This window comes from Calliopsis andreniformis, chromosome 9 (assembly GCF_051401765.1).
Source record: "Calliopsis andreniformis isolate RMS-2024a chromosome 9, iyCalAndr_principal, whole genome shotgun sequence".
NCBI classification, from domain to species: domain Eukaryota; kingdom Metazoa; phylum Arthropoda; class Insecta; order Hymenoptera; family Andrenidae; genus Calliopsis; species Calliopsis andreniformis.
Genome location: NC_135070.1, coordinates 21241539 through 21465000, shown reverse-complemented (window position 1 = coordinate 21465000; position 223462 = coordinate 21241539). Strand labels below are relative to the sequence as shown.

Here is a 223462-nt window from a genome sequence, read left to right as displayed (position 1 = left end):
GTGTGAAGTGGTATGTGAACATGTGTGTCAATGGGTATGTGTACACGTGTCAATTTCCTTTCGCGCACACAACTTGTTATTCTCCACGTAGATATATATACATATATCGTACTTTTCTCTCGCACTTACAAGCAGCAGAGCACTTAATAACATAAACATACATTTAGAATTTTTCTCTTTTATGTAAAACTCGCGTGTGTTTCGTTACATTTCTATGTATCCATTCGCTACTATAAACAATGCTCTATTTGTTCTTTTTTTTTAAATTACACTCTGACCTATCAGACTTACAGAAAAATCACTTCCGTAATTAGAATTTAATACTCCTTAACTGTTTCTATGTAAACGTAATTTAGAATATCCATGGTGCGTGTACTGTGTACGCGTGTGTGTCTCTAATGTGTACGTCCGTATATGCATGTACAGGTATATTATATGAGACACGTTTCGATCTTATCGTTAAGTCTGTTTTGTGTTCCTTTTTCGTTTGAAATCCGCGTGTTTTTGAGACGATGTTGGCAAACCATCGTCACTACCTGAGAAATCCTACCGATGACAACATTCTTTTCTTCTTCTTCTTATTCTTTCTCTTTTATTGCTGAAGCTTATTACTGTGTTTAAATAGCGATGAAAGAAATTGAATTTCAATCGACATATTTACGCTTTTGTGCCTAACAGTGACAAAAAGTACTTGGCAACAAGTTGAAAAGTTCAAAATCCTGGGGTCGTCAATTGAACGGAATGAAACTAACAACGGACAAAAATTGGCATAGGCAGTGTCATTTATTTATCACCGATGAAATTTGTGCTTCAAAATCGGGTAACTGTACGTTAAATCTATTCATTTAACAACAGATTTTGTTGAACGTTATTCCGTACACCTTGGAAAATGCCCAATTCCATCGAGTATTCCGATGCTATCTTTGTACTTGTCTCTAACAACAAACAAGAAGAAAAATGCAAATTGTCGAAGATTCAACTGTAGTGTGATAGAAGCAAGTCAAAATGCAATGGCCAATAAGTCGTTGCGGTACCAACTAATTACATTAAACGTCTATTAAAGATACGACAAACACATAGATAAAAACCGTTTTTCATTTATACGTTACAATATGAATAATATGTAGTATTTAGGTATATTTAATTATATGACCAGTCTTTTATTGAGCGGGACGTTAAGTATGCGTTAACGATCAAAACAGACATGCAACGCCCCCGGAATTATAATATATTTATCATTATTCTTTTTTCTTTAATATTGAATGCTTAACTTTCCCTTGGCAATCTAACGTACGAACATTCATAAACATAAAACGAATTTAACACGTACACTACCTAATTAAAAATAAAAGCAAGTAACTAAATTAGATGATAGTCTTCAAAAAATCCGTTCACATGAAAAAGAAAGGTAAACCGAATTACGACGGTCATTAGAAGAACCCCTTATGAAATGCATAAAGAAATGGTTAAAACGATATTGCGACACATAAAGAAGGGCGAAGATGCATAGGTAAATTTGAATCTAAAACTGTACGAAAGTAAGAGAAGGCTAAAATACGTTCATACGAAAAAGTTTATCTATTGTGTTCGTAAAATCGAATGGTTCACTCTCCCCGTTGTGTAGTGTCTTAGAATAATAACAAAGAATAAATCTACGAGCTGTCTGCGATTTTCAATACCTAAATCTTAACATACAATTATTTCCCTCACTTCTACGAATCAACAATATAAATATTAAATGTTAAAATCAAGATACAGTGTGAAGTGTTTCTTCGAATACTGGGGCTAAGTATCTGCTCGCGTCCAGTATTCAATCAAAAAATAAGGAAGGAAAGATAGAATGAAGAGAAGTATCAATCTAAACGTATAAATACAATTCTCGAAAATTGTAGGAATAATTGGATCTAAACAGGGAGAACTTACAACGAAAATAGAAAAAAAAGGAGAAGGGGGAAACAGACAGTAACAACCCTGAGAGCAAGCCGTATTCACGAATACGGCAGGTAGTAGTAACAACGGCTAGAATCAAAGTATCGTTTCCTATTTGCTAAGAATTACGTTTAATTAGATGCAATTACCTTTGTATTGAAAAATACTAATAACATTGCGTTAAATATATATATATATATATAGATATATATATATTATCTGTTACGATTATTAATCGTCAATTATTTCAAATAGTCCCGCAGTTCTCGCTTTTCTTCTCGTCATTTTATGTATTTTCAAATCCATTGCTACCACTTTCGCTCATTATCATGTTCGATACCACAACGTCCACCGTACCCTAAAATATATGTATATACAGTGCGGCAGGCAGCCATTTAACTTTTTTAGTATTTTTTCTATATACCCCTTTCCATTTTCCACGCAACAATAATTTAACCATTCCTCTGAGACCCGTTAATTATAATACAAATTAATTTACCTCGCTTACTGATTTCAACAAACACATTGCTAATTATCTGTTAATGAGTCTATAAATCAAATGTAGTAATCACTTTCTCCTGACGTTTTGCTTGCTTATACTTAAAAATCATTAAATTTATTACGCTTTAACTTTATTTAAAAATCGATAATAGTAAGGAATACAATTAGTTAGTAGTAATAATTATAATCATAATCGATATACTAGTGGTTCTTGTTTACGTTTCGTTTATTATATTACTTTATAAAATAAGTTCTGAAAAAAAAAAAAAAAAACAGCCGTAGAGATTACTCTCTCTTTCTCTTTCTCTCTTTCTCTCTCTCTCTCTCTCTCTCTCTCTCTCTCTCTCTCTCTCTCTCTCTCTCTCTCTCGCCCTCGCCCTTTCACTCTCTCTATTATATTTGCTGCTTTCGAATGCGATCTATTTTTCTCACACCTTTCTCTCCCTCTCTCTCTCGTCCCTCGAGTAGATATTAAATAACGTAGATATTATTTAGAACAACCGCAAAGTCACTGTTTTTCTCTTCTCTACTTATTTAGCTTCTTATTTATGTACTTATTCGGATGTTGACGGGCTTGTAGCCTGATTTTTAACTAATTTTATCTTGTCCATGCGCGTAAAAGTGTGTACATATTGAACGTGTATCTGTGAGAGTACATGTTTTCTGTTCGTGTATATTACGATTAACAATATTAGTGTAAAAAATTGGTTAACGTTTGATTGAGCTCCCTACATGTCTTTCCTTGTCTTTAGTTAGTTTAGTCGGTAAATGTGTTATTGCGTTGATCCCAGAAGTTTCCACGAGTCGCGCGTTTGTTATATGCTTTCTCTTTGTTTCTAGCAGTTTTTATGTATTCCTGGCCTACATTACTACATGATACCGTTATGTACCAAACGAACTTCGACAAGACAATTCAGAAACGCCAGATAGCATTCAACGGACACACCAAATAAATAAGTACAAGAAAATTGAGTGAAAAAGTTGATCACTAAGGAAACTCGTTCGTGATCCCATTAACTGCGATGCGATGAATAGAAAGAAGATAAGAGACGTATAGAATGGACGTTACGAATATTTATGTTTAATAGGAATTTGAAAAATGTCGATGCGCCCACGGAAAGGCACCGTTAATTTCATTAAGGAAAGAATAAATAATTGACTATGAAAAGATACTAATCATATTGAGATCATAACTTGAGAAAACTTACACAAATTGCTGGATTTATTATTGTAGCCTACTAATTAGCTTGTGATCTTGTAAAAAATTTAAAATTACATTAGCATAATACTTGCGACTTCTTATTGACACAGTTTAAGACACAACGCGACCCGCTCAGTAATAAACGTGAGCATTTGAGAGCATTCTTCCGAAATATTCTTTTCTTCTTTTCTTTAGAACTATGGTGAATCCTACAGAGTAAATACAATTAAGTCATATATTTAATCAGGTAGACTTTTCAGATCGACGCCCCCCGCCGAGCACATCGTACAACTTTATAAATACCCTTCCCTCCAGCCGTTAGATATACGATGATCTCATTTCTAATCATCTAAAATTTAAACACTTATAAGCATCATTGTACAGTATTTTTAATTATCATAGACAGTAATAATAATAATGTCTAAATAGTAGTGCAATCATAGTGGTTGCCGTAGGAGCAGTCGCAACAGTAAATAGTGGTAAATAGCTGTTAAATAGTTTTATAATGATAATAGTAATATAATACTAATAATTATCATAGAAGTGATAGTAATAGTAACAATAATTGTTAGCCTTACGTATGCCTAATAATTAACTATTATAAATCCGAGATAAAAAATAAACTTAGTTTTCACGTATTTGATGCGATACAGCCGTACAGAAACCTGTCTGACGGTTAAAAAGTTCTTATAATACAATTTCATTATTTTTTCCCTTAAAAAGAATTTATAATCAATCTTTAGTTTATTTTCTCATCCTTTTCCTTCCAAACGTGACAAAACTTTCGAGCCATTGGAAATCGAAAAGGACCAGACAAATTAGACAGAGAACAGTCAAAGTAAAAGAGAGTAGAAGAAAAAAGATGTAGACAATACGTCTAAGATAGTATTAACAGTGATATAACGTAAAAGTAAAGAAAGAAAGATGCTTAAGGAAACTGCACCCTGCTGTCAAAGAGTCGTCGGTTATACGTATATCGTATTAAAATGATTTTAGTTTTATTTTACACTATCACTGTAGTTTAGGTATAAGTCAGCCTGTGTCTGTGTGTCTATGTGAACACCTTACTTAATTATTTCATTAATTACTTGTTATTCCTTTTTATTTTCTTCCTCAACGTAACAACTATTTAATAAATATGAGATCGTGGAGGGACGGGTGTCTCAAATGTGAAAGTGAATCGCTTAACTTCCACTAGAGACCGTTGATAATAATAGTTTCCTTTTTATTTATTTATTTATTTATGCTTAGTTTCGAATTACCGAAGTGTTTACTAAAAGTATAAGAGAGAGAGAGAGGTGAACGAGTATCGAAATTTGTGCCATACATTGAGAACAAATTCTCAAAGGAGATCTCATTCACCTCCATATATAAATGCTGGTAAGTAATTAATCATCAGCATTCCTTGTTCTTTACACTCGCTTTTACCTGTTTTATCTCACTTATTCCACTCGATCTAGATTATTCTTATAATACTTCTATGTTCCGCTTCCCATCGTCTATCCCAGTGCCATATACAAAATTCGCTTGCACCATGGGTGTTTTTATGTCATAAACTCTTCATCTACTTTTACTTATATATTTACCTTTCTCTTTTTTTCAGTAAATAGTTTCCTTCTACTTTTACTTTGAAACCCGACAACACCACGGGCCGTTCTCGCGAGCGATCAAAGAATAAAATTCAATTCTTTATCCTTCTTTTTTCCTTTTTCCCCTTTTTTTCTTTGAACAACCCAATACCCTCTTTTCCTTGACGCTTCCGTTTTACAAATTTCGGAACATGCACATCCTTCTTTTTGTTGATTTAATGCCAGAAAAGATATGTTAAGAAAATATATAATTGAATAAATTGTAAATACGACCGCTCGCGAACGACATGCTGGCCCTCTGTCTGAGACATTCTTTGCACGAGCTGTCCTTTAGATTCTCTATTATGAATTCCGAAAGAAGACTGAATGGAAGTTCTAGTTATGATATATTTCGATTCAACGTGTAACACCATGTACTCAGTAGCACATCGAATAAAAGCAGTGTAAAACTTTTCAACAATTTTGCTCGACTACAAGGCAACAACTTCCTCCAAAGAAATTTCTTTCTTTCTTTTTTCTTTTCTCTTTTTTTTTTCTTTTTTTTTGTTTTTGAAAGAAAAAAAAGCATATAAAAGAGAGGTGCAAAGGATGTCCCACATTTGAGCGCAGACCAACAATACATGTTGTGTTTATTTTTCCAAGTATGTAATAAGAAATAACCCACGAGCAAGGCCAAGCCATTCAGCGCATCTCTCCATCACAGGTGAATTAAAATGGTCATGAGGTTTGCCACTCTTTGAAATCAAAGCCTTGCTGGGGTTTAGGAGCGCTGGCGGCATACCCACCTTGGTTGCTTTCTCCTCCCTGATATGAACGCTGAGGATAACTGGTATCAGCGTAACTACCATATGCGGAGTACCCAGAATAATCCGGAGTCTTAGCTGAACTGCTACTGGACCCAGGTGCACCTGAGCCGGTGGTCTGTCGTGAATACATGTCACCTGGAACATCGATTTGCAACATAACATTATCCAACATCCCCCACTTACCTCTTGTCATCTATTCATAAAGCTGCAACTACTTTTTCCAATAAAGATACATTTTCGATACTTTTAACCGAGATGATGGTTAATTTACGCATCAATTCGGTGATTCGGTTGTAAACAGCGTTTAAACGATAGTTGAGAAGCATGCACTTAAACGCGGCATGAATGAAAAAGTGATGACAACTCACGTTTTTAAAGTATCTCAAATATATCTCGAATCATCTCTATGTGTATATTTACGAAAATGATACGAGAATCTGGATTCGCGTGGAAATGTTGGAAGATCAGTACACGTTTGGATTCGGATATTAAAAAAACGTTAAAGGAAGTGAAAGGAGTTCAGAAGAGGATTACACTACCACACGTTATTGTACATCAATCATTTTGTGGAAAAAATTTTCAAATAGAACAATTGTTTGTATGCTTGAAAAACTTAATTCCAAATACCTACTCTATTTCTAATAGCGTCACCATAGCAATTAACTAGAGGAAGAGTGAGAAAACGATTTGCAAAAGGGATACTGGCCAACCATTATTCTTCTAGGAGGTACTGATAAAAGAAACAACCAACGTAAGTAGAAAGAAAATACTTGTATTGGTTCACATAGAACAACAGTCATCAGAAGTTTAAATAAAAAATACAAAATCGGAAATGAAGTAACGAATGATCAAGTGCGACATTCGAACGATTACGTTGTTATTATTATTACTAGATAACAATTATAAGCATAAAAAGTATTCTAAGCATAGCTCTACTCTAACATCGTATCGACTACGCCTAAATATTGTAATTAATGTATATTATTCTACATGTACTTTCGAATACATACGAGTAACTTGTACAATCAGAGATATACATGCTTTCGAATATACAAAGGAATTTGGAATTGTACAGGATTTCACAAAGGGAGAAATTTTATTCAATAAAAAAAATAAATTTCGCCTCTTTTACAATGTAATCAAATACTTGCTTGCATTCTTCCTACCCCTATGCATACAAGCTCGTCTTTTCCGCAAACCCCGAAAGCCAATTACATTAGCATTGGTTAACAGGCAGAAAAATTGATAACACTGTTACATTCGTGAATTAACTAAAACTTAGTGGCACTATATTTTCGCAATAAAATGTCGCTAAACGCCTTTAAACAGTACGCCCTGTGTTAAAGAACAATACATGATCGATCGATTTCATAGAACTAATTAAACTCATGCCTGATTACAATATTTCTTAGTTGTCACAGATGGTAAATCGCAAAAGGGGTAAGTAAAGACATTGGTATTAAAAAGAAACACGATTGCGATAAAACTATCGTTTACCTTACAAAAAACATCCAAATAACTGACAATGAAATTCCGAAGAGTTGAACTTAGAACATAAAAAAGGAAACAGCCAAGAATAGATAACTATGGCTAGACTAAACTATGTGAAAATGGAGTTGTATGATGCGAAAGGGTTGTAAGAGGAAAGAGTTTGTTTGACTGTGCTTGACTCACCCTGCGGGCCAGAGGGGTTCGAGTTGGAGTTGGGCTGCGAGGAATTGGGCTGAGGGGGTTGTGGTGGTGGCTGGGTCCCAGGAGGGGGCCCATTTTGTGGCATGTTCCAGGAGTTCCATGAACCCCCGGGCCCGCCCCCCGCAGCCCCGCCGGTACCCGCCGCAGGCCCGTAGCCCCCTGAAGCGGCCGCCGCAGGCCCACCTGCGATTATCAACCACACAAAACACGTGTCACCGACCACCGTCCTCTTTTGCTGCATCTTTTTTAGAATGCGTTTACACTATTACAACTTTACATTGCAAAACATACTTCGAGCACCCCTCGAAACGGTGTATTTTAGTCGAATAACGCGCACGCGCAATCTCTTAACATCCTAATCTGTCAAAATCTTCTTTAGCATGTTGTCCGATCACTTCCGTCGTAATAATGTAAACATATTCAAATTAAGCAACCATTTCAGTGCCAAACCTGCACCGGTACACAATTGGATTATCAACTTTAAATCGAATATAACAAATACGAACGCTAAACAGAAGAGCCTAATTACTGGAAAAACTTACCCCGAAATTTTCTCTTCTGAAAATAGAAAAATTGTAAATAATACAAAAGAAGCTTTTTTCACATTTCACATTTCACATTTCACATTTCACTTTTCAGCTTCGTTGCAGTTTTGGCACTTAAATGGGTCAATTTACTTTAAAGTATCTCAAATACTTTTAGCGTTCGTCGAATCAAATATTCATGCTTAGTTAGTTAGTTCTCCTAACAGATAACACACGTGACTCTGATAAAAGAACATTCCAATGCATGAATACACTAGTTTATATACTTTCTGTTATTGTTAGTCAAAAGAAATACTATCTTTCAATGGAATTTCACGTGTTTGTCATTAATCAAACGATCTATGTATGTAACTTTCATGAGATAGTTACTTGGAAAATTGGCAATTCAAGCATAAGCACACTATGAGATCTAATTTCTGGAAAGTGTTTATACAGATCTAAGTAGAAAAAGATTTTAATATAGGAAGGTAAACGTTGCGAAAAATTTAGACTTGTATCTCCACGTTTAAATAACAACTGGCAAAATGTAATGATTACATTCTAAGAAACGCGAGTATCGAATAAAAAATGCGATTTACAATATCATTCAAAAATACGCATAAGGGAGTTCAAATATCAACCAAATAGTGAGTTTCAGTTGATATAATCACCGATAATCATCAATTTTTCTATTTTTTTCCTAACATCTCCAACGAGGATGGAGGGAGAAAGGATAGGATCAAAGTTGTTGTTAACTATTGTGATTACGACCTTATCGTGTGTTATCCTTTGAAAATATGTAAATGGAATTGATGTTGATGACTTAACAAAATTCACAGACCATGAGAAATGGCACTGTTGTGCGGAAATAGGTACTAACATGAACGCCATTTACAATTTCACACAGAATTAAATTCATAACTTTATAAACTCTACTGTAGCTAGTAATTGAAATTTATTACACTCTTAATGACATTAAGCATGATTATGCTACAGAAGTTTAAATGCCTCGAGAATACGAAACATCTTGACGCTCAAAAATGAAAATAAATAATAATTAGAAATTAGATTGTTATAATATCATAAACACTCACCATATCCTCCGTAATTTTGAGTAGCTGCTGCAGGCTGAACATTGTAACTACTACCCCACTGATGGTGAGGTGGGGGTGGAATTTGCTGTTGTTGAGGAGGGCCAGGAGGTGCACCCCAACCTTGAGAATTGTATTGAGTAGTATACCCAGCAGCATATCCACCAGTCTGAGGACTGGTACCCCAACTTTGATACTGCTGCATCATATTTCCTGGTGGACCCATTGGTCCTCCCATCATAGGTCCACCCATTTGTCCGTTTGGACCACCCATAGGACCCATATTCCCAGCCATTCCCATTGGAGGTCCTCCAGGTTGTGGAGGGCCCCACTGACCTTGATGGCTATCATTCATTTTACTCGATGAATCTCGTGGTTCCGCACGTTTGATTTCAACCTGAAACCAGAAAAGCAAAAATAATTGTACAACGTATCACTTTTACCAACGAACTATTCAATAGGACTTCGATTCTGATAAAGATAAGTATGATGCCTTAATAAATCTTCTTCTTTCAGAAGTATACAATTGCTTAAGTTTTTAAAACTCGCCAAGTCTTACATCGATTCTAAACATAATCTAATTATTTTATGTTTTAGCGCATAATATACGATATTCTAATTCTTGCTCTTCCTCTTTGAATCGACACTTATATAATAGTTATTAGGAATACAGACATTAAGCATAACACAGCATGAACAAATTGTGTAAAATAAAATAAGTACTATAACCAACGTTAATGTGTAAAGCTATGTAGCATACAATATTAAATTATAATAACAGTTGTACTTATTATTATTTTACATTACAGTAATCTAATAATTATGTTTATATAAATATATATATATAGTAATATATACATATATACCAGAGGGTAGGTATGCTATACCTGTTTTCCATTCAAGTTGACGAAATGCTCCGCTACACATCGGTCCACTGCATCTTCATCCTCGAAGCTGAGAAAGCCAAATCCTGCCGTCCAAACGTGACAGTATATCAAAAATTGCCCCATATTTTCATAACAAATACATCTGCTCATGTAACCCCAACATTTGATTTCTTATTATCATTGTACAAACAACATTACAATTTATTTATATATATTTAAATTTTATTTGAAAAAACTGACATGTTACATCTAATAACTTTTGCATCAATGATTTATAAAATACTTAATCTAAACAGATTGATGGCTGATTTAAAGAAGCTCTCTGAATTTACTTTATTATGATTGTAAATTTTAAGTGAACATTTGCAAAGTTTTTTTATAAATGTATTTTAAAAATTTTTTGTTTAATTAAAAAGATGTAAATAACTTCTTAGATGGAAAACTTAATTACACATGGCAAGAGATCATATTTAAGAAAACTACTCTTGCAATATTTCGAAAGAAAAAAATTAATTTTTTAATGCATGTTACTTGAACATTAATTGTACAAAATGATATACCATTTAAGTAAAAGTAAAATATACATAATAAATGTATATAAATTGAACACACCAACTTCTTGAATGCAGCCACCAAAAATTGATAATTATTCAGAAAAAGAAAGAAAGCCACATATATGCCTATTATTGTAAATACAAATATTTACTAGATGTTTAAATATAAATATACCAATGTTATGATAAGAATTTTCATGTACTAAACAGCTACTGAAATTAATAATATCCTAATTTATGTGATGCTATATGATTATAAGCTGTTGTCTAATACTTAATAACAATGTTTAATACAACACATGTGCCAGTTAAAGGTAATTATAATTAAATGTTTATTATTCAATGAATAAGGTAATAAATGGGTAATATCTAATAAAAAATTTACAACATATCTTACCAGTAGCTTAACTTCAACTTAAGCTATGTACATTTATCTTATGTACTTAATAGCCTATTCTTAATAAAACTTATAGCCAAAATGACAATATGTATAAATATATTTAATATAATTTAATATAACATAAAGCGTCTTAACGTTTTTTTAAGGTAAGACAAGGCGAATTATTAAGAGTAGCAAAGTAGAATAACAATACTACATAAATAACTATTTGTAATGTACAAAAATTTCAATATAGAACAGAAAAATCATTTTGATACTTCATAAGTGTATATTCAGAATAAACAATATTAATTAAGAAGACTATGAATCAGGATGTATTAATTATAATTATTAAAGGAAACAAGAACAGGGTCTTTAAAAAAAAAGGGTAACCAAGCAGAGGAAGTTCAATGACTCTTTAATAAGGGCTGGCTTAAACACAAAAACATGTTCAACCTTCAACTAATTACTTGCTAGCTCAAATGTTTATATTTCATTTTTAAAAAAAATATATATATATACATTATATATATATATAAATATACATATATAGATATGTATCTATATATATATATATATAGATATGTAACTGGACAAGACGTAAATATTGTACTTTAAATAATAGGTGTGCTGCATTCAAGTCAGAATTTTTGATTCTGTACATGCAGAATATTATTATAATGCTCATCTTACCCATTATTCATGTTATATTAATATCTACATTGTCAACTACTTTATTTTCTATATATTTATATAGATTAAAAATATTAGAAACATTTGTTTCAAGAATTCTGACTATAATTCTTTTCATGCAATAAACAAAATATTATAATATTACCATAAATATTTATAAGGCATTATTTCACAGTAGTTTTCATATCAACTAAAAGATACCATTACACGTCAACTAATTTTAATTAAATCAACTAATACCAATTACAAAGTATTTAACTATAGAAACTTAGGAACACCACTTTAAACAATGCCCATTTATAGAAATAAAAATAATTGCTATAACGTACTCACCCCTTGATTTCTTCTTCTCTTGATCATACATTATGACTACTTCCATAACTTTGCCAAAACGAGTAAAAAAGGACCTTAAGTCAGTTTCTGTCACATTGCTTGGTAAACCACCAAGAAAAACTTTTGGGAAGCCTCCACTGCGTTTTGGCTTTTGTTGAGTACGTGGATTACAAGGTTTTGGGTCAATCTATAACAAGAAAAAAGACGTTACTATTCTTCTTTACCCTCGTACATTGATATTTTCTTTTAATCCTACATGCAACACTTACTGTACGCCCATCGAGTTGATGTGGACCATTCTGAAGAACCAAGGGAACATTAGCTGGATCACTGAATGTTACAAATCCAAATCCACGACTACGACCAGATTCACTATTTTTCATAACAACACAGTCTATTACTTCGCCGTAACGACCAAAGTAACGTTGAAGATTTTCTTGTGTTGTCTCCCAGGACAAGCCACCAACAAACAGCTTTCTGTAAGAAAGGAAAATAAACAACTATGGTTATTACAAGTACAACACAAAATATGATTACATAATGGATAACCAAGAAAAACAATTAGGTTACACAAACTGATGTTTTCAAATACTACATATTAAACATATATAATGCATAAAATCAATAAATTCAGCGTATTTAATATCATATTTAATAAATAAAAAAAAATTATATATCTACATTTATCAAATCATGAAATAAGGTGTACAACCTCAATCGCACAGTACGCAGATAAAAATGAAATAGAAAATAATAAACAATGTATCCGTACGAATACCGACCGACATTCGTAGCTGTTAATGAATTGTGCGAGAGGAAAATCACGTAGTGATGTAGTATCGAAACGTTTTTGATCTCTCAGGATATAGAGCATAAAAATAGAGAATCTGCAGGTAAAGGATGCAATGAGCGACAATGCAATAGACTACTTTCACGATAACGTGATACAACAAAATTATCCCTTCCTCGTTGAATGTTTTTTATACAAATCGACAGATTTCCATAAAATAATAAGATTCAATCATTAAAGAAAGTCAGGCATACGAGAGGGCCACCGTACAAAGAACCGGCATCGATGAATTATTTCCCCCCCTTGCAAGAAAAGCTACATATCAAGCCGCTGCTTGCCTCGAGGGGAAAAAAGGTTGGCCTTTGCGGGTATCGAGGAAATGGTATGCGACGAAGTTAAAACCTAATGACGCTTTACAACACGGAGATAAGTAATTTAGGACGAGATTAAGCACGCAACAAGGAGGAAGCAAAGGATACCGAACTAACTGCAATACGCAAATGGAGATCCCACGCAATAAACTCGACAGCCCGTGAACGCGTCCCAATCGAAGTTTCTCGCGTGAAAAACCACCCACGGCTATTCGCCGACAAACAATTTCTACTCACCCCTTTTCGTCGTCGTCCATTTCGGTCTTCACTCTCATAATATTTCACTTAAAACTACGAGAATGTTGTTAGTATTAGGGCGCGATTGAGAATATGGCACGATGCTTAGCGCGGACGAGGGTAATGGCTCCCCACAATGAACGCGACGTCGAGAACAGAATGTAAACGTAACGAAGCAACTCGCGTCACTTCCGTCGACTGACTAGTCAAATCAGCAACTCTCGTCAGTCGCACTTCAGGTGCGGCTACACAAAACCGTCGCGCCCTTACGCAAAGCGAATGCCGATACCTCTGGCTGTATTTTCCACTGATACTACGCATTTTAGGCTAATATGCTTAGTTTTCTATAAATACTATATATTTAGCAAAATTATTGATTCTATTAATCGAAATATAGATTTTTTTCTCAATAAATGGGAATTGCGTATTTCGGCTAAAAATGCATTATTAAAGACTTTTCTATTGACACAATCCTGAAGAAAATATTCTATACTGTCAACAAGTTCAGTTTTTAATAAAACCTACAATAAAATAAAAAAGAATCATTTCTTGCTTGTAATATTTCATAGTAATTAACAAATATTAATAAGTCAATATATTTGTTGAATGCAGTAGTGTACCTGGGTTCAACGATCTGCCGTCACAGCAGATTCACACCATTTTGTTTTTAGATTGGCGGTAAAATTTAAAGTGTTTTTAATTTATCTTTCAAAATGTATTACATTTGAGGATTTGCAATAATGTCTATGAAGGATCGAATAGTTCTTCATTTCTTATGCATATAAAAAATTTCAGAAAAATATATATTTTTACAGTGAAAAATATTCTACATCAGTGGTTTTCCTTTTATTATTTTTATTTCTACTAAAAAGAAATACAATCAGGTTCCTCTTATAGAGAACAAAATTTTTTAAACAGTCATTATATAATGCATAAAAACCATTAGAGTGTGCAATGTAGTAGACCTACTATCGGTAATAAAGCACTCATGCAAAACAATGGAAGCATCGAATTCATATAATTTCATGTATTGCTATTGTCAATTGTACTTCAAATCAATTTGCTTGAATAGAAATTCAAATGCAAACCTCAGGTATGAACTTGTTAAAAAATCTGCTACTTACAAATTTTGCTTAGAAATTTGTAAAAATTTGATGTAATAAAAATAGTAGTAAAAAAAAAAACGAAATAATTTCTATAACTAAATATTTCGTGTGATATTTCTGTACATGTTTTTCCTTTGCATCTAAATCATTTATGCCGCTCAGCCGTAACTTTCTTATCTGATAAAGTTGCGATAATATAAAACCGATAGAGGTGATTGGACAGTGCAAATTTGTCTCGCATATTTTTGAAGGGATATTCACGGTATGGTATTTTTTAAAAAGGTATATAATATATTATACCGCAAGAAGAGGCTGGTTTTGATTACTTGTTCACATGTTCTAACAACTTGCCTTTGCTCTTCCACATATCAAGGATCACTAATTTTCTAGAACACCATGAAGCACAGAAATTGCTCCAGAATCATATCGAAGATGTTCCAAACTAAAGCTGTCATGTGCGTAGAATTGGAGGGATCAGTGCTCTCTCTATTTATTCCTTTTGGTCAGAGAGCTTCCGTCAGTAGCTAAAAATACAAGTATAAGTTGTCTGATCAGGGTCAGATCTTCCTGCTTCGACTGATCGTGACTAATATTGCTAATTCGTTTACGTTCACCGCTCCTTAAGAAAATTAGGCAACCTATGATTTTAATCTTCCTTTATGACTCGATCCAATCATTCCGGTTGAACAAAGATTGAGCATGACGAACGGAAAATAATATGAAATTCACGAAGCGTAAAGGTAGTTCAATTTACTTCTATTTCGACGGAAGTTCCTGCTTTACGAACGCGAAGCTATACTGTGTCAGCTTCTACTCTTCTTAATATTAGCTGATGTTTAGTACCTTCATGTTTGCTATGTTCCGATGTCAATGAGATAACCGTGTATATAGATGTTTATTGTATGTTTAATGTACGCATCTTTTTGCAGAACGTGTATGTAATTAGATATAGATCTCAGTTTACCTTGTGCTTGCTCGAATAAATGCACGTACAGTGTTATCAGAAAGATTAACGAAATTGTGGATGATCAACTGTATCTACGTAGCTGAAAAGTTCTTTAAAAGCATCTTTCTTCAAGGAAACGTATTCACTGTCGCAGCTATATACTATCCCTTAGCTTAGCGTCCCCAGAGATAAGAATATTTTTAGAGGGTCTGATGATCTAAATTTAAACTTCACATACATCGATTTGCTCCAAAATTGAAGTAACCAAATATATATCGATATTCTGCAGCCGATTAAAAGCAAAAATATCTCGACTCGAATTTAATTGAAATAACTGATACGAAGCGCTATATGAAGCGCTTGCAGAAAATCACACCCGTTTGTTAAGATTCCAAACGTGTGAAAAAAATTAGCGAAAACTATGCTCAGGAGATTCTAAAAGTTCTTACGTAATTTCTCATCTCTTTGCCTTGATGTGTGCACGTGCATCTAAAAACCTCGAGTAGCTTGGGCAGCTTCTGGGAACAGGGGGCCAGAAAAGGGTCGGAATCAGAGGTTGCGGAAGGTTGCGGAGGTCAGGAGTATCGTGTGAAGGCTGCGTATCGACTCATTTTCTTCCTATCTCGACCTCGACGAAAAGGTTCGTCTGCGTTCATTGAAAAGCTTACATTAGTACAATCTGGCGCGGGCGGAACGATCAGACTACCTGACTCTGGTTAGCTGACTGCTTGCTTACTCGACTGCCTGACTGCTAGCCGGCTCACTCGCGCCTCGTTCAGTCGCCGTCTCGACATCCTGCTCGCAACACGTTTGCGCCCGATGTTACCACGATTTCAACCTTTCCACGTTTCGACTCATCATCTTGTTGCTTTCGTTTCGGTTTCTGTCATTCGGTGGTGAATATGGTGGGACCGTAACTCGGATTTTTTCACCGCCAATCAGACCCACGTGGACATCCAACGAAATGCTTGGATAGAGTCGGAGAAGTAAGTCTCGTTCCTCGGTATGTGTGCCGGTATTTTCAGCGAAAAAGATACGCGTACTATTCAACTCTTCCACCAGCTGAATCATTGGCAATTAACTGAGTAATTCGGAAAATGTTATGAGCTTTCGCGTAACAGTGATCGTGATAAAGTTTCGTGGGTGGTTTAATCAAAGGTTTTGTAAGTGCGAGAGAATTCGATAATGATGAAAGAGGAGAACGGAGTGCAAAGGATATTTGTTTAGAAACTGAATTGCCGTTAACGAGTATGCTCAGCCGTGAAGGAAGATTGTTCTGTGAATTATTCAGTTTTTGTTATTATCTTGGATAAAAATAGAAAAGTCGATGACTCTTCGAAACTTCTATCGGCTGACTGAGCAGCTGGTTGTATTCTATTCGAGTCACGGCTACAACAAATCAGGTTGCCAACGTGTCTTTGCCTCGATGATTCCAACTTAGACCTCGTCTCGATGTCTGTGGGAACAATTAGTGAAGATTTCGTTCCTCGTAACAGCTTCTAATGGCTGGGTCTGGTTCAGTCAGGTCAATCCTTTGGAAAGACAAACGGTCAGAAGCTAATGGGAATCGACAACCATGAAGAACCTGACCGCAACGCGTTTCTATCCAGCCCATCACAGTTTGCCCTCACTCGTCTCGAGACGTATGCAAATCCATTGCGAGCGCAGATGTAATTCAAATTGATACAAGACATTCTCGATCCTGAAACGACTCCATAATGTCTATGGCATTATTAAGTAGTGAAAAAGTCTCACTGGGGCGATTTTTAAATACACTTCGAGTGTTCATCTCGAATACTCTTGAGATAACCATCAAGAAGTGTCAAAGGTTAGTGTAAGAACGCTTTTCGATTCGGCGCTGCTGAGATTGTGTATTTCACTTGGAGCAACTCATTGCCACGAGTTCATCCTGGCCTTCTTTACCGTAATGAGATAGGCGTTGTATCCTGCCGTAAGAACTAGTGGAGATCGGGAGCCGAGTTTCGGCTTAAACCGGTTCTCTTGTCTTTCCTACGTTCTCGTTCGTGCACGTCACTTGGAAACGTATCCTTTAACGGGACGAAACCGGCATTTCCTAGACTCCAGGATTCAACCTTATAATCGTGATTATCTACAGCCCCTCGCTGCCATTGATGTCGATTTTCGAAAACATGAGTACGATTCATAAAGAGTTACAAAATCGTACTGAGAAGCTTGATCTACTGTAGCAGAATTATCTCTTTACTTAGACAATATCTCTTAGACGAATTGCTATACGAAGTAATCGTCTTTTTGAAATGATAAGATTAAAAAGCGGGTAATTTCATCGAATTTATGTATCGCGTTCTAGTAAACGTTTCTTTAAAATTAAGCTAATTCACGTTAACGGGAATTTCTGCTCTTTCCTCGCATGTTAATCGGAAGAAACTTGTGAGAACGGAAATGAATACAAGAATAGTTAAAAATAATTGACATGTATTGAATATTTAGAGAGGAAATTTATCGAATCTAATATATAATTGAAAAGGTTTGGTAGTTATTTACATTACTGAATCTTCTTTTGTTAGACCTCTGCGAAGAGAAAAGACTCACAACGCGAAATTCAATAACCATCCGTATTATACCATATTCGGGTATGTATATAAATGTGCCTCGAACCGGTTTCGCCAAGGGACAATTTTTTGTCTATCTCGATTTAGGGAATAAATATCAGTTAACCATGTAGAAGTTGATCTTAGAGAAACATTAGTTTCTAGCATTATAGTAGGGAAGGCTAACGTTGTCACACGTATGAGTAAAACTCTTACAAAGCCTTCATTATCCCGTTACCCTAGAGAAGGGAAAAATTTCTTAACGGTATGACCATCATGAATTCCGAGTATTCTTTGAGTGCATAGAGACGTTAAATTTATTTAGCGACTCGTGGGATATGTTTTCCACCTCATAGCCTATGGAAGCGATAATAGGACTGTGAGGTGATTCAGTGAGAATGCCTTGTAACGGCATTAAGTACTCATTTCTAGTCATAGTACAAAGTTTCGTTTAATTCGTATTATTACCACTGGACATTGCTTGAGAACGATAGTAGATTGGTATGTTCGTGCGTATAAATTGTTCGATGCCTTCAATCAGAGCAATGTAATTAAATTTATTGGAATAAATGATACTATTCGATTCGATGAACCTTTTTATCGATCACTGAAATCGATAATAAATTGACTCCGTGAACTATTCGTGTCCGGCAACATTATAGCGATAAATAAACACGAATTATTACATTTATTTATTGGCACTATATTAGTCATGAAATAAATTAACAAATTAGACATTAGATGTGTAGCATTTACCACACTGAATAGTTTAGCATTTCACACTTAATTGTTTAGCACGTGCGCGATCTCAACTCTTCATGAAAGCATTTACTGATCATATCCATTTTTGCCAGCAAATTGACAATCACAGATTGTATTCGTTATCGCATACAGGTTTTTCTATTCGTTTTAGAGTAACATGGACGTTCAGTACGCAATCTTCTCAAGAACTGGCATGAACATGGAATTCAACAAAATGCACTCATCTCAATTAACAAAAGGGTTTGATGTAAGTTCACATAAATGTAATATAAAAAGTAAAACTTTTTAATTATGTCATATTTAAATATCTATGCGATATCGTTAATACATAACCAGGTCAGTTCGATTAGCGTTCATTAGATTTTCGCGACTCGAACGCTAAAACTAAATGGCTGATTGAACAACGGGTGATTTGGTAGTATAGTGAATGCGAAAAAACATTATATGAATCCCAGTAATTCTAATTCTAGAAACTTATATAAAATGTCCAAAGTTGAAACATTCGTAAATAACTTATTTGAATGAATATTGTAATATTTTGGTCTACAGGTCTGAGGAAAATTCGTGTTTACTAAAAATAGAAGGAGCAATGGGATCGTTCGTAGAATTCCCAGAGGTTCTGCTGACAAAAAGTGGCATATGGAATTCATTAAAGAAAACGATAAAGAGCCCTAGAAAGATGATAAACCCAGCCGGAGGTCGAGGGACCACGGAAGAGTACCAATGGAAGAGGTGACGTATCGTTCAGTGATGCGTAAACGACGTGGATTGGCCAGCGCCGTTCTGGGCCTCATAGTAGGCCTTCTCCTAGGTTTCCTTATCCAAAGCTACCGGATACTCTCGTCGAGCCATTATCAACGGTTCAATATTTATACCTCCTCGATGCCGAGGTCACGTATGCTGATCAAACTGTCCGCTCCAAACGTTCCCAAGCTAAATGACGACGAACAGATAAACAGTTCCTCGACGAGTTTGGTCTTCGTGGGTGTTATGACAGCTGGCAAATATCTTGACACGCGAGCCAAGGCTGTCTACGAAACTTGGGGTAAAGAGCTTCCAGGTAAAATTGCCTTCTTTTCGTCTGAGAGCTCCATCGTGCCAGAGAACTGTCCTGATTTGCCGTTGGTACCGTTACCACGAGTAGATGATACGTATCCGCCCCAGAAGAAGTCGTTTATGATGTTACAGTATATGTGGAACAATTACGGTGATCATTTCGAGTGGTTCCTTAGGGCTGATGATGACGTTTACGTGAGAACTGATCGCTTGGAGAAGCTATTACGGTCTGTTGACTCTAGGAGAGCAATGTACATTGGCCAAGCAGGCAGAGGGAACTCCGAGGAATTCGGTTTGCTGTCCTTGGAGTATGACGAGAATTTTTGTATGGGTGGGCCAGGTGTCATTCTATCCAGAGAGACCTTGAAGAGAATCGTGCCGCACATCAAGTATTGTTTGAGACATTTGTACACTACTCATGAAGATGTCGAATTGGGAAGATGTGTGCAGAAGTATGCTGGTATTCCTTGCACCTGGAGTTATGAGGTAATTTCTTTTCTTCCATTAGGTCGTTTTACTGTCCATGAAAACACCTCGAATATTTAAATTAATAATCAACGATAGCTAAACCGTGAATTGCGAGCCGCACGCGAGCTTTAGGTTTTGGAAATCCTAGAAAAACTTGTAGGAAAGAAATCCACCTTCACTTTCTCATCCTACATCCGAGTAGAAAGACGTCTTTAGAAAAGTGTAATTCAGCAATAAGAAAATACGGGTCTTCGGAAAGATACAGCATCTCAAAAATCAGCAATACTCGTATTTAGAAAATAATGCTCCAATAGAGACAGTGGCTCTCGAATATTTCTGATACGTAGAATATGACTCCTATCACGACAGGGTTTGGCCATCAGCGTCATATGCCATTAAATTTCGAGCTGGATTCCATTTACTGAGGTATAACTCTCTTGTCCAACGACTTCGCATGTCTCATTGCTGTTCACATAGCATTAAATCTATTTTTGGTCGTCCTCTCTCTCTCTCTCTCCCCCCTCCCCCTCATAGCGGTGAACGATGTACATGGCGCGTATAAATTGTTGATCAACGCAATCTCGCGGTTCATTCAAACACCAAACTATCCTACAGAACGTAATACACGTGTAGTAATACTTTCTACGTGTATCTGTTTAGTTTAGTATTAACTGAAACTTCTTCCAAATAACGGGAATTCAACCCACACAGATTGCGATTATACCTTACCCAATAGTTCTATCGACTGCGATCAAGATCAGATATTTTCATAGACCACATTCATAGACTGATTTAATAATTGTTAAAACAATTTAGCTGCTGCTTTGTTTCAAACAATATGATATAGACGTGGCTCGAGCCAGCTCAACACAGTATGTGTTACAGATTTAAATACATAAGCTACGCATCTGCATCATGTACAGGGTACGCTATCATTGGTACAACCCGGAAGGTACAATGCATAGATGAGGATGTTAGTCGTTAAGTACAAGCGAATAGTACCCTGCTAACCCAGTGGCCAGATCGAGTCATTCTCCTCCATCTTAACACTTGATGTTAGGTCGAAATACTTAAGTAACAATTTATATCATAAGTGCTCGAAGGTTCGCTTCATAGTACTCCTTGCAATAACTTGATCAAACAGCAACAGTTGTGTTCAATGTTGCGCGACATCATGCAGATTATTATGTCACGCTGTTAGCGACAACATTGACCGAAACACGATCCAATAAACCATTTTTATCCCGGTTGTCTGCTCTGTTCAGAAAAAAAGGTTATTCTGGATTGAGGAAATCCTAATAAAAGGAAGAAAAATTGGAAACGTCACTGAAAGGATCAAACGATCCTTGCATGGTAAATGATATTTAAAAACTACGCCAACTGAAGAACTAGATTCTGCTTTTTATTCGAAAATGTTGATGTGGATTGTTGTTAGAATCGCAGCAAGTATCGCGCTTTGTGTCGATTTCATTGAAATAACTCAGTTGAAAGGTAAAATGCACAGATGAGGATGTTAGTCGTTAGATTCGAGCAAATCGTACCCTGCTAACCTACTGCCGGTCTATTCGTTCTCGTCTTGACGCTCGGCGTAAGGTCGAAACACTTATAGTCATTCGTACGACGTTGCGTTGGAGATAGTGTTGGAGATAGCGTTGGAGATAGACTTTTTGCTCTGTGTTAAGCAATTGATTAATCTGGATGTAACAAACTGGCAATAACGAATTCGTGAATTTTAGCATGACCTCGAGAAGCTTCTTTCCTTTAGAGTTCTGCCTTGAAATCAGCAATATTCCGTTTTAATCCCGCGATATGCAAATGATAGAAAAGGAATATTAAAGCCAATGGTTTTACAACACGACGAAGCTAACCTGAGAGGTGTAACACTAGAATAATTCTCCGTAACTGGAGACCACCACACCCAGTCTTACAGCTTGATTAACACTTGTTCCGCGACCTAATGCTTCAATAATATACAGTCTCTCGTACGTGATACTAATTATTATTGGTCCTGCATTCACAGGAAATTCATACTTTAACCTTAACATTAATATTTCGATTCCGTTATCATAATTGCCATAATTCATTCAGCACTTATTTCCTAAAACATTCGTACTACGCATCGAAGCTCTATTCTATCATAAAATCGGCACCATAAGAATCAATGATTTAAGATTCTCCAAAGTGTACATCCCGACGACGGATGTCTATTTCTGTCCCCTTAATTTTAATTGCAGCTGACGAGGCTGGACGCTTTCACTGTTGCAGATGCAGTCCATTCTATATCATAACAGTAGCGGAGCCCAAGCGTTCACCGGAAACCTGAAGAAAAAAGAAGTTCATCGAGCTATTACTTTGCATCCTGTTAAAAGTCCGCCACATATGTATAGGCTGCATAACTATATGAGGGTTTGTAACTATACGTCGACTAGTATCTGTAATCGTTTCCTTCAGGTTATCGAGAAATATCTTTTTTCGTTATGCAGGGTCTGAAGATACAAGACTTACAGCAAGAGAGGCTACATCTTCACAGGGATATTTACAGTATGGCTAAACAGTTAGGAATAAGTGTCGAGAACTTGAAAAATTTCGAGATAGCGAATGGAGTTACTCTGTTTCCTGTCAGCTACTATTCAAAGAAATACCCTGGTGACACAGAAATATTAGGTAATTCGTGTTTCAAAGAGTGTTTGAAAGAATCATAATCAAATTAATTGAAATAGATTTAACAATTTTATAGTCTAGTTAGTTAATTTTCTCTTGACGAAAAGCTCTTGAACCATGCAAACGTACGTAAGCTATTCGGATAGTTAGTCTGAAGAATACTCGCGTTTCCCTGGATGTGCGTTATTAATAGAGCCACTTAGGATGATTAGCTCGTGTGAATTGATCGCCGGATAGAGCCAGCGAAGCTAAAACGGGGTACGACACGATTCGTTTCAACTCATCAGCCAGGAATGATCAGAATTTTGATCACGAACCTACCTGTTTCTCTCTCCTGTACAATTAGAAAGAGAGTGGATGTATTTATGCGTGTACATTATCACGTGATAAAGCCTAGAGTTATGATACGATGACAAGAAAAGAAGAAGTTTGCAATCTTATGATACGTTACTTACATTAGTAATAGATTTTGAAAGGTGTAACCATTGATAAAAACAAGTTTGAGTTGAAACGTTTGTTAGAACGCTCTTTAAAATACGATGAATTTTGCAGGTGTTCCAGCGGGACTTCGGTCATTCAAGCCAACAACCAGTGACGAAGTAACTCCTTGGGATTTTCTGTCGAGATCGGAGTATAGTTTAGCCGATTCTAATCCCAGGAGAAGAATTCATAGCGACATTAAGGAAGGTCTAGAGGATATAACGAGAGAAGTAATGGCTTCTATAAACGCGTGTTCGCGACAGCGGGGTAGAGTCGTCGAGGAAAGGTCAACCCTATACGGTTACAGAAGAGTGGATTCCTATGGTGCCGATACGATACTAGATCTCCTTCTGGTTTATCGGAAGTACAGAGGCAGAAAAGTTACGTTACCCGTTAGGAGACACGTTTATCTTCATCAACACTTCACCGGTACCTTATGCGTTTCTAATAGAACTTCGACATTTTAGAAATTGATTACGTCAGGCGTATGAACAAATGTCCTACTCTTTTAAAGATGGAATAATTTTTTACATTCTCAGGACTGGAAATACGAGAAACGATAAATGGGGAGGAATTGAACGAGACACGAAGGAACCGGCAAAATGATAAATCTCTACAGAACATATTCAGCGGTAGTTTCTTGAATCTAAATTTCAACTCCGAGGAAAAAGATCCAGTTAGAAGCAAAAGTATTCACTTTATACTTCCTTTATCAGGAAGGTACGAAGTTTTCCAAAGGTTCCTACAAAACTACGAAGAGATATGTTTGATGAACGATGAAAAAACTACTTTGTCGATTATACTTTATCAACATAAAACTGAAAACACTTTTAATCAGACGATAGATCTGATCGAGCAATTAAAGTACAAGTACCGTAGTGCCAGTATCGATATTTTGCCAGTTTCGGGGACTTTTTCCAGAGCCAAAGCCCTCGATTTTGGTGCTTCTACATTGAAGAGCAATGATTTGATGTTTTTTGTCGATGTTGATATCGTGTTCACTAATTCCGCTCTCTATAGAATACGAGCAAACACACTTTTAGGTAAACAGATATACTTTCCCGTGGTGTTTAGTCAATATAATCCGAAGGTGATTCCCGAGGACTTTAAAAGAAAGAACGCGTTTTTCATAGACGAAACGACTGGATTTTGGAGACAATTTGGATTCGGTATCGTTTCCTTGTACAAACAGGATTACGAAGTCGTTGGAGGCTTCGATCTTTCTATTCAAGGATGGGGCAAAGAGGACGTGGACTTCTTCGAGAAAGCGATCAAGTCAAACATCAAGATTTTTAGGGCTGCTGATAAAAATTTAATACACGTTTACCACGACGTAGAGTGCAGCAAAGATCTCTCAGAAACTCAATTGTCCATGTGCTTGGGAACTAAGGCTGACATTTATGCGGGAATGGAAACATTAGCAAAAATGATCTATGAAGATCCGAATATTTTGCGATTTGCCAAAGCCAGAAGAATGAACCTCACGAATGCTGCAGGTTGAAAATCAATTCTCAAGAAATCGAAAATGATTACAGTTTCGACTGTGAAAAGTGAAGAAATCTGCGGTGCCAGAAAATATCGATAATTAAGACATTTTGTAAATATACGTTGTAATTATGACAATTTCTACGCTCAAATGCCGTACAAGTACTGGATGATATTTCAAATCGATACTTATTTACCAAAGTCAACGCCTTATAAAACTAAACGTACGTTCGTAGTGCAAATTTGTAGTGTCGAAAAAACAGAACATGACCATAAAATTTAATTAAACAATTAGGTCGGATATATTTAGTAAAATTGATTAAGTTATTAATCGTATAAGCAACGGTTCTTTAAATAGGAAGATTTTGGCATTATTTGCGTTATAGATGTGATCTATTTGCTTTTTGATTGCTACTAGTGTATAATATCAGCGCCAAATACTTTTCGTTTCCATAATGGAAGTAGGTATATTACTATTTGTACAAATAATTAATGTCCTAGTATAATATTTCTCTCCTGGAGAATCGTGAAATCTGCATAGAAGTTATTGACTTTTTCGTATGAAAAGTAAAATGCACAGATGAATAATCGAAAAGAATTTATGATGCCAATATTTTTGAGGACATACCTACCTTAGACTAAATCAGTTATGTAAGTACATGTGATATTATCGTGCCTTGTATAGATTTTTATTTGTCAATTTTATATATTGCCTATTTTATTTACATATTTACCCAGATGCGAGACCAGCTGTAAAATATCTTAGCATAAAAGCGCCACAACTTACCTAACAATTTATGCAATTCTCGTTACTCGCATTCGATTGGGAAGCTACGACATTTTGTCGGATTCCAAATAAAATTTCTCTATTAAATAATCGCGTCACATCAATTTATACGATCGTGGATGATGAATAAATAACTTTTCGGTAGCTTAGTCTGTTAAGATATCATTTCTTCTTCCAATCTACTTAAAATTCAATTCGGTCTCGTCCCTCGGAGCAAACATTTGCGATGCTGCCCACATTGTTCACAGTTAGAAAGTGTACTCGACTTATAAAGTCTTGCTCAAGGACTTTTTAAGAATCGTGTCGAAACTTACCAATTAATTGAAAATTGCAATTAACCGATATCCTGTGAATTTCTTCTTAACACAGTTCGCTTCTGATTGCAAGCTGAATAACCATTTTAGGCAAAATTCCTAACGATCCATCAGTCACTTCTTATTAAAGCGAAGAAAAATTTGCAACAAAATACCTATACTTCTAATGTCTAGGAATCTCATGTAATTTATAAAGTTACATCATTCGATAGAAATACTGTTTCTCTTATCCCGATGTTGTTTGTTTCGACAGAACCGTATCTTGAATTCTCTTATCGACACTTGCTTCAGATAAAAATCAATGTCACCTACAGCTGGTAACTGGAGAAGTGTCGATGAAAAACAGAGAATGAAGGAGAGGAAGATAGGGAACCGGTGAGGTAAAGAGAAATGCGAAATGTCAGACTACTTTACGAGCATACGGCACTCAGGAAATTATAATTTATCGCTCAAGCTCAAGGTCGTTACATATCGTTCGCGACGTACAACACAACCGGTATAGCAAGTCGCGTCACATTATAACGCGAATCTTCGTCCAGACTGCGTTGTACCGACAGTTTGAGCGCGAAACTTCGCGTCATTTAGTTTCCAATTCGATTAGCAGTGAGATCTTTGAAAAAGTAAGGAAAACATGAGACTATGGTTAACTGTCTCAATCCTGGCAGTCTTGCTAATAGACGGCCAAGTCGACGCAAAGATCCTGACAGAGTGCGAAGCCGTACGCGAGCTCCAACAGGCTCAAATTCCAAGAAGTCTCATTAGCAATTGGATTTGCTTAATGCAGAGTGAGAGTGGATTAAACACGCAGCTGGTAACCGGCCCGAAAACAGCCTCCAGTTATAGTTTCGGTATATTTCAAATAAACAGTGCCAAATGGTGCTCACGAGGACATACTGGAGGTATATGCAATAAACGTTGCGAGGACTTCGCAAATGACGACATTAAGGATGACATCGCTTGTGCCAAAATTATTCACGATAGAGAGGGATTCAAAGCGTGGGATGGCTGGACGAAAAAGTGCAAAAATAAGCCATTACCAAACATTGGAAAATGTAAACGCCGATAAGGGGAATTTTCCAGTCGGTGCGATAACAGGGATTGCGACTACCTTGCCTCATTGAAGTTATTGAACTCTTAGATAACGGTACCGTAACTATATTTTTAATATAGTTAATATGATCTCTTCACAACTTTCGTTAATTCTATCTACACTCGATATATGGAAACCAATGCGAAACAATGAAGTCTCATAATGGCTGGAGTCATAGTTCGTTCTGTGAATGTGAATTAGTTCAAAGTTCGCACCAGCGCAAAATACGCAGAATATGTCTGATAATAATACTAAAAATGTACAGATTTATCAAATTTAATGTATTTCTACAGCCATATTGAAATATATGTTTTTTACTCTCAAATAAACTCGCCATTTTATACATTCAGCATATCTAGTCATACTGTAATGGCAAAACTGTATCAATATATGCAAAATTGTCACTAATTTTCACTAGAATTAGTAATGCAATTAATGTTATCGAGGTCAAGATGTATAAGTTTCATTGTTGTGTAACTTTCACATCAAAATGTCAAGTGCACATTACTACCGAGATACGGGTTAACGCGCGTGTCCAGTCAACGTGTTCTCACGCGATAAGAGGAGTCTTCAAACAATACTTTCTTGGACGATCGATTCGGTTGTCTTTCCGCGTTTCTCTTTTTCTCCTTAAATCGACCGTTACCCCGTGTCAGTCGTTTACGGTTTACGCGATACGCCTAGGAAAGACGATGCCCGCCTGTAGAAACAGTTACGTAACCAATCTGTAAGCTATTGATTAGTAAAAGGTCTTATTTATTCATTTTTTTAAAGTGTCACTTAAATTTCATCAACGTGGAGTTTATGAAACCAAACTTCCTCAATAATTTAATACTGACTACTTAAATTCAAATGTAAAAAGGCATAAAACGATGAAATTTTGTTACATTGCCTAGTAAATATCAATTTGTAAAATAAGATTGCAAGGAATAAATTTTGAAAAAAAAGAAAAAGAAAGAAAGAAAAAAATCAATTTAGTAGGGAATTAAGCGAACAACAGAGAGTTAGGAGAGAAATCCGAGCATTTCTCATCGAACACCCGTTAGAATTTTAATCAGAGTGATGCGTCGATCTAAACCTGCCTTTTCAGGCAAGCATCGTCAGTTACTGACAGAGGCGTGCTTGGCTAGGCTGATGCGCATACAGGGATGCACGTAGATGCACGTAAGCGTATTTTACCATAGACATAGAAGTGAGTGTGCATGCACCTTTCACTAGCGGAAGTGAAGAACTGAGACAAACGCGTGAGAGCGACCCGGGTCATCATTGCTTCTTTCATAGACAGTAGCCTGGCCGTCCGAGGACAATCCATACTATATTCGATCACAGACAATTTACCTGCATACATATGCAAGTAATTATCAGCTTCTTCATTGTTTCATATCTTCTCTTCAAAACCGATCAAGTGTCCTCAACGTTGTTGCTATTTTCAACTATGATAAATGATTGAATTTCCAGGGAAACTATGCATATTTCGAATAACTGATTACTATGTGACATAGTCACGAGAAATTCTATCTGTCACACTGAAACTCGTCGATACTTGTAGACGGAAATGACAATAATCGTTGACGATTCTATTTATTGGTCGGTAAACTGGTAAAAGTAATGAAAAGTCGTGTGTAGAATCCATGCTAGGTAATCGTTAGAAGCTGCTGGATTAACCCCTTGACCTACGATTTTCTTTCGTAATTTTGTCACCTTCACTGCCGATCTGAAACGGGTATCTATCCTAAACTGCCAACCACAGAGCACCCATTGAGCGAACATAGACTCCTCACGCGATAATGCGTGATCGGTTACGTGTAAAAAATCCTCATCACGCGATATCGCGAAATCGGCAGCGAAGATACTGTAAAAAGTGCACGAGTCTGACTCGTTGTTATAGGTCAAGGGGTTTAATTGCTGAGCGATAAATCATGTAATGTGTTTGTACGAAATAGAAGAAACTTGTTGCATAATAGTACACATTTGGTAAATATTGATGAGCTCTTTGTTTCTTTACAATACATAAAACTAACAATGAATGAGTTGTGCTCGTTCACAAAATGAAGCAATTACAAGCAATGCAATGTCAAAGAGTTCGAATATCGTAGAGAAGACGTGGATAAGGAAATTAAAGATTTCAAGTATCCGAATATAGGTAAGCATTCTTGTCCTTCCACTGTTCGAGGTACTCTACTTGTTTCGATAATTTTCTATCGATTAACTGGTAAATCTAAAGTTTCCGTGCAGTAGACAATCTTCGATATTTCACACGAGATGTAAGGTCGAGCGAGGGTTCTCAGAGTGCACGTGTCGGTTCTCCACAGAAAGACGGAAGTGCATGGATCGATCTTGGAATAAACGAACCTAACGGTGAACTGACGCGCAAGATGAACATGCTAGTGAAACTCGAGCGTAGTCTAAGTAAGTAACCTCTGTAAAGGTCGACCCTCGATGCTTCTTCGAAGAAAGTAATCCCAGAAGAACCAACCGACTAATTGCTTAACGAACTTCGCGACCAACATTGCTAACTTTTACTGTCTCTTTCTTTTCTTTCTTGAAAATTATATTTGTTCCATTGCACGTGTACAATACCGCTCACCTTTCGAAAAAAACTTCACATTTGTGAAATTTTCACTGTTCTCGTTTCTAACATGCCGCTTCCTTGTGTCGTTGAGCTCACTAATTAATTATCTAGGAGTTTAATAATAATTGCAGTTGCACAATAGGTTTACGTAAAAATATGAACAATCTCGCTGTAAATTACGCGAAGAGCGGTAAAAGTAAAGCGACAAGGAAAGATGAAGAAAGCATTTTAATGGACGTTACGCGGCGCCAAATAAGCATTTTGAGCCGGAAAGGAAAGCGGCGAGATTAAAACGGTGCCAAGCTGATTAGAAAGAAGCGAAAGGAGTCAAATAATGAACTCTCGCAAAACATCTGCTATCGTATGTATTATGACATCTTGCATTGACGAAACACTGTCAAAATATGACACTATTTAGTCACGCCATGCGATTAACCTTTAAATGTTAATACGTAGTTTTGCAATAGAAGCATAATAAAATTCACGAATAAATTGTCATTGTTATTCCATGTATACAAATTTCAAATTCAATTGGAGGACGTGTAAATTTTGTTAACAGAAATAAAAAATAAGAAACACCTATGTACATCGATATTATTCAAACATTCAGTTGAAGGAGTGGGTGAAACTAAGTAAGCTTGACTGATGTCAAAGATTGCTTTAAAATGCAAATAGTTATCAATCGTTATTGAGCAAATATTCAACTGCTAAGTAAATAGAAACCTATCATTCTGGTTTCTTTCTAACGTGACTAAAATTTTCTTAATATTCAATCAATAGGCGATGGTACTGTCGAAAACTTGTCTTCGCAGAAGTACGAATATTTATACTTATATTTTCTAAATTAAAAAGAAAAGAGCTTCTACTTGCATAATAGAGATATTCTTAAGTAAGATCGCTTGGCAATAGAATGAGGAAGATTCAATGTGAAGAAAGTGAAGTAGTGGTTGTAGAGCGATGTTTACAATCAATTTTATTGCTAATTGAGTGGAAAAAACGAGGAAATCGTCTTAATCGTCGTTTCTATGCGCCAACTATCTAAAGGGGTGCTTAAAAATAAAGATGTTTGGATTCTATTTCGACGGGTCTCGCCCGGTATAAACCAACCGGAAGCGTTTCTCTAGTTTTCACGTGCCATAGTGATAATTACATACATGGGAAGATATTTCAACTACCTCCTAAGACATTTAGCTACAATATTGTTAATTTTTATTAATAAATACACGACAGTTTCAGTAAATTGGTAGGTCTCAGCAGAAACTAATAAAACAGCTTTATGCTAATAACGATGAAGAACAACGCTGTCTGTCATTTTCGCATTAAAAAATTGTAACGATATAAACGTACACCACAGAAAATAGTATAGTTTTAACGCTTAATGTGTGGTGTACATTGGCCTTCCATGGTACTCCCCTGCAACAGGGACAGGGAACATTTCGTCCTTATTACTTAGATAAATATCTCACGATGTAATAGTCTAGATACGTCAACAAGATCTCATTAACGTTGTTGCGAGTCTATACCCGCGCTCTGCTCTCACAACGATACATAAATACATACTACCTGCTTGCACCAATTTCCCAATGATGAGATCATTTTCTACCCTTATGCATTAAAATAGTTCTGAATATCATAGACTTAACGAATTTCCCACTTATTTCCTATATGTCAATATAGGAAATATATTGGCGTGCAACAAGCATTCTACCGCAAGAAATTTAATAATAGTCTCCGTACTTATTTATGATTCTTCTCAACAGATCATCATACAAACTTGAAGTACGTAAATACATAATAATTTACATCGAATGTCTGGTTTTATGAGTACTGTAACATGTAAATGCTGTCGAGAAGAGCAGCATCCTTTCTTGTGCAACAGTCCAACTAAACGCAGACTTGCTCCGTTTCCCGTGAGCAATTTTGCGTAATCGTACTACCTGCTTCAGTTAGTTGCATGTCGCTAACAAGTACAAGTAACTATTCAGCGAAATAGGCCTATTTTATTTAAATCTGTTTCCATGTAAGTTGAACACAAATCTTAGAATCAAATACATAAACGTAGGATATAAAACACAGAAGTATGCGTGTGCTCCTCCTTGGTACATAAACGTCACGGAAAAATTTGTTTAAATCTTTGACATTGGTCAAAAATATATTCATGAATTCGATATGCCACAATATAAATTATTGAAGCAACGGCGAGAAACATCTACGGTAGTCCTCAACTTACAAAGGCGGTATTATTCAACGGCGGCGACAAATATTTACATCGTCCAAACATTCTCATTAGCATAGTAATGTGTCGTGTCTCACTGACGTTCTCTATATTGTTTACATAATTTATGGTCGTTTACCATGCAGAGGAACGAACTGGTTAATAGCACAAACGCCTTACTAACGATTCCGTAAGAAGCAGAGGTCGAACTCTATCGAATTGATTTACAATTCGACTGAGGATGATTCTTCCACCTACGACACATAAAACAGGATCGATTCTTTCGATCCATCATACAAAAATATTTTTCCTTTCACCTTTCACTTTAAATTCACAGCCTTTCACCTCACAGAGGATTACACACGATTTCGTTACATGTTGAACTTTTTTTATGGAATTCACAACTCATCCTATGCGACGTTGTGAATCTGCGGCGCGTCGCGTCGCAACAACGAGGAAACGTTGGCCTAGAAATGTATGCCGCACGAATATTCAGCCACTTGCACGTGGTGGGAGATACTGAAAATGTTTTCAGGTACAGTTGTACGAATTTATAAATTCTATAAATTCCTCTCATTTATGGAGATGACTCGTAGAGGTCTTACAAAAACGACGCGAAGTAAACGACACCGAAGAGGAAGAAGTCTGTCCGAGAGAAGCTCTAACGGTCGAGCGAAAGTCAAGCCCCAGGCTCATGGACCCCCTTCTTTCCTGCGACCCTGCAACATTAATATCCGAGAAACTCGGATGCAAGTACACAGCGAGACATGACTCGAGGGCTCGAGAATATTACGAGTCATCGGAATCGACGATCCTGAGTGAATCGCTCGTAGCGATCAAGGAAATTGAAATTTTTGCACGTGCGCACACAGTTATCACTAATCACTGGTTAATTCTTGAGTTGATTATTTGTTACAAGATCGCCTACACTTCGTAAATGCTTCGTCTTTTTTTCATTAATAAAGTAGGCCGATCCTTTAGAGAGATGCTTTATTAATTCATTGATTTATGAAATTTCTATTCGCTTCAAGTAAATGTTAAGGCTGCTCTACGTGAATGAATGACTGCGTAAAATTCTGACAAAGTAATTATAAATATGACATGCGGGGATCAGTATCCATCGCGCCATGAAGTGGTATTTTACGATGAAGAGTAATGTACTCATTTTGATCGGCCTGTGCAGCTTTTTGCTTTCTCCTGTACGTGTAAATTTACGTAGATAAATGATTAGTCCCCAACATAAGCCATATATTACAGAGATCAGTCGTGGACGTAAGCGTTTCTGGCAATTTCATGCCCATTGCGTGAACATCGCTACTTTAGCTCATTTCTTCCGATGCACAAACAAACGTAAACATTTCGTAATGAGCTTTACAGAATGACATTTAACATTTTAGTAAAATGTGCCTATCTAGGCATGAATTTAAAAAAAAAAAAAAAGAAAAACACTTTCTCTCTACGTAGTCACATCGAAACATACAACCTTATAGTCCTAAATAAAAATAACCAAGAGCTGTACCTATCTTTTCAATTACCGAACGATAAATAAAATTACTCTAGTTGTGAGTATAATTTGCGTAACACCGAAATCGTTACGCACTATGATAGTCATTAAATTAACCACAAAGGGTTGCATGTCAGCACAAAACAATATATTTCTTAGTTTCAATATCGATAATTAGAACATAACATTTATAACTGACATTAATTACACATTACTTTTCACTATTTCAACGAGTAAACAAAACACTGATATTTATATCAACTGCAACACAGGAACAAGTTTCCTTACGACTGGCAAGTCGCGCGATCAAAGAACTCGTGGATCCACCCGGAAATGGGGCAAATCGGTTGAAGAGAAGGAAGGAAGAAGGCGAAGGGTGATAGGAACATTGGCTGGAGAAGTCGGTCGAGAGTTCACGAGCCAGATAATTAAGTTCCACATGGAAGAAAGCGATTTCCCTCTCGTTTTCTGGTACCATCACTATGCAGGCGAGAACTGGACAGCGAACGACATCGTCTGATATTCCTCTTTGTGTATGTAGGCACAGTCGAGTGCAAGCTGTGACGACGATCCCGTGTATGTACTTTTCTTCCTGCTTCTTTCGTTCTGCAGGGATTAACATTCTCCCGAGTAGCCCCGAAATGAAGCGTACCTGAAATTGCGTTTCTGTAACACTTCTTTATCGTTTAAACTAAGTTACATAACGAAATTATGTAATATCTGCCGATGAAGCGCGCGAAGCTTCAGCGCTTATAATTCCTGTCCATGAACGACGCAGCGAATCTGAAACGTTTCGCCTCATTCGATAAATGTTTGTAACAATAATGGAAGGAATACAACTGCAACGATCGATAAACTTCAAACAGTTTTTTTTCTGCGTTTCAACTGCAGAGCCATGAATAGGCTGAAAGCAATGGTGTAGATCTACCTGCGATAAATTGCAACAAAGTAGGTTAAACCTTTGAAAACGAGGGGAAAAAACTTTTTTGGTAGTCTACTTATAACGTTAGGTAGACATCACGTATTATTAGCAGTGCATGGACAGAATTCTGATGATAGAAATTTGAATAAGATTTAGAGCAGTAAACGAATCACAAAAGTTGAAGCATTTAAATGAAACGATGCCACTTGTACAATTGTTCTCTTACGAGGATATTGTTAGAAATAACGCATTCATTATGGTCAAATTTCGGTGCATATTTTTTAATGTGAACTCCAAAAACGAGGAGTAGAAAGCCAACGGCGAAAAGATCTTTCGGAGTCAAAAACGATTAGAAAAATCGTAGGATGACACGTGTACGAAGGCATGACATAAAAAGGAGTCTAGGTCTAGGACGTAGGTTGGGAATTGTCGGTCGAGTATCGAGAGACGTTCGTTTCGCAACTATGGATCGACCAAATTCGGGTATTTACCGAAGCCCGGGGCAGAGGGTCGAAGATCGTCGAGGAGGACGAATAGGTGTAATGTTTAGCGGAGAAAGAGAGAAGCGAGCACAATTGAAAGGAGCAAGGAGAGGCGAGGAGGAAGGGTAGAGGAGAGAATCGTCTCGCAGCTGAATTACTCTCACTCGAGAGGCCCCCGTCTCTTCTTCGTGGGGGCTACAAGTATTCCCCTGCTTCTCGTGGTAGTATAAAGGACCCTGGTCTACCTTCCACGAAGTCACAGAACCGAGCGGCATCGCAGAAGCCGACATGAACCCTCTGATCGCGGTAAGCACGTTCAATTCTTTAAGACATTATCCTAATTCAATATCACGCAGAAAGAAAAGGAGAGCGTGGCTGTACGACTGGTGAAAAAGTGTAGAAATTTTCAAAGTGAGATTCGCAGAATTTTCTTTGGTGTCGCTTTAGTTAAGCAAGTGCTTCTATACAATTTCCTATCCGGCAGATTCGCTATTTGGACTATGTAACGATTTTACGTTTCCGCAATTCGAATTGCTTCATTTTCTACGAATAATTTGAGTTTCCCTGTTAACGACAACCCGAGCCACTACTTTCCCTTTAGACCGTGGCTTCTTTTTAATTTCAACTACGCTTGGATGATCGTAGCTACTTCGATATTTCCTTCTCGTATCGATATATTGAACCCACGAGTGTCTTAAACTTTCTATCAGGAATTAGCTCTCGTTTCTGAATGAATATTACCCGCTGATAATACTCTCGACCCTGACTGGGAGAGAAAGACAATGGTATAAAAAAAATCAAAATTTGTTCGTTGCAGTGCATGATAGTCGGCATGGCAGGGTTCGCCCTAGCCGAACCACCTTCCTCTGGCTACAGCTACAGCAGGCCAAGTGGCGGTGGCGGTTTATCGTTAGGTGGTGGCGGTGGTGGTGGATACACTTCCGTGTCTACCGGTTATCAAACTAACGAGGGTGCATCCGTCGATGGAGCTTTGCTGGAACAAATTCGGCAGATCCTATTGAAGGAAGAATTGCAAGCTCAACAGTCCGGTGGATTTGGTGGTGGTGGATACGCGCCTAGCAGCAGCTACGGTGTTCCATCTTCTCAATACGGTGTGCCAAGCTCGAGTTACGGTGTACCAAGCTACCAAACCCGAGTAGTAGGCATCGATCTCGAAGGAATCAGGCAGGCCATTCAGGTGGCGCAGTTCAATCAAATCAGTCAAGGTCCTGGTGGTTATCCGAGCGGACCAAGTGGAAGCTATGGAGCACCCAGCAGAGCACCCAGCAGTAGCTACGGTGCACCGTACTAAACAGTCGTAAAACTTCAAACAGATTGGATGATGGGAGTGTGAGAGAAAGAGCGAGTGGAGACACCGAGTCGACCACTGCGACTATCTTTCGAGCAGAATACCGAATCTATCCATGGTTAAGGTCAATTTGAAGGTTTAAACCAGGGTCACCGTAACATCTGAAGAACTACGTTTCAAGCATACCGCGAGTTCTTCTCAAGTGAAATATTTCTCTGGCACATCGCTCGTAAGGTCGTCGTACAAAGGACAGATCGTTAAGAGTCTCTAGATGAAATTCTTAGAGGTGGATTAATCGATAGGAAAAATTGGAAGGTAGGCAAGGTAGAAGAAGCCCCTCTTCGTGCAATGGTTGTCGTTTCGACGAGTCGTGTTTCTGGCTAGAAGATACAGAACAAATTGGAGTGTGCGTACAAGGTAATATCGGGCAAGGATTCCCAGGTTCCTGTTTCGTTGAAATTAATCGTCGTCGCTTCAACGAGTCACGATCCTCTACGGAATCGCGGGCGTACGCATGAACAGTACTGGGCTCCGAGATCCTGTCCCGTTGGAGATAAATAGGTCGTCGCTTCAACGGACCAGGGTTTTGGGGTATACTTGAACGACCAAACGACCAACCCCAACACTTAACGACCTGAATAGCGGCGAGGTGTCTCGTACTATCTTACCAAAATCATTCGTCATCGCGGTCGTGTCCGCGAGGGATCGAACCAGTGATAAATAAACTGAAACAAAACGCGCACAGAAGAATCTCAAAGAGATTCCAAGTATTCAATAAGACTCAAAAAGAAAAGGTCATGGTGCCGGAGCCGAGGTCGAAGCCGTGATCGACGCGGAGACGCGTCTTGTATATACAATTACACACGCTTTCCACAGCGTCCGCTACATAATTCGATCACTCGAGGAGGAGTTGATTTCAGCTGTCGAATATGGTTTAAATCATCCAGAATCGACATCGTCAAAGATAAAAGCAGATAAACAATATCTCGAAAAATGGAGCGGTCGCTGACGCGATAAACACGTACACGTAATCATAGATACACTCTATTTTTTTATATGTTCAAACGCTATTTTTTAACCACGCATTTTTATACTTGTATAAAGGCTTTTTTGTAGAAAAAAATAAAAAAAAACGTCGCCACCGTTAAAGCAGTCGCCTCGTTCAATTTTATCAATGAGCTTGCCATTCCTTTCTTGCCCTTAACTCCTTTTTTGACGAAAAACGATGAAACGATCTTCCTTCTTCCTGAATCGAAATGTCATATGTTACGATGTCGATGATTCACTCGAGGTTTCAGTAGATAGCATGACCCAAAGCAACGTTAACATTTGTCCTCTTGCGCATTTTCGCTTCCTTCTACGAAGACACCCAATTCGTTTTCAACAAACTGCCGCCTTTCTCCTTTCACTCCATCTACCGATCAGAGGCAACCGCGCAGACTGTTAGCACTTCCCCGGAGACCACGAATACTCTCCATTAGCTGTCATGTAGATTCTCAGGAGCAACGTTTAGCCGATGCTTGTAAAAGAAGAACGAAGAAGCCTGGCCACCGGTTAAACATTCGAAAGTGGTTTCGCTTTGCTATCTTGTTCCCTCGAACATCTTCGATTCAAATGGTCGATAAAAAACTTTATCGAGTGATTTCCAATATAAAGGGTTCGTATCGCAATCAATAGAGATAAGCAGTGTATATTTTTAAATTAATTCAGCTAACAAGAACTTTTAAAGCAAATAATGGAAACGTTTAAACTCTGAATATAGAGTCGCAATTCGAAGCGTTAAATCTTCATATGCATTTTTACGTTTTCTTCTTCGTGTACTTTAGGCACATGTTACGCATTTATTAAGAATTACTCTACTCATGCAAATTTCGGTCATTACAGCTCTCGCTTGCGAAGATACTAGTGTTATCATTACTTTACAGAAACGTATCATAATACTTATTCAAAGTAATCGCCCCGTTCTCTGTGTTTAATCGTCTGAGAACGGCAAGATTAAAATGATGACTTACTGTTAGCACATACAGTGGGATTTTCTAAGCTGCCGGCACATGGCCCAGCTGTTTTCAATTTCAATTCAATGAAACGGAATTGTCCGCCATTTTTTCTATGTGATCGCTATTGAAATAGCTAAAGAAGAAAGACGTTAGACAAAGATAGAGAATACCTATCAGACTTGTGAGAATCCACGACTCATAACAATAAGTATTCGTAGATAATTGGCCCAATGAGTAGGGTACACGTCGCGTAGGAGAAGTACCATTCACGAGCAAGAGAAGCGACAACATCGCAAGTTAGAGGCCCCGGCCAATAATACTCTATTTTAGAAAATCGAACTGTAGATTAAACCATTACAGCGACTCCTATTTTATGTTCTATAATTTCAGTTATGCAATTCAGGATGCAGCATATTATGAACTATTAACGAATGCCAGAACACTTCGATGATACAAACCAAACATGAAAAGTCATTGGCTTTATTTGTGCAGAGGACTAGAAGACTTGTTTGCAGTCGATCGAACTAATCGAATATTTTACATCGGGAAAGTTTTATTCCTTTGAAGATTGAGGAAATCGAACTACCAACGATTCACCCATTCCAAAAGGCTTACGTATGTCGGCGTCCAGCAGGGAAAGTGCTGCGCGTCCTCGCCAGCAGGGATGGTGAGATTGAAAAAGGGGAAAGGAGAGAGAAGAAGAGGAACTGTGAGACTCTCCGTGGAATTTTGTAAGAGCCGTGCATAATCCATAAACGTGCTTGCCAGCCAGAAGCCGTGCGAAAGAAAAAACGTGCACGCAATAGAGTCCATGCTCTACTTTGGAAGAATAAGATGCGTCATCGTGTTGAGCTCGCTACTTTTTTACTATATTTCGAAGACATTTAAAACAGTTTTATTCTTCGAAAAAGAAAATTTCAATATTTTTCTTTTAATCGAGCAGGCGCATTGCTAAGCATACTGTTCCCATTCGAAAAATTTTAACCAACCATTTCCGCGAGAAACACGCAATCGGAAGAGCTATCAACATCGGAGAAGTTGCGGCGTGTGAAAGGAGAGAAAAAGCAGAGTATGGCAACGCACAATGTGATACACTCAACCAATTATGGGAAGAAGATTTGTCGAGCAGCTGGCTGCTCGTAAAATGTGCTCCTTCACAATGGCCCTGCCACTGCGTTCTTATACTTTCGCATTGCTTAATGTTACATCCGCTTCGTTAACGTAAAGGGATATGTTTTTGACGAACTACTTACCGCTCGGTGCACACTTTTTTTCATAATTATGGAACCAATTACATTGGTGTCCTCAACGAGCTGTAATCGCTAGAAAGTTAAGATTATGTGTCACGTCGTTTTTTCATGAATTATGAACAGGAAAATGTAGCGAGGACATTGCTACAGAGGACATTGCTCAAACTACGTACAACAAAATTCTTTTAATATTTTTCATTTCTTTTCCTCAAATTATACCTACACAGGTATCCCATTTGTACATTACAATAGATAGATCGAGACTTTATGTTCTCTGAAATTCACTTCTAAGTTATCTTATGGAGACCCCTTAATTGCATTGAGTTAAAATCGCGAAACACTTGCAAGAAAAACAAGGAACGGAGGATGGGCGGGCTTTTGCGAGGATCACTTATATAACACGATACGCTTTACACGAAAGAGTGCAGAGAATGCAGAGAGGCTTGGAACAGAGAGAAGAGAAGAAAAAACTGTGTAATTTCAGTGGAGCCTTGTACGTGCCCAGAAATTGTATAAATCGGACGAGTGGATTGCACAACATGAGAGTCCGAGTACTGCTTTTACAACAGTTATGATGCAGGAGATCAGCTTGAGATGATCGGCCAGTTATAATATTGCCTCACGTTTCCGTTCGACTCGATTATTTTCTGGTTGCAAACGTGTTAAAAATTAATTGCCATTGTACATTCAATAGGACATGGGAACTGAATTAATTGGTAAAAGAGATTTACATGAATCAATGACAAATATTTGATCATAAGAAAATGTAATACATTATGATGTATAACACATTGAAGATAATTATTTTTCACTGAGAAATGAAAATTTATGGAATTCCATTAAATAAACGTTCCTGGAGTTCATTTCGCACGGGAGAGTGGTTTCCGTCACGTCATTTAAAGCAAATGATTAATTATGAAAGTGATATTATCATGTTGTGAGGATGTACAATATGACTCAGAAAAAAATACGGAAGCAAAAATAAATAACTGGAAAAGCTCGGAATAGATTTTATTTCAAATAGGATAAGGTAGGCTTATGACCTTATTTTATAATAAAATCATGTAATTTAACGACCTTATCTTAAAGAAAAGAAGAAGGAAAACACAAACATTGTTAAATACATTGGCAACAAACATAAATGCAAATATCTAATTGTGAAAGACGATGAAGAAATAAAAATAAGTACGTACTACATCTAACGTCATTCATGGTTCGAGATAATCGTTGTCTTTAAAATAAATTTACAGTATTTTTGCATCAATTAACATATGATATGGAAGTCATTAGACTCCCCATATGACAAATAATACGACAGCTACTGTTCTACTTTTGTAAAGTTTAACAAGATTGTCGACATCGAGATTTAAAAATTTACTTGATTAATTCATACGATAGGAAGAAAAATTTATCAACGCGATTAGATAATTCTTCTTGAATAAAAATTTAACATACTCCTAGAATGATGGCGATTGAGAATGTCAGTTTTACACAAGAAACATATAGGTATATACGAAAACGAATTAGTTTATTTTGGATATTACCTTTAGAGGTGTCCTTTGAAAACTTGAATTGTTAAATCGTAACAGCCACGATAAAGAAAAGATGCAGACAAGAGGAAAAAATAACGAAAAATCTAATCTACCGTGAAATGAAATAACTTTATGAGTAAACTGATAAGGTGGTGAATATATAGAGTCGAGTTCCTTCGCGATCTCGTCATACACTAATACAGGTGAAAAGTGATAGGTTCTAACGGAAACAAAAGCGAAGCCAAATATGAATATTTTACTGTATTTTGCTGTGCTTGCAACGTTTCTGGCTGTGTCGTGCAGTGCTATCAATTGTAATAACAACAGATGTACAAGCCAAGGCCAACAACAAACTTTGTGTTTATACCCAGTTAGTATTAAGACTTACGCTTTTTTCTAATCTTTATCTACAATATTTTTGTGGAATTTTGGGTTTGATTTAAACAGGATAAAAGTATGAATTACTCTATTTTGCTGATAAAATAATTGAAATTCTGCAACACGACCCGAATAGTATATTTGGAAATTTCATATTCAAGAAAAACTACTATACTAACTTTTTGTATCATAAACAACTGTGACAGAAAATTGTCAAGATATGATTTTTACGTTATTTTAGAATCCGAATCCAGCAGCGGTTTGCGGTCAAGTTTTCTCTGTAGGTTTGACTAATGAGGAAAAGAATACTATTGTCAATTTACACAACCAACTCAGGCAACGCGTAGCCAGTGGAAAAGAAACAAGGGGAAATCCAGGTCCCCAGCCTCCAGCGGCGAATATGCAAACTTTGGTACGATTAATCACGTTGAATAATGAATAATCAAGATTCAATCCATCGAAATTGCCTTTTCCGTTATTACTTATATCTGATATGTAACTATTACAATACAATCAGTATTAGAAGATACATCCATTAAAGATGTAAATGAAATTTATCCGTCTGTTCTTTTCAGACATGGGACGATGAGCTAGCCAAAGTGGCTCAACGATGGGCCAATCAATGTACTTTTGGTCACGATAAGTGTAGAGACGTCGGTAAGATTTAAACAATACCTAACATATACTGTTTAGGTCTCATCATGTTGTGTTAATTTACAAGTTCCTAACAAGTCATCTTACAGAAAGATATAAAGTTGGTCAAAATGTTGGTATAAGGATGACTAGTGGAACCCAGGATACCAAAGTATCAGACATAATCATGATGTGGTATAATGAAGTAGAAGATTTTAACAGAAACATAGTGAACAAATATAGGTAAATCCTTCATGTAACTAACAATAAGTCACAGTATTGAATAGAATAATTTGGCTGGTAAAAATTGGATATTTACAAGTTTAATGTTTCTAAATAGGTTTCAATCTAATGTCGGTCACTACACTCAGATAGTTTGGGCAAATACAAACAAAATTGGCTGTGGTAAGATTGTATACGCAAGTAATTGGAATAATTACTACTTGGTGTGTGACTATGGTCCAGCTGGTAATGTGCTAGGTCTACCAATATATGAAATCAAACAATGATAAAAAAAGTAATGGTTAATTCAATGATTGTATAACTACTAATATCATGAAATAAAATACTTGATTCTAATTTCAAAGTGATCTAATTGTTTTTTCGTCGAGATATACTACCATCGACGTGTATAAAATATTCTTATTACTAAACCAATTTTTTTCCAACTACTAAAATTAGTTTCAAAAACGTCAAGAATTCAATAGGATTTGCACATTTTCTATTGGAAATCTTTTAAACATTACATATCACCACGAAATGTTTATTTAGAAAATCTAATAAAGCGGGAATAAAGGTGCTGACCGTTGAATGGGATATAATTACTAGATACTAACTGTTTTAAAACACGGTCAGTGGTTCAATTTACTTATCAGTTATTTTGAAACATTTGTATCCTGAGAGGGCAGTAAAACACAAAAGTTAAAAGACGAAAATGACGCATCGACGTTTGTAATTTCTTTACGAATCTCGAAAACTCTTGAAAATGTAATCAATTAAATTTTTTATATAGAAAAGCATTAAACCGTTAAAAAAAGTGGGTATCTAAACGAGTTTTGCGTACAGCTGTTCAGGTTCAGCTGAACTGACAACACTAATTATTCTACATTAATTATAATTATTAACAAAATTAAAAGAATATTATTATGTAAACTTACTGCTAATTCTGAGATATCGATAATAAAAAAATATGTTCCGGCAAAGAATGTGCTCTGTCTCTAATCTGAAGGTAAAAATGATGGAATTTAATTGTTTCACTTATGTACATCACTGAGCATTTTGGCATCTCACAGCACTTTGTTCTTTCTTTTGCATTATAAAACACCTTTATTAGCCAAGCACCAGTTTCACGAGAATAATTAATATATTCAAGAATATTAGTGGAACTGTAACAAAAAAAAAACATACTATTTATTGTAGCATGAAGTATATAATTAAATATTATTGCAGCTTATTTCGCAGTTACCTCGTGCTACTGTTCTTATAGACCTAACCAGGTTCAAAATTTGAGATTTCATTGTAGGAGGTTCGCCAAAGCCTTGAACATTTTGCCACGTTGCCCATCCAACTGTAACAATTTAAAGAACGAATGTAATTTTGTTTCATAAAATCTTAAAACTGTACAGTAAGACGTAACATAACCAAAACCTTCTATCACTATTAATCTGGTAACTAACGAATAGTAAGAAAAAGGGAATTGAAAAGAAGCACACCTTTGGCAAGAAATCTCTCCTCGTTCAAAACACAAACGGCATTCAAACATAATAATGTTGCCTCAAAAAGAGTCCACAATGTGAACGCCATGTTGTGGGTAACATCGATATGACTGTCATTCATCCACGTTGCAGTTCTAGCGCTCAATGCGCGGTGCGGTGCGCGGTAAACTATCGAAACAATCTTCGACTTTTTAACTTGTATCGATTGAGACAAACGCGCCACCTTGCGTGACGCACTGTGAACTAAAAATTCAAATTTTCGCTTCAAGCGGTATTTTCAAATTGAGACTTGATTTTCTAATGAAACACATGTAAAGTAGATATACGTCACAAATTTTTCCATATCGGTTCTTAGAGAACGTATTATCTAAATTGTTCTGTATTTAAAGTAGGAATATGTATGAAAACTGAAAAACAAATCTAGCGATAAGAGTAATATGCTTGCAAAATCTATTAAAATTGGCAATCTTCAAGTAATCCTTGAAATGTTTTCGAACTTTTACATATTTTTACAAATAGATTATTAGTATGTATCTTAATATCATAGATCATTAGCAACGTTCTTCTATTTATAGCGAACGACCAGTAATGTTCACAAATTTAGCTGTAACGTTTTTGGAACGAGAACGCTCTACTATGTGGGGCGATACTTCTAGATGTTTCGATGTTCTCCTCTCAATTGAGTTATGTTAACTCTTCATGTGCAACGATTTAGTAACAGATCGTAGAGTTCATTTCGCTTTACTCCCGATCGTTCATGACCTCTATCATCATTTTATCATGCAACGGAGGAGCACACGTTTATCACGTGCAAGAGAATTCGTCGTCCCTTCCTTTATCTGTCAAACGCATCCAAGTATTACGATATATTTTCACGTATATAGGTGAGGAAACAAGGAATCTTTCGTTTACAGTGAACAGCATCAGATAGAAAGCATTTTCTGAGGAATATATTTTTGGAGCGACTATGCTTTATGTCTGAAGGAATTTCACTGTCACATTGAAAAATATTTATAGCTCAAAAAAATGATTGTTTAAATATTAGGGTGTCATAATGATGTTGAGATGTTGACATGAGTGATTTCCTGGAAAAATGTGCGTGCGTCACGTGCTTGGAAGGTCACGTCTCTTCATACGGAGAAAACTGCAACTGTTGTTATCATTGAGAAATAAAAATATAATGTTTCTACAGAAAGCTAGACGGTGATAACAGACTTTATGCACGAACAAAACACATTTTCTTTATTAATGATATTCACGGATAAATCATGACAAAACTAGCCTTTCCCAACTGACAATTTTACATTTATGACTCATCATTCTTTGCAAAATAATTTCCCAAGCAGAATAATTACCTGTATTGACTCTACAATTTCCTTAAATGTAAATGTTCTGGAGAAACTACTAGATACGCAAGCTATTGGCCGTTTTGTTTTACGACGAAACAACGTTATGCAACTTGTATAATTGCAGTACAATTTTGTTATCGTAAAAGTTACATTATTCAATTGGCAGGTTGAACTGAGAGCTGCAATTGCAAATATGCAATGGTCTCCAAGGAATTTGACGATTCTATTGAGTCTACGTCAATGCATAACCAGTATCCATAATATGCTTACATAAAATTGTGATGCAATTTGACAGGTCAAGATGTTAATGATCTCCTATTTGCTATCTGATTAAAAAAATATCGATTGTATCCGCGTCTGGGTATTGATTCATTAAATGGCTTTGGGAAAATAGAAGAAACGGTATGGACTTTGATCAGTGAGCAAAACAAGGGAAAGGAAGGGTGGATTTATAGAAGATAGCGATCAGGGCAAATATCATTTCAACAGTCGCACAATTACACGAAAATAGATAATGTTATGATCTTTCCTACTTCTAGTAAACAATCGTCATCTATTTACCATGTTTTCGAATTGAATAAATAGTAGTGAATCTTGAGGTTGCTTTTGCGCGCAATAAAATGTATCTACATATATAAGGTCGAATTATCGGGTGAGATTCAAAAGTAAACACAACGGTATAAATCAAAATTGCAACCATAATTTATCAACCTTAATACAATAGATAACGTCAAGGAAATGTTCTGGTAGAAGTCGATCTTGTCTGTCACTGAACCTAATTGAACTATTAAGTATGATATTCTCCTTAGTCAGCCATCGAACGAATTAGTACAATGTGTACTTACTTACATATCTCGTTTGGCCAAGTGGTTTTGATACAATATTAGGAGCAAACAGTATAAAGCAGATGTTGAAAATAAACGTGCAAATGCTACACTACTGATTTAAATTTAACTACGTCGATTGGAAACCAAAGCCATTGGATAGCCAAAATATCCTACGACCTTAGAGTACCAGTATTTTGGATTGGCTCAATGTTATTCGTTTATATTTTGCTGAAGCTTAATAGAAAATATTCGTATGAAATAATTTCTGGCTAAGGCTTTGCCGAACCGATAAATATGAATGTTTTGTCGAGAAATGCGAGTCCGTTCGACGTGTTCTTAATGTGACTGTGTAGTCGAGTAGAGGGGTCAGGGAATCGTTGATTGGCTGACTCCAACAGAGGGCGCCTACTAGCTCCGGGTCGATGTTGCTAAAAGCTGCTGCAGATGAAACAACACCAGTCACTGGAATCTCCTCGAGTTGTGTAGCTGAATCGCTCACGGAAGTTCACGCTCCCTATTTTGAGTATCCGAAGAACATCGTCTATTTATCCGCGTAGACAGATCCAGCCATATCTAAAAGCATCGAAAGCCATTATCGGTGCGAAGAAAGACGTGAAGCCAGACTTGAAGCCAGACTTGAAGCCAGACTTGAAGCCAGGCAGAAAAATTGAATTGTATCTAACCTTGGTAGGTCCAAGGTGGAGAAGTTAATCCAGCAAACCGGTTCATCAAGAATTAATTCTCTGCTGGAAAATTGAACAAAGTGAGCAAGTGAAACGACAACGTTGAACGAGCACGCTGCTCCGGTTGAGCAAGAGAAAGAAAGGGCGAGGCATAACGTTCGTGTATAAATATCCAAGGCACGGTGGAAGAGGAGACGAAAAAGGAACACCGGCGTGTAAGAAGACGGTGGGGCAGCACCGTGACTATGTAAACTATCAGTAAATAGTGATAGCGCGTGCGCACGGCTGTGCAACTTGTAGCAGCAACGCTAAGAGAAGCAACCGAGACGATAACAGTATCAATAGCAATTAAAACGCGAGACAAAGCGAGGGAGGTAGCTGAGGGGGTGTCGAGGAAAGAAGAGAAGATCGGAGAACTGGGCTTTTCTTCGAACAAAGACAAAGAAGCTCGCAAACTGGCTCCGGAAGTGAGGATCAAGCAAATTGGAATGAGGGAGGACCTGTTGTCCATCATACGGCACACAAGCAGCGATCACTTTTCGGAAGAACTTTAGCCTAAGAGTCAAGGGCAGAAGGAGCAGGAGGAGTAGCGATAGGACACGATTATAGCGGGTATTTCGTACGGATAGAGGGCTCTTGCTCGCTGGATCTTGAAACACTACCGTTGCCAGGCTCCTTTTCATCCTTCCTGTCATTGATTCTGTTCTCGTTTACCTGCTGATCGACGGAATTTTCCTGGAAAAAGGGCTAGAGAAGCCTCCCTTGATCAGCTTGGGTTGTTATGCCTTGGGTGGCCACCTGTTTTGACCAGTTGGCGGCTCCGATTCTGGATTATTACCTTGCTGAGAGGAAACTCGCTCTGCAAGCCGGCATCCTCCAAGGAGGAAGCAACAAACCGCCAATAACACTGGCAGCTAACTCAGCCAACACGTCCAACGTACCGAAGGATACCTCGTTTAGCGCTGAAACTATGGCTCCAAGTGCCGAGGAACAGCGCCAAGGTAAATTTAGGGGAAAATCGTTCAAATTTTTCTCTCGTTAAACAGATTTCTTTACTTACACGATCAGGCCACCTTTCACATACACGACAAGTTACATTCTTATTGATTATCAGTTATCGCATTTTGCGAAATATACAGGGTTGCTATCTTGCTTACAAATTATCTGTGGATATGAAGACATCGTAATAATACGTTACGTAACAGATATGTCGTCACTAACAAATAACAATTGTATTAAAGAAACATGAAAGTCACCGGTGTTATGTTATGACTTACTTTTCTTTATTCGTTTCCGAAACGATGGCTCAGTACTCGTGATTCGATAGACGTGAACGATAAAACCTGCTGCGTTATATCGTTATTTCAACGAAAGCGGGCCACGGTTTCACAAACTTATGCCTTGTGGGAAATCGGAGCATTGCTATAAATACGCTGGGTTGTAAATAGATCGTTGTTATAGACAACAGGCCAGTTCAAATTGCAGAGATTAATACAAATTTCACGTATTTTCGTTGAATGTTCAACTCTCGTCAATTCTAATAACAAACGACCGCTTAGTTTTCTTTCAAATGGGTAGCAGTTTATACGTTTGAACTATATGAAAAGAAAATGAACACATGTATAGTCATTTTACACTTGGTGGGGCTTTATCGAAGAGATTAGTTTATCGTCAGGGAAAGAAAGATAGAGAGAGTTAACGAGAAAGTTAATGAGCTTGAATGATCGGGGTCTCGTAGCATATCCAATATACAAATAAATAGTATCGTGTGTTCTTTAATTACGGCAATAGTTATTGTCATCGTGTCAGACCAATCGTTCTGCGATTTTCAAAGGGGCGTTCCACTTTCGCGCGGTCGTTCTCTCAATTTCTGTTTGAGTATCGATACTGATAATTTTGCATCAATGAAAAACGCGGTGGTTGCAAGCTGCTGGAAGAGACACTAGATTACGAAGGCCAACCGTTGCGGAGAATGAAAGACGAGAATCGCGTGTCACGAAGACGATTCCTAAATACGAATTCGTAAGGTTGTACGGTAAGCTTGAAACAGCTAATTGTCTGCGTACATTTGCGGAATATTCAGAACTGAACAGTTACGTCGTTAACTGGCGGGAAAAAGCGACGAAACGACAGAAACATATGTAAATGAACGATAAGGGGGACACGCTGTCCATGTTATCGTCGATAAGAAATCTATAAATTCGAAATGTTTAGTGCCAACACGTGTACGATATTAGACAACTGGTAATTTGAGTTGCGTCAAACAGAAATCCACGAGTATTATAAATCGTATTATCGTATGATTCGTATAATCTAGCTAACTCAGATGTGAAATCGATCACGATAGCAATTTCTTTGGAATTCAACGCGCTCTGAAAATACATGAGCACTAGTCTTTACCACACGGTAAAATGTGAAAGGAACAAGCCTAACGATGAAATAAAAGAAATTAATGAATCTCTTTCAGAATAACTGATAGACGTATTATTAGAATTGCAACTTGAAATATATAACTGTAACATGCATATTGTGTGTTGCTATATCTACTAATGGACCTAAAAACACTTTCGTACATAATTGCAAGTTTATACTTCTACCGACGAATCGATACCTTTATATGTTCACATGTATCTACAGTTGGTGCATGTGTATTGCTTTCAGCACGCGCCAATTATTTATATTGTCCTTGTCGCTACGCACGTATACATCTACCATGTTAAAATAAAACAAGAGTTTGTCAACTGTAACGTTGTCCCGTGTAACGTGTTGTTGATCTGGCGATACAGATGCTTCTTATCTATGACTTATTATGGCTGCTCCAATTCTTTATCGTTCGCCTTTATCTCAACTAAATACAGGATTACAGGGTATCGCGTTATTATCGAGCCTGTGTCATTCCATATTTTTAAAGTTCAATTTATTTTAATAGATAAACCATACTCGTGTCTCCTGGATCAGTTTATTTTTAGATTACTACGAAAGTTTTTATACAGATTTGTAATATTCAACCTATGGGCAATAGGCAGTTGCAATATTTCTCTGATGCAACCAAATGAGAGTTTCTAGTCGAGACCGATTATCGATTTTGCGAGGGTGACCCTGTTTTCATCCTTTACGCGAAGGGTAAGAAATGCGTCACGACAAATGAAATTACAAATTCACAATTCGACAACCACTTACTAATATTTTTAAAACTTCTAGCATCTCTATGTGATAGGAATTCAATATTTACACGTCTAATATTGAACCTCACTCGATAGTATTGTTCCATACAGTGAATTTGTAATAAATATTCATGCATACCTTTTCACGAACAACGTGACGGTTGAACCATACACTAGCAACCATTGTCCTCCCATGCCTGAATAATGAATCGAGCAACGGCACGTCTTGGGTTAACGTACGAACTATTAAACTACATTTAACGTTGTGTCGACAGCGTGTCTCGTTGCATTTCTGGTCGATTGATTTAGGATAATAGGTTAATTGAATGTTGAATCAATGATTGTCATTACTATGGGCGAAATAAGGGCCTAGTCTTTCGATCAAATTTTCCGTTGCAACTCTTCCGTTTTTCAAGCACCTGACTTTTAGAGCATTCTCGCGTTCTTAGAATTGGAAATTTATACTTCGAACGTGAAGTCGACCATGGCTCTTTGATCCCTGAGATCAAGGGGTCTAATTCATAATTAATTTCGTTGATGAAATTATTTCAGCGCACGACAGAACAGAGATATGCGAATAAAAAAGAAGGTAGATATCGTGAATGACGAAATAGCATGTAAAAAGTATTTCTGTCTCATGACTTCTAATCATAATTGAGTTTAAGAATATTTCTCAAGCAATGTAATTAGCTTTTCACTCGATTTATTTGTTCGAATTACTTGAAATTCACGATGTAACGAAATTTTGACACTGATAAAGAGAAGGCTGCGTTCCAGATTTAACTCGAGGAAATTAGACTAGTGAAAGATGGTTACATACATTTCTGAGGACAATACCGTGAAAGAAGCGATCACCGAGAAAGCACAGCCAAAAGCTCTTGCACGGAACAGAGAATTCTAAATATAAAGTTCACCGATGCTACTTACTTGTAATGTGGGCTACGCGAAGGTCTCAGTGTTCGTTAGAAATTCGTACGAACAATTCGCACGCTAGCGAGCTGAACTCGCTGGTGATAGATTTGAAACGCGTTCAGCAATATCGATTCAACATTGGTACAAACTAAGATCGAACAACGTGAGACGTTGTGAAAACCATGTGTGTGATTGGTAAGAAGAGTTCTCGTTCATTCTTGTCGATTGATCGATTGTTCAAGAGATTTCAAGAGACACTTATCTGGACAATAGGTATAAACGATCTAAAGCTATCTAAAATCTATGATTTTACATCGTAATTGAGACATTCGCATTAAGTGAAGGTTAAACATAAAAAGCACGTCATCGTAAAATACGAGACAAATGTTGTTTACACGAAAGGATTAGTAATTTCTTTTTCTTCTTTAAAGTATTTTGCGACGTAATCAACATCTTCATTTCCATGTGAAGCGACGTTATGCGAATTCACGTAGTTAGTTTATGATCAATCGAACGATGTTGATATACAGTTGAAACACAGCGCGTTGCCAAAACTATCATCGTCACTTTGCTTCATCTACCAAAGTGGAACGTTCTATGTATATGTATGTCTAACGACAAAGAGCCTGATCGTGGAAAGAAGAATGTAGAAAAGTCCTTACGCCATATCTGAACTAGCGAATGAATATTTTCTTGGTAGTGATCTAGTAATGCAAAGCAATGTAAAGCAACGTTATTCTATAAAGACTCTTTTGTTTCGAACGTGTCGAAGGTGGCCTATGTGCAACCGTGAGTCACTGATTGCATAAGTAATTGCACTCTGATTGATCTTTGTTTTTCCTTTCGCAGAACCCGGTAAGGAGAAAATCGCGGTAAGGACACCGGGCATAGCGAAATCGCCGCGTAAATTCGCGGGGGTTGTCATCGCCATGTGTGGCTTACCAGGTCGTGGAAAAAGTCAAGTCGCCCAGTGCCTTTCGCGCAGGCTTAATTGGAATAGCGATTCCGCTAAAGGTGAGTAATGTTTTTTCATTTATTATTGCTCAGTGACATCTTAACGATGCTTAAGTGACATCTACATTAATATAATATAATATTTGTTTCGAATTGAATTGAATTAACGATCTTCTTACGATTCAGGTATGCGTTCGAACAACGTCCACTATTTCAAATTTTTTCTTTTGCGTTTTTGCACTGAATGCGGCAGTAAGACACACATTCTCCCAAGAAATATGGCAAACATATTACGTAGCCGTAGCTTGTCATTTATGACTTACGTCTTACCTTGAACGGTTTAATTCTGTCTCAAGGTATCGTTATAGAAACACGTTACGAGAGATTATTATTCCCCAATGCTGATATTTTCCCTAACATATTTCTCTCATATCGAGACTTTCTACTTACATCAGCGTTAATTGTCTATTATAAAAAGAGTTCGATAATAGTGTTTACAACGGCATTACATGTGCGACGGAAAATTGCGAAATGGAATCCTGTAAACTTGCACTTTGAATATCAATTAGGGCCAAAGAGCAACTGAACTGAAACCCAAACAATACTGCGATAAGTAAACGATTTCTGGTATGTTTGCAGTGATGAGGGTGAGCGAGTATCGAAGGAAAAGACTGGAACCGTACAGCGAAGCGATGTCGCAGGAGCTGTTTCGCCCGGATCACACAGCGAACGCAACACTGAGGGCCATGGCCCAAAGAGACGCGATGCACGATTGCGCCGCGTGGCTCGCAGCTGGGAATTCCGTAGCTGTAAGCATCACGAGCAAACTAGGGGCATGCCGAGTTATGGGCGAACGCGCGATGTTAGACCGCACGTCGGTCTGGAGATCAAATCAGTCGTCTTTCATTCCACTTCGGAAGATGTATTAAAGATACAGATCTGAACGAGTACTAGTATTTGTTGAGTAGTCGCGTCGAATAGAGCGACACGAGGGAATAGATGAAGGACAGTGTAGCGGCAGGTCTCGGGGCTTGCCTTTCTCTTCAGTTCAATCGGATCCCGTCTTACAAGTTTTGCTTACTTTTTTCCCCCTCCTTTTATTTTAATTTACATATATCATACGTAACGTTTTACATTAGAAGCCGCAGAAACGTACGAGAGTGTTGTAGATGCGATTAAAGTCGGTCCGTTATCTCGAGATAAATCGCTGGGTCGATCGATGGCGGGCAATAAATATTCTAGGAACGATCTCGATAGCGGTGACTTGATCCCACAAGACAAATGTAAGGGAACGAGGATATGTAAATCGAGAATTAACGAAATAAAGCGAATGAATTTTCAATGAAATGATGTTCTAACGCCGTCGCGAAAAAAGGAGTGCGCCGCGCGAGCAGTCGCGAATCCGCGCAATTAGTTTTAAGAATTTTCCTGTTTGAAGATACTGGACGCCACGCTGGTGACCCGAGCACAGCGCGCCGAGGTCTTCGACTATTTTTCCGGGCAGCTCGGTTACCGCGTCCTTTTCATCGAGTGCGTCTGCGACGATCCGGTTGTACTGGAGCAAAATTTCAAGGAGATATTACGGTACAGCACTGATTACCTCGGTATGGACCCAGCACGTGCCGAGGAGGATTTAAGGCTCAAAATAGCTCACTATGTTCGCTCGTACGAGCCCATGGACGAGAAGACTTATCCCAGAGTTCGTATCAACACCGCCACCATGGACATCGAGACCTTTAAAGTGTCCGGTCATATAGAGTCCAGCGTTCTTGGCTACCTTGGAAGCGTCACCGTTAAGCCTCATACTCTTTACTTCTCTCGGGTTGGTAATCGATCTAAACATTTCAATCTTAAAATCGTCCAGTAGTTTTCCAACCTTTATCTTTCACCTTATCTAGAATTGATAGAATCCACCCGATTATTTGCTTTCCAGGCTAGTGAATTTGCTTGTTGTTTCTAGCACGGAGAAAGCGAGTACAACATCCTCGGTAAGGTTGGTGGCGATGCGGTGTTAAGTGCACGCGGTGAGAGATATGCACAAGCGTTGGCAACTAAATTCAACGCGATGAGAATTCCCGATCTTCGAGTATTGACAAGTCGTCTGCGAAGAACCATCGCAACTGCACGTGGAGTAGAGGCGCCGCAGGAACACGTTGCAGCGCTCAACGAACTCCACGCTGGAATTTGCGAGGGTCTTTCCTACGAAGAGATGCAAGAGCACTATCCACAGGTAATTCAACATTTTTCTTTCAATATCCCATACAAATATCGCAACTCTTATCTCACTTTTCAAATGAACTTTCCAAAATGACTCGAAATTTCTCTGTGACGTTAGGAATTCGCATGGCGGGATCAGGATAAGTTGCGCTACCGCTATCCTTGGGGCGAGAGCTACATCGACGCGATGCAGCGCGTGGAGCCAGTGATTGCTGAATTGCAGAGATCGAACAACATTCTGGTGGTGTCACATCAAGCTGTACTCCGCTGCATCATCGGCTTCTTTATGGACAAAAAGCCAGAAGAGCTGCCCTACATGGAGGTTCCCTTACACACTATTATTCGCGTCAGTAGCCAGGGCTACAACTATAAATTAGACTTTTATAAGCTTCCCATCGAATGTGTGAACACGACCCGCGTCAAGCCGAAAAATTGTAGCGCGGATAGAACAGCGGACGATGCTCTGCTGACTGTTCCTGCGCATTTCGATATACCGGACCCCTGGAGAAATCCTGGTAATGGACCTACTCTTGTGCAGCAGCACTGAGAAATCGCTCGACGATCTACGATCACGTCTAAAATTCGATCTTTATTAGGATGCAGCTTTCGAAGATTTCAACATTAACATGTTTTGTTAAGATTCGATCAAATCAGGACATAAAGATGATGTCTACAAAATTGATATTGCAGCGAGGAATTTGTTCATGTTATTTTTTAGTATATAGCTTGCTAAGATATTTTTTAAAATAAGAGCGGATCAATAATGGTAAACATGGTAGAGAATAATTTTTCAGTCAATTACAATTGTATTAATTTTGTAGTAGATATTGTAGCGATAGTAGAAGACTATAAGTGTGACGAGATGATGATTGTCGAGTGGAAGGAATACAAAACAGGTTTCATGTTTCGCGTAAAATGTTGATATACAAGTTAAAATCAATGGTTGTTTAAATTTAATTAGTAATCAATAGGGTATCGCTGACTTTTCTATTCTATCGAGGTTCTAATAGCCAGGTTTTCTTCATTAATTGGTTTTTTTATCAGCAGAAATGCTTAATCCTGTTGCTAGAGCCCTCTATGTGTTACGATTTAAATACTTAGTTCTAATGATAGATGATAGACAAATAAATCGACGTTATTATATACACGTATCCGTAGAAACACGTGGTAGGATAATCATTAATGGTACTTTTAAATATGACAAACAGATAACTTTATATATTAGGAATGTAATGCACGTTTATCCTGACATCATTTTAATTATAGCATATGAATTTGAACAACGAAAAGGATTAAGAATTAAGATACGTTAGATTAACATTTTACGATAAAAAAGAACTCGTTATTAGCCAACATTGACGATATCAGTGTTAATATGGAAATGATTAATTGATTTTAGATTAAAGAATTACTTAAAATGTCTGATCGATAAATGTGCATTTTTGCGTGCAGTATCGACGGTATTTCTGAAACTGGAAATTTGAGAAACATCGAAATAAGTTTGAATTAAAAGTACTTTCTATACGAGAAACATATTCTTGCGTCGATATTTAGATGCGTTCCGTGTAGATTAGCTATCTTATAAGCTGCATAAATGTGCATAATATCTCATTAAACTATACATGGAAATCCTCATAGATCTATGCTTCAATTTTTCGAGGATTCGCGAGTACAAGATGTGATATAAAAAAAATACATGCAAAAAGACGGAATTTATTTGTTAAGGACAAATAGCGGGCAGTTTTTTTTAGAAAATGTATATCTGCTCGGATATTGATTTTATCTGATAACCGCGAATGAATAACAAAAACTGTCTAATCGAAGGTCGATTCATTGAGGAATTCTTCAATGCTTTTTTACCATTCGAAAGACAAAACGGAATATTTGAAAAATGTTTGACATTTAGGTCATATATAATAGTAGACGTCTTTAGAAGTTTGTGTTTTTTAATTGTATATTATGAATAAACGTTTTTTACAAAATATGACAAAAATTTCTTTGAACAATGTCTCCTCAAGTTCTTCATAATGCGACACATAATCATATACATTTATATATCATAGAAAAATAATTTTCAATGAGCTTATGCTGTCACAGTTTCCATAATTAATGTTCAGTGACTCATATGCATGACTAGAAAGATTGTTAGAATCGGTACTGTTATGACCTGACTAGATAAAATATTGTTAATCAGTACTTCAAGTTTCTATGGGAACTTGTAAAATAACTTACTTAATTACTAACACTGCAATCATTTTTGGGGATTTTTTGTACATGCGCAAGTACTTCTTTGGCTTCAATGAAATCGACTGAGATTCAAGTAAATACAGAAATTCTTTAAATTATATCCCAGATCTCATCAATTTGGCAGTGTAATCCTTTTGTTTTTTAGCTAAGTGGAGATCCAAGCTTTTCAGCATTCTGTCGCGAATTTCTTTGTCATAAGAAAAGTTATCATCATTTTTACGGGAGTTTTTCAGCAAACCAGTTCTGCGATGTGCGACTTGAGGCTCCTTTCTGGAATACGTACCCAGTCGAAAACCAGATTGAGGAGTTTTCAACGGTACGTCTCTTTTTGTTTCGCGAACTACATTCTTCATGAACTCGATCGCAGATCTACGGCAAGTATCATAGCCCAAAAGCTGAATTTTTTTACCATGAATTGCGTCTAACTGAGAATTCTTCGACCTTGAAATTCTATTGATGATAGTCCCAACTGAATCAGGTGTGCCAGGCAAATTTTCAAACACTTTTCGAAGAACCTCCTTTGACAAGTCTTCTTCGCTACTGGATTCACCTGAGAACAATTTCGTAGACAGTAATCCTTGGAACTTTTCACTTAATTCATTACAAAAAAGAGCGGTATGTTCTAAACAAAATAAAAGTTAACTTCTTAACAACTAGGAAACTTATGTCATAATTTTCTGTATATAATGCTGAGGGCAGTTGCTTAAAATTATCAAAGGAACGTGAGAATCCAGCGGTAAATTTACGAAATAAATTAGTATTACCAAGATCGCTGGTGGGATATGTTGTGTACGTTCCTTCTTTGATCTCTCGCTGGAGCTCTAGCACTCTGGCCAACGCCAATTGCAAATATTCTCTGGCATTTGGCTCCTGTACAAACACCGCGTGCAATTGCACCGTGTTAAATGTTCTTTAGACTTTCAAACGTTAATAATATATCATTTATTATGAAATTTGTTCGAATAAAATCAGTTTACCTCGATCGACTTCATCTTCTTGTTATCATTGTTTTCATTCGCCAAACAGGGTGCCTATCGGTAGGAATTGGTTAAAAGATGTACATACCTAGTAAAATCGCATAAAGTGAAATAATACATTGAAATACAGAATACTTTACCGATGAACACCTTTTCATTTTGGATAGAGTTTGGCCAGAACTTTTGCCTGCAAAAGGTATCAAATTTAACGAAACAAAATTAATTGACCGTTGAAGGTTCACAAACTGTTTCGAGTAACGACATTTTCTCCAGCGTAAAGCTCAAAAGTAGACTAGATAGTCGAAAAAAACTTCAGTTTCCTATACGTACTCGACACCCTTCACAAAGTGAACTGTACACTTAAACTCTCTCACAGTTTCTTTTTCCGTCTTTCTAAACCAAAAGCCCTCGGTTCACGAAGTAATAGCTTTTTTGACCGTATATAGGTACGAAGACTGTTAGAAAACGACCGTTGACTGGCATTGACCGGCATCGACTAGCCGAATCGTGACGACCCTTGTTGCAAGAGACTGGTGCGAGGGTGACGGTTTACCATGGCTTCCCCCTTTCAGTCCCCTCGAGAACCCCTCAAACTGTACCCCTCCGAAGCAGATGCAATTCTGTGCTGGAAACCCCATGTTTGTTCGGGCGCGTGCCGCGTGCCGCGTGCCCCGTGTCCGATAAAAACGATTACCACGCGTCTCTTACTAGAAACTCCCATGAATTATGTTGTTGAATAATAGCTAGATAGCAGCACAGAGTACAGAAACTGTATCTATTATTGTCTACGTGAAAGATTGTCAAGATAAGCTCAATGAATCTTACTAGAGGCAATTGTCATCGTGATTCTGTTAAACTATTCTATCAACATAATTAGAAGATATATTTTTTCATATTCCTATTTTTTCAATGCTCGTTTTATCAAACTTTTTTATCATTCATTTCAAAGTTTAGTAGAAAATTCTGAAAATTATTCGCCAGGCTCTGTAAATTTATGTAATAAATTATTAGTTATGATATGGTTTGTTGAACTGAGGATAATAAATGTTTCGTTTGATGCAACAAATTTTATTCGATCCACAAATTCCACGGGGAGCAGAAGTTACTTACATCAAAGTTAATACATATTCTAATCTCGTATCGATTCATTCAAAGCGGTTGTATAGTGCGTGGCCTAATTACAGCTATAATAGAGGTATCGAGAGGACATCCAGACGTTATCTGAACGCTAATGTCTATAACGTAGGGAAACACGACAGCCAATGGACGTGCGATACTGATTCCTGCTACCGGAGGTATACGTCAAATAGGAATTTCCGATTGCAGGCGAAGGAGACAAGGTCGTCAGGCAGAACACAATTAATACACAGCCCATTCTATTCGTCTCTCTAATTAAATTGCACGAAGCGATTCAATAACGTTGGAATCTTCTTCCCTGTACAATTTACTGCGATACATCAATGCAGGAATCTGTTTCTTTCTACAAGCTATGGGGAAAATCGAGCGTATAGCAACTGGCTACGAGAATCTTAGAGGCAAAATGCAGTCGATTAGTTCAACTAGACGCGCAGATTTAAGGTTGCGAATAGCTTCCAATCGAACATTATCTATGGTATCTACATAAGTATTCAAAAGGGAATCCTATTGTTAGTAGACCAAATAAAGAATCAAAAAGCTTGACGTGTAAATTGCCAAAAGAGCATTTCAGGTAGTTAAACTTTGTCCCATTGACACGAATAACTGAATTGACTACACGAACATAATTTAAAGATTCATTGTGAATTTATCATTTTCTTTTAATAACAGTGGTCCTCGTTCCTTTGTACTGTCTGCAATTGATCACACTTCCAAATTACTTACAAACTAAATTTCAACTCTGTCTGGTGGTCTCTTCACTTGCAAGCTCGTAACTAGCAGTTAAATTGAATTCCTTAGTATGCTTTCGTGAAGTAGAGCCAAAGTTGGTTTCGCAAAGACTACCTTGAGCGACAATGCGTCTTCTTTGCGACAAGCTTTGTCTACGATGGTCGTTTCGTTGCCCACTATCTATGGTTTCCGTTCGACAAACGTTTAAGGTCCTTCTTGACAAGCGACAACATAGATATTCGTTGAATCTGCAATAGAAAGCTTCATTCTGCTTTCCTATTAACAATTCAACAAGCTTTTTTAAGTAAAGTACGGAACAAAAAGTCGATTGAAAAAGTCACAGCTGTTACTGTTCAAAATTTCCTCGTTATTTCGATATTCTTGAAATATGTAATTTAGTCTGAATATTTGATCACAGAAAATAGAAGTTCCGATAATCTGTGGTTACGTAATTACTTGCCTTTTACGAAATGTTCCGCTGACGAAGTATAAAGCTATCGGATTGACACAACTGTTAACGAAACTAAGGCAGAAACCAATGATCCTGAAGGCATGCCAGAAGTCGTCGTAGTCGTCTTGTGATGAAGGACAAAAGTGGAACCACAGCATGAATGTGTGATACGGCAAGAAGCAAACGATGAAGATAATCACGAAGGCGATTACCATCTTTCCGACCTGTTGATCACAGTCAATCACTTACCTGATTATACTACTGATAGTTTATTATTGCGATATCATTCAGTCCAGCGAAAACTTCTAGCATTTGATCCTGATTGTTGAATACTTGACAATAGGTATATGTATACATACTTGCATGTCTCCAATTTTATTAAAATTTAATAAGATGAATTTCTGATAAGGATAAGTTTTAAAAAATCATTAAAATTCGCGTGCAATTTGTCTTTGCAAGGATTAGCCATAGATTGCAAGTTAAATTGAATCTTGCCTCGGTATAAATCCATCGTTGTCTCAAAACTATTTACTGTCTGCGTATTTATAGGCTAATTAATTCTATTATTTATTCGAATTGCCGAATCGAAATCGTAATAATTATTGGTAGAAAGTTCTTGCTATGTAACTTCGCGAAAGTGTGAAACTTCTAGCGTTAGCTATGAACGAATTTGAGCATGGTTGACTAACTTTAGTGAAGAGGAATCAATGTGGAAGAAGCAACTTAGTAGGAACCAACAGGGAAACACTGTATCGCCACTTTCGTCATATCAGTATTGTTACAGTTCAATGGCAATTTCTACTGAACTCTTCTTCTTGATTAATCTAAATGTGTAGAACACACCTTTTTACGTGCCCTAATTTGTTCTATGTGATGGCCACCGCTAGATAATTCCCCAGGCATATTTCGCGTAGACAGTTCAAGATGTCGTGCCATTCCCAAATAGAATACAGCTATCACACAAAGCGGTATCGCGTAGTAAGCCAGAAACTTGAACATCACCATCCCTCTCTGATAGGTCTCCCCTATCAAGAACAAAAGGAGATAAAGTTAGGATGAAACAGTTTCAGGCAATTTCTAGATATTTGAATGCAGAATCACTTTGTATGGTTCTATCGTAATGGAAATAGGAATGATTGCTTCTGCAAAGAATAAAGTATTTTCCATATTTTCACAAATTGTAGTGGAGCAATTGAATTAACAGTACTCACCAAATTCTTTGGGGAAAGGACTGCAAATCAGAATGCTGTGGTTACCCCGCAGTGGTACAGTCGGCACATAAGAGAAGAGAGCAGCTGGCATTGCCAGAACAATCGCCAGCACCCAAATAAGGGAGGCTGCCAGTATTGTTAATGGTTTTGCGCTCAGGCCGGCTACGTGGCGACGAATAGGATTCACAATTGCACAGTATCTGTCCGTGCAATAAACAAAGTAGATTTTGAAGTCCTTTCAATTCAGTTTTAATCAAATTTGAAGAGATCAATTCAATCTTTCATTTGGATTACTAATTAGACGGATGAACAACCAACAGATTGGTCCATTAATGGAGCACAACATGGTCCATGTTATGTCATGGTTACCCTAGCCCTAAAACAACAATTTCCTCAGGTCGTAACTGGGTTTGAGAACTTACCTCTCGGCTGATAACGCGGTCAGAGTGAAAACTGAGACACCGATCGAAATATCCTTGGCGCACTCCGATAATTTGCAAACTATTAGACCCCACGGCCATGATTCGATCGTGTAGAGAATCGATGTGAACGGTACACATGTTACGATCACCTACAGCAAAGAAAAGCTTCTAAAAACATTCCTCACTTTCATATTTATCAGATGTTACATCATGTTCTGAATATTCTGAAGCATGGGTAAAGAAATGTGTATGAAGAAATAATATATCAGATATCAATTTCAATGGATTTAATGATTTCCAAAAACAGATCAAAACAGATCAAAACAGATCAAAACAGATCAAAACAGATCGAAAGCTGAAGATAAAACTTGCGATAGCATAATAGAATCGACAATATGCATGAATTCAAGTTTCTTTATTTCTTACCAAGAGATCTCCCAAAGCCAAAGATAGGACGTAAGTATTTGGAATATTTCTCATGTTGGCATGACGCAACAGAGTAAGTACGAGAATTCCATTTCCAGTTACACCCACCACTAAAATTAATAAAAATACCACTGGTACGATATACGTTTCCGGTCGCTGGTCGTATGGAACGTAGATATCCTCGTCATTGTTTCCGATCACGCTGGGAAACGTCGATGCGTTCACTATCATCATTGCTATCTGAAAACGTTTACTACCTCTTTTTATAAATATTTTTATAAATTGCGGTATTTAAAGTCTGTCTTGATAAAGTTGGTTCTAACTTTGAATGAAACTGGGAACACCATTCGAACGATTTAACTGCTATGCATGCAAAAGTTCTGTACTTAAAAGTCTCAGTCTTCTCCTCTTATTTGCGAGGAATAAAAATATTAAAAATATTTAATAGATAGATATTTGTTCTATTTCCATCCACGAAGTTGAAATGTATAACAATTAAGAAATTCTATTACTAATACATTTTTTAACGATACCATTGATAGATGCGCGCAATTTTCATGAGTATTGAGAGACAATGAGATCAGAAACAATTAGTGCTTACTTTAAGTCAGATAATTCAAATGAATTTATGAAGATTCGTCGAGACCATTTATACACTGGTTGAAATTTTTAATATTACACCTACAAGCTTATTTCGATTCTTTTGAATAAGGTTAATACAAATATTTATCACCACGGCATGAGGTGCATGATGCAATTACTCCACTTCCGTTCCAAATCTGTCTGTCTTGTTGCAACGCGAAAATATTCGAAAGGGGGGTAACAGGTGTCACAGTACAACTACAACGTGATGGTAGGAATTAAACGTAACTTAACAGTAATTATTCGACGTGGAGATAGATTTCACTTATAGCAGGAGAATGTGACATTGCAAAAATACATCTGTCATTTGCATATTTTGCGAAAATGCGGCTAGTGAACGCACTGTAACCAATCTCGATGAATATGCCAGAAATGCACTAATTTAATGCATCACGTTATTGATATTTGTGATAAAAGCTTTTCAGCTTTTAAATCTTTCATTCTCTCTTAAGGGGGAGAAACAGGATAACCGAATTTTTATCTCTGACACATTGAATGAAAATGAAACAAGACTAAGCATGGCCAAGCAAAAAATGTGTAGAAGGGAAACACGAAAATTTGTAGCTGCTCTTAAGGAGGTGAAACTTGAAATTTCTGCACCAATTGTACTTTGTGTCGAAACTTATTTATCTTTATCTTTAACCTTTATTGCAGCATTCTGCTTTGTATCTTGCTCCAGGCAATGCGGATCGTTGTTCGATACGTACATAGCTGGTTCCTGAGTTAATGAGAATCTTTGTCGTGTCTTCGACAGCGGAAATGTAATTTTTCCAATTGATGACAAAATTCAAAGTTTTGGCTGAACGAAGAAGGACCTATTAACGTTCTTAAATATTTTTACATGACTGAAAGTAAGTCATTGATTTAACTCCTCCTAGAAATTGCAGAACTCATGAATGTGGTCAACTACACTTGCTGGAAGGAAACACGAGAAAACAAAAAGTCTAGATCATCGATGCAACAACTTGTCTGCATAAAATAACGAATGGTATGTTTCGATAAACAGAGGGAATATCTATGTGTTTCACTATTGAAGAAAAAATCAATGTTTAAAATTTTGAAAAGTCGAACGCGCTAAATCGTCCTAATATATCATTCGATAGGTACGTCGTTAAAATTACATTATTCACGTTATTAGTAAACATAAAAAGGCTTTGAACTATCGACACGACAGATAACTGGATTTAGAAGCATGAGAGATGATAATTAAAAAGGGTCATGTCACGTTGATTCGTAACACATTTAAGATGCAATGAAAAATTGAGTTATCTCGTAACGTGCAACAACTTCTTTATACATTTTTTATTAGAAAAACGATAGCTACTAGAAGGTTTATTAAACGAAATCGAAACGAGTCGAAAGGAAATGATTTGAATTTAATTAAAGCAGATCGTTCTTGAAGGATTGAAGTTAAATTACAATCAACGTAGCATTCAGACCTCTCAAGTTACCTTTAATCGACACTTCCATAGATTTAAATATTAAATTGAGTGACTTTGAGAAAGTAAATAGAAGACTTTTTGCTTTCCTGTTTATTTAGCCCTATTTTCGAAAGATCTTTTGTTAATCTACAAAACATAATAATTTTGCAATATTTTTTCTTTTTCTAGTGCAGTAATCAAACGCCTTCTTTAAAGAATTAATTGCCTGAATGAAACGATTCATTAAGAACTTGTCAATACATACTGTATTTTTTGATTCAACAACAAGTTTGATTGTCGATGCGCTTAGCAAAAGTTCGCATTGTTAATTTGCGACAGCAGAAAGAGTATAGTGGATTTAGAGTATAGTGTTGCCAGTGTATGCTAGCAACACAAGAAATATTTATAGATGACCTATCTGTGTGCAATTTTTGTGATCTAATTCGAAATTCTATTTCTTTTCTTCTATAAGATGATTTGCTACTCGAAAAACTGTAATATTATCATTTTTATGCATTATTATGTTATTCAGCGTTCAGGTTTGGTAGATAGATAATAGTCTCATTCATAAATGATTTACCTGTTGGGCTCCTTTGTTTTCCGTGGAAACTTAAGCCTCAACTTCGTTCTTTTTTCACTGGACCTAGTGTACTCTGAATTTTTAGTTCCAACGAATATTGATACTGCATTCTATTTGGGCACTCCCGTGAGTTTGCACGACATTTCGCTTTTCCTGTGTGTAATCATGTTGCTTTGAATTTTATGAAATCGGGGAATACTTGATAACTTACTGGAAAAAAATTGTGTAATGTCTATATTCACTAGACAACTATTATAATTTCCTGTTGGTAGGAAAAACTTTAATAAATGTTTGTCGAAATCGGGAGTTTGTGGAAGAACAAAACAATTGAACATGAGTAGCCGTTGTTATAACTTCTGTCTACTGCAGGATGAATTCAAGTACCTTTTGGTTTATCAGTAGGCTATTTTATAAAAAGGAAACACGGTGTCTGTTGTTATAGATGCGAGATACACCGATGAATGCATATCACGACGTATCAATTCGTCGAAATCGAGAGCGCGCCGTAAACTGAAGCAAAGCTTGGTTCCGCGAGAGATCCGCGAGGGATCCACGATCCCTTGACGCAGTCGCAAGACGCGATACAACGTTTCGTGTTTCCCCTTTCCCTTCTCGCGAGAATCTACCTCCCCGAATATGCTTTTCACGACTAGGAAATGTCCTTTAACAATGTAACAACTGTAGAAGACGCTCCATAAAATTTGTCGCTTTACGTTACCGCTACATTAAGTCGATACAGTGACCCACGCGTAACAAACAACGATTTATTTTAAACTGGACAGTGTGTGGTACTTTAAACAATCGTTGCAGTTGAAGGATCAGTTGTACGAGAAATATATAGAAGCGTAGAAACGTCCAGTAACACGAAACCACGGATTGTCGTCGCGTTTGCAAATCCACTTGGAATTCAATTAGAATTCTCACGGTAAATGATACAGACCGTTGTGCGGGATACAAGTACAGAATTTCAACCTTCTCAGTCTTCGTGTCGAGTTAACGGTGGACACACTCGAAAAAAAGAGCGCGTTGTTTTTTTATCGGTCCTTATAAGTTGCTTCTTTTGCCTTTGTTGCTGAGGTACAATTTCAATAATTTACTACATTCTTCATCTGCTTTAATCAATAGTAACATTTCTGAATTCTAATTTATATACAAATAAGCTACCGATTCATTTTATCGTGATTTATCGTCATAGGTGTTGAATCAAATTTTTCTAATTAAATGAAGGTACTTTCAGCAAAGTGGTTTCTGACAGTTTACAAGAACAATCAGCATCTGCCCAATTACACGATCGATGACGATAAAAAAACGGCCTTTTAAATATTAGGATTAGACTACGTGCAAGAAGCAAAGTGTCTTTTAAGAAAAAGATTTACAGGTAAGAGGATATAATTGAAAAGTGATTAATTTACTGAAACGCAACTTATCCAATTGCCCTCCGTTATTAGTCCTAGATTCGTTTCCCCCTTTTTTTTGTAATTTATGTTCGATTCAAAAATTTTTTCTTTGTTTGGCAATCGTAATCGTTTAAACTATCGACACATTCGTGATCCTACCTATTTTAACTCGTTTGGAGGAATTTTCTGGAAATTCCGATCGGTAAAAACACTACATTATTTGTCCCTCTCATATAGTTTACGAGACTGTTATTTTGATAACTCTTAGTTACAGCTATTTGAACACTGCCCGTGTGATTAATTTGCACAACACTGAGTCAACAGAACTTCCGTCGTAGTTTCAAATCCATAACTTGACGACAACATTGCCTAGCTTTATCACTTTCAACGCGAGAACAGCTCCGCTACATCAAATTCAACGAAACCGACTCAAAGGGAGTTTAATAACTCAAAGTGTCTAATCGTCGGAATTAGGAAAGACAGTTTCATTATCTAAATTATAGCATTTCAGAGTTCAGAGGAATATATTTAACGTAACATATCATCAATGTGAAAATAGTAATTTGTCAATACAAGATAATACTAACCAGTGGTCAGGGTGCCCAAGGGTGCCCAAGGGTGCCAAAGGGTGCCCAAGGGGGTCCCTGTAAGACACCCAGGAGGGTTCGCTCCCGCCCAAGGACCAGCGGCAAGTGAGACACCCGTGCTCCTGCAACGGTATTTATACTGTCTCGAGGAAGATTGGGAACCAATCGGAAAAGTTCTTCGGTTGGTAAGAATTTCGAGACTAATCTAACGAACAATATTTTGGGTAAAATTGATATTTTCCGTAAGGTAATCATCTTAGCAATAATTTCTGGTACGCATATGTTTAATAACAGTCACACACAGTATTGCATTTATGCAAATTATTGTTATTTGTAATTGTTAATTAGGAAATATGGAAATTATTAACAGTTCGTACATTATTCTTCGTTTAATTGATCTTGCAATTCAGTAATTGGTTTGTTCTTCTGGTCACTCGCTCCGGAGTTTCCAGGGGGCACGAATCGTCCTGACGATTCTCTGAACCCTTAAAAACCACAGTAAAACCACATCTAAAAGAGCCATATTATAGCTCGCAAGTCACGGTTTGGTCGTAGTTGTAATAGGTACATCCTATATCTACCTTATAGGTTGTATTAAAATAAAGTCAATAACCTGGACCGCTTTGCACTGAATGCACTTGATCTACACAATTACTGATTATACATTTTATTTTTCAAGTATATGCTCCATAATCGTGACCCTTAAAATCCCGCTATAACAACACTATCGCGGTGCATAAGTTCTCCTGATTAAGCGGATAGATCTATAATCGGATTATATTTGCATTGCGATAAAATGGTTTGCTTGCCATCGCGTGAATAATCAGTTACTCAAACGAATGAAAGGGACCATAGTCTTTCGTTACATTGCGAAAGCATATTGTTATTGAAACTGTGACACTAGAAGGTGAGCATGAAGAAAAAAGATAAGTCATCAAAGTAGTTTTCTTAGTTTGGTTTCCGGAATTTAGTAGATGTCGAGTGACAATTTTTCGACTAGGTATCTATGACATGTACTCCACCATGATATGGTATACGTAAAGAGAAAACACATGATTTCTTGTCTACTGGCTGTATGTAGACACATTTCAGCAAACTGTTTGAAAATCAAGTTACAAAAATACTGAGAAACAATCGGTAAATCCAAATCTGGTCTAGAAAGAGGTTACAGATTCTCCTCTTTGAAAGAGAAAAGCCACTGGGCTGGAATTATAAAATCAGCGCAAAGTGTTTGTAGCAAATATTTGGTCGGGAACGAAGTGGCGAGAGGAAGCGGTAGACCTTGAGGCCACGCGAAACAGATTTTCAGATCTACGCTTTAGAAGATTTCTATATGTTCGAATACGCTCAGGGGGCTCGCAACTGGGCAGAAGCTTTTTGCTTACGTAATCACTGACATTGCATATTTCGCAACCAATAACAATTTCTCACGAATTCAATTTCATATTTTTTCAGGTACGAATCCAGTTCGAATACTTTGTTCATGCATTGCATCGCATTGTACGTGACCAATTATTTCAGCATGTTATTGATGCTTTAGAGTTTAGAGCATATGGCAATTCAAATGGAAATTCGATATTTTTTCTTCAATGGCTATTGCAACTAAGATATGTTCATCACTGCTTTGGGCGATTAATAAAGTTTAATTAAGGTCAATTATTCCAGAACGTATGAATTTGAATGTCCAAACAGCGTCAACTCTCTATCCTAAACGGTTTAATTGTCATGATGCAGGAAATAGATACTTACGTTCTAGGAAGTTGATATGCATGTGCAAGCAGTACTGATGCATATTCTCAATACGTGGTGGTCCTTTAATCCTCTTGAGCGTAACTATCAGTTAACTACAATCATAATAATATTTCAAGAATTGAAAATAAATTTTAAAAAGTTTCAATTAATTAATAGAACGCTAACAAATTTTTACGATTTGTATCTGAATTACAATTTACTTTTCTAGGAAATAATTTCTTCTATTCACAAAAAGAATCGCCTCTTTGAAATGGATTATTATCTACGTCTATGCAGAAATTCATCAACGCTTATGCTAGCGAAAATTGCTACAACAGATACATCATCGACATTAGGGTATTATTCGTTTCCGTGCAATTAATTCACAAATTGTTCTCAAAGCGATACAATAATTGCGATGTTGGAAATGCGCTTCATCAAGATCGTTGGAGCATTGAGGCGATCGAAAATTAAAGAATTACCGATGCACAGGGGTTGCTAGTGGTTCGTTATATTCCAGTTGGATCGGGGGTAAGTGGGGGCGGCTTCGTCGGACGCTCATTCTCGCATGGGTAGAGCAACCTTCGGCAGTAGTAACGCGGTGACGAGACGACGCGGTCGTCTGCTTCTACTTGCGGTAATCTTTATTCTGTTGTCGCCTCGCTTTTTCGTCCAGCCATTTTCAAAACGACTTCAACTAATTGTGAGTAAACGTATCATTGCTTCTACACACTTTGTTCTCCATATTTATTTTTTTCCCGCTCTCTAAGACATTTCTTCGTTTTTCCTCCACAGAGTAGATTGACTCGTGTAGTTCACCTTAACTGAATGTTGAAATTACTCTTGAAAATTTGACGAAAAATAATAAGTGTGCGTTTAAATAATAAATAATTTTAATAAACCTTGACAAAATATAAATTATCTTATGTTAACTTATGAAAAAAAATTCTAAAAAATGTTTTAAAAGAAACGGGCAGCGTTGATCGAAACTCATTTCCTTTCAATTGTTAGAGAAACGCTAAATGTAATCAAAGTGTTTTATATTCTAGAGATGTTTTGTCGTTCATATAACAGCGCGAGACGAGATTGTATATGTTAATTGAAGCTTTTAGACACCTGTAAGCATACCTACCGAATCAATTTTATGAAATACTTCCAGAATTTACATTATTTAGGAAACAGTTTCAAAAGGTTCCGAACTATTCTTGTATAAAACTCATTCTTGTTTTTCATTGATCCTGTGATTAGTTTTTCACGCGAAAAATTCAGGCGTGTTCTTATTTTTAGCAATGCTTGCTTCCCCGAATGCGAACATGATCACTTCGAATCATATTTATGAAACGAGAGTCTGGCTACCCGTTTTACCGTGCAATGAACTTTCTTATATACATATAGTCAAAGTCGTAAATATGATGTTCATCTAGTAACAATTTATGCTACAGGTATTGTAAACCCTCAGAAACCGGATTGTTTGAGACTGTTACAGCGTTAAGTCGCAGCTGGGTCACAAATTATTCTCCCTGGCAATAGTATATTTGTAAACAATTATATCTTTCGTTGCTTGTGGAATGGACGGAAGTTTTAGAATTAGCAAAATTGATTTTTCATTCGAGAGTGTTACAAATGATGCATAACTGGTGACTTACAGCTACAGTTTCCGCGACGACATTCTCGCAACTAACTCAGTAACTGAGTTCAACTAGAATTTCGAGAGACAGCGATTTATAGTAGTTTCAAACCGAACTTGTGTATTCGTCATGCTATTGTGAAGCACAAATACTCCTTCTGCTGTCAACTTCCGTTTCTCGCTAATTTTGTGTCGTTGTTTTGAACTGAATGGGTCGTTAGGCAATTTATCCTACTTCAGCGAATGAAGCTCATAGCGATTTTGGTTCAGGACTAGGTATCTACTACGGTTTCTATTTATTGCCAACGAGAATTAGAAAATGAGGAACCGATACGTCTGTCGTAGTCTGGCTTTTACGCCTCATTTTTCATTCTGCCATTTAGTTCCTAATGATCGGTGACATAACTTTACCCTTTGCACAGGAAATGACTAAAAGGACACGAGTATTGGTTGACAAAGATTAACGATGATGATAACGAGGATCGTATCAGCTGTGAATTCAAAGGGCGACACCAATTAGTAGTCTATTTTTCCTTTTGAATCAGTAGTTGAAAGAGCGTAAAGAAAAACATCATGTGAGGTCAATGTTAAAATTGCCACAGTTTAATCGCAATAGCTGGGAAACGCTGGTCTGAAAGTGAGAAGAGAATGGATTATCGTTCATCCTGATAACCAACTTTTACATCTGTCAATCAGCCCCACTCCAAATCGAATCGATCCTTCCTTTTGTTCCAGATTTTGATCTTTCGACTACGTCATTTTCGTTTAGGATACTCGATTCTGCTCCTCAGTTCAGAGAATTAGTGAAGTACTTTACCGAGATAAAACAGTCCTGATGATTTTATCAAATAAAAAGCTAAATCGTTCGGTATTTAAATTTCAAAAGGTGTTCGCGACAACGCGAGCTGTTAATTTTATTTTCTCTTTTTACTTTATTTCTTAATCTCAGAGTAAAGCATCCCACCACTATTTCGATTTCATGAAGCTTCAAACTAATGCAAACGTCATCTCACAATTAACCATATCAATTTCATAAATATCAAAGATCGGAGGAATTAATTAGCGTGTTCTACTATCGTTATGGTTGCGATTAATTATCCTGGATATCGTTACCACCTCTGTCTATGTTAAAATGCTGTCGGAATATTAGTTTCCGTAAATACCAAAATTCTCCACCAAATGTTAACATGAATGTTCAGTGGAATAGTACCACAAGTGAAAATGCTACTAGGTGTACACTTGTAACGATGCAGAAAACCGTCTATTAGCAATCATAGGGGGTAGTTTAACGGCGTCAACGGTCAAGAACAGGCATTTTCTCAACTTTATGAGTCTCCCACTTAACGTTTACGCTCGCACCCTCGTGGATATAGCTACAAGGCTGCCAGAGGTCTGAGTTCGATGTTTTTATGGGCATGATTCGTGATATGGCTACATATCCAGGACCACGCGAGCATTGAAAACCACCGCACACTGGCACATCATTCTGGAAACATCTCCGATTGTTTTTTCCGCCAAAAGGTCCTCTCTTGATGAACACCTATCTTCTGAACAAATATACTTTTTCATTTTCCAAGTTTTAATGAAATATACAGTATACAATAATTCAATCAAAAACTTACACCGCTATACTTCATACTCGGATCTTATGTTGCGTGGCCATTCTTATACTATATTATCCTTATAATATTGCAGCAGCTTTTCATCTTCCTTTATTCTTACCAGCAGTCGCATCCAGAAACCTTAACGATGTCATGTCTCAGCGATAAATCACATTTGGAACATACTCAGCTAGCGTTTTCTTCAAAGAGAAGCAGAAATAGAATTTGACTTCTGTTTAGAAAGTTGATCGAGACCGAGTTACAAACTCAAGTCAGTAACTAGAAAAGGAATGACTTTAATAAAAGAAGTCGATCTCTGTCCTATTTCATGTTAATAAAAGAGCAAAAATATTCCGCCAGAAACAACGTCTAATTAATTCTTGTTTACTGATCGATTCTCGTTTTTCTGTATTTCACGATATATCTGATGTCGTAAAAACGAGGCTATGAATTCGCTGTCTTCACGTTATCGCGTTTCTCGCGTTAACTTTGTTAATCTTTCTAAACGAACAGATCTCCTATTTTTCACAGTTTGTCGATATCGGATCGCTTCAATAGCTATTTCGATACTGACTATAACCGTCCACGTTACCAGCATTTTACGAGGCATTTCGTTGTAACACTGCGTAGACGTTAATAGAAAGATTGATCGGTGAAAAAAATCTATAAAGAGTAAATGACGTCCTAATTTGTGACTGAATTTTTCGTAAAATTTCCCTTATTTCATTGAAGCGTACACTATTCACAGTGAACAGTCAAGAATGCCTTATCATTCATGTTATGACGTGAATAAGACTTAGCAAGCATTGAAACAGACGTAAGTTCTTAAAACATGCATTATACGCACCTAAGCAGTTTGTCGCGTAAGTGGTAAAAGCCGATATTAGTCAGACCAGAGGAGAAACTGTTGACAAAGCCTTCGAGCAAAGAACCCACTGTGTATGTACGTTATGGGAGCACCGTATAAACATTTGAAGAGCTAATTACACTTCATTTTTCATATATTGCTATTCTTAACTAACTGTTACGAGTTAACTGTTACGAATATTATTCTGCTCCCTCAGGCACAGTTCATATAGTCTATGCAATATATCAACTTTGCCAATGCGCGTTTCATATTTCATTCAAGAACTTGTACTACAATAATTATTATTTCAGTTGACGGAAACCGTAACAAGCTCTGGAGAAAACCTGTACAAGATTAACTTTCCCTTTCGTACAATTTCATTTGAATTTTAATGCAAAAATTTTCGTTTGCAGACGTTTCATCTGTTGAGCTGCTCAAAAATTTAAATGTGTCTTATATTTTCAGTAATCGAAACACGGCCTTCGCTCGAAAGGCAGTTGAAACAAGAATTATTTCGAAATTAACCGAATGTAACCGACACTAACTCCGAGTAAAACTGCTTGGGAATGCCGTCAGAGGGCCATGTGTCTAACGTTTGATTATTTTCTTGGTGTTCCAATTAGCAATCCCTATGCGATGCCACGATTCTTTTTGAAAGAGAAAATACCGGAAGTCGTTAAAACGTTTATGTCGTTTGCCTTCGTTACAAACTTGGTTTTCGGGGATGAAACCATCTTACAATTACAGTGCTACGCGTGATAGGAATTAAAATTAGATATTACTAGACATTTCAAATTTCAAATAATCTAAATGTTGTGACTAATTGCCAGAAATATGACAGCACTGTGATATGATACGGTTCGTCGATAGATTTTCACAGAAAATTAATTTGTATCTACAGAGTTAGAAATTTTAGCGGAAGATAATGAAGTCTTAATGACTTTAATAAGCAAAAACGAGTGAAACGTTTAGAGAAGTAACATTCTGCAGTCTTAATTATGCAAAAATACTCGACAACGCGTCATTATATCTCTCAAAGTAACCGTAAACGAGTCGCGTATATTTTTAAGCAGAAAGACCTCCATTATTTGTGACGAGATAAAAATATTGTGACAGGGAAAGCTTAACGGCTTAGAAGGGAACATATAAACTCGCCACATTCCCTCTGAGCCTCTGAGTTCTACAGAATAGCAAACTTCTCACGGTTGAGGGAAGGCACGATTGAAAAAGAAACGCGATGCAAATCCTCGAGCCTACGAACCAGGTCATGTAATTACGCCGCGTTTCGCTGTATTCTTTCCACAAAACGCAGCACCCGGTGTTGCAAATTTATTAATGACGATTCGCACAATGCACACCGCCAGCTGCGGAACTCTCATTAAGCCAGTCTTTCTTGCAGTGAGTGCAACCAAAGAATCTTATCGATTCGTCGATATCGATTCCGCAATCGATTCAATTACAAACACATTCCAACTACAAAATACGAACGTCTTTATCGGTACTCGATTCTCGAGGGTAATACCATTTTCCCGTGCATCGTGCAAAGGTGCAAACGTTTTTCGTTTCACGATGTTAACAAATTAATCCCTCACTTGATCCTATTTCAACCTATTTGCTGCAAGCCTTTGCTAACGCGAAATTTTCTTTTAATGCGCAGAGTCCTTCGATTATGGGTTATCAGTGACTTCTTCGAGTGACCTAATAAACAATTACAATCAAGAAAATGTGAAACACGAGGATCTGTTACTGGAAGGAAAAGTGGTCGCGAGGTGTCGCGGCAGAGAGAAGAAAAACATGTTTAAGGCCCACACGACCATTGCCCCATTGTCGATTTCATGGGTGACAGGACCCTCAGGGTCCATCCTGGCCTCAGGAATCGCTTCGACCGCGAGCATTGACAGCCTCTACGGTATGATCGATCAAACGATGTTGAATGACACGGAGGACGAAGAAGAGGAGTATACACCATATGAGGATCGACCAGAAACATACATAGTGCCGGTTGTGTTTCTGCTGATTCTACTGATCGGTCTGACCGGAAACGGTGTTCTTGCGCTTACCATTTTGCGGCACAGCAACATGAGGAACATCCCAAATATATACGTCTTTTCGCTGGCACTCGGCGACCTCCTGGCACGTGTTCATTGTTACCACCGCTATTTGCTGATACCGTGTCTCAGTCGGTACTCTATTGGCTATCTCGTGAATTAGGAGTAAATTTTCTTTCCTATTCATTTCTCTTTTATCTCATTGTGGTCCGATCAAAACTTGTTCGAGTCTGGGGCCACTTATAAACAATTACCTGTTTAATTATATGAATTCTACTACTCTTATTTCAAAAGTATTTCAAACAATTTGGAGGAATTGTTAGCCTTTTTTAAGTGAAAATGGAGAAACTCTGCCAGACGTAATCATAGGAGCTTAAAACAGTTACTGATTTATAAACACTTCAATTCTAAGAGAACTAGGCTTTGCCTTTATGTCTACAACAGTATTTTATGTAAAATTTTTTAATATTTACATCATACAGATCTTCCGTAGCCTGAAAACTCCATAATTTCATTTCTACAGCAAATGTACTGAAGAAAGTATCTCTTTAAAATGACACTTTGCTGACGTTGCATGTAATGTTACGCTACAGGTGATTGTGACTTGTGTGCCGTTCACCTTCACTGTTTATATTTTGGACTCGTGGCCTTTTGGACTCGTACTGTGCAAAGTTTCCGAGTGCGTCAAGGATATCTCAGTCGGTGTCTCAGTTTTCACTTTAACAGCCCTTTCGGCAGACAGATTCTTTGCTATCGTGGATCCAATGAGAAAGATTCACACTACGGGTATTAGCTTTGATCTTCCAAATCAATGCAAAATCTTTCTTTTTTTTTCTTAATATCTACCAAAGATGTTTTATTGTTGAAGGCACAGGAAGAAGAGCCACACGATTTACGGTAATCGTCGCTACGTTGATTTGGCTTTTAGCCATCGTGTGCGCAATCCCCGCTTCCTTCTCTTATATCAGAGATTTCAGAGTGAACAGGAATGTGAGCTTTCGCGTGAGTTTCAACATCATAGTCTCCATTCATCTGTCTGTTCTATTTCTTTCGTTACCTAGATATTAATTGCTTTCATCTCGATTTCTTTATTGAAGGCTTGCTACCCTTTTCCGGAAGAATTCGGGCCAAATTATCCTAAGACTATCTTGGTCTGTCGCTTTTTTATATATTACGCTATACCACTGACCATCATTGCTTTTTTCTACATTTTGATGGCTAGACATCTGATGAACAGCACCAGGAACATACCTGGAGAGATGCAAAGTCAGGTGAGTCAAAGGAAAACAAATCGAAGTTTTTAGTTTTTACCGATTTAGAGGAAATTTGCAATCCTTTTTTGAAAAGCTACGAGATGTCACCTTAACTTTTTTGATTAGAAAAAAATGAGTCGCTTGTTCATTGAAGGTTCAGAAGGTACATGCATCCTACTATAATTTGAAGTACTATAATTTAGGGAAATTTTGCAATAAAATGAGGAACCGAGTTATTTTTATTTCGAAGTATTTGCCTTCGTGTAATTCTTGGATTGTGATTGATTTCAGATAAAACAAGTAAAGGCACGGAAAAAGGTGGCCAAGATGGTAATGGCGTTCGTGATAGTGTTTGCAGTGTGTTTCTTCCCTCAACACGTATTTATGCTGTGGTTTTACATTCATCCCACCGCCGAAAAGGATTACAATGCATTTTGGCATTGTTTTCGGATCCTTAGTTTTTGTCTGGCATTCACCAACAGTTGCATCAATCCCATCGCTTTATACTGTGTTAGCGGGACGTTCAGAAAATATTTTGACAGGTGATTCGATGAAAAAATTCAATTTTTTATATTGAACGCTGCAATCGTTCATCGACTCGACGTTCACGCTGGAAACGAGATCAGTGCCATATCAAAATGAAAAATCAAGTATCAGGAAAACTTGGCAGCAATTTGACACCTGCCAGATAATCGCAATCCAACCACTGTTCGGCCTACTATCATAAAGCCAACCAAGACAGATCAAAATTTGTTATATCGGTTTGCAACGCAGCGCTGTCATTATTAAATTTTTGCGCTCTGGTAAAAGACTGGTCTCGTTTAATGCAGATTTAATTAAGAATACCGCAGCATATACGAAACAACCGCACTGCCTAAGTAACAATCAATATTAATCTAAGCAAGAAGTGTTTCTCATTACTTTCAAGTTAGCGATCAAAAGTTAAGCTAACGTAATTAGATACATTAAGAAATTCTAGTCATTAATCTACGCTGAACCTGACGCAGATATCTCCTTTGCTGTGTACCGAAGAGAATCCGCAGGCGACATCGTCGCTCATCCGATTTCAGTTCTCGAGGGCGAGGTCAAAGTACCTCGTTAATGAGTTCCAGAAGATACTTAGGCGACTCTCGTCGGGGAAAACGAAGCATCATACATCTATCTTTTCTTGGCAACGACAGTAGGGTCAGTCTTCCGATCAAAGAACAGGAGACGACCATTAGTCTAACCGCATGTCCGAACGGCGTAGAAGAAAATCTCAAAAGTCATCGGAACTTAACGATAGAACATCACATTAGCCAAAACTGCTCCTCAGAGATTAAGGACTGAACGATTCACTGATTTTCCAAGTGTCAGTAAATGCGATACATATTTTCCTCTTGTGTGAAATCATTTTTTGAAAATTACAATTGGTGACCAAGTTGAAGTTAGTTTCACGGCTGGACCGAGCGTAAAAATAACTGTCTTGTTAATGATTTAAATGAGCGACTTAATGCATCTTGCGTCATAAATGCTTAACCATTTCGTTTCCCAGTGGATGGACGTACACGACTATTTGAAATGAAAGCAATTTGCAAATTGCATCCATGTGGTTCGTGAGCACAAGGAACTGCTACAGAAATGTACGTTTAAAGCTCAGTAATTTGTGAATAAAGTTTAGTCATTGAACTTTTTCACGTTTTTTACCTATTTCCCTTCTTTGGCTTGCACATTTCCAAGAATAGACAAATATATATGACCGAAGGAACTGAATATTGATGCGTCAGCAAGCTGCTTCCACTCTTCTTCCAATATTTTACTTTCGTTTATTTCGTTTTATGAAAAATTCAATCTCTGTGCGTTCGTTCCAGTGAGCATGGACCACTCAATAACATAACACATTTAATAGGAACCGTATTCCTTGAAAGGCGATATAAACCCAACTTCAGAGCTTGGTAGACTTCCGAGCGAAACGCACGCACGCTCCCTGGACAGCAGAGAATCGTTCCGCCGAGGGATTCGCCAACTTAGTACGTTCATGACAGAAATTCAGCTTGAAAGTCCCTTTGACTTTTGACCTTCTACACCGCAACTACTCTCCGGTTTCTACGACTGTCTTGGGAGCGAAAGAGCGATGTCCAGTAGGCATGTATTCAAACGACTATGACGACGGCGCACTTATGAATTCCTATATTAGATGGAGCAGGAGGTAGATGTCACTTTCGCTTTATTTTCTTCCCTCCTTTTCCTTTGTTTTTCACTCCCTCCCTGCTTCTCCTTCCCACGCGACCTTTTACGATAAAAGCGAAGAGGAGACGTTTCATCTTGCAAATTTTTTTACGCAGACTGGCCAGACTTCATCAGCGTACTTTACGAATCTATCGAGAGAACGAGCAGATGCATCGCAACGAAGAAGGTCGGTGATTAGGCTTAATTAATTTTAGTCTTATATCGATAAGTTAATTAGGTTAAATTCTCTTTCGAGTCTGAAGTTCGTTATTATGTTATCGTTGTCTACGATAATAGTTATACACGCTTCAGTTTTATAAGAACACTGTAGATCGATGAGGATTGTCTTTCATCGACAAAGGCAATACTTTAAAAGAAACATTCTGCATGTTGAGATTATAATGGACAGCGTTAGTTTATTTCTCTTAATCACAGAGTGCGTTGTAACTGTTTAATCTTCGAGCAGACAAACGATCTCGACAGAGAGCGAGGAGGTGAAAGCCGACGAGGAGTTCTGTTCGAAATGTAGAGGGGAAACCGCAGAGGGCGAGGAGAACGGAGCAACTACGTTTCCTCACATTCAGGACCTCTGTCCTGCCGACAGAAAAAGGATAGCCCAGCTGGTTAAGCAGTTGATTAAGTAAATTTTTCCTTTATGCGCTTTATATCACGACATCATACCGTGAAGTCCAATACTTGATTTTTTATTAAGATAGTGGACGACTTTTTCCGTGACTGTATTCGATTAGGAAATGCTCCAACTGACCAAATATTAACCTAAAGGCTGCGATCCAAGTGCTATGACCTCAACTGCGTTTGACAAAATGTTTCTCTGTTTCGTGACATTAGTTTACAGACCTACCTTTGGCACAGGTGTACGAAGGAAATGCGCGACGCAAAGTCCGAGCTGATAGTGTCTGAGTCTGAAAAAGAAGCTATGAAGAGTCAGTACCAGAAATCGCTGGATCGTCGAGAGGTTGAGAAGAAACAACTAGAATTTCAAGTAAGAAAAAAGTACACTTGTTTAAACCGAAATTCTGTCTAATACGTGCTTCACATTCCCGACAGCTGAATGAAGCACGAACGGAGACGAATGATCTGAAGACTCGAATTTCAGGGATTTTGGAATTGTTAACGCGACAGATTGCTGTGCAGGAAAAACAATTCCTCGAGTTAACGCAGACGATTAAAGAACTAGTGCAAGAAAAATCACGGTTGCAGACTGTTTTAGCAGAAAAACAAGCGCAAGCTGATGTTCTTCAGAGTAAATTTCAAAGAACAAAGGAGCTACTTGAAGCGGAGAAACTGAAACGCTGTAGGGATGTCGAGAGGAATGTAAATCGAGCTTGCCAAACTGAAGAATCAGAAATAATTAGGTAAATGAATATTGTTAGAAATGCTTAAACACTTCAGTATTTACAGTTATTTTGAAGAGGATGTCTCACTCGTGGATAATTTTCTGCAAAAGGGTTCTATACTTATTACGATTATACGTATTGTGGATGTCTTGGTTTGTAGTGCTGACAAGAGAACAGTTCATGAAGAATTCGACAAAGAGCCTATCTCGTGTCGTCCACAGAATGCACGAGTTAAAAGTAAAGATGATCTAGAAGAATTTTCTACTGATGGAACGTTATTGAGAGAACTATTCTTCAGGAAACCGAGCATCGAAGAAAGTGGAACACTGGATATTATTCCAGTACTGTCCGATGTAGACCTGCAAACGAAACGTTCTAGTTCTGTTCTATTTACTTAGCATAACAGAAAAATAATTTATTTGCGTAAAATGAATTCAGTAGTTTTACAAACTCGTTTCGACTATCCTGTTTCTTCAAGTTTTTCTTCGAAATATATTTCCGTTTTGTTCATTAACCGACGAAAAACTGTAAAGACGAACATAAATTAGATACCAGTTAAGGGTAAAGATAACTTCCACTGTTTCATGGTAACAAGGGTGTGGACTGTTGCAGAAAATCAATAGCGTGAGATTAACAAATGACGATACCCCGCCGTTTCATACATGTTGCGAATAAATTTTTGTAGTTTGGTGTCGATAAGACTTGTCACTGTAAAATTTTAAAAAAATCGATCGATTTATTAAGAGTCGCGGGTTAATTATACTTCAATTGTTCTTTCATACAAGTAACTTTCTTGCGATGTAGTTAATTTTAGTGTGCTGTATACGATTTCAGAATTCATAAGTAATTTTAAAATCCCGACTACTTAAATACAACAGCTAATTTGAAAGATTAGTAGAAATTAAAATGTCGCTCTGCAAATTCGATAAGCTGTCTAGCTTTTGGGTAGACCTTCAATTAAATTAAATTGCATGTACACGTATATTATATTTATGGACATTTTATTTCCTACGTGCCATATCACGCGAGTGGCGTAAGAGGACCAAAAAATTTCCGAAGCGGAAGAAAAGTTTGTTACCCGGAAATGCAGGAACGCGCCAGTAAACTCTGAAAAAAGGAACGATAATTCGTGGGAAACACACCATAAAATGTCAAGTTGACATCATCCGAGCGATTCAGCCGACCATTTTGAAACTGTTGCATTTTATTTACATCAGTGATTGCAAAGAAATATACATACGAAGCATCGTTGTAAACGTACTTTTTTGTTTTAGAACGTACATCCACCACTGTCTCGACTGAAAAATGCCATTGTATCTCAAAGCACAATACTCTGTACCTACGTTTCGTTTGGTTTTCCTTGCTTCTACTCCTTCCTCTTCTTTTCGTTTAATTACTTATTGCATCATTGAAAAGGGCGCAACCTTAAATTATGCAAGTCGCTGGTCAACTGTACCGTCTGTACTACTGCCATTTATTCTATTTTTTTTACTCATTTTCTTATTCTTCTTCCTTTGCCGAAGGTTATTCAAACTCTGATAAAACGACGTGACGCATGTGATAGAGCGTCTTTACCTGACTATCCGATAGTGTAATATGTTACTCGGTACATAGTAAGGCGTCATTGAACGATCGTCGATACAATCATCTGATAATTTACAAACGTCTGAATGAACGCGACTACTTGACGAGAACGCGACCACTTAGCGACTTTTCGTTTCACCGACTAAAACACATTAGCGGTTCAGAAATCCTTAGATAACTAAGAAACTGAATCCTTTGACCGGTTCTCAGAACAGGCAACTAAAGTAGATTACGACAAAAAAAAAAAATTTGGTCTCTTCATTCGGAACTTTTCACAAAAATGTTCTTCCGAAAGCTGAAAAGGATTTTAGGTCTTCCTTCTTTCTTTTTGAGAAAGTCGTACAAAGTAATCGTACATGGCACAGAAATATTTGATGTTCGAAAAGAGATATATATATCTATAGAGGAAAACGAAAGAAACGAAATGTCGCCAAGACTCGCGTGAAATTGATGGGTCATCAGCGAGAACTACATTTCACGAGGAGAAATCGACGCTATCGTCGTTAACGACTAAGTCTATCATTAATGGTTATCGTCAAATGAAAAACGCAGCGATTTCGTGAATAGTAGCGGTAAAAATGAATGCTCGTACCCTCTTTACATGGTACTTGCGTATACGTACATCATAGATCAGAAATGTTTCACGCGGTGGAAACGATCTCAAAATAAGGAACTACTTATCAGATAATAGTTCCACTCGACAAATATGAGAATGTTACTCTTGTTGGATTCTTCCACTCGAAACAGTCAACGTTTCTTTTCACGTCGAATCGTAACTAAAGGTACGAGGTACGTATTATCATAGATGTATGTGAGAATGCAGCTATTTAAAGAGAGATTTCATAAGATAGCTCTATTTGAGGGATAGTCGCCTTGAAGCGATGTTGAGATGTCTTTTGAGTGGAATCCATTGAAAAATTTCATCCTCGAAGAACTCGAAGTACGCCAGAACTCTCGGAGAAATTTTAACGAAAGAATGTCCACTATGTATTCGGCGACTTTTGTATCGCGTGATTGCGACCAGCATCAGGGATTCATCGTAAACCTCGTCGTACTAGCGGAAACTTTCAAGGATATACGTCTACGGAGACTCTAAGGCTTGTCTAAGTACATGATACTGTAGTATTTGAACGCTATCCAAGAGAAAGGGAAGAGTTTAACTGTATGTACACAAGACTCACGCGTCCACGTCACAATCAGTCTCTCTCTCTCTCTCTAGCTCTCACAAACACACACACAAATTCTGTGATGATTTGAAATGCTCGCGTTTAAATCCATTGTCAGCGAATTATCCTGGAACCACCACAAAGCATCCTTTTGAAGGCCTGCCTGAACTCTGGCGAGAACACTGTGTAGATGACGGGGTTCAAGGTGCTGTTGAAGTAGCCCAGCCACAAGAAGACGCTTGCTATGAGTTCCGGTGGCTCGCAAACTTCGCAAGTGGCACGTAGCAACGCGACCAGGAAGAAAGGCAGCCAGCAGGCGACAAACGCCCCGGTTATTATCGCCAGCGTTTTCGCGGCCTTTCTCTCGCGCTTCGACTCGATCGTCTCGCGTGTTCTTTTACTGGAGGAGCTGGTCGAGCTCGAAGGGTTCGTCACGGTGGTTGTGGTGGTGGTTGTGGTCGTTGTGGACACTGTCGATGGCGTAACAGTTGTCGACTGCGTCGCATTCGCACCGTTATACGAGGACGACTTTTCTGGTGAGATCGATGAGTGATCCGGCGTCGATCTCGTTATGGTAAACGCTGTCGACTCTTCCCTTGGCCTAAAATATGCAGACAATTAGAGACAATGGCGACAAATGAACGTTGTTATTATACGCATAAAATCACAGCTCTGCAGAGTAAAGTAATTGCTTCGAACGTATAAGAGCTCTTGTAAATGTTAGGAGGAAAGCAAAATGTCGGAGAGGGAAACTTTGTAGGTCAGGCAGGTGTTTAAATGGAAATGTTGCAGAACAATTGAGAGAGGCAGTGATGTCAAGTAATAGAGTGGTGCATCCATGAGAGGGAGGCACGTTTAACAATTCAGCAACGTAATTAGTCCGTAACGTGCACAAGTCATCCTCGTAGAAATTATGAATGAAGGAGGATGATTTAAGGCGCGCCGCTAACGAGTCTCGCAATGTGTATCTATTCAGAGCGGTGAAGTGGCGCAACCTTCTTGTGACGAGCCTGAGGATGCCTCTTCTTTCACGAGGTGGTTGCACGATAGTCCCTGGTCTCTTTCTTATTCGTTTTCGTGCCGCTTGAAATATCCTCCAGTACAGAAACAGAATAACGAGCAGAGGAACGTAGAAAGTGGCGCATGTGGCAAAGATCTGTAAGGCATATTTTAAGGAATCCCTTTTTAAGAAGTGTATTTTTAAACATTTCGTATATCATAGATGTTTTTAATGAAAAAACTAATTTCGAAAAGTAATTCGATGGTGCCCTCACCTGGTACGCTGGGTCCTGCGATACTAAACACGTTCCAGCGGCTATACGGTCCAAATAATCAGGATCTTTCCAACCGAGCTGAGGCGCCAACGAGATTCCTAAGGAGACCACCCAGACGGTGACGATCAGTATACCGATCCTCCTTGGATTCCTTGCCTGGAAGTAAAGAAATTCTTTCAGCAGTTCTCACACTCGAGAATCGTTGGGTCTCACTCTCCATGGGTCTCCTTTTCCGTTTGAAATATGTTTATATTTCAACGTTCCAGATAGAATTCAGTTCTGAGTGAGTATGCCCGTAGATCGAAGTTACTTAATTTTTCAAATTTCACGAATGTTCGAGTATTTCTGCCGGAATGCTTCGAAACAAGGTGAATCCTTTTGTAATATTCAATTTCATCGAACACAGGGGGAATAGCAGGATCGTTTCTTGAATAATCGATTAGGACGAGTCGCGATTTATACGATCAGCAATGTTCTCTGTGCCGTTGGCAGAACTATTCCAATTTATGCGGCCGTCGTTCATTCGAGACGGACAGCTCTCCGAAGTACAAGGATATCATCGTAATCCTGAGTCCTGAATCCCAGAGCAGGAACTATCTCGAACATGCGGGTACCGGTAGTGAGATATCGTAGGATTTAATTTCGATTAACTATCGAGTCGCATTGACACGATACGGTAAATTGCTGAATATAAACGGTACAGGAAATTTCGTTAAGATCTTTCGTTAATTCTACGTAAAATTAAGCAACGAGAGGAAAGTGGAATTTAAGGAGCTCTAATTCCTTTGAATGGCTGTACAATTCTCCGGGATAGAAGGAGTAAAGGAATAGGTTGCTAAACTCCCGTCTGTGCAATTTAACGGAATCCTCTCGAAGAAAACGCAAGAAACAGTCGCAGGATTGTGCACGCAACAGCTTCACTAATTACGTTTTCCGCTTTAATAATTCCGAGCGTAGAAAAGAGACAGGACACGGTAGGAGTAGGATTATCGAATTGCATTTAAGGATCGATATAGGTAGAAGCATTTCAACAGCGTCTCCTAATCTCCTTCCCGGTACTATCCTCCCTTAGGGCTTCCAGCATGCGATCGTAACGGAAGTTCGTCACTCGTTACATTCTCCTACGGGCTATCCCTTGCTACCGACACCGTCACTGTTAATTAACCTGTATATAATTGAGATCGGTGACTGCCCAATATCTGTCGACCGCGATAGCCACCAGATGTAATATCGAGGCAGTGCAGCAGAGAACGTCGCTGCTGGTCCACATGTCGCAGAGCTCAGGTCCAAGTGACCATCCGGAGTTTATCTGTAATAAACGGAATTATCTGTTAGAGGGTGCGCGTGGTATGGCTCTGCTGTCATTGGATCGATGTGCTCGTGGATCCTGAGGGTGTTTTTAACGATCTCACCACTCTCGAGGATCCTCGTGCACCGACTCGTCCGTCTCGTCTAGTTGATCGTTCAATTATCCGAGATCGTTTATTTTCTCAAAATGGGCTATTCAAGTAGTAACTCGACATTGCGCTTTTGATGTCAACTGAAATAATGTTCGTACGTATGTGCTGTTCGCCTTTTGCAGAGTCGTTGGCGTATCGTTAAAACAAAAACGAATTCATTAGAAGCATAAAGACTCATTTGTGTTTCCTATAGGAGGAAATATAGTAATGAAAACATACGAACGAAAGGACTCACAGAGGAATTGTAATATCAGATTCTACAAAGGATAGTATAGCAATAACAGACGGAATGATGAAAATTCTTTTGATGCTGGACTTGCTGGAAATTACTATAACACTGCACTCCTAGGCAGTAGATGTATTTTTAACCAAAATTCGGACAACACGATGCGGTTCCGACAAATAATGAAAATATCATACCAAATAATAAGCTCTTTTATGTTCGTGGAAACTTTTCTAATTTCCTGTTGAGTCTATTGCTTTTTCCTTTATAGGGATGATAACCTTAATGCATGTGAAATGAAGTTCATTCGTACAATGCATTTATAACTATCCTATCATTACAACGTTTACCGGTAGAAAAGATCATATTAAAGAAATTAGTTCATTTAGCAGAAGTTCTATTTGCTCGAGAACGTTCCAGAGGAAAGAACACAATTTCTTTAACGTATTCCATAAATATGCCGTCACATTTTCCATTAAACGATAGTTCATGGAAATGATAGAGATTTGAATAAGAAATCGATCGATCGATACTAACAAAATGTTTTCTGATACTTAACAGTGTAACGTAAACCTTAAGTAGAATATATACTTAGAAGTCCTGTGATAACGTAAATGCCCTGTAGAGATAGAAAAATGCATACCCTTGATAATGTATTTTGTCGCAAGTCGATATCTTAATTGGTTTCTGAGATATAAGCCTTCAAAGTGCATTATACAAGATTTGGAGAACCTGGCAATACATACTGGCCCATTCACCTCACTTTTTCCAGGAAGTGCATACACTACTAATGGTAAATAGTAAAAAAAAATTGTTCAGTCAGCCTCCGTCACTGACCACCGTACGTGTCTCGAGCTTAGGATAGGTCAGGGCAGAGTGCGAGTGAGTAAGTCGAGTGTGTGAGCGAGGTAGAGATACTCCAATATTAAAAATTATGTTCCTAGTTGAAAGATGATATCTCGATAACGATACGGTTTCTGTGATCTACCCTCATAATAAGTTAATAAGTTACTAGCTGACAATGGGTCACTTCTTTAACCTTTCCTATAAATTTGATGATAACGTGTGGTTGGAATTCCTTCAGCTTGCCTGAAGATACGGATGTAGGTACGCGAAAGTTCAGAGTTATGAGTTCTGTCGACGTTGGGAACAAAGACCAGGGAAGTTAATGAAGGGTAAGTCTGAGAGAATCGAGGAGCTAAAATACGCCCAACTTAATGAAGGAGACTTTTCACGTCAACAAGGAAAAAGGCGATTTTTTTGTCTTATCGAAATACAAAAATCTCCAAACAGGCTATCTAATTTTTTCCTATAGCAAGGAACACACATACACCGTTAACTAACAAGGGTGAAGAGTGGGTTATCGATTCTTCTCAAAGGCTTTAGATTCGCCACGATAAGGTTTCATTTTTTCCTGTCAAACTAATGCATGAAATTTTGTTTATGCAACAAGGTAAAGTAAGATATTACTTTCGAGAAACATTTTTGGTTCTACTTCCTCTGGGAAGAAATTCAAAAGAAGCTCCAGTAAAAATGAATAAACGCGGCTGAAACATGGCTGGCGTTTACTCGAATCCAGTGGGTATTGTGGCAGTATTAATCAAGCAGTTCTATTATTTTTACACTTGAATATTTTAACGTAGTTAATTAAAAATGTTCGACTAATAAGTGTAAAATGTTGAGCAGTCGACGAAGCCAAAATGTTCGAAAACAGCGGCGAATTTATCTTCGACAGAATTTATGGAGGACGATACCAGGAGCGAGCAGTTTCAAGGGTGGTTTAAAACGTTCGTGATAAATAATTTATTCGTAATAAATAATAGAAGTGGCGAGTGCGTCCAGTTGAAAGCCAACATCGGATAGCCTGATAGCCAGAGAGCAAGGCTTCTATTCAAAGCTATTCGCGGACAAATTTTAAATCACGAGCGGTACCAAGTGGTACACGAGCAGCAACGATTGATTTAAAAGGCTGTCCCATTTTTCGAGTCCCTGAAGAGCGCTCGGCGATGCTTACCGAGCGTGTCCCTAAATAAAGCTTCTTTACTTCTGTCAAAGTCGCAGAAGGCAGTTTCTTCGGTTCGGTAAAGTCTGCACTTTTCCCTCTGGTCCCACTTACGTAACAAAACCGGGCTACGATAGTCTAATTTTCATTCGATCTCTCCCGTTCGACCCTTAAATTATTCCCCAACACATTCACCACCTTCCACCCACGTTTATTCAAGGTCAATATAGTTAACTCAACTTCCAAGATCATTTTTTCGACCTATAGGTTCGACAGAATCTAGGACGCTCGGGATTTCGAGGAGGACATTGAAAAGGAGTTCACTCCCACGTTTATATTCTTCTGCGAATACAGTAGAACCCTCCTATAGACCACACTTTCTTTATATATTTCCTGGCAATGATCTTTGAAGGCGTTTCGTGGTGAGGAAATACGCGCGAAGAGGAACTTGTCGTAAGGTAGATTGACCGTTGCAAATTTAAGACAAAAGGCGAAAGGGGAAAGGAGCGGTTCCCTTTCCCCCGAGGAACATGATTCCAACTCTCAAGCCGGTCGTGAGTCTCTCTTCCTTGAGATCCATTACACGATGAAGCAAGGTGATCGGGGATCCGTGAACGTAATCGCAACGGCGTGGCCGTGCATCAATGTGTTGAACAGAAGCGATCTGAATACTCGGTATCAAGAGAGTAGGCATCGAGCGGCAGACGGCTTGGAAAGCGTTTGTTCGCTTACAATAGAATCTCTGCTCGGCTCGGCTAGCACAGCAGGTCGGCCCTCGTAAATCATCTGCTCGTGTCAGTGTGCAACATACAAGTAAGGAGATTAGAATCGATACCGGTATCAGAATTCCAGCAGACCGACTACGCCGCGAAACTTCATGGTTTTCGCAAGCTCGATGTTTGTGCGACTGACAAGGAGATACTATGGCGCGCTGCGCCACACCGCGCCGCGCCGGCTCTTCGGGAATTTCCATGAAATTGGGAGGAATAAATCTACAGGCTGCATAATCGACTTTTCTACAATATTTTCTCTCAATACTTGTACTTACAGAGCCAGGGCTTTTGTAAATAGATTTTTTCGACATTTTCTTTCAATCGTTTCAGGTCTCTTTATTTGAACCCCTCAAGCCGTTGTTTTGTCTCAATTGAAAGCTGTTAGCTGCTAGCTAAATTCAAGTTCGAGCAACAAGTGTTGAAACCATAATGAGGTTTGGCTCGAGACGAAGCACCGAAAATAGTTGTAAAAAGAATGTCGTCTGAAGAAACAGCCACCTGTCTAATTTGCCTGGCACGATCTCGCGTTCAATAGGAAATATTAAATACCGTAACGATAGACAAAGAAATCTAATTCGTAATCTATTGAGTCGAGTTCTAGAATGTACGGTGTTAGCTATCTGTAAATAGTAGGATAGCTCCTTACTCATCAGCTTAAGCGTCAAACTTGCTCGTTATCGATGGATATTGAATTTTCGTTAATTAGAGTTTCGGAAATTTCATTATAAGTTCGCCTTAATTCGAGTAATAGTTCGAAGAGTTCGAGCTCACCGAAATCGAGGCTACCGAGATAATTAATATCGAATAAAAAAATCATTGAAATATACCTAAAGTAACACTACCGAAAGAAGGTCTTAAGCATTACGTCACGTAGCTTAAGTGAACTCAATTTCCACTTTCATTCGGGTCTTGGTTATCTCGGATAAACGAAATCAGGCCAGGCTCGTTGAATCGAGAGCCGCTGGTTAAATGAGACGACCAGTGGGCCGGTATAGAACCGTAAAGTTGCCGAGAGAACAAGCCAGGGTAGGAAATTAATGACACTTCGCAAAGGATACAGTTCATGTGAGAGCATTTTTCTTTGCGTTGGCTCTAAGCACATCCGAAGAGCCAAGCCTTTCTTCAGCTCCTTGAAAAATTCATTTGAGCAGTCTAAGGAAACAAGTTTCTCTCTGGGACGGTTCGCTTTACATGTTTAATAACCATTCCTAGCAGACATTTAGGCCACCAACTTTGAATCAAGGATCTCACCCTTACTTACGGCAAAGGAAAATTATGTATCGAACAATCAGCAAGTAAAGAAAATTCTACTTCTAAAGAGAAGGATCAAGGACTTTCTTGCATATTAATTAGCGCGTTCGTGCAGCCTTGTGGAAAAGCTCGTAAGAAAAAAGAACGACACCGAGCGAGGAGCCTTCTGATAAGACGTGAAACGTGTACAGAGGGGGAAAATGCCGATAAGAGAGGAAGAGGAAAGGAGGGATATAACAAGGGACTGACGCATGCCTGTTTAAAAGTCCATTCATGGTATTGGAATCCAGCTTCGAAAGCCAATTGACTTTTGTCTTTGCTGCTCCCTCTTTATGTCCTCGTCCTAGGTTTTCCTTTTCCTTTAGACGAGAAAGTGGAATCAAGTCGGGGAAATATTCGTTTAAATACTCTTCACGGTTTCTCGATGAATGCAATTTTTTTCTATTCAATGTATTCATTCAAAGAACTATTCACTACCTACTGCTCGATAAAGCCAATCAAAATTGCGGCACTTTAAGAACAGGCTATGGCCGAAAGTTGAATTTTTTGCGGAAAAGAAAACGTATCAGGGGCGGCGATTGTTAACTGCTAAAAACAGTACAGTAATCCGGAAAAAGAACAATTTATTTATACGATGTTTTCTCATTTACTCAATTGTTTCTCCAAGTCCATCGATCGCAAGACGATTTCATAGCATTTCTGTTTACAGATAGATTCTACTGCATTTCATTTCTCGAGCTACTGCAGACGTCAGAGATGATTGTAATTTCTTTGACGGTTTGTCTGTTGTTTATACCGTGATATTATTTTGAATGCTGCATAGCCGCCCGGAGAGCCAAAGGAAAGTGGTTTACAAGAAATTGATCCACTGTATGAAATGGAAAAGGAGTATATTTGGGGGCCGGAATCAGCAAAAGTAGAACGAATGAACAATAACGAATGGTGAACAGAAGCGTATCCTGAGGTACGGATATAGTGCAGAAAGAAAGTGCAGCTTTTTACAACGCCTTTCGAACCATCCTCTTGGGTGAAGAAAAGCAGAAGTAGCTGAGAATGCGTTCTCATTTAAGACGCCTTTAGCAAAACTACCAACGTTATACTTAAGTATAACAAAATTGTTATCTACTCGAATGAGGGGATATAGGTAATCTCGCGAAACATATAATTTTTTACTTTTACGTAATAAAAAATTATGAGTTTAAACTCCTGCATTTCCTAGATACAGACACAAGTTCTTCATTAGAATGCATTCAGACTGGAATATTTTCATGCAACCATTCGTCGAGCAGACGATTTTCTTCCGACACCATAAAGGTTCAGGATATCATTTCTCGCATCGTTGTTAAAGCACAAAGTATCAGACGCTCGATAAACAGAATGTCGACGGTAAACTCTGCTCCGGGTTTATTACATATAAAGCCTAGTTTGCCCTTTCAGATTTTTCCGTCGACCCTCGTCCACGCATGCATTCAGCCGACTGTGCCTGGAAAGCACATTTTGCTCGTAGAAATTTCGATCAATAATCTGATACTTCTGAGCAGGCTGGTTGCCTACGGAAAAATCACGTTCGACATATACCTTAGGATTCGAAACGTCTGGGAGCCATATCACACCAGTGAGCTATGTTCTTTGGCGCAAACGAACAACGTCGAGCGCAACGATCTGCTTCGCTAATAAAAGTATACTCTCTCTCCTGTTGATATTTTTTTCGAAAGATCAGCAAACATCCTCATTGAATTCCAAGCGCGTTCAGATTGAATTTTCGCGGTAAGAATAATTTTCTAGAGACGCGACCACGATTTGGTGCATCCATCAATTTGGATGATCGAGGGAATGCATCTGGATTTGAGACCAGTCCAAGACCAATGTCTGTGTCGAAGATTTTTATTCAGGGTTCGGAGATGTGATTCATCGAGGCAAATATTTCTAGGACCGTACGTCGAACGTGAGCAATTTTCCGCGAGATGCATGCACGGGAAACGAAGGTGTGCGCGGCGACGTAGAAGGGTGCCAATCGGAGGAACCCTTCGATAACCTTGTTCGGTGGAGCAAAAGATGCATCGCAAATAGAAATGTCAAAGCGGTAGATAAAGCATCGCAGACTGAGATATAAGTGAGAAAGGCCAGTGGCCGTATCTTCCCCTGGTCGTCGAATGACGATCGAACGAATGACGACGAAAAATGAATCGAGATTCAGAAAACATCCGTAAGACCTAGACGATATTTCAGATACCTTTTGCTTACTGCAAGCGAGCAAATAAGTCACGGAGCCGCCTCGACTTGCAGCACAGGGGGGTCAGCGTTAATAATACAGAATCAGAGATTCCTTTCGAGCAGGCTTGTTTCAGGATGTTCGCGCTTCATAAACTGAACGACAAACGGAATAAACGCGTCCAGAATTATCGTCGTATTTACGAGGATTTTAAAAGGACCTTTCCACTCATCCTGCCACGCCAATGCGAAGTCTCTGGAGGATGCAGTTAAACCTGCAAGATTCTCTCGCCGTAAAATCGTCAAACGAGTACTCTTAGCGGTCACTGGCTCTGAGATCGTAACATTGGAGAATCGATAGCGTGTCAGACGAGTCTCTCTGTCGCAGATCTTCGCGCAAATGTCAAGAGAAAATCTCGACGAAGGGTGCTGTAAGAGAACAACGAATGAACTTCCCAGTAAGGGTTGTCCAACTTCTAAACTCATAAATCTAGACTGCCAGAATCGAATGGAATACTTGGGCACGTTTATGGGATTTATCAAGTCCCTAGCGGTCGTTTTCTCGTTTCTCGCATACGTTTTGAAGCTTCCGAAATACAGAAAGCAGGAAGAAAAGGAAAGTAGAAATAGTCATGGAAAAGTAAATAATCTGAATGATTTTTTGAAATACATTTTTGAAGAGACAGCTCAGAAAATGGTTGATTGTGGAGGGTGGAGAGTATATGAACTAAATGAAAGCAGATATCATTGGCGATGTGCAACAGGGAATACATAAGTGGAGAGTAAATATAAACGTGGTACGATGCCGAGGGTGTGCATCGGTGAGAAGTGTTCAGCGTCCAAGCGGCGCGGCGTTGGTATCGAGTCGTGGCGCCCCGTGGTCTATTGTAAAAAGGGGATAGGCGAAAGAAGATATCGTCCTCTATAGGAATCCCCTGATTGTGTGCCGAAGGACGCGTCATGCTACGGAGTATTTGTCGAGGGGTTTTCAAAGAACGGAAAACTTATCCCTAGGAAACGATGGAATGCCTTTGAAAGGTGGGGCTGAAGTTGAAAGTTCTCGACACCTTGCTGGTCTCGCGAGTTGCTCGACGAACCGTGGATGAGATTTACCCCGCTTCGGAATTCGTTTTGCTCGAGAATCCGCGACGAGACCTCTTCATTCGTGATTACGCAAGCTCAGCGGTATTAATGCGCGACGAACCGAGCTTTTACCTTCGCGCGGTTCCCTTTCCGGATAGTTAAAGCGCGTTCTTTGCAGTTTCACGCGCGTTTGCCCAACGAACTCCACTTTCCAGAGTCCGAAACGAGTGGGACGAGTGGGACAGGTTGGATACGGTTGATAAAGCCAACTGTACTGTCCGTCTACGTGTTCTGGCTTTCACAGATTCGCTTCCCTTTCGAAGCAGCGACGCAAGGAATAGAATCCAGGTGACGAGATTCGTCGTAAACGCGTCACTGCGCAAGGAAAGGGAATGACGCACGCCCTTTTCGCTGGCGAATCGTTACGAGGAAAGCAAACGTTTCGCGCGAGATGGTGTGCAAAGAGCTTTCAAAGGCTCCCCAGGATTATCCGTGAAACCCGTTGGAAGCCGTTGCAGTTGAAATTGAAAGGTCCTGTCGCCTGGAAGGGCTTGCGCGATCGGCTCAATATCAACGATCTGCGTTTTTCCACCAGCCTGTAAAACTTTACACTCGGAAGAGGAATCGAGCCGAGCGTCACTGTGTCGTATCGTCTCCAACCTTTATGCAAACTCTGATAGTTCGGTAAGGGGAGCAGCGTTTCGAATCGTGCAACTTCGGAATATGGAAGTGTCCATCCGCTCGAGTGAATCGGTTTAACGAACGGCATCGAACTCTACCTACGTAGCCGCGCTGTTATTTGGTGTCGGCAAACAAATGCACGCAATTCGAACGGAACGGTAAATTGAAAACTGAGCACACGTGAGCGAAACCTCGTTTCAGTCTAACGATTACGATTTCGCTATTATGAATAGATGAGCTTTCCTCGCTCTTCATCTCGGAAAAATCACTCAGAAATCGATCATAAGAACCAACGTTCCTGTTCTTTCAATTATTCAACAGTCAATTATTCAAGATTGTGAACAATTTCGTTGTTAAATATGCTGCGAAATAGTGCGAAGGTTCCTCGTGAAAAATTCAATATTCACTTTCTGCAGGATAATTAATAAACGTTCATATGGTGAAGAGTGGAATATATGCAAGGAGAACGTGATTTTTCAATTGCAAATAGATCTTTCTTGCATCAACTAATCAGATTACGGACAATATTTGATCAGATAGTAAAATAATTCATACGCATAAGTCGAGGTCGTGTCGGAGATTCTACAAAGTTCCTACCAGTCGGGGAATAAAGGTTGTTGCGAATTTTCACCTAGCAAAACGCCGTTTTCCGCGTCAGTCACGTATCGATAATTTACGCGAGTCTCGTCTGCCCTATAATGACGGCACGGTATGATCGTTACGATTCGGTCAATATCAAGCAACAGTTGCAATTTTCGAGCGCCTCGAACAATGATAATTCCTCGAACGTGCCGTGGAAAATTGAGGCAATGAAGACGAACATACCGCGAAATTCCGCGAGTATTGAGTTTCAGAAAACATGTCGCACGGTCTTTGCCCGTACAAGCATTTTTCAACGAGGTGGCACAATGTGTGCACTGGCACGCCCACCTGGCTGAACTAAATCCTACAGCAAACCAATAGAAGAAGTTCGTGCAGAAAGGTGAAGACGCTACGAGTAAATGTTTGGAAGTATCACTGAACATGTGGTCTTTGACTTTGCACTTCGTTTACTATTGCGAGAGAATTTATCAGATATTCAATACAAATTCATAATCGCATTACTAGAGTTATTAGCATATTACTTTCATTGCGTCATATTTCTTCGAGATAGAGAAAAGTCGTTTGAAGTATTCAGTCGAGTAACCATGGTCGTCGAAGACTCTCAGATAAAGTTAATCCAAGTTTCCATCTTCTTTCCCTGCCTTCTCTGACTGAAGGAGGAAAAGAAGTCCAGCAATGCCGATCGGTGTATTAATATCTCCGAGATAGAGGAGTTCGAGAAATCATCCGGTGCACGGATCGTAGCAAAATGAGACAGGAAATAGTATACGAAAGCAGGGGAAAATTGTAGACGAATGGAGTTGCGATAAATAAGCTCGCTCGATGAAATACAGGAACGACCGGGTTTCTTAGTTAATATCGTCGTCTCCTATTTTCTTCATCCTCAGCAAAGTTGTCCTGAATGCTATATCTCCAAGACACGCTAAAAACAAGTTTTAATATTACGGGCAGCTATACCTCAAATAAGTGCATTTACCTTTAGGCAAATCTCGTCCTCTTCGTTTATATTATATTTACTTGTACCCTTGGTTTTTTGTTTACCTTATGTCTCCTCAAGACGCAACTCATCTCTTGAGAAAAGTTAACGCCCCGAGTCAAACGATAGACGTATTTCGTGGCTATGCATTGAAAATAAGATCGTTCTGCCATAATTTTTCAAACGGAAAGAAGAAATTAATGATTTCGTTGGAAATACAATAACATAATCAATTTCCCAGAGATGATGCATTCGTTACAATGCAACGTAAATGGCACAGGTATATACGTGCGTTGATTTATCGTATGATTAAGTTTCGAGTAACACAAGCACGTTGTAAATGTTGCATAATGGTTCGTTCGAGATTGCATATTCGCGTTTGGTGTTGGGTTGCGGTCTTCATTTCATACATTAGTTGCATCCGATTTTGCATCGTTTTACTTTTCACAGAACTGTGAAAGAAGCTATTTGTGCGTTCTAGATTTTAAAGCCGAACACGGTTTGCTATGTGAATCTCTATAAATAAATTTGATATGGAGAATAGAATAAACGAACGATGTTCGTAACGTAGTTGGACGCGTTAGCGACAAAAATTTCAAAAAAGCATAAAAGACGAAGGACTAAGGGAAAACTGAGGCAATACATGGTTGGAGCAACGGCAAGAATTCAGAAATGAAAAAGAATGGAGTGGGGACGCGTATGAAGGCTGTAGTGTATGAAAAGGGAAAGAAGAAAATTTTCCCTCGAATGGCGAAGGAACGAGATAGAAGCGATGGGACGAAAACTGCAGAAAAGTGATATAAATTCTTGTCTATGGAAAGAAAAAGCCATATAGACAAAGAATTTGTATGAAGGAACGAATAATGAAAGTTTATTTTCAAGAACCGGTGCAATCTAAAATTGAACCTATCCTATAAAATCAATCATCAGCATTGACAGGAACGTCAATTGAAATATCGGGCGAACGATTAACCATAAAAATCTGTCGGTTCCAGTTCACTGACTCTGACACACTGTCTCTAAACGCCATTAAATTCTTACCCCACCAGGCTTTCATTGGATCCTTCCCAAAATCAGCCGACATTTTTCTTCCTTTCAGAAGATGAACGGATCTTGCTTGAATGAAATCAAAGGAACTGGCAAGTGATCCCAAATAAAGAAAGCCCGCTCGTTTATCGTAATACGGTAGAACACGAAAGGAAAGACGAAATGGAAAACGTTTAATGAATCGTCGGATACGTCATGATGATATAGCGTCTTCGATCCCCCATGGATTATGTTATCATCTTAAAGTCACAGTCAAACTTAAAGTCACCGGCATAGATACTTTCCTTTACTGCAAAATTGAATAAATTTGTACGGCACCTGGTTTGGTCTAAACTAATTGGAGTGACAATAAAGCGGTTTAGAGGTATGCAACGCAACACGCTAGGAATTCACGAAGGGTGAATTCCTCGTGTAACCAGTGCGAGTCGCATTGTTGCACAGAAAAACGGGAAGGCAACCGGTAGCTGGCAGGCATTCGTGGAGTCAACAGGAGCTTTCCAATTACATTACCACACACCAGAATTCGAACGACGCGCGACGATCTGACAGAATGCGAGTGAAGAAGAATAGAGAGGGGGGCAGAAAGTAAAAGAAAGAGAGGGGTACTTTTCCACGCCATGTGTTTTAAACGCAAGTACGTGAGCAGAGAACGGGGAATTGAAATCGCCTTGCAGAGCATTGGCGTTTTCCACGAAACTGTGGAAGAGACGGATATTGTTCGTTGCAAATGCGTACAAATAATGAATGACGGTTCAAAGGTGTGAAGTCGCCAGCGACGTAGGAGTGCAAAAGTAGCTCAGCGAGGGAATAGTTGAAGACACTAAACGTAAAAGTTTTGGAAGACTTAGCGAGTAAACTTGTCTGTAGCCTGTTCTAATTAGGAAATTTAAGGGCTTAGCGGTGTATGCGGAAGAAGAAGAAATTGTCTAAAGCTGTTTCCACCTCTTGGATACTAGTTCCACGTCCTTGCACAATTTACCTTTGACTAACTTGCTGCGTTCGCAACGAGTCGCGTTGTCAACGCTGTTTAAAAACATTTAGAGTTTGCACCTGTTTTATGCTTTGCGAGTTCCTGTGCACAAGTCACGGACGCAATGGCACATATAAAGCGCTCTTAAGGAGAATAAGTCAGAAATCCTCTGTTGAGTTTGCTATGCTTTCGACCTATACTGTAACCTGCAACAATTTCAGTTGCTCATGAGTTAAGAAATCGAGCCAATCTCGTGTAGAAGGCTTCAGGCTTCGAGATTCAATATTCAACCACTTGGAATTTCCACGCAAAAGTTTGCGACTTCTGTTGTCGGTCCTTTCATGAATGTAGCCTTTTAAGAAATTATTCACCGAGAATCGCAATGTATCCCAGAAGGGCGAAACGCGTCAAACGAGCGTGAATTTGAACAACCATCAATTGCGCTCGGGGTAGGTACCTTTACTTTGACATGACAGTAGTGACAGTCAAGAAGTTGTATGTAAATTATCCCGAGACATTTGGCGGCGCCTACAATTCCAAGACAATAACGTAAGGAGCTTCTTTGCCTAATGAGAAGCTGCTTGTTGCGCTGTCTAAGTAAACGGCTGAGCATCAGTTCCAAGTATTACGGAATGAGAAATTGCTCGAAGATTGAGATCGAGTGGCTTCGCTTCAGAGGATTACACGCCTTGGAATTCCTCCAATATGTCTTCTCCATGAAGGATATATAGAGAGATGCAAGCGACAGGCTGTTTCGTTCGTCGAACTTTACATCTGCCACATCTTCGTCGAAGTAAGCTTCGAACGTTGCAAATGAAACGATTTTTTCGGTAGCAAATGCTCCTTATATAGCAATATTAAATTCCTGTCTGACTTTCGTTTGAAGAAGTTGAAAGTTGGAGCAACCCGAGACGGGGGGCAGGCAAGCTGCAGGCTGGATAAAAATATGCCTACCAAGCGTTACCATAATCAAAAGCTTGAATATTCGACGAAACTGCCCAAGGTAGTTATTTACCTCGTGGATTCTTCGCAAATTCCTGCATGCGCGCTCCACTCTGTTCTTATTATTTCGCATCTGTTTTTAGTGAGCGTAATGAAACCACAATGTAAAGTTTTCAGCCCTGACCGCGCTCCCACAAACTCCCACAGGCTCCCACAGACACCCACGCGGTCAGGGTGCCGAGGCACATTCACCTATATACCAGAAGGGGCTGAATCTTCCGGTGCCCTCGAATACAAATGCCCCCGGGCATGATGAGCCCTGGAAAAGGAAACAAAACAGCCTCCCCCTTCTGTGTGCCATGAATTCATTCGAATCAGAGCACGGCATTATACTAGTTTTGTGAAAATATATCGACCACGCTGCAGCTACCCAGTTACAGTTTTTTTTCACAAATTTTTCTAGTCTGACTGCTATATGTTTCCAACGCCGAGCCCGTAATGAGCAGTGACATAGCATTTAGGACAGAGCAATATTATTCTACAAATACTTACGTAATAAGTTCACTTCGCGAAACATCGGTTAAAGCAAACTCGTAATTCTATTACACTGATGAACACGAAGCATCCTTCTCCTTTGAATAATTTAAACGTTTGTATTGTGAAGTTTTTCTTTTGCATCGACGATCAAGAAACTTCGTTATTTATAATTTATACTGCAGAAAAGTAACGGTAGGAGGATACCGAAGGTAGCTTGTGAAGATTACTTTAATGAATTTGATCAAGCTCTTCGGTCTGCGTGTCGACGTACAACCTGCACTTCGTAAGGACTTAGAGCAACTTTGCTCCGCAACAACCGACGATGGTATCACGCGACTCTTCTAACAATGAAAAACAGAGGAAAAGAGGACACCCAGCGAAATATTCGGGGTCGGTGTCAGGCGATCGTGTAAGTTGCCCGGTAATCATCTTACCAACTTCGAAACGGTAATTAATTCCCAAAGAACGATGTCGTAACGAGCTTCTTACGTAACGAGAGTTCGTTTAATTATAAGTACATCATCACTCGAGACCTCAAGCCTTTCGGCTCTTCGAACATTTCATGAACCCACTGGAATATATTAAAGCAAAGCAATCAACTATGACCTCTCGAAGTAAATCGAATCGAATCTTATTGAGTGAGAACAAAGTGTCGTTAGGTTTTACAATCGTTGATGGCAGCTTTTTGCATAACGAACTTCTCCGAAGAGTCCTCGAACTCTCTCTTCTGTTTTCTTGTCCTATGTCTTTATCTATCGCTTGCCTTTCGCGTTTATAACTCAGAAACACGAAAAGCGAATACGAATGTTTAACTTTACAAGCCGTATAAAATGTAATCCTCTTGAAATCGGTTCATGATTAAACGTGTTCCGGACAAGTGAGCCCTCGATTCGAAACCGATCGTCGAAAGCCGGCTTTAAGCGAGTACGTTTCGTTGGAGCTTAGTGACGAGGAATACCATACTTGACCGCTACTGCGTTAATGGACGTAACGATTAAACGTGTGTACAAAATACTCTTATCCTTGTAGGTTCGCTGGAATTCTTTGTGTATTTCAAACGAACCTGTTTAATTATGCGTCGTGTCATGGGATTTGCGGAACGCAAACTTTTCGAAAAGTTATCCGATTGCGATTTTACGATTCAAACGATTAACAGACCATGCCACTCATTAACGTTGTCCAAATCTAATGAACATTCCTATTCAAGCAATTAAATAACTTCTATTAATTTTATTTGAAACATTTCCCTTACTTATATGAACAGTATTTCAGCGACATCAAACATTTAGGTCGAAATCCCTCCTTTACTAAGTGGTCAAATTTGAAGTAGTTTCAGAGCTAGAAAGGGTGGTACTTAATAAACTTGTCAAACGACGTACCTCATAAACAGCTCCAAGAGGCATGACAAGGCAGGCGACCATAAGATCGGCTACAGCCAAGCTGACGATTAAATAATTCGCCACTGATTGCAGATTTCGCTCCAGTAAGATCGCTGCTATTACGAACAGGTTCCCTGGAACAAAGTTTAGTCCACTAATTAACCATAATTCGTTTGATCGATGTTTCATAGCCTATTTCGTCAGGAAAAAGCAGTGCCATTAAGTTTTCTATCCTTTCATACGATCTTAGATTTCCACAAAACTTTGCCAGCTTTACATGAACCAGCTTTAATCAGAAATCTAGTTAGTTACGCGCGATCCTCCTGGGTCGCGTAAATAATTCATAAGCTGATTAGGAAGGATCCTGAAGAGAACGAAGCTGGACGATTCCGTTCTACTTTCGCGACATTTCGTGTATTACTCGTTCAAATTAATAACTTCCACCGAAAGACGCACCATTCTTCCTTGTGTTAGGAACAAAATACTTCTCGTAAATTCTGAACCTGCATCGAACTATTTTTTGAACAGGAAACTTCATTCTTTACCAAGTTCGCGAACATTCCCTTCTTTCCTTCATTTCCGAGCGCTATGATCACGTTCGACGATGTTGACTGCAATTCGTAGCAGAGGTGTTCTATAGATTGGTTTGCTAGCAAATGAGAGACGCTTGATCGGGTAATAGTTCGCTTTACGCTGAAACCGTCCCTAATTAGTGCTTCGAAGCCAATGCGGCTTTGAAGGCTTCGCAAACGTTTTGACAAGCGTGTAATGAGCTTATTTGCACACAAGGCAAGCTTTTCTAAAGATTAGACGAATAGGAATACCAATTCGTTCCCTTTGTTGTCCATATAATTTGCCAGATTCATCCGTTTCTCTGACATTTATAGCGATTAAGAGATATTTGGAAAAATTGATCAACGGTCGGTGTCGATAATTGTCATTGACCACACATGCGAGAGTAATTAACGAGTTAACACACAGAATGATATTTCTATCGACGATTTTCATTCATTTCAATTTCAACTGGAAAATTACAATTGAAATTGTAATCAAATCTGCGGAAACTATGACAAACCTATACCAAGCGGTAGAACTGTGTCGGTTATATTAAAAAATATATCTCTATTTTTAATTTACTTTTCAACTGCAAATTAAATTGCTTTCGACTGAGCTTAAATCAATATTGGATTAACAATCCGGCATTAAATGCGTTACAATTATACTAAGTGGTTTTTCAATCTACATAAATGAAACTGAAGGCAACTTGTTGTATCATATTATAAATTTTACATAACTCCGATTTCGATTTTTCAAAATTGCGACATAGCTAGCGACAAAATCGCTCCCTTTTTTTCATTTCTCCGTTTACTGAATCATTTAACTACAATAATGGTGCTTGGAAGCATCGAGCGTATTTTACTGTTCTGTATACTCGCGATCAACACTAAGAACACTAAGAAACGACGCATTCCTTATAGAATAATGAAAAAGCTAAATCGTGACTCGATGGTTCGATCACACACCTGCTAGTACTTTTCAAATATTTCTCCAATAATAATTTGTTGAAGCGAATCACAGCCCATGTTTGTCGGGTCGTTTCAACAGTATGCTGTTATCAGTGTAACGAAACAAATTGACTCAGAGGATAGTTATCACGGAACAAGAAGAATTACGTCCCATGAGAGTATTGCTCGCGTTTATACGAAAATAACGATCTGTCGTTTGTGCATTTTGTCCACAGGCAGGTATCCGTGAAATTACTCTAATTTCGACACGGTTACGGATACCAGAGCAATATTCAACGGACCGTTAGGTAACCAGTGAACTGCGCTAATAACAAAATTTACAGCCAGACAACTCTGAGAAAGGGGGCAAATTTCTGCGCATATGAATATGTATAGAGAGGAACTCCAACAGGATCGCTCTTAGTTACAGTGGCCAGTAATCACTCCACTTTTCTCGCAAACTCTAATTATATTTGACGTTTGAGCACGTTTCACCATGGACACGCTGGTGGATAAACTGCAAATTAGCTTCGGGGCCCAAACTTCTTGCAACTTCATTTGCAGTTCGGTTTGATTGGAATGCACTATAACTGCACTATGGTGGTTACATCAATTGGGAATCATGAGACGGAGCAACCAAGTTTTCGAGCATAACTGGCAGCCTCCAACGCCCAACGAACGATGAAATTCAAACGAGCGATCCGTTTCAAGTCATTTTTCCCAGGTGAAGCTTTTAAACCAGATTGTAGAGATAGAATGCTAAAAATAAACTACAGTATTCTTCTCTGTCCCAATGGTGAAATTTCACCGACGGTATTTCTCAGAAAATGCGTGACCTCTGCGTGGTCAAAAATTTATGTACATACAGCCGAGCTCGCCGGGACATGAATAGACGATACATTTGTTGAAACGTGTTTCCTGAATGTAAAAGAATTGTTTGTACATGTGCGTCCGAGCGTTTGCCGAATTTGCACACTGGAAACGTACTGTCATATTTATTTCCAACAGAACTGCACGCTCACCGACGCGTTTCAACTTTCTTTTGAACGTGATAGTCAAATCAAAATAGCTGAATTCCCGTCGCTCTTTTGGACCGATCCTACAATCTCGCCCTCTTAAATAAACGTTCTAGAAAAAAGTCCTTCGTGAATACTTCCGCAAATACGTCGAATTCTTCTGGTGTGAGACTCACGGCTTTCATGTAACTTTTCCATCCTAAAGAATTTCCAGTCCTTGATGGTTCGCCGGTCCTAATTAAACTACTTCGTTGTTCCTTCGAACCGCAATTTATGTCTCTGTCCAGAAACTTGTTGTTCCTTTTCGTCCATTTCCGTCTCCCAACTCCAAGTTACACAATATTTTCCACAATTTTCTTTGATTGCACTGGAAGGTTATTGCCGTCGTTTGTCGCTCTTAATTGTCAGAAAACGCGAGCCACTTCTGAACAGAAGGCTTTACGAAAGCCCTCGCAACGGAGAGCACAATTTATTTCCGGTTTTAACGTAATCCAAGTAAATCAAGTAACAGCGCATGGATCACAAGCGTTTCTCATTTTAAATTGGAGCTAATTAGAAATGAAATTAGAACGTTCACGATCCGCTTATACTCGCGTCAATATTATCGTTTAATCACATCTTTGAATTCTATAAACAGTAGTAGAAGCAGTACCGTGTTTCTCCTCTACTTAGGATCAAGAGACGCCACCGCTGTTAACGTTGACATTACCGTCGGGTTAAATGAAGATTATGGAAGCTGTGGCTGGTCGAATCTACTTAGGACCTTCATCGACGCGAATTATCACGGTAGTGCCTCAGAGCTGAATCGTCCTATGTCGAATGGTAATACCGGCGAAGGATGGTGTGGCAGTATAGCACAGCATCAAGGTTTACGATCCTTTTCTATACAGCTTAAATAGGCCATTCAGCGTTCAGGACGACGAAACTACCTTCTTTTTACTCGACCGACGCAGACGCGGTCGATATAGAACTCGGCGCCTATTCCCGCTATCCTGAGCAGAAAGGACGTTCCGCATTGAAGGAAGGACACGGGCATTAAAGGAAGACCGTGATATCGTCCGTATCGTACCTGGTATGTCAAGATCGAGTCCCTAAAGTCTTACGTTTGGAACATCAGCTACTCCAACGGTAAACAAATTAAATCGATCGAATTTTTCAAACATATCTTCACACGAAATATCTACATTCTGCACGTTCAAAGAAACGAGAGATACGGATATTCTCTGAATAAAACCTGTCCGTTCGATTTAATTACAGTGCATGCTCGATCGTATAATAATCCGCTAATGACGAGACGTACGCGGCGGTGAAACGAATTAATTAACCGCTATTATGGGAGCTATTGATGCTAGCGCATGTGGTTGTACGCGAACAAATATCACGGGGAACAATCACTATTGCTTGTGACTATTATTGCGCAAAATAACAGCGCCCTCCAGTCGGCTGATCGTAACCTTTTATTTTCATATCTCGCGGTACAAGAACCTTCGCGACGCTGTTGGAAACTATAAAGTAGCCGCGAATCCTACCAATGTCGGTCCGGTAATTGGGTTTTCAAAGTATTGACCGCAACGTCCAAGTTTGAAGGTCTGCCCAGCTGAGTTGGTTTACCGTGCAAATTGAGAAAAACTCGTTAAAATTGAAGGCCAGCCGAATTTGCACAGAAAAAGGTTTCATAAGCAGTTTAGGAAGAGAAGGGAAACGATAACGGAATGGAAAACAGACGAAACTGAAGTGGATGCCAAAGAAATTTACCCACATTTACGAATTCAATTCACATGGCCTGAATTCGACAAATTTCGAGACAGTATTCCTTTTTAATTTGTCGACTCTTTTAACGCTTTGCTACGTTTCTGAATAAATTGCCTTCTTATCTGTCTACTTTTGTAGTATAGAAACATAATAGATACTCATGAAATAGAATGAATTTTTGTCCGTGACGCGTTTACCTTGTTGCCTTTTGAAAATTATAAATACGTCCCCGAGGCCGCCGAAACGGATTTTCTTCTGGGATTTTCTAGATAAGCACCCCGACTTCTTCCTAACCCCAGGGGAATAACAGAGTAAGAGTGTCCTGAGAACTAGGAACAACAAACCCTAGGGCATGAGGTTGGAGTGAAAGGTGAGTCTCTTGATACTCTGATACGACCAGTCCCTGACTCTTTCTCCTTTTCCTTCTTCTTTCTTCGTAAGCCATATCTAGAGAGTTACTGACTATAAATCGACTTTGTATTTTTTTCGGTTGCGTTAAAAAATAAAATAGCATAAGATTGTAATTAAGGTATTAACGGGGATGCCAGTGATGTTGACAAGTTCCTGGTAAGCGGCACCTTGAAAATCCTTCGTATTCTAGTCCGTGTAAGCGCATGTGTGCAAGTGTCACGTGCCTACCCTCGTCATTCCCGATAATATATTACTCACCACGGAAACGTGTCAGGTTTAAATTAATCTCCCATTGTATTCGTGTATAGGTACGGCAGTGGCTGGTCGACGAAACTACTCAGTGACAACGACAATGACACCATTACATCAACCCGAGCTGTGCATGCTGCTACGCCATATAATAACCCCATAGGAGAAGCATTAATTGATTGAATAGCAGCATCGGAAACACTTTTGCTTTGTCACTGAATCGCCTTCGAGGTTAAAGTTCCGACTGTTGCAACGATACTTTTCAAAGATTCTAATCGAATATTTAGTCCATCCCAAATTCTACTACATCTTCTGAGCGAAGCGATATTTTTCGCCAATCAAAAACTACTTTTGACGTTCAGATAGAACAGACACAAGTGGAGAGGAGAGCAAATTGCCAATAAGTTCTGTCGTATATCTGACCCTAGACGCCTTATAATGTTTCACGACACGCCTTTGTAGACCCTTACTCCGCTACTGGTATCTTTTTTCATAAGAGTTCCGTTCTTGTTCTCTACAAGAACAGCAGGGATCGAAACAAATAAAAGTTTTCCGAACTGTTCTAACAACCTATCGAATTACTCCTCGGATTTCGCAGAGGAAGGGCAAAGGAGAGGGGAAAGGTGGGGAATGAGAAACTCACCCACAACAGTGACGAGGATTAGAAGACCGAGCACCAGTGCCCTAAGGATGATCGAGGCATCGGTGAACACCAGACCATCCGTGGACGAATTTCCAGCCTGATTCACGTGCTCCTCCATGACGACCGGAATATATGTTCTCTGTCCTGGCAGGGTCTTCAATGTCCGTCCGTTATCATCTCCTTAAATAATGTACCATGGTCCGCCGTCAGCAGCAGATCTTCAAATACAAATCCTCTATCCTCAGCGACCTTGACTGGCCAACTCCCCCAGATGGAGTTAACGTCTATTCGTCGAAACTTCAACACGCACATCATTGAAGGACATTCTTGCTTGCCTTCCAAAACTTCTGCCGACTTCCATTCCAAGGAGACAGCAGAACACTCGCCCTTGAACAGAGAGTGTCCTTTCGAACTCCAGCCCTGAGCATCGACTTTGCCTGCAACAGCGACAAGGAAATGGGACTTGGTTTCTGCTTCGATTATAAATTACAGTGGCTTCTTATCATAGAGTAAATAACGATATAACAAAAAGGTCGTTCAAATTTGATCGTGCCGAATTGAAACGTGCACGAAGAGTACCGCTTTGATCGTGGCTCGACAACCAACGAAACTGGAATAATCGATCGACAATTATTGAAACTGAAACTTTGCCTGTGCAATCGAGTTCGATTATACACACATATAAAACAGAAGAGAAAACCAAATAGCGTGCCCGCAATGGGCAAACGGTATAAAAATGCTTGTCGAGGTCATACATGCTATATTTAATTTTTCGATAGTCACGTTTCATTAATTCGAATTCGTAGCTGTTTCGGCGCCGTTCAATGTCCAAATTCAATTGTTTCGAGAATAAAATTAACCTTTCGTAAGTTATTGTTTATTCAAGTGATTAGTCGATTTATTGGCATTACCATGGCAATGACACTTTAAGCCTTTCATCGAATTTAACCACCCATTTCATCGTACCATGCATGCAGAAAAGTGCAAATCGGTTTCTTCATGCGCGGAGACGAAGCGACATCGATGACGCTATAAACAGGAAGAAAAGAAACGTTGTTCGTGTAAAGAAATTTGCTTTTCTTCAAGACCATTAAAAGTTAAGAGGAGACAGGAAGAAACTCGTAAAGATGAGCTAGATAGAACGGATACTTTGCCGCGTTATTAAATAAACTTTACGACCATTTATTTTGCGATGTAGTATAAGCATTTCCAGACAAGTTACAAGATATTTCCGTTTATGTACGATCATTAGGACGTACAGATTAAGTCGTTCTTTCACTGGACGTCGACTTATCATCACTTGCAACTACTGTTCGAAATGTAATTGCATATAAAGTTCAGTTGGGAGAAATTCATCGCACAAGGAAACTTGTTCGTCCGATTCGCAAAGAATACATAAGCGCTTCCCCAAGTTTTCGCTCCAACGTTGTCCATTATCGCTCCGTTCCGTAATGAAGAAGAACGTTTCAACGATTCTGACAGTCTCTGGATCATTTATATGGTATTTCTCTAAGCGAAGATCCCTCTTTGTCTCCTGAAAAGAAAGGTTTCTTCGTTCCAAAATAAATTATTCTTCTTCCAAGAATGCGTCGACAATACTGTCGCAAATACGTCTCGCAAGCATTATTTTTCATCGTACGCGCCTCTGGTGAGGTCGGAAAGTTTTCCTAGAATGGTGCAGACCAAAGATCTCGTGTTTGTTTCCCAAATCGAGTACTGCATCGGAAAGTTGCTACAGAAGGCCAGCTTTAATTGCGCCATTGTCTCGACGATGTCGTTAATCAAATCAAGCGACAACTCGAACTGAGAATCCGAGTATTAATTAGTTTATTTCACGAGCCATCGACAGAGTGTCGCGCTTTAATAGGCCAAATCATCTAATAGAAATGAACTTGGTCGCGTGAACGACGATACCTTCGCAATTAGATTAAACGTGGGCAATTGTTAAACCCGATGTTTCGATGTGGTTCTAAAATGCCGAAAAGAATATTCTTGAATTCGACGAACGAAGCAGGTTGGAACAGCAATTAGAACTAAACGATAATCGATCGAGAGACGATTATGACGATTCGAAATTAGCTACCGCCTATTCTGCTCGAATTAGGATCATTACGGATTCGTGCTGTTCCTAATCGGCTTCTCGAGTGTCCTTGGTGGGCCTCCGTCGTTCAAGGGCCGCCGATAATCCGCAGATCTCGTAAGCTGTTGAAAGCGGAAAGTCCAACCGAAGAGGAAGTTAGTTACATGACGGCTAATGGAAGCTAGCGAAGGCACAGCTAAACAGTATGGACAGTGACACACTAACAAAGTTGGCTAGGCCAAGAAACGTAATTAAGGCGGCAGAAGTTAAGTTAATTTGGAAATACCAAGTTAGTCCTGCCTCTGTTCCTGGCACAGAAGCACTAAAACGCGCCGAACCCCTAAGTCAATTCGATAGTACTGGATTTGCAAACGCAGATTGTTCCATGATACACGTATATAGTATAGAGTATAGTATATCGTACATAATAAACGATAACAGATCGAATAAGCACAAACGTCAAAGAGAACTTTCAGAATAAAGATAAGACTGAGTAAGAAAGTTTTATAAGAGAAAGATGTTAGTGTCTGTTAACGAATCGTAGCGTAACATTATGTAATCTCATTAGAGCATTGGAATATCTATGCAGGATCTTTCTACTCCACTCTCTTCGCTCGCTTTCTCTTCTTGGTGAATTAATTCGCATTAACTGCAGCGAGTTTGGCTTGTACATTATACTGAACAGGCTTCTTCTTCTGTCGACGAGCTTCTAATTAAGCAAAACGTCGGACGCAAGGCGGCAGGATAACGCAGATTAATGTAAGAACACTCGGTGCATATCGAGCCAATGAAAGTAATCGCGTTAATAGCCGCGAGGGTCGGGACGCTAGTTATTCGAGGAACCGGTCATAAACGATGATAACGGCGAAACTTTATTTGCCAAGCTTTTTAACGCGGAATAACAGATACTCTGTTGCCTGAAGTTTTAATTAAACAGCTGCGGAAGGAGGCACCTAGAAAATCAGGGCTGTACGTTACGTCTCAATCTAGCCCGCGCGTTATCGTGGACTTTTCCAGCGATTTAATTCGCGCAAGCGCGCGTGCAGCTCGCGCGATAATTTCAAGTAATTGTTAAGTTGTCGCATTGAGTCGAGTGACTCGTACGGGCATACGTAAGTCGGAATTACCGAGAAACTAACGGACCGTGTGACCGAATGTTTTCCGCTGGCACGTTCAAACCAGAAGGCTCCTTAGTGCCTCTCGAAATCGGGGAAAAGCGGCTCGCGTGAAACCTTCAAATCGCGAAGTAACGTGATGCTTTCTTCCTACGAAATAAACTTCCCTCTGCAAACAGTTGCACTTTTACACTTTAGAATATCTCTTTTACGTCATATATCTCTGACAAGACTTTCGAGTCATTCTGCATATCATTGTTATTCAAATTCGCTTCAGAATTTTAAATTATACTTGATCACGTTGAAATTCACCGACCGATATGACTGCTCTTCGCTATCGCAGTAGAATAATCCAGTTCGCTTCCATTTCGGAACAGAGTCATCGCGGGTGCATTGATCGTAAACAGTGATATCAATAAAACGAGGGCCCCAACGTAACCCAGAATATATCAGGCAGCCATCTCTGCCGAGCGACCCGTCGAGAGATCTCTTATTGGATACTGTCTCTCGTGGATTTGAATTACGAAACGTCGCTAAATCTCGGCCTAACGCCTACGCTGCCATTGTCTCCAGACTTTAGATCTGACCGCAACATGTATTTCGTCGCCTTCCCCGAGGGGGTGATCTCGAAGCGATGTACAGGATCGCAGGAAATCGGAAGTACACTGCACACCGATTGTTCTTCCAACTGCGTCCTATGAATAAAATATCAATCGATCGGCTGTGCGCTTCGTTTTTAGCGAATGAAACGCATGATGGAGGGAGCACGTTTCATTTCGTTCGTGAAATGGCTGTTTGCGCGTACAACTCTCAGCAAGTGAAACGAAGTACAAGTATTTTTCATTCCGACGAGGAAACGAATGCAATAAACGGCTCACGCGTGGCCGATTTTTACATCGAATAATCATTTTCGAACAGGAACGCTGAGGGAAAGTCTGAGAAGGAAAACGGAGCAGCTTCATTTCTGTTTTGCTAACGCAGCGTTCGGTCACGTTCAAGACGATTTGAATATTCATGACCCGAACGCGAAAGAAGGAAATTAAAGGGAGGAAGATTCCTGCGCGAGGTTTAAAGCTCTGTTATTGTATACCGATGCACGGGAAAAGCTTTTTCTTGGAACGAACGAATGCGATGTCATCTGGGAAATGGATTTTCGGTGCTCCCTTCCTGACGAATCCCTTTGGTGCTTCTTCAGAAAGAAAAGTCTCGCGGTTTCGATGCTTCTGTGCTCGCCGTACAGAGGGAAAGTCCGAAAGGTGTGTGCACGCAAAATTACATTTCCTTTGCAGGCATTTAGAAATCGCCTTCATCCAAATAAGACTTGCTGTTCTTCTGACAAAGAAGGGAGTATAAAATTCTGTTGACATAAGTCGAAATAGTTTAGCGCAATACGTATATTCAACTAATTTGACTGCGTTTACACGCAGGACCGCAAAGTTTACCGTTAAATCATACGACAGTCGGTGGCAGGGTAGCGCGGAGACAAGGCTGGCGGTTGTTAAGCGCATTCACCGGGAACTTAGTTAAGCGAGTAACTTTGGTATCAGTAGAATCACAGACGCATACACGGATACAGGGCTTGCCTCGCTTCGCCGCGCCGCGCCGCTAGGTCTTCGCCCAACAAGCCGCTTGGATATTTGGATTAGGATATTGGGATATTTTAGTTATTCCATACGGCTCTGATATCAGAACCCTGTCAAAGATTTACCAGTTTGAGAATATTAATATTCACTTTGAACGCGCGGCGCGCGCCACGCAGCTTAAAATTTAATAACGTTAAGACTTGGCTCTTCCTGCCCCTATCTGGCAACGACTCTGCCTCAACATTTTGCCTCGTTCATTTATCGATAGATCGGGACTGATTAAACTTTGTTCTGGCATCCTTTTTCACCTTTCATGGATGAAATATTCTTAAAAACGATGTTCTCTGCATGTTCTCTGTTCTTCACTCTCGACTACGAGCGACCTAATTTATAAGTTGGTCGGAACTCTTCGTCTTTCAAGAACCGAGTAACTATGGGAAAGTTGCCGAACATCGAGGAAAGATCGTAGCGATTAACCCTTAACAAAGGAAAAATCGACCAATGTCACGGAGCTTGAGTAATCCTTCAAGTTGATCCATGAGAATAATAGTTCACCCACATTCGGATAGAATGGAAAACGGGAGAAGAACGCGATTTATCGTTTCGCAACCTTTTATTGCATGCTCTTTAGTGCTTCTGCCACTGTTCTATTCCTTCCCGTCGTAACTCAGTTCCGATCGGGTGAAATTGCCCTGGTGCTCGCAATTATTCACGGTTCCTCGTAAATGTCCCGTTATTTTGCACATCTTTCTACAAAACTTCTGCGCGATAGACTTAAATGTAATTGCATCGAGAGATCTTATTTTTTCCAGTAGTAGAATTGTAAGCGGAAACGGGTTGGGTGAAATGGAATCGTTGCATTAGAGATTCACGAGGGTCGATTGATCGATTACCGAATCCATGAAAAATCGTCGCCCGATGTATCGTCTCTGTATCGGAGGATTAAGGCAAGATAAATCACCGATAGGTGATTTGTTTCGCTATCTAGTTCCTGGATTCGGATTTTTTCACCGATCCGATCGGTTAGATACAAGGAAACGCAGGAAAAATGCGCTACCCTGCGACCGTTAAAATAAATCATTGTTGTAGAGGGAAAGTGTGCGTAATAAACGTCAGCACGTAGAAGGGAAGCGATCTCCAGTAAATTTTTCGAAATTTTTCGAAATTTTTCGAAATTTTTCGAAATTTTTCCGTGACTGGCCGAGTTCCAAACCCAAGATGACTTATCGTGGCAATCGATGTCATTGCGCAATTACTTTTTTCAGGGAGGAGCATGAAATGGTTTACCTGGAGGCGAAGTTCGATGTGCTACTATCCGTGATCCCCGATGGGACTGGAAATCACTTCGAGAAAGATAAGAAAGAAGAGAAGGAGATATGGAGGAAACCCGGGAAATTATATCCGTGGATAATGCATCCGATATGCAGGAGGAAATTGCACCTCGGGCATCACCGTTATGATAGAATATCCGTACCATAAATTCCTTTTTACTATGTTCGGCTATCAGCCATGTCCCCCTCTCTGCGCGTGCTCTTCTCTTGATTACGTTAATATAATGTATGGCTTTTGTACTTGCGCCACAAATCTCAGGATCGTACACCAAAAGGCTTCTGTATTTACTTATCTCGATTCCCAGACCACTAATAAGGAAAGTAGGTAATCCACCCCTTTTCGTTTGTACGATCGTTCCGTAGATAAATCATTTATTCAAATGAAGTCAAGAAGAGGGAGGTAAAAGGAAGGGAACAGGTAGATGAAAGGGAGGTCATTTTGTATTTTTCCTTGCTCCAATGATAGAATATTCAGCTTTTATCGTGTACCAACAGCGTTCGAATTTTAACGAGATCAAGCCTGGCCCGATCGAACTTTAAGCAGCATTAATATTAGAAATCCTTGTGTCCCACTTAATTACTGCTTTTATTATCAATACAATTAACTACGAATAGAATATTCATAAGTTTTAGACTGTGCCCCTGTTGGAAGACCTTTTCGCAGTTGAGAAAGAGAGTTAACTGTACGCAAGACTGCACTCTGTTTACTTAACGATCGAGATTATGCGCATAAATTAAACGACATACGCTACCACTACTCTTCGCCATCACGTCGATGCAATAAGAGCGTTAACGCTCGTAATAGAGCACCCTAAGTACATCGTGCTGTACCGTGCAAGTGCAACGAAAATTGCCTTCATAGAGCCCCACCAGCCGGTGTACACATCCCACGGAATCTCAAAATGAGATCCAAACCTTCGGAAACGGCTCGTTGATACGTATTCCAACGTGACATAACTCTAACCATGATTCTACCCTAACGAGCTCAAAGGCTGAAACCCCGCTGTGCTTACATTGCAGCTACATGCTCTGTTTCACAGCTGATTTACAACCCTCGTGTTTTAACGTAGTCCTAGCGAGGCAACAAGTGACACGCATGAAGGATTCATCCAAGCCCATCAAGTTTTCGAGTTACCTTCATTGAAAAGGGGGCACGTAAATGTTGTTTTTCGAGAACGTTTAAACATCAGAGGTAAAGCGAAGAAAGAAAACTTGACATGACGCGATGAATATATCACTCAGGCGATGATGCTTTCTCCCTTTCACGGTAATTTTATCTCGAAACAGCGTTTCCATGCTCCCTAACTCGAATCGAAACGGTAGACGAAAGAGGATAAAGGGAGAGGCTGAATAGCTGGAGGTAATCAAATGATGCTGGATTAGACACAGGTTCTCAGGAATATCGTTTCCTTTGTCAAACGAACGATATTAGCCTTTCTTGCTGTCTCGGAAGTTAACTTCGTAAAACCGGCGTGACTCGGTGTCGCTTACACCGTGAATGGATGGATGCATTTGTGCTTGCCACCGTTCGAGATGGCAGACGATACAGAGTTGGTATACATACGTACATATGAGTGGAGCAGTAAAAGGATGACCTGCGTTTGCATGATTAAACAGTCTGAGAGGGTAAGACAAACGATCGCACTGATATGCGAGGTACAGATTCTTAATCGTGCGACGACGCTCGTAGGATTAAATGGGCGAGAACGTGTACGCGTTGAATGCAACTTGTTTTCCCATTATGAACGCGCTATATTCTACAGCCCGATGACAGCTACTCTCGCGATAAACTCGTCCGAGGAAAGTTAGCGAGAAGTTACAAGCAGGTTTTTGCATAAGCGACGGTAACTTGAAGAAGAAAACGCGCCGAGGCGGTGATTTATCAGCCGCGTTGCTTCTGATAATTTACCATCTCGGCCCAAGTCGTAGACGCCACGCTATCAAAAAGTCTAATTCCGCGTCCACGTGTACAGGGAGATCTACGCAGGATAAACTTTCAACATAATAATTAAGGCTGACCGTGATTTATAAGGGCCACGAATTTCTTCCTAAACCGGTCCCATGCTCGTAACTTTCTTCGCGAGGACTTCCACCGACGGAGAACGTTGTTCCAGAATTTTGCGCGGTGAAATACAGCACGACAGCAACTTTTTCTCCCTAGATTTTGCGGCGCGGCGCGGCGCGGCGCGGCGCCATGTCTATCGTCACCGCTGTGTTTTCTCTTGTTTAGGGTGTCTCGTCCGGCCCGTAACTGTGGAATTTTTAATACATTCTTAAGACCTTTAATCGCGAGAGCGACCTCGCTTTCTAGTAGCCGAAACAACTACGACCAAGGGGGAGAATGGCCCGGATCTTGTGTAATGAAACCGACCCCTTCTACCCCTGCAGTTCCGCCTCGACGAAAAATTGTTTGCTTTTTCCGCAAAGTTTGTGGCTTAGCTCGTGATGGCTTGGCGGAAAAAGCCCGTCTTTGCATTAGCCGTAACCATGATGCGCCAGACCGGCGCATACACTCATACGCCACCGACACTGGCTGCTACCTTACATTATGTAATTAAAAAGCACGAACAGGTCGATCTACGATGCACGGGAAACAAACTTTCGTCGTAGTTTTCGAAGTCGGCGTTAGACGGTGCCTCGTCTAGCAATTTTCCCTTCTTGTCCTCGGGAAATTTAATACGCGGACCGCGATAACCTCGTTCGAACCGACAAAAAAGGATTATTTCTTCAGCAAAGTCGACGACGCTTTTTTCATCTATCTCCGAACGAGCTGAGGACGAAGTACGGCCAGTCAATTTAGCCAAAGGAAAGAAAGTTCTAGAAGGAAAGTTTCGGGTTTCTGGAAGATTTCTTTGGGTTTTCCACTGTGTTCGGCGTGCTGGTGATTTAGGATTCAGGAGAAAAGGGGTACACCTTCGGCCGTAGTTATTCGAACCGACTGAAGGAAATTGAATCACGATTAGGTAAGGGGTCGGCTCTATCGGTAGACGGCAACTTGTGAACGCAAAACGCACGACAGGTCCTGATCTAATAAGGAATTTCGTCTCTTATCTTCGTACTTCTTACAGACCAAATATCTCACGTGACGGAGCCATTCCCCAGTGATTCTGTCCAAATATCTGGCGACAGTGAAACACGTACCGTCTATGGACTTTTTGCCCAGCTACGTGACCAAATTATAAACTATCTTCCAGAAGAACCTTACACGAAGAAAAAGACCGAATGTTTTATTCGCGTGTCGACGTTACCGACGTCTTCGGAACAAGCCTGTTCCATAAATAATTCGCACCGTGCGTGGCGACTATCACTCACTACCTCTGATATCTTTCTTCGAAGAACGCAAAAAGGGAACATTTTCAACGATCTCTCGTTCTTTCTCGTTCGGAGAAACTTTACGAGCCGATAACTCGAGCCTGAACGTGTGTCAATTAGTCGTTCGTTGGTGAAAACGGCTTGGCAAATCCCCTCTCGAATTTTCTAGTGGACGTTGCCGCGAATGCACGCCGTGTAAAATCACGTCAGTTGTAAAGAAGCGTCGCTCGTAAACCGCAACCTGCAACGTCGTCGATAATGCCCGACTGCCGACGTTCGTGACAATTTTGTCGAAGCGTGAACAACGCCGCGATGTATTTCGTCCAAGCGAAAATCCAATTTTCTATTTTCGATCGTGGTAAACGTCAAACTATTGCCGCTTACACGCTCTCGCGAAAACACACCCTCGCCGAAACAACAACCGGCTACTCGGTTGCTATTGCTGTCCACGTGTTCTCCAGCAACGACACTGTTCCCAGTAATTCGATTTTGGGCTTCAGTTCGGCACTTTGATCCAAGTGTGGAAGTTATGACTTTACCTTTCACCTCACCGTACGGAATAATTCTACTTTCCGTTCTTAGTACCTACCGTTGTTTAACACCTTTAACCGAGTAACGTTTCACGCCCGATAACATTCTTATTTTATTCAATTTACCCGTTTATCGTTCATGACTCTAGCAAAATATTGTCTACGGTTCGAGTTTACTCTATCCTGTTGATCTTCCGTGTCAGTGGCCTGAAATATCCCGTTCGAACGCAATAAATTTCGTTTTGCAGAGGTCGGACGATTCAGCACGTTCAACAACCAGCCAAAGCACACGGGCTGCCTTTGATTTATTTTTCTCGGGTCGACGAGATGCGGAACCGCCTCTTGATCGATTATCTCAAGAATAAAATCCGTTTCTTTCGCATTGATCAGGCAATTTAGAAAAAGTGTATGCCCTCGGAGACGTTTGGGAGCACTTAATATTTAACAAGTCGGGAACGTTCTGTGCACTATGCATCGCTACAGGAGCAGAAAAAATGTGGGTTTAATTAGAGATACTAGTAAACGGAAACCATCGACAATTGGAAACGGATTTACACTGGCAGGAGTGACAGGATAAAGGGGTAACGGGGAAACAGGGAGTAAACGGAGGTAATCAGAGGAAATAGGATTCGCGCATTGTACTGTGACTGTGCTATTATGGATTAATCCCTGAGTGTATCATTGTCAGCGTTTCGAACCGAAGATAGATCAAGATTTTACGTATTATCGCCCTGCTTCACTTCGATTTTCTAACCGAGCCCGATCCCAAAATGCTCTCGAGATAATGACCAAATTGTTGCATGTCCCGTTTGTTTGCTCGTCGAAACGAGTGGCGGTTGTATTCTTTCGACTTCACGCTAAAGGGAATCGTCTACCCTTGGGAATTATTATTCAACTCTACGAAGTGGAACGTGGTCGGCATTCCAAGTGAAACAACAGTTTTTCTCTGGTTCTTCTCTTTTTGTCGCGGTTCAGCTCGAACCGTCGGATTTCCGGACACACGAGAGCGAAAAAGGTGGATTCGTCTTAAAATTATTAAGTAGATGAATATAGCTTTATTAGCAGCTCTGTACGATAATTTTGTCTGTCGAAAGATGTAAACGAATTTCCTGCAAGCTGGACAAAACTAGAAATAAAAGCTCGTTACTAACTAAAAACCAGTACGACCTCGTATTTATACCACCGCACGGTTGTGTACGTTGTTTCAACGTTTCTAGCTGTAGCAATAACTGCGGACACATCGTCCGCTTCCCAAGGGTTCCATTCCTTAGGAACAGCAACACCAGTCTACCGCGCGAAAGAACACAAGAGAAATTAAGTTGTCGTTTCAACAGAAAACGCAGTTCTACCACAAAAATGAAATATTCATGGACATCGATGGAAGGAAAATGCTTTACATACGAAACACTCCTAGCTGCTCTACAATATTTTTCTTTCTGAAAGTTGCAACAGTCATGTGTAAAAATATTTTAGCGCTTCCCTTAACTCATGGAAATTCATCCTGAATCTCTCCCAGCCTTCAATAGCCTTCTAGATACTATTCTAGTCTTGATTAAGTTTTTCTTATTTTCTTTCTCTTTCAATTTCATTGAAATGATCAAAGATATGAGCTGGTAAATATAAAGCGTGAAGAAATACGCACTACGGTATGCTAAGTGGATTAAATTGAAAAAAAGCGAAGTTCGTAATGTATCGCAAACTGGAAGATCGTTTGTCCAGCTGTCACAGTACTGTGGCAAGCAATCTGCTTCATAATTTAATTCCCTGTCGATAGAAAGGAGGAAATCGGCTCTACAGCCAACAACCACGGATAAGAGAAGAGAAATATGTAAAAAACGCGTTCTGACTTCTCGACCCAGTGGAAACGAGTACATCTTGGTAGGGTGGCGATTCATAGTGTAACGCGACCTGTCGATGGAACGAGCTATAGCGAACAAGTTTCTATCGACGAAGCCATCTGTCGATAGAAAATACCTGACGGCGAAACAATCTATCCCGCGGAAGTGCTTGCTGTCGGAGAAGCTTACCAGCGAAAAATACTTGCCGTCTTCGTTGACAGCTGCGACAACGATGGAGTCGACTCGTCAGCAAGCTGATCGTCATGCGAAATGATACGCTCGAAAAATGCTCTTTCATTTCTACCCTCCGTCCTACGCGTGGTCAGATTAAAAAGTCGTAAAAGAACTTCCATGTAAAAGTACTTACAGTTATAGGAGAAAAAAAGATGGAAGGGTTGAAAGATAACTGCTCGAGAGGAGGAGAAATCTTGAATCTAAAACTGCCTCCCTTTCGAACTTTCCTCCCTAAGTAGAGAAAAAGGGTATCCGCTCCTACTTCCTACCCTGTCTTTTTTACGGCTTCCTTCGTTGTAGAACCTTCATTAAATTTACGTCCTCCGAAAAACAACCTGCTCCAATTAATTCAACCGGCGTCCTCTCATAATTCTTCGCTTCGACACGTTCTATGAATAGATGCTACGTGTTTATAATCCGTGAACTTCAGAGAAGACTTGTCTCATCTTGTCTTCTTAGTTGAAGTCATCGTATTTAATCAGTGATATAATACATCGTCATAAATGAAAACGATTACGAAATTTCTAGTCTTAGAACTAATCTCCTTGTTACAGATTGATTCAAGGTAATCTTCTCTTTTTAGCAATTATTTTTCTTGACGTAGATACCTACAAACAAAAGCGGTAACCACGCTTGCATTATCTATAGCATAAACTGCTAACCGAATATAGATAAATTCTATTATGTTATCTGCGGCCACGACTCTATCGGGTTCATCAAAGAGCTTCGTAGCAAAAGGATGGTCTGGATAGCCAATAAGCGGCGGGAAATAGCACGTCCGAAGCGTATTACGGCTGCAATACGGTAACGCATGCCCGTTGACGTTTCACGTGATATAATTTCCTGTAAGGACACCCCTGCGCGTCGATAAGCGGTGTCGTCGAGGGGGTCAACGCCGCCATTGATCGACGAAATTATGTCTCGATACCATTTCCGAGTTAATCGATCCTTTTAGATCGAATCTACCACGTAGATGGCTATCTAAATGCACCATGAGTCTTCCAACGCGGAGTGGAGGATGTATATCATGAATCGATCAACGGATTTGCGATTATAATCGAAACCGTGTCGAGCATGGCGGCTAATAAGATTCATCGTTCTGACATAGTATGCTGAATGAGTACGATATTGTCACGAGAAGCTGCGAATTTGGCAGCTTCATCGTGTTATTAAAATTGAGCAACCGTGACCTACCTACTCGACGCTTCGAAAATCTAAAAGTGGGATAAAATCGAAAAATCTTTGTTTGCCTGTGCAACTCGTTACGATCAAAAAAATGTTAAAGATATCTTACACACACACACACACACAGTGTCGTTCAAGTCTATACACAAACCTGAAATTAAAAAACACATACCTGAGTGAATTAGATAAAACACCGACGAGATTAAAATGTTGTTCAAGAACTTCCAGAGATCTTACTTTTATCTTACACCGCGCCGTCTGGTTTGAGTCGCGAATGTAAGAGCTGGCTTTTAGGATGATGAAAGATGAACGTGCAGCGTTCGATGAATGCTCATTGGATGCGTTTCGAACATTCTAGAAAGTAAAAAAGCACACGTGTGAGAAATAGAATTCGGCGGCCATGCGGAAAGTATTGAACTTAAGAAAAGAGCAGACCTGTGTTCGGGTTGAGCGAAGGAAGTCCTAGCTCGACGCTGCTGATGCAAAGGGATACAATATTTTCTTCCATTCGACAATTCGTTCCCTCAAATTCGATTCTATCCCTTCACTATTACACTCTAGCGAATTCTAACTCTTTCGATGGGAAATGCAGCCCCGATATTTTCAATTTGTAAGCGATCAGGATTTTAGCTTTTACGAAGAATTCTACCCTACTATTTGTACCTTGATCCGAAACGTCGACGGACGTTCTTTTCCTGGTCGCAATCGGTGGGATCGATTGAGGCGAACAATAGCCAGTGACTGCAACACAAAAGGCCATTGTGGTACCTGAACGTCTTGACCTTAGTTTTGTCATTAGATGGCCAGTAATCGACGAAATGCGGTTGCTGCATTCCGACACGGTCGATCGGGCAGCTACTAGAGTATAGATGACTCCCTGCGGCCCATTCCTAAGACTAGGTCACTGGAAACACTTGTTGGATGTAGAGGTACGTTTCATACCTTACTGATTCGACCAATGCAAATAACTGATCTTACGAAATTCTATTCTATTGAACACATCAAGATTTTGAACAGGTACACGTCGAACAACTTGTGCACATTCGGAAAGTTCACAAATGTACATACATATGTGCGTTTACAAAATGGGACACACCTATTCGGATTTTGAAAATATATTCGAAATGACATACACATATTCTCGTTCGAAGGAATTCGAATTGTGCGTGTATCATCATTGTACGGTTGATGGCACGGAGATTTCGCACCGTTAATGGACTGAATTTATATCTTCCGATACCTATAATCTCGCGATATTGCAGCTGCGAGATTACTAAAACGAATTCCCCATATTTTTAACGCGAACTTGCTGAAAAATGAACAGGTGCACGATTAACTTTCCGTATTTATTTACGTTCCATTTGCAATAATTGGAAGCAATAAAATATGTTTCCGGAATGAAACGAACTTTAAGCAATAAATTTCAATACAATGTAATGTTTTTTCACAAGTGGAAAATGTAATTCCTAAATACGAAACTGCAGAGCCGTTCGAATTTCCAAATCTAATTATCGTGGGTAACCTCGTTCACGACATAATGAACACAATTTTCCAGCCGCGTTTTACCTGTAAGATATCAACCTGGGAACACGGTTTCCAATATTCAGTAGTTAAATTTACCTCGGAGATGGTTTGCTCATTCACTTCCTCCTGTATATTCCCGCCCTTGTCCTTGATAACTATAAACCACTAATGTAATTTCACATCTTCCAGTTAAACTCATAGATTTTCCTTCCTCTTCCGATCTTCGTTCATTTGAATCCCAAAATTCGTTTATCTCATTTCATTAGGATTTCTCGGGGAAAGAAGAAAATTCACAGAAAAGCGTAGATAATGGAACCATTTGATCAACAAGCAAAATAAATCTGTTCCTCTAATTTCCATGTTAAATGAGCTTCCGCATAATGCCTTTTTTAAAATGGATAAGGGAGCGTAGATTCGTTCCAGAGATATACATATGCATGTAACAAAAGAATAAACGTTATATTGATATTAAAATGAGCTGGTACACCATATGCGGAAGCATGAGAAAGACAACAATAGAGGCGAACGTAAACGCAGTAACTCGCGCGCGTTAGCTGCATTTGGCTTGCTGAAACTCGACGCTCGGAGCACTAGCTACTTCCTGTTTATTTTATGTTGCTTAACTTTCCGTAGTGTACCAAAGCGTTCGACGTTTTAAATAAATCAGCATACGGAACTTCTTAACTGTCGTAAATGCATTAGGCGGAGATCCCCGATCGGGCGGAACTTTCGCGAGCGAAGTTTAGGCCAGGCAACATCTGCGATTCCGATCCATTGCACGAGCCGTGCAGCCGATCCACCAACAAATTCCCGAAGGCTGCAGCAACTCCGACGGTTACGTGTTTTTCGCGCTAGTTTCTTCAGCTTTAAACAACTCAGCCTGAATTTTTTTCCTATTCCAGTCGATTTCGCCGCAGGAAAATGAAGCAACTTTTATCCGCGAATTAAAGAACGCTCGCGAGGAAACCCCTACCTCTAACAAATCATCGAACCCCCGGATGCTTATCGTCTAAAGTGGAACGACAGGCAACGCTTTAACGGTTCCTTTCAAAACTGGACATTTTCCGAACAGATGACGCGAGTTACGTCGTTACCGAAACATGCATCGGAAAACTTCTAGCCGGAGTTTCTATATCGATACCTTCTGGTTTGCAAGCGGATGGTAGAACGGCACCACGTGCGTTCGTATTAGAAATCCGATACCGATTGAATTCTATTTTCAAGTGAAGTAGAGTTCGTTCCTTCTCGAACTCGACCATCACTCCAAGTAGAATCTGTATGCCGCGCTAGAAATCGTTTCGCCATTCAACCGACGCTGAGTCAACTTCTGCTTCTCAGCCAGTGTCGAGCTTGCTATTTCACAGTCACGTCCGATTGACTTTCATCATTGTTTAAATGTAAATCACAGAGACACGTGCGCGCTTGAACAAACTGGAGACAGTATTTCCATAAACGGTGATTCTAGAAACACGCTTGGACTTCGGTCACCCTTCTCTTCGCATGAATAATATTGCTAATTGAGGGTTTAAACTGAAACTCCCTAAATCCTGTCAGCGTATAGGTTCGCGGTGCAACAGCCATGGAGCCTGTTGTCCAGAATATCGTCTAATCGAGGCAAGTCGATATTGGAAAGGAACCTCCAACGTGACTAATAAAGGGTAGCTCATGTTACGCGATGTAAATCGACCCATTAACTACTCAAACCGTTCGTCCTGACGTTTAACCATTTTTTACCTCCCTAAACGGAGCACACGAGTTGGCAGAAAGAGAAGTCGTGGCTGACGGACAGCCGCAATAAAAATAAATCAGTCCGTGGAGGGGCAGAAGAGCACAAAGGGTTAAAGTGTTGTGGCTTTCTCTCCCGAGTATCACAGGAAGAGGGAAAATTTCGCGAGACGAAGGAGAAGCTCGATGAGTCTGTCAGTCTACTTCTCCTTCTACTTTATAGAACCGTTTAAATTCAACCAACATCTATGAATTTATCATTTGTGATTTGGAGGAATTACCATATTCATAGTCAACCTTCCTTATGGAATCATTACGGATAGAAGTATGATTTCGAGGAGAAGCAAGGTTTCTGAAGCCTTATGGAGAAGTGATATCGAGAGTTGGCCTATTATCTAGCTACGATATTGGAAGTTTCACACGTCGGCCATCTCAGGGAGACGCCACATGGCACGTCCTTGTGCTTAACCTTCCGCCCCCTCGCTCGAGTTTTCCAATGCGGACTCGCATCGATAGGGAAAACTTGAATTAATTTCACGTCGGTCCATTTCGTTCGTCAGAATAATCTGGCTTAATTAAAAGGTTTATGGCAATTACCAATACGTGTGATACGCGGAACGCGTATTAATGGTTTCCGGATACGAACACAAGCTCCACTATTAATATCCCTCTGTGCTCACGATTTCAATCAATTTTTTCATCTTAATTAGTGACCATTATTGCGCACATCATTGAATCGTGGTCATTATAAACACATTAACTACAAACAAAGAGCTGATGTAACGTTAAATGATTCGTGAACAATGGGATTCGTGTAAACGCGAGTACCGTTTGGTAAAAACGAAATGAGGATGCAATAATAGGACTTCAGCAGCACGTTGCAATAACGATTCAATTGAATAATAAAGCAGAGTCATGTTAATATTAATTTGAACAAGCGAGAATACGTAATCACTGGCTTGACAAGCTTATATTTAAAGCAACATATTTAGGACCTAGGAAGCAAGATTCACTTACGAGGCTAAATTACGTTCATCTATTACCTGTTGCTACTGAACACCCTACATTAAAAATCTTACCACGTCAATCTGTGCTAAACTACGTTTCACTATGATTGACGATAAGCTGTCTTTTCGATCCATGTCTAGCTTGGGCTATTCTAGGTAGCACATAACTTGAGAGTATGATCGATCAATCTTTGGATCGATATTATGAATGCAGGTGCTACCAAGACTGCAATTATACCGATGGGAACTCGTAAACGTATTTTCATCTCTTCGATCTCACCTATGCTACGCGAATTGTAAAAGTTTCGAACTGTTTGGCATTTACTAAGCCATACTGTTGGGTCCCTTGTCGCTTTTATTCGGGAGTCGAGCAGAACTTAAATTTAAATTTAACCATTCCGGTGTGTTCTTGATCCGTAGCTGAATTTCACTTAAATTTCAAATAGGAATTGTCCGGCAAAAGCTCTGCGAGGCAAAAATAGCCAGCCTTCAGTGACAACGTATCTAGACCCGACCGAATATCGGCTTTCATCCGCACACATTTTCGATACAATACGATCTACGGCTACGGCCCGATACATTTACAATTCTTATTTCGGATTACGGTCGATCGACAGCCACTGCCAATTCGACCGCAGATAGACCGCAGATATTGAATGTCTTTCGAAACTCTTCAGAAGCTGCGTGAAATTTTATGGACACTTCTAACACATAATTTTTCTCCGGCCTGACTGCTGGAATTGCCTCGATCTCTCGGATTTATCTACCCGCAGAGCGAATCCCCGTATGGGAAAACAGAAACAGGTCCATCCATTTTGTCGAATTATTTCCAACAGATTTCTCTGGATTCCCAAATTTCCGTCACCCTAGACAATTTATTGCGCAAGTAAACTCCAGTCGTTCTAATCTCGAAATGCTTAATTGATGGGACTCTGATTTCAGCATAGGGAAGAGATACCTCTGTTATCCAGAGGTACCAGCTAGTGATATCTGCGCAAATGTATCTTCGGGACATTTCTATTTCGAGAAAAATGTCGTAACCAGGTGTTGCAGTCTATGAAAGCTTGACTCTACAGTCCTAAATTCAATTTGATATTTCAATTCGCGACGCGTGAGTCACATGACAGCGAAATAAGTAGACGATAAGTTTGAATATACAGAAATTACGCTATTATATAGCGTGTCGGGGGTAAATGCATCGACGGCCATGGCTGTGGAAATTTATCCCGGTAAAGTTTTTCCATAAGGTCGTGCGAGGACGCGTGAGAAGAGCGAAGAAGCTGAGTAGTTAGCAACGCCCAAAGTTTTAAGTGGCCGCCCCAAAATCGAATCACGTTAGAAGGCGAGTAGCCAGTAAATATTTTCGGTCAACACGATTAATCTGGCAAAGTACCCTCACACGTTTCAACGTAAGTTTCTAAAGCGGTTGACTCAGAGTGACCGCGTTAAAATAAATCGCTCTACTTGCCAGCTTCCCCTTTCTCTTTCTCTTCTGAAAAGAATCAAACACGACTTCCGAGCGTCACAGTCTCGACGAAATAATACTCAATCGAGGTCGTATCAAGCACTCTTGATGTTTCGCGACAGCTTCGAGTCAAAGCGCGACTTTTTATAACTCGATCAACCTACACTCAAGATTTTCCGCTCAGTTTGATGGCTTCATGCAATCGTAATTAAAATTCAAAGTGCTCTTCACTAATTTGCCTGACGATTATCGGTGCCTGCATAATTTTACTTATTACCAATCAAAATGTATGATTTCACCGAATTTAATAGACATTTAATTACGAAAGACAGACGCTTTAAAAACTGTAGTCGTTGAATCTTTTCGTAGTTATGTTCGTAGCTTTCTAAGCACCACAAAAATCACGTAATTGCAACTAAATGTTAGTCAAGAAGTCGGAAAATACGCCCCAGTTAACCGTTTAATGAGAGCGCTCAGTAATTTGTAAAGAGCTGATTTGGCAGACTGTCGCTATATAGCTTGAAATTATCGTCATTGAATTTGAAACTTTTGCTTAGTCTGACAACGTTAAATTCTAAATTGATGATGATGAATTTCTCTTATGACTTTATCGTCTTTTATGGGGACACTCGTGGTATACTTCCATTCTTTATCTTCAAGTTAAACTTCAGGTTTCTTCAGTATCCTAGAAAAACTAAATTTCGGACTTGAAATTATTTATCAGGAAAATGGTGGAGCTCGGCTGAAAAGCCTATTTTTAAAATTCTAAAAGTAGATGATATATTTCAGAGGACAAAGTTGGCCGAGACACGCCGGTACATGCACATATTTTTTCCTTTAATTAAGGGAGCTTCTGCGCTGGAAAATATTCCAGCTGAATTATTGCGCAATCCCGTGGAAATATTTCCAAGGTAATAGTGTAAAAACAAACGTTCCATTTGTAGCACTTTTAGCGCGCGCCACAGCACGCTAAAGCTTCAAAGGAATAAGTAGTATGAGACCCGCATTTGTCAGACATCGTTCTTCTCGCCTGTGCCATTCTCCTTAATACAATGATATTGCCTGTCGGTGACACACGTATTACCGCGTCCGCTGACTTCCTTCTCTCGCTGTGCCACCCTGTAACGCCATATTTTATTTCACTGAATAGATAGAACCTACCGAGAATAATCAGTTTTTGGAACGTATTTGACAAATAGAAAATTCCACGCGTTTCGCAGCAAATTGGATGGCAGCGGATTGGAAAGCAAAACTTAGGATACACGTTTCCATTTGTAATTTCCATTTTCTCTTTCTGTTTCAAAGAAACACCGTAACGATTTTCTTTCAATTAATAGCGAAGCCAAGAAGTTTTTCAGTGGTGCGGAACTGTTCACAGTTTTTAGTTGCGAAATCCAAAGACACGCAAAATGAATCAGTCTTTGGTCCTATCTATTTTCTCAACTTAACCCGTTTATTACGCGAGAAACTTAAATTAGATTCGCACGGTTTAACTTTTCACTTTTGACTGGCGAAACTGCAAAGCGGAGTTTCAAACTCCAGAGTAAGCAAGCGCAGCTGATGGAAATTATGCGGTCCCTCCGACTGATTTATCGTAACCAATTTTCATTGACCGTCCGCGAGAAAAAATTTCCCCCTAACGGTCATCATTCGCATGGACAAATTTCACGATATATTTCCCATCAGCAGCCGTGTTCTATCAAACAATTCCCACGCTTACGCCTATGAAAATACAGCCTGCGTTTTCATAGTGTCTTCTAGGGAGCTGAAAATCACGTTAGTCACGATTACAATTTTCCTGCAAAATTGCTCTTCCTAGAGACGTTCCTCGGCTTTGATAACAACGTGCACACAGGGTGCATGCACGCAGTATCCCTAAAGAACGCGGAAAACAGGAAAGAAATATGGCCGTGTGCATCGCGTGCACACCACCCATTGCACTTCATGAATTTTACACTGCAGCGTTCCGCGTTATAACTTCATGCCGGATTTTAATACGAAAGACAAGTCTCGCAAGGGCGTCGCGCGACCAGAAATGCTATCTGATGTTTCCTAACGATATTTCTTTCAGAAAAGTAACATCCAGATCGCGCTGAAGAATTTATGAGTAAGCAGAAGAGAACCCTTCTGTGTAAGGAAAGTCACTTAGTTGATCGTTTACTTTGTGCGAAATTGCTGGCTAGCGTTTATAAAGGATCGCGAGCTGGGTAAAATACTCGAGCAATTTCCAGTGTAAAAGCGTTAATGCGGACGTAAAGCTTTCCCCCAGTGGTACACGCGTAAGGGTGCCGTAAAACCGCTGATTTATATTTTCGATAGGGGACACGGGCGTAATGAGCCAGTCGACTGGAGATAAAGCTTAATTTAATATTTATTTAAACAGCCGTAAAGCTCTGATAATAATAACGATAGGGCCGTCGAAGGGGCCAAGGAACTAGCAACATTTATCGTGCTCGTAAATTCGCCTGTTATTAAATCGAATAACTCTACCGCTGTGATTACTGACTTCTGCTGAATATCAATGAACAGACTCTCTGCGCCTCGGCATGCCGACTGTTTCAATCGCTTTGTTTTCCATCCGACACGGAAACGCCGCGCCGCGCCGCGCCGGCTGCTACTGCTTTTCTTGACGGCGCGGCGGAGGAAGAAATTGCTTTGACATCGACCCAACTGTGTCGTTATCAATTCGACGGAACAAGAAACGTGTACCTGTACTCGCGATGTATCACAGATACCGACCATCTCGCTCGTTTTTATTTTTTTGTTAATTTAACATGCTACAAATCGTGTTACCTGCATACTTCGCTTACTTCAACAAGAAACAATTCGATGGGAATTTCAATTCCGTAGAATTTCAACTCGACGAATTTCACTGGCTGGAAATTTCAATTCACCTCCAGTCTCCGCCACTGAATTTAATTCGACGGCAGTTTCGGCTACCAACCGAGGTCTCACTCCCGAGTTTAGTCTCGGCTTCATAGAAACACAGGAACAAGACCTTTGATACTGGAGTGGAAACAACTGAATGCGAAAAATGACTCAATCGTACACTTTACCCCTTTCAAACAAACAATTACGCTTTCGAGGTCTTTTGTGCCGCGAGTAAAATAGAAATACTCAAGCCTTTCTTTTCTCCGTTATGCATCTGAGAAAATAATCCGCTAATCAGAGGATATGAATAATTATGCACCCTTTACTTACTATTTCAATGGTATTATGGCTAAAATTGCAATAGTATTAAATTTAACGAAAATATTCGCACAGCATGTGGAAAACAGAATTGTATATTTCAGGCATGCAATTTAAATCCATTACAACAAAGGACCGCTTAGCAATCCACGAAACAGATGGACAGCATTACCATACTGAGTAAACCATGCAGAGTGCAAACACAAGCACAGAAAAATTCCATGGAAACATTCGTTTTTCTATCTTTCCTACGATCATTAATCACTTTCGTATCTTTATTGCCTTCTTCCATAATTTTGATGCGATAGTTCACCATTCGTGATTTTCTTCTCTTCTCCAGTGACACTAGATCTTTATCTTCTTACTCGAGCATCAATTTGGATTCCTATCGTGAAAAATAAACCTGTCTCAGATTGTGGAGCAAACAGCAAATCTCGGAAGGAAGTTATGAAATGGAAATTTCATGCAAACGTTTCTTGCCAGATGTTTGATGACGATTACATATTTAAACGATCAGAGCACTTCGAACCTATATAACGAGGAGAGCTTCTTAAGGATAACACTCACTTTTTTAACTCTCACTCACAAAATTTGTGCCACAAACACTCAATAATAGCGTTTCACTGATCGTTATAAACGATGCTTTTAGCTTGTCCGAAGGAGAGCAAAAATCATTGCATCGCGACGGTGACGCCTCTTTCGTTATTCATCGTGAAGAAACTTCAGAAATTCGCAGGACATCTGGAATTACAGCTACGACTCTCGATCCTCTACGATCCTCTTCAATAGACGGTGCTTCGGTTTATTTCTACTCGATATCGGAATCTTTTCAGTGGCATCTACGGGCAAAAATGCTCTCATTGGTTATACCCACTAGTTATTAAGCATATTTGATCTTGTGAACATCATGTTCGCGGATAATAAGCCATTAATTGATGTAAAATCGAGAAAAATTTCAACGTCGTTCATTGTCATGTATGCACACGGATGGTGTCAGTTCGTTCTCAAACCAGTCCGTGAACAGAATAATTACCTCTGATTTGTAAAAGATAACTCAATGAGATTATACTCTGCTACTTCCACGGAAAATTCGCAATATCTCTTTCGCTGTGAATTTGCGAGTGAGGCATTACAATTGCGTTGCAATCGGTAATGAGCGATTAAGAATGTGCATGTACGTAAAGGAAGAACGATGAAGTTTGACAGCGTGGAAAATCGTTGTGAGCAACTGGTATACATATTTACTGCGCTAATGGCGGTCGTCGTTAACAGCAGACGTGACGGCATAAAGCAGAATTTAATTAATTTATCGTCGCTGCGAATCAGGATCCGAATCGGCCGGCACTACTTCCGAATAACTCGACCCAAATGTGCAATTGACCCAGAAGCCAAAGTCAGCTCGTGACATCTGTAATAGATAAGAGGGTAGCTGGTATTGACTTAACGAATGTCGTGATCGTCGAGCGAGTGCTGGACAGGTCCCGTTCACAATAACCGTCCTACGGATCTCACGCTGGTGTCGGGAATTTAATCTTCAATGGACTGCCTGAACGCGGTGCCGCGCCGCGCTGCGCCGCTTCGTCGCTCGCTCACGTGTCCCGCATTGGCCAGGATTATTGTTCTGATTTCACTCCTCCCGAAAGCTTGGATTAGCTTCTTCAAACTCTGAAAGTCGTCCACTCGAACCGATTATATCGAAGGTACATATTTCGGTCCTGACACCTCCAATCAGCTAGCGAGAGAAACGCTTGAATTTCCCAGAATAGCTTTACTTACCAAATCGTGGCTACCTTCTTTCTGCAGCTTTTGCTCCGCATTTGTGCCAACGAGTACTTCGTTAGCTTCTTGTTTATTCGTGGCGGGCGTTTCGTAAGCATTCTGTGTTTGCGGAGAACGGAATTCCGCTTGCGGATGACGAGTAACCGCTTCAAGTCTCGAGTTGCCACAAATTATTGAGCTGTACTACTTGGACGTCCAGCCTCAGAATTATAACGAGCTACGATTCTTTGGATACAAAAGCCAGGAAGTACAGCTGAACTTGAAGCAGAAATTGCGATTAAATTAAAATTTTCACTGGACGAGACATCATTGTGTCGTATGTAGGTCCCTACTCTGGGAAGTGTCACGCACAGCAAAGGCAGATATTATTGCGGCACGTTTCCGGGAAATGTAGAACAACGGAACCTTGATCCATGCCAGTATTTCAGTGTCACAATTTCGTATAAAACAGGTTTCTGCTCATTTTTCGCAATCAAGGTATACATTTTCCATTCGTATCTATGACGTTGGCGTGTCTGCATCTGCTTTACTGAGGTCGAAATATTCAACGGGTGTTTTCATCGAAGTCATTTTCAGCGTTCCGTTGCATACGAGCAGCATAACTGACACGGATATGACGTTACACGTTGCGCATGAATTTCAAAAAGCCGCGCGCGACCGACGTTGTAGCCTATCTCGTTATCAAAATGATTTTCTGGGATGGGCTACGGACAATAAATAAAGCAAACAATAGGGCGAAACGAAGAAACTCGGACTCGTTCCATTTCAACGCCAATCTTACCCATTACATAGTTATATAACTTGAGATTCAAATTGCTCTTTCACCCAAACGAAGATCCTTGAATAAAATGATGAAAATGCAGTTGTTTCGCCTACAGTTCCTAAAGCTATAAAATGCAAAACTTCCCAATTGACGGGATAAAAGTTTTCACTACATTTCAGACGGTTTTTCGGAATGTTACATTTACAGTTAATCCTGTTATAGAAACGCACACTTGTTCTAGCTTTGACGAGTTCCCAAATGTTCGTTAAACTGACAAAATCCGATTCAAAAATCATATCCTGCTGGTGATTTTATATTCGGCGTAATTCGCTGCGATGCGATACCATCCGTGAAACTTAAATTGTGTGAAAAAAATACCGTCACGTATGTGGCTTTTTTAAATCCATTTTTATGTTGCTTCAACGTCCTGTTACACGTCGACAGGAGTGGAGTATGAGCAAACACGTTGGAAAATAGGTTTCACAATTTATTAATCCGATTAAATTGTAACTTGAAGCTGTATAGACGTTTACGATGCATAGTTTACTGAAGTAAATCGACTCCGTATGATAAACCTTATGAGGTAGAAGAAATCGACCATAATTGAATTATTACAACGGAAAGTATTTATCGCATAACTTTTATCGAGAATTTCCACGAAATTATTTGCCGGCAGTACCGTGGCTCGGTCGAAATCGATAGTGCAATGAAGTGTATGCGCTCGGAAGCCGCGGTGTGATGTTTTTAAGGCCAGCGCACACGATTTGCATGGTGCATGAGCACACACGCGCCGTTTATATTGGCCAGAGATTTTTCTGATAATAAAATCCTCTCGCGGCTAGAAAGATTCGAGAGGAATAGACTGGAAAGTGGTCCAGTGAGAATAATCAGAGGGATTGAAAGCGTTCGATATGTATCTAGGTAGAAGATCGGATGCGGAGGAAGTAGCAGATTTCATTTTGCTAAACAAGACGATACTAAGGAGCTAAATTTTCTTTCAAGAAATATCATCTCGGAAGCAAGGATGTGTTCAGGTTCGAGTTCTCTCTAGAGAACTCATCTTGCATTGTATTAACAGATACGGAGAGGAAAGAGATTACCGAAAATGTAAATATCGAAGGAAACCGAAAACTAATATAACTAGAGAGCAGAGATAGTAGAGACATTGGCGAGGTTTGCGTCATTCTTTCTTCAATTTGAAATAAAAAAAACTTGCAAGCGTTTACTAATTAGTTAATTTCATTTTGAAATACGTGCCACGATTCGCATAAGAAAACATCTAAAGCGTCGCGGCGAGGACAAGAAGGTTGAAAAACGATGCTTAGTTGGCAAGCTACGTTGGTCGTCTCTCCTTTTATTGGAGCCTCGTTTCACGCGAGAACTCGAGAGATCGCAGTCCAAGAACTCGTGACTTGCCAACTTTCCACTTAGAAGTCATCCTCCGAACGACACGACCCAGAATCAACCTCCTTGCATCGGGCAAAGAATGAAACGAAGGGAAGGCCACGGAAATTACCATGTAAATCTTTCCTGTGATTTGTGCGCAGCCACGAACCACTCACTAGATTCGTTTGACGAAAACCAGGGTGTTGAGCGTGAGTTCGTCAAAGAACGTGTTTAATCAAAATTTATTGCTGACCAATTCTCGCCGAGATATGTCAGTCACGTAATTTATATGACTGGCGTATATCCTGCGCACAAAATTTGTTAATGACAGAGCGGTTAGTCAAACGTTGACAACTCTAGAGGATCACGGATGCTTTTTCAATTTTTACTGAGAGATATTTTCGAAGGATTAACGTTTTGCATAGTAATCCTTAGAGCGAGAAACTACTAATTCAGCCGGAGCAATTTTCTACTTCCGTCATTCAAGAGCAATTTTTCCGCACGAAACGTTCCTTTCTTGTTTCATAGATTCGCGTTGGTCGCATTTACGAGAGCGTTTCCGCTGGAACACTGTTCAGCAGGCTGAGAGTTATAGTTAATTAACAAAGAGAGCCAGCGCGTTGAAATTTTTCGGAACAACCAGCCAGCCGAAATAAGCCAAGGTAATTCGAAATTATACCACAAAATGGAACCAGTTAATGCACGGACTCGCGCGTAGAATTTATGCCACGCAACTTCGATATTTATGTCGCTCTTCTATCCAGAAATGCATCGCATAGTCGTGTTTAACAGTCACGCCGCGTAACTTTCTATTCGCATTCTCTTTGCCTCTCGCTTCCGTTCTTTTTTCCCGCGATACTTCGCGTATGGTTTATTTAGACTCCATCAAGGACATATGACGTTTCGTTGTGGAAAATAGCTTTCAGTTTTTTTGCTACACGCACTTTTGTTATTCTGAAAAGTTAGTAGACGCCGCAACGAGAGTCAAAAGTATAGAAATATCAATAAGTCTTTTCAAATTCATCATAATGCAACGCCAAAGGGAGCGAAGGAATCGTTCAACTTCCTAACCGTGAAGCAACGCCACGTCTGTCTGGCAATTTCATCGAATCTCGAACGTTCTTTGGATAAAGTTTATTAGGAGGAGTAACTTATAATATAATGCGTGAAGAAATCGATAACCGCGCTTGCATAATTGAGCAACTTTCGCAAAGTCAACACGGTAGCCCCTATGTAAACTCCGTGATTGATTGATGGCTCGTGGATTATGGTCCGAGTCTCGGATTCACGCCACTGCGAAAGCTTCGAAGTATTTTCAGTAAACGCTTCTCGTTAATATTAGAGCAATCTTCCCAAACGATTTTCCCTAATACAGGCGAATAATTTAGTTGGCCAGCACTGGCAGAAACTTCGTACAAAATTGTAGTACTACAATTGAAGATCTGTCGTTGAAGGGAATCGAGTAACCGAGTGTTTCGGAAGAAGAATGTTTCTCGTTTGATGCCATCGCGAGCATTTGGTGGGCCAGAGAGTTCCGAGCGATCGAACGTATCAGAACGATAGACCACTTTTCTCGGAGGGCACTTCAGCGAGCTCCTTCGTTTCCAAGTCGTCTGTCCCGTTTTCCTTCTTTCTCCTCCTTCGATAGATTTTTTCTCCGGGTAATCGATATTCCTGTTGCGTGGCTGAAGCCTCGGAAAGCGAACCAGAAACTTATACGGTTCCACCGAAACCACTTCAGAATTCCAGCATTTTTCGACAAAGACTGAGCTGCGCGAATTCATGACGCCACTTTCCAACGTTAAATTATTACCTCCATCTACAGTTCAGGGCGGAACAGAGACGAAGGGTTTAGGTTGCCAAGGAATTTTCGGCGCCTCAAACTTCCACGAATTCACCATTAGCTTTAATTGAAGCCATCGAGAGGGACTTGAGAGACTAGAAATTCGTTTTCGTCTGTCACGGTAGCGTTCAACCTTTTCCCCATTCTGCGTTCACTGTCTACAACCCCGTGAAAATGCCAGACGAATTTCTCTTCCCTTTCGCGCGTTGTTCAACGAGCAATTAGCATCCTATGATTGCGTATCTTCGGATCATCGCAATTAAGAGATAGGAATCGGTCGTTTGATCCTCAAACATGGAGGACTGCAGAATTTTTGTTGCGGTGACGAGCCAGACGTCGCAATAATCCAAATTCGCTAGCTTACCGATGTACATGGCAAAATAGAGAGCCTATCGAACGAGCCGTATCAAATTCCATAGTAGGCTACCTGTTGCTCACGAGAAATTTCCAGTAAAGTATGCGGCCACAACCCTAATTAACCTATTTTCCATCGCTAAAACGAGAGAACGAAAAGCATACGCGAGTCCAGGCATAAAAGCGAAAGAATACACGACGCGACCACCGCGTCGAGTCCGCGAATTGCATCGCTTCCCGTAACAAAAGCTGCGGTAATCTGTCGTCGGTGCGCGATAACGTAATACGAGGCATCATAACGTTATCAGAGAAACGCGACGAAGAAAAATAACACAATTCTTCTTCAACAGCTGGACCATTGCCCCCCTTATGACCTCGAATTCTTGAATAGAGCTAAAAATTGCGCTGCTTGCATACCTCTCGTAGATTTTCGTTCCTTTAGTTCCATTCCTGTATGCATCGAGGATCGTCGGAATTTTATGAAACAAGCTCGGGAAATTACCACCCGACTTTTGTGAAAATTTTTAGCAAGCGAACGTTTTCCCTCGCGGTATTCGCGCCAAAGAAAGATAGAGCTCGAAAACACTCAACCAAACGTTCTTTGAAACGTTTGTGGTTATTAAACGGTTCGAATAAATTAACTCGTCGAATGGTGGAGATTTTTACGAGTGCACAAGCTTGCCAGCAATTTTCTCTTTCTCCCCTGTATGATCGGAAATAATAAAACTGCTGGAAGCTCATTTGATTTGTAAATACGTTGTCCTCCTTGTAGGATAATCTCTGAGTCCTCTTGTCGATGTGCTATCACAAGCGCGACCATAAAATATGAGTTTTATATATGTAGAATGCGAAAGAGATGAGATTATAAAAACGTAAAAAATTTCGTACATATGCTTGAATGTAAAATCACTGTATATCATACTACATTTGCATGTTCTCTAGAGAAAAATATTACATTAATTTTTACACTTTTCTGTTGCTTTCGGTACACTGGTTCTCGAGTATATGCAGGTTCCTTTACAGTACCGTAAGTTTTCATTCACTTAGTTCGCTGAGAGTAGCTGAAATACGATAGAGTACTCGCACGACCTGCAACGGACGTTTGAAAAGAAAAACCGCCACCTGTTGTGTCCTAATTATGCCAGAACCTTTGAAAATCGCGTCGTTAAATAACTTATGCGGCGTGATAGATAACGTCGTTAGTTGCGGCTCTTCTAGAATCAGCTGAACTTGTTGCGTGTGGAAACCTGTGCCCAAACAGGTATTCTAAAAACTACTGCGCTCTTGCATTGAGCATCACGTTAAAACGTTAACTCGTGCACTCTCGTTTCGTCGGACGCATGAACGAGAAAGCCGAAAAGTTTGCGAGGCAACACAGAACGCTACACGTTATCCTGTACTTTGACCAAACATCAGTTGTTTGGCAGCACGTTATGTACTACTATACTTCCTTTTCTTCGAAATTTTGTGCAATTTCGCGAATACATAGATATATACAAGCGCGTTTCGTTCAATATCCCAACTAAATTGCCATACCAATTATCATGAAATACGGAAGGAAAATTCTTCTTGGAGCACAGATTCCAAGCGAATGAAAAATCGCGCGGATTTTTCGCGGGCATTTTCTTTCCCGTAGACGAGCGAAAATTTTCTTCGAGCAGTCGCGCTTCGACTCTGGAACGCGAAAGGGCAGGACGAGTTTAATAAAACATCGTACGGTCTCCTCTTCTCGCAATTCGAGTCCCCCTTTGTCGCTGTAAAATGAAAAATTTCGCGGAGCCCGCAGTTAAATCTGCTAGCGTTTGCCAGAGTTCAGGGATAATACGTTTCCAGCGGGATCTTATCTGAAATTAGATGTTACGTTAATTGCGGTTCCATTTGTTTCTAACCCATAGGATCCCCGGGACACGGAGCGACTTTAGTTCACGGGCTATCGCGTCTCCTTGTAATCCGATTTTAATCCAAATGAATGCTAATTCGACTCTCGGCCAGCAGCGGGTCGGAGCTTGGAGTTACCGTAACCTGCACGATGTTCCACGTAAATTAAATTAGGGGGACGCGTTAGGGCTACTCGTTTCGCTCTTCTCGGCTAAACACGCCGATTTAACTGTAAACGGGAGGCGATGTTCTCTTCGTAGGGAGAAAAAACGGAGAGCACGTTTGCATGAAATCTTCGCCAGGGGGTGAAATTTGCTCGTTCTCCTGGAACTCGATCTCGCAAGAGCACGGATTTATGCGACCTTCCCGATCTAAGGACTTCAAATATTTTCGTGGCATACGTAATAGAGACAGTTCCATAAACCTGCCGCTTTTCCCTCCGATTCCCTGTAGATTTCACGGGCTCCCTATTTCCCGGACGGTTTCCCCTCGACCCAGACCTAAGAGTCGAAAACATCGGCTATCAATATCGGTTGAATGTTTCCTTGGCGCGAGATCAATATCCCAGTCAGAACCACTGTACTAACTTCCCTCCTTGGTGACAAAAACTTCGCAATCCTGGACACGGAACACCCTGAACGGATTTCAGCTTTTACCAGAGAATCATTTTATCCCATGTCAAAAGCTGAATCGAATTCAGTTCTCCTGGATTCAGAAAAAGGGTAAACATTCAACCTTCAACACTATTACTACCAACACAGTAATTAGTCATTTCATTTCATTACAGGTATGTTAAGTTTGACAAATTCAAACTTTCTATTTCATATTTAATACATTTAGTTTGATGAATTTTACATATTGCTCCAGATTCATTAAATGAGTGTTACATTTCAAAATCTCTCCTGGTTAATAATAGAAACAAAATTTCAAAAATCCTGTAAAAGAATTTTAAAAATTACTTATAAATTCATTCGAGGGTTACATACTTAAAAGCATATTCAATGCAAATTGTAGTTAATTAAATGAACGTTTATTGTTAAAAGTAGAATCCTTGTCTGTAAACGAATGACTGAATTTTGATGACCAAGATCCTTCTTCGCCAATACTGCTCGACGCAGTTTCAAAAGCAGTTCCCATGGAAATAACGTGAATACGAGCGAGAAAAAATACAGGAGTATATAGCAGGAATTCCTTGATGACAAAATGGGCAACGCCCTTTATCTGTGAATGAATAGATTCGAATCCCAAAACAAGGATTCTTTGAATGTATCCTGCTCTCTATGTATGCAATTCAAGAAAACTTGCTTCGGGGAAAATAGATCCAGATAGGGTTGTGAAAGAAGCGAAAGAAAATAAAGACAAATTTATTCTTTAAACCAGTGCACGCGTGTTTAAGTCTAAAAAAAAACACCAGATCTAAACAATGGAAAATGAGACACCATCGCATAGAAATTGTACTTTACGAAGAATCTCTGAAGACTAACTCTTGGAATTTCAAGGCAGTAGCGACAAAGTCACAGCTTCTCGCGTAGAAGGAACTCGCGTAGGAAGAAATTATGAAGGTAATGAAGACAAAAGGAGCGATGAGTAGTCGGTTAGGTCTGAAGCTGGCGGCAGGAGGAAAGAAGAGACAAAAAGCGGCACCGTGAGTCTGTCACATCTATTATCCTCGGACGTATGACCGAAGAGCAGAAACTGGTAATCCAGGAAGTACGTTCACCGTTTATCACTGACTTTCACGACACACCTTCCCATCAGAGACCTGTATCTTTGCTTTCGATATGAGCTAGATAAGTGGCAGAAAGGAGGCGAGCGAAAAGAGTGACAGGAAGAAAGGAAAAAGGAAAAAATATTGCACACCGTCAAATATGTTTCGTAGGCGGAAGACACAAATGTTTCCTGATGCCAGTCTGACAGATGATGTATAATCTCCAGACCAATATCCACGAATTTCTCGTACACGTCGACACTTGGCGTAATCTTCGTCTCGGCGTGCTATCCAACCTTACAAATAATGCGTTCGTTACGAGGAACAATAAGTCAACGGTTCTATTATCAGCTAATCTTGCTTGAATCTACAATGTTTTATATATATGTTGAGTTTTCATTTAATAAACGATGATGACTAAATATAATTGATTGTCGATATTGTCTTTTACTTGGTTTTAAATATGATTCGAATAAAATAATATAATTTTGCGCACATTCGACAAATTTCGCGTCTATGAAAGCTCAAAAAATACAGAAACAGAATTGCAGGATTTCGTTCGCTACGTGTTCTGTCTGTTGACTGTAGACACGTTCACGTACAGTGTTCAGAAAATCAACAATTTCGGTCACATCGGTAATTCGGCCGAAATTATCGTAGTGAGTTAATTCGTTCAATTATTAATTAGATCACACTGTTTTTAGCTGGCTGTGGAGCAAGAGAACAAGCAAAACGACGAACGAAACGTTGTCGCGAATATAGTCGAATGTCGGCGAACGTGCCAGGCATAAACAAATGAAATGATGTCGATTTAAATAGGAACAGCGTGATTATCCCAAAAGGTATCAGAACCAAATTCCACAACTTCTATCGATACATTCTGCATGACAATGAACCGTCTTTTCCCCCGTATGCCATGCGACGTTCCCACGATTCCTAATCAAATTGCACTTTTCATTAGTTTCATTATTTAGCAATTTCTACACGCGAATGAGCTTCCATCCTTTACATTTTCCAACAACGATCGGCTATAGTTGTTGAAGTGCTGAAATTTCATCAAGATTCGCAAAAATGTGCGAATCCAAGCAAATATTCGGTGGGCCGAATTGCATCAAGGGGAAAATTTAGTCATGCGATCAGCAATTTTACGTTAGCCAAGGATATAAAGACGGCTAGTATCTGGCAAATGTCGAAGGAGTATCAATAAAACGTGTAGATAGCGAAAACCTAGTTTAACCAACTATTAATGCTTCGACGAAGTCTGAAGGAACCTGTCGAGCATGCTTTAAACGTTGGAACTGATAAAACGACGGTTCACCAGTTGTGCCACAGATGTCGAAGGGTTGGCAAGGCCTCGATATTGTTTCATCTACCGTGTCAATAAATTAATTTCCCTTTGCGCCGTTGAAACAAATTCTACCCGCCGCGCCGACTCTATCCGTTACGCGCCTACAGTTTATCAAACATTACAACGATATTCTTTCTTCTGCCCATTAATATTTGATCGAGCACGAGATACGGCTCGCGAAGAAGAAGAAAAATGATGTCGATCGACGAATATTCCCGTGAAACTTCGGAAACAAAGACACAAGAGCAGAAGAAGTAAAGTTCTTGCCGTTTAAAATGCAATTACGTTCGCGCAAAGTTTTTGCTAGACACGAATGTAGATATTCCGCAAATAGGACTGAAAGGTCTTAAGGAATTGCAATTCGACGTGAAATAACGTATTATCTGGGATTGTCAAACTCGTTTGCATCGTCGATAAATGTAACATCCCACAAGAAATGAAATTAGCTCACTTTACGAACTGAGTACAACTTTCCGGAAGGAGATGGGACGCCCCCCTTTCCGGGAAGCCATCTTCTTCGACACATTTCATTGAATTCCTGCCAATCTTAATGAGGAAATGCCTCGAGTTATCGTTGATCAAGGCTTCTTTCAGATGATCGTGCGATGAAACTTCAATTAAACGTTCAAGTATATGCATACCGAAGCAAACGATTTGCAGTAATTTTCAGAAAACCCTAATTTCAAACAAGATTCGAATTTAAATAGGAAATAGTTTCAAATAGAAAACTCGCATAAGAAATGTTTAAACTACTACGTAATCATATACAAAACATAGAAATCCAAATAGTAGTAGTCGATTGGTCCAAAAGGAATTTGAGCTGTGTGAATTGTGGCCGTAATTATTGACATCGATAAGCCAGGATATCATTGTCGTTTCCCAACTCCCACAGAATATACCGCATACACGGCAAGCCTGTGATATCGCATCATTGTGGTATCTAATCGTCTCTATCAAGACGAATCACCATCGGAGAAAGGGCAATTATTGTTCCACACATATTCAGCTTACTCACGATGAATCAATATTCTCGAAAAACGGTCGAAAATCCCTTTCAACGCAAACATGGCGAAGGTCAATGAAGCAGGAGTTTTTACGGATAAATAGCTTAGCCTCAATCGGATCTGCCTAAGCAGGGAAAGCGGTTTTCCGCTAAATTGTCTCTCGCGCAGCATTCTCTTACTCGATCCAGCCACCTCATCAGCAGTCTCTTTTCGAATACAAGAAACTTGCAACGTGACCTCTACGGCTTTCAAACCCCCAACAATTTCTGGTGCATTCTGTTAGGAGAATTAGACGGTGCAATTAGTTGAGAAGCAACATGAGATAATTTCAGCAAGTGGTGCAAGCAGAAACTACTAAAAAGTAAGCATCAAACTTCGAAGTTGGAAGCAATCAAATTTTCATGAGAGATTCACGATTCCTGGCAAGTAAATCCTCTCGTCAACTACACCTGACGTTTCAGAGTTGCAAGTGTAATGCGACGAGTATTATAACAATCCCATAGCGACAATAAATGGACAATATCGTCGGATTATGTCGTCGGCACGACGCGACGCGTCAGTAGTGTATCATTTGCACGCGTATGGAAAGCGCAACGTTGCAACTTCTTGCTGACAGCGGACACTTGAACCTACTGCGGGCTTTAATCGAATGCCAAGTCAATCTTTGAAACGGTGCTGCACGCGACAGGCTTCTTTGACTAGTGAACGATTCGCGTTAAGACGTATACCTTACGATATACAATTGTTCTCAGGTTCCGGTTCATTCGGCTCTTTATGAAACGCGTGCGACCAATGAGTTATGGCGCGAACCAACTTAATAAATGTCACCAGTGTAAATGCAGACGCATGCTATCAGATTGTAGCACGTTCTCAGTTTACCGTTGACAGTCACGTATGACATCTTGAAGCACGAGGTTCCCTGTTTCCATTTCGACTCGATCGAACAAACCCCATTAAGGGGATGAAGCGAAGCCATGGCTACACAGCCAGAAACTATTCTGCTGCGTAGATATTTTTCCTCGAGAAGCTGTTTCTGTTGCAGTTCCCAGAGTTCAAAGCGTGCTTTCATTTACGGATTGCTATATCGTACCTAAGGAAATCCTATGAGATTAATTTCATGTTTATTTCAATATTTATAATAAGATATACTTTTATTGCCATTTGCAAAGTATATCTTTTCAATAACGTTGCATCTTATGTCTCATATAGTTTTATAATATTCTATACAATTTATGGAGTACTTCTTCGAATTCGAATCTCGGTAGCCCTCCGCGAACAAGGGAAACAGGATTTCATTAAAAAACGACAATTTGACAAAAAAATTCGCTGACTCAAGGAGGCGAAAATTTTCTCATCCTGATGGAAGATTTCTTTCCTCTATGAAAATTATTCACCCTTCTTTCACCGAAATCCCCTCCCATGTTACCTTATCCATGAGTTATCATAGCGTAGGAAATAAAAAAATTGTTCATTTAATTAAATTTTCCGAATCGCTCCCACTCGAGGTAAATAGAATTAAAATATTCGCCCGTTGCGCTTGAAGCTGGAACGTGAAGCTTGGAATATTTGTCTGTCATGCCAGATTAAATATGAAAATCTGTTACATGTGTGATTTAACCGATGCAGGTATTACTTCTGAACTGAAGCCAAAGTGACCTAATTAGGTATCTACCGTCTTAGATAAGCGTGACTACCACCTTGAGGTAAACTATGAACACAAATCTGTCGTTAAACTTCAAGTTCATTAATAGCAGCAGAAGCTGCTAACCACCGATGCTTCCCTTTACAATGCCCTTCGAAGAATCAAGTACAACGTTTACACGGTGTACTAAAGGAATGAACAATCCATTCGAGACAAAATCGAATTTCTAAATATCTTGCTTGATACAGGGTAAAATAATATAATTTTAATCCACCAGATATAATCCTTACGAGTATAATTCATAGCCGATGAAGCCAGTAACTGAACTTAATACTGAACAATCTGTGCTTTCTCAACTAGAAAATCGATAATGCTTGCTCCAGGATTTAATAACTTTTATACCTACATAGTACTAAAATAGGAGAAATGATCTGCAATAAAAAGAGTGAACATTCGTTTTTTGCGGTAGCGAGTGTAATTGTTTCCCCCCGGACAGGAGACACTTCACAGAGGCGTGCGGAATTATCTCGGTAGTTGTTAATTAGTTGAAAAGCAGGATTAAGACACAAAGAGTGTAGGTGGGGTGACCTCTGATAAAAGGTAGGATTCGTATAATTGTTTAATGGACGAGATAACTATGGGATAATTGTCCTTTCCAACTAGAAGGCGCCGTTTCTCTCGAGAGGTTTTATCATTTCCCCAGCCTGAATTCGTCTGGAGATGTATTTTGTAATAATTTCCCCGGTGAGTGTTGTCAAATTAAAGGCAGAATTTCGTTTCGAAAAATGTCAAAGTTGAAATATCCAGAGAAACGGCTGAAGGTTAATTTAGTCGGCTACTCCAGGCTGCCGTTAACAACCTATTATTCACTTCGTGACTCGACAGTTTCTGCATTTCAATACTTCTTGTTTCAACGAAACACAAATCGTTCAATTAACTCACCTTTTCTTTTGTTCCTCGCAATTCAACCTAAATACGATTCCCCATAAAAAAGCAGGATCCAATAAATATATTAGGTACTGTTCTCGTATCCTTATTACGTTATTCAGTTTTATTCTCACACAAATTTCCTCTGCGAGCTTCGTTCTCTCGAAATTTTTATCCGTTTCAGTGCCCAGGGGAAAATCTTTCCCCTTTCATTCGCCTTCTCTGCCGCAATCTTAATATTTGAATAAGTAAATCATTTATCAAGTACGCACGTGTTGCCGAAGACATCCATTATCAAAACGGTCCATAGTCCATACGAGGAACGCGAAGTGAAATGTAACCATACGCGAATTCTTACCTACAATCTAACCAATCCCTACATTGCGCTTCCCCAGAAGACCTCGAGACTTCATTTTTTAATATGTAAAACAGTCTGGCAGTAGTTAAGGTACACCGACGCAAAGCTTCCTTTGGGTCTCAATAAAGTAACCTTAGCGAAACGAGAAGTTTGCAGTCTCTATACTTGAATAGAAGTTAACTTCGTAACGAATACGGGTACAAAGAGCGATTCGATCGTTGAAAAGAAGAAGAATTTGAACGGAATGAAGTTATTGCAGTCGAATTTCCGGAGTCAGGTAGATGCGCGTTGCACCGGGAATCGGGCAGAATAGATTTATCGTCTTGTTGTAAGTTTCGTTGTGCCGTTATACAACTTTTCTAATTACGACGGCCTCCGGGACGCGACGGCATGCAATTATTAGGCGACGGAGCGCGTCGATGAAAAGCCATCGTGTTCTCGATCGTGCAACGCGTATATTTACCGGTCGACGTAGCGCCATTAAGGTCGTCAATCTTATGGGAAAGTCCTGGAAAATCGAGCGATTTTCTTATCCCGTAGTTCAGCTTTTAATTACACAAGCCTCCCTCCTTCTTTCCAATTCAATCAAAAGAATAATCATAACAGTTACCAAGTGAAATTGGTCGAGGCAAGATTCCACAAGAGAGAAATGCAATTTCGTCGAGCGGGTAAATAGATTTCACATCATGTTAGAAGGCACGTGACACGCTGTTGCTCTAAATATTGTACAACTTCGTAAAAGAAAATCAAAGTTCCGGCGATACGAGGCGAAAGAGAAACCGAATATTTAGAATTTCTTCGAGTAAATGGCAACTCCACATGGTACCGTTTTTAGCGTTTTAGAATCTTTCCTGGGGACGATACAGTTTCTCGTTTTATCAGTATCTCTTCTTCGGATTCATCTAATGGAAGGAACACCTCTCGTTTCTCATATAAACAACACGAAAAAGGTCCAGTCATTATTCACCAGAAGGAAGTTTGCAAGAGAACTCGAGAACTTCGGGTTACGTTCAACGACAGAACGTTAACTCTCCCCTTGAAACTCGGTAAGGTCGATTTCTTGTCTGAGAAACGAGAAGACGAATCGCGAAAACAATTATGGACCAATAAATTGCTTTTGAACGTAGAACACTTGGAGACCGTCGCGTCGCGTCACCATTTAAGTTCCTTCGGTTGATTTTTTGGTAAAGAGAGTAAAACGAGCAGAAAGAAGGAAGCAGTAGTTAAAGTTTCCCGCGAAATGGACTCCAACGAGGATACAGAAGCTGGACTATAAGTCGTAGTTTAAGCGACTTTTTCTTCACCCTCTCCGTGGGAGTTCTTTAACTATGTTCTCGCCATGTGGCCATAAAAAGCCTTCCTAAATTTTCTAAGTAGACTTCAAACAGATGCACTATCGAAGTTCATGTTTTAAAGGATAAACTTCCATTATTCATCGAGCAAGAGATCAATGAAGTCCATATTGGTCGATGAGAAAATCTAGCAAAATGAAGCAATAGGACGACGTCGATTGAGAATCGGAAGAATCAAGATTCAATACTCAGTTCCCAGCTGCAACCACAAGTCATAGTTCATTTAATAATCGTTGCCTATAAAACAAAAAATAACTGAGCCACGGGCAATGAATAAAAAAAGAGAAAATGAACAAGTTGGATTTTGCATTCGAGGATCGTTGCCCGGGTGGAGCATATTTTATTCGAGGTTAGTTCAGAATTCCAAAGCGTTTGTTTCCCTCGCTATTTTTAGGATCTCATCGACGAGCATAAATCTGGCACGATCGATAACTAATTTGAGCAGGATATGAATGATAATATAACGTGGCGTCGTTTTCAAAGTTTAGACAGCTAAGTTGATTAATTCTTACAGAATAGCAAATCTTAATCATAGAAATCTCTGAATGAAAAATGTTACTACTCTGCAATCTGGTGTTGAAATAACTTAGGTAACGCTAAAAGAGCAAAACCTTAAGCGGATGGTTTGCAATTTTTAGCAGTTTACAAGTTAAACGCTGGATTTTCTTTTTCCGAACAATGCATTATACGTTGCTGTTAGTAAAAGATGTTAAGCAGGTGACCAGACTAAAAAAGATTGATTTTACGAGCCGTGGAAAAAGCTCGACGTTGAAGCTTAACAGTTCCCTCGTTCTAAATTCTGGAAGACGGGCCGCTTAATCTCCTTTAGTGCAGGAAACACTATTCAAGGAAAAAGTCAAGCAACCGTAAGAAAAATTGACTACTTAAAAACGATTTTTTGAAACATCATCTTTTCTCGATTTTTGTACTAGCTACATAAAAGCTATTTTTCAAGCTACCGAAGTCAATATATTCTGAATCAGAGCTCCATGAAGCTCTTTTCTCGTAGAAACAAATAAGGGAAATCTTTGCTGTACGGGCTCCTAAAAGTCGCATATCTCTTCGAGGTATCGTATAGAAGTATCGAGCAGACTCATTCTTCACGATATGAAATGAGGGTACGAAAATGAGCAGGAAAGTCAGGGTAGATCGCAATTTCCCGGGAGAGAATCCTACTCTTGGCGAGAAAGACAAGTGGTAACATCACCCTGTGCCTTTTTTCGTTGATATCCTCACGCCGTTGTAACCGTGGACGATAACGTCAGAGGAAGTGATCCTACGTCGTTGGTATCCTCTCCCGAATCGTATAAATGAAGAAGAGACCGCGGAAATGAACAGAAAGATTAGCGCGAGAGTGAGACAAGTAGGCCACGGACCCTATAAGGGTCGACACCCTTTTTCGGTTGTCCTAAATCCAATCAAAAGCCCCTCCCTTCACGCCGAAGACCACTTCACACTCTGAAACACCCTCTCGACCTAGTTCCACCATTCAACGAGGAAACAACGATTTAATTTACAAGTTCGCGCGTTAAAGGAGCCTGGTTAACCCTTTACGTTTGATGAAAAATTACCTATTCTTCAAATAGAAGTGGAGATTAAAGCACAGTTAAAAAGTAATATTTAGCTGATTCTTCTTATCAGTTTGTTAATTGTGATACTTACTTAAGTACAAAACGACGAAGATCTCCTCCTTCTTGATGAAAAGTTAGTAAGTTCTATTCGTTACTCAGAGAGATGAAAGCCGAGACTACAGGTACAGCAAACGCTTGTCGCCATGCTCCATCCTTTCGCGTCAAAGAATAAAAATGAACATTGACAACCATGACCTTTCCTTGCATCGAACTACCTGTTTTAAATCACTGCATTCGAAGAAGTTCATGCATGCATTGACATTTAAGGGTTAAAGGGTTTTGAAATCATAATTGCGAAGACAATAGCAACGGGTTCAGCTCGGACATGGAAAACGCATCAAAGAAACCGTTTGACATTTTCTATCACACCATTAGCGATCACGTTATGCGCCATTAAAGACCGGTCACGGATATAGTTTCCTCTGCGAATTAGGATAGGAGAGATAACTGAGGTTGGCTCATAATCTTCCCATAAAGATAATAAAGTGTAACGTATAATTCGTATACGATTTTACAGAATAACGCGTCCGATATTTATTGGATATGTTGACCGTAATCAGGATGGCGACGCCGACGCCGACGCCGACGCCGACATCTCTTTCATCGCTGAAATTGAAAGGAACAAGTGGAGGGTGTAGCTGTTGCGGTCGTAATTTTCGAAAACGTACAATTATATCGTCGAAACGCGAGCGGATTTTGGGTCAAGTTTCGATAACAGTTACGAACTCTGATTCATGAATGGGAGTACGCACAGATTGGAGAACAGAAATTTGCTTTCTATGTATAACAGCCACGGTGAGCTCGTGAATCATGAAATCGTGTAAACGTTCATAACACATTGAAAATTTGGCCCGATTTTCTTTACAAATTTAATAGCTCGATCGTTTGTAAAAATAGCTGGTGAAATGTGTGCAACAGAAATCTGCTGAATTTATCGAACAAAGTTCATGAAATGTTATTTGAGGGGTATTGAGAGGATATAAGTGGTTTTATGTTATCGCATTGATTTATGCGGTATCCGTTTATTCATCATGCTTTATTCCCCTCTTCTCTCCCCTGTAGAATTTGTCGCATGACCCATGATTTAGACGTTTACCTTCTTGTCGATAGAATTTTGCGTCGAAACACTGGCCATGGAAATGCGTGTTTGATTAATAAGGGGGCAGATCCCCATTCATCAGAGAACGCCAGATTCTATAGCGCGAAGTAATGCCTGTGTACACGAGCCTCAATCAGCACGCAAGTTACACTTGCTGTATTTACAGTGTGTTGTCCGGTGTTAGTTAGCTGTTTAACACGATCAAGCGCAACACCTAAGAGGTGTTCAATAACGAACGCGACATGCTACACGCGACGTAACGAATACCCATACCAATTTACTACCGATGCTTCAGCGATCCAACAATAAATATGGAAAGCATATAGCCTTTTAATTAGTCGTTGCTCGAGTCACTCTTTTAACGAAGACAAATTTTCCCATCCACGAACCACCCAGTCTCATTTTCTGCCGCCTTGCAGTTTTTACTTTAAAAATTCTTTTTCTGTAAGACAAGGTACTCCACTTCATAATGCTGCAATGGAACTTCTGTGTATAGACTGTTCGACGAAATCTAAGAAAAATAAAAAATAACAAAATTGCTTTTAAGGCTTCGTTAAAGTGCGTGTGATATGTATCTGACTGATGGACTTATTCTACTGCCGGCACGCACTGGCCAGGTCAGCCGCAGCGGTCTCAGTAGAATAAGTCAAGTCAGACACAGTGTTAGCCGTATATTACTCGCTTTTAACAATTAAGAACTCAGAATTCGTCAAAGACTCACAGTTCCAGTTCGTACTCTTGTGAAAACAATATTATAATAATAACACTGGTTCGTCTAGCATCGCAAAGATTCGATTCGCGATATCGAAGTAAAGCAAACGTAAAACGAGGATTTTTCTTATGATTATTGCACGCCTGCCAGCGACACGTTTTTCGTTCTCCCAGAAAACCTACTTTCCGATCATTACGCGTTTTCAGGATCGTCCGCTTCCCTTTGACATCACTGTCAGCCACGTTGCAAAATATTTACCCGATCGAGCATCGGATATCGACGAAATTAAAAGTGTCACTCGATCGGCATTGCCGCGAAAGCGTTCATTTAAATAACCATGACCGTGAACAGTTATCTCATTGACATCTTTGGCGGGGATTAAGAAATGTAGGTCAACAGAAAAAGCGAACGCGTCACCGAGAAAAAACCTTCGCGAAGATGTGCAATCATAAATCTCGTATCGCATAAAGTCGGAAAAAGATTATTCGACGCTGGTAGCGTTCCCCGCAAGCATTTATCAGTTGATCGATCTGCTTGATCTATTGCATTCTTTGCGCGCTATCGGATCAAACTCCATACGTGTACAGCGTTAAAGACACGACAACCTATTTTATGATATGGACGCAGGTATTCTGCTATTTTTCTTCGGCGAAAGATTGATTTCGTGCAGAGATTCTGTGCATTAGAAAAACGTCGAATTTTGATCAAGAAACATGAAAGGAGTTGGCGTTTTTTTCTACTCTTGGTACACATAAAGGTCAGACGTCGAAGGTGTTTGGATCCAGAAAATTGCTCGACGAGCTTTTTCGTCGGCATTTTGGTGACTATAGAGCACAAACGAGAGTGACGAAGGAAAGAAAGCAACGAGAACTCTCCTCTGTCATCTGGTTGCTAACGAGGCCCAGTAACGCGTTCAATCGAAAGAGTCGCGCCATTAATTCGTCCATCTATCAAGAAAAGCGCCTAATTGGACGATTCGTCGCTTGGAACTCGAATCTTTATGGCAACAAAGTTTTTTCTGAACAATTGCATCTGCGCGATGCTGAACTACTTCACGACAAAAACTCGCGACAAACTTTCTCGATACTTTATTAATGAACCCTATCGATTCGGCAAATCGCACGCAGAGACGAGTCGTTCGTGACCGCGCTGGGGATTAATTATTAGTTCGGCCTAAATACCAACGCTACTTCCAGAGAGGATGCAGTTGCAGAGAAAGCCTTTTTCGTCGAAAGGGGATCGAGAACCTCAGAATTGCGAAATTCCGCGTTCCCGCAATGGCGAAATGCTCCTCTATGTAGGAATTTCTAGAGAAATCGTCGCTGTTCACGTTCTAAAGCGAATCAACGAAAATCTACACGATGTTACAGTGAAAGGGTCGCTTCGTTACACTGCACAGATTCAATGAGTAATTAAATTCTAACGTAACTGCTTCACGAAACACAAATTCGACGATCGCTTGCAACGAATATCCGTTTAAAGAAGTAGAAGGTCTAGGGTAAATGCGGCGTAGTTTTCGACTCGCGGCAGAATTTCCATTCGAGCACGATCCGTCCACGCCAAAACGCCAACTCATTTACATTATTTTTCGTTTAAAATGCAAACCGCGTTTTGCGACGCCATTAACGAGCTAAGAGAGCGCAGCAGATTTCCTGATACAATTTCATGATGTTCGTCTTGGTATTGGTGAAAAAAGGAGTTGGAAGGCCGGTGAAATCTGCTCAGCAGTTAATATATATGAGCAAGGGACACGCTGATCGCATTTATGTTATACTCGGGCTAAAAAACGGACCAAAGTAATTTTGTTCTCCCGATCGGATTGCACTGCGTTGATGGTCACTGTTAATTAAGAACGACAGCTCCCGATGGACAGAGCTGGAGATTCAGCGAGCCGAATAAATGGTTTGTTGTAAGGACGAATGTCACTGGCATATCGCATGAAAAAATTATCGATTAGTCACATTTCTGAAATTTCATAATTAAATATTTCTTTCTTTTCCGGACACGAATGTTTCGAACAATGAAGAAATGATGACGGATACGTTGAAATGTCGCTGGAAAAGAAATTTTCATAAAATAAATATCATTTCGGAGGATGACATGTGTTTATTATCCCGTGTCAGAAATCTCCCATTGCTCTTCTCTCTCTCCCTGCAGCTCTTTACCATCAATCGATGCATACAAATTTAACGTTCATCTCCAGATTTATTCGGGACACTCGCGAAATGAAGCAGACTCGTAAAAGTAATTTATTCGAAAAAATTTCTCTCGGGTTTTCGAATTACGAGCTTCGCGTTTGCCTGCTCGTGTCGTCCTGATGAAGGGCGAACCTGTTCGCAAAATCTACGAAGCATGCATTTCACGAACTACGGAGATTCAATCCCGAAAATGATCTCCCTAAAATGCCACGATACGACGCCGCATTTTCAACGCGATCGCTAGATTCGATACACTTTCGTTTCTTCTCCGATAACGAAACCGTCGTATTTTGGCGGAACTTTACATCTCCATTACCGCGATACGCGGTTATGTCCTTATTCACGTCACGATTGGAAATTACGCAACATTTGCGATGTACAGTGCATCAAAGTTTGCACGATGCTGCACCATCAATTATTGTTATTAATCCCATTAACTGCTCGTAACAATGGACAAAGGGTTATCGCGCTTATCGCAACCGGTATTAATTACACCTATCTTCGTTACGTATCTGTAAGCAATCCTGAAATTATATCGTTACCAGCTGTTACAAACCGCTAACTGGCCGACTATTTCAACTATGCTCGGCCAACTTCGCTGCAATGATTGTCGTAAATTGCAAAGAATTTAACGCCTCCTCACTAATGTACTTCTATAGAGCGGATCAATGTTTTTTCAATCTTCTCGTTAAAAGCACGGAGAAATGTCTGGGTGATATGGGATGATGAATCATCCATCACGATGAAAATGAGTGCACCAACGACGGGATTCAATTGAATTCGTTAAAAATTGCACGCTGCATTTTTAATTGGCCTCCAACGATTCGATCCGGATTCCGCTGGAATTGCGTGTATTGCAAATTACGCCTCGGTAACTGTTGCACTATAAATTGCATTCGCTACGTTTCGGGAAAAAACGATAGAATCCCCATTCCCCCCTTACACTCATCTACGAGTTTCACGTTTAATTTAATCTAACAAATCCTGAATTCGTCGAAATGAATTCAATTTGCAAAAATTGTTTCGCTTCACTATGCACCTTTATTCATTTTCCTGTATAACGCCTACCATTTATTTCGTGCTCCAGATCGATCGTTAAAAGTGAAAGTTCGAAGGATCCCAAATACGAATCGAATATTGCTTCGAGCGATGCGCATTTATCGGGTTAACAGTAGACCTCTTCAGACATCCAAGAGCCTGTGTACTTCCATTTCGATGCAAAGACGCCAGCCGCGATTCTCGTTGTTCCGTTCGATGGACAGAACCGATTCGCAGTGGTTCAATATGGAAATTTGTAGAGAACATGGATCGATTACCAGACGTCAGTTTCGTCGTGGACGATCTTCAAACTCTTTTGCGCGAATAAACGAAACGAAATTGAGGTAACACGCAACAGAACGATCGTTTTCCCTCGTAATTAACCTCGATTCAGCGAAAGAATGGAGGATATCCGCGGGATCCGATAACCGAATCCGTCGTTCCGCGACAATTTCCCTCTTGCAATTGTTCGTTAATTATTCCGACGAGCGACTTTTGACGGCGTAATGATGATAACCGGCTGGCCCGATAATTTCGTCGCGCGGTTCGATTAAACAATAAGCCCAGGCGCGGCGCAAGGATTATCCGCACGAGACCTCGATTTCGCATAATCGATACTCCTAATAATTCAAATTTTATTCCTCCTGCCTATCGGCGACCTATTCGATGCGGTTACATCGCGGAAAATAATCCTAGTACTCTAGTGTCTCGGTCGCGGTACCCGTGCCATGAATCATCGGCAAATTAATTTATCTTTCGCAGCAATTCAGTGGAAATTAGCAGTTGACGTTACTACCTGCTGAATTGTATCCGTCTCATCGATGAAAATAGGCATCGAATTAAACGCGACCAATCAGCGTTAATTACAAAACTACCGCGACGAGATTCGAAGGTGTCACTCAGCCATCATTTATTAAATTACTCTTTACATGTTCAACCTTTGTGAGTCACACCAAACACAAAAGGTGATCGAGTGCTAACGCGAACAAGCGTTGGTAACTCTCTGTGAGATAATATTAAACGATGGGACGAGGATGCTAATTACCTCCCTCTGTAGTGGGTGTTAGTAAATTGTACAACCTTTGCGAGCTAACGATACCATTGAAAGAGAACAAAGAAATCTCGATGAATGCGACGTTACGGTATATTCTAAACGGTAGCCTTCTACGATTGACTCGATACGTTCTCTTTTACGTTCGCAAGAAAGTTGCCTCGCCGGTATTTTTAACTACGAGTATCCATAAAACCTCGACAGCTTTAGAGACAGTTTAAAGCGTTTCGAAACACCTCGATAACGGTAGCATAAACTCTCACGCGCACCTGACTACCACCTAGCCCTGACTCCTTCTTCAAAGCTTTCGACTCTCTTTCAAAGAAGCTACTTCATCGGCATCCTGTCGCTATTGATGATATTCCTCAAGGACCAGTAAATGTACCTAGGAAAAGAATCGGCCGATCGGATTACTGGACCGGAATTTCAACGTGGACCTTTCGTTTGCTTGACAGACCTAATCAATTGAGCTATCTAGGCCACTGACAGATTTCTTCTTCGTAAATCCAATATTACAAAATGGATGTCGCCTACAGTTCGACCGTTGGATGTTCGAGAAATTGAAAACACTGCTTGTTATCGTGCAGACTCCAAACTTTTACTTCAATTTTGCCTGCAAAAAGTAAGTTGAAAGATTCTCCCGTGAAGACGAATAATTTTCTCATGGGTGACCGATCATTGCAGGTTGGTTTAATATAGTCGTTTCCTAGAGATTTCTGGACCCGTAAACAATAGAACAAAAGAATAATTCAAATATTTAAGTATTTACGTTTCTTTGTGCCTACAGTAGGATAAAAAGATAAAACGCATATACGAAGTGCGGATTCGCGATAATGTGCAGATATAATATACGTAGAAAGATTACTGGAGCTCAGCCAGTGTCTCGTGACACATTGGCTCGACCAACTGGCACCTTACAAATCAACATAAATTAGCGAGAGTGCGCGCAAGTGCGAAAACGCTATCCCGAATTACGGGGACCGCAATAATTAGTTGCGAATGTCGCGCTGGATCCGCCTTTTCCCTTCGCGGTGGCAGAATTAGAGCGGAAAATCGTCTAAAAGGACGACCAATCCACTTTTCCACTCTGGCAAGAACATTTTAGAGAGTTGTAATGGGGAAATTGCTGCTCCTTGCCGTGGGAAATTTCGTTTTGCGACTCGTCTAAAAGAAGGATCGCGATTAGCTACTAATATTAAGAACGAGACGATAGAACGCTCTCCAGGAAAAAAGGACCGATGCGAATTCAAGACAGAAATTCTCTAAAATTTTCTGGTCCAATTTTATACGCGTAGCAATAATAAAATGAAATAGAATAGAACTGGAGGCAAGATTGTATGCGACATTGATTTTTGACGGAAACGTAGATGTGGAAGAGCTGCGTGTGCTTCACTAATCTGCGTCACACTTGCATGGAATTTAATACGACAGAAATTCCATTTTTTTTTGCTCAACTGTTCAGAATATTTTGTTATACGATTTGATTCAACAAGGTTTCGTCAATTTATGTTGAAAATTATGGCCACGAGAGTGTCTTTTATTTTAATAGTCAACCCGATTTCGTTTGAAACTTTTTATCAAAGAGATCTCCGAGCGTAATTTGCATAATTGATGAGAACGATGTCAAGAGTGGCCTAAAAGGCGAACGATTACTGCTTCGATTTAAAGACGTGCTCGAGAAAGGAGATGCTTCAAACTTCCCAGGGTTTTACTCCTTGGAAATATTTTCTTTAAAGAGGATTAGATAGAATTTGCTTGCTTTTTGGGATAACTCGTATGGAAAAGCCTCGAACACAGTAACCGAATTAGTTACACCTATGTCGAGTATTTCGACTAGCATGAACGTCAACAAAACTCTATTTCTATGATAATATTCGCCATCTATCTCTACACGTCCTTCCCTTTTCCTATAAAATTCTTTCAATGCATTTCATATATTCTTTCATAAATTGACACATGGGACGTCTCTCCGAAAGCCAGCTCACGCCGAATGTAAAATAGTCTACTTCGATTCGAATCCGATACATCATTCCGCAACTACAAAATTTCGTACTCTGTACGATGGATCATCTATCATCCAACTGTAAACAAGTTTCGCGCGGTTCATAGCAACTAATTCAATCTTTCTCATTATTGCGCTTTGAAAATGCTCCGTCCGCAAGAAGCACGCCTTTAAACCATCACTGAAAGCTTACGGCGAGACAGACCAAGCCACTTTAAAAATCAACTATTTAGCTGCAGGTTCGAGCATCCATTATTCTGGGCGTAACGTCGCATCTAGTTTAATCGAACGTGAAAAACGTGCTCCAACTTCCGACAATGGAAAACGACACGGTCGACACAGTTTACATTTGAAGGAGAGGAGCGAAGGAGCTGGCTCTAGGTGCACGGAGACGGAAAAAAGGCCCGAAAGTCTACAGGCGACAAATTTCTAAAGACAGCCGACACGTTCCCTGCTGTCGAATCCCAAGGGATATCGATCTGTCCCGTTACTTCAAATCGATTTCCCGCGAAGCTGTGTGCAGTGTCAAATTGCATGGCGTCGGGCGCACACGTCGATGCATTTAACTCCGAGATGATCGATGAACGTTCCGCCACGTTCATACGAGCAGAAAATGATGCCCTTGAAATTTGTCGCGCACACCTCTGCTTTTACACATACGCTTGGTCCTCTTCGTTTCCATCGAAAGGATAAACGGTGATTAGGTACATGCACGATTTGACGGTGATTTAAATCCATAAAAGGGAAGAAAAATAGTACAGTTGTGAGGAAAAGTTTCAATTCACTAGCTGACTTCTATTCTTCTTCTTAACAGAGTACAATGCAACAACTAATAATTCATTTGAAACAATACATATTTTTATTATGTGTTAGGTGTAACAGCTTGGATAAAATAAAGAGTGTACCACAGTAGAGAATGTTGAGACGAAAAATGGTCAAGTTTGCAAAGGGAGGCTCTCAGTCTCCGGAGAGATCTTCCTCTGAAACCTCTGAACTACATCGAAAAATCGTACAACGTATTTTAGTAGAAAAGCCACGTATCCGAGAAGTTTTATTTTACGACATCGCACATTTATCCCGACGAATTGCACCGCATCAAAGTGCTTCTACATAACCGTGATGATCGATGAACGCTTTCGACCGCGTTCGTGTAATTCGGGAGACTAGGGGGGGGGGGGCTGTTTGATACTGGATGCACTTCCCACGATCGATACGTCGATAATTACTGCGACCAATACGAAAACGACGAACGTGCCGTGAAACCGTGCGCGCTAATGGAAAAACAGACGAATGTAAAGCGAGCCAAAATTCGACGAAAGACAGCACAACGAGAAGCATTAGACAGCATTTAGCGATAGTCTGCTTCGAATTAACAGTTCGAAAGGTGCAACCAGTTGAGGGGCAATCCACGAAAAAACGATAAAATCGTCGGTGAAGAATACTGTACTTCGCCATACTATCGAATAATTTTGTATGCTTTCACTTATCCTTTGAACTTCATTATTTCTTGATTACGAAACGTGTCAAGTTTTTTTAAGACTGGCTTTTGTATTGAATTCAACCTCGCTTTGTCGATTAAACGCATGGTGGAAAATCCAACAATACAGCAGGGCGCTGGTCTCTTTGCCATCAACTTTATTATATTACACGCGAACAGTTGCATTTTGTAACGTTCAATGTTGTTGTCAAGGGAATAGTTAAATGAACAGATGGTATTTACCTAACTGCTCTCTCAGATTTTATTACCAAAATATCATCGTTAATATGGGACAAAATACTGGCTGTGATTGCTGCTAATTATTTGCAAGTATAATTACCGAAACGATAAAACGTATTGGTATAACGAGAAATTTACACTGAAACCATACGCCCGGCACATTCGACGTATAATATGTACAATTTTCAAGCGATGCAATGGATTTCAAATAGGCGTGAAAGGCAGAACAAAAGAATCCTCTTCTATTCTCAAAGATTTCCGAAGTTTTCAGTCGTTAAACAGAAAGCTCGACATTATCAGTCTCTCGAATCAGCAGTTAGTAAGAATGGCTGAGAGAAACAGCGCGAAACTCTTTAAATATTACGAGTTAATTGACTAGTCTTTGAAAGACGAGAGAAAAGAAAGCTTCGGTCAAAGCGAGGCGTCTTCGCCGCGAATTCAACAAGTTAGCCGTTTCTCTTTGGAAGACGGCGTTAAAAGCGGCCTCGGCGTTGGAAGATTCGCGAGAAATCTAGATTAAAGGAACAAGAGCTTTCCCGTCGAGGTAGCTTGCCAATACCCACCTGCACACCCGTTTCCTAAGATGACTGCCCTCCCGAATAAAACTCCCTCCACTTTCTTTCGGTCTGGACCCGAAGATAAAGAATCCTTTGATCAACGAAATGTATCGGCGAAAAAAAGCTGGGCGGATTTAGGTATCGAGATTCTATGGATGGATCCTGATGGAACATTTTTGGAGCGGGTCAACCGAAATAGCATCACGAATCGGTCTGTGTTTTTCTTTGGCTCCCTCGTTAGTAAAAGTCAAGCAAAAAGAGTGCACGCTTCGACCGAAAGCTAGCTCTTCATTCTGGATGAAATATTTGTCTTAAAGCGGACTTTAATCTCGCGATCTGGGAAAGTTTGGAAATGTTTATCCGGCGACCAAGTTCGACGAATCTAGCCACGATTAATTTCATCCCTCTGGAGATTTGCACGAGCTGCAGAAGTTCAAATGTTCGCGAGCTTTCTGAAGCTCAATTGATTTACAGGATCTGTCGGATATAAGGATTTAATTTTGAAAAATTTCGAACCGAGGTGATTCATTCGAAACCAAATCGATATTTTAGCTGCAATTGGCAGACAAATATTTGAAATGGCTCACTCTCGTATGAAATTAATCGACACGAATGAAAAATTAATTACCATTATTCAAAGGTAATCGGACGTGACCAAATAAATCGAATAGTAAAAAATCGTAGGACTACGCAAAAAAGCGTATCTACCTAAAGAAAATTTACACATTTATTCACACTCATACGAGCTACAACGGACACGAAAAAGTCATTTGTTGTTGGCTTAACTAGACGCCGGTGAATTTACAGCCAGCGACAAGAGAGGTTTCGAGCTTAGTCTTTGATGAAGTGAGCAATTAACTCTATCAACCATAAATAAAAAGCTACGTTGTTTTTTTTTTCATATCGTTAACAAGATCTTTTGAATCGTGACAAAACCACGGTACGGTAAAACCTTTTATTTTCAAATAAAAAAGTAGTTAAACAATTTACACGAATTAACTACAACTCAATCACAGTTTAATGGTAGTAAAGTTATCTATGTTTTCACACATGGCTAACATTTTATACGGATTAACAATGTTGAAACACTTTTGAAGTATTTTCACTTATAGAGTTGAAGGTACTGTCGACGATCTCAAATGTCGCAGTTTTAATTGACTTGCTCCACTGATCACCGCTTGCGTTTCACCGCACCTTTTATTACAAATACATCACAATTTTCGATAGCTTGATCGAGATACGAACGACACGCTTGAATCGTGTACAAAGGTATTTCGATTACACGGAACATTGCAAGCTTCGAGACCAGACGAAAAATCAGAATGTTTTCTGTCTGAGAATGTCGCGTACCGATCACTTTGACAGTCGAATGAAAGGTGAACGGGTCGGCCTTTACTGTTGTCCCGAATTCTGCGAATAGTAAATTGCACACGGTCGAATAAACTTTCACCGAAACACGAGTAACGATAACATACAGAACCTAAGCAAAAAAGTCGTGTCTCTGTGTTTGACAACAATGATACGATATCGCAGCTCGTCGTACTCGACCCTTTGCTCTGTGAGAACATCCAGATGTTTGAGTTTCCCGAGAAACACCTGCTTCGACGATTTAAGCTCCAGGTAACTCGCGCAGGTGTTTTTATTAGTCAAAGAAGAATTTATTGGGATCCGCGAAGAGCGAGCATTCAGCCATTTAAAACAATGGGATACTTTACGTTATTCGTGAAATAAGTTTGATTAAGTTAAATAAGAAATAGGAAAATATACTTAAACTACTAAGAACATATAGTAGCATAGAGAGTAGTTTGAAAGTACCTGATGCTCTACCTAACCGTTGAACGTTTCTCCGCACTGGTTGTTCTCTATTCAAAGAGCCAATCGACATCCAATTCATCCCGGCAGAAGTCAGCGAGCAGGAGTACGTGACTGTTTCGAAAGCGTGTTCGTACCTGGGATCTGGACGCGTGCTGGTTTCAGCAGACGACGTGCATCATCACGCGTGGATGTCCTTTGCAGGCGGCGCGACGTTGCTCTAGGATGGCATCGTACGTGACTCGTAGATGAGGATGGGATCCCAGTGGATGCGCGTCGTGGTCAGTTCGACGTGCCTGGGCGGATACGAGCGATTAAATCGTCCGATCATTACCAGGACACGACCGAACGGCTAGCAGAACACCGTTTTCATCGTTTTAGCGGTGGCTCGAGCGGTACCTCGAGCGGTGGCGCGCATTATCGGCCCAGACACCTGCCGGAAATACCATTAGCGGCCATTTATTTCGAACGAATACCCAATTGCGACGGCCGATAATCTAGTGTCGAGCACGTTTTAGCTGACAATAAGTTCAAAGTACCGGCAGACTATGGTGTCTCGTTTTTTCTCGGAGGATTTAGCTCGTGGAAAGGAGCTTCTAGAAGGAGGATCTAGAAACGTTAGGGTTTCTGATTCAGGGTTTCTGAACGACGTTGAAAGAGAATGAGAGAGGCGTGGTAGCGTTGCCTTGTGGATGCCCTATGTACTCTCAGTAGCAGCTTCCTCTCTCCAAGTGCCACAACTCTCAGCTATGACCAGTTTATCACGGAACGAGGGAGCGAGTTTCGAGACTACGAAACCACTGAGATACTCGTGAGCCTTGCATGCTTCATTTGCACAGCAACAAGTATCTTTGCTGGGATCTAGTACAGAGAAGTCAGATACATGTCTGGATCTTCGCTAAGGTTCATCATGATAAATCGAGTTTTCAATTAACTCTCTATACAAATTGAATTCTCCTATTGCTGTCCCATTTCCCGTCCATCATTTAGCAAGGGAAACACTAAGGGAGGCTGAGACGAGAAATATAAATGGCGTTTTAGGGAAAATGCAGACCTGGTACTTCTTCAGTCCTCTCATTGAATTTCAATTAATACACGTCGCCAGCCACCGTTCAACGTTCAGAGAACGGTTTAATTGGTTCACGGCGGTTTCAAATCGTCGGCTAGGATGGACTCTGAGATAAAGAAAAGCTGCCACCGTTTCTTCTATTTTCTTTTCCCAGACCTGCCGTGGATGAAGGAAATCATTTTCTAGGGATAAAGTATTCCCGCCGAACCTAGGGTCGGAATTACAACATTTTTGTGGACCGATAAGTCCGAATTCGATCCGATAAGAGGATAAAGAACAATTTATGACCAAGGTTAATGGAGAAGGAAAGCGAAAGTAGATAGAAAATAAAATTCATTTCTAAGCATTGAACGCGTTGTGCCGAGTAACAGTGCAAATAGTATATGGAAGATAGAGGTGATCCTGTTAACGATCTTACGGTCCGATAGGTGGGGGCAATCATGCTCGATGAATCAATAAATTTAAATAGTTACGAGACAGCAGGTGAGCAAGCGTCCCACGATCGCAACTGAGGATATTTCTCTAATTCTTCCGACAAGGAGGACAGAGTATCCAAGCTGAAATTTAAAAAGGAAACGAGGCGGTGAAACGCAGAAGAATTTTCCCAGGTTGCAGCAAAATAGCATCTCTTGCCTCCGTGTTGCGTCGAGAAAAAAGACAACGGGAGGTGTTCCGCGTTAACGATCTCTCTGTATGCTCAATGAGGTGCAAAACAAACGGTGAGTAAAATATTCAAAGAGATCGCTCACTTTAATAAAAGGAAATAAAATATGGTTTCCGAAACGGCTAGCTAGTGGAACACGTCTCGTTAGGCGTTCCCTCCGCTGATCCACTAGAATGCAAATAGAAAATTTCGTAGCACCACCGTGAAACTGGCAAAAGAATACAGTCGGTTGGTTCGTTAGACGCAGCGACGAACTTCTTTTCGCCGTGATCGAACATTTGCATCGGCCGAAAGAGAAGAGAGAAGAGTCTCGGAGGTGGAAGTGGGTGAAGGAGGCCATCGAGAGAAGTTTCAGCGAGCAGGCCACATCGAAGTTGAGATCGAAACTTTTCCACTCTCCGACGAATAGCTTTAACTACGTCGAGCAGGAAGGCGGTGAGAGCAAAGGTGAGCGGATTTAATCGTCGCACTGGAAACTCACTTGATCGCGCTTTGGACTCGAAACAAGCGGAGAACATGGCTCCCGGAGGCAACAACCCTCGACTTGGTCAAACGGAACGATCCACTCGAGCGTCTGCCACGGCTGGAAAACGCAAATAGCAATTACGCGGCAACGTATTGTCGCTCGTACCTCGGGAACTTGTCGTCAGTGATCAATGAAAAGCCGCGCAGCTACGCAAACAGCAACGCTGTTTCCTTAATGGGAAAACTCTGGACGATGTTGTTGCTGTGCCTGTCGTTTGCTGAGCTTTACGGCTCGTCGAAAGCAGGGGGGAGGAGGGTAGACCGAGGGTGGACCGAGGGTGGACCGAGGTCGGGTTAATGTCGGTCGAAAGAACCGGTAATTGCTTAATTCTCGTGGCTGGAACGATCCAACACAAGCCAAGGAACCGCGGACTCCTGCTACGCCTACTTGCTCGGACGATTTATCTTCTCTGGAAGTACAAGACCGACTGCCAGCGAGGCTTTTTAATAAATAAACCCTTGCGCGCAGAGAAACCTGTCCCTTTCAGACCAGGAACACCTGTGAAAAATTCAATTTGTCAACCAGCTAGGTCTAGGCGTACAGAGAAAGAGAATTTGGACTGACAGGACGTGGTGCACTGGTAGTTCCTAGAATTTAGATTTCCTGGTGACGAGGCTGATCAAAGACACGCCGCAGAGCGATTTTGCGCCGATAGACGAGATTTCTCGCTAAACCGATTACCACAGTCACCGCGATCAAGCGATATCAATTTCGTTTTTCTTACTTTTCTTCCATTCGATAAATGACTTACCGAATGACTTTCTAAAGACGCTCTATAGTCTTACGTAAGAGAATATTCCGATTCTATACTCTTCTCACAATTCATAGCAGATTCAATTTACCGAAAAGTAATCTCCAATTCGAATCCTTTCGAGACAAGAAGAAAATTAAAGGGGGGAACGATATGTTCGATTGTGGATATTTAATGTCAAGATACGTTCCACAAAAATCTTCGTCTATTTTGGTCTCTGAATAAAATCGAAGGAAACAATGAACGCTCCAGTTACAACTATGTAGATTAAAACGATCCATAGGAAGCAGCCTATATTGCTCAAGATGAAACGGAAAGCCTATCGAAGCCTTATCGAAATGAAATTTTTCAAACGTAATACAAGTCTCTGTGCAGCTGTCTCAAAAAGCAAACGGCAAAATGTTTCTTGTTCCAAGAACGTTGAATGCTATTCACCGATATTCCTTGGCTCTGCGAAATCTTTCTACCGAGAAGTAAAAATCTGCGAATGAAGGATTCAATCTGTCCCACGGTTCCAGCCGGTGAATTGACTTTTCTGTGGATGGAATACGCGAGTTACAGCACGAAATTTTGACGCGTGAAATTGAAACCCTGACAGTCTCACCTCGAACCGACGATCAGCCCGTGTCGCTCACGGCGAGAACTCATTTTATTTCTTGAGACACGTCAACGGTTGTAGGAGTGAATAACCTTCCTAAGGAACGAGGAGCATTGAAATTATCAGGATCAGAGGAAACTTCATCTCCGAAGAGTAATCCGGATCCATGACACAGATCGTTCCTTCGATTCTCGTGAACCACGGAGAAGAGGAGAGAAGGGGAAACGATACGAGTGTCAGAACGATCGTAAAAATACCGACACTCGCCCCAGAACATTCCAATTTGTTTCTATCATCGTGCTTCCCGATCCGTCCTCGATTGATTCAACAGGAAACAAAGGTCTTCGTCTCTTCTTAAACTACAACCTTGAAAACGGAAGCAAGGATACTGGGATCTTGCTCCTCTTGAAAAGACCTAGTTGGATTTTTTAGTTAAAATTCTTCTCTTTGCTAAAAGTAACATCACAAAGTACTCGGGTACTTCTGAAGAATCCGATTTTCGGCAGGTCGATCTTGGTGATACCTCAAGAAGGTCTACGAATAAACAGGATAACCGGAGAGACAAGTAGAAGTAAAAACACGACCACTGTGTTTGTGTTCAGGCTTCCTAAACTGTGAGTAACGAAAAAGTCGATCCGATGGGATGAAAAATCCCTTCGATCTTGTGCACAATTCCTCTCCTCTCGAATCGTCGAACCACTACAATGCGTCTCTGACACGAACGTTCGGAGAAGTCGTTGAATGACGAGGGAACAGAGAAAGAATCACAGCAAGCGGTCTGACACTCAGCTCGCGATTTAAAATCGTTGCAACGATCCCGGCCACTGTACGAGCCCGAGCAACAAGTTATACACCATAGCAGGCGTATGAACCGACAGGCCTGCCGTTCACTCATTTCGATCGCGGAGAAATCCATGGTGGGAAAAGTGCAGCTAGAACCAGTGCTCGTCTATCGATCTACGCGATTATTTAGCTCGGTGTCCTACCGTCAACTATCTTCAGACCTCGTCGATTTCGTGGCCACCTGATCGAACGTAGCAAGAGACGCGTTCTGGGAAATATGAACGGAGAGAATTTGTCACAGATGAAACTATAAAGGCGCGTACCAGGTGAAAGATCCGAGGTAGATCTGCGTGAGATCGCGATCGACCGTGGCCGAGCAAACTGGGTGCGTTCCAGCGGGTGAACGAACGATCGAAGGTGTCGTCGCGCAACCCCGACTACCGATATCCGATCGAGACGGTTTCCGAAGAAAGAAAGTTGGCGCGATGTAGGAACGACCCGGTGGTCCGGAGTACCGTGCCAGTACTGGTACTGTGGAGTTTGTTATCGAGTAGCGGCGAGAGGAAAAGCGGGAGGGCAGGGTGGTGGCAGCTCCGCTTGGCTGACAAGTAGACAGAGATGGTATTACGCAGGCGCCGGTTCTCGGCTCGCCTCGCGACCACCTTCCACCCCCGACAACCCTCGACAACTCGAGTGCTCGGCCGCCCTACACGGCCACCGATGCCACCTACACCCCCGCGCCCACTACCCTCAAGAACCGTACCTATTCTTCCGAGATGTCCTCGTCGACCGCGTGCAGACAATTCGAGATAAGTGATCAGACCAACTGTATATTTACAACACTCTTTGTTCGTGCTGCTGGACATCAGTCCTGAAGGACTGGGCAGAACTGGGCAGGACTGGGCAGGACTGAACGAATATTCACGATCAAAGCAGCGTTGTACATTCTAAGTGCGACCTGATAGCAATACAATAACTTCATAGTACGTCAATTTTCCAAATGATACTCTTATGAATGCAATATTTTTAACGAAATCAGTGATAGTGAATAGTGTGGTCAGAGGCAAAGCTTTTCGAACCTTAGAACGTCCAGCAAGATTAGAGTTTCCAAGTTATTTTTCATGATACGAAATCGATTCGATTTACCTCGCTAGGCACGCCGGATCGTTCGCCATTTTCGCAGACTTTTAGACGGAATTCCTCCACTTAATGAGCGGCGTGCTCTATCTAGTCGCGAAACGAGCGAATCCTTGAGAATCTGCTCGCGAATAATTACGCCACTGACCGACTTACGTATCCCCAGAGTACATATCCGTAATCAGAAAGTTTCCGCCGGCTGGTCGCGTTTTTGACACGAATAAATTCCGCCGATTACGATCGCCACGGTGTTAAAACGTTCTCGTTGCGGAACAGAATTTCCGGCGGAAAGAACGATGCCCTGGATAGAGAATATCATCTCGGTTAACCGAGGTTCCATTATCCAAATTTTCCATTATCGAATCTCGATTATGACGTACCCTGTCAGCAAGCAGCGACGCGATCGACAAAGGAACGTGGTATATAAAATCCATCGCGAAATACTAGGATAAACCTCGTAGAATCGGAAGAGTGGCACTTCCGTAGTCGCGGAACTTATGTACCACTTATACATATTATCAAACATGGCAGCTACCTTTTTGATTAATACTTCTCTCAGTTTTCCGCTCACGAGCATCCTCGAGACCCTTATTCTGTCTTCAATATTTCCCTCGACGATGTATATTAATGGGGTGGCTGTACCGTTCAGTTATCTAACAGAAAGTCTAGCAAATGCGTATAAAACTTCTTAACTATGTCAGCTGTGTTAGAATCATTACGCAAGATAATTGTTCTATACGTTCTAAAAAAAATTTCTATGTAGTAGGAAACCATTGCTTCTGACATTTGTCTTCCTTGTCCTTGAAACAATATTAATTTTAACATTTCCTCAACATCTATGTCGAGTGTATCTACCTTTACGCTCTGAATTTTCTTCTGTTGATTTTTTATTACTCTCTGCTTTAGTTTGTTATCAACCGCGATATCGCTTACAACATCATAAAGAGTTTACGTTTATTATTACTAGAAAATCGAGGGAAGATATTTGACCAATATTTGCGAAATATTGGCTTCAGCATTTCTCGATACGAGCTGCCCGTATATTCGTTGTGTCGTACGAACAAGAATCGTGAGCGTATAGTGAAATTCTCGGGTTCGATGCGAGTTTTGAAATACACCCGAAGTTGAGAAGGGGGCGGAAAGTAGAGACGAGGGAAAAATGAAGGATGTTGAGAGGAAGTAATTTTCAGAGATGTCAGATCCTCCAGCGAATGACGTCATCTTTAAATGAAGATCAAAGTATAGTGGTCCGATCGTCCTTAATATACCTTCTAGAACTTTTGTGTCACATTCTTCACGAAATTATTAATCTAGGAAAAAGATAGGAATCTAAAAATATATTTTTTAAATCTTCTGAGATATAGGATTGGGCAGGTTTTCTTTCAAGTCTTCTACAGAAAAACCAGGGGATACGAAATCGCCTCCTGAGATCCCTACAAATGTATTTAAAAAAGCATCTATCCTTTCAAATATACGAGAGTTACCGCGAATCGATTAATAGCGGCTGTTGGACACGATTATTAAAACCTCTGGTTAGTCCTCTGAAAACTTATCTGCGTAAATCGTGAACAAAGAGGTCTGAAAAACAAGTAGACGGTTCAATGGTTTGGAAGCAGGGGGTGTAAACGGCAAGAGGCACGAATCTCTAAAACTCTAACCCCCTCTCCCCTTCGCGTTGTTCTCCCCTATCGGTATTCTATCAATACCCCGTTGCGTCGCTCGCGCGATCACCCCTCGTCAACGCGAAAGCGGTGAAACCGTCAGGGGAGCCATTTGGAGCAGCGGTTATATTTAATGCACAGACTGATATACTTAACCGCACCAAAGAATTATCGCGCCTAAAATTTCCACATTCGAAAAACCAAAATCCTTCAGATCAATCCTTCACAATTTGATGAAAACGAATAAACCAGAAGCTAAACTAGAACCGAAGAGAATGATCAAAGCGTGAAAATACGAAAAAAGAATCTAGAGCTTTTCGATGCAGGCATTTTGGCAAGAAGTATTCTAAAGTTGAGACCTAAACGAGAGATGCTGTTATCTTTGAATTCGTTTCATTTTATGGGAAAATCTTTTCGTTAGCACGATGTAATTGACACTGTGGTTTTTAATGAAACACAAATATTTTCAGTCGACAAGTCGATGCGCCTGCACAATTCTACAGACTCAAGATCCACTGTGAGAGGGATTCGTCGAAGCCGAAGTGTTCCGCGTCTACTGGGAACAGCTCAGGATGGAAAGCAAACACGTTCAAGCGAGGAGTGCCGCTTAACGTCGAATTATTTTTGTGAAATATTGTCGACCGCGCGGAAATTGAACCGACAGCCGGAACGATTTACGAGCAACCTGCGAGTAAACTTTCAGATCGATGTTTGGAAGAATGTTCGAAATCGAACAATGCGAGCGCTGAGACGAAGGTGATCAAATTGAGATAGTGAAAACTATAAATCCGATTCCATTATTGCAATTCTAAAGGATTGACATTAATAGAAACTATCTCGATTGGAGCTTGATGGGTCGCCTCTAAGTGGACAATGCATGCTAGTAATATTCACGATTGTAAACTCACTTTATCTGATGAAATATTCTCTTAACATGATATACCTAGTAGAGTTCCAAAGCCGAAATTCAAACAGCCACGCCGCTTTGACAGTCTTTTTTATACAGACAATCGAAACTGATACAATAACAGCCATTGGAATAATCAATGAGATCACTAAACCTCATTGTTCTCTTAGCCAAAATTGATGAAGGAACTTTAATAATGTAAAAATTATTTTTCAAGCACGATCTTTACATTACTCTCGATACATCTATATTTATAGAGATTACCGCAACAAGGAGGCGAAAATATCCTATCGAGAAATTATAGAACATCATATAAATAATCATACCCGAAATGTCCATTTTCGTGAGACAAATTGCGCACCTGATCCAACTCCCCTTTTCTCCCTTCCTAAGTTTCCAAGAGCTTTCAACATTTCGAATATGAATTTTCGGATATAAATTGTTGTAACATCGCGTGTCGAAGGCTATAAAGCCCAATACGCAAGCCTTAAAATAGAATTCACCCTTAAAGCAATCAAAAGACACGTTCATGGCGACTATGGCATTTCTTCGGTGTGACGCAACAAGCAGATAGAAGCAAAGACGTTCCTCGCCATGAGTAGAAATCATTTTCACGGGTTTGAATTTATGATATCGCTTTCGAACCACGAAGGCGTAATTTCTGTCGCTTAAGCAGGCAAGAAACGCTTTTCAAGATTTGTTTTCATCTCTCTAAAGAACTTCCATAATCGCGCGAACACATTTCGCACTTGGTGCCATTATAGTTGGCAAAACGGTAGAGATTGTGAAACTTCCGACCGAGCATCATGCATTTGCAAGCAGCGAAAATCTCTTCGATGGAGGGCAAGTTTCTTCCACGACGAAAGTTCCCGATGCTTTTTAAGTTGTGACGCGGTTACTACGTACGTTGCAACTCCAACACGCTGCCCTGAACACAAGAAAATAAGAAAGCAACGTGCGAGGATGTAAACTTCTATCTCTATGTGCATCTCTACCAACTTTTACATGCATGTAAAAGTAAATTATTCATTAACGTGAGATTTGTATAAAATAGCCTCATTTGGTAGTAGTATCCATCCATGAAACACTAAAAGGCCCATAAAAAGGAGTGTTTGAAAAGGACTCAGTAATACTGATTGAAAATTTCATCAGCTGAACCAAAATATGCTATCCTTTGAAATATTTTCCGTTCCGCTTATACACAAACACATTGAAAATAACATTTTCAATATTTCCGCTTTACTACTGAGACACATAGCAAACAGCATCAAATAAAAGCAAGTCTCGAGCTACACTTCACGAAAAAATTAATATCAAATGAAATTCCTCCCTCCTCTATTCGCCCAGTTTCCATCAGCATTCATTAAATTTCAAAATAGAATAACACGAATACCGGAAAAATTACTCTGAACTCACACCCAGGAGATTGAAGTATTCTGATTGAAACGCGAGGCGTGATCATGATCATCGGGATCATCCAAACTAAGCGATACCATGATAAAACTTAAAGAGAAGAATTTAAATTCATCAAAGTAGCTTGATCAACTTTCTTCGTTCTTGGCGTTCCTAGAAACGATTCAATTTAGCGAGGGAAAATAAAGCGTGGTGGGCTTCCCAATGAGTGCTTATCCAAATTAATGCCCTCTTTTATAAGCTACAGATTATCGTTGTTGATCATCGAAAAATACGATTCGAAAGGCGATTTGTGCAAATATTGTGTAAATTGAATTATCAACGATCCTCTATAATTTCAGTGATTAAGTACATTAATGATTCGGATAGTATCAGAAAGCAATTATCTTGAATTGAGTGGGGTATTGAACTTTAATGAAAAAAAAGTAACAGAACGGGTTGGAATTATCCCACGAACGTTAAAACAAGCCAACAACATCGAAGGAAAATATCGTTCGTTCTTCATTCTACATAATACATCTGTGTTGTATTGACGAAATGTATCAACATTTTTCTCAGTAAGGGAAAAGGGGTACTATAAAAGACAAATACCGCCTTGAATGGATGTGACCATTCATGATTGAAAAATTACCGCAATTCTGAAATAGACAAAGTAAACAATATTTGATTAATTCGAGTTGCTCCATTTTCCAAAAGGAATCCTCTTCATGACATATTCCAATAAAAGGCATAAAGAGGATCTCTCTGCCGTGTAAAAGTTCAAGCACATTTCGATTCGAGTAGGCATAATAATCGATCGATGTCTGTCACTAACTCCGCAGACAAAACTTTTTCCCATTCCGAAGGCAGAGAACGGTGTTGCGCCAAAACTTTTTACTTCCGAAAATTGCAAGCTTTTTTACAGCTAGCCGAGCAACTTCACGAATTTTCCCATCAACCGTGAGATGTTTATAACGCAATAATATCGATTCGCTTTTCCAATTAATTTTCATTGTAAACATTCAACCATCAAACTGTTCTATGCATGAGGTAGTATAGTGAGTATTTGCTAAGGCCACTCCCGAAGTCATAAATACATGCTGTTAAATCGATAAAACTTCCAATTTTCTTTTATACATAGCTGCGTTTTCTATTAATTTTAATTCTAATTAACTCTATAAGTTTCTCAACATTTATGCATTTGAAAAATCATTTTTTAAACAGCGAAGGAGTATAAAAATAACCAATTGTAGATTATAAGTCAGTTAATGAGCATATCGCTTTAAGTTCATGAAACTACTGGCAGACATTATCACGGTAATTTTATGAACTCAAGTTAGTACGAGGCTTGAAAATTAATTATATTGATCAACATTGTCGATTCACTAATTCCTACGAACTCTATTAATGAATTAATTCACGATCCCTTACCGCAACGGGTAGTATGAAAATTTTATAGCCGACATTTGTCGGTCAGGAAACGCTCGTTTCTCGGTTTAATGCCAGTATGAAATTTCCAGCGTTTGGATATCGGTGGTTTTATCGAAATATTATTGTCCCCTCGCTCCCCATTTGCATCCGCAAAATCTACGAGTTTGACATATTGACTTGACAAACGTTTCTGTTCCATCGGCTGCTCTCCAAGCATTCAATGTACGCAGCTTACCGATTTAAACATTAATTTTGAAAATGTCAACAAAATATGTATACTTTTTCTAGTACACGGAAAAAGCAGAAGCATAATAAAAACGGGAAATATTTACAATATCACACTTTAAATCTTCATTTTTCATGGTGCTCTTCCATCGCATTTTTTGCTTTAAGATTTATTTAAATTGAATTTCATTCATATCATAGATTTTAACTCTCCTTGCATAAATCGAGATATTTGAATGTCCAATATTAAAAATCCCTTGAAATTTGAATGGCACAAATCTCATCATAGTTCGATCAAAGATTTCACGATACTCAATGATTCTTCGAAGCAACGGTGCAATGTACAATCCGGAACTATAAATCACTAGAAACGAGAGAGCTCAGAAAATACTGATAGTCCAGTTGCCTACGTAAACTGCTACGAGTTATACGGACCGACTGTAAATCACATTTCATACCGATACCGTTTAATACAGAGTAGTCTATTTCTCCTGTCTATGAGAAGGAACGACTGATACGATTGTGTTTTACGTTTTCGACATTTAGCTGATCGATACGTTTAGAATGAAAATTACTCTCCAGATAGAACAGCATCCGATATTTCGACAGAAAGGAAAGGATCTTGTAATCAAAATTTTAGTTCATCACTGTAAACAAGACCACGCTGTAATGTTTAATTTCCGTCTGAAAATTAATTATACCAGCCAACAAGCGAGGATAATGTTTTAAGCGATTTACGGAACGCCAGGGCGTCTACAGCTCACTGTTTTTGATAATTATACCTTGTGTTCTTCTTAATTAGCCTGGAAATGCTTGCAACGTACGACAAATAACGTAGCACCATAAAAGCCAGTACGATCGATGCTCAACACTTCCTGCAATTTCCATGCTTGGAGATGGGAACATAACTACGATATAGTTCATGAAGAATTCTACAGTGGCGTTTAAAATATCTTTCAACGCAAGCTATTCTTTGACAAATTTATTTTCTCATTTAAATGTCTGATAGAAATTCACAATTTATGATTAACATTTTTTTTTATACTTTCTCCTCTTTCACATCTTGTATTTTTCTCAAGCACGCGCAACAACGTTTCCATAAAACTGAAGAGATCCCTTTAAAACTAATGAAAGCTAGAGAAGCTTTACGTTAAGGAAGTCTAAACTTACTCTTATAACACACATGGAATCCTCTTCTTTCAATCTATTTCCTAGATCACGTGTCACTAAATTTAATGAGAAAAGTATGAGCGCGAAAAATAAGAAAGCAGAATTTAGGACGCGAAGGAAAATGATGGTTTTGGTTGGTAGATATTGTCAAATATCGAAGCGAGCTTTAATGTTACGTAATAAGCTGATCGTACAGGAAATTCACCGTTGGTCCTGTCAGATGACTCTGACAGGAAGCATCGTCTTTGACGTCGGATCCAGATATTACGCGGAATCTAAATGTACGGTAGGAGTTTGTCGCGAAGAAAGATATCTGTCGTGCAATGGAGAATCTGTCGGCACGGACGGCGAAAAGGTAGCAAGACGAAAAACAAGATACCCTGTTTCGAACTTTATGTTTCTATATTTCGAAGGATGGATTTTATGACGACTGTCTCTCATAGAATCTCAATCGAAATCCTGATCGGAAATTCTTCATCTAATATTAAAAAAAAATGTATTGTATTTTATAGCTGTTACACTGTATCATTGAAACATCAATATGAAAAAGAATTGAATGTTCAATCCATAAAAATAGTTCGAAAAATAACGCCGAGATTTTGCTTAAAAAGGAAAATGCGATAATAGAATAATTACTTTACAGAAAGCGATCGAGTTTAAATACCACTTATATCGTGATGTTCTTTTATAGCCAGGGTTTTCCTCCTTTGCAAGGTTTGTCTTCCAAGTTGTAAAAGAGTCGTTTGTAGTTGCCAAGGATGCTTTCGCGTTCGAGATCAACCGGTATAACTGCCTCGTCATCGTGTTCGATGGCGATATCGATGTCCGGTTCCGTTTTTAAGTAGAACAAGTACGGTATAGGCTCAGACGCGCGTGCACAGTCTTTGAGCAAGTCATCGACGACTAGTGTTTCCTCGCTTGGTTTCTGGAAAGATTAAAATACAAATAAAATAAAATATATAGTATTTGAAATCTTTGAAACAAATACTACAGAGCATTAAACCTGAAAAACATCAAAAGGTTGCAAATAAAGGGAAATTCCAGTATTGATTGTCAATTAAATGGCTCTTCGTACATTTTTCTCGCGAAGTTACTTTCTTTTCCTGTTTCGCTTTCGAACATTACCGTTCATTAATCTTCAATTTCAATATCAGTCAAATATTAGATCAGTCTTCACAACCGCTGACACATCGATATTGAACGAAGATGTATATAACTGTGAGTTAAATCGCTCTTAATGACGACGATGATGATAAATCGATTATGGCGGCAGACTTTCGGAACGAAGGATCGAAATCATTGAAAAATAAACGAACGACGGAATCGTTTATCGACAGTCAGACTTTTTGCTCGGTAACAGCCACCATTATTAACGAAGACGATCAACGAAACGAGGGGAAAAATTTTAGAAAATATGGAGCTCCAGCCGATATTTATCAAGCCCAGTTAACCGTATCATCAGCAAGGGGAGAACTTTCCTGCGGATTTATTAAATACTCTTCGCCCTCGATAAAATGTTTAATCACACGAATTAGTTTCCAGTCAGCCTTCTGATTAAACGAGTATTTTTTCCATGATCCTTCAGAATATGATCACGACTGTGATTAATGAACTATGATCTGAGAATTTCAGATGGTAAATCAACAATTTGTAAATAAAATACTTTGCCATGGTAAATAAAAAGATCGATTTTTAGATATTACGTATCAGCAGTTGAACTGCTCGTTAATGCTTTCATAGAATATGAACTTAACGCTGCACAACTTGCCGAAAATTAAAAAGTAAATGCTCAAGAAGTTTCCTCTAGTACACCCGTTGCCAAACGAATGCTACAAGTCTCGCAACTAAAAAGGAATGTACGTACGTTATACGTACTCTGGAAATGCAAAAAGCCAACAAGACAAATAAAATAGTGTGTCGTATTTTTTCGTAGCTCAAGTCTCACTCTCTTTATTTCTTAAGAGGTATGCTCTAAGAGGAGCGTTAAGAGAAACGTATCAATTTAGATAAAGAATCAATTGAAACGAGATACCATACTATTCCTAGAGACCTTAAACTATTATAGTTGGCACTATAAATGAATTTGAAACGGAAGTTGTGTAGGAAAAGTAGGAAAACATTTGATAAATGAGTTATAATAAAAGTAACGTTACCACTTTCGCTTGCTGCTTTCCCGTCGCTGTTGAAGTGGCTGTTTTCGCAGACATAGAGTCGGGCACATTTTCAATGACCGTAGGTGCATCTGATTTCGACACATCTGGCGTGACAAACGCATCACTCTCGGCCGATTTCACGGATTTCTCTTCGGCTGGGTCTGTGGGCAGGGTTACGGAACCCTTGCTTTCGGCTCCAGGAGCACCTAAGCCACTCAGTGCGCTGAAATAACGAGAAGACTCCAAACTGAGCCTCTCCGACTCTCGCTTGCCCTTTCCTTGGGTTATGTACGTAGCCATTACAAGTCTGCCTCCAATTTCCTTCACCGCCTACAGCAAACAGAACATTTCCATCCCTTGTTACGGAAGAAGGACAGAATGTCGCAAAACCGTTACCTGATCTGCTGTCTCCGTCCAGTGTTTATAATAAGACCTAAAGATGGTAGCCTCCTGCGTGAATTTCTGCACAAGCTGCCGCATCTCCTCTTCGTTTCTCGGCATAGACAGCTTCTGCAAGAATACGTTCACTCTATAACAGAACGGTGCGTGTAAACCAAAGTTCAGAAGTTAACCTGAGACATAAAGCTTTGTCAAAAGGAACAGTTCCTCGCAATGTCGGAGCTTGCATGAAATAGACACAACCAAACATATAAACTACTTCTCCTGCGTTTAATCTTTCAACAATCGCCCTGTTTCTTCCCTTAATCCTAAATCCCGTTTCCTTCTTCCCGAGACTCGAAGAGGACGAGGCAGTGAGTAGAAAATACCATTTAAACATATCCATAATTTCTTACTTCAAATTCTTCTTCTTTAAGTTTATCGATTAAACCTAAATGCTGCCATGGTCTTCCAATGGGCCAAGTCATCAAGTTTCCGTGTTGCTCTTAATAAAAGATCATTATTAAAGAATAATTTTTATACGATTTCAGATTAGTCCAGATTAGCTCGTTTATTAACTCGATACTAGAATTTCATTTGCATCAACAGATTCGATAAAAGAATTACACTTACCCTGTGTTACCGAGGTTTCAGAGGCTGCCTGCGGATCGTCTTCTTCCCCTTCGAGATCACCCACATCTCCTGCCTCTTCAGATGATTGTTCGATAATTTCCTCTTCTTCGGTCGACTCGGCCTGTTCTTCGGTCTCAACTGCTGCATCTTCGCGACCGTCTAATGTTTCTACGACCTCTCCGTCTTCTATAACGACAAAGCTCTCCTTCAGACGTCTAATCGTCACGTTTCTTAGCGTGTCAATCGCAAAATACTCTACACGAGAAGATATTCGCGCCTTGAATAGATCGCGATAAGGGCTAAATCTTTGAAGGGTCTGAAACTTCAGCGCCGCAGAGAAGAGTTTGATCTTCCCTTGTTATCCGAGAAACAAAGAAAACTTTGTCCACCCTCTTCGCATCAGCTTATCTTTATCCCGGAAAAGGATTTAGAAGAAGCAAAATTACTTATTAAATACGGGGAATTTCCAGATAAGCCCGAGTCTCCTCCTCTTGTCACGGATGTGAAACAGTCTCGGTATCCTTCGTAATACCATCAAATCTGTTTAGGACAACGTAAAATACCGCGCAATATCCAAATCGCGTGAGAACAATACCCATACTTTTAGATTTATTTCGTGATAAGTGTTATAGCGGCCTATACAACACACCTCTATCAAAATTACTGTTCGTTATTGCCAGCTTCTCTCCCGGACTTATGTTATTTTGTCTGGTAAAAACAAACCTTCAAGGCCAAGGGGAAAGGTGAAAACGATCCTACGATTAAATTATTCTTCTCTTACCTCGAACTGAATCGCCAACAGTGGCTAGACTTTTCTTCTCACCTTGCTCACCACTGAGACTTTGCTGCGACTTGTCTTCTCCCTGTGAAAGAAAAGTCAAGGAGAGTTTGCGCATTATTCAAGCCTGAATATATGAGATCGAATTCATTGCAAAGCTCCAAAAAGTACTGCCTTGTTATAGAGCAGTTCGCGTTTCGCGTAAACAAACAGATATTGATTTCGTGAAACCCTTGGTTCACGTAACGGGGTAGTAAACGCAAAACACAGCAGCGAATACCGCGAAGATAAATTTTAAGAGCTGGGAGGATGAAATTTCTTCCTGACTACCTTGGCAGAAGAAAAGACGAAAATAAAGTTAGGGAATTGTTAGTTACGTCGACGACACCTTTTCCCTTTTTTCTCTCCACAGAGCGATTCTTTTTAATCTCGTGACACTCTGAATTTAATTCACAGACCATAAAAATGCCTACTCTATATGCGTGAAATTGATATTGCTAGGTACCTGCGCAGAAGTTAACAAAATTCGCGAAACCACGTGAAAATTTAATCGATGCAAAGAAAAAGACAAGCGATTAATGCGCATTAAAATTGAAATTAAATTTGCTTCGCTTATCTTTCACGTTGGCTGGCGGAAGACATGAAGAACGTGAGGGTGCAGTCGTTGCTCGAAGCACATAAATCGGCTGGCCAACACTTTCGAAACTCATGGTGAATACGTTCTTTCGATTACCCTGCCTGTTTCCTTCGATGGTTATTGAGTTCCAGCAATAGCTGCATCCTTCTAACAATTGAATATCTGTTGCTTTGTTACAAATCGCTTCGATTGTTTGATTGTATTAGGTGCCGGCCAGCGTTGTTTACTCTTTCCCTGCCATCCATTTCAGCCAATCGCATACTTTAGCGAGCAGCAATCAAGATTTCATTCTGTAGCGATGTAAACTTTTACGAATTTTCTATTTTCTCAATTCCTCCCCTATGTTTCATCGATTCGCTAAGTTAACAGGATGGTCGCGGAATTCGCACGATCTATAGACATTTCTTTTTATTAATCCCAAAGCGACTGGCCTCGAGGCCGATTAAGTTCGACCAAATATATTGAAGTCGATCAATTAATCTTCCCCTTGAAGGTCGGCTGAACTCGCGAAATGACGAAGCAACGCGTGTGGGTGACATTTTCTCACCAAGACACTATTTCTCCTACCTTCTCTTGTTCCTTTTCTTTTTTTATTTTTCGTTTGGTAAGTCACTCATGTGGGAGATAGAGAGATTTAAACCGCTCCCTCGTCACTGAACTATGCACCGTCGTGTATAAATCTTCGAGGCTGACTGAAAAATACGTGGCGCGCAAGCTACACCTGAGCTTCACGTCCTGAGACATGCTCCGCGGTGTTCAAGGTTAACCAACCGGATGCTACGGTACAGGGCCATTCCCAACGATCCACGTAAATCATGTTTTATGTGCTTCAACATCTCGAGAACTCGGCCAGCAGAGGAGCTTCGAGGAATTAAGTTTCTGGTGTTAGAAAAACTAAAAGACTTCGATGCCTGCGAGATTAAGTTCCTTGCGTAGCGAAGGAAATTGGAAAACTGGTAAAGTCGAGGACAAAAGGGAAAGGTTCGAACAGTCGCAAAGTAAAATTTTCTTCGCCAAACTAGATTCCATTCGATAGTTCCAATATTAAAGATGTTAGCAAGTTTCGTAGCAGAGAAGATGGCGGACAAATTGAATCGTGCATAGAAAGATAATAATTTTCTTTCGTCAGAAATGGAAAGATCTATCGGATTGGCAAGTTTTCGTCTGAGGAAGTACGAAGTCGTCTCCGCGCGCTTTCTGCCGCTTTCTGCCGCTTTCGGCCGATTTCTGCGGTGAACATAGTCGTCCTTTTCGCATCTCTGATTGTCGTCTCTTGAACATGTGCAGGAACAACGACAACTGAACTTGTAATTTGCGTTAAAATCTCAGGTTTCTCGTCAAAGCAACACTCTCAGAATTCCATTCAATCGCGTATGCTTTTACGAGCATAAGATATTTACGGTGACTCATAACGCGTATCGCGCGTGCACTGTTAGAACGCTTTTGTTAACGATGCGCATTGTAATGACTGCAGCATGAAAGCGCTTCGTTCTCGCTCAAAAGGCTGCCGATGCACGCGTGAGACCAGTCAACCAGTTATCTCCAGCCATTCGAAATTATCGGAAAGCGATAGCCGCAGAGGCGTTACCGATCACGAGCCCCCTTCAATTCCGCAAATACGACGAGTCGACGAAACGCGTCAATATGTTTGCCAGCGAGAGACAATATTTCATTCTACGCGAAAGCTTCTTATGTTACCGATAAAAGTCGCAGTTCATTATCGATTTCACATGCTTTCGTTCCTGTCAAGCAGTTGGTAGCATTTAGAATCGATAATTTCACAAAATCATAGACGAAGTATTCATATATCAACCCAACAAAATTGGAAACCCCGTGATATGATATTGCATCGAATCAAAGCACACGAGATTGTTCGATACACCGCAATTTAACGTCACGAAATACACTTTACCCTAACGCAATTATGTTCTACGCATATGCATACCATGCACCTACACGCTCCGGTATTATTAATTACTCGATCAATGTTCTAATATCCCTAATATTCCAGTCGTGATTATTTTTCATCCCTGGTAATCAAGCTAAATATGAAGATATTCGAAAATGTAGGTAAGAGAAAGCTAAAGGTTACTATACAAAATAGAACTTACCTCTTGAGCTTGTCTTATGGCTTCTTCGGCTGCCTGTAAATGGTCCGAGAGTCTTACTATAAGATCGATGTGAGCGCGTAGCCATCTCTGCCATTCGTCGGCAATTTCCCCGACCTTCGTGAGCCAAACCGACCAGACGCGCAGCTTTTCCGACGGTACAGCGTACAAACGTTCCATAGATCTGACGACATCCCTAGCATTTCGATATCCTTGGTTACTTTGGAACCAGATCTTCTTGCGGTTACTATTGTCTACGAAAACTAAACTTGGAACGAGCTCAAGATTATGCAAACGCGTCTGTCTCTGTACCTGAAAAGTGAGCTACTCCTCTCCCCTTCCCTTCCCTATTTTCCTTTCTGAAACAAGAAAGGAGAGAGGAAAGGGCTCTAAAGAGAGGGGAAACAAAGCAATGGAGAGAATATTGAGGTCTGAAGAGAGTGGAAAGAGGAAAGAGGATGGAAGCTCTATAGGGGTGAGACAAGATCGAGCTACAACCTCCTTATGGGGGTGAAAAGAGGGATGGGAGAAATCTTCTGTCCCTTGAGTGAGTAGGTATGCTTGGGACACTCTCCCAAGGGACCTCGGGGGAGATCCGTTCCCGGTGAAGTCAGAGAGTGCTCTGAGAAATTGACAGTACTGAGGTTGTATTTATAACTTTCTGAGAGAACTGGGTAACGACGTGAAGTTAATCGATTGGTCGACTGAACCCGCGAATTCACGCTGCAGGGGAATAATCCTTGAAAGGTAAATAGATACGTAATATTATGATGAAGACAGATTAAGGTAACACGTAGAAGATACTTCAGATAAAAATTTCAAGGCAATAGCGTTTGTTGGATGACGTCAAGAAGAAAACGGTTCCAAGTGTACGTGCGTGTAATTAAAAAAAGAACAGACCCGAATCCGTTGTTTCGCAAACGCACTTATTCACCTCGCTTTTAATTTCGCCCTGTTATAGGTGGTGTCACGTCAGTGGGGTATAGTATTTCTCCTCCTTGCTATTCGTTTCGCGCGAAACATTCAGAATCGCCTACACACAACACTCCGCTGAGGCAGCCTCTGACCGACTCATGACGATTCAACAAAAGAAAGTCGACGGGCCAAATTGCGAAGGAGAATGATTCTGTTTCATGAAATAAGACTGAAAAAAGTTCACGCGCGCCCGTGGAATGCTCGCACGGATTTCCTGTTTCCGTATCGCTCTCGGTTTGCGTCATTCAACCTACACCTTGGACTAAAATTACGGATCGGCGATCATCAAACTATTTCGAGATAGGATTCGCGAGTGTAAGCACCGCGGACGCGAGCTAATTTTCTCTCGATACTTTTCTAACTTACCGATTTCATTCTTCATAAATACGAAACTCTCTTTGGTTGCATTAATAAATGATAAACGGTCGCCCTCTCGAAAAATCTAAATTATCAACTATCCACTTACATTCGAATTTCGATGACTTTGATCCCCTCCGCTTCATGCTGCAGCAACTCATTTTCCTGTTGACAAAAAAGCAAGAACAATAATTACGCGTGAATTATTATAGATCTAAACGTCGCGCCGAGACCAAGCAACTCTTTCAAAAGAAACAAAACTCAAAGATACTGCGATATCTTTGCAACATTTGCGCGATTACTTTTGATCGAATAAGTCAATTTATGGGGCATTGGATCTACGACATTATGGGTTACATAGCAGCGTTCGCGACCAAACTTCCTACCATCTATTGCTAGATTGATGATTATTGGCCTGCCAATTCGTGATGGGTGGATAATTAAGTCTCGATGTTACTAACGATTAGGAGGTTCATAAGTCGCGAGATAAATGAGCAACGATATCATTTAACCACGTAATGAAACGTCCAATGGTTACGATCGAGGACGAACGAGGAATACCATCACATACGAACAATAGTCAAGATTACGTATCGAACTAAATAATAAGGGAATAAAATCCAATTTATCTTTGGTTTCAACCAAAACTTTGAACGGTTCAGAGTTACGAAAGTTCAGACGAAAGTCCACAGAAAGTGTTCTAAAGCATGAAAAGTTCGATTGATCGCGGAAAAAAGTGAAGCAAGTTGTGGACAGTTGTATGTACAATGTGTAGAAAAGTTGTGTCAACAAGAAGCGAATATCAAGACATGAATATTTTATTACAATGTATATAGATATCGCGCGAAAGCGTAGACAACGTACACGTTAGCCTATTGTTAAAGAAAAACCAGGATATGAGAGGCCTTTTTCATTTTGTTTAAAATTTAAATTGAATTTCTTTAATTTCGTTTAAAAATATACTGTAAGAATTAGACAATTGATTCCACTCTACTGCTAATTACTGACTACACTATTTGCGTTTTGATACACGAATATTAATAGAAAATTGAATCTAATGTAACAGCTGAAAACAATGTGCCTCGACGAAACCTAAGGAGGGTGTGTCTTTACTAAAATTCGAACAAACGTATTCCTTTGGGAAAAAAGGTCCGCAAATAGCATGAGATTGTACGATTTATACCATGACAGATTTATTTCGCGTCGACTGGAATCGGTTGTTTGTTTCGGTACGAAGCTATCTGCCCCTTGCAAAATTAATGAACCGTGCAACGAAACTTTCCAATTACGCAGGCGTTCATTCACAAATATCTACATTACTGAATTTCCATCGGATCCGCAGAGAAGAAGAAATAATAAAATACAAGCAAGATTTATAGAGGCGCGATCCACAGTATCCTTTCGACGCATACGCGGTTAATCCCACGACGATTCCCGAATCGATCGAAAGACACGTTAAAAGTCGCGTAGCGAATGTAATTCAGTGACGAGCGCGTAAGATGAACGACACTCGATTCTGTAAACTAACACGAGCTCGGTACGTTCGCTGATTGTCAATTTATCGATGTCGTCAAGCATTTCTTTTGCCCCGATCTCGTTCGATCGCAAAATAGATGCATAAATCTGTTCAGCAACGTGAAGGAACGAGATCGAATCTGAAATATCGGAAGCTGATTTGACGTACGATGTATCCATGTCGGCGATAGAAAGAATGTTCGCTTCAACGTAATAACCCCCGGGAAGCAACGCGTGCCTTGGTATTAATTAAAACCGAAGCTATCGTACCTGCGATGAACATTACGTTTGAAAACCATCGGTAATTGACACGATCTCAGAGGCAACGTATTGCCAGAGCAAGGCTTTGTGCGACAAATCCAGTCCATTCCCTCTAGACTGATGCTTTCATAATAATTATCTATACAGTGATATCGAGACCAACTTTAATCTTCTATCATCTCTTGCTATTAGCAGCAGACGCGAATGCATATGCACTTTTTCTCTCCACCTCCCTCCAACCCTTTGCTCAAAGCTTCTTTCCCTCGTGATCGAGGGAAGACAGAGATGGTGAAAACGGTTACGACGCGGCGTGTTTCCGGCATGAATCCAAAGATTAGAAGCACTACGACAAATAGAAGTCGTGTCGACGGTGAAATAAGTCTGTTGTTATAAATAACGCGCGGACGATAGCAAAAATAGCAACCAGGGCCGTGACAATCGACGTGTTAGCTTACGATCTCACGTCGGTGATGCGCAAAATATGAAAATCCTGGCATCGACTAAACGTCTCATTCGCAGGTGAAATGTAGGACCGACAGGTAGATGGAAACAAAAGTTATTCGATTATTTCTCTTATTATACGGCTGTAAAAGTTACAATTCTTTGAATACGATCCTCAGGTCAGAAGAAAAGGGAACTTGTGCAGGAACACTATTACGAATAATTAACTTTTCCGCTGGGTTTCCCTCCTTGGTTCTTGCAACTCGATATTCCTGAGAAACTTCAGTTGCAACATTAATTCCGTCGGTTCCGCGAGGCAGTCCGTAAATTTGCCGAATTCTGAAAATATGAACTGTACCGATCCACGAATAGGACTAGAGTCGAGAAAGTATCGAGCGAGAAAAATTACTAAATTCTTTCTGAAGGACTGGTACTGAAATTCTTTCGAAAGGAAACGCGATTCGCTGACAATGCCAAGCATCGAACAAGTTTCTCATTGTTTGTTGCCCTGATAGTAGAATCGTGCGTGTAAACACAGCTTGTTCATTGGAAAGCTCTTTGTCTTAGATCTGTAAGCCTATTTACGCGAAACAAACAGCGAGGAATTCCGTACAATGTCCATTGTCAGTCGACATCGATGTCGTGCTCCGAAATTACCGCGATAAGTCACCCGATGAATTTCTTGTTTCAGACAATGATGGATCTGTTCGAGCGCTCTCAGCTTTTCCGAAATGGATCGCGTCGAATATCCGGCGTGAATGGAAATTGATGATAATCCTTCGGAGAGGAACTTGAAGCATTTTTCGATATTTACTTTACGTTCTATCAAAAAAGCGTATACAAAGGAAACGCGAGCAGCACTTTTCCAACTTGAACCGTGCATTCGATCGGCTCGCCTTCGACCGAATCAGCACTTTATTAAAAGAAAGGGCGTGTAATCGGCTGACGTCACGACTAAATCGACGTCGCTGGTTAATTAACGAGTTAACGAATAAAGTTTCGAAGAGAAAGTTTCTGACAGTTAGCTGCACGAAAAATATACAACAGCAGAAGGGGATAGAAATTTGAAAAGTTGAGATTCTAATTAGCATGAAATATTCTTGAAATAATATATAAAATAGATGTAAGCGCTTCGAACAATGCGATCGTGAGTTCTACGTTTGATTCAGAATGTGTAATTACACTTTCTTCCACGGGTTTTTCTCCTTTCGCCAGTTTCCTATATTCCTTCTTCCTTTTCAGAACGGTGCTCTATGGAAGGAACTTAAAGATGTAGCGGCTCTCAATTCATCAAAGAGAAATGAAAAAAGGATGGAACTGACGAGTTAATTTCAGTTCAACGAGCGGTAAAATACGCGATTGAGAATTATAGAAAAAAAGCAGCAATTTATCGAAGCAATCTACAACGATCGACATTTTGCGCGCGAAATTAGTCTGACCATTTGAAACGACTTTAAAACGCTCGACGAGTCTCTCGTTAAAAAGTTGCTGGCGATCCATCGCGCTCGTCCAGTGCATTAGATGGCATGAAATAGTTGAATCCGTGGCCCGTGGCGAGGCATCGGCAAAATTAATCGAGACTAGTGAAAAAAAAACGCTCACGAGCTTGACGCGAAATGGGCCGCTCGCTACGGCTATCGTGCACAGAAATTTCGCGATGCTCGAGTTCCGAGGACGAATAAATTCCCTTGTCGATGATAAATTGAATGTCACTCCTGCGCGAATTTTTATCCCGAAGAACGAGTGCGGTATAAATTATTCCCTGGCAGAGTGTCTAACGCGAATTCGTTTGATTTACTGATTTGATTGGACGTTAAACGAAAGAGAGGTCTGGCGAACTGATCGAGTGCAGCGATTCCGTAACGGGATGCACGATGTAGTTTCTAAACAGAATCGAAATTGTACTCTCTTCTAGGTGCAAATCAGACCCAGACTCTTCGATTGAAATATTTAGGCGTTTTGCCGAACACCACAGGTTTGTTTCGTGAAGCAGTAGTCTGCGTACGCCTTCGGTGGTTAACGAGTTACGCGGTCGAAACTTCGTTTAAAAATTGCAAAGTTAGTTCCGCTAAGTGACTAGGAAACTATTTCGGAGCCAACAAAAGTTTCCCCGGTGAATCTGATATTGAGCAAATAGACTAAACGCTTCAGGGATACAGGGGAGTGTAAACATTAATTTATCAACACCTAACTGGTGAATTATTATCGCAGTTGAAAACTTCAAGAACAGATTTTCTTGTCGTCTTCTCGCTTCTGGCGACTCGAATCCGACGTTAACTCCAATTAAGCCGTTCGTGAAACGACCAACTGCAATCTTCCAAAGAAACTCGAGATTCCGAAACTATTCGAAATCCTGGGCGAGAAGTTAATGCCAAGATCAATGTTGCATCGGTTGTGGCGTCTGAAATCTTTGTCACGGTGCCTTGGCTCGCGGGAGATCACGAACGTCGAAGAATATATGCACGACACGCTGATCAGTTTATTCGGTAGTCCATGCCTCGTGTAATTTCATCAATCGCGGTGAAATTTTCCCGCTAAAATTAGACGCAACGTTTGAAGATCGTACCACGGTCTTCTTAGTCACTTAGCGACGTTCACCCTATTTTTAGGGAACAGCGCGTTAAGGTTCCCGACTGAGTCAGTATTCCAAAAGCAACCTATGAAACTTTTCATCCGATACAGTACGATTGTAGACGCAATTACAGCAAGGGATACTTTAGCTCAACCAATGTTTCGAAATTCTAAACTACTCGGAGTATCGATTCCGAGCGAATACCATGGAAATTTGAAACGAAGAAAGCATTTCACGGGTATCGTAGCGGCGGCTTCAGCTCCCACTCTCGCTCGTGTTTCGTTCCTGCTGAATAGAAGCGAAATTCTAATTCCCGGCAGGCTGTTATTTAACCCAACATTACTAAATCGAACGCGAAACAGAATTCCGTGACAATTCGGACTAATGGCGCCACGACGACAGAACCAATAATAATTTAACATTTAATTATGATTCTGTCGTTTGGGATAGACGGCTGCGTTTAGCGCAAGACCGCAAACTGTACGGAGCCATGGCATTGTGGACGTTGCGCGTGTACACGGGATATAACATATCGAATCGGAAGATAGATCATCGTGTCAGCTTGGAAACAAAGTCAAGAGCAGCCCATCGATATTTCATCGTGCCACGGTTGCATTCGCACGTGCACGATCGCGTTAGAATAAAAATACGAACCCTTCGAGTCTCATCGCCTAGGAGCATTACGTATGTTGCATAATCACCACGAAGAAGATGAAAAGCGTTCGCAGTAAGATGGCTGGTTCTTTCAAAAAAACATCGGCGACAGTGTGTTCGCCCCACCGTTGGCTTTAAAATTAATTCCTCTCTGACCCCTCGAGCGATTACTTGTCCTTGTATCGTTATGCAAAAAGAACGTGAAAGAAACGCCGTGATACTCTATCATTTGTTAACCAGAGAGTTTTGAAAAGATAGGAAGCCGCAGACTTAGGGATATAGTAGTCGTTAGTATTACCTATAAGTCGCAACTACGAAGTACCCACTTTGTCATCTTTAAGCCCTTTCTTCCCTGATGGCAATAGATTACACGCATTAGCCATTCACTGTGTCTTCCGTCTCGCTTCCCAGGAACAGACCATTAATATTTACGGGAAAATATCTTTCTATAAGTTTCAATGCATCGAAGAGAAAGAAACACCCGATTTATTTCGGACGAAAGCTTCTCGCGCGAAACAGACAGAATATTTTACGCAATTTCAGACGTTTTGTAACAGAAAGAACCTTATAATCGCCGCAGTTCTCCCCCGATTAATAAACTGCACCGACTTATTGAAACTGTGTCGAGAGAGGAAGAGTTCTCGACATTTTCTACTCGATTGAGAGCGTTCACAGGTTGAGAAGATTAGGGTGTAAAAAAGTTTCAGCAGCAAAAGGGAATTGCCGATTCGGATCTATCTGGATGCACTAATAAACCTCTTCAATGGCTACATCGAAGAATTGAATAAGGTGTCATAAGAGATCATCTGATGGTCCTCGAGATTCTTCTTTTTCTGTCACTGAATAGAATACTCAAAGGTGTCGCACATAAGTTTCCCCGCTTAGATTCCAAGTAACAATGAGCTACGAATCGATTGTGCCGAGGGTGGACAAGATAGCCGGCAAACTAGCTCTGAAAAGCACGTGACGAGATTCGCGGAAAGGTCCTCTATGGTAACTAGCTTGCAAGAGGGTAGAGTCGACTGAAGAGGACTCGCCATTGGCACTAGCGAGAATTGTCGTCGGCGATGGGCCGACGAAATGATCGAGGAAGCAACGAGAGCAGGTGGAGAGGAGAGTAGGGTGGAGGCTAAAGCAGAGGATGAAGAAAAGACGAAGAAGGAGGCGGAGGAGCGACGAAGTAGCTGGCCAGAAATAACTAATAAGACATTCACTCTGAGACGGGCGGCCAGCCGGCCCGGACGAACGCGGTGCGTCTCGTAACTTCGTAATCGGCACCACATCACACCTTCATACGATAACATCACACCATTGTCCGTATCGATAAGCAACGGTGACGGGAGCCTCGTGGTGACGGGGCAGAGAATCGCTAAACAACACGTACATAAACACACAGTGCCGTGGAGATATCGCTCGCGTACCATCAGCTCCGCCTCTGGTGTCCTAGTTTCTGCCAAGTGCCTACCGCGCTTCCTTTCCTGGGCCACTCTTGTTGTTTAACGAAAAACAAGCGCGAGAACAGAAGAGAGATAAGAGAGAAAGAAATACGGAAATGTATATCGTGTCATCTAGGAGTGCAAGTGATCCATAGTTCGTGAACGTTGCAACTCGTTTCCGGTATCTTCCGTGAATCCTATAGCCCGCGCACGCGAGAGAGAGAGGAGGAATCCATGGGACGAGGTTCGGACGAGCGAGAGTGAGGATCTCTTTTCGCCATCGCCATCGTTCGTCTAATTTTAAGTGTTAGATAATGCACACCGGTGCGCACCGGTACGCTGGGTTACTAAAACGGTAGCAGCACCGACGATGCACACGTTCGTCAGCTCGCGCAAGCTCTTTCACGCCCTACCATTGGCGTGGAAACTCGTCTCGCCTCGCCTCGCCTCGCCTCGCGCCGGCGACACGAAAGGAGCGAGATACCGATGGTGGTGATGGGTCTACGTCCTACGTTCCTCAAACCATCACCGAAAACCCCGGGAATCCAGAAGATTTTGAACGTTTATGAAAGTCGAGGTCTCCTTGGAACTTAGGAACTTAGAAACTTAGGAACTTTCGGTGCCCCTAAGTGTTTACTATTTTTCGAAATACCACCGAGATCCTACACAAAGTATTTTCTTTTCTGCCCCGTATACGTTATATTTTCTTCAAGGTGTTTGATGAACTTTCGCGCCGTGTCTTTAAGGGTAAGAAGTTTCGAAAGAAGTCAAGGAACCTCGAGAGACTTTGCGAATCACGGAAAAGAATCGTTCCTAGTCTTTTTGCTACGGAATTAAGACACTCGAGCAGTTTTTCCATCGCAACCAAGAAGATCTCTCTCGCGTTTCACTTTTCTCAGAGTCTGTTCATTCTTCATCTCTTCACTCGTGGACACATTCTTCCCGTTCGCTTCCATTGGCAAGTTTCGCCGTTTAACAAACACTACGATAGACTCGCAAGTTTTCATCCCCATTTTCAGTCTTAATTGCGATTCATCTTTATCAAGCACAATGCCCATGTATCTTTCTTTCTCTATTCGTCTCTCTTCTCTTTTTCTATGAGCCCACAAGCCCTCCTTCTCGATTTCTTCTCTCGCTGCACCGCCTTTTCTTCTTTTCCGCTTTTACACTCCGCCGTTCCCACTCCCTTCCCACTCCCTTTTCTCTCTCTCCCAACCAACTCTGTCCCCCATTTCCCATCTATTTCTCTCTCATTTCCACCGCTTCCACTCCTTCTACGCGTTTCTCGCGCCCCGTCTTTCGATCCCACTATCTCCGTCTATCTCTTCGTGCTCTAATATGGCCAGTCGGTGTCCAATTACTCGCTTCGTTCTCGCTACAGTTTTTCCATGCTCTCCACGACCGCCGTGGCGACGGAGAGAAGATCCTCATCAAGCGTCGCGACACCCTCCTCTATTTTACTACTTTTTCCTTCGCGATGCGCCTGCCTATTCATCCTTCTGCTCGTGGAAATCCATCTCTCCGCCTCTTCCCTCGTACCTTTTTCCGTACGTCTGTGGCAAAAATCCCGCGAAACGGAATCGGCCCAACTTGCGATTTAAATTGGGAAACCGTGCTGATAACGCAGATATGGCAGCTTGCCTCGACTTGCCGAAACGACAAAAAAACCAATTAAAAATATGTGTGCAAATAGAAAGAGGGGGAAATAATAGCCGGTGATGAAAGCGACGATTAGAAGCGCGAACTTGTTAAGAGAGAAAGAGGGATGAGGTTTTCCCCACGTGGCGATCGTTCTTCCCACTCCATCTCGAAGGAAATTGATGATTCGAGGATTACTGGTAATCCCCTCGCAAAGTGATTCTCGCGGCACCCCACTGAAAATTCTCGAACCATAACAGTAAACCTGACGGTCTTCTCTTTTGCGACGTGACTACTTTTAGCTTATAATCGTGATTTTTTCGCCCGTTCAGTGCGGTCATATCCACTAGGAGTATTTCGCCATGTCTGATCAAGCACTAGACTCATCTACTTGCGTTCTCTGTCCGAACCCGAATCATTCGTATCTTTTAGCGACTATGTAATGTTTTCTTCTTGAAATTGTTATTTTTTCGTAGTCACATTTAGATAATACAGGTTCCCAAAAGTTGTTTAAATATTCTCATTAAGGAGAATGCGAATTAATTACAGTTTCCCAATTTACTCGCACGTTGAGATCGCGGTTACGAGATCATAATCGTCCCGTATACACGCGATATATCGTTTAACAGTGGTGATTTGATTTCTAGCTGTCACAGCGCCGGATTTTGGTGAACAAAAAGTGCAAATATTCGGGGCCCTATAGAGAGGGCCCCCCACCAGAAGAGGCCGCCGTAAGGCGGTCAAATCTTAAGGTAAGACTCTCTTTTCTTCATTCAGCTTTCGAATCATGAGGTTTTGCTATTCCTCGTTTTTGCCACGATATGTTTGCTTGAATAATTGTGAATTAAAAATTCCATGAAAGAAGATTCCTGCTCACAAAATATTTACCTAACTAAAATGGAATTTTAACGAACCTTTATTAGAGCACAAAGATGAATTTCAAATTCGTGATGCTGTTTGCTTTGAAAATTTCACGTGCCCAGAAATCGATGACAAAAAAGTGTAATTAATTATTCGGAAAGATCGTTATAAAAACTACCCAAAATTTAGCCTAGACAACTTCAAAGAAATGAAGGGTCTTTCCACAAAATATTTAGGCCAAGCCATTATAGATGACACTAATCTAATTAATCTTTGTTGCTGCTGCTTATAATTTACCATTTTTTATCGTAAGATTACTTTTCCAACGGCTCTCTTCTATGTCTTCTCCGAAAAGCTTAATTTCCATAATGTTTTAAAGTTGATTAAAATATTGAGGGATTACGTTTACGTTCATTTGAACGGTTTACGTATGAGAATATTCTAAAAATGAGAATTATAGGTGATACAGTAAAGAATAAATAATGAAAACTGGTCAACTTCCGAGAGAAGATAAAACAGTATCAAGCACCTGCAAATACAATTGTAAAACGACAAGGGAATGGTGCTATTTTCCAAGCGAATTTAATTACCACTGTTGGAATATTAGGAACAAAAATGTATTTTCTTTCGAACGTATGAACAAGTTGTTTCAGCTCTTGAATAGTTTGCAAAATTTATCATTAAGTCAAATGAATCGCTTCAGTATTATTCGCTGGCGTAAGTCAACTGCTTGATGTACGTCGTTGTATTAATTAATGCGTTCTACGTTCAGTAGTACAGTTTGCAAAATTATCATCCGATCACCAATGACACGTATTGATTAATATTAGAGATGTCGCTTACTTTTTCATCCCCCGTTTCGAGCATTGATTCATCGCTGAAAACGAAAACCACTTGATGTTTATCCATCTCGAGAGTTTTATCTCTCCTTTTTAACGATTACAGAGGAAAAAGAAGAGGCATTTGATTTATCCGTAAAGCAGAACGCGTTCGTATTCTTATTTATGGCGGTGTCTTGCTCGAAATGAGCAGCTAATTAATTTTTTCTCGCGCTTTAAGCATCTTCTTTCCTGTTCGGCCTGCAAAAACAAAATAACTCTAATTAGTTCTTTCCACTGGCATACATTCAAATCCCATCACAGAAAACTCTGTAATTTTCAACGAATCAGACGTCAGCAGTTCTTTTAAAAAGTTTAACTCGATGCAAAAGCAACTTTACGAAACTATTGCGGCGAATTTACCAACCGCAACTTCGAAGAACAACCAGGCAAAGGAAATTTTGGATCAGAAATTCAAAACTTCAAAAACTCAAAACTTCAAAAATTCAAAAATTCAAAAATTCAAAAATTCAAAAATTCAAAAATTCAAAAATTCAAAAATTCAAAAATTCAAAAATTCAAAAATTCAAAAATTCAAAAATTCAAAAATTCAAATATTCAAAAATTCAAATATTCAAAAATTCAAATATTCAAAAATTCAAAAATTCAAAAATTCAAAATTCAAAAATTGAAATATTCAAATATTCAGAAATTCAAAAATTTTTTTAACCAAGTTATATACGCGTTAGCACAAATACAGATCACATATGTAATTAATTTCCTCCCTTGTTCGTTTGTTCTTATGCTTCCGACTGTAGTAGATATGCTGAATTATAACGAGTAATTTTCAGTGATCTGCAATTTTTTCACATTCGAGTGAACACGCCGAAAAAATAACTGTCACCGTTCCTCGTCGTTTGTTTTAATGGATGTGATATCAGGAACTATACACATAATGTATTCACGCTAGGAACTACGTCAGATTCAGATAATGACTGGCACAGTACAAAATCACAAGCACGGAAGGACAAATGTCATTCGCACCGACATGAATTTACAATTCGAATTTAAACAATGATATACACTCGTTATCGATAATAGATAATGGAACAGTGTACATCGGAGCTATTCGTCTTCTATTAAGGATAAACTCTGAAATTTATCTCTAAATTCTCATTTGATCGATGCGTCGAAAACTACACATAGCTCGTGAATCATTCTTCGCGCAAAGATATACTCGTAACACGTTTGAACGATACTTTCCAAAATCGTCTACGTCTCACCAATACTTTCTCGTATCTTCTTCGAATTTCCCTTGATTCTACTTCTATTATAGGCGCCACATTTGTTTCGATCTTCATTCTTCTTTGTACTTTTGCCGTTTCTTTGCTCGTTATTTTCATCACGAAGTCGTGGCTGTGACTGTTTCCATCCTCTCTCGCAAATTACTTCCAAGAGTTTTGTCAGTTTGAATTATCCTTCGAATTCGATTCTCCATCGTCATTCGCGCAGTAGTAATATTTTTTCGCGTTCATTTCGAGGTTCGACTACTTTCATTACAGCTGCCACATTTGTTCCGATCTTCGGTTTCCTTTGTATCCTTTTCCGCGCTTCTTGGCCTGTTGTTTTCAATGGAGAGCACCAGAGGCAACTTCTTTTCGCTCCACCGCCTACCACCCCCACCAGTGATTTTTATAAGATTTGCAATGGGAATGGAGTGTAGCCTGTCGGTACGCGTTGAACGAGAAACTCTCAATGAAATAATGGCACCTTTGAGGGACGCAAGGGAAGTCTTTTCTATAAATTTTGAGATCATTACAATTTTAATCAATATCATTTAAAGAGTAAGTCTAGGGAAAATAAATAACATGGAACGGCGACGATAACAGGTTTCCAAATGGCAAAGCAAGTGGATAACAGCATCGATCAAGTATTACCACGTTTCTTTCGATGTCTGTATACCTTTGTTCAACGCAAGTCGGATAAAAAAAGGTCCGTTCCCGAACAAGAAATATTAGATTGATCTGCGAGACGACGAAGGCGAAGTCAGGGCTGAGAGAGGAATAGATTTCTTCTACTCAATGCTCGCGATGGAAACGTAGCGCACTCTTACAAATGGAAATCCATTTTTGATGAACCACAATTTTGACTTCCGCGAACGATACGTTCGCACGATAACCCTTTAAATCTAAATTTCGAATTATAGAATAGCACGGGCGTTGAAAGATGCATTCGCGTTCAATTTCATTGTTTCCGACGAGACCTAGCCCCTTCAGCAATTTACTACTTTAACGAAGACAGTCATTACGTTAAAATAATTACTCTCTAACGAGTTTACATTTATCAAGTACGTGTTTTCGTATGGCAAGCCTTCTTATATCGACCAAATGAGAACTTAGAGAAGTTATTTCGAGCACCCTTTAGATTTTCATTGTCAAAGGCAACCAACGTCCACTTGAAAAGTGTCAACCGACTTACCAAGCTCGACTGCTTCATTCAATGTGTCTCTCTGAACGGTCTATTTAATAACTACGTCCTCTTTATTAATAAGTGCAGCCCTTTTATTTCTCGTTTCTTTCCAAGTTAACAAGTGAATAACGTCGACGACATAGACATCCATTCGTGCTTTCAATTACTTTTTTCGAGAGACGGTTGTTCTTTTGACAAGGTCGAGCCATCGATCTCTTCCGATCCCTTTAGCAATTTGCGAGATTTCTGCCGATCAGAAAGTCTGGCGCGAAGAATGGAAAAACTGACAGGTGGAAAAGAAATGTCATCGGCGTCATAAATCTGCTTGAAAGTGAATAGTATATCGTACACTGATCAAAACTGGAACGCGTTAACAGGCGTGGAACACACGGAAGAGACTGACTTTGAAATTTCTTCGTGTCACACGATGTCGGTTTCTGCTGAAACACTTGCTCCCGTCTCTAAGAGGATTAAACCATTGAGCCGGTTCTCGCTAGAGAGTATGTTGCAATAAAAACAGTAACAGAAATGCAAATGCAGCAAGTAAATGCACTTGAATTTCCGCTTTCAATACGCTTATCCAGAGTTTTTTAGCGTCGCCGGAGATTCGTGTGAAAAGTTACCCTTCTTCCTTGCACGACATTTATTACGTGCCTAGCTGCACTTTGTACCTCGTTACTCGACGATGCACCCTTTTATTCGTGCAACCCCCACCAGCAGTGACGCTCTCGCGTGTGCAACGCTGCGAGAAAGCAGAGGAAAAAACGAAGATGGGGAGAACAGGGAGGTGGAATGAAACGCTGAAAGAACACGGAAGTACTAAACGCCGCGAGAGCTTATCCACTCGCACCCGTGTTGGTGGAGTGATCCAATTTTGGCAAGACCAGACTGATTTAAGCTGAATTCAGTCTTAAAGATGCAATTTACGTCTACAAATGACCCGAACTTCTTTCTAACTCCGAATTAGAATTTTTTCAAATGGCAAATCGAATTTTCAAGGTCAGGCACAGGGGGGTAGAGAGATGAAATTTTGTTTTTATCAAGTTTTTGGTCTAATTAACCCAAATGAGGTACGACACGAACATCCTCCGTTCGATGTGAAATAAGTTGTGGCTACCACTTACCCAGCCAGAGTATACAAAACCGACCGTGTAAATCCCATTAGAGGAAATGGTGGAACGCTAATGGTTGTGGCATTCGTAAATTCAACGATTATCCGGTATTATAATTCTGCCATTCTGGGTATTCGATGGCGGACGAGCGACATGCCGCATCTATAACGAATAGCCCCGGGGGGCTAAGTCCGCGTTACAGCGCGATACAACTAATGATCATGACGCGATCGTTAATGAAACTTGCTTGTCCGTGTACTCCTCGACGTCATTATGTGTAGACTCTGTAAAAATAATTTTTCCGTTCGCATTCGGAAGAGAAATGAAAGAAAGCCGAAGAAAGTTTGTGGCACATTTACCGTTCTTTCGTTACTCCAGCAAACCATAGAGAGAATATTCAGAAGGCGAGGTTCAAACGTCACGTTCACCGTGACGCGTTTCATTCAACCTATTATTCGCCTGAAACCACAGCACGGCTCCAATTAGTGTGAGGGTTAATTGGTCAATTGGGACAATAGATTAACTGATTAACCACGTAGCGTGAAACTCAGGGAGGCTCGAGGAGCTCTCTATTTTCTCAATCTCTATTCCGATACTTCGGTTGATCCTAACCTAAGGTAGCGATTTCATCGAATGTATCGAGTTTCGACATTTGACCTGAGAAGTAGTTGCTCGGTGCGTATCGACCTACCCCGCGAAAGACGGTAGGTGTCGACAGGAAGCAGGGACTAAAAATTTCAAACACGTTCTCCGTTCGCTAAAATTTTAAATCGATATGCCGTCGGCGCGTTGAAAAGAAAAAAAGCCGAGGATGTCAAAAGTGACATAACGCGTGAAGTCTTGACGTAAAACGCGATATAATCATGGTGTCAAAGTGACGGTGCCTCGACGACGTCTCTACCTGTTCTAACGTGAACTGATTACAAGAGTTTGTTCCGCCAACCGTCTCTTATTTTCCACAAGCATGATAAAGGCAGTATTCAGGGTAGACGAAGACGAGCCTCGCCTCGGTGCAGCCTGTTTTATTCATCCCATTATTCTTTGAAACTCGCGCCACATCCTCGGCTGCCACGAGAGAGTTTTCATAAAAATGCTCGGGAATAATAGACTGTCGCTCCGTACAAAGCGCAGCCTCACTTAACGCGATTCTTCCAAGAATTGGGCTGCCTTCCATTCTTTATCCATCTTTTTCTTTCAATTCATCCGCCATGATGGTCCGCTTTATTCTACATCGCGCCGAAATCAGCATTCGCATTCAAGCAGAGATACCGTTATCAACGTGCCAAAACGCTCACCTACCCGTCGTTTACTTCTAATTAACCTATAAGTGGTTGCTGAAATCTAAATTGTTGCAACGTTTTGCGTCGAATTGATCGACGACAAAAGCATCCAATACTCAGAAGTTTCTAGGTCTCGTGGAATTTCCTTCGCGATGAACGAAGAAGGCAATGCAGAATGCATGTCGTCTGGTAATTTATCGTCAGACTATGAATGTATATTAATGCACCGCCAGCGTCTACATAGAAGAGCGAGCAAAGAGCGTTGGTGATATAAATTAAAATAAATAGTGCGTGAATCCACAAGAGAAAAATGGCAACAGAAAAATGCTAATCAGTTTTCAGTGATAGCAAGACTCCATAGGATTGTGTCCAGAGGATTTTAGATAGTCTGGCGAAGGCTAGATGCAAAGATTATTTAATTGGAGCGTCGTACTAAGCAGCAGCTAGAGAAACAAGCTACCTATCTGAATCGTTTCATACAACGATCGCGTATAGAACGATCCTCTCGTGTACCTGGCTTATGCATTATGCAAATCTGCCTACAATAGCCTCGACGCTGGTCGGGTTCTTGCATTAGCAATAATGAAAACCACGCAGCTATATAACTTTCTCACAGGGATGTCGAAGAAATGAGCGTTTGAAAGGAATTCGAAGAGAAGAAGCTCGCTTCAATTCCTCCCTAGAAATCTTCACCGTCTCGCGCACATCTCGACGTGTCGAAATATTTCTATATGTATAGACACGAGGGATTTTCGATGGTTGGAAAGAAGATTACAGCGCTGTGATGTTAACATTGATCGCTCACCGACCAAATGGACTTGCAAATAATGTATCAGCGGTAGCTCTGATTCCATCTCTCATATTCATAATCGCGTAACAGACCCTATGCATGTTACATTCTCGGTCTATTCTGACTCTTCTTTCCGAGTATTCTCATTTTGGAGTTTGATGAGCAATAGGAAAATGTCCTCGATCAATTGTATGGTTGATCGAAAGGTTTATTTGTCTCGCGGCGTAGAAAGACAACCGATGGCAAGAAAAAGGGGGTCAACGCGAGTGAATGGAAAATTGTGAGAGCTGGCGGCTTTTCCCCGGTTATTGTCCTACAGTGGAAAATAAAGAGATTTCGTCTCATTTAAGAATCGCGTTGCACTATGAAGTGAGAAAAGCACGACTTCTCGTCCAATTAAATTCAATCCTGTCCCGTAATTTCGTTCGAACAAAACGCGGGAACTTCTTACGATATTGTGTTCCTGATCCGCGTCAGCGCGTTAATTAAGATTAACAATGCGAAGCACGATGATTATCTCTTTGTTGACCCGGCATAGTTCTGATTCTGGCAGTCCTGTATTGTTGAGCACCAACCTACGACCCACTTCGCTTCTGAATAAAGACCTCCTACATAATGCCGTCGAATTAATTGAAAAACTCTGCGGATAATATAGTCCTGAGTCAAATATAAATAAAATGAGGAGGTCGTCGCCTCCAAACATTCCTCGGCCTTTAACAATTTTAATAAGATGTCGGAAAGGCAAAAGTTCAAGTCATCGTGCAGTCAGTGGAGCTAAGATATTCATTCACGCGCATTTCTCTTCTACATTTTGCACAAGAAAATGTTTACCAGCATATAATTAAAAAGAAAAGCGATGGAAGATTGAAACCGTTGTAGAAAATTCCAGTGACGTCAAAGGACTCCTTACAGAAGGTTCATTCTAAAAGACTAATTAAAAATCTTCAATTAATCGTCTGCATTCGTGACCATGCTTCATGTTGCTTTTACGAAATTAATTAACCAACCGCCATACAAAGCAATTAAAAGTCCATGTCAAAGTTTTTCGAAGGAGATTCACGAATGCAAATTTCACGAAATATTTAATAGACTCTTTAGCACGGCCGTAGCATTAGTTAAACTGCATACGAAATATAATAAGAATTTATCGATTTCTTTTTTGCTAGTCTATACAGAGAAACAGGTTTTATAAAGAACTTAATATTACGAAGCTCCATCTCTAAGTCGCTTAATATCGCTGCCTGCATCCATAGAGCTAGTTTCAAGCTACTACTGACGTCGATAAAATAACCTGCTAGATTATACTTGTACCAAGAAGCAAGACTATCTGAGCACTTACCGAAGCATATTACTTTAGAATATCCTTACAAAGCTTTTCTCCTTTAGTGTCTAAAATTTCAAGTTCGATCGTGACGGTGATTTTCATGGAAATTGTGCTCAGAGTTTCCAAGGTCTTCGACAAAGGCTCATCCACCTACTTCGCCGAACGACGCAACGCGCGTCGCGCGACATGACGTCAATATTTCAATATGTTATAACAATTAAAGTCCCGTTCTGAAGCAAAAATAAAACAGGAAGGTGCCTCTTCGTCGCGAAGATTCGAATAATTGGCAAGCTCGACTTCGTCAGCAGTCCACTAGAATCGCGAACGCAAGCTGAAATAGGTTACCCTATAAATTAGTAGATACTTCTGTCAATGGTGAAGCCCGATATCGAAGTAGAACATTTCACCGGTTTAGAAGAGAAGTCCTTCGTTTGAAAAACGCGTTTTCCCGGCGCATAAATTTTTCCCGTAGTCCCTGTTTCTTCTGGAAATTACGATCGCGATAAATCAGCTTTCACGAATCAGAAACACTCGTTCGTAGGGAGTATCGCGGAAAACCTGACGTGAATTCTAATTAGGCATTACGAAGGGTCGTTAACTAACTTCTGTCTTGTTCCCTGGTGTCTTGGCCGGTAGAAGCGAAATTACCTTTGCTCGAGACGCGAACGACTGAAGCGTTAAGCAAGGAATGCCATTGTTGTCGCATTTATTCACGCTCACATGGAAAAACGGGGAGTTGAACCATCAGCAACAGACGGCAAAAGTATATTTTAACGCGACGGACAGTGCTACTAAAGATGCCTTAAACCTTTTCGTTCATTATTACATCGTGAATCTTTGTCTTCCGCGTGCACGGGTTTTTGTCGCAGCAACATTTACGATACGTTTTTTTCCTTGGAATTGTGCACGCGTACGACACAAAAGAGCGCAACGTCAGAGGAAACGCAAAGTAAAAAAAGAAATAGAATTTTTTAAGCGAACGCCGTGAATTTGGACCGCTGACGCGGAAAATTCTATGACGTGTCCTGAAATATTGCACAAGCAGCGTTACCGAAAAAAAGACAAAATCGGAATGAAAGAAACTCTCATTGTAACAACATCGAAGCTGCATTGCACAAAAGGAACGCAAAAAATGCTCCCTCTCGCGTAAATCAAGGCAGCCTCGCGTTTTGCGATCATTCCTTCGTTCCAGTCGTTTCAACGAATTTCGTTCCGTTCGCAGCAACGCAACGACTACGCAGATTCCACCTGAAATATCCTCAAATTATGCATAGGTTTAGCTACCGAAAGAGTAGATGATACGCTAGCCAAATGTTGGCTGTAATGGAAAAGTTATTTCTCGTCTGTGCGTTCACCTTATCGTCCTCTAAGACCGAATTAAGCCGCAGCCATGGTTCTCGTTTCCTTCCCCTGTTACATTTTTCTTTGCCCGTATCGTTTCTTCGCCACCCTCCAAAGTCTTTCATTAGAAAACACGCTGCGCTTGCAGCCACTAAATCACTTTCCTGGTCCCCGACAGAACCAAGGGGAAGCCGCATGGGAAAAACCGCCTTTCGCGAATTACTCGGAAGGCATTCTTCGAAGATTCTTGTTAGCGTAAGTCGAACGACAGCATAGGTTTCTCCGAGAGTCTTTCTCGCCCCCATATTCTTGGATATCTCGATAAATACTAGGCCAAGCGAAAAAGGGCACAACGAATTTTTCATCGAATCGACCACTTCTCTTCCCCCTAATGGGACTGGAAAGTCGAAAAACCTAAGCTTTAAAAAGGCGACAGCAATCTCCAATAAAGCGTTTCCTCTCGCACGACTGTTGCGTGATGATAATGTACCTTGCCCGGAGCAGTTCCTTTAGTCAAGGTCCACTTCGTCTCAAGGTGAAGAGACTTTCTGCTCTCAAGTGGCGCATAGAGCTTTCTTATCCCCCCCGAGCTCGATAGACTCTCGCGATTCGAGAAAAACAAACGTGAACCACATCTCTATTTATCTTCCTCCCTTTCGAATTGCACAGCCATTTGCCCGCCTTCTAAACTCAACCCTCCATCGATAACCATTGTATAGCTATTTGAATATTCCGGATTTGGGAAAACGATATTTCGACGTATCCAGAAATCTCCCCAACTGCTTTGGAGGCTCCAAGGAGAGGCAACTACTCAACTACTCTGACCAAAAAGCAATGAGCGCGTATACGTAATGGCTACATTATAATGGTAATGAGATGAAGCAAAAGTTTCCAGGACTATTGGGTATCCAAGTCTACGAGAACCGCTGATACGAATATCAAATTGTCGACAGAGTTCCGGTATGTTCCCGAGCACAGTTATTTGCAATTTCGAGCGCCTGTCACATAGTTCATCCTTTGTACTTCCTGGCTGATCATCGGAGAAATTGTAATTGGCGTGTAACCAGTGTCATCAAGTCGAAAGAGGTTTCACAGAATTCGACAAAGCAGCGTTTTAAAAGTTCCTAAATACTCCGTTGAATAGAATACAAGTAGCATCATTAATTAAAAAGGGTCGATTTTATTAGAAAGGACCCTACACGAATCTCTATGTTTTAGAAAGGCACGTGACAATGCAATAATAGCTCGCAGATTCTAGAAAGGAAAAAATACGATGAAATGAAAGAATCCAAGGGAATTCACTGGGGAACGAACCGAGAGGGTGGTTGAAAAGGACGAGGGGAAAGCTAACGAAAGAACTTTCAGCAGTCGACTGACAGCGGAAAAATTCATATAGATTTTTCTTAGTAGACTACAGCCGTCGAGACATTTGTCAATTAGAAAGCTCGAAAGGGTACAAAATACGAGGCGTGTAGAGAATTTTTTTTCCTCGTGGCTCGTAATCGATAGGGTGGTGGTTAAAACAGAGGAAAACGGACAATGGCTAGCCAATGGCGATAAATATACATAGTATTGCAAAAAAAAAAAGAAAAAAAAATAGAATAGAGAATCGTAGCACTGAATGTTGCTTCGATTCCTCCTTCCTTTCAATGGGCTTTCGCATTCGCATCCGCTGCCGAGAAATATTTAACGTATCATAATGGACAGCTCGATAGGTGCGACACGACCATCAGATGCCGCGTTCTGCTTTTGTTTCGGCCGCTGATAATTGTATCTTGCTAGGGAAGCGGGTGACAATGCGCGAATGCAAAATGAGGAAGAATTTCGACCGTTGCGCCAATTTATCGATACACGCGCGAGCGAATCCGATTCGCCAGTCGTCGTGATTTTAATTCGAAACGAAATACGTTTTCCGCGTGTCGCGCCAATCAAATTCATAATCGCGTTGTTCTGCGATTAAATATGACCGCGACGGCGATAAAAGATCGGGGATGCAATGAATTTAATGTCACAGTAACCCTTTTACACCCGATAATACATCTATTATTACGATGTCGCGCGATAAACGCCGTCAGACCTGTCGTAAATTTTTGAGCGCTTCGAAAATGAAATTTCCATCGGTTTATGAGCAATTTTAATTTAACGACCCTGTTCATTTGCGTATAGCCTCGCTTGTTTCCAGCAGTAATGAAATCCTGATACATAGATAGGCACGGTCTCCTTTGCAACAACCTGGACGTTTTAACGAGAAATGAAATGCAACTTTTTTGTCAAAGGGTTAAGGACGTTTCTTTGCGAAAGAGCAGAAAATGAAATTCGGGACAAGCGTTCATTGTTATTGCGATAATGGAGCGGTGCATTTACGCAACACTCGGGAATCACAGGGGATTTAATTAAGTGCAGTTAGCTCGCTTCTCACACCCTTTCGATTCGCTCGAACAGGAGCGCCAGCCCTAGGTAAGAAAATTCCTAGTTATCGACTCTACGTACTCGACTTCGACCGAGTTTCCTAAGCTTAATACAGCCACCTGGTAAATTCCGCCGCAGAAAGCTGTTTTGCCGACGAGAGAAAAGCTCGAGTCGATAAGAAAAGCAGCTTTCTGCTGAGCTATTCTGAGAGACAGAGCTCTCCCAGAGAATACGCAGCGCTGGAGAAGCGAAACGCGTCGGCTAACTTTAGCACGGATCTTCGTGCCGACGCTAGACGCTAATAGGAGCATAGAACACCGATCGGCAAGCCCTTTTTCACGAGTGATGCTATTTCGGGACGGAAACGTTTTCCACTCTAGTCTTCCACCTCAATACGTTCCACCTAGGAATGCGTCTACTTCTCTACAAATAACTAAACTCTCTCGTACATCTTTCTCATTCCATTTCTACCACCTACTATTTCTTCCTACCCTCTATCAAACGACATTACAAGGTGGCAGTATACTGTAGCGTAATAATGGGAGAAAATATGCACAGGACTCAAAATTCGCAAGAAACGGTAGGCTGTGTTTCAATATGACCCGTCGTGGATCGCTATTTCAATATCGACATCATAATGGTTTTTTCCAGTTGGTCGTACAGACGGATGGAAAACGAGTCGTTCGGAAGGCAATTCTGTGAAATTTTCCTGGCTCAACTGTATCCGATCATCTGGATTAGCCTTTAATATTGGCCTCAGTGCTTGGCATACAGCCAAATTGAATATAATTGATATCGATCCACGTTGACGCTATACACACCACCGCAACGTTTTATCTTTAATTACGTTAAACGAGTTAAGTTAGAATTTCTAATCGAAGTTAAATTCCTCGGGTCTTCATCGAAAGCCGCTGTGTGAAAATTCTATCACAGTTTCATATCTCCGGGAACTAGAATAGCTTAGTATTATCTAGCCCGAATGGTTCGACTAAATCTGTCGAACGGTGTTGCAGCGTGGATAATAAGTCACAGATCACGAGACAACCGAGATAGATCCGAATGCCTTCTAAATCGGGATCGGCAATTAAAGACACAGAAAAAAATAGCAGTGGTTAGACTGATGGTCTACTTTCACAGTCGACGAGTACCGTGCCAGGAAGTGGAATAGGAATTTCGATAAATGCATATGAATGCTAACGTTAATTAGGCACACGTCATTAAATCTCACTCGTTACATCGGCCTTGTCGATCGGCATCGACAAAACAGGCAGTTGGAAATTAGAGTGAAATGCGGCTATTGAGAGCAACATTCGACGAGGAAATAGTGAACCGACGTTGACAATAATTTCGAACGGAAAAATAGAAGCACCGAACCAATCAAATGCTCCAATTTGTGACTTCGAACTCTGCGGCATTTCATTCTCTCTTCGTCTTTCGCCCGCCAAGGACTAAATGATTTTCTCAGCACATGAAATTTATTCGAGACACAGTCCATGATGTCCACAAATTAAAGAGAAGAGAACTAAGAGGTTCGTTCACGGGCGACACGTACGCGACTCCAAAGATGTTAATTTTACACCAAGGTCTCTTTTGTCCCTTCTCGATCGCGCATTCGCGAGATAAATCTTTCTACCTTCCAATTGAAGACCAAGTTTCGAGTCGGTGACCGGAAAATCCTATAAAATTCTCGCGTACACACTATCAGCAGAAATGCGAATCTTCAAGCCTCCCACAAGCCAACGCGAATTTGTCGTACCGACAGCGGATTCGCGGCGAATAAAGAAAACAGACACATAAATTGATATTGGAAAAAAATCGGTCTGTGGAAGGCTTTAAGGCCACAGCGAACATCGTGCGTTCTCTGGTGGATCTTTCGTCGAAAACGAGTCGCCGGAAATCGAAGGTCTCCGTCTAAGTTTAGCCCCCGACTCGCTAGCGTAAGTCTGCCCACTGACGTCGAAAAGTGTCAGTATACCCTGGACCGACCGATTCCAGAAGAACGCTGATTCGTCTCAGTATCGCGCCTACCAATCGTACAACGTCGTTTCAACGTGATTTCCTTGCGATTTCTCAAGAAAGAATCGTTTTCGCGGATGGATCGATAGCAAGCCACCAGTGTTTCGCGAGTGACTGCTACCTTCGTGCACGTTTTTAACCTGCTAAACAAGTTTTTTATTTAAGCGACTAAGCTTCCCCGGAATCACTGACACTTTTCTTCTACCCTTCTCTGTTATTCGAGCGTCAGAAGAGACTCAGGTTTCTTTTATGCTTGTACTTTGAAGTTTCCAGAGGCAGAGTTGTTGGAGTTTAATATATAATTCCCTGGGTACGTATACCTAGATCTCTTATTGTCAAATTGATGTGTCCCTTAAATTTCAGTCAATTCTTCCCTCTCCAGAAAATGAATCGTTTACTGTCAAATATAGTATACCTCGAATATTAGCAGTTCTGTTCTAAGATATTGAAATTCTTTGTCTAAACGATCAAACAAATATTTATTGCAGAGATTTCCTTTGTGCGAATTTTCAAGGCTCTGATCGACAAACATAGAATTCAAAAAATTCTGAAAATAGCGCAGCGTGGTGTTATTTGAGTTTTGTATCCCGTGAAAATGCATGATACAAATAAAAATTTGGAGTGCATGACTCGTTGAAACAACGCCCACAATTTTCGACGTGTTTTGAGCAGACAAAGGAAAAAGCTGAATCATTCACGACGTCATTCAATTACTTGGCGCGAAGATAATAGACCACGTGCATTTACGTTTTTCAACACAGTACCAGAGGAATTCTGAAGAACACAATTAAAAGAAAAGTTAACGCTCGTGTAGACGTTGTTATAAAAACTCACGGCCTTTGTACACACATAAATCCAGCAATTCTTTGTCTTATACAAACTTCGATCGACTCCACTTGTCACAAAATTTTCCCGTGACTAAGAAAGACTGATTTCTCAAGCGTACGAAGAGGACAAAGCGAAAACAAGGTTGTTGTTTCTGAAACGTTTGGAACTGCAACCTGAGTGTGCTTCCCAATCAATTTTATATTCGAATCCAAGCAATTGAATAATCATTCGATACCAGTTTCGATTGAATATTTCATCATTTCTACTGGACTATTCTGGATCTGAATTGTCATTTCTACCCTTTTAACTTTTGTGCTATATAGTTGGATCCGAATTCGGACATAAAAATAGATCTACAAAACTAAATCGAGTGAAAGAATTTCCGTGGTAGTGTCAAGTTCAACATTCCACTACGTCCCTCTCATCGTATCCAGAAAACTGCTAATGCAATAGCACCTAGTCGCCTGTTGCACCCCAGAATTCACTTTAAGATCAACAAGTGGTTCGTCTAAGAGTAACAATGGTTTCTAATGTACCATTAGAATGTCGTTTCCGGTGAACCAAATCTCGCGAATTGTGATTGGACCTTGGCACGAGCTTCCGCATCCTCCGCTGATATCCAAATTGCGAAAGCCAATATGGATTTGGCTCAAAAAGCAGTTTCGAACAAAGTCTTCGTTGACTACAGCAATACTGTAGTGGTGAGCAAAAGGAGCCGAATCGTGATTTTAAATTTAACTCACCCACGTTCACCAATGTCTTTCGCATGGGTCGATTAAAAGACGAGCTATCAAAGCAGAGAACGATTATTGCAAATCGCTTCCTGCCATGGTTATTTCATGATGTCTTATTGGCTTGTATTCACGTTACACTGGAATTTAGTGGCCTTTTAGTAGCAGTAAAAGAGAATAAAAAAATCGCGTTTCGGGAACATTGTAAGCTAAGGCAACTTGAAGGCTGAGGAAGCGTAATATTATTAGAATGTCAATGGGAAAACGTGACGACACAGTCTGCATGTAAAGACGACGAGTAGAAATAGCCGAATATTAATAGGTTCCTGTTATTGAAAAATTTCTAACCCAGACAAAACTCAGTCTCTATAAAATTGGCCGGAGATTTAGCAGGATATTTTACTTGGCTCGCGTCACATCGCTCGAGGAATCGTATCTATTTTATAGGAGCAAACCTTTTGGAAAATTGTCTGCATACGCTCAGAAACATAATGAGATTTCGACTATAATTTTCAGTTAGGGAACTTTGAAAACGATAGACGAGCATGAGAGAACGTCGCGTGGTTCAAAATGACAGCAACGATGACAAGCTTTCTTCTAATTGCAAGACGAAAACTCTATTCAGCCCAATTTACGGTGTCTTTAGTACACAGAGACATCCTTTCGGTTCAGCCATCCCTATAGTACCGATTTTACGAAGATGATACACCGTCCTCGAAATAGAAAAGGCAATGACTCCAATGAGATCTTGACATTGTCTCGCCCACTACGATACAGAATTATTCATGACGAGGAAAAACAGAGAATCGATCGGAACGATACACGTATCGAAAAATGTTTGCAAAAGTGAGCAAAAACAAGTATCGATGTATCTTCCCCTTGACAAGATATTTGAATCGAGAGGAAAACATTGTGCACATAATATGACGTCTCTAACTGAACGTGCAGCATGATGACTATTAACTTGGCGCAGTAAAGGTTTCGAATTGCAACAGGGCACAAATTATACGTTTATACTATTTATTAGCTATGACGACAGTCGCCTTATATTTCTCTAACTGACGTAACTGTATGAAAGTGTTTTGTAAATAAGTTGAAGTAGCAATGTTTTGTTGCCTTTTAAATCATCCTATTTATTTGTCAATGAAACGAATTAGATTGAAGCACTAGAGGAGAAAGCAACGAGGAAAATAAACAAGTGTTTTTTTATTTTTTACAGGCATGGAGCAGTTCGAACAACTGCTGACGTGCGCTATATGCTTGGACCGGTACAGGAATCCGAAGCTTTTGCCATGCCAGCACAGCTTTTGCATGGAGCCCTGCATGGATGGCCTCGTTGACTACGTGCGTCGACAGGTGAAATGTCCAGAATGCCGTGCGGAACATCGTATACCTTACCAGGCGAGTAATCTCTTTCGACACCATTAATACTCCGAATTTCAATTTCGCTCTTCAACAACACAATCAGTTATACGGACGTATTAATCTCTTATTTTCATTTCACCGAAAGCTTGATCAATTCTGAGAACTGAATTTAATTTACTATAGAGTAGGAACTCTATTCGGTGTATCAAAGCGAACCCAGAGGGAAATACGGGCAAAGTCGAAACGAAGGATGCAAATACGCAAGCAGACGTAGGTGCGTTGTTGAAATTAAACATGGTCGAACAGGGTTTTATTTAACCGTGTATAATGCGTGACTTCATCTTTATTCAACGACGAATCTACACCAACAACGAATCCCTCATGAAATTGGACGAAACCTTACGTTTCATAGCGACACCTCTTACAACCCACTTGTCTCATTTTCCCCACCCTAAATGTAAACCGTTCAACATCAAACGCAATCTTCCTACCATTAATTGAAGCTCACGTGCAACGACCAGAGAAAAGAAAGCAAATGAAGGAAAAGGAGACAACTATCAGCGGAAACGATTCGAACAACGCACGAAAGAGCGTCACAATTTTTGTATGAAATTGAATTTCGGCTGAAAGGCTAAGATAACGCGTCTCGTAACCAAAGTTATCCCCCTAGTTGGAATTCCTCTCCTTTTTATTTCTGCCTTCAGAATCATGGTTATTCAATTGGGAATACGGTTCTAACAATTGCATTATTATCGACAGGGTGTGCAGGCGTTTCCAACCAACGTGACCCTGCAACGGTTTTTGGAATTGCACATCGAGATCACGGGGGAGCTGCCGGATCCGACCAGTGGACAAACAATGGAACGGTGCGGCGTTTGTTCAGAGAAAAGCTACTGCTCCCTCTGTGTCCACTGTGAGAAAAAGTGCTGCCCTGAATGCAAGGACGCTCACATGGACATTCTCAGGCGTGAAATTACGCGCATCAATTCTCAGGTAGGACAATCCTCATGTGATCGCTTCCATTAAAATAGCAATCTAAATGATATCCTGCATCTACCATCCGTGACAATGAAAATCTTTCCCTTCGAAATTAACATTTCAAAATGAATCGAAAATACCAACTCGCGAACTGAAAGGAACAATTTCACGGCCGAATATTCTGCTCCTTTATGCAAATTTTCCGATAATTAAAGAGCCCTGTAGATCAAGGGAAGTTCGATCGAAGTAAAATAATTTCCAAGCTGACAGAGATTAAAAAGAAGTTCGAATTTAAATATTTGCGGTCGATTCGTCGCTACTACGAAGTCGGAGAAAGCGGAGAGAACTAGAATGCTCTCCCCTCAAAGGATGAAATTGATATAAATCTATACTGTCCTTGGAAACTTAAACAGGGGTGGTTCGCCTCTATTTCCGGGTCAGAATGTACTTTCGTGCAATCGTCTTTGAGACAGACCACAGTCTGGAATCACGCATCGACAGATGTGGATATTGCGCATCCAAGAGAGACCGTGCCTGAAATTCAAGATCGTTTTCGTGCGATCAAAGTTTCCTGGCTCCGTTCTCGATTCGATTTGTTCTGGCCGCTCGAAAACGTGCCGGATCGTACGTTTTTCGCCTGTGACTTCCATTCGCTTTTCTATCAACTCCTAACGCGGACTGATTTCTCCGACAGCTTCCAATTTCCACCTGTTCTCATCGCGTTTTTACGAGTTCGATAAAAGTTAACCTAGCCGATAGCGCGGCGGACAGAAAAAGAAAGAAGCTATTACGATGAAATTAATTCTAAAAATCTTAGATAAACGTGCGAAAAATCGATCTAGAGCATATTAAATGATAGAAATCTAGAGAGCTAAGGACTTTACCACTGGCTTCGATGTTACATTGGTTGCGAACTTGCCGTCGACATTACCAGGAGGTTCATAATTGCAGACGACATAAATTTTCCCATCAGACCCAGTCGCCATTCCCAGGCCCATCGATTTCGTCTCCTTCCATAGCATTTGCGTAAAGTTACGCACATCTTTTAAATTTGGCACCTCATCCTGCCCATACTTAAAGTATCTACCTTCTCGGTACCTGAAAACCAATTAAATACGATGAAACACGACTGGGTTGTTTTGAAATTCAAATTTAATCGGTAAATACTGTAGCGCAAAGTAGATAGGCTATCGTGGTAATAGGTTTCCAGTGTTTCGCTAAGACTAACCAAGATTCCAGAGGATCCTTTGGCTTTATATCGTGAGGCACATCCCTCCAGAAACTTACGTAGATGTTTTCACCGTATTCTCTTACCGGTCTATACTCCAGAATACCCCTTGCTGCCAAAATATCTGCCCACTCTTGCGCATATTCGTTTAACTTGAAAGGGAGCGTTTCATCGTTAACACAATTTTTTTTGAATTCTTTGAAAATTTCAACGAATAATTCGTAACCGATGCTGCTACGATTGAATGTTTTTTACAATTGAGATAAACTATACCTTATCATCGATTATCAATGGAGGAGAATTGTGAGTGGCTCGATAATAATTATGTAATTTCAAGAAACTTTCAGTGAAATCTGGCGAAACATTTCTGTATCAGAGGAAAACACTCTTATTTCATTTCTGTAAAAAGTAACGTAACGAACATTTCAATCAATTTCTCGCTTACTCCATTTTTAAGGTAAATATTTCAAAAGTGGTCCAACATGTCGATTAACGTCCGAAATGCTTTCGAAACTGTAAGTCAGGCCGGAACATCTCTCGTTGGAATTTAAAAGGAATGATTTATGAATGATGCTACATGTTTGAAATTGAAAAGTTTTAGGTTACGCGAAATGCGTTGATACCAAGGCAAACAATCGCGAAACAGATTCTCTTTCTCGCTTCGAAGTGGCGCAAGTTGCGTTGTTATATGGACCTACATATGTATGTATATGTATCAACATACTACATACACGGCATAGTGTTCGATTTAACGATAAACTTCATCATTCATTTTACGCGTCAATTGAATCAGTTCAAGCTTCGTTTTATAAACTATTATTAACAATAATTTACCAAACTACAATTATTATGTACAAAGTTTTTCCATAGTACCCAACGCAAGTATAGCCAATTAAACGACCTCACCCCATGTCCTATAAACTGAAATTTAGGTCAACATAACCGCAGTGCAACTAGATGCAATGTATGTGTGATCCTAAAATAACTGCTGGTGTGTTTGTTCGCCCATAATATATAGAAAATAAATGTTCCCATGTAACAATGTGGATTCCCTTCCTTCTGACCAAACGCGATTTTTGAAATTTCCATAAGTTTTGCTAGGGTTTAACTCGCCACTAAAGTAGGCCGTATCGTGCATAATCGGAAAAGGAAAATCGTCCGATCTTCGTGAGGAATTCTGACCGATCCAATGATAATCTTCTTTTCCAGATTCGCAGAGGGTTACACAGGTTACAGGACGCGCTGGCTTTAGTCGAGAAAAACACATTGGGTCTGCAAACAAACTGCGCCTCGGTCATGGAAGAGGTGGACGAGATTTATCGAAGGCTGAGCAAGGCTTTGAAAGACCGTACGGAACATCTGCGTAACGAGGTCGATCGATACCTGAGCACCGAGCTCAGAGGCCTGATTCAGCTCAAAGAGAATCTCGAATTGGAGATCGCGAATATTCAGAGCAACTGCGATCTAGCGGAGGCTCACATCAATGAAAACGTGCCATGGGATGATTCCGAACTTCTCGACACGAAAGAGCTCTTCCTACGTACGGTGGAATTCATCAGGTTTGTCGTTCATAAATCTCCTAGACGTTTTTCTCCTAACCCCTACGACTGCGATCATAGAAATCAGCCCTCTCGACGGTTGTCATGTTTCATCGATGAAAATAAGATTCTTCGAGTACACCATGCCAGAATATTTCATTGCTAATTTTCTAAAACTTCGGGAAAAAATGATTGCTTCATGACCTAAGCGTAGAAATAAATGTCTCCCTGATACCTGTTATTTTTGAAAATGTTCATATAGTGGCCTTACGGGACCTATCAACCATATCGTCACAATCGAGAATAGAGAATCAAAAACATTTTCTCTTTTTTTTCGAATTTTACTGTAAAACTATGCAAATGGAACTCGATGGAAGCAAATTTAAACATTATTTAATTTCATAAAATGCAGGATTGTACTATAAGGTTCGACGTCGTAATGGTGCGTAAGTTAAGGGAAAGATCTGAAAATTCCTAGTCCTTTTAAAATTCATTAGAAACTCTTTGGAGAGTAACGGTCCCCTTGAATATAAAACACGAGGACTCCTATCCATAGAGGGGCTATTTCCCAAGCGTCTATTTCCCTTTTCGTGTTTTATCGTGCATCAAGTTGAACAGCGAGGCATTTGTCGTTAACCCTTCTTTCTGTTAAAAATACATTGTTCGGTTCTCTCAGCATTCAATTATGTGTCAACGAATTTTGTGAAGGCTCGTACATTTCGTAGATAACCAAAATATTTAACGTTTTGACATTTTCATATACATCCACTCTCCATAAATTCTCGCAGTATAAAGGTATCCATGTTACATGGAGCGTGAAACATAATTCAGACAACCAACGATAAATCACTATTTTCGTATGCTTGCAAAAATACGTCTATCTTTGCCTTCATCGTTTAATTTTTCTCTATTCACCGTTCAATGCATTCTACTTTGCACCTGCACATTCTATATACTCGCTAGTTTCTACGATCAGTTATAAAAGAATATTTGCTTTCTCGATGGATACAGTCGAAATAAAATACAAAGAAAATTGGGCGAAAAATGATAGAGGTAATTCCCTAGTGTCTTAAGAGGATTTGAATCGAAAATAATTACTCGAGATGGAAGCCATTTTCTTCCAGCTTGCAACGTTCCTGATCATTTTAAGATCTGCAATTTATAGATTACTACATACTGGTAAAACTTGCCGTAAGACATTTGCGTAATGCTATAAATCTTCCAATTTGGGGATTTCGCTCCCTTGAAGAGGTAAAAGTTGCCTTTTAATTCTCAAAGGAGAAGTTCCAGCAGCTCGCAAGGCCGTATAGTTGGAATATAATGAAACTTTCTTTCTAATTTTAGAACAATTCCGTGCCGTTTGCACGGCTAACGGCTCCTTTTTCCAAATTACTTCTCCGATATTCTCCGAAAGTTTCTATCGCGAGAAGATGCCCCTCTTCTGCAACGGGACTCAACTTTCGCACTCAATCCTCTTTCGTGCATAACACGAACGGAGCATTTCATCCCCAGCTTGTCGAAATTTTGCTTACCCTTCGAACTAGCTCGCGATGCGACAGCATACTAACCGCCTCTTGCTTCTAAATAGTCCCTTGGTCCTACCTCTCCTTTATTGCCCTCATAGGGGACAGATTATCGAAATAGCTAAAGAAGAAGGACAGAGGAAAGTTTCGAAACATTTAGGGGCTCGGTCCCTTAGTTTCGCGATAAATACGACGAGAAACGACGGTACAGGGAGAAAGAAGCAGCCAACTGATATAAAATGCAAAGGCTGTGTCTGTGCTATACGCAGTAACTGTTTAACAGACGAGTCTTCTCTGTGAATTTCCATATGGGACAGAGCCCTCTTCCCTAATTAATTACGCTCACCTTTTTCGACTCGTTTAGCTTCTAATTTCCCAAATGGAGATAAAATATTGCTACACTTGTTCGAATTACTTTGTTTGACCCGTTTTAGAAGTAATATAATAAAGCTGGTGAACCGCTTCTGTACTTACAATAGATGCAACAACGTACCTATACCGTAAAAGGGAACGATTCAGATAGCAGAGCATTAATTTCACAACCACTTGCAGGAACTTCGAGTACGAAGCCGGGGATTACAGCCGACGAGTGCGTTTCGTGATGGCCCATGATCCGAACCAGCTGGTCCTCCACGTAGCCGGTTATGGCGAGCTGAATATTAAGCCTGAGACCGGAAGCGGGGGGTTGTTGGGCAGCTCCAGCAGTTTGGCACCTCCCGGAGGGTCACCCGGTCTCATGAGAAGCAAGAGCGACCACCGTCTGGCCTCGCAGTATCGACAGCAAGAGGAGGAACGGCTCGCAAGGAATCGATACGTGCCCGACTACGAGTAATTATCACTTTTCCGCTTTGTTATTTCCCATTTTTCCCAACCCTTTCGCGGGATTCTCTCTCCTCGACGCTGTCTAGCTCAGCTTAAGACGTACTCTTACGTTACGAATCTTAAAAATCGAAGGGGATGGAATCAATCGAAACAATCAACACGGAAAAGTACTCTTCGAAGAGTGTTCTCATTAAACTCTATTTGCGAGTTTCGAGGGTGGGATAAGAAAGGATTACGCGAACATTCCTTATTCCTTACGCGAAAGCAAGCCTACTGTTTATGAAATAGTTTTTAATATAGAAGGTATTTCTTACGAAAGAATAATGCTATAAACATTTAAAAGGGCGGAGTATTGATCGCATGCGAAGACAGAGAAAACGGAATTCGGCGTAACCAGCCGACCGGTAAAAACTTGTTTGACCATGAACAAAGATCATTTTGGAATATTGCCAAGCAACGGCCGTGGTGGGCATACATTTTTCAGGATGTCCCACATATTTATTCTAGCAAATGTTATAAATACATGTGGCTTCTCTAGCTGTATCTTTTCCGTGGCCCACGCCGAGAACGACTTCCTCGAGGCCGAAATAGGCGCGGCCGACTTTAATTACTGCCCGTTTCGTGTAATATCCACCGCTGGACCGTTTCACTAAGCTACCTCGTCAAAATGTAAATGAAAAGCTTTTGATATAATGCACCGCGTAATAAACGGTAATTAACACACAACGCGTAGTACGTTACGACACCTTCCATGTTCTCGATACCGCAAGATACCGCAATTCAGGGTAGCTTCTTGCACGACTGTCTCCCTTTTACTCTTCTTTTGAACAATTAGACGATTTGGAGATTTTTTCGCGTACAAACAATGAAGAAACAATAATTGAAAATTCTTGTATTCGTTATCGATATTCCTTTGTTGGGAAAAAATTTCATTAAACGGCTGGCCAAAACGAATTCTATTTCGACAATAGGTCCAATAAAACCCGGTACAGTTCTTTCGTCAACAGTGTTGCAATTATTTCTGAATGTTTGCTAAAGTGTTAGTTTGAAAGAGATAATATTCTTTCTTCGAGACGTAACTTTGTAAAAAATTGGATCATAGCATTAATGGGCCCCGGTTTCCCAGACCTCATTTTCTATCCAAACGATCTCGAATAATTGAAGGGACTGTAAATGCGAAATTGGCGTTTCCCGTTTCTCAGGCGCAAGAAGGTGCGCTTGTACAGATTTGAACGAGATCAATTACCGTCAACGTGCGCCGCCGTTCTCCTTCCTGACCTTCTCTCATTATACGAACCCATCTTCGTGTCTGTAAAGCGATAATCAAGCAACACTCGGATAAACCCGATAAATCTATCGCTGTGCAGTACCTTGAAAGGCAGATAACCCAGTTTCAGATCGTGCGGAATAAAATGTACCGTTTACGCTCTAGCTAGAAATTCCGTTTGAAGAAATAAATTCCTTCAACAAAAGGAAAACCGTTATCCTTTCGAATTAAAGTTGTAATGGAACATAAAGCATTAATCGGTTTCCATATCTACGTTCTTCCCTCTTTGACATGAATTTATATTACCTATATTAATTAAAAGATATAATCCTATCGGGCCATAACTCAGTACACATGTTTCGTTATTTTATTGTTCGAACGATATCACCTATTTGAAGAAAGAAATTTTCATGAGAACAGTTCGAAAGATAAAAATGTTTATTTCCCCAGGTACGATGCACCGGAATACGATGTTCCAAGGAACAAGTCGAGGTATAGGAGTCGATTCATGCGGCACCGAGACGGAGACGACTCTGACGGCGACTCGAGGTCGACCGTCAGGTTTACGTCAACGCCTCAGGAATCCTCAGGATTGCGTGAACGCGTTCTCGACACGGAAGACGCGGCACGTGGACCACTTTCTGGGATTTTTCGTCTCACAGATTCGCCGCGTGTAATGAGGAAGCTCCAAGAGTACGAAAGGGCTGGAAAGAGGAAAAAGGAGGAACCACCGCCACTTCCCGTTCAACAACCTCAACCACCAAAGCCTCAGGTTAGTTCAATTTCTGCTCTTGCATTTCCCTTGTAACACTTTTTATTTTATATTGCCTTTTCCACGTATACTCTCTTCAAACAACACTGTTTTCGATAGAGAGAAGAATCTGAAAAGTACGTACTGTTACGGTGAAAGGCATTATTTGCGATCTTCATGCTTAATAAAGAACTTTTACTCTCATTTGAAATACTGATCACGAATACCCGACCATTTTCTTCGTTTTCGAGAACGTTTCTTTTTTCGTAGGTTTCTCGTTGAGAGAAAACTATGCGATAGATGAATTGAAAATTGAACGGTGGTCGCGGATGTTTTTAGAGTGTCGCATACACTAGAAATATTGTCAGAGATGTTCGTCAATTTCACACGGTCGTATTTATTTTTGACAGTGATACCGGCACAGAATTTTCACACGGATACCCCTTATTATGGCAGGCGATATATGGGAATGGATTGCGAGCGGCGATTTGATGGGGAGCACAACGAAAGTAACTTGAAAATCTCGCGTTATATCGCTTGGATGCGATTTGACGGGAACTAAATTTTTGATCGGTGAACGTATACACTGTTGCGGGGAAAACATATCGCTCCCTCTATGGACACGTAAAGGAAATAAATCTCGGCGAATTTCAAATAATTCAATATTTCACGAAGACCGAAGCGTAGCGCAATGTGATACGTGTACTTGATCTCAGCTCATAAATATGGAAATAATTGAAGACACGAATGGATGAATTTAATGTGTAGTTAGTTGCTATATTTTGTACAAAAATTCAATTATAATATAAATGAAAGATATGAGTATACACGAATATATTTTTTGCCATCAAATGTATTCATCTTTCCTTCTCGAGTATATTTGTATCAGACCTCCTTCATCCAATGAACACACGCCTATTCATCTCTAAGCGAATTTGAACGCGGACACAAAATCAGGAAAGCATATTAATTCGCAGTGTGCGCGTGTTACTGCATAATGCGGAAGTGCACGCTCAGCATGGAAGGACTGCGCATAACATATTTTCAACCGCGTAATCAGCCAGGAATAGTTTAACGTAGATGCAAGTCCACTCAAAAAGCTGCAACAATTAACCGAGAGTATTATTGTCCACGCTGTTTCAGCAGACACGTTAAACAATTCTGTTTGTCGCTTAGGTGCAGGTCAGAAAAGTACCTACAGCGATGGCGAGACAAACCAGTGAAGACGACGAAATTTCCAGGATCAAAAAGCAAAACAAAACTGCGGCTGCACCTGCGACCGAAACTGTGGAAGAACGTCCTGCGCAAACACCTGCACCTGTACATCCACCGCCTCGGGAACCACCCCCAGAACGAGAACCTGAGGAACCTGCGCGCAGACCAATGCCCGCAAGGTACGTACCACACATCTTTAGTGTTTTCAAATTATTCGTGCATGGAATAGTAGCACTTTCTTTGGTCTCTATTCTTCGAGCTTAATTCATTAATAGAAGGTTCTTGCAATAAATTAGGCCCTCTTGACTTTGGTAATGTACAGTCTGATCGTATTCAGTTGTAGTAGCATTAACATGAAGTCACAGGTGTCTCATTTCCTATGCGTTGCCAGTAACGGGAGAGCGTGCCTAGTCAGACGAGCGGATTTATGGCTGTTCGGTAGAAATGGATCGTTTCGATTGAACGGTTGGGGCTCTTACGCGGCGCGGCACGACGTATTCGATACGAACACGTTGACGCAGTATCGCGCTTTAATCGTTGAATCGATAGTTTCCCAAAAAATAGGAACGATAGAACCTTCCTTTTTTGGTTTCAATAAAAGAACGGTTGTTAGAGAAACGGTTGGCGGCGTTGGTCGGCAACGAAATATTCAAATGAGAGCATTTTTTAAAATTCCGAAGGCATACGATAAAACGATTGTTCTTCTGCTGGTCACGAGGAATGTTCGGTGCTAGTGGTTTCCTGTTCATGCAAATTTTTTCCTACCACTTGCGGAAATTTAAACGGGTCAACTTTTTGTTTTTTCCTCCGCTCGTAAACTCTGGCCCACGAATCAGCATTCTTTTTTCAATCGCCCTCAATTTTTTCACGGAGAATTTTTATAGGTTTGTAACGCTATGTCGAGCATTTGAACGAGCAAGAATTCAAATAGGCGAAACAAGGAAAAGGGAAAAGGGTGGAGATCCCTTTTTAATTTCGAAATTCCACTCTGTACAATCGTGCTATACGTTCGCACCTTTGGCCATTCTTTTTTAACGAATCACCAGCTTCCAACAATAAATTAGTAACACCTTTTGGAGAAATTTAAATATGTTCTGCGTCCATCCTCTACGCAGTTGTAACAAAACTTTTGTGCCGCAGTAGTATTTAAATAAGTATTTGTCCCATTTCACATCCTTCATACACTCATGTACATCGTTTCAAAGCAAAGGACGTTTCATGTTCATTAATAACAATAATTCAACGTCTTCAAGATGGTGGAAGAACACGCCCTCCGAAGTTAGACAAACTTGGAGAATAATACATTGAATGTAAATGAGAGCAATAGCACAGTGTACAGGAATATCATTGGCGGAAATTACAACGTACGAATGCGCGTTACTCCATCGAGTTATCCGGTTGAAGGAAGTCGTTAATTGAAATATCGTTGCTCGCAGGAGAACTTCAACGGATACTCACACCCCTGCGACGAGAAGCGCCTCGTCAGACTCGAGTACAGGCTCAGAGAGCTCAGGGGGATCAGGAATCCGCAGCACGGGTGCACCATTCACTGCCGAGGAAATGAAGCAGAAATATTTGTCGAGGGCACCAGCTTCGAACACGGCATCCACGGCCACATCAGGACCGACTGGTGCCCCAACACCCGCCAAAGATTCTGCCAATGCTACGCCAGCGACGAGATCTTTCCAGAGCCGTTTTTTAGGAACAGGTGATGCCTTCCCAATCTTCAAACTACCTTCAATCAAATACTTGTACATAACCATGCGCTACTATTTATCACAGTTTCCTTCCATATCAGGATAGTTGCAATCGGTAAACAGTACTAGTGTTATAAAGACAGAAAAATTCCTTTAATATTCAACTGAACGATTGATTACCCAAGGGGGAAATATGCTCGTATATTTCATTTGCGAATCTATCTCGCGTCAAAGGACAAAATATCTCGAAATTGTAAGAAAGCAAAGAAAGCAGCAGATATTTATTCCGATATTTCTGTAGGTAATCGTGCAGCTCCTCCACCACCCACGCAAACCCCAACGACGAGAGAGGAGCCTGTGACAAAAAAGAAGGAGGAAGAAGAGGATGAGGAGGAGGAAACTAGCAGTTCCTCCGAAGAGACGGAATCCGAGACCGAAGAGGAATCGGAAACTGATGGTCATCCCTCGACCACAGCGTCTTCGACGACGCCTTCGACTGTACAGGATCGGCAAAGGAACGAGTCCGCGATGGCACGGACAGACATTGGCCCCCTGCTCGCCCGAAGCGCGGAAGCCAGACGCGGCAGCAAGGAAGACTCCCCTTCGACCAGGCAAGTATATCTTCCTTCGGCTCTTATAACTGAAGGGTTCCCATTAACAAGTAACATCGTGATGATGCAGCTTTTCTTTTCGATACGAATCGAATCGTGGAAAGGTACGAGACGAATTTCACAGGGCAGATAACGTTTCTACGTTCATCTCGTGAAATCCTTCTCTCTTTCTGTTAATAAATAACGAGCGTGATGCAACAACTCCGAGGAAACGAAAATCAATACCGTCCCCTACGAACGGGGAAAGCACGTCCCATCGTGGCAAACGTCAATAAGAGAAATTGTCCGCAATTTCGAACATTAACTAGAATCTTTAGCGGGAGATCGTCCGAATTTCGGGACACGTCGAGTGCCGCGGTAGCCGGTCGAAAAGCGGAATTAATAGCGAACGGTAGAGACGAGGGACGCGTATGCAAAGGGAACGTAGATGGCCGTTTGACAGAGGAAACAGAGAAGATTGAACTAGAATATCGAGCGATCACTCGTGTCTTAGGTATTCGTCGCCGAGAGGAAGTCCCGCGCAATCGGTGACGAGCCCGACAACGACAACGACGACGACGACTACAACGAGCGGCGGCGCGACGTTGACAACGCCGGCCGGCTACACCAGCAGGTTCGTAGCACACGTAGACCACGGTCAGATTCATCAGGCCAGTTCTAATTCCAGTAACCCCCACGACCGTAATCGTTTTAGGACGTTTAGTGACGAACACGATGAACCGTCAACCGATCGTGTCGAGGATTACAAAATCGCGGCTAAGAACGCGGCTAAGAACGCGGCTTACGACATTGACGGATCGATGGTTAAACCGCAGTCGAGTACACGAACCCACGGAACGGACGATAGTACGGACACCGACGAAACGATCACCTCATCCTCTTCCTCCTCCGCGACTAGACCCAAAAGTCTCGAAGGTAACGGTTACGATAATAGAGTAGAGAACCGCAGCGGGCTCCACGAAGACGCGTATGTGGAAGGTCGTTCGGGGAACGACGTGAACTCTTCGTTAGCCGATCGAACCGATCGAACCGATCGAACCGATCGAACCGATCGACGCGGATCGGTTACCGATCTGCGTGTTCAAGACGAAGGATACCATTCGCAAGCGAGAAGCCTCGCGAGTTCAATGAAATCGCTGGAAGATTCGCAAAGGACATCCATCGAAGACGACGAAAGGGAATCTCGAGATGAATTCAGCTACCATTCGGAGAGCGATTCAGAAAGTAGCACCGAAAGCATTTCGGAAACCGACGAGGAAGAGGACGAGTCCAGGGACGAGAACAGCAACGTAAAACCTAAGAAGACAGAGAATCCTGAGAAAAGGGAGGACGATGGTCGAACCTCGGGAAGCGAAGCAGTTTCCGACGACGATCGATCGACCGACTCTGAGACCGAAGACGAGACCACTGTGCTAACCGTTCGATCGAGCCATCCTACCGCAAATAATTGCATCTCGGTGGAACGATACGACGATAGCGTGAAACGTCCGAGTTCTTCGATAATCGGGGAAAAGAGTATCGAAGAATTGTTCGACGATAATGGATGGGTGATCACCGATCAAGATCTACAGCCGGCGAGCCCTCAGAGAATTTCTCCGAGTTTAAAAGCTATCGATCAAGAAGGGTCTTCGAGTAACGAGACCCGAGAGTCATTGTCGAAAGAGCATACACAAGACTCTTCGACAAAAGTTGGTGAAACAACAGGCAAACGTTACAACGACGCGGACGACGAGGATGACGAAACAGAGAGCGGCAAAACACTGAGCTTGTCACAGTCGTCCGAGAATTTGCCGAGGAGTCGAGGGGAAAGGCAAAACAGTATCGGCAAAAACGGCTGGCTTGTATCGGACGAATCCGATAGCGAGTCAGACAGAGCAACGCCCATAGAGAAGCCAGACAATCGAGGAGTTTCCAAGCCAGACGGAGAAGATGCGTCAAGAAACGCGAAACTCCTGGCTAAGACAAATACCAGTGAAATGAATGGTGAGCTATCGTTGATGGTGTCATCGTCGATGAATGAAGAAAGTTCGCGCAAAGGTTCAGTGACGAGCGATAGCGCATGGATCATCGACGAAAACGGGTGGGTTATACTGAACAAGGTCAACGACGTCGGCAAAGTCGTCGAGGGCGAAAGCACAGACGAAACGAGCACGATTCGTTCCCAAACGACCGACCTCGTACTGAGAACTAACATTGAGAACGGTGCATTAGTCGCGAACGCTACCCAATCCAAAGAGACCGACAGTTCCAACGAGCACGGGGACACGCCTGGTGTCGATATCAGTATACCGATGCAAATGGTAACCACCGTTTTCTGTGTGTCCGTACTGTGTTACAGCGTTCTAATCAATCTCTTCCTGTAACCCGTATATATATTTACACGTATATACGTGCTCCCTGAACCTTTCTCACGTATTTTCACGTTCGACTCGCGTCCGTTTTCTTCCGTTTTCTGTTCATCGGCGTTAAAAGACTGCAGGACTGCTCTCCTGGAAACAGACGAGACTGCCTTGGATAGGAAGATCCGATGCAGCAGTTTCTTCCTCCCTCCTCTTCGTTATTTTTACCTTCCTCCCCTCCCTTCACAATTGTCGTTGTGCTTTCTTCAAGTTGCTCGAGTGTCGAGAAAGAATGCTGGCTCGCACGGGACATCTGTTTTAAAGCGAGGGGCAAAACATTTCGGTAAATAGTTGATCGGAATTTCTTCTTTCTTGCCTTCTAGAACTTCCATTCACCTTCGTTCCCTAAACTTCAGCGCGCTATTTACTTTCTACCTCGTGAAACTGCTGCTACGGAATCTTTCATGTTCTAACTGTATTCCATCCAATATACAGAGTGTTTCAGGACTATTGATCGAGGCTATCCTCATTCAAGCGAATAACACAGATATAATGCAACATCGAATGCAACGTGTGTCATATCCGTGGAATCGTCATACCTATATGTTGCATTACATATCTGTGTACTTCATCTGGTAGAACGCACGAAAAGAAACAAAAGTTTTAATAAATGTAGGATCGTCTAATCATTGATTTCGAAATATTCATGTCTTCTTTTTATGAATTCAGTACTTTGTAGAATTCGGTCTGACACGTGTCGCTAGAACTAGAGAGTACATATACATACGTAGCTGACGTATATGCGAATCTAATTCCAAAAAGCATCTCTTACTTATAGACTTGTCGAAACGTCGTATGTAGTACACGTAATTACATAAAAAAACTTATAAACTAAAAGACTGAATATTTCGAAATATCCTTCCGAACCTACATTTCTTCAGACCTTTCTGTTTTTTATACGTTTTATCAGAAAATCAGGTCTTGATCATAGGTTCTAAAACAGACTCAGAAAGCATCATCTGTACACACTAAATGACACTGCTAAACCACGGAGAGTGACTGATAGAAGATTTGCTAATTGACGTTAACAATATCGATTAATGAAAGTTGCATTTTATACATTGTGATAATTCGTACGTACAATCGTAAGCGTAATTGTTGTTCCTAATCGTTGTTGATACCCGCGATAGAAATGTCCCCCGCATTGCTCAAGTACATACACGCGTAGCTTCGTAGACGCAAGAGGAGTCGCACGCGTTTGCATAACAGAATGTAGTGAGAAAAACCGTCCTCCCAAAATAGCTTTTGAATCCACGCTGAAACGAAGCTTCTTCGATCGTTCCCATGAAAGCAAATAGTGACTCGAATAGCATGTCAGGCGATACCATTCTCGTTGATCGCAAGATAAAACGTGATGCGTAACGCACGACAAGCAATTCGTGCCACCAACCATGTTTCATATCATTAAGTTTTTGTACTCTTTTTCCTAGCGAATAGGCTTGCGTCAGTTTGTCGGTGTGGTAAATAAACTGCATTTCTTTGTGATAACTCGTATTATTTATTTCCCTCTCAACTTGTCCTCAGTTTCTATACGTATAACAAAAGAAGGAAAAAGATAAACGAAGTAAAGAAATGTCGTAACCCGCCTGCAAATCTCTTTTTTCTTCGTATTCGTCTTAAATGTTTCACAGTCAAATATCTTTTTCATATACTTCTCTTCCCAATTGCCTAAGTTTCTTTGTTATTTTCTCGTTTGTTTGTACGTTGTCCTAATTTCTCGTTCATTGTGATGAAGTAAACGTACACACGTACACGTCAAGATCAAGAGTAAATAAAAAAAGAGAAAATGCATCTTTATTTATTCCACTAACAGATTGAACGTCCGTCAGAATCGATCATGCGAGATTTGATCTTTTCGTTGCTCGTCACACACGCCTCCGTGAGGAACTTCACGAGGGAGTGTTCGGTTTTCTTTTAAATTTAAGACCTTCGACCTCTGTTGTACCATCTCAAGATGCACGCACGCTCACACTACGAATTTACAACGTACTTGGCGATAATGTAGTTCCGAGGAGAAGGTAAAAATCGATCCATGTGTAGGACCAGAGTCAACTGCGAGGAAAGTATCATTGTTTTAGAACCTTGGAAGAACCAGCGACTTGAACGGGTTCGAACTTTACAAACGAATTGTCCAGCGAACGAAACAATCGCTTGCAAACCGTTCACACATTAATCAACGTTTCATAGGAATAACACTTCATTTCTAAAATAAAACTGTAATCTCATCGTGCTTCAACGAGTAACATCAATCCCATTGCGATCACTGTCTTTCAGATTGAGTTTACCTAATAATTTCATTAACGATACGCTTGTCATTAACTAAACGTCAGGCTCCGAAATGATTGATAAAAAATAGATGAAAAATGTTACGAACGAAAGCGATATGACCGCATTGTGCACCACACGGAAAGCGCTGCAGCGTCCAGTAAAGGTTTAAATATAACGCGTTTGTTGCTTTAAATACACGCTGCAGCTCAGATAGTCCGACGGGCTATATTGGTCGGTGTAGTCCACTTCACTGGAAACGCGGATGTTATTCCAATACGTTTTACCGTTCAAGATCAATTAAATCTGCTTCACTGTGGATGCACACGATGCAGAGGTTTCAACGAAAACCACTGCTCAATCTAAACTGACTCGATAGTTACATATTACGTGAATTCTTGTCTCTTAAATAACGGAGAACATGAACTTTCAAAATTTCGACGCGATTCAAGCATCGACGTTCCTCAAATTTTACGAGAAACCTCGAAAGATATGGGTTACAGGCAGCTCTAAAATTTTACGACTACCGAACGTAGTAACTCGTGTCCCGTATACATGTTTACCGCATATATTAAAAAACGAACGTTTATCGCTTTCCAAAAGTTGCTCGAATAAGTGATACACACACTAAATAAAGCGTACGAAAAATATTTCAGCGTAAATCGTCCGAATTTGTTTCGCAAATATTGCGCTGCAATGCTTCACGAATTCCAACGTTCCATGACTGTTCGATTGTACATGTAATTAAAAAAAAGTATCAAGCATCTCTTTGTGAGATTCGATAAAAGTTACTTGACTATCTATTACGTTTCGTTAAACCAATAGCAAGCGTGCCTTATTCGACCGTCCTCTATTTGCCATCCTCTAACGGCATACGTTCATGAACACCCAGACGATGGATAAACGAAAAAGAGTCGATAATTAAAAGCGATAAACGTTACTTGAAACGACATCGCTCTCAGCGATACAGAACCTAGTCTGTCTCTCTCAACTTTAAAGGGTTTATGGGGGCAACGATAAGGAACCGGCATATCATGCACCTGTTACAAATTGACATACAACATACTAGATACGCATCCGTGTTCACAACTCGTACAACGCCGATACACAGATTAAATTTACACGATGCTATGGGCAAATACTATGGAATATATTCCCAAAAGGTCAACACTAACGAATCGATATAATAATGAAAAACATATCCGGGTTTATCGGCAGAATCAATGTTTAACTAGAAAATGAATCGATAGAAGAGATCACGGAGCAGAATTTAGGATACGAACGAATTTAGGTTCACGAGATTACTTTATCGTTACGTGCTTACTAAATGTTGCAACCATATTAACAGCGCCAGAAGGACGCAAGCTTCAGTCTCTGTTCGCTAAAGATAACAGGAGTAACGTAATAATGTCCTTGAATGTTTCCATAAAAGTTCGACCCGAGACAGTAGAAATCGGTCGCTTGTGACTAGAAAACTATTTTGTGAAGAATCATTCCTTGAACGATCAATAATCTCTCACTCAACGAGTGGTTCCTAATAATCGGCAAATAACAGGCTCCTAAATTAAGAAAGAATATTTGAACGAGCCAACGTCCGTTGCACAATGTTCCAGGTTCCTGAACAAGAGCAGGAGCCAAGCAGCGGTGATAGCAAACCGGGAGCGGGAGCGGGAGCGGGAACGCGAGCGGGAGCGGGAGCGGGATCGGGAACGGGAGCGGGAGCGGGAACGGGAGCGGGAACGGGAGCGGGAGCGGGAGCGGGAACGAGAAAGAGAACGAGAACGAGAACGCGAAAGAGAAAGGGACCGCGAGAGAGAACGAGAACGCGAACGAGACGCGGACACCGAGATCGAGTCACCCCTGTCGACGAGGTCACGGTATGCCGCGCTGAAAGAAAGAAGGCAGCGGCTGGCCCGGTCCAGAAGCTCGCACAACTTTGGCGGCGATGACCTCGACCTCGACGAGGAACCACCCTCTCCGACGACCCAGTCGCCGAACGCTTATCTGGCAGCCAAGTACGGAGCCGGCTCTGAATTGGCCAGGAGTCGGAGTACCCACGCTCTCAAGTCCCGAGAGCCGAGCCCTGAGCGCGACAGAGCAGGAACCGAGAAGGATGGCGCCGCTCTCAGCTCCTGGGCGAGGTACTTGAAGAACAAGTACGGGAATCGCACCATCAAGGACAAGGAGCCTTCTTCCTCTGCCTCCACAATCCCATCGTCGAGGTAAGACCTCGAGTATCTATTGCTTCGAACAAAAACTCACTCTTGATCGCTTCAACTTTTTTCGTTCCTCCGACTAAGGACATACTTCCGTGTAAACATTGAGAGATTAATGTGATTCTAGTAGCAGCACAACCTCCAGAAGGTTATCGCTCGGTCTACCCTTGAGGCACGCTGGTCAAACATCTTTCGAATCCTCTGACGACGATCAAAAAAACCCGTCAGGCTCCCCCACGTCCCCTACAGCAGCTCCCGTTATACCCGCGGCAGCAGGTTCCTCCACTAGGTGAGTACCTTTCACGCCTCGAGGAGAACGCGTGCGTTCGATTGTAGGGAATTCGAATCCGCGTGTAAAATTGATGTTGGAAATCGACAGTAATGGCCGGAGGAGTCACTACTTGCTGAAGCGGCGGCAGCTGTTCACGTTCGGGATGCGGGGGAGCGAAGCCGGATGCTTTACCTGGCCGAGAGGCCTCGCGGTTGGTCCAGACAACTCCATCGTCGTGGCCGACAGCTCCAACCATCGTGTTCAAGTAACTATCTAAGGTTTAACGAGCTGGCGAACAAAGTGACCGTACCTCGTTCACGATGGTAACAGTGTCTCGAAATCGACAGGTATTTGACTGCAATGGAAACTTCATGAAGGAGTTCGGAACATACGGAAGCGGCGAGGGTGAATTCGATTGCCTCGCCGGGGTTGCCGTAAACAGGATCGGGCAGTACATCATCGCGGATCGTTATCACCACAGAATCCAGGTGCTCGATCCATCCGGCCGATTTCTGAGAGCTTTCGGCTCTCAGGGAACCGCCGATGGTCGATTCAATTATCCTTGGGGCATTACCACAGACGCCCTTGGATTCATTTATGTATGCGACAAGGAGAACCATCGCGTACAGGTGAGTGTATGGAGAGAAGAACGATAGAAAAGAGGTAGTGTCCTTTATCAATGTCTATTTGAAGGTATTTCAATCGGACGGCACGTTCGTGGGGAAATTCGGTTCCTGCGGAAGCGGACGTGGCCAATTGGAACACCCCCACTACATCGCGGTGAGCAACACGAACCGCGTGATCGTCAGTGACGGCAACAACCATCGTATCCAGATATTCGACGTGAACGGCCGCGTGCTGACCTCCTTCGGATCCGAAGGCTCCGACGAAGGTCAGTTCAAGTTCCCCAGAGGCGTCGCTGTCGATGACCAGGGTTACATCGTCGTCGCTGACTCCGGCAATAACAGGATACAGATATTCACCCCAGAGGGCGCGTTCCTCAAGTCTTTCGGCGGCTGGGGCAGCGGTGACGGCGAATTTAAGGGTCTAGAGGGTGTTGCTGTCACGTCGACCGGTAACATAGTCGTTTGCGATCGTGAGAATCACCGCGTCCAAGTCTTTTAATTTTTTCTTCCCTTCACCTCCCACCTCGTACCTCTCTTCGTCCAACAGGCATTTCGAGCGACTTTGAAAACAGAACAGTCAGAAGGATTTTCGCTTGTCAACGGACAAGTTGTACAAGAACGAAAACTAGCCAAAAGACAGTTGTACCGTTTCTACAGTTTTCTCTTGGGGGGTGAGACGTCGCGGTAAATTGCTTGCTTCTTTAGGAATTAACACATGTAGTTGTTTGCGTGCTAATTTTCTAGCGGAAAACCTATTGGTCGAATACCATAGAAGCTTTTCTTCGAGAAAAAGTTATTCTGTCGGTTACACGACTCTCGACTTTGCTAATAAGATTTCGCTCGACTGTCTATCACTTTCCTACCGTTCACTCTTCCTGGCCTATTCAAATGCTAACACGTCTCACAGAGTTACTCGACGAATTGAATCGACCATGGAATTGGACAGAAACTCTTGGACGTCGGTTGACCAAAAAGTTACCATTTATCTCTTCTTCCCCTTCTCCCTCTACTCTATCACCTGCCTTCTCC

The 223462-nt window shown here is 40.3% G+C and overlaps 15 protein-coding genes and 3 long non-coding RNA genes across 35 annotated transcripts in view; 10 read left to right on the top strand and 8 right to left on the bottom strand.

Annotated features, from left to right (window-relative positions):
- The window catches only part of Hrb27c (Heterogeneous nuclear ribonucleoprotein at 27C), a 43220-nt gene extending 29511 nt beyond the window's left edge, over positions 1-13709 (bottom strand). For 4 of the 7 annotated variants that reach the window (XM_076384555.1, XM_076384554.1, XM_076384550.1 and 1 more), the window contains exons 1-7: positions 13578-13709; positions 12449-12656; positions 12180-12366; positions 10221-10303; positions 9337-9730; positions 7701-7901; positions 6006-6161 (exon numbers count right to left, since the gene is read on the bottom strand). In XM_076384555.1, coding sequence (XP_076240670.1) covers positions 6006-6161; positions 7701-7901; positions 9337-9730; positions 10221-10303; positions 12180-12366; positions 12449-12656; positions 13578-13615 — 1267 coding nt within the window. In that variant the 5' untranslated portion in view covers positions 13616-13709. Of the gene's footprint in view, positions 1-823; positions 936-5937; positions 6162-7700; positions 7902-9336; positions 9731-10220; positions 10304-12179; positions 12367-12448; positions 12657-13577 lie in introns of those variants that run through there. The other 3 variants (XM_076384552.1, XM_076384553.1, XM_076384556.1) reach the window with 3 other exon arrangements.
- A 2569-nt stretch (positions 13710-16278) lies between these two features.
- On the top strand, positions 16279-26047 carry Chsy (Chondroitin sulfate synthase). 2 transcript variants are annotated; one of them, XM_076385741.1, is made up of 6 exons: positions 16279-16615; positions 19511-20503; positions 22751-22891; positions 22969-23149; positions 23699-24055; positions 24166-26047. In XM_076385741.1, exons 2-6 carry the CDS (start codon positions 19685-19687, stop codon positions 25125-25127), a joined length of 2460 nt encoding a protein of 819 aa, XP_076241856.1. In that variant the 5' UTR covers positions 16279-16615; positions 19511-19684; the 3' UTR covers positions 25128-26047. The 2 variants fall into 2 exon arrangements, with proteins under 2 accessions (XP_076241856.1, XP_076241857.1); XM_076385742.1 differs by lacking the exon at positions 16279-16615 and having other exon boundaries at positions 19950-20021; positions 20150-20503.
- A 138-nt stretch (positions 26048-26185) lies between these two features.
- LOC143183923 (lysozyme c-1) lies at positions 26186-27640 on the top strand. The gene has a single exon (XM_076385745.1). The coding sequence runs from the start codon at positions 26844-26846 to the stop codon at positions 27276-27278; it is 435 nt and encodes a 144-aa protein (XP_076241860.1). The 5' UTR covers positions 26186-26843; the 3' UTR covers positions 27279-27640.
- A 1951-nt stretch (positions 27641-29591) lies between these two features.
- LOC143183925 (uncharacterized) lies at positions 29592-34258 on the top strand. The gene is made up of 2 exons (XR_013002690.1): positions 29592-29711; positions 33866-34258. It is a non-coding gene; the product is annotated as an uncharacterized LOC143183925 (long non-coding RNA).
- Positions 34259-35166: 908 nt separating this feature from the next.
- LOC143183922 (uncharacterized) lies at positions 35167-36752 on the top strand. The gene is made up of 2 exons (XM_076385744.1): positions 35167-35303; positions 35815-36752. Exons 1-2 carry the CDS (start codon positions 35286-35288, stop codon positions 36307-36309), a joined length of 513 nt encoding a protein of 170 aa, XP_076241859.1. The 5' UTR covers positions 35167-35285; the 3' UTR covers positions 36310-36752.
- Positions 36753-41313: 4561 nt separating this feature from the next.
- Positions 41314-42682, top strand: LOC143183921 (venom allergen 3-like). Its single transcript, XM_076385743.1, has 5 exons — positions 41314-41455; positions 41705-41875; positions 42039-42120; positions 42207-42339; positions 42437-42682. Exons 1-5 carry the CDS (start codon positions 41333-41335, stop codon positions 42603-42605), a joined length of 678 nt encoding a protein of 225 aa, XP_076241858.1. The 5' UTR covers positions 41314-41332; the 3' UTR covers positions 42606-42682.
- A 161-nt stretch (positions 42683-42843) lies between these two features.
- On the bottom strand, positions 42844-44171 carry LOC143183924 (immediate early response 3-interacting protein 1). The gene is made up of 3 exons (XM_076385747.1): positions 43809-44171; positions 43562-43663; positions 42844-43481 (listed from the first exon to the last, which is right to left on the bottom strand). The coding sequence occupies exons 1-3, from the start codon at positions 43930-43932 to the stop codon at positions 43426-43428; spliced, it is 282 nt and encodes a 93-aa protein (XP_076241862.1). The 5' UTR covers positions 43933-44171; the 3' UTR covers positions 42844-43425.
- Positions 44172-47451: 3280 nt separating this feature from the next.
- LOC143184171 (6-phosphofructo-2-kinase/fructose-2,6-bisphosphatase) lies at positions 47452-54464 on the top strand. Of its 3 annotated transcripts, none has more exons than XM_076386208.1 (6): positions 47452-47671; positions 51596-51760; positions 52340-52509; positions 53139-53522; positions 53661-53930; positions 54036-54464. In XM_076386208.1, the coding sequence occupies exons 1-6, from the start codon at positions 47452-47454 to the stop codon at positions 54462-54464; spliced, it is 1638 nt and encodes a 545-aa protein (XP_076242323.1). The 3 variants fall into 3 exon arrangements, with proteins under 3 accessions (XP_076242323.1, XP_076242325.1, XP_076242324.1); XM_076386210.1 differs by lacking the exon at positions 47452-47671 and adding an exon at positions 50803-50941; XM_076386209.1 differs by lacking the exon at positions 47452-47671 and adding an exon at positions 50818-51019.
- A 1656-nt stretch (positions 54465-56120) lies between these two features.
- On the bottom strand, positions 56121-57299 carry LOC143184172 (uncharacterized). The gene is made up of 4 exons (XM_076386211.1): positions 57282-57299; positions 57142-57195; positions 56949-57034; positions 56121-56728 (listed from the first exon to the last, which is right to left on the bottom strand). Exons 1-4 carry the CDS (start codon positions 57297-57299, stop codon positions 56260-56262), a joined length of 627 nt encoding a protein of 208 aa, XP_076242326.1. The 3' UTR covers positions 56121-56259.
- A 913-nt stretch (positions 57300-58212) lies between these two features.
- On the bottom strand, positions 58213-64224 carry LOC143183055 (neuropeptide CCHamide-2 receptor-like). Its single transcript, XM_076384433.1, has 7 exons — positions 64161-64224; positions 61518-61757; positions 61092-61240; positions 60670-60869; positions 60302-60483; positions 59468-59682; positions 58213-59255 (listed from the first exon to the last, which is right to left on the bottom strand). Exons 2-7 carry the CDS (start codon positions 61749-61751, stop codon positions 59012-59014), a joined length of 1224 nt encoding a protein of 407 aa, XP_076240548.1. The 5' UTR covers positions 61752-61757; positions 64161-64224; the 3' UTR covers positions 58213-59011.
- A 1283-nt stretch (positions 64225-65507) lies between these two features.
- LOC143183102 (neuropeptide CCHamide-1 receptor-like) lies at positions 65508-76913 on the top strand. Its single transcript, XM_076384527.1, has 7 exons — positions 65508-65538; positions 73608-74083; positions 74592-74784; positions 74867-75000; positions 75096-75269; positions 75543-75793; positions 76259-76913. The coding sequence occupies exons 2-7, from the start codon at positions 73745-73747 to the stop codon at positions 76578-76580; spliced, it is 1413 nt and encodes a 470-aa protein (XP_076240642.1). The 5' UTR covers positions 65508-65538; positions 73608-73744; the 3' UTR covers positions 76581-76913.
- Positions 76914-77443: 530 nt separating this feature from the next.
- LOC143183508 (uncharacterized) lies at positions 77444-79855 on the top strand. Its single transcript, XM_076385056.1, has 5 exons — positions 77444-77646; positions 77926-78099; positions 78333-78462; positions 78528-78835; positions 78978-79855. The coding sequence occupies exons 1-5, from the start codon at positions 77444-77446 to the stop codon at positions 79213-79215; spliced, it is 1053 nt and encodes a 350-aa protein (XP_076241171.1). The 3' UTR covers positions 79216-79855.
- Positions 79856-81680: 1825 nt separating this feature from the next.
- On the bottom strand, positions 81681-104822 carry 5-ht1 (serotonin receptor). Its single transcript, XM_076385232.1, has 6 exons — positions 104556-104822; positions 98980-99113; positions 84007-84150; positions 82842-82997; positions 82563-82723; positions 81681-82168 (listed from the first exon to the last, which is right to left on the bottom strand). Exons 1-6 carry the CDS (start codon positions 104671-104673, stop codon positions 81682-81684), a joined length of 1200 nt encoding a protein of 399 aa, XP_076241347.1. The 5' UTR covers positions 104674-104822; the 3' UTR covers position 81681.
- Positions 104712-162205, bottom strand: LOC143183507 (uncharacterized). The gene is made up of 4 exons (XM_076385055.1): positions 162201-162205; positions 161802-162132; positions 161547-161754; positions 104712-104992 (listed from the first exon to the last, which is right to left on the bottom strand). Exons 1-4 carry the CDS (start codon positions 162203-162205, stop codon positions 104712-104714), a joined length of 825 nt encoding a protein of 274 aa, XP_076241170.1.
- Positions 162206-169586: 7381 nt separating this feature from the next.
- LOC143184052 (uncharacterized) lies at positions 169587-205063 on the bottom strand. 6 transcript variants are annotated; one of them, XM_076385999.1, is made up of 9 exons: positions 204889-205063; positions 177275-177330; positions 175837-176029; positions 173092-173173; positions 172311-172496; positions 172094-172182; positions 171696-171809; positions 171300-171629; positions 169587-170071 (listed from the first exon to the last, which is right to left on the bottom strand). In XM_076385999.1, exons 1-9 carry the CDS (start codon positions 205024-205026, stop codon positions 169832-169834), a joined length of 1428 nt encoding a protein of 475 aa, XP_076242114.1. In that variant the 5' UTR covers positions 205027-205063; the 3' UTR covers positions 169587-169831. The 6 variants fall into 6 exon arrangements, with proteins under 6 accessions (XP_076242114.1, XP_076242115.1, XP_076242117.1 ...); XM_076386000.1 differs by lacking the exon at positions 204889-205063 and adding an exon at positions 182935-183598; XM_076386002.1 differs by lacking the exon at positions 204889-205063 and adding an exon at positions 182907-183595.
- On the top strand, positions 179683-180539 carry LOC143184053 (uncharacterized). Its single transcript, XR_013002709.1, has 2 exons — positions 179683-179812; positions 180074-180539. It is a non-coding gene; the product is annotated as an uncharacterized LOC143184053 (long non-coding RNA).
- On the top strand, positions 183812-223258 carry Tn (tripartite motif containing protein thin). Of its 4 annotated transcripts, none has more exons than XM_076385989.1 (16): positions 183814-183858; positions 186330-186434; positions 202881-203062; positions 203786-204019; positions 206442-206791; positions 208846-209121; positions 210833-211154; positions 212310-212527; positions 213785-214056; positions 214347-214656; positions 215150-215269; positions 220934-221542; positions 221667-221825; positions 221916-222072; positions 222155-222436; positions 222501-223258. In XM_076385989.1, exons 3-16 carry the CDS (start codon positions 202883-202885, stop codon positions 222930-222932), a joined length of 3921 nt encoding a protein of 1306 aa, XP_076242104.1. In that variant the 5' UTR covers positions 183814-183858; positions 186330-186434; positions 202881-202882; the 3' UTR covers positions 222933-223258. The 4 variants fall into 4 exon arrangements, with proteins under 4 accessions (XP_076242102.1, XP_076242104.1, XP_076242103.1 ...); XM_076385988.1 differs by having other exon boundaries at positions 221664-221825; XM_076385990.1 differs by lacking the exon at positions 215150-215269 and having other exon boundaries at positions 221664-221825.
- LOC143184055 (uncharacterized) lies at positions 187160-190470 on the bottom strand. Its single transcript, XR_013002710.1, has 3 exons — positions 190234-190470; positions 189840-190151; positions 187160-187622 (listed from the first exon to the last, which is right to left on the bottom strand). It is a non-coding gene; the product is annotated as an uncharacterized LOC143184055 (long non-coding RNA).
- Positions 223259-223462: the final 204 nt, after the last annotated feature.

Excerpts from the sequence above, each read along its gene's own strand:
- LOC143183921 (XM_076385743.1), top strand. The coding sequence starts at position 41,333 with ATGAATATTTTACTGTATTTTGCTGTGCTTGCAACGTTTCTGGCTGTG. Across the intron at positions 41,456-41,704 it reads AAACTTTGTGTTTATACCCA|AATCCGAATCCAGCAGCGGT; the intron begins GTTAGTATTAAG and ends ACGTTATTTTAG. Across the intron at positions 41,876-42,038 it reads CGGCGAATATGCAAACTTTG|ACATGGGACGATGAGCTAGC; the intron begins GTACGATTAATC and ends TGTTCTTTTCAG.
- LOC143183055 (XM_076384433.1), bottom strand. The coding sequence starts at position 61,751 with ATGATGATAGTGAACGCATCGACGTTTCCCAGCGTGATCGGAAACAAT. Across the intron at positions 60,870-61,091 it reads ACCGCGTTATCAGCCGAGAG|ATACTGTGCAATTGTGAATC; the intron begins GTAAGTTCTCAA and ends TTGCACGGACAG. Across the intron at positions 59,683-60,301 it reads AAATTAGGGCACGTAAAAAG|GTCGGAAAGATGGTAATCGC; the intron begins GTGTGTTCTACA and ends TGTGATCAACAG.
- LOC143183102 (XM_076384527.1), top strand. The coding sequence starts at position 73,745 with ATGTTTAAGGCCCACACGACCATTGCCCCATTGTCGATTTCATGGGTG. Across the intron at positions 74,084-74,591 it reads TGGCACTCGGCGACCTCCTG|GTGATTGTGACTTGTGTGCC; the intron begins GCACGTGTTCAT and ends GTTACGCTACAG. Across the intron at positions 74,785-74,866 it reads GAGAAAGATTCACACTACGG|GCACAGGAAGAAGAGCCACA; the intron begins GTATTAGCTTTG and ends TTATTGTTGAAG.
- Chsy (XM_076385741.1), top strand. The coding sequence starts at position 19,685 with ATGGAAGAGGTGACGTATCGTTCAGTGATGCGTAAACGACGTGGATTG. Across the intron at positions 22,892-22,968 it reads GGCTGCATAACTATATGAGG|GGTCTGAAGATACAAGACTT; the intron begins GTTTGTAACTAT and ends TTCGTTATGCAG. Across the intron at positions 24,056-24,165 it reads TCTTCATCAACACTTCACCG|GACTGGAAATACGAGAAACG; the intron begins GTACCTTATGCG and ends TTACATTCTCAG.
- LOC143183924 (XM_076385747.1), bottom strand. The coding sequence starts at position 43,932 with ATGAATGACAGTCATATCGATGTTACCCACAACATGGCGTTCACATTG. Across the intron at positions 43,664-43,808 it reads GGAGAGATTTCTTGCCAAAG|TTGGATGGGCAACGTGGCAA; the intron begins GTGTGCTTCTTT and ends AAATTGTTACAG. Across the intron at positions 43,482-43,561 it reads TATAAGAACAGTAGCACGAG|TTCCACTAATATTCTTGAAT; the intron begins GTAACTGCGAAA and ends TTTTTGTTACAG.
- LOC143183507 (XM_076385055.1), bottom strand. Across the intron at positions 161,755-161,801 it reads AGCGGAGCTGCCACCACCCT|TACCAGTACTGGCACGGTAC; the intron begins GCCCTCCCGCTT and ends CAAACTCCACAG. Across the intron at positions 104,993-161,546 it reads TACCTCGGATCTTTCACCTG|GCAAAGTCGATGCTCAGGGC; the intron begins GTACGCGCCTTT and ends TCGCTGTTGCAG.
- Tn (XM_076385987.1), top strand. The coding sequence starts at position 202,883 with ATGGAGCAGTTCGAACAACTGCTGACGTGCGCTATATGCTTGGACCGG. Across the intron at positions 204,020-206,441 it reads TTACGCGCATCAATTCTCAG|ATTCGCAGAGGGTTACACAG; the intron begins GTAGGACAATCC and ends CTTCTTTTCCAG. Across the intron at positions 206,792-208,845 it reads CGTACGGTGGAATTCATCAG|GAACTTCGAGTACGAAGCCG; the intron begins GTTTGTCGTTCA and ends AACCACTTGCAG.
- LOC143183923 (XM_076385745.1), top strand. The coding sequence starts at position 26,844 with ATGAGACTATGGTTAACTGTCTCAATCCTGGCAGTCTTGCTAATAGAC.
- LOC143184171 (XM_076386208.1), top strand. The coding sequence starts at position 47,452 with ATGCCTTGGGTGGCCACCTGTTTTGACCAGTTGGCGGCTCCGATTCTG. Across the intron at positions 52,510-53,138 it reads CAGCTGGGAATTCCGTAGCT|ATACTGGACGCCACGCTGGT; the intron begins GTAAGCATCACG and ends TCCTGTTTGAAG. Across the intron at positions 53,931-54,035 it reads TGCAAGAGCACTATCCACAG|GAATTCGCATGGCGGGATCA; the intron begins GTAATTCAACAT and ends CTGTGACGTTAG.
- LOC143184052 (XM_076385999.1), bottom strand. The coding sequence starts at position 205,026 with ATGCTATGGAAGGAGACGAAATCGATGGGCCTGGGAATGGCGACTGGG. Across the intron at positions 172,183-172,310 it reads TGAAACCTCGGTAACACAGG|AGCAACACGGAAACTTGATG; the intron begins GTAAGTGTAATT and ends TCTTTTATTAAG. Across the intron at positions 171,630-171,695 it reads GGACGGAGACAGCAGATCAG|GCGGTGAAGGAAATTGGAGG; the intron begins GTAACGGTTTTG and ends TGTTTGCTGTAG.
- 5-ht1 (XM_076385232.1), bottom strand. The coding sequence starts at position 104,673 with ATGGAGGAGCACGTGAATCAGGCTGGAAATTCGTCCACGGATGGTCTG. Across the intron at positions 99,114-104,555 it reads AATCCTCGTCACTGTTGTGG|GGAACCTGTTCGTAATAGCA; the intron begins GTGAGTTTCTCA and ends ACTTTGTTCCAG. Across the intron at positions 82,998-84,006 it reads CCGATCTCAATTATATACAG|GCAAGGAATCCAAGGAGGAT; the intron begins GTTAATTAACAG and ends CTTTACTTCCAG.
- LOC143183508 (XM_076385056.1), top strand. The coding sequence starts at position 77,444 with ATGTCACTTTCGCTTTATTTTCTTCCCTCCTTTTCCTTTGTTTTTCAC. Across the intron at positions 77,647-77,925 it reads GATGCATCGCAACGAAGAAG|ACAAACGATCTCGACAGAGA; the intron begins GTCGGTGATTAG and ends ATCTTCGAGCAG. Across the intron at positions 78,100-78,332 it reads CTGGTTAAGCAGTTGATTAA|GTGTACGAAGGAAATGCGCG; the intron begins GTAAATTTTTCC and ends CCTTTGGCACAG.
- LOC143184172 (XM_076386211.1), bottom strand. Across the intron at positions 57,035-57,141 it reads AGAAGATGAAGTCGATCGAG|GAGCCAAATGCCAGAGAATA; the intron begins GTAAACTGATTT and ends GTGTTTGTACAG. Across the intron at positions 56,729-56,948 it reads AAAGAAGGAACGTACACAAC|GAAATTGTTCTCAGGTGAAT; the intron begins ATATCCCACCAG and ends ATTACTGTCTAC.